Here is a 243793-nt window from a genome sequence, read left to right as displayed (position 1 = left end):
GTGAAAAAGAACTTTTAATAACCGAAGCTGCTGGTACTGAGTACTGTACCCTTTCCTAAACAAGATATTAATGTAGTAGCACAACTTTTATAAATTTTGAATTCTTAATTGAAGGACCCCTTGAAGGAATTCAGTGATGATGGATTAACTGATGAACCTTCCCCCATGCGGAAATTGTGCAACTGATTAACAAGGACCTGTGCAGTATGGTAGATAATGAAATGCATTGTAATCATATGAGGCATAACTTCCATGCTCTGTGTGTTAGAATAGTGACTGAATGTTCCAATAATGTTCTTTTAGTGTACAGCAATACAGCAGGCAACTTTCCATTCTGTCAACTTTTTTTCTGTAAAGTAACAATTTGCACACAGCCTTAAGCTTAAAATCATCCTTCAAGGTATGTTAATGGTTTGAATGGTGTAAACAAGCCATTACTGGACCCACACAGCACTCTATTGAATTGCACTGAGGATGCAGCTTTGTCACCTCATGATACGCAGGTGGCTGTACATAGCAATTTCCTTGTTGAGAGAGTTTTGTGAAAGTGGTTTCTGGAGTGGGAAAAAGAATCACAATGGAAGTGATAAGGATGGTGCTACACTTTCTTTCAGCTGCTTATGTCATGTTAAAATATGTAGTGTGAGATGCTATAGTGGTGTGCTATGTGCTAATGTAACATAAGCATGCAAGCCTTTCAGAACATACAAGATTGTAAGAGTACACATTAACATGTTTGCTGATGTACACATGGTAATGGATGCTTCACTGGCAGGTCAATGCAGGCAAGGCCAGTTCATATTGACACAAAAATTTGGAAATCATATAAAAAAGTTATTTTATTCCAGCCTTATGTAAAACATGTTCCTTATAGATCAATATTTTTTAAAAAAATCTTGAAGTGTGCCTGCAGACATGTGTGACATGTGAACTCAGCACACCATGAGGCTGCTGGCTGCTGCAGGTTAGCTATAGCATAATGAGAATTATAATCAAAAACTAGTTGTAATCAATAGCTAAACTATAAACCAAAGGAAACTCAACCATGTATACAGTACGGTATACAAATTACTGGGTAGGTGCACAGGATTGAAGATGAAGGTACATAACAATTAGTGTATCTATGAATAACAAGGTAGACAGAGCCATTTGTTGCAGGTTTCACAGAGCATGACTACCTTCCCATTGGTTTCAAAACTTCAGATGCTCTGTAAGTTACCATAAATGTTCAAATAAACACTCCTCCAATTTCTTTCACATTTTTCTATTTCTGTTATCCTTTTCTTGTGTAACTGTCAGACAGTGGCACTTTATATTTCCTTATACCAGACCATTACCTTGCAGTAACCTTTGTTGGCTTGTAGAGCTTTGCAAAAATTCTTGCTCAGCTTACATTCCAAGTAAATGTATAATTGATACATGAATTTGTTAATTTTTATTGGGTTTGGTTGTTTGGGAGAGGACACCAGACAGCGAGGTCATCTGTCTCATCACATTAGGTAACGATGGGGAAGGAAGTTGGCCATGACCTTTCAAAGGAACTATCCCGGAATTTGCCTGGAGTGATTTAGGGAAATCATGGAAAACCTAAATCAGGATGGCTGGATGTGGGATTGAACCGTTGTCCTCCTGAATGTGAGTCCAATGTGCTAATGACTGCACCACCTTGCTCGGTTTATTTTTATTATGTTTCCAGTTAGTTTCCGATTCAGTTTTGATGTATTCACCACTGAGGTGTTCAAGAGGAATCAAATAGAATTTTATGGTATCATCAATTGTTTTATGCAAGTATGAGAAGTAATTAGCTATTTGATCTGAAATGCCTACCCTCTGTTATGTTCAATGATGACTTCTGGTTTTAATTTTTCATTTCCAGACTGGTCTTAGCCTGATGGAACTGTATCTAACAAGTGTTTTGTTGAAAGAAAGACCATGCCTCTTCCTCTCTTCTATTTTGCAACTACAATGCTTTCAGATGACAGTTTACCTACTACTTAACCATTTTTATAGTATGTTTCATAACTGGTAATAGATGCCTTCTGTTCTTTCTCAGTGTCCCCACCAAATTTGTCTCTTATTCAAGGAGTTGTTTTGCAAGACGAACTGGTGTTGAATAATGTGTAACAACTTTTTGGCCCTCTATAAAAATGATCCATAAGCTGCAGCACAATTCTTTCTGCCAAAATTTTGGACACAACATTTACTCATCCTCTACAAACTGAATACAATAAATGAGTAACTAAAAGCAAGATTTCCTCTTTATTTTGGGCAAAATGTTGTTCTTGAACAAAGCATTTGTGCTCTAATAATCTTCGGTTGTTGGATACATTACATACCTATTTTTATTAACATCTGCAAAATGGCAACTAAACTTCTTACCACTGCCATCATCATTACAAACATGTTCATTGTCATCATAACTTCCATTGCTATCAGTTATGCCCACAGTCACAGCTTCTTCAAAATGAAAATCTGATTCTTACAACATCCTAAGTAATTAATCATGAAACCAATCATTTTTTGATATTTATAATTTTGTGACACCTCACTGGTAGACAGTAAGGGATCCGTTTGAGCTAAGACCACTTATGCTTTATTATACAGTAAAGTAAATCTCAGTCTTCATAGTAAAAAATAAATTAGCCGTCAACTTTACAATGGGTGTAAACTGATATTGAAGTTTCATAATAATCAGTAATAAAAACATTGTTGAAGGTAGAGCTATAAAACACTAAATTAAAAATGTTGAACAGTATATTATATCTGATTACTTGGACACTAGTGACAACACAATTAAGAAATGAGAATTAATGCATACTGAGACAAGAGATCTACAGCAAGTATAACAGTAAGAAGCCACAACTGCAACAAAGACTAGACTGATTATATCTCACCAACCCCACATTGCATCTACAAGCCATGTTGATCTACAGTACATGTTTCATCAATAAGCTGCATATGACTGTGGTTGTACTGTAAAACATCTCATCCAAAGATATACAGGGTACTTAACTAAATGGAGTGGAGCTCATGGTCAGTGGCGAACACATGGTGTCCTGTCCACTGGCAGACTTATGGCAGTCAACATGTTAAGCAATATCATTTTAATGGCAATAATCTATGGATATATGTCACATTAAATTTAATCATACAGTTGTTACAATTCATTGTTGTGTAACTGCTACTTTGAACTGGGAGAAGGGGAACTACAACAGATTGGTGAATACTTAAGTTGGTCACTGTGGGTATTAAAATCCAAATATTATACAAAAGCAGGAATTCTTGCCTGCAGTGTCCAAATAATATTCAAAAGCAGAAATTCTCACCCACACTGTCACATCTGCCATACATATCTATATCACAGTTATGTTTATGTAGTTAGTTATTGGTGAGGGCCTCCTTTTGGAGCTCTCTCTATCACATTTTCCAGTGAAGATTTAGAGTATTATATCATATCATATATATAATGGTGCAGCATTTTCTTTCATACCATCTCACAGTACAAATTAAAGAACCTTTTGCTTTCTATTCTCACCAGTTAATATTCTGAATGAATTGCTCAAAATATAAAATAAAACAAAAATTTAGTCCTCACATGAAATGAATAGTTCCGCTTCAAACTCAGAATACAAAATAAAACAACGTTTTTATTCTGATAGTTTTGTTACACTGGAAGGCATGTCATAAATATACAGCATTTAGGAAGAAAACAGACTGCATCATGTTGCCATACATGAACCTTACATTTTGTAAGTCTGAGACTGAACCATGTACTTGCTTCAGTGGATTTGAGTATTAACTGTTCCATGTCACACATGATCCAAAATTTTATAACTGAATATCAGCTGTGCTGTCATCTGGTGGGCCTTTTAATATCAAAGAACTCACCCAAAATTTGATTATAATTGAATATCAGTCATACTGGCATCAGGTGGGCTTTTCCTGAAAGACAGCAGATCACTGATCAGTTTATGATTAAAAGGATGAAATGAAATTACACTACTGGCCATTAAAATTGCAACACCATGAAGACAGCACACAACAAACTTCAAATTGTTATGAAGTGTATTACATTCTTTGATGTGCAAATGATTAGCATTTAGCACAACAACACAAAGTAGTTAATAATAACACCATCTACATCCTGTATATAAGGAAAGACTAGCTTAGCACCCACTGCTTCACTCACATAGACTGTGTGGCCTGCAGAGATTTTTTTGTTTTTATTTAATCAAATTTTCATGTTGTTCACAAATTGCAAAAGCTTCTAAGCTTCATTCCCTCACAAATATTTCTTTATATCTAACTGAGAAGTGAAATACCAATTTCCATAAATTTAGCTTTAATTTTTTTTAATGTAATGAAATATGTTCTCAAAATTTTTCATCCCCATTGCACTTCCTTAGGGGTTGAATATCCATAAATACTGAAACACCTACTTTTTTATTTCTAACCGAGGAGTCAAATACGAATTGTCATAGATGTAGCCTTAAAAATCCTTTTGTAGTTCTTTAGTAATTAATTATTTTCAAAAAAACTTTCCCACTGTTTTACCCTCTTAGTTGTTGAATTTCCAAAAATGCTGAAACTCATGCTTTTTATTTTCTGGCTGTGAAACCAAATACCAGTTTTTGTAGTTTTAGCTTCCAAATTCCCTTAATAGTTACATACTTTCAAAAAGCCTTTCACCCCCTAGGAGGTATTTTGGACAATCAGTTCTTAAACAATGCATATAATATAAGATCCAAACCTTCACCAGACTTGAAGTTTCTATCCTCAGCGGCTTCGGCTGGGGAATCAATCTGACCCTATTTCATGCCATCAGGGGTTGAATTTCCAAAAACAGTGAAACACGTATTTTTTCATCTCTAACCAGGAAGCCAAATACCAATTTTCAAAGAATTAGCTTTAAAAATGCTTTTGAAATGAAATATTTTCACAAAATGTTTCACCCCCTATTTCAGCCCCCTCCCCCCTTCATAGATTTGAATTTCCAAAAACAGTGACATGCATATGTTTTATTTCTAACAGAGAAACCAAATACAAATTTTCATAGGTGTAGCTTCAGAAATGCTTGCACAATGAAGTGTTTCCATAAAAGCTTTCATCCCCAATTCACCTTCATAGGGGTTGACTTTCCAAAAACAGTGAAACAATTTTTTTTTATTTCTAACTGAGAAGCCAGCCTAAAATTTTCATAGATTTAGCTTTAAAAATGCTTTCATAATAAAATATTTTCATAAAAACTCTCATTCCCTATTTTACCCCCTTGGGGTTAAATGGCCAAAAACATAAAAATACGTTTCTTTTTATTTCTACCTTAACTGAGATGTCAAGTACCACTGTTCACAGATGTAGCTTTGAAAATAGTTTAGTAGTTCCTTAATAATAATATATTTTCAAAAAAAAGCTTTCACCCAATATTTCACCCCCATAGGGTTAAATTTCCAAAATATGCCGAAACACATATTTCTTTATTTATGACTGAGAAACGAAATACCAGTTTTTGTAGGTCTGGCTTCCAAGTTTCCTTAAGAGCTTCATTAAAAAAAAGGGCCATCCCTTATTTCACCATCCCCTTAGGGCTAGAATTTCAAAAAATCCATTCTTAAATTATGCCCAAAGTATGAAATCCACATCTTCTCCAAATTTCAAGTTTCTATCCTCAGCAATTTGGGTTTGGCAATGATGAGTGAGTGAGTAAGTCAGTCAGTCAGGACATTGCCTTTTGCATACAGTGGAACCTTGCTTAATGAGCACCTCCCATATTCCCACAGTTCACAATTTGTATAACAAGCAAAACAAGTTACAAAAAAATGACTTGCTTAATGAGCCATGTTTTGCATAATGAGTGATGATGATTTAGTGTGATGTCACCAGCCGTTTGTCCATGGCGAGGGAAATGTTCAACAATATAAACACCTATCATTGTCAGCAGCAGCACATGAACAATGTCTTTAGTACATACTGCAGTCTGCTGGCCGGAGTGGCCGAGCGGTTAAAGGCGCTACAGTCTGGAACCGCACGACCGCTACGGTCGCAGGTTCAAATCCTGCCTCGGGCATGGATGTGTGTGATGTCCTTAGGTTAGTTAGGTTTAAGTAGTTCTAAGTTCTAGGGGACTTATGACCACAGCAGTTGAGTCCTATAGTGCTCCGAGCCATTTGAGCCATACTGCAGTCTGGGGAGCGCTCTTTCTGCTACCATCTTAGTGCAGCTTGTGTTCACACATTTTTCTAAACTTGTGTTCACTCATAGTTTTTTGTGTGTAAATTTTAATAACCTTCGTAGAAATGTCCCCAAAAATAAAGTCGTAAGAAGACAACCATAAAAGAAAGAAAATGACCTTAGAAAAGAAACATAAAATCATTGAGAAACATGAATGTGGTGTGACTGTTGCTGATGTAGCACTCACATGCAATAGATCTTCATCCACTATTTGCACTATCCTCAAGAACGAGGACAGGATTAAGAAGATAGATGCCTCAAAGGGAACGACAAAAGTAGCTAAACAATGGTTTCATATTCTGGATGATGTTCAAAGGTTGCTCCTTGTATGGATAAATGGAAAGCAATTGCAAGTTAAACTATTAACGAGAACACCATTTGTGAGAAGGCATGAATGATTTTGCTGACATTGTTAAGAAGATGCCAGGATCATCAGCTGCCAAAAAAATGTTTAAGGAAAGCTGTGGGTGTTTCAAGGAGCTTAAGATAAGAACCGGCATCCACAGCATTGTGAAGCACAGCGAAACAGCCAGCTACAACACAAAGGCAGTAGAGAAGTTCATCAGCATCTTAAAGATGCTCATAGATTCTGAGGGTTATCTGCCACAACAGGTTTTTAATTGCGATGAGAGAAGTCTATTCTGGAAAAAGATGCTAAAGCAAAGGAGAATCTATTGCCCTGTCACAATCCAATGAAAGACTGTCTCACACTGCTATTCTGTGCCAATGCAAGTAGTGATTTTAAAATTAAGCCGCTGCTTGTTTACTATTCAAAAACTCCACAAGCCTTCAAGAAGTGTTAAGTCCAGAAGAGTAGGTTAAATGTGGTGTGGAGGTCCAACAACAAGGCTTGGGTCACATGTGATCTTTTTTGTGATTGGATCAATGAAATGTTATGTCATTCAGTGAAAAAATATTTGCTTGAGATGAATCTGCCTCCCCATGTCTTGCTTGTTATGGACAATGGTCCTGCCCATTCTCCAGGCCTACAAGACCACCTCCTTGAAGAATTTCAATTCGTCAAGATTCAGTTTCTGCCTCTCAACACCACTCCATTACTCCAGCCTATGGACCAGCAGATTATTTCTAACTTTAAGAAGCTCTACACAAAAGGACACTTTGAGCATTGTTTTGAGTTGACTGAAGCTGCAAGTCTTACTCTCAGAGAGTTTTGGAAATATCACTTCAACATCGTTGCCTGTGTAACCATGATCAGAAAGGAGGGGACAGTGGTTACCAAGAGAACTCTCACTTCTGCTTGGAACAAGTTTTGGTCAGAGTGCATTGTCAAATGTGATCCTGAGGCATTTACATCAGTACCTGTGGAGCCTGCAGTCAACGAGATTGTGTCTTTTACCAAGAGTATGGGACTAGAAGTGGATAACAATGATATCGATGAGCTTATGGAAGATCACAGCCAAGAAATGATTGCCAAAGAGTTTATGGAGTTACAGTGTTTTTCACAGCAGGGAGTTGTGGAGAGGAGTCCTTCAGAGGAGGAGGAGGAGGAGGAGGAGGAGGCTGTAACAGCAAAGCAACAATCTTGTGGCACAATAAGAGAAATGCTGAAAGCATGGGAATCAGTTGCATAATGCATTGAAAATCACCAACCCAATAGAGTAGTTGCTAGGCATGCTACAAATTTGTTTGATGATAGTGCTGAGCCACATTTTTGCCAAGTGTTGAAGCGTTGGCAGATTATAGACAGCTTCCTTGTAAAAAAGAATTATGTATATATTGTGAATAATAAAGTACACAATACTTTATGTTTAATTTTCTTTGAATAAATAGCATGAATAAGATAAAATGTTTAGTACTTTTTCTGAATGAAATGCATTATTATATTTTACATTAATTCATATGGGATAAATTGTTTTTCTTAATGAGTGTTCTGCACTATGATTAAGATCCTATGTGAGGTTTCATTGTATAGAAAATACAGAGCAGGTATCTCATTTGGAAATCACATTTGAATGTTGTCCATTCATGAGAAGACCATATTACACCTCATGTAAGGAGGATGAACATCTATCAGTATGTGTCAGAATTCAAAAATGGCAGAATCATGACCTATCAACACTGTGGCACATTGTTACATGATACTGCTTCTCATGTTCGTCAGTATCACATGACTGCCATGTGAATGTGAAACTGATGAATTCAGGGCTGCCATACACAATGTCATGCAGGTTCTCAGTGAACCTGTGTGACTAGCACACAGAAACAAATGGCTGTGTTTGTAGCGTGAGAAATATTCACATACACTTTCAGTAGAGCAACTGTTGTTGAGACTTTTCTTAACACAGCAATAGAGAGAGACTTGCCTACAGTAGTGTGCATAATGGCAAAACAGGATACAGCAGTGGCAGCACATCATCTTTTCAGAAGATTTTCATTTTTGTGTACAGTGTCAAGGTCTACATGTTCATAGAGGAACTTTCTGAGTAGAACAAAAGTTGCCAGATTGCAGTTGTTATCGCCATACAGGTCGAGTTTGTGGTGTGATGATCTGAGGTTCCACTGGGAAGACAACATGATCATCTATAGTATGTTTAGCCTGTAATTTGGACAGCAGGCATTATATATCTGAGGTGTTATTGCCAGTGATCGTACCTTATATTCCAGATCTCCTCGATGTTCTTTTTCAACTCCTGTTTCCCATGCTGTACTGGTGTACCCCAATACAGGGGGTGTTCAGGTATTACCCTGGTCAGTATAATTTCTGCATATCTCACCCACTGAAGAAATCTGGTCATGGGTTGCTGGTAGATTGACATGCCACCACTTGCCTTTCCCTTTACAGTTTTCATTTTTCAGTTTTATCACATGCTAAAAACCTGTGTTCCAGCTCACCTATAAAGCCTAAATGGCATTAGATTTGAATCTGTACTAGGATATGTTAGGCATGTCACATTGTTATGTATCCTGCCATAGGAAAAAGTGAAAATTTGTTTGGGAGATTATTTGGTGTTGTATCTGGAAGAAACCAGGAAGTTCAGCAAATCATGAAGTATCATGTAATATAGTTCTCTGCCACTAAAAAATTATTAAAATAAATTAGCCTTCCATGTTTGTCAAAGAATTAGTTAGAACAAGCAGACAGATGATAAACATGTCACATACACTAAAGAGCCAAAGAAACTGGTACACCTACTATATTTTTTACAAATGTAGTGTTCATTATCTTATATACGAAGACAGTAACTTGTTCTCGAAAGAACAGTTACTGTTGATGACCATGAAGCTTTTCCCTGGAGTAAATGATGACTAACTGAAAACCTCAGCTGCTGACAGGTGTTGTTGATATACCTCGATGTTGCCCAAACTCTTACGGGAATCGCCAAAGCGTGCGTGAGTAATGAGTGGTTGGGCAAATGTCTATAAGGTATAATACATATGTAGAATTGTGGACAGTTGGGAATGTGAGTCTCACGGGAAGCGTGCAAGGGATAAGTTCCTGCAGTCGTGCTATTCATCTGTGTCCTCAGAGGCTCAGATGGATAGAGTCTCCATGTAAGCAGGAGATCCCGGGTTCGAGTCCTGGTCGGGGCACACATTTTCAGCCGTCCACATTGAGGTATATCAACAACAACTGTCAGCAGCTGAGGTTTTCAGTTAGTCATCATTCATTATCTTACTTGAAGACATCATCTCCAATGAGAAAAAAACTGACCGGTCACATCCAGTTTAGTCCAGCACCATCTTTTGAGTATACAGAGTACCTGAAATGCCATCCAGCCACAACCTTTCTTTGTACCTGCTAGTCGCGACATGCAAAGCTGTGACTTCTCGTTGGCTGACCCCTTGTGATCGTGCCTGCTGGTGGCCATGGGCTGACATCACTAACTCCTACCACACTGCGAGTCAAGTAGGTGCAGCTTGGGCATCAAGAACAAACTGCCATTTCACCCCCCACATAGAGTCCCCAGTTTAAAAAATCCACTTTATCCAATCCGAGATGGGGATGTTGTTTTCCGTACACCTCCCTTCTATGCATGTTATTTTTGAACACAGAAGAAATTAGAGCATACATGTATTAATACAGCACTAAAGTATCGCACTTAGTGTGAAAATCCTGTACGGCAATATACACTGAAGAGCCGAAGAAACTGCCTAATATCATGTAGGGACCCCATGAGCATGCAGAACTGACACAAAATGATGTGGCATGGACTCTACTAATGCCTGAAGTATTGCTGGAGGGAACTGAAACCATGAATCCTACAGGGCTGTCCATAAATCTGCAAGAGTATGGGGGAGTGGAGATCTCTTCTAAACAGGATGTTGCAAGGCATCCCAGATATGCTCAATAATGTTCAAGTCTGGGGAGTTTGGTGGTGTTTAAACTCAGAAGAGTGTGATGCACAACCTCCCCTCCTCCCCTTCATTGTAGGCACCTTACAGCACTCTACCTCACTCTGTCCCACAAAGAATATCCCACCCTGTCAGCCTTGCCATATTGCTATCGCATTTTCTCTATGCTTAGTGCCTTTCCCACCATGCTGCCCACTTGGTTATTATTTAAGTTCACTCCAGCTACAAGTTGCAAAACAAAACTGTAAATATCTGCCAAAACAACAGAAAAAATGAAAGAGACAACCCATAGGAAAGACACCTGGTAAATATGAGTTACTGTAATTCCTTCTGTCACAATAGTGCATCATTCAGAGATACCAGAATTATTTTTAGTTCTTGTTGTGTACATTGGCATTGTATCTACCATTTGTAGAGTCTGTGTGTTATTGATAAATATAGATGGTTCAATGATTTACTTTTATCTAGTGCTGCTGTTGAATAGGTATATAGAGCTGCTTTGTGTTAATCACTCTTTGGAGACAATTTCATATACTGTAGGTGTGGCATTACTTACATGTTGTGTCAGTAGATTTCAGACCTGTCATTTAATGCACTGTGCTGATATATTAAACTTTTGATGATCTAGTATATTAAATGATAGTTTGAAACCAGGCTTTATCTACAGTGGCAATGAAGTAGAATAAGTTTGTAGCCACATAATTTTGCATTTTATTTCTTCAAATACTATGCAATCAGTAATTTTCCATGTGTTTTGCCACAGAAGGAAATTAGACTGGTATTGAATTAATGCAATTATCTTGTATTTTAGTTTCATTCCCTTGTTGAGATACTTTTTCTGTGGGACTTGATTAACAGCAACAAGTGCTATTATACAGAATCATTGCAGTCCTTTATCTTTGATTATAGACACATGTTTGGTTTTGTTTTATGAACATGTGAAGAAACTTTTGAGGTAGTTGGTGTTTTATTTACTTTCTGTGGGGCTAAAAGGAGTCCATACTTTAATGATTGTACTTTTACCTGTTTAGGGGAATCACAAAACATGCTGTTTCAGTACACTGGTTCTAAGACTTCATTTTTACCAGTAATTCAAATGCCATTTACACCCTCATCTGGAACAACTTTTCCAGTGTACTGATGCTTTTGGCAGCTCCTAATTTCTTTTACATTACCTTATTTTAACTTTGTGTTGTTTTTTGTGGCAATCAGAGATGAGTTTGAACATTTGTTTCATGGCACAGTTTCTTCACACAGCTGAGGGGCCAGGCCACTATAATCTATTCCATCAATGTGTGTTGTGATTTTATATCAGTGGCGATTGGCTTCAGTGGCTCAGCTAATTTTGCTCTCCCCTGTCTGATTCTTATCCTCTTGCTGTGTCACCAATGATATTCTTTACTCTTTCATTTTCTGGCTGTACCAATTCCCTATTTTGCCTTTCCCAGCCAAGATTGCTGAAGCATCATGTTTCCCTTCTTACCATGTCCAACTAGCACTCCTCTCTTTTTTTCTTGCCATTGTCAGTGAGCTTTTCTCTTGGCATAACCAGTATCTATAACACATCATGCACGCAAGTGCACATAGCTTTTGCAGTACAAAAGGAATTTTATTAATGAAGTTTCTTAATACTGGGAATACTTATGGTGTCATTGTGTTTTATCCAATTATTGTATTATAATGTAACATATTCTCAAAGGATAAGATTAATACTTTCAAATTATTGTATGACTTCTGATTGGAAGTCCAATGATTCTGTGATATGAAAATCAACATCACTTTTCCCCTGAACAATCTGATTGATTAGAAACAATTATAAAATTAGACATTTAGTATTGATTGTTATTTACATCATTGACAAATCTCAGAAATTTAACTCCATATAAATCCCCCCCACTTACACTAACTAAAAACAATTGTAACAGATCCCTCCCATAGATTTAAGCTCCCACAAGGGTTGCCCCACTAACATGAGCCTTATGGAACGGAGAAATATTGTACACAGTGCCAAGCCAGTTTGAGTTACTGAAGTAATTCATTGATACTTTACTGAGAATTTAAAATTTTCTTTCATTCATGTAGCTGAACGAGCCTACATGCTTAAGTCCACAGCATGAGTTCTTGCAGTGTGTGATCAACAGGCTTGACCCTTCAGGACAGAAGCAGTCCTCTCTGGTAAAAGCAGCTGACAGGTTAACCTTTCAGCCTTCTGGTGAATGCACTAAGTTATTCATGCCACCGATCTGCCAATAGGGAGGCAGGAAGGAGACGTCATGTTGTTCCTAATGGCCATGTCCTGGGGAGAAGAGGACAATGAAGTCACTCTCTTGGTTTCCAGATTTAAGGCAGAACAGGCACTCATCTTGGTTTGTAGCTTTCAGGTGTAGCAGATGGCCTTGTACGTTCTGCCATTTGCCTCCATCTCTCCTCTCTCTGACCAGTCACCTGCTAGTTCAGTCATGAAACAGATTTCTCTCCTCTTTCTATTCCCAAATTCAACTATCACTCAGTCTGTTGGACACTCCTCCAGTCCAGCCTGGACATGCACTTACATACACCTTACTGTCAGAATAAAGTCAAAAGTTTACCTTACTCCCCTCTTTCATTTCAAACTGCCTCCCTTCCGGCACTCATTCTGATGCTTGGTACAGACCACCTCCACACCAGTTGTGGTATGTACATATTGGTGTCAGAAGTTTGGATCACATACCATTTGGCCCAAAAAATTGCTGGAGATCCATGGTCCACATCCAACACTGTGTGGCTAGTCAGAAGTATTCATCACTATTTCATCATGTGAGCTGGGGCTGTCCACAGTGCACTGCACTGGCACATTGCTTCATGCTGGTATAAAGTTCACAGAGTCCACTGTGCCACTTGATACATGCCACAGCACAGGCAGAGTTCCAGCACCAGTGGAACAAGCCCCGCCATGTTGCTGCGTGCTACCCATGTACATGCAACATTGTTATTGGAGTTGCATACAAATATGTTTGCCCATCATGGTCTGCTGGCCAGGGCCAGTTGGAATTTGCCAATCTCTGCATGCCACTTCCATGGCTTCACCAAGCACATGGGTGCAGTATGTAGTCAATGCGGCTCACCTGCCATTGCTGCCACCTGAAGGTGTTGGCCGTCAGCTGATGGCTTTTCTTTCATTTATACTCTCCCACCCTGTAACTGTTTCTTTTTTGCTGCTATTTTCATGAAATTTACTTTCATTTTTATCTTATTTACTATATCACATGTTATTCTGACTAGAATCACATTATCATCATTATTAAATTACAAAGCTTTATTATTTTTTTCTTATCATTTTGAAAATCTACATTTTAAACATTGAGAATGTCTGTGTAATATTAACCAAGCAGTGCCAACTAAAAATCCATCACCAGAACAGTCATCAGTTTTATTACATACAAAGAAAATTACCTGAATACTGGTGATTCGATAGAGATTTCCTTAAACTCACTATAAAACGTGAGAATAAACAGGCAGAAGCTGACAGAAACAACCCATTCAGATATAGCACTTACTAGGTGCGTTACATATCCACGATCAGTGGGTTTCCATTTCATTGGATCTTCTCCTGAATAGGAAATACAAAATTATTGAGAATTTATGCACCTATGAATATGGCAGCAGCTATGTTATTGAACATTACAAATTACTTTCTACGTATTGATTAATAAATTCAGTGTTATACACTACATTGTATTGTATAAGATCCTTACTATACAGTGTCTGATCAGATAACTGCATAATTTAAACTATATTCCAGTTCTTGAAATCACTAATCTCCTCTTGTAGGACATTGATCTCTCTTCAACTCAAACACAATATTAGACTGTGATACAAATACACATTTTGGACTCAAGCTTAAGACTAATGAAACTCCAGCTCTTTATACTGCAATTATTATTTTGTGGTTTTAAAATTACATGCTTTATATATACATCCATGTTTGTTCTAATGGGACACAATTAGCAGCCTAAACTAGAAAAATGCTAGCATTGGCATAGTACAATAACTACAGCAACAGTTTTTTTTCTGACAGAAAAGTGTGTTATCTCTATGAAATAAGGTATTCTCTGTTATAAAATATACATTCAGAAGTTAAAAATGGAAATTGTAAGCCATGTTCAGGTCTTCACAAGGGGACATTGCCTTATTGTAGCACTGACTGTGTGGGCAAAGAGGTCTATGAATTCACATGAAATATCAAAACTAAATGAGTGTCTTCCTAATTTATAACTTATGATCAGCATGCTCAATTTAAGCTGATGTCAAAGCAATATATGATCAAATTCGTTCAAGAAAGCTTGACTTCTTTGGATAACTGAACAAAAGTTGTGTACAGAAACAATACAGAGCAAGTAAAACCAAAAAACCTGTGAAAAGAATGCACACACAGACTGCTATGACATGCTATTTGCGATGAACTATGTAAACCCCAAAAGCAAAAAAAGTGCTCTTCAATAGACAAGAAATACTGAGAATAGTAACGCCCTTAAAATAGGTCATAGTAAGTAAAAGTAGGGAAGTTTTATGCTGAAAAATGCACAGATGCAAGACACAGGATGTTATCATTAACATATTGTCATGGATGACACTGGCTAGTTTACTAAATCACAGACTGCCACCAAGATATTTTGTGTCATCCATAATCAAACTGAAATCACAACTGAAATATCTTTTTAGCAAAAAGAAAAAAAGGGTAAAGAATTTTAATAAACTTCACTGGGTGATCGTTCTCGATGGAGCAATGACATTGAGTTTCAAAGAATTCCAGAACACTGTGAACAGGCTACTTTCAAAAACAACTAAAACAAAAGTGATTCTGTGCACTGACTTCATAGGGGAGACTGGGATAATAGAACATTTAATGATGGAAAGTGTTTCCCAGTGAAGTCATGCTAATATAGCAGATGTTAACTGGTTTTTAAGGAGGAGTGATTATATGGGATATGGACTGCATCTGGTTATGAAAAGAAAAACTTTGTAGGAACATATGTTATTCAGCTGTGCTACATGGAATTTTGAACTGACTAAACAGTTAGTCAAAATACACAATTGTGTTTGGACATTTCAATGTTAATTTCATGGGTAACTGCAGAAAAGGATAGCAACTGATCAATCAGCTAAGAATGTACAATGCGGACAAACATAGTGATTCTTATTAACATTTAAAAACCTCTGAAGTGACATAGATGATGATCAGATAAATAATTTACTGTAAGACCACAAATGTTGGGAAATACCACAAAAGTGAATGACAAACGTTGAACATGTGAGGCCACCAGATGACGTATCTTGCCACGCAAGCAGCGATTAAGCCATGCCTGACCATCCCAACCCAAGTCAAGTATTCACATCCGTGTGGCTCTGCAGTTATGTGTCTGACTTCAGTGTGTCAGGCTCAGGTTCTGAGTCATGCATTGAGCAGCCAGTATTTTTTTCATTACATGAGACAAATATGTGTTTACATTAAGGTATTAATTTATTAATTTACTTACCAGTCTCGTGGTCTCTGCTGGTTTATTGCAAAGTACCGTACATCAAAAACCTACCATGCTGTGTCACAATCAAATGAGTATAAGCTTCTCAATTGCATCATTACCAGTAAATGACTGCATTGTCTTTACAACATACTGATATTAATAAAAAAGAAGAAGAAAAGAAAAAGAAAAGAGGTGTGTGAGAGAGAGAGAGAGAGAGAGAGAGAGAGAGAGAGAACAGGAAAGAAAAACAGTATAAGAACTTTGTTACAGTAAGGACAATAATTTTTTAACTTCTATATTTACAACAGCTCACATTTACAAAAGGTGTTTGAAATTTGCTCCATTTGCTTCAATGCAAACACTGCATCATTCACTCATCCATTTACACATGGGATCAAAAACACCCTCTGTATTATGGGTGTGACATTACATGGTCACCATTTGTTATACACCTTAGGGGTATTTCCCAACATTCGCAGTCCCACATGTCTCCTATTAATTTACTTGTCTTGCACTATCTATGTCATTAGGGGTTTTTTAAAATATTTATAAAGAATGTGTAGAAGGTACCAAGAGGTGTTGAAGCAAATGTGAAACTACTGTTGACCAAACATTCATTGATAAATCAAAATGTGGCAATAGAGCTGAGTCCATTGATACAAGTTTCTTTGATCAACAAGCAATTACATTGATTTTAAAGAAATCTCACAAGAAATGCAATACCGACAAATATGTAGAGAGGAGATTAATTAATGATGAAGGCATTAGGGTCTTTAATCACATATTGAAAAATGTAAACTGGAACAAGGACACTGACAGTTCTGTACCGGTAGAATCCTAAGAAATGTTGATCTTATGTCAAAGCGGTAGGTGGATCAAAACAAAATGTCCAGACACTCTGTGACCAAAATGGTACTGAAACAGAGGATGACAGACTAAAGGCCAAAATACTAAATGTATTTTTCCAAAGCTGTTTCACAGAGGAAGACTGCACTGCAATTCCTTCTCTAGATTGTCGCACAGATGACAAAATGGTAGATACTGAAATAGATGACAGAGGGATAGAGAAACAATTAAAATCACTCAAAAGAGGAAAGGCCGCTGGACCTGATGGGATACCAGTTCGATTTTACACTGAGTATGCGAAGGAACTTGCCCCCCTTCTTGCAGCAGTGTACCGAATGTGTCTAGAAGAGCATAGTGTTCCAAAGGATTGGAAAAGGGCACAAGTCATCCCCGTTTTCAAGAAGGGACGTCGAAAAGATGTGCAGAACTATAGACCTATATCTCTAACGTCGATCAGTTGTAGAATTTTGGAACATGTATTATGTTCGAGTATAATGACTTTTCTGGAGACTAGACATCTACTCTGTAGGAATCAGCATGGGTTTCGAAAAAGATGATACAGGCAGCATGATAAAGCAAGTAATAAATTCACCATAAAACACAAAAATGAAATTGTTGATGATCCACTTCTAATAGACAATGTATTTAATAGTCATTATACTAATATAGCTCAAAATCTGATCACAAGTAAATATAATCAAAACACAATGGTAGAAATTCCAATAGGTGTAAGTACAATGCACCTATATCCAGTAACACTCAAATAAGTACAAAGGGTTATCACTAAATATGCAAAATGTATTTTGACAAAGCCAATCGCATTGTAAACATGCTAAATGGCTAATAAATAAACATATAAACATATGAACTAAACTAAAGACTAAAATGACCTGTGGATTTGATGGTAGCCCTGACAAAAGTATTGCATATACTGGTAGTGCTGGTAATATTGCCCCTCAACTTGTTGACATAACTGGTGACTCCTTTGCCCCTGAAGTGTTTCCAAGAGGACTCAAGCCATAAACAGTAATACCAGTTTATAAAAATGGTGGCAAGTTTGACATCAGAAATTTTAGACCACTAACAATATTATCTTAAAAAAGAATTGAAACATAATGTATGGTATAATAGAGTGTTAGACCTCCTAAACAAAAATGAAGAACTTATAAATGTGTAGTATGGTTTCAGAAAAGACAAATCAATGCAAATAGCTTTCTTCAGTTTCCTAAAACTTGTTTACAAAGCTGTAGAGGATAATGCAATAATTTGTGGATTGTTTGTGGACCTTTCCAAAAGATTTTGACCTCATAAATCATTATCTAGTTCTTTTAAAACTATATGTTTGACGTGTCCATGGAGTTTCCTATGAGCTGTTAAAGTCAGATTTATCTGATAGGAAAAGAAGAATAGAAATTTATCACAAAGGTAAAGTGTCCTGAATATGAAAATGTTAATTATGCCACAGAGTTATGTATCGGGACTATTATTGTTCTTGGTTTTTATTAATGACCTATCATAACAATTTTTGATATTATTTGCTGATGATGCAAGCTTCTTTATGAAAAGAAAGACTGATTATGAATAGCAGCAGAAAACTGATAGAACAACAGATGTAGCAGAAAAATTATTTAAAGATAATTGTCTAATTGTTAATGATAAGAAAACTGTTTCGATGACCTTCTACCATAGAAGAAATAAAACAAAAACCAACACAATGGCTACATTAGGAAACAACAAAATTCAGCAAAATAATTATATTAAATTTTTAGAATTGTGTGTGGATTGACATATGAGATGGAAAAAGCAAAAAGTTAGGCAAGTGCATACTTACTAAGAATACTCAATGACTGGTGCGGTACTGAAATAAGTGTTAAGTGCCTATTATGCCTATGTGCATAGCCTCCAAACAAGAGAATAGTCTAGTCCAACACGTCAAAACCTAACCTGAAATTTTTCAGATAGGAAGAACATACTGAGAGAAATACACTGTTAACTAAAATGCAATGTGTCTGTGGAGTGATGAAAGCAAACATTTTCCTTACACCAGGGACATGTGATGAAACAAAAATTAATGCATTAAATTCATAAGATGTGGTGATGCAAACTGACAATGCAGAAATGACTGAAGTTTAATAATACTGTCCCACTGATAAAGCTGGAATGAGAAAGAGGTATAGGAAATTATATTGTCATAATTTTCTGAAAAATGCTTTACACTGTTGAAAATTTTTATCGAGGGGCTGAAACACACTATTAGTTCCAGGTGAAATCTGAAGTGTATTAAAAGTATTTTCATTGTCCTCTTGAAGACAGTGGTGTATTATGTTTAGGCCAAGAACCCAACAAAAACAATGAATTATTTTTTGCAACTGGTAAGAAGATATTTTGGATGTAATACTGAAACTTATTCTCTTTGATTCTTCCATACTTTTCTACACCTTTTACAATATTTTTGCAGCTGAACAGTCGTTTTTTTTTAATTTTTGGTCCTTGAGGTTCCTGAAGACAGATACACTGAAGAGCCAAAGAAAATGGTACACCTGCCTAATATCATGTGGGGCCCCCATCAGCATGCAGAAGTGCCGCACCACAACATGGCCTGGACTCAACTAATGTCTGAAGTATTGCTGGAGGGAACTGACACCATGAATCCTACAGGGCTGTCCATAAATCTGCGAGAGTACGTGGGAGTGGCGATCTCTTCTGAACAGGGCATTGCAAAGCATCCCAGATATGCTCAATGATGTTCATGTCTAGGGGGTTTGGCGGTGTTTAAACTCAGAAGGGTGTTCCTGGAACCATTTTGGATGTGTGTAGTGTTGCAATCTCCTACTGGAATTGCCCAAGTCTGTCAGAATGTACAATGGATATGAACAGATGCAGGTGATCAGACAGGGTACTTACATGCATGTCACCTGTCAGAGTATCTAGACATATTAGAGGTCCCATATCACTTCAACTGCACACACCCCACACCATTACAGGGCCTCCACTAGCTTGAACAGTCTCCTGCTGACATGCAGGGTCCATGGATTCTTGAGGTTGTCTCCATACCCGTGCACATCCATCCACTTGATACAGTTTGAAACAAGACTTGTCTGACCAGGCAACATGTTTCCAGTCATCAACAGTCCAATGTCAGTGTTGACGGGCCCAAGTGAGGTGTAAAGCTTTGTGTCGTGCAGTCATCAAGGGTACACGAGTGGGCCTTCGTCTCTGAAAGCCCATATCGATGATGTTTCTTTGAATGGTTCACACGCTGACACTTGTTGATGGCCCAGCATTGAAATCTGCAGAAATTTGCAAAAGGATTGCACTTCTGTCACATTGAATGATTCTGTTCAGTCACTGTTAGTCCCATTCCTGCAGGATCTTTTTCTGGCTGCAGTGATGTCAAAGATTTGGTGTTTGACTGGATTCTTGATATTCATAGTAAACTCGTGAAATGGTCATATGGGAAAATCCCCACTTCGTTGCTACCTCAGAGATGCTGTGTCCCATTGCTCATTTGCCAACTATAACACCATGTTCAAACTTGCTTAGGTCTTGATAACCTGCCGTTGTAGCAGCAGTAACCAATCTGACAACTGTGCCAGACACTTGTTGTCTTATATAGGCGCTGCTGCCACAGCACCATATTCTGCCTGTTTACATATCTCTGTATTTGAATATGCATGCCTATACCAGTTTCTTTGACACTTCAGTGTATATAAAACAGCTGAGACAGTAATCCACTGATACTTACTTATCACAGGCATTGTTTTATATGAATGTGTCTTAGAACTCTCCAAAGGCAAAGAGACTGTATTGCCTATACCAGTTTCTTTGGCACTTCAGTGTATATAAAACTGCTGAGACAGTAATCCACTAATACTTACTTATCACGGGCATTGTTTTATATGAAATGTGTCTTAGCATTAACCATAGGCACAGAGGCTATATATTTTTTTGCTCAGTATGATAAAGTGCAGTTTGTATGCAGTTCTTGCATGAAACCTGACTGATTGGCTTTATACACAGCATTTTGGGGAATAACAAGAGGCTTCATCTTCACATCAGCTATGAATTTCTCTATAGTATTATTTATTAATGACAACATTCCTGCATGTTTACTTGTAGTAAACATTGCAATTTTGCAACTTCCTTTTCTGGAAATCAGTAATGTCCACCTCACTTGCAATTCAGAGGGCCTCATAGATCTCCCTCGGTAATGATGCTTTCACTCTCAAGAGCAGTTCTAAATCTTTAGAATTGTTTTTCTTTCACACTTTTGCAAATTTCATTTTTGTGCATATTTCATGCAAACGCTTCTTACATTTATAAAATTGATGTTCAGATTTTGTGAAATGAAACTGGCTTTACACACTGCTTAACTTTAAGTGTTTTCTCCCTCCTTCATTTATCGAAAAAAATTACAGTTTTTGTTTTTTTGTCACCAAAAGCTATTTCTGTAATGTTTTCTTTGGGCTAGGAAGGTACCATATTTTTTGGGCTTTATCTAGAACAATAGCCAATGTTTGAAACACAATTCACAGAACTGTCAGTTATTTCCTGTTTCTTCTAATATTTACACAATTTCTAACTAAATGTTGATATGTTCCAAATGAATGTCCAGTAAATTAACTAATAAATAACACTTATTTAGGTCTACAGGAAAAGTAGGCTAGTTCCAGTGCATACTATGTTCTTCACATTTTATATTTGCAAGGTTGAAAACAATAACTGTATTCCACATTACTGTGAAACTCTGGGACCTGATCAAAGACCTACACCATTAGCAAACATACGCAAAGAAAACATGAAGAAAATTAATTCATTTTTATCATAATTGTTAACACTCAGTGATATAGTAAAGACAACTGCTAATTATTAAGGATATTAAGTGAGTTGCAAATTTGAGTGAATACTAACTGTGAACAACTGTATCAGAGAAACTATCAAAAGAATCTGAAATTTGTCTTACAAATTATAGCCATGTTGTGCCGTGCTATCTGTCTACTGATGTGCTATGGTAGCTCTTGCTATGTTTAGTGTTCACTGTCTGTTACAGCTATGGGAGGAGTGTATGTTGCTCCAGCCCCTTGGTGAGCTACAAATATGGCAATTTTATAACTTTTTTTGAAAAATACTTGTGGCATGTCTTGGCAGCAAAAATTTTGACACAGTGTTACTTTCAATATATTGCTCCTGTATAAAAAATTTCAGAGCTCGTTTCAACATGTCAGACTGAACGGTTCCCTTGTAAGGTATGGTATACTATTCTTGGTATACATCACTTTTGCAAAGATGTCTTTTAAACATGTGACATAAGGGTGAACCAGGATACTTCGCAGACTGGCTAGGCAACAGACTGTCACTCTGGAAGAGCTGAGAAAAATTTAAAACAGGATGCAGGGCGCAATGAAAGGTAGTTGAAGCCTTGGTGGAGGATGTGCTTCAGTATTCACTGATGCCTGTATTTTATCAGAAGGGCTTGTTTAATGTGGAAGGAATGGTAGCTGTTAAATAGGAGGTACTGTTGATAATTGGTGCACTTTGTATTGACAGAGTCTCTCACATAGCTGTTGAAGAGATTGAGGTCAGTCTCATGCAAGAAGGTATCCTGAGCTGAAGATGGTGAAATGTTATGGATAACAGAGAAGAGATTAAGGCTGTTAAGGAATGAGGATAATATCATAGACCTGGATTCACATCATGAAGATATCATCAACAAGTTAAGATCCTAGATGACTAGAAAGGATCCCTCTAGATGACCAATAAATACGTTGAAATATGAGTGTGGCTTTGTTTATAAATTTTCCATCAAAGAAGTAGTAGTTGGGTGAAGATATAGTTGGTCACCTGACCAATTAATGGCTACCACCAAACTGGGGCCAAGAGGAAAGTTGCCTACCCTGTGGCAGAACTTTCTTCTGAGCACAACATATTCAACTGCAATGGCTCTTTCACAACTCATACCACCTGGACTCCCAACCCCAGTACCAGTGCCTGTAAATTACATGGACACGAACTGTCTCCTGGCCCGATTCTCTCCTAGCCCCTCTCTCACACCCATCTCCACCTCTCTCCTCCTGATTCTCACTTCAGTTCATCACTCTTATCCCATTCTCTTGCTGCATCTCCTTTCCCACCACCAGTCCCCTCTCCCTCCATCACTCCCTTCCCCCTTGTTCCTCTTACCCACTGCACCCAATACAACCCTGCACAATTGAGCTAAAGAAAAGGAAAAATTTAGCCAGCCAGTACAACATAACTATGTATGTGTACTTGTGTTTCTGTCAGTTGGCTTTGAAGGAGTACATATATTATTTCACTAAGATTTCCAAGGGCAGAGTGTGTGTGGTGTGTGTGTGTGTGTGTGTGTGTGTGTGTGTGTGTGTGTGTGTGTGTGTGTGTGTGTTTGTGTGTGCTGGATGCATGGCTTAATTATTATTGCCTCTGTGCAGAAGTGAGAACACACATTATTTAGCACACTATAAGTTAAACTAAACTTCATGGGATTATTATGTTACAGCACATTTGCCTGCTACGATTCAATGGAAATGCTGGAGGGCTATGTGATCAGGCAATTACTCTCCCAGCTGTTAATGTCTTATTTGAGAGTGAAAATGTTACTGTTAATTCAAGAAGTTCTTCAGTTGACCTCAGAAGGCTTAGTGTATCTCACTGCAATCAAGGAAAAATCCCTGACTGCATCATACCAAGGGCTAAATCTGGGTTCTGTGTACAGCAGTCAGACATGCTAGTAATAAACAGTTAAGAAAAAATATAGCAGTATCAGTGGTAGTTGAAGCAACATTGAAATCTTAAATTATGTTAATAATTTGTAAACTGCTTCATTCCATTTCATTACAATATACTGTTCAAGTAACCCATGGAATATGCAATTAGCTATAACAGGATAGAAAATCTGCAGGATTTGCTTTTAAATTGTGTATCTTTAGAACAATGAAAGTGCTGTTTCCAGAATGTGCCATGTGTGCACGCTCTGCTACTGAGTGATGTATTCATTCTGAAAACCATCCTCTAGTCCACAGCTAAGCCATTTCTTTGCAATACCCTTTTGAGTGCAAGTTCTGCAAGCTACAAAGGAGAACTGTGCAATTTTGCAGGTGAAAGAGAGGTACTGGGCCAAGTTTCTTGTTCCATGTCCTGATACAGGGCAGGAGGTTTCAAAATGTCTGCCCTTGGCACATACAAAAAATATTGTCAGTGAATTCATCCTGTGCCAAATATAGTAGAATGGATGATGCAGGTATACATATATGATATAGATTATACATTTAAACTAAAAAAGAGAAGTATGTGTTTCCAACCTATCATTTTCTGGCAATGACCAAGCAAAATATAACTTTTGATAGAAATCATGAAATTATCAGCTGTCTGTTTTGCATAAAAATATTACAAAACTTTGTTACCAACATAGAATATAAAATTATACTACTCAAGATAAACACAGTGTGATTTGTCACACAATGGTGCAAATATAATTAACAAATGAATGTAAGATCAATCAAAGCAATAACCTGTTTCTTTTAGTATGCAGATAGTTATCAGAATGGTGTGTAACTTTGAATGAAGATCATTGATATGCAGTGTTCATCACTAGCATATCATAAAACTGGAAATTCTGGCAAAATGAAAGTACACTTTTGTGAATTGTTCTCAAAGGAATTGTGTGCAGTGAATCATATGATGTAAGAATGAGTTCCATCAGCAACAAAAGGGAGGGAACGTGCTCTAGATTATGTGCATTAAAACTAACAGTAGATTCCAAATAATGTTCAAACCAAGGGACTGGAAAGACCAGATGTAATGTTGAAGTTTATTTGCATAGTTATTGCATCATATCTGTATAAAGTTAGCAGCCTCAAATGGGTCGTTGTTACCTTTGGGAGCTACATCTGTATCAAATGTCAAATTTGGTTATGTAAAAATTCTATGTAACAGTTCTTCATAATTTATCCTCAGATAGTGACAGAAAGGGCCAACAGGAAATCTTGGATTTTGACTCGCACCATCACATAGCCACATTCATTTAGGCTGTCCAGTTCATTAGTCTCTTAGTACATTTGCCATCTGTAAACCTGACTCATTGTTGGCAACACTGTGAAGGGTGACTCATTCTGTTATGTTACTGTTGACTGAGTTTTATCATGTGTGCCACATTAGTTCTCTAGCTCTTTGTGAGAACGTTCTTTAGTGTTTAATGTGTGTAGTCACAGGGGAATGATTGGAAACCATTGTTAACCAACACTGATTGTCTTGCCATGGGTGGTGCTGCCTTTATTATCTTGAAAGTAAACTGGCTCCATAGCTGAAGTTGCTATGTCAGAGTAGTAGAGTGATACTTGAAGGAGGAGGAGATAAATGTTTAACATTCCATCAACAGTGAGGTCATTAGAGATGGAACACAAGCTAAGATTATGGAAGGATCAGGAAGGAAATCAGCTATGTCCTTTTAAAGGAACCATCTTGATATTTGCCTCATGCAATTTAGGGAAATCATGGAAAACCTAAATCAGGATGTCCTCCCGAATATGAGTCCTTTGGTGATACTTGAACCAGATGTAGAATGATAATGGTGGTAGAAAGTTTCACCACCAATATTTGGTTGGAAAAGAGAGGGAGGGAGGGAGAGAGAGACAGAGAGAGAGAGAGAGAGAGAGAGAGAGAGAGAGAGAATAAAGTTATCATCCATGAGCCACTGTGCTAATGCCCTGGGTTAAATCTCAAAACCTTTCATCAGTGTCCCAGTGTGAAGCATCTCACACCATTAAAAACAGTCTGCTGGATTTTGAAATTAAGCTCAGTGGGTATACTTACACTATTCAATAGGAATAGGCTGTATGTTCTTACTGAGTTTCATGCTCCCTGCCCCTTTCATTATCAACAACTACACTCACTGTTGAATTTACAGTACCCTCATGAAAGCTGCTGGAATGGCCTATTGTCTAAAGGCTTGAAACATTTCACAAGCCATATAATATCATTATTAAGTTGTCTTGGGAACTGTGTCACCTCACTTACTTAACTGTCTGACTGTGTTTGATACAGATTTTTGAGCTGAGTGCTCTCCAGCATCATATTGTCATTGAAACTAAGACAGAATTTTCATTTTGCCTTACCTGTATCCAGTCAGTTGCACACATAAAAAGTTAACACACAGCCTAATGTGCCATATTCAACCTCTGTTTCCTGCTAAAACAGGACATGACTGATCAACCTTACAAATATAAAATGTGATGTTAAACTGAAATATTAAATGGCAGGGAAAGACTTTTGCAACCCCCACCCCCCTCCTCCCTACCCAAAAAAAATCTCTGATACCTGTTTGTCAGATATGTTGCAGAGTGCCTTACAGTACATTATTAGATTTTGTTCATGGAAAAAATTGCATATTTTACTTATTAGCTACAATGAAAACTGTACAGTGTGCCTTTGCACAAGAAAATTGCTACACTCTTTTTCAGTACCAGTACTCATATCTTTATCAGACTTCATACAACACTAAATCATACATAAGGCAGTAATTATTTGCTTTTAGATGTAACTAAGCAATGATTAACATTCAAAAACCAAAGTGGAATAGCATCTCATTTTGCCTAACAAAAACAATGTATTGCAACAGGTCAAATCAATGATTACTTATAGTGTCTTGAGATTCTTGTCATTATGCTTTTTGCAGTTACACACACAAATCATCTATAACTCAGAAAGGTGATTGATGATTCAGCTGAATAATGAAAGAGGGTACAACAGCGTTTAATGACCTATTGACATTAGAGATGGAGGTGAACAACAATATGGACTTCTGGAGTAAGGAATGGTATGAGCACTTACTAAGTGTTTCATCCTGACATGGGCAAACAAAATTTTGTTGTAGTTTGGTACAGGTAATTCTGACACCAAAGACAATAAAACAGAACTGCAATAATGTGAAATAATAATCAGTCTTGATTGCAGATTTTTATTAAAAATTAAAAATCGCAGGTCAATGGTAATGGGTTCTAATCATATATAGATTATCATCAGACCATTTCTCTGGAGTGCAAAAATAATTTTCCTTGGAGTGTAAAAGGTACCAAAATTACAAAATCCATCTACACAGTAAAATATGGACACACAATTATAATAAAATAAGAAGCTTCTTATATCATTATGTGGTGAACAGAGACAATGAGGAGAGCACTTACAAGTGTCATTGTTGCCAGAGGTGTCTTCTGACTCTTGGCAGTGCTCTGCTCACCATCTCTGCTCACCACCTAATGCTATAAGAACCACCTTATGTTACTATGACCATGCATCCATATTTTACTGTGTACACAGATTTTATAATTTTGGTATCTGTTACCCTGAAACAAAAATTATTTTTTGCATTCCAGAGACATGGTCTGATGATGATCTAGATGTGGTTAAAACCAACTACCACTGACATGTGATTTTCAATTTTTAATAAAAATTTGCAATCAAGACTGATTATTACTTCAAATTATTTAATCAGATCACTGCTGTTCCCAACAATGTTTTCAAAAATTAAGAGCTGATGTACCTCAGTAGCACATTGCCTAATTGTCTTTCAGCCTTCAACTCATACTGAAGGAGATGGGTAGTCATATAACTGACAGCAAATTCAAACTATAGCAGCTAACATCACTTTATGAAATGTGCTAAACTGCTATGGTCTCCTTTTGCCATAACATTCTCAAAGAAAAAAGTGTGGTATCATTCTAGTGTCCAGTTGTGAGTACCAGAACATTCAGCATTCCAACAAGCTAAAGATGCAGAGAACACTCGGGTTCTGACTCATTCAGTCAGAAAATGTGAGTCACAGATTCACATGGAATTATTACTTGCTTATGGCTCCACTTACAAGTTCATGAACTTACTAGTTCTCTTTAATATCCACCCTTGAACTAGAATCTGACAGGAAGAATCTCCCTGGACGTGGTGTCATTGAATGCTGTCACAGTGCTGTGAACATGATACTCCATTCCTCTTCAACAAGCTTGGAAATAACAGGATCTGGTTAATGAGATATATATTGTAAATGTCTTATCACACTAGTGACTGCAAAACCAAGATGACTGCTGACAGTATAATAAAATCCACAAGTTTGTAAGTAATTATAGACTGCTGTTATGCAATATCATGGCACAAATATCATCTTAATATGATAGTTCTGCCTATCTAGAGAGCTACACAGTGTGGTGATTCACTGGCTACCGACAACTAACATCACACCTAATATGCTATAATAATTTATTTTTTATGTCACTGTGTTTCAGGTTCACCATATGTAATTTGTATCACTGATATTATTGCATTTTAGTTACTCAGTATGAATGCACCAATTGCATGTCCAAAAATATAGTTTTGTTGGCATGAAAGTAACAAGAGAGATAAGTTTAAACTGAAGGAGCACACTGCAACAACCACATCCATGAAACATCAAGAAGAAAACACGGTTATAGAGGGTAATGAAGGAAAACAGTCACATCTCCACAAATTGGATGTGAGATGATTGAAATTACAGAAAAAAATAAATGTTAAATCACTTAATTTAAACATAGTTTTTTATGTCACCTGTGAAACTGTTATCATACCATCAAATATAAACATGGCAATGCCCCCTGGTATTACTGTGGAGAAGCAGCAGCAACAGCATATTAATGACAATAAAAGACGCACATAAAATAGTTTCTGTTGTTTCATGCGTCGTGTTATTATTGTCTGAAATCATTCATAAAAGTTTAATATTAAAAACACCACTATATTGCAAACTGCACAAGAAAAGTACAGAATGAAGAAATATTTTAAAATTTAATTTCTAATATTAGTGTCTGATACTTTAATAGAGTGATAAACTACCTACAAGCAGTAAAGACATGTATATCAGTAGTAATTTGAAGTGAGCATTGTATCAAAAATAATATTAAAAAACTGAGTAACTGAGTCTACCTTGAGAGACAAAGGAAATGAGGAGAAAGATCATAACTCTCTGACTCAATATTAAATCATATTAGGAATAGTGCAGCCAAGACAATTTTATCTAATGGCAATGCAGAGGATCATGTTAGAGGAGGATAACAAGAAAACAAAAACTAGTGCACTATCCTGTATTAGCTGAATCATCAAAACTGAAGTCAAATTAAAATATCAAAATTACAGGAAAGGTCCCCCAATAGAAACATAAATTGTGAATGAAAATATGAATAGCATAAATCATGAACTGGCCTAGTTGCCATACAAGTGATTATATCTCTTCATGATATAAAGAAATCAAGAGCAAATTGTAACCTCAGTTGTCATCAAACTGAATAATCACTTGGAAAAGTCTTCTGTTTACAATAAAGCACACGTTCCCAACAGATATTTTAAAAGTACTTTTAGTGAAAGTATTGAAAAATGAATAAACTTACCTCAGCTTGATTTAAGAAGACAAAATGGAATATTTCATTATTTATGAGGACATTTTGTTCAACTGTAATACACAGCAAAGGAAACTTTTGAAAACCCATCAAAGTCAGAATAATTCTAATGAAAGTGTTTTATTGATTGAAAATGGACTATTACAACTAAACTAGCCTTTCAAATGATAGTAATTCAAATTATTAATTACTGAAAATTCCATAGTGTACATAGCTTTCTCCTTTACATGTATTAATGTGCCCATTGGCTCACTCCAACACATCACCTGGTATGCCATGAATGTTCTCGTAAGTTCATTGTTTTAATTCACTCAGAGTCATTCACCAAATCATGACCACAATTTTTAGATAGCTTTATAAGGGAACAATTTCACACAGTAATCAACTGAGTGATCTCAGATATGAGGGAATCAACACTGAATTTTGACTTGACATTCTTAAGCAAAAAGTTTTTCACAACTGTAATTGACTTCCTTGTGTTTCTGGATTTGATGTTACATAATCCTGTTGATATCAGGCACTTTGAAGTTGCAGAAAATTGCCCAATGTAAGGGTAACAAAAAATTACAGCTTTCCAGCATACTGATCCAAACTGAGCGTCATTATTACCTGATCATTTTCAGACAAGGAAGGTATAATATTACCTGAGAGGAAACTATGCACCATATTGTCATATGTCATCTGTGTAAAGTGGGTTCCTAAAATGAACTAGCATTAAAATCTACCCAGTGACGACAGTCACCTATTCTATATAACTTGCAGGAGGAAACGGTTTATCCTGATATCTACAGGTGACCACACAATCACTGTATTTGTTTATGTTTGTATTCATTCCCCAATAGAATCACAACTGATGATTATTTTTCCCAGTACTTGTATGATCTGCAGCTTGTATGAATGAGAGCATAGGGAGCACACTAAATGGTAAGGTATTCTTTAGCTGATGGTGTATTTTCTGCACTTGATTTCAAAAGTTCCTCTTTTTGTGTTATCTTGTACCAGTTACACAGCTAATATTTTACAGTACAATATTCATGAAAACTACTGTATTCCTGTTCAGAGAACCACATCACTCTCTTGTGTTTCTGAACGTATGGAGTGGAACTTTCTCATTCAAACAAAACTGAGTGCCAAAATGCTTAGAAAACATTTGTTCTACATGTATTACTAAATTTGAATCTTCCCGCCCAATTTTTTTGTTTGTATGTAAAGGCTAATCTCAGGAACTGCTGTAGGGATTTTGATATGGTTTTGATCAACAGAAGACTGATACACAAGAAAGATTTATATATGCAATTTATTATTGCTCTGTAAACAGGTCATGTGGCCATAGATACTTAGTGCTACCACAGGAAAGCAGGGGTGAGTTGCTAGATTCAATGCAAACAATAGCCTTTTAATGTAAAGACTTATTACTTACAACCCCAGAAACAACAACTATGTGTGAATATGTGAATTGCAGAAACATATACCTAAATTTGATGCTATATTTTCATATATACACTGATGGAAAAAAATCGCATCAATAAATAATTAATGTAGAGTAATGAAATTTCAGGAATATATCTGACAGAGTAACATATTTAACAAATTGATATTGTGAGATCACAGGTTAATGTGAACATGAGACATTGCAAATGTGAAATGTTGATACATTAATAACCTGTGTAACCACCAGAGTGTTGAATGCAAGCATGCAAACATGCATGCATTGTGTTATACAGCTGCCATATGTTAGTTTGTGGGAGGGAATTCCATGCCTGTTGCACTAGGTTGGGCAATACAAGAATGGTTAATGTTTTTTGTGGATGATGCTGGAGTTGTCATCCAATGATATCCCATATGCTCTTGATTGGAGACAAATCTAGTGAACGAGTGGGCCAAGGCAACATGTCAACACTCCGTAGAACATGTTGGGCCACAACAGCAGTGTGTGGGTGAGCATTATCTTGTTGGAAAACGCCCCTTGGAATGCTGTTCATGAATGCCAGCACAACAGGTCAAATCACCAGACTGACATACTATTTTGCAGTCAGAGTCCATGGGATAAGCACAAGAATGCTCCTGTTATCAATCAAAATTGCACTCCAGAGCATAAGTCCAGGTGCAGGTCCAGTGTGTTTAGCACACAAACAGGTTGGGTGAAGGCCCTCAACCGGCCTCCTTCTAACCAGCACACAGCCATCACTGGCATTGAGGCAGAAACAGCTTTCATCAGAAAACACAACAGACCTTCAACCTGTCCTCCAATGAGCTGTCAGTTGACGCCACTGAAGTCGCAAATGGTGTTAGTTTGGAGTCAGTGGAATGCATGCTGTAGGGCATCTGGATTGGAGCTGTCCTTGAAGCAACCAATTTGTAGTAGTTCATTGCATTGAGGTGTCAACTGCTGCTCACATTGCTGCTGTAGATGCAGTACGAGGTGCCAGAGCCATACATCAGACATGATGCTCTTCCCTCTACATAGTGCCACATGGCCATCTAGAGCCAGCCTTCTTGTGGTCATATATTCTCGTGACCACCACTACTATCAATCATATACAGTGGCTACATTCTGCCAAGTCCTTCTGCAAAATTGCAGAAGGAACATTCAGCTTCTCGTAGGCCTATTATGCAACCTTGATTAAACACAGTGAGGTGTTGACAATGGCATCTCTGGGGTCTTAAAGGCATTTTTGACTAACATCAATTCGCCACATCCAATCTCATAGATAACTAACTCTCATAACTGTTACAGCATGTATTTAAAGCACATGTGATTTGCATCCTCACAGAGGTGCTACTAGCATCATTCTTACGCAACTGGCATGAAATTTCAATAGATATCATCTTTCAGGTGTAGAAATGCACCTACCAACTTTCATTTATATCTCACAACTCCTTCTTGGTGTTGTGATTTTTTTTTTTTCCTCAGTGTATATTTGTTCTGCGGAGAGTCATAAAGGCTGAAAATTCTTGAAGAAAATTTGTCTAAATAATTTTGACATTCTGAGTGGTTGTTAAAGGTCTTACCTGCATCACAAAGTAAACTGTTCCACCAAAAAAACAAACACCAGCACCAACCAAGTGCACAACAAATACACTTCTTTCCTGGAAATTGGCCACTAAGTCTAGTCCCAGACATGCAAGACTACCAATTATTGCTGAAACAAAGTTCAGCTCATCTTTATCTGCCTCAGTCTCTGTCACCTGTCTATATCTAATATAGACACATAGAAGTTCTGTAACAGAATGGAATCCTTTTTCAGCACATTGTTCTTGATTTGCATCATATTCATTGTGACATAGGGCTTTTTACTTTAAACAAATGTATAAACCAGAACTACTACTACAATCTTAAAAATAAGATGTTTGATGATTACTAATAATGTATGGACAAAAATGTGAAGTTACATACATTTATATATAAATTTTCAGTTCCTCTTAATACAAACAGAAATGATAAATTAACACACACTTTCATTATAGGATCATGTATTTATGTTAAGAACGGTATTTAATTTAAAGTCAGAAATGATATTATTGTGCTAAGTGTAGACAAAGACTTTGAAGTGTCAGCAACAGAGATAGTTGCTGTAACTATGTCCAAGAAACTAACTATATTATGTGTGTACCGTTCTCCCAGTGGTAATTTAGAGATATTCTTTTCAAAATTTATACACTACTGGCCATTAAAATTGCTAGGCTAAGATGAAATGCAGATGCTAAATGGGTATTCATTGGACAAATCCTGAGAAATCAGTACCCAGAACAACCACGTCTGGCCGTAATAATGGCCTTGATACGCCTGGGCATTAGCTGCCCATGCAGCTTCAACACGATACCACAGTTCATCAAGGGTAGTGAATGGCATATTGTGACTAGCCAGTTGCTCGGCCACCATTGACCAGACATTTTCAATTGGTGAGAGATCTGGAGAATGTGCTGGCCAGGGCAGCAGTTGAACATTTTCTGTATCCAGAAAGGCCCGTACATGACCTGCAACATGCGGTTGTGCATTATCCTGCTGAAATGTAGGGTTTTGCAGAGATCGAATGAAGGGTAGAGCCACAGGTTGTAACACATCTGAAATGTAATGTCCACTGTTCAAAGTGCCATCAGTGCGAACAAGAGGTGACCGAGACGTGTAACCAATGGCACCCCATACCATCACACCAGGTGATACGTTAGTATGGCGATGACGAATACATGCTTCCAATGTGCATTCACCACAATGTCGCCAAACACAGATGCGACCATCATCATGCAGTAAACAGAACCTGGATTCATCCGAAAAAATGACGTTTTGCCATTCGTGCACCCAGGTTTGTCATTGAGTACACCATCGCAGGCGCTCTTGTATGTGATGCAGCATCAAGGGTAACCACAGCTGTGGTCTCCGAGCTGATAGTCCATGCTGCTGCATACGTTGTCGAACTGTTCGTGCAAATGGTTGTTGTCTTGCAAACGTCCCCATCTGTTGACTCAGGGATCGAGACGTGGCTGCACGATCTGTTATAGATATGCGGATAAGATGCCTGTCATTTAGACTGCTAGTGATACGAGGCCGTTGGGCTCCAGCACGGCATTCCATATTACCGTTCTGAACCCACCGATTCCATATTCTGCTAACAGTCATTGGATCTCGACCAACGCGAGCAGCAATGTCGCAATACGATACACCGCAATCATGATAGGCTACAATCCGACCTTTATCAAAGTCAGAAACGTGATTTTACGGATTTCTCCTCATTACACGAGGCATCACAACAATGTTTCACCAGGCAACACTGGTCAACTGCTGTCTGTGTATGAGAAATCGGTTGGAAACTTTCCTCATGTCAGCACGATGTAGGTGTCGCCACTGGTGCCAACCTTGTGTGAATGCACTGTAAAGCTAATCATTTGCATATCACAGCATCTTCTTCCTGTCAGTTAAATTTCACGTCTGTAGCACATCATCTTTGTGGTGTAGCAATTTTAATGGCCAGTAGTGTACAAAGCCTAGAACTAGCGTTGATGCTGTAACATAATATCCTTTTGTGTGGGGACTTTAACATAAATACAGCTAAAACAGATGACACCAGTAAAACATTTATGAATATGCTACATAGTTTTGGCATGTCATCACTAGTCAACTGTCCAACAAGAATAACCACACATTCATCATCTACCACTGACCATGTAGCTACAGATGTAGGCAGAGAAAACTGTGATGTACTTGTTAAATATCTGGGACTGTCTGACCATCTATGTCAGATTATAAAAGTAAAAGCTTCTGTAAAAAAAAAGAATCAAAACTGCATGTATATAAAAGAGTCTACTCTCCATCAGCTTTGCAGGAGTTTTCCTTAAAGTTAACACATGAAAGTTGGGAAGGAGTATATACAGAAATTAAGTGAATAGAAAATTCTCCAATTTTATGTATGAGTTTAAATTAAAGTTTGAAGAAACATTTCCCAAAGCATTAATTCCTATTGGAACACCCACCAATTAAAAGGATTACTAAAGAAATTAGAAAATGTGCTCAAACTTGTAAATACCTAAACTCCATTAAAAAGGACAATATTGATCCAGTTTTTTTGCACTACTACAAAAACTACAAAATAACTTTTGTTTCCCAACATTTAACTATATGTAACGTTTTGATAAGGAGCAAAAATGATTGTAAATAACTTAGAGGTCACAATGTTTAACTACAGGTAACAACAAACTGTATAAATATAAATATATGAATGTACACAAACTGACAACATCCATACATTTTAAAATGTCCACAGATGGCTAAATAAATAAATAAATTATGCCATATTTCTTACACTAGCTGCTTTTATACTTGCTTGCATTAGCTAGAGCATTGACAAACAGTCATTACCTTGATCATCAATTCCCTATTGTCCTATCATCATTGCTGTATCACAACAAATGTGCAGCCCATTTTCCTATAAGACCTTGATTTTTTAACCACTTGTTTGATAATACATTTTTCTCTCAACCCCTCATATTTTGGGCCTGTTCTTCAGAAAAACATTACTTTTGTCCATTGAAATTGCTATAATACAGAGTGTTTCAAAAAGATTCATCCATTTCACCAGAATGAATGAAGATGGAAACTTGAGATGAATTTTAACTTATGCATTGAAATTAAAAATTTATCTTGGCATCATTTGCTGGTTCATGTGGTTGTTGGTAGGGGCCTGCCATGTGCAGCTGGTTTGGTTGCTCATTCATTGCTCAGTGTGTGAAATGGCAATAACATAGCAAGAAAATTCATCTTGTGATCTCTGTTTCAACAGGTGTAATTAAATTACAACTGTGCATCATGATTTTCATTGAGTACAACACTGCATCTCCTACAGCTTATAGCATTTGATGGTAGCACCAATAGTTTCAGTACTCTGACTTTTATGTAATGGGAAATCCACAAGTTTTCCCTTGAGCTCATGCATGGAGTAGATGCATTTAACAGATTTTTGGAAACCATCCACAAAAGCCTATTTGTCACACCAGTCAAGAGTTAGATGTTTCTCATGTGTCTGTCTGGCATGTTTTGCAGTGATGTTTGTGTTTCAAACATTCTGGATTCATTTGTTATGAGTCCTTACATTGTCACAGCAACAGAAGTTTAACAGTTTAACTGACATAAAAGGAACATATCCTAAGTAAGAATTTAATTTACATGTTTGATAGGGAATTTAAAGGAACCTGAAGGTATGAAAGATCACCCAAAGGAAAAGAATGTTTATTTATACCTATAAAAATGAAAATAATGACAAATTGAATCCTTCAATATCATGATTTCACCATACCAGATAATATGTGTATTTTAGTAAATAATATCTTTAGCCAACACTTCGAAATAAAGATAATGATTAAAAAAGCATTAAAATATTGATGGGGTTTTTGAACAATGCCTGAAAAATAAATTGATTCTCTGTTTCAAATGCAAATGCATTATTATGGTGTATCTTATTTATTTATTTAACAAAGAAATTCGCCAAACAACCATGAAAACTGAGAAGTTATTTTATTTTGTACTGGCTTCCAGTTTCAGCAATTCAATATACCATCTTGTTATTGGTCCATTACAAAGAAACAAAACAGTAAATTTGCATAAGGTGTTTCAAAAGATTCATCTGATTTCACAAGACTATATCATCTACATAAATGAAGATAGAATCTTGGGTTGAATTTTAACTTATGCATTGGAGGACGAAGTTTTTATTTTCATAAGAACCATCTGTTTTTTCAAGTGAATATTGTTTACACTATGCAAACATAACCCTGGATTACTTTTCGCAATTACATTTAGGTTTCATTTATCTCTTACAAATGTTCTGTGTTCCCTCCACCAGACCCATGAGAGTCATACAATAATCAAATTCATCTCATACTTTTATGAGCATGCCTAGGGTTACTGCATTCACTGGTGTTGCTGTGTATATAGCAAAACACTCAATACTGTTAAAAGCAGCGGCATATTTCAGAAACCCTCACAACAATAAAATATCACATATCATGGAATCTGGCATCCTTGGAGGACAACGGTACATTCGAGATTGATATTACCCTTATGGCCAAACCACTGTTGAGACAGTTTATTGTTGTGACATGCTTTTAAGTATTGCCAGTGTGGTAGCGCCCCATCCTATTGAAACATGAACATTTTGGTATGTTCTCACAATTGTGGAAAAATCCAGATCTTCAAAATATTAAGATATTTGATTTCTTTTTGGCAAAAAAGAATGGGCGGTAACTGTTGCCTTAGCAAATGTCACAAACACTTGAAGCCTAAAGTGTCTCTCCCATACTTGACTATAGTATATCTGGTATCATGGTATCGAGCTCCGCGAAAATTGAGTACCTGTCAGGGGAAATGGACCTACATGGTCATTAGAGGGCATAGTTTTACTGCAGTGCTGTGCTCTCATAGGGAGCATGTTACTCTTCTCACCATGTGAATATGCTGGCCAATAGTGCTCCTCATGGTCAGTATAAATGTGGCTGCCCAGTAAACAGTCAGTCAGTTCTGTACTCACATCTGATATTGTTGGTTACTATCATCACTGTACTATAGACTGTTCAATAAAAACCTTGCTTGGCACTTGTTCTTCTCTCTGGCTATGTCCTGGATTGTGTCTCTCTTTGTTCTTGGCCTGTTTACATAATTGTGGTGGAAGATTTTGCTTTGCACCTCATTGTTGCATAGGTTCCTTTGGGCTTGTCCTAGTCTGTGTCTTGTACACCATCAGTCAACCATGCTGAGCTCAACTACTGCTCAGTATCATGTTCTCTTCTGCAACTGCCCTTCCACCTTGCAGCTTCGTCCATTTCTGTCCTGGGTTATAACGATGAACTCACATCCAGTCACTCACAGATATAACAGTACTTGGTTGTTGTGTTCCCCAGATTCTTATGGTGTGGTGGTTCACTTTTCACTTAAATGGAATATAGTCTCATCACTGAACACTGAACAAGAAATGAAATTGTCATCTTCCATCTCTATGTATAAAATTAATTCATAAAACACTACAGTTAATGTCTATCACCATAATGAGCAGCTTATAACAACACCCCTAGTTTAAATATTTTTCTGATACCTTGTACTTTATTCATATAGTATGCCAAGGGAATATTTCTTGATGGGTTTGTGTAACCTTTATTAGTATGCTAGTTTTTGTACCACTTTTACATGAAAAAGTTCTGTATAACAGGCAGACATATTTGCACTGTCAGTGATAGAAATATGTAGCACTCAATTACATTTCTACTAGAATAATATGTCCACTGTGCCATTTGCACACATTAAATACATACACCTCTAGTCCATATTATGGTATTACTCTTGTTACTGGCTTATCTTGATGGATTGCTCACAGTACTAGACATTTACTGTTTGCACATATACACTTTCATATAATTTATGAACAATAACTGGGTCTGTAAAATTTACTCAAATTATGCCTTATGTCTTCATTTTGGTACTATATTTGTCATAGGCTTGTATATAATATATTTATCCATCTGTGAAATGATTGTGATTAAGGAGACGTATTTTAGGCTCATAGGAAAGTATTCTACTGGCCCACAATATTATGTATGTGCCATAATAGCATATGAAATAGTCAAGAGCTGAAACAATCTAAATGTCAACTATAGGTCACATATTTGAAGAGATTTCTGCAAAACTAACAAAGTAAAAGTTGTACATGTTTCCAGTAGTGTGGTATGATTCAGATATGGTATCATTTTGGAAATCAGATTAGTTTGACATTCATTGGATAAATGGTGAATAGACATGTTTGGTAGAGTATTATAATTATCAAGCCCTCACATATGGATGGTAACCTGAGGTAATTCTGTTATCATTTAATGTATTAAACTCTTTTGAATGTCTGGAGTAATTTTTCTCTCTTGGGCATGTGTCACAAACTGTGATATGTGGTATGAAGCAAGTATCATGTCACTACATAGCTTTACACTTCTCCTGCTGTAAACTACCTTATTTCAAGGGAGTGTGGAGTGGATTCTGCAGCCAGTTCACAGTGAAAAACTTAAAGATATGTTTTCTGGTTGTAAAGAGCTGCCCTTTTAATTTCTACATACAGTACTCACGTAACTACATGTATGTTTACATCACTAGTTGGGAACTAAAATGGTATATGGGGTGATTAGGTTAGATTAGATTAGATTTACTTTCATTCCAATTGATCCTTAGTGAGGAAGTCCTCCAGGATGTAGAACATGTCAGAAAAACAATAATACATGACAAATATTTACAACTCAAACAAATAAGCTAATGTACCATTCCACAGGTCCCAATGAACACTATATGAAAGAATCATTTTACAAACATTATGCACTGAATTTAAAATAAAAAAGTTTTTTTTCTTTATAAGATAATAAACATGTAATAGAACTACTATAGTACATGTTTACAATGAACACATTACTGTACTGATGTGGTGCAGAAGTTAGATTGTACACACACACACACACACACACACACACACACACACACACACACACTTATTTACAGTGAACACATTACTGTACTGAAATTGTGCAGAAGTTATATTGTACTTACACACACACACACACACACACACACACACACACACACACACACACACACACACACACACACACGGAGAGGAAAAAAAAAAGAAACAGTTGGTTCTACTGAGAAGTTAATCAATGGAGTAGAAGGAGTTGGCCACCAATAAATCCTTTAGGATGCTCTTAAAACTGAATTTCATTGTTTGTTAAGATTTTTATGGCTGCTGGCAAGTTATTGAAAACTTGTGTTCCTGAACAATGCACATCTTTTTGTACAAGAGTAAGTGGCTTTAAATCCTTGTGAAGGTTATTCTTATTTCTAGTATTGATTCTATGAATTGAGCTGTTGGTTTGAAAAAGTAATATATTTTTAATGACAAATTTCATTAAGGAGTAAATATATTGGGAAGCAGTTGTTAGTATCCCTAGTTCCCTATACAGGCTTCTGCAGGATGTTCCTGAGTTCACACCACATATAACTCTTACTGCACGCTTTGTGCCCAGAAAACTTTAGCTTGGCTTAATGAATTACCCCAAAAAATAATCCCATATGACATTATGGAATGAAAGTAAGCATAGTATGCCAGCCTTTTCATTTTTATATCCCCTATGTCTGACACAATCCGCATTGCAAATAGAGATTTATTAAGACGCTTCAGCAGTTCTGTGGTGTGCTCCTCCCAGTTGAATTTATTATCAAGCTGTAATTCCAAGAATTTAACACTGTCCACTTCTTCTATCTGCTTGTCATCATATGTTAGGCATATACTTGTGGGACGCCCCTTACAAGTTCTGAACTGCATGTAGTGTGTTTTTTCAAAGTTTAGTGACAAAGAATTGGCTAGGAACCAGTGATTAATGTCTACAAATATTTTATTAGCTGATCTTTCTAAGACTACACTTGATTTGCTATTTATTGCAATGTTTGTATCACTGGCAAACAAATCGAACTTGGCATCTGGTAATGTTACTGATGAAAGGTCATTGATATACACAAGAAAAAGTAAGGGCCCTAAAATGGAACCTTGTGGGACCCCACAGTTCCCAGTTGGATGATGCCTGATAGCTTAATACATGTCTCTTTCCTAATAACACCCTTTGTTTCCTGCCAGAGATATAAGATTTGAACCATTTTGCAGCATTTCCTGTTACACCATAATATTCTAATTTACTTAAAAGGATATTGTGATTTACACAGTCAAATGCCTTTGACAGATCACAAAATGTACCAGTTGCCTGCAATTTTTTGTCTAATGAATTAAGCAAATTTTCACTGTAAGTGCAGATAGCCTTCTCAATATCACAACCCTTTAGAAATCCGAACTGCAACTTTGACAGTATGTTATTTGAAATAAGATGGTTATGAAGCCAATTGTACATTACTTTTTCTAAAATTTTTGAGAATGCTGGCAAAAGTGAAATTGGGCACAAATATGATGCTATTTATTTATCTCCCTTCTTAAACAGTGGCTTAGCTTCAGCATATTTCAACCATTCAGGAAATATTCCACTGATAAATGACTGGTTACACAGATAGCTTAATATGTTACTTAACTCAGAATCACATTCTTTAATTGACTTTGTTGATATTTCATCATACCCACTAGATGTTTTTGATTTTAAAGATTTTATGATGGACACTATTTCTGCTGGGGTAGTGAGGGTCAAATTCATATTATGGAAGTTACTTGAAATGTCTGGTCTGAGGTATTCCATAGCAGCATCTACAGAACCTGACAACCTCATCTTTTCAGTAACAGTTATAAAATGTTTGTTAAAAAGTTCTGCAACACTATACACATCTGTCACCAATGTATCATTTACTCTTAATGCTATTTGTCCCTCTTCATATCTGGTTCTACCGATCTCCTCCTTCACTATATCCCATATTGTCTTTATTTTGTTATCTGATATGACTATTTTTTCTTTGTAATGTATTTGCTTTGATGTCCGTATTACAGTCTTTAATATTTTGCAGTATTTCTTTTAATGTGCTATAGCATTAACATCAGAACTGTTTTGAATTGACAGATACAGTTTTATTTTTGTTTTACAAGGTACCCATATTCCTTGAGTAGGCAAAGTGATTACATAGTTTCCATGATCACAATATGTTCATATGCCAGTCATTGAATAGTGGAAGCCACCCAAAATTTTCAATCTGGGCTCAGAAACAGCAACAGTAACACCTGCATAAAACTAGCCCATAAATACAGTATTGCAGAGCCTGTGTTTTTAAGAAGAATGATTTAATATTTCTTTGAACATGCATGCACATTCGAAAGAACATCTCATCATTCTTCTTATCCCCCAATACCAGGCACAAAGTTCAATTAAAATGTTGTATCCTGCACAGCAGAACCATAATTTGTGTATGAGTTCAGGTAGTGATGCAGAAATGATGACATATGGAAGTTTGGGTCTGGCTGCGAGTTGTGGATGGATAGCCAAAGCAGTTAGATGGAAATCTGGGTTTGAGTCCCCATCTGGCATAAATTTCCAGTGTCATCATTCCCTCATCCAGCTGACAGTTTTTTGTAATTGCAACTGAAAATACATTTCATGTAGCCCATAAAGAGTATGTAGTCAGGAAGAAAATGCTTAACATCTGTGCATGGCTTTATCATGGAAGTCCTGGCAAAGTGAATAAAGGAGCAATGTCTATGGTCAAAGTGTCTGGAACCTGGTAGTACTCACCTAATGCCTATTGAGGTTTTGAGAAACTGTGATTAGTTCTAAGTAGAGTTTAAAGGCTATTCTGGCATTTGTGTTCTATCTCTATAGTGTCAATGATTTACTGTGTTGACACTTGCACAGCTATTCAATATTCACAAAGTTCACATTGAGCATTTCTATGAAAAACATTGGACTGTGTATATATGACCAATATTCATACATGGATTATTTGATGTACTATTATCAAGCAGTGCTGTGTTATCTCTTTTGAACTGATTAATGTGTTTTACTTTATGTACTTCATGTTAAATCATCTTTGTGACTGTCTCAAACCTCAAGTGTGTGAACTGTTTATATAATTTACAGGCCTGTTTCCTGAAAATATTGTGTCTAAAAAGGATTGTAGCTTCAGACATTCATGGTGTTTGCCTCTGCATCATCATGAGAGTGTGGTTGTCTACTTGCATAAAAATGTTTTATGTAGAACCAAATCTGGTCATTACAGTGTTTTTAGAGTTAATAAATGTATAAATAAGTTACATTACATGAAAATCTGTGCAGTTTAATCATTTCAAAAATTTCTAGAAATCAGTTTACAGCTGTTCTACAAGACTTTGATCATTAAGACTCTGAGGGCATAATGGACAAAGTTGGTAGGCAATATCATAAGATGGATCTTAAATTTTCCCCAGTGACTTGTGGAATCTGTATATTGACAATATTCATGGTGACTGTAGGACAGGGGCTCAGTGGTCCACTGAAGAGTAGCTATGTACCAGTATCATGTTTTGCCTTCTCTTTGTTATCTCCTCACCATTAGCAACACGAACACAGTACACAGTGCTATCATTGTACTACTACTACACTAAAACAAGACACAGTACTTTCACTGTACAAAGATTAGGGGTCCAAGGAAACGATCCTTTCTAATTAGGCAGCTGAACTTACCCATTTGGCCATTTTCATGGTCCAGCCTGTAATGATACATGAATTTACATTTATCGTATAATAGCATCTTCACAAAGGGATAGCTTGTTGCCAAACAGCTGCTGACTGTAGTTTTATCTTGGCTTTGAATGTACACCCATAAGGTGACATATAAGACTATGTGCTTATTAAGAGGTGTGCCCTGATTATCAGTTCCTTGCATCTGGGATGAGTTTTGTCTCATCAGGCAGTAGTTCAAAGAGTCTAGAGTATGCAGCTACACAACTAGAAATTTTGCTAATGTAAATGGAAAATGACTTGTATTAGCAATCTGGGAGGTTTTGAGAGAGACTATATGGTAGATCAAAAGAATGGTAATGATATGAATATTGTTACAGTCAAACAATGCATTTACATTAACTGATATGGCATTGAGAATTATTCTGAATTTCGTTTTGGTTGTCCCTCAGAGCCATGTTCATATGATGCTTGTGCACATGATAAATAATGTTTTAATTTATGGTGATGATCACTGATCACAGAAGTTTTCATGCTTGTGCATTTATTATGTACATTCCTAAACAATGAAGATTTATGCTGACACAGGAAATCTGAGCTCATATTACCAGAATTTAAACAATCTTCATGTAACTTATAGTTACACACTATAGGGGAAAACTAATTTCCACTAAGATTAAAACTTGAGTGTAAGTACACTGAAACATATTGTAAAAAAGTATTACAAACTGTCAAAATACTATAGCTGAATTTTCAGAAACAATAAGGTATTACAGACAGTCAAAGTACAACAGCTAAATTTCCAGAAATTCCTTCCAAAACTAAAACAGTATTTCAGGAGCAAGAATTTTCAGTTGAAAGAAAATCTAGCTTCTGATTTGCTTCTTTTGTTTCTTACGGTAGATGGCTATACAGATTACACACATATTCTTAAAACTATCAGCATGTACATTCATTTTATGAGCTACTAATTGCAGCTGACATTTTGTTCTGCCATTATAGAAATGACAATATTGATTTGTATGCAAGAGCTACATTTTGGCTTCTGAAGCAAGTTTGTATTGCAATAGCATTAGTACGGGTGGATTTTAATGTGTTGACCTACCATGCAAAGGGGCAATGAGAGTGATAAATTGAACTGTAAGTTTCAAATACAAGTGAAGATTTCCTGTTCATCAGCTACTGATCATAGATGTTAAAGAGCCAGCATTTGAAGCTGACTACAGAATGATTCTGCTGTCACCAATGTACATTTCACATAAGGACCATGAAGATATGAAAAGAGAAATTAGGGCTTGTACAAAAGCATGTAGGCAATTGTTTTTCCCTCACTCTGTTTGTCAGTAGAGGAGGAAAAGAAATGACCAGTAGTGGTACAGTGTACCCTCTGCCATGCACCATATGGTGGCTTTCAGTGTATGTAGATGTATGAGGGGCAAACAAATGAAAACTGAACTCCAACCACAACTGGACCATGGAATGTTTCTATTCAAAAGTAATCTATTTGTATTTGTATTTGTATTTCACTACATGCATTAAAACATTTATCCCACTGGGAGATGAGATAACCAGTTCCTGTTTTGTAGAATACAGTCAGCTGCTGGTGGGTCCACAACCACACCCACTTTTGCACTTCCTCATCTGAATGAAACCAACATCCATGCATGTCTTCCTTCAGGTTGCTGGAGACATGGTGAAAGATACAGGCTGTACGGATGATGTTGTGCTTTCTAACCAAATGGCTGAAGCATAGCCTTCACCCAACTGGCAGTGTGGGGGTAGAAATTATTGTACAACAGGATGAGACCATCTAATAACATTCCTGGGCATTTTGAGTTTATGGCATACCACAGTTTCTGCAAGGTGTCTTCACAGCACTGTGCATTGACTGTGGTTCGATGCTATAGGAACTTTATCACTAGAGGGCCCCTGCAGTTGAAAAAGAAAGTCATAATGAAAGGAAAAGGAAATGGCTGTGTGAACTAACACGATGCACAACCAACTGCAAATGAACAATTTGACCTCTAGGTATCCATTATGAAAAATGCACAAACTTCGCAGCACTGTGGTGCATGAAGAAAATTGACAAGCGAATGCCTGAAATGGAAACTGCATAATGACATCAGATTCTCTTCACCAATGAGTGGAGGGTTTGTCTGATGCCTAATGATTGTTGTCAAAAAATGTGGAGGTAGCCAGGGGCCAATGCATCAGTCAACACTGTGCAGTATTTGGTCAGGATCCCCCAGCCTGTTGTGCTTCCATAAAGTCATCATTATGGCAATAGGTTCATATTTCACAGTGATCATGCAGAAACACCCCAAGACCACCTCATGAACTCCTTCCTTCAGGAGACAGGAATCAACAGAACTGAATGGTCTGTGCTATCTCCTTTCATGAACCTGAGTGAGAACAACTGAGACCAGTTGCAACCTGCATTGCATTGGTGCGGAAACCCTCTTCATACTCTGGATAACCTCAGGAGATTTCCAGATCATCATACCAGTTGCTTCTTTTTCTAGCCCTTTCTGTTGGAGTACTTCACCTAGGTACTTAAACTTCTTGACTCTTTCGGTCTTTCCATTGTTAGTTATAATCCATTCTGGCCCATTGCTAATGTTCATCATGTGTGTTTTATCTTCTCAAAGGAGATTTGTAGTCTTACTCTCTTTGCTACATCCTTAAGAGAGTGTACTTTCCTGACTGCTAAACTGCTGTTGCTAGTAGAAATGGCCAAGTCATCTGTGACTCATAAGCTCTTTTGAATTTGCAGCATAACTGAAACTTTTCTTCATTTTATTCTTTATGGTTCAGAAATAAAAAGAAAGGAAGAGAGTTCTTCTCCTTGTCTGAGTCATAGTTTTACCTCAGAGGAGTCTAAAATAATGTTTTTGGATTTAAATTTTTATATTTTGTTGGTCAGAGTCTGATTTATCATGTTTCTGAACATATTATCCACCCCAAGCTTCTTCAGAATATTCAGTAATGACCCTCAGTTAACTGAGTCATCTCCTTTTCTGAAGTCAAGAAACACAACAATGCAGTAACTTCTTCTGATTGCTTTGCATCTGAAGATATCCTTGAGATATATATGGAACACAAGGGCAGATAGTTTCTCTTTTGGCTCGTCACAATAGTACTGAGTAAAACTGTTGTAATTTTCCATGTTGTTCAGATGTAGCTTTTCAGGTTCATCTCCAGAGCACATGCTAAGGGTCGTGATGCCCTTTAAGAATAGACTTGAAGGTTTGATGTAACTCTCTGACATTGCTTTCTCGGAAGTTTTGATCAATAATTCCACCTGTTGTTCCTCATATGATCAAACCCACTGTACTGCAACATTCCTTGCATCACAAAATGCATTAAAATCTGCTTGGTCCTCAGATGATATCCATTTTTTTTCCATGTGTCTATTCTTTTAGGCACAGCATTTTCACAGGTTTCATTCCAACATCAATGTTTTTGCTTAGGAGCTGCAAGGATTGTGACATTGGCTGCCTGATGAATCTAAGATGCAATGGCAGTTCAATTCTTAGATTGAAAAGCAATTCTGATGTACTGCTCATTATCTATTTGCCTGCTCTTAAGTTTCATCACAGCATATCTCTGAATTTAGTTCAATTTAGTCCTCTTGAGAGGAATAAAATCATCTTAACCTTGAAAAAAATTAAACATGGCACCTCACTGTACTTTGACACTCACAATGTTAGTAAACAACAAGTATCATAGTAAGTTACCAGATGGTCTTTATTTGGGTTATTATTTTGATTTTATTTCACAGGAAAGTTATTTCTTACATTTCATTAGGCTTACTCTGTCACTATTTGCTCCTCTTGAATCTAACCCACAGTCATTTGCAAGTATGTAGGTGGTACATCACTTTTTTGAGTTAGAGGAATGTGTAAGTGGTTAATCATATTTAAGCTCATTCAAAAGCTGAAAGCAGATCTGCATCTGGCTGTGAGCTAAGGAGCACCCAGCATGTAGAGGGAAAGAGAGTTCAAGTCCAGGAAAATAAGAAGACAGAGTCACAGGAAAAGTATAAATCTTCCAAAAGAATAGTTGCAGACTTAAGCTTTGACAAAGCCAAAAAAACAAAGCCTCTCTTTTATTGTAAGGCTTTCACTTGGTCTGGTAAATACCATAGATGATACGAAACTGCAACATAATTTTATACAGATGTGGAAGTTAAACAGATATGGAAATCCTCAGGCAGAATAAACAAATGAATTTATTTTAGGTTATCAAAGAGCATTTGCTAGTGCATATGCCAATAACACAATCAAATCAAACTACTTTAATATCTTGTCAACATCGATGTCACTGAAGATTGGAGAGGGTTGGAAAGGAATCACAAGTCATGTGGATAAGGATATCTAGAAAAAGCACAAGATATTTAAATATGAGTAGATAGATAGCTACTTGGACCCCATTCATCATGAATATGAGTCCTGTATATTAACTACTGTGCACCTTGCTTGGTTGCTGATTTTACTGAGTTGATTGAGTCTTTCTACATCCTTCACAATTTGTCTTTATGATGAAATTTTCAGAAAATATGTGCATGAAAAATGAAGTGTTATATCAAATAAAATGACATGTTGCACCAAACTTTATGTAAGTACTTACTAGAAGACTGAACACTGTTGACAATTTGGCTTCATTCACTATCAAACTGTTGTGCTACAGTTTCATAAAAACTTGTAACATGCTACTTGATAGAATTAATTTGATTTTGTTATTATGCAAAACGAATCCCAAAGTGATTGTACCTGAACATCCTCTTTCCATATGATGAAATCAGGAGTAAGAGAACACTGGTCATTTGATCAGTTCCAGCTTCATATTTACATCTACGTCCATATTCTGCAAACCACTGTGAAGTGCATGGCAGAGAGGACATACCATTGTACCAGTTTTTAGGTTTTTTCCCCATTCCATTCATGTATGAAGCATGAGAGGAATGATCGCTTAAATACCTCTGTGCAAGCTGTAATTAATCTAATCTTGTTTCAAGATCTCTATGGGAGTTGTATGTAGGGACCATAGTATATTTCTACAGTCATCATTTAAAGCTGCTTCTTGAAAATTGTAAGTAGGCTTTCTCAGAATTGTTTACAGCTATCGTCAAGAGTCTGCCAGTTCATTTCTTTTGATATCTCTGTGACACATTTCAGCTGATTCTGCTGATAAAAATAACCTGTGACCATTTATGCAGCCCTTCTCTGTGTACATTCAATATCCCCTTTTAGTCCTATTTGGTGTGGGTCCCACACACTTGAAAAATAATCTAGAATGGGTTGCATGAGTGACTTGTAAGCAATATCCTTTGTGGACTGACTGCAATAAACCAAAGTTTGCTCTCCACTTTACCAATGTCTGAGCTATGTGATCATTCCATTTCATGTCCCTAAAAAACGTGTTACAATCTGATATTTGTATGAGTTTATCAATTCCAACGGTGACTCACAGATTTTATAGTCATAGGATATTCTCTTTTTCATTTTGAATATTTAAAGCAATTTGCCAATCTTTGCATCACTCTGAAATCTTATCCAGATCTGACTGAATACCATATTTGTGCAACTTTTTCAGGCTGTGCTTCATTGCAGATAATGGCAGCATCAGAAAAAGTCTGCCATTACAATTAGCCTTGTCCACAAGTTCATTAATATACAACATGAACATCAATGGACCCAGCACACAACATGATTGGTGTTTTCAAAATCTTTGCTGGTTGGTATGGAGGAGGTCATTCTGTTTAAGGCACCTCATTACGTTTGAGCTCAGAATATGTTCTAAGATTCTGCAACAAATGAATTTCAAGCATGTGTTCTAAGCAGGTAGTGCTACCATTTTAAGAGTTAGCTCTCATGGGTACCATAGTTAAGGTTCTTGAATAATGTTGGTTTTTTTAGTCATGTAATGGTTCAAAAATCAAGGAACCTAGGCTAGTCTAGCATAGCAATAAATTTTAGTAGATGTTATCTTCATACATAATATGGAAAAAAAATTTAACAAAATGAATATGTATTAGTATGGCCCCAGCACTTCATGACAGCTATGAGCCCAAAATAACCTTAAACCATCCCCATTCAGGATGTTCTATGCATGGGGAAAGAGAGAGATAACAAATGAGTAATATGTACAGCATAGCAAGTAGCTTCACTTACGTAAGCAAGCAGAGATATTTAGGAGCTGGCCAAAGATGCAGCTTTCAGGTGGCACATTACCGCTGTAAGAGATGTACGGAAATCCTGGATCTACGTGACCTGTCCCTGCAGCAATTGCATAGCTGTAACAAATGAATATAAATGTTTCAATGTGTTCCACACAGTGACCACATTTTCATATTTTTCTGAAAAAAAGTTCCAGCTGAATCTAAGCTTTAGATCTAGAAGGTAAGACCAAAGCAACAACCTTATTCACTCTTTCATATTTTTCATTTTCCCACAGGTGTACGATACACTGATGTTCAAAAACAGTATGACCACCTGCTTAACAACGTGTTTATCCACGTTTTCGAACTCTATGTAAAAATGATTCTGCTTGGAATGAATTCGCCAAATCCTTGTTAGGTTTCCAGAGGTATGAGATATGCATGCAAAAGTCGGAAATTCTCTGTTGTTTGTGGGTATGCAAGTAGCTCCTGATAGAATCCCAAAAGTGTTCCATCAAGTTCATTTCAAGGGACTTTGCTCACCAAGACAGCAACGTTGAGTTTACTCTCATGATCCTCAAACCATTTTAGCACATTTCTGGTCTTGTGAAATGGACATTTATCCAGATGGAAGATGCCACTGTTGTCGCAGGAAAGACATAAAGCATGAAGGGAAACAGGTGATCTGCAATAGAATTCACATAATCCACCGCTTTCATGATGCCTTGGGTTACTACCACACTTCCCATGTCCCCCATAGCATAATACAGCTCCTCTGGTCTGTGTCAGCAGCACTGTGTGTATTTCGAATATCCATTCAGCTAGATGACAGTGGATCTGGACATGACCATTGACCTAACCTGATATGAACCAGAAACGTCATTCATCTGCTTAGGTGACACTTATAAATTGGTCCACAGTCCAATCTCGATGATACTATGCTTACTGCAATCTTAATTGACAGAGTTGTTACGTCAACATGGGAACGTGTAGGGGCAGTCTGCGGTGGATCCCAATTGTCAACAATGTGCACAAAATGGTGTGTTCTGCAACACTTGTGCCTAAATCAGCATTGCACTCTGTCGTCCAATTGTGGCCTAACCGATTTTACAGATTTGGCAAATGCCTGACTTTCACATTCTGTGATGAGATGTGGATATCCAAACAATGTATTCTACTAGTCGTTTCACCATCTTTCAGCCTCTTTCCACAGATGCTCATGATACTATTACATGGACAGGAGACCTGTTTCTCTGTTTCCAAGAGGCTCATTCTGAAGCACCAGGACTTATCAATGTGTCCATTGTCAAAGACACTTATGTCAGTAGATTTTCTCACCTACTGTCCAAATCGTCGCTAGAATGACTCCTCATTCGTCTCTGGTGTGCTTATTTACTTTACTTACTACATCGCGTGACCACACCTCCAGGAGGCATTGGGTCTCACCATGGGCTGTGGTCAAAATGTTTCTGTTCATTATTGTATGTTACATAGCGTAAAACAAAAATAAATAAAAGTTTTTTTTAAATTGCAAACTTGTTTTACAAATGACTTGGTGGCCATAGATATCCGCTAAAGATCGCGATGTGATATAAAAACCGAAACGAAATTTGTAGCCGGCCGAAGTGGCCGTGCGGTTAAAGGCGCTGCAGTCTGCAACCGCAAGACCGCTACGGTCGCAGGTTCGAATCCTGCCTCGGGCATGGATGTTTGTGATGTCCGTTCTAGGGGACAAATGACCTCAGCAGTTGAGTCCCATAGTGCTCAGAGCCATTTGAACCATTTTTTTTTCGAAATTTGTATCTAACATTTACAATACTGGCGGCCGGAGTGGCCGTGCGGTTCTAGGCGCTACAGTCTGGAACCGAGCGACCGCTATGGTCGCAGGTTCGAATCCTGCCTCGGGCATGGATGTGTGTGATGTCCTTAAGTTATTTAGGTTTAATTAGTTCTAAGTTCTAGGCGACTGATGACCTCAGAAGTTAAGTCGCATAGTGCTCAGAGCCATTTGAACCATTTACAATACTCACATACGCTGAGTTTAATTTTGAGTCTGCCCTTCGTTCTATGCTTTTGCTACATGAGGAGTAGACAGCGATGAAGTGAAGTGAAATCATGCTCTTGAGTTGCACGGTGGTGAGGCGTGGTGACACCAACTTCGAGCCACCGAAAGTAGTGTGCTATTCTGATCCGTCAGCCATCCAAGCTCACAGAGACAGTCAGAGCTAGCTACCGGCATCCCAAACTTGGTCTGTACGAGTGCGCTCCGCTGGTATTCGGGGAACGAAGGCCCTCTAGTTCCTCAACAATTCTGACACTGTTCAAGAGCCAGTGAACGGTGGACAGTCTTGACGAAGGTACAGGTCGTCTTTGGGGTGCTGTAAGCGCTCAAACGAATGAATATTATTCTTGAGTGATTTCCGTATGCTTCAATCCCGAGAGAAGTTGGTACGACGTGAATTTAAAAAGTAATGGGCATTTTGTAATTTCACGTGTTGTGTTAGTCCATTTCGCTGGATTATTTCATCGTGGTGTTGGTAAACATGTCTAAAAAGTATCTCTACAGACCTACAGTGTTAGCCATATCGGATATTTAGTCTGTTGTAAGCTGTCAGAAAGATAACATGTGATTTGGTAGTATCGCCGATTACGGTATTTATTTTGTCTAAAAAATTTATCACAGATTTTGTATTAAATTTTGCTATAAGAGCGGCTTAAAGTGCCGATCACGGACGAACGCTGAATCAGAATCAGAGAAGTCGCTGTTGATGTTGGTATATCAATTGACTGATGCCATGTACTCTTTTTTGGATGTACAGTATTGACTATGAAACATGTAACAGCAAAATTTGTTTCATAATTATTGTACTGCGTACAAAAACACTGATGAATGCAAGTTAGTCATTAGCCGCTAGATGAAGTCAATAAAGATGAAATTTGCCATAAAAGGGATAAAACATGGGTTTAATGCATGAAATCGTACGTAAGGCTCAATTGCTCTACTGGAAACATTCTGGATCCCAAAGACCAAAGAGAGCTCGACGAGTGAGCTCGAATACGGAGATTACGCTTACGGTGTTCTTCGATTTTAACGGTGTAGTGCACGTTGAGTTCATTTCACAAAGTAGAACGTACGAAAAGGTGTACAGTACCTCTTACAAGTCCAACGCCGTTTACGTTAAGAAATCCAAAAATTAAAATCGGCCGGGTCTGTGGCGAAACAGTTCAGGCCTTTTGCACCCGAATAATGCACCTGCTCATACTTCGTAGCTCTCTTTGTGAATTTTTGGCTAAAACCAACACTGTAACGACGCTTCAGCCTCCATATTAACATACACGGTTCCTTGTGATTTTCTTCTGTTGCCAAAAATAAACTTCAAATCGGTCAAAAACGGATTGCTGAGAGGACAAAAAGCTATCCCACAAATCGAGTTCCAGAAGTGTTTTGGGGGTTGGAAAAAACGCTGGTATGTGTATATAGTATCTAATAGGGACAGTTTGGAAGGAAATAATCTTGATATTGACGAATAAATAATTACTTCCAAAAACAAATATTCCCTGTACTTTATGGTGTTCAGAAAGGATAGATTAAATTCAGTTGGTGTTGTCGTGTTTGTTGCTCTTAGAAGTATTTTATCTTGAAGTACCGTAATGGTTGCTGAGAGTTAGTATGGGTAGAAGTTTATGTCCCGGCTACTGACCCTTAGCTCAGATACTATAGTTGCTGAAGGGTTCAAGGAAAATTTGAGTCTCATCAGGAATACAATTATAGTTGGTGGTGACTTCAATCTACCCTCAATATTTTGGCGAAAATGCTTGTTTAAAGCCTGTGGTAGGCATAAAACATCGTCCAAAATTGTACTAAATGCGTTTTCCGAAAATCATTTTCAGCAGTTACTTGAGGAGCCCAATCAAAGTGTAACTGGTTGCGATAACATACAACAAATAACCATGAGCAAATATGGGGCTTCATGATGGATACGGGGATTAGTGACCACATGGTTGTTGCGGCAAGACTGAATACTTTAACATCCGAATCTACCATAAATAAACACAAAAACATCTATCCACAAAAAGTAAAATTCGACGAAATAGTTAGTGAGTGAACGGCCAGATGTCAGTGTCTAATAGGCACAATATTTCGGGAAGCGACCACATTGCCATCATCACTTCCTCTGACGAACAGACCACTTGGTGGCCGGCAAGACACTTTTATCTCTTCCTCCCTCACCCTCCAATCCGCCATTCTATTCGATGTCCGCACCCAGCATCTCCTACTTCACTCCTCCCGCCGACACACTGTTCCATCCCATGTTCGCGCCCAGGTACGTATGCTGGCAGCACCTCTGCTATTCCCAGGCCTTCCGCCAAAATCAGTTCGTTGTGGGATACCACTTTCCTCTTCTTAATCAGACTAATTGCGGGTTCCAATGCCTTACTACGGACGCAGCCGCTATCACGACTGATCAGCGGTTCCCTTACTCAAATCTATCACGGGCACAGTCCGAAGGTTGGCGTCCGAGTCAGAATGTTTGTATGGTCGTAATCTATTCTGTGTAATTCCGACAGGCAATGTTTCGAGACTATCGATTTATTAGGCTGCTGCAGTCTGGTGTGCCTTTGGTGTTCTTGGCATCGATTTTCGACATTACACACTGTCTGGCCTATATATATCTAAATAAATTGGTAGGAAATCTAATAGACGTCGGATTTCCGTAGTGCAAGGTCGTCTTTGACACTACCAAACAGTGGCCTTGTTTTAGCCGGGGGCAGAAGACCATCTTCAGTTGGTGTTTCCAGAGAATTCGTCCTATCTTTCCAGATAGTGCGCCACAAAAGGGAATAAATGCAAAAACTGCATCCTCCTGAGGTTCCTTTTCTGTTTCCGCCAGTTTTACAGTACGTATTGGTGTGTGTCTTCTTTCAGTACAAGCCGTGACTCAATGTTCTGTCTGCTCTTCTTTTTATCAGGACATCCAGAAAGGGAAGCACTCCATCCATTTTGACTCGTGGTAAAACTAATGGTCTGGTGTATTTTATTGCGATGAGTATGAGGAGGTGATTCAGTTCTTCTCTTCCAGTCGGCCATATGACGAAATTATTATCTGCATAGCAGAAGAAGCTGGTAGATTTCCACTGGACTGATTCCATGGCTTCCTCCTCGAAATATTCCGTATAAATGTTGCCGACAATTGATGAATGTGGACTCCTCACCACTACTCCTTCCGTCTGCCCAGAGTAGATACCATCAAACAGAAAGTATGTCAACATCAAAACATGCCTAAAAAGGTTTTGTCGTCTCTATGTTAAATTTCTGTCCAATAAGTTCTAAATATTCATGTAAAGGCATTCTGCTAAAAAGACAGACAACTTTGAAGCTCACAAGAATCTCCATATCATTAAGCTTAAAATTGTTAAGGCATCCTACAAAATCCTTGGCGTTGCGAATGTGATGTGAACACCTCCTGATGCAAAGGCTAAGCAAATCCTTTACGTAATTAACGAACGAGTACACCAATGCTGCTAACAAAGGGATGTAAGGGCATCCCAGGAGTTGATGCTGTTTCTCGTAGCTTCTCAACATGGCTTTCCTCTCCAACCTCTTCGCAGAATTACTGTCGATCTTCTGGTATGCACTGTCTTCTAGCAGGCCCTGCATTTTCTTAATGTAATCATGGTGAGATAGGACCACAGTTATGATGCCTCTGTCATCTGGATCTTCTCTTAGTTCTGGTACGACTGCCCTTTATCTGCTAGAGATATTTGGTTTCAAAGGTCTTTCTCACGTGAGAGCATGCCAGGTTTTGTGATGTGCAATAGTGTCTTGAAAAGTAATACCTCTGAATTTTTGTGTGAAAACTCTTGAAGGTTTTTAAATAAAACAGACTTTATTAATATTCTACATCTTTCTTCTTCATATCTGCATATTTATTTCTCTGCATAGTCACCCTGACGACGAACATATTTCTCCCAATGAGGGACATGTTTGGTGAGACTGTCACTGCAGAATGTTTGACTTTGTTGACAGAGCCGCAACCTCACCTCTACTTGCACCACTTAATAACTATCAAAGTGAAGTCCTCTAAAGTGTTCTTCAAGTTTTGGAAAACTCTAAGTCCTGTCACACACATTGAGGTTAGCACCATCGTTTCCTTCATTATGCGCATGAACAACCCAACATTGTACATTACTGATGTCGATGCAATCATCACTCTACAGTTTTCATTCTTCTATAGATTTCAATTGGAGGCGCATTTCCTGCAGTTATAAACTTGATTACAGGATGCTCTTTCCCAGACACTGACATACTACGTTATACACTGTCATGTTACATGCTGCAGTTCATAGGCATTTAGCGGCAGAGGATTGCAACTTGCATCAGCGAAGTGGGAAAATCGACCAACTAATTTGCGTGACTTTTAATGCCTCAACAAATATTGAAAACAGAATAAAAAATTCGAGGGCATTACTTTTCAGCATTCCCTCCTACATCTTCAGCTGCTTCGGGTGGAAGTCGTGCAGCTGCCTATTCCACTGCACTGCTAATGTTCATGGTAGGTGCAGACTGAAGAGGGGGTGCAAACTTGAGTCCTTTCATAAGAACAGAAATAGTGTCCTCATCCAGCTGCTTGGCTGTGAGATTGATGATAGCCTTGCAGGTTGCATCAGAAGTCTATCTCTCTGACATAAGCTCGAATTTTGATGGTTGAGGTCCAGTGGCGTACCTCTATGCAGAGATGGCTGCAGCCCAAGTGATAACATCAATCCATTTCTATGCCCAGAACGAGAACTTTATGGCCAACTGCAGATGTAATGGAAAAAGGTCTTTGTAAGTTGGGTCCAGACACCAACAGGTAAAGAGCATGCTTTCCCCTACAAATGGTTAGGCTGGCGTGGTATGTTTCCTGATTCTTCTGGCTGGTGCTGAGTCGATATGATACGTTGCCTTGACTAATTCTGACACCACACATTTTTCACAGCATCTCATAAACAATGCAAATGCGCTTAACAAACAGCTCCTCCAGTGGCCCAGCTTTTCAAGTCTTTTCATGCTGTGATGCATCTCCTCCCCATAAAGGAATGTGATGTAGTTCATCAGCTTCTCCCAGCATACCTCACGATGGACTAGTTCACAGGGGAATGACTGAATGTCAGTGTCCATTGGGCACAACATATCGGCAAGTGATCACAGTGTCATCACCAGGTGCTTGGACGCTGGAGCGATACTTATACCTCTTCCCCCCTACCTCAGATCCATCTTTCTATTCGTCATCCATGCCCAGTGCTTCCTCCTTCCCACTCCTCCTCCTGACACACTGCTCTGTCCTAGTTTTGTGGGCAGGTGCACATGCTGGTGGCTTTTCTGCTATTCCTCCACCTGCCACCACCAGCCTGGAGGAATGGTATGCTCAAAATATTGGTAGATGGGGCACAAACCCCCTTTGACAATGAAGGTCTCATCCAATAACTTGAACATCTGTGGACAGTGTTCCAGAAGAATGGTTACAACCAGTGGCACATTAGGAGAGCCCTGTGTCATACACCAACTGTAAACCAGCGGAAACAAGAGAGTAACCGCAGGAGGATGCGGCCATTGCATTTATTCCTCTTTGTGCCACATTATCCGGAAAGATAGGACGAATTCTCTGGAAATACCAAGTGAAGACGGTCTTCGCCAACTAGATACAATATGGCCACTGCTTGACAGTGTCAAAGACGACCTTGAACTATGGAAATACGGGGTTTATGAGATACCCAGCCAATGTAGCAAGACATATAAGTCAAATAGTGTATGCTGTTGAAGATCGTTGCTGAGAACTCCAGCAGCAAACCTAATACTAGCACCCTAACATGTCGGCAATCACTGAACATTCCCTGTTGGAATTACATGGAATGGTTTACTTCCATACTAAGGTTCCGATGCCAATGTCTAACTTCTGGGACTGTGTCTTCAATTAAAACCTGCATTTAGTTTGATTAAGATTAGGATGGAGAAATCCAACAACGAACTGGTTTTAGGGGCAGGTAGCTGATGAGCAGAGGTGCCGCCAGTACGTGTACCTGCGCGCAATCCTAGGGTGGTGCAATGTATCGATGGTTAGGAGCGGTAGAGGAGACGCTGGGCGCAGACGTCAGAGAGAATGCTAGATAGGAGGAAGGGGGAGGGGGGGAGGGGAGAGATAGGAACGCTTCACCGGCTCCCAAGTAATCAGTTCGTCAGGGCGCAAGGGATGATGGCGACGTGGTCGCTTGCCGAAATATTGCGCCCGTTGCATACTGACATCCAGCTGTTCACCTATGAACTATTTCCTCATGAATTAAGTTGTGAGAAGTTGAAGAATCACAAAAAAAAATCGCTTGATTCCTTCCTAAGAAACAGTCTCCCTCCCTTAGAAACTAACTACGTATGTAGGTGTACACCACATGTGGCTTAAATTGAAAGAAATAGCACCGATGGCAGCTGAGGATTTACACCAAATATATTAATAGGAAATTGGAACAGATGTCCCATGATACACAAAACAGGTTATAACTGTGTTGCAGAAGCAACGAAATAAGCATTCCACATTTAAAAGAATGTAAAAATTCAAATTTTGGTGACGTTTTAGAGAAGGTCGGAATTTAGTGTGTGGTCTTCATGTGATAAGCTGTATCAAAATGTGGCAGAAAATCCAAAGGGTTCTGGTCATTTGTAAAGTACACCAACAGAGAGACACAATTAATACCTTCATTGTACGATGGCAATGGTAATGTTATCGACGACAGTGCCACTAAAGCAGAGTTACTAAACAAGGTTTTCCGAAATTTCTTCACCAAGAATTCGAATAAAGAACAGCTGCCAACATGAGTAACTTAGAAGTAGATAGCTTCAGTGTAGCGAAGAAACTTAAATCTTTTAATGAAGGCAACTTTTTCTATCCAGACTGCATACCAGTTAGGTTCCTAAGAGAATATGCTGATGTAATAGCTCCATACTTAGCAATCATATACAGTCGTTCGTTCATCAAAAGATTCGCACCTGAGGATTGGAAAGTTGTAGAGTTCACAACAATACCCAGGAAAGGAAATACAAATAGTTCGCAAAATTACAAACTAATATCACTGAAGTAGGATTTTGGACATGTACTTCGAACATTATGAATTACTTCAACAACAAAAAAATCATCTATAAACACATAGCACAGATTCAGAAAATAGTTTTCTTGTAAAATTAATGAGTGCTGTTGATTGGGATTTCAAATTGGTTCCATATTTCTAGATTTCCAGAAGGCTTTTGACACTGTTCCATACTAGTGGCTTCTAATCAAATTGTTTGCCTATGGAGTTCTGTCTCAGTTATGAGGATAGGTTAGTGAATTTCAGTTAGAAAGGTCACAGTTTGTACTAACTAATGGAAAATCATCAAGAAAAGCAGAAATGATATCTAGCATTTCCTAAGGAAGTTACACAGGCCCTCTGCTGTTTTTAACTTACATAAATATTTTTGGAGAGAAGCCGAGCAGCCATCTTAAATTGTTTGCAAATGATGCTGTCTTTTACCGTCTAGTAAAATCAAAACCAATTGCAATATAATTTATACAAGATGTCTGTATAGTACAAAAAATAGCAACTGCCTCTAACAATAAAAAGTATGAGGTAATTGACATCATGACCAAAAGGAAGCCATTAAATTTTGGTTACTCGATAAATCGCCAAAATTTCAACGATGACAATACAACTAAACACCTAGGAACTTCAATTATGAACAATTTGAATTAGAAGAATTGCATGGATAATGTTGTGGGGAAGGTGAACCAAAGATTGCGTTTTATTGGCAGAAGACTGAGAAGATGCAAGAGATCCACAACAGAGACTCACTACTATACATGCAAACTAAGTTGACACTTGGCGTTGCGGGTGGTGAGAGCGACCGTAAAGACATAACCCCTCTACAGCTCCTCCCATCAGCCACCGCGCCGAGTATAACTTAGTCTGCACATATATTATGCTTGTCCGTCGTCTTATGGAGTATTGCTGCTAGGTAGGTGATCCATATCAAAAAGGATTGACAGAGGGCATCTAAAAAGTTCAAAGAAGGCCAGCTCGTTTTGCTTTATCATGAAATTGGGGAGACAGTGTCACAGATATAGTAAGCGAGCTGGTGTGGCTATCTTTAAGATCAAGGCGATTTTCGCTGTAGCAAGATTTTTTCCATGATATTTCAATCACCAGCTTTCTCCTCTAAATGCGAAAATATTTTCTTGGCGATCACCTACATAGATGTGACTGATAACTGTGATAAAATAAGACAAATAACAGCTCACACCAAAAGATTTAAATGTTCATTTTTTCCACGTGCTATTTGAAAGTGGAACGGTAGAGAAACAATCTGAAGGTATTCCAATGGACCATCTGCCAAGCACTGCACAGAAGTGCTCGAGAGTATATGTAGATGTAGACACCTTGTTAGGTATAAGGGGACACATTTCAGCACATGTAGACATACTCCACACCAGAATATCTCCACTGCCTTCCTGAAATCTGCCCTGTTCGCCAGCACTATGATTTGCCTCTTCTATTCCTTTGCCCACACTTAAATTTGCGCTCTACCAAAACCAGGGTTTTGTACTTCTGGGACATCACATAAATGAAATAGTAGATGGTAGTATTACCAGTAGTATTGGTAGCACTGGAAGGGAAATAAACATAAATGAATGTGTGAGAGAAAAATTAGGAGCTGACAAATTCTCTTTGTTTTCCGTTTTTTTTCTCATAATTAGAAACGCACATTGTTCAGCAGTAGTGGGACAAAGTTCAATCTATGCTGCTTACCGTTGTTGCCAAATTTATTCAAGATAGCAGACCCTTCCCCATCCTGCCCTCTGGTATAAATGTGGTAACATTGCACTATTGATGTAACTGGATTATGTCATGGGCTTTCCTCCTTCCCCTTCCCCCACTTTCACTCCCCTATCCCCATCCCTCCACCATTTGGAAAAATGGCAAAAAAAGCTTGGCCTATGTTGTGGTGTTGTTATGGAAGGATTTAGCGTGTTCACTTTTTATTTAATCATTTTTGGGATTTTGGGGCGTTATCCTGTTAAAAATTTTTATTGTGTGTACTCTCCTCGATGTGCAGAGGCAAACTGACATAGCTGATGCTACCACCACTAAAGGGCACTTAAAACTGTAACATCATGAGTTTTTTTACCTCTTCCCTTGCCTCTGCTCCTCCATCCATCCCACAACCTAACTTCACCTCCTCCCCCCTCCCCTCCACTTTCCACCCTTACTCAGAAATTGGTGGGAAAAACCGGACAACCTGTCCAGAGCTGTTGGTGTGGAATGACACAGGGTAGTGGTTAAAAAAACAATAAATAATTAGAATAATATATTTATTATTTATAAAAATCCAATTTGCACATTGCTGCATGGAAGGATGTAGGGTACTCTCATAATTTCATCATTTTTGGAATACTGACACAGTCTAGCTATGATGTCACAATTCAAATGGCCAACCCACGATACTGGCGCAGTCTGACTCCCCTCCCCTATTGGCGGGAAATTAAAAAATTGGCGGAAAATTCAAAAATCAGTGGGAAAATTGAAATTTCTTCCTCTGGCAGAGAAGTTGGGGAGGGGTAGTTGCCATTGATCGAGCAATGCAGTTTATACTCAACAATCTGTTCAACTTTTGTGCAATAAAATCAGAGTTATATTATCATCTGATGAATCTATTGATACACCAGACACCACATTTAGTATTTAGATGTTAGCAATTCCTAGAGGCAGCAGAGCTAATAAAGTAAGAAATTTAGCTGATGACAAAAAGACTAGGTGTATCACAAGAATTAACAACAATGATAATCTATGTTATCATAGAGCTATAATAGTGGGATTAAAATATCACACAAATACTATCTTGGGTAGAGAACTAAATATAGTTGACATTAAGAAAATTAATGTAGGGGTTAAATACAAAATACAAAAAGAGTTAACCTATGGAACCACTTAAGAGAACAATGAAGGGATTTACTCTAGATGATATTGAAAATGCTGAACAATTACTAGATATCCAAATAAATGATGTATGTGCTTAGAATTAAAAATCAGTTTTCTATAGCGGTCTGGGGAAAGCAATAAAGATGTATCTGTATAAAAATCATAACTATTTTTATGTAATTAACAGTATATCAGCATTCTTAGGATCATCATATTAATGTAATATATGTAATAGACCATACAACAAGTAGAACAAGAGAATACCTGTAAAGTAGAGATAAAAGTCTGGATATTATGCAATAGAGAAGAATACAATACAGGGTGATTCAAAAAGAATACCACAATTTTAAAAATGTGTATTTAATGAAAGAAACATAATATAATCTTCTGTTATACATCATTACAAAGAGTATATAAAAATGTTTTGTTTTCACTCAAAAACAAGTTCAGAGATGTTCAATATGGCCCCCTCCAGACACACGAGCAATATCAACCCGATACTCCAACTCGTCCCACACTCTCTGTAGCATATCAGGCGTAACAGTTTGGATAGCTGCTGTTATTTCTCGTTTCAGATCATCAATGGTGGCTGGGAGAGGTGGCCGAAACACCATATCCTTAACATACCCCCATAAGAAAAAATCGCAGGGGGTAAGATCAGGGCTTCTCGGAGGCCAGTGATGAAGTGCTCTGTCACGGGCTGCCTGGCGGCCGATCCATCGCCTCGGGTAGTTGACGTTCAGGTAGTTACGGACAGATAAGTGCCAATGTGGTGGCGCTCCATCCTGCTGAAATATGAATTGTTGTGCTTCTTGTTCGAGCTGAGGGAACAGCCAATTCTCTAACATCTCCAGATGCTGTAGTCCAGTTACAGTAGCACCTTCGAAGAAAAAGGGACCAAAAACTTTATTGGCTGAAATGGCACAGAAAACGTTCACCTTAGGCGAGTCACGTTCATACTGAGTTGTTTCCCGCGGATTCTCAGTGCCCCATATACAGACATTGTGACGGTTGGCTTTCCCGTTAGTGTGGAAAGTTGCTTCATCACTAAACACAATCTTTGAAACGAAAGATTCATCTGTTTCCATTTGAGCAAGGATAAAATCACAGAAATCGATTCTTTTAATCTTATCAGCTGCAGACAGTGCTTGAACCAATTTCAGACGATAAGGTTTCATAACTAACCTTTTTTGTAGGACTCTCCATACAGTTGATTGTGGAACTTGCAGCTCTCTGCTAGCTCTGGAAGTCGATTTTCCTGGGCTGCGAACAAATGCTTGCTGGATGCGTGCTACATTTTCATCACTCGTTCTCGGCCGTCCAGAACTTTTCCCTTTGCACAAACACCCATTCTCTGTAAACTGTTTATACCAACGTTTAATACACCACCTATCAGGAGGTTTAACACCATACTTCGTTCGAAATGCACGCTGAACAACTGTCGTCGATTCACTTCTGCCGTACTCAATAACACAAAAAGCTTTCTGTTGAGCGGTCGCCATCGTAGCATCAACTGACGCTGACGCCTAGTCAACAGCGCCTCAAGCGAACAAATGTACAACTAAATCAAACTTTATAGCTCCCTTAATTCGCTGACTGATAGTGCTTAGCTCTGCCTTTTGTCGTTGCAGAGTTTTAAATTCCTAAAGTTGTGGCTACTCTTTTTGAATCACCCTGTATATTGCAAAAATGCAGTAGGTATTGTTACAATAAAAATGGTTAAAACAATCACTAAGAAGTTTGTGAGACAGTTTATAAATGTCAAAGAAGTAAATGGATTTGTTTCAGATCTAAAGTACTTAAGTGTGGCTTTGAAATATGTAGAAACTTATAACAAATAGTAAAAATTAAAAATCATAAATGTTATTTACAGTAAAAAAACATAAAAGATGGTGTTTGTGAAAAACATTTTGGTGAAGAATATTTTCAAAGGATACTAAAACTGTAATAAAGGTGGCTGATATATTAATGGAGAATACCAATGGTGGAAATGTAAAAAAAATAGTAGCAGGTAAACAGTTTAATGTTGTGAAAGGGAACACCACTAATAATTCCTTGTAGTTCTAGTTAGGGGTACATGTGGTTTGACCATGAAGCTCAACAAGAAACTGGTATACATATTTCGAATCTAATAATAGTTAACAGTTTAACTGTTTATAAATCTAAAACGTGGATGAGATTTGATAAACATCTCAATTATACATTTATAGCGCATTATGCTTAAGGTCATCGTTTGCAATTCATTCTGAAATATTATGTTCAAAATACAATTCATACTCATCTACACAGCAACTAAACTGATGTTATTAGAGTTAAAGCATTTAGAACTAAAAATTATAGATAGCAGCAGTTTTTAACAATGTCCACTTGGTAGCTTCCTAAAACACTTTATTTGACAGAATTGAAGAAATCATAATTCCTATATTTGTACAATACACAAGGAAAATTACATAGGGTCAATTCCTTGTATCGACGTGTTGACACTATGAAAGGAAAAGATACAGAAACATTAATCAAATGACATTGTCAAAAAGTTAAAAGAAAATTATGTACTCAATATGAGGAAAGAAATTAATAAATACTGCAATTCCTACATAGATATATTGTGAAGAGGTTGTTTAGAACTAAGAAAACAGTTCCTGGAGATAGCTAATATTGATCCACTCTGTTACTAAATATTTGCCCACGTTTTTATGGCTATATGCAGATCTCAATATTTGCCTCATGGAAGAATTGCTGTATTGAGTAAAGAACAAAAAGTAAATTATAGTAAAGAGTCTATTGCTTGGTAACCAATTGAACAATAAGAATATTCAACAGGCTGTTAATGGTGGTGAAGTAGACATAGCTGGAGCAAAAGCAGATTTTGATTAAGAAACAAATACTCAGAATGATATTTTCACCCTGCAGCGGAGTGTGCGCTGATATGAAACTTCCTGGCAGATTAAACCTGTGTGCCCAACCGAGACTCGAACTCGGGACCTTTGCCTTTCGCAGGCAAGTGCTCTACCATCTGAGCTACCGAAAAACGACTCACGCACGGTTCTCACAGCTTTACTTCTGCCAGTATCTCGTCTCCTACCTTCCAAACTTTACAGAAGCTCTCCTGCGAACCTTGCAGAACTAGCACTCCCGAAAGAAAGGATATAGCGAAGACATGGCTTAGCCACAGCCTGGGGGATGTTTGATGTTTCCAGAATGAGAGTTTCACTCTGCAGCGTGAAAATCTCATTCTGGAAACATCCCCCAGGCTGTGGCTAAGCCATGTCTCCGCTATATCCTTTCTTTCGGGAGTGCTAGTTCTGCAAGGTTCGCAGGGAGCTTCTGTAAAGTTTGGAAGGTAGGAGACGAGATACTGGCAGAAGTAAAGCTGTGAGTACCGTGCGTGAGTCGTGTTTCGGTAGCTCAGATGGTAGAGCACTTGCTCGCGAAAGGCAAAGGTCCCGAGTTCGAGTCTCGGTCGGGCACACAGTTTTAATCTGCCAGGAAGTTTCATATCAGCGCACACTCCGCTGCAGAGTGAAAATCTCATTCTGGAAACATCCCCCAGGCTGTGGCTAAGCCATGTCTCCGCTATATCCTTTCTTTCGGGAGTGCTAGTTCTGCAAGGTTCGCAGGAGAGTTTCTGTAAAGTTTGGAAGGTAGGAGACGAAATACTGGCAGAAGCAAAGCTGTGAGTACCGTGCGTGAGTCGTGCTTCGGTAGCTCAGATGGTAGAGCACTTGCCCGTGAAAGGCAAAGGTCCCGAGTTCGAGTCTCGGTCGGGCACACAGTTTTAATCTGCCAGGAAGTTTCAAATAAATACTGTTTATCAATACTATGGCTTATTTTGTCATGGTTGTTAGAAGTATTTTAAAAATGAAACTATTAACAACAAAAATAAAAACTCAAAGGACGACCTACATCAAAAGACTTTAGCACAAAGTAGTAAGATACGAAATTCTGGATATAGTTTAGCTAATTTTGGTGATGGTGTGGGAATGTGATTGGATTACTGAGCAGAGTATAAAAAAGTTAAGAAATTAAAACATTTACCAAAATTTGTCGGACCATTGAATCCAAGAGGAGCTTTTCATGGTGGACATACAAACATGATAAAATTAAGATCTAAAAAATAAAGTATGTCAATGTGTGTTGTCTCTATCCACCTGTACAATATTATGATTATTATACTGAATGACACCCAATAAAAATATATACCCTAAGATATTATTCTAAAAATGATATAGATTTATAAAATGTAAGATATTGACACCTAAAGGATTTTATCAACCAGTTTTACCTATAAGCATAAAAATCAATAAAAATGACAAAGTCTCGTTTCCTTTGTACGGAAAAAGGTACAGAAGAAAAAATAAATTAATGTAATCAGAATGATGATGAAAGAAGTTCTTTGGAACTTGGACAGCTGATGAAGTAAGGAAAGCTGTGGAAAAAATATAGATGTTTTTGAAGTATAGGATTTTATGAATAAAAGCAATATGTTGTTTAAAAATTATGCAAAAGACTTTATGAAAATAAAATTAGAATCCAGTCCACATGCTTTTGAAACCTAAGAGCTGAGCAGCAGAGCACTTAAACAAAAAGTGGATGTTGAAGTAAATCCTGATAAGATAAAAGAAAATCCAGGAAACTGAGCTGTTGCTAAGATATGTCTAAATTCATTAGGGGAAAAATTTGGACAATGAGAAAATATGAGTGAAACTGAGCATGTTACAGATTTACAACAATTTTATGTGATATTAATGGATAATCAATTATATAATATAGATATACATTTTATTAATGAAAATATGGTCCACAGATTATTATGTAGAAAATAACTATGCCACAAATATTTTTATTGCTGGATTCCCTACACCAAATGCAAGGCTTACACTGTATGGTATGTTCTATAAGCTAGGTGAATCTGTTATTTATTTCGATATGGCTAGTATATTATATGTTGATGATGCTAAAAATACTGTAGAAACAAGAGGTATGTTGGGTGAATGGACTGATAAGTTAGGAAATACTTGGATTACACATTGGTCTTCAATGGGCCCTAAAAGTTACTATTTTGAGAAAAAATAATAAAAATATTGTGATGAGGATAAAGGGATATACTTTAAACTAAAAGAACATTCAAAAGCTCAATGATGAATCTACGGTAAGGTTAATTGACAGTGAAGTGAAAGAAAAGATACAATTAGATAACTACCAGATAACTAGAAATGTAAATATAAAAAACAATCAAAAAGCAGGTTAAGAAAGAATTCTCATGTCAGTATGATAAAAGAGTAGCTACAGAAAATTATGATAGCCTACAGTGCCCTATGGTTATTAAAATAAATTTTAGATACCTTATAATGTAAAAATAAAACAATATCACGTATTTCATTATAACAATAGATTAAATTTATTCATTGTTTTTTATTATATTCTAAATCTATTTTTTCTCTAGATTTATTTTTTATTAATTCATAATTTCGAGAACCATGAAAAATATCAAAACCAGAAAGTAAAAAAACATAGCAAATATTGTTAATATATCAGGCTTTATTAGATATGTGTAACGCTCCATTTCTTCTTTGTCTAATATTTTTCAAACAAATTTATAATTATTATATAAATATTAATATTAGGTATATAGGCTTCTTTTGGTTATTCTTAACTTTTTGTTAATTCTTTTAAGCATTTTTCTGTTCTTTATGAGATTAATAAATATTTTCCATTTCTGTTTTTTGTATCAGTGTTTTGGGGACAAATATTTTTTTAAATAATTCAGAGATGCAAATATTTTTTCTTTTCATTTAAATAATTTTGTTCGTTTAAAAAAATATGTGCAACTTAAACAACCTAATCGCTTGAATAATATTGTTTTTGCCATCACTTTTGTTCATTTATCACAGATAATTATATCATCTTAATAAAAACTTTATCAATATAAATGGAGGCTGTACTTAAGAAGCTCAACAATGCTAGCAATTCTAATTTGTTTAAAAAATTTGCGAACTAGAAGTAAATGGATTATATTATAATGTCATTACAGGATGTGGATATTTCAGTACTAGACATGGTGAAAATAATTGTATGGAGCTCGATGATAAATTTTAAATTGTTTTTTTAAACAAGTATCAAACTAATTTCTGCTTGGGATTTTTCACTTTGATGAAGAAGAAAATATTAAGCTGCGATACAAAGAAAGAAACTTAAAAATAACAATAATGAATTTCATGATCTAGAATTTCTAGTTTAATTTTTTAATTCATGAATATACAATGCTAAGTCTTGCATGCTAAATTATATATATTTCTTTTTATTTTGGTGCCTTGTGTCGCCATCTGGTTCATAAAGGGTAGGGACATTATTTTACCCCCTAAGTGCACCTAAAGTGCCCACTTACGACTCCCACATACGTTCATGTTATGTGACTGACTTGTGAAGCAAATGCGCCATGTGGATGTTGCTAGGATCATATAGGTTGGCATACTTCATTTGAATATGTAATAGAGAAAAAAATAGTTCTGGGAAAGGCGACTTACATCTCCTGGAAACATAAGGCTGGGTGAGGATATGTGTGGAGGTATATAGACAATAATTCTTTTTATTCGATCAGAGCACAATATTGGGATAGAAGGGTTATCAATAATTTGGTGCAATGTACCCTCCATCATGCACTATACAATGGCTTGCGACATATTTGTTTTATGTGAGGAATGTTCCCCAAACATATAGTTGTCTTCAAGCAGGCAGGAAGATGTACAGTGGGGTTGGTAGTTGACCTAAATGTAACTAAACCTATTGCACATTAGTAGGAGTAGAAATACAGTGCACTGTCATTTGAAGCATTAACAGCAGAAAAATACCTAGCAGCAAGCATCTGGAGTGATCTGAAGAAGAACACTTATGTTCCGTTTGGATTCTCTTACTGGAATCTTAAGGGAAGCAACCCAAGTGCTAAGAACTAACAAGTTGATGAGATTAAGCAGAAGAGTATGTTTGGCTGATTATACATGTGCGTGGATTTTTAAGTGGTGTGTAATCCGCCCGCTAAGAAGTGACAGTGTAGAAGGGGAGTAACCACGAATCCTGTCAGTATGTCACCTAGAGACTGTGGTGCTACAATTCGGATGCAGCTGTAAGAGGTACTAAGACGACTGCTGTTGCTGGAAGAAACATTGACATTGATTTGGTCTGGCTTGTAATTGTTGGTTAATTGGTTCTCGATGTATGATAGTTGGATAAGCGTAGAAGTATTGGATTTTTCTTCTAAATAAATAAGTACCACTATATATATATATATTACCAATGTGGATAGACTCTGCTCTAGGTGGAGTACAGTATCATGGTCAGTTCACTATCGAATAGCTTGTGGGGATAAAAATAAGCAACGCTGTGATTAAGTCATGAAGCTCCCACTACTCTTACAGTAGCTCTGAACTGTGCGTGGAGATGCGAGGCTATTGCACCAATGCAAATGATTAAATGGATGATGTGTTTGAAGCTCTGTGATATTGTTTGAACTGTATTATGGCCATATACTCTATATGAAAAACTAGTGACGTGTTTCTCATGAAACACTGTCTGTGACCGAAGTCTCTGGTACCATTATGTCGCCACATACCTGTAGTAGTAATCAATGAACTTTCGATAAAGGAGATCAGAACGTGTACAGGGACATATTTATGTACATTCATTCGATATCGATGAATCAGACATATGACTTACAAGGGGAGGCCGCCAATTGTGAAATTCAGATTCGATTCATACTGCGCATAATAAAAGCTCATGGCCAGAGGTGTAATGTGGCAAAGCACCAAGATGCACTTCTCAGCCGTTGTCGAGAAAATCGACAGTTAAAAGAAACCGTTGCGGTGAAATACTCTCGACGATTAATAATTTTCTACAGCGTAGTGGCGCAGTGGTAAGCGCTCGGGTTCGTAATCCGAAGGTCGCCGGATCGAATCTCGCGCCATGCAATTTCTTTTTATTATTAGTTTTTTGTAATTCAAATATATATATATATATATATATATATATATATATATATATATAAAGTATTAATGAATTGCTTATGCATGTTGGTGAAGGCGGATCGCTCTCCAATTGTACCGCCTCCATTTTCCCGTTTTTTTTAACAGGGTGTACCAAAGCCTCCCGTCCGCACTGATTTTCGACAATGTTATAAGTTGCGCTAGGGACCGCATCTACCTTCTTTCGAAGTTAGCAGGCAACTACGCTGTTATGCGGCGGCTCGTTTCGGCCCATTCAACATCTGTCATTCAAGTGTAACGAGCGAGTAACGGAGTTTATATTTCATACCCGCCACAGCAAATTTGTGTTCGTGGGGTCTCTATTCTAATTCGAACGTTTGACTTACGCTATACGTATTCGTTTCGGAATATCGTTTCTACGTCTTCCGTTAACTATGCGTGGTTAACATTATGAAGACAATTAATAACATTTGTGAAATACAACTTTGTTTGCGGAAAACATAATGATGTTCGAAGTCGCCAGTTTTTCCACGACAAACGACTTTCAACAACTTATTATATGCATAATTGTTGCAACTGATTGCCGGGAATTATATATATATATATATATATATATATATATATATATATATATATATATATATATATATATATATTTTATAAAAAACAAATACTAAAAAAAAGTTGCATAGCGCGAGATTCGATCCGGCGACCTTCGGATTACGAACCAGACCGCTTACCGCTGCCCCACGACGCTGCAGAGTATTAGTAACCGTAGAGAGTATTTCACTGGAACGGTTTCTTTTAACTGTCGATTTTCTCGACAACGGCTGAGAAGTGCATCTTGGTGCTTTGCCACATTACACCTCTGGCCATGAGCATTTATTATGCGCAGTATGAATCGAATCTGAATTTCGCAATTGGCGGTCTCCCCTTGTTAGTTTCGTGCAGTCCTCGTATAGTAAAGGTGCGATCATAGAGGAGATTAGGGCATATACAATGGCATACAGACATTCATTTTTACTCTATCATTAAGCATGTGGCTGAAAAAGGAACGAAGAAATAGACCATACTGCTATGGCAGAGTACACACTGCGAAGTGGTTTGCGGATTACATATGTAGATGTAGGTTTCTGTCTACAGCACGGTTGCGACACCGGTAACTTATAGTGACTTGCAGAGGAGTGAGGATTGGTGGGCGTTGGAGCTGAATGTAGATAAATGCAACTATTGAATCTAAAATAGCCGAAGAGACATCCTACTGTTCTATTACATCATTGACTACAAATCACTAGAAGCAGTACCAGTCGTAAAAGGTATCTGGACTAGAGTATCCACGTGGTGGTGAATTTCTCCCTGATCGTTAGTGTGCTTTTTTTTCTCGATGTGATAGCTTTGTGCATAATCAGTGATGGGTCGAGGGCTAGACAGCGTTCCAACTAATGAAACAGTGCTGACGTAGCGCGATGAAATTTCGAGAGAATTGGCAGGAGTCTGTGATTCGGCTGCGGGTATATATCCTTATATATCGGAGGCAGGAAGATTCGTGCGAGTATTTGGGGAAAGCGATAATCTGCCAAAGGAAGGCTGAGAGGTGAGTTCTTTACCGTTTCTTCTAATCGTTGTGAGCAAACTCCCACCCACATAGGTCTCGTGAAGTGACTGCAATGAGAAAATTAGCGGCTTTGACTCAATTGATCGAAGAGGATCTATGAAGTATAAAAATGTTCACTGGAAAGAGATTAATACGGCTGTATAAATACCTTAATTACGAAAAAAATATGATGTGCTATATTTCTCGTTGCGTTAACTCTACCTAGTCAGTGATGGGTGGGGTGGGGCATTGGGCAGCCTTCTAACTTATGTAACAGTGCCATCGGAGCGTAATGAGATTTCGAGACAGTTATCAAGGATCTGTAACTTGGCAGGGTACATATATTACTAGTCAAAATCAGGTGGATTCAAATGTTATACATCAAAGCCTGGAAGATTCGTGAGAATATGGGGAGTAAGCGATACTCTGACAAAAGGGAAGTTGAGAGGTGAGCTCTTGCACTGCTTCTTCTAAGTTTCGTGGGTAAACATATTACAGCCTTCCATATATGCCTCACAAAATGACTGCAGTAAGAACATTAGAGGCAGGTATTTCGCATTCGTATGCAACAATCGGCAGCGCCCTTGACTGTCTGAATGCCATCACAAATAAAAGCCCAAGAAGTCGTCGGAAATGCTCGCGGCCGAGCTGCTCTTTCTTTCCGTACGAGGTACCGTCGATTCGCGCAGTCGTTATTGCAAAAGATGTCAGGAAAAGCAATCACTTCGTTAGAAGCAAGGCGCCTGGGCCCAGACATTAGTGAGTCCATTCCACGTCATGTTGTGGCACTTCTGCGTGCTCGCAGGGGCCCTACACGTGTATAGGTGTACTTGTTTCTTTGGCTCTTCACTGTATACTGTCGTACAGGATTTTCACACTAAGAGCGATACTTTAGCGATGTGGAAACGCGTGTATACTCTGATTTCTTCTGCCTTCTTAAATAACGCGCATAAAAGGGAGGTGTATGGACAACAACATCCCCGTCTCGGATTGGATAAAGTGGATTTTTTAAACTGGGGAGTCTATGTGGGGGATGGAACTGCAGTTAGTACTCGAGACCCGCCTGCCGCAGTGGCCGAGCGGTTCTAGGCGCTTCAGTCTGGAACCGCGCTACCACTATGGTCGCAGGTTCGAATCCTGCCTCGGGCATGGATGTGCGTGATGTCCTTTGGTTAGTTAGGTTTAAGTAGTTATAAGTTCTAGGGGACTGATGACCTCAGATGTTAAGTCCCATAGTGCTCAGAGCCATTTGAACCATTTTTTACTCGATGCCCAAGCTGCACCTACTTGTCTCGCAGTGTGATAGGAGTTAGTGACACCAGCCCATGGCCAGTGGCAGGAACGGTCACGAGGGATCGGCCAACGATAAGTCACGGGTTTGCATGTCACAACTGGCAGGTACAAAGAAAGGTTATAGCTGGTTGGCTCTTCAGCCACTCAATACACTTGGAAGATGGCGCTGGAACAGACCACATGTGACTGCCCAGGTTTTTCTCCTTGGATATGATGTGTTCAACTAATATAATGAGCACTACACTCGTAAAAAATATAGAACAACGTATTTCACACGTTTCTGTTGGCTAGGATGCGATTTGCGACTTGTAAATTGATGTAAGTGTGTTTCATTCCCCAGTGCTATTGCTATAGTATACCTGTATATAGGGGCAGAGATTTAGAGCAACACTACCAGGCGATCATTGTAGGCAAAACCACCCCTTCCTTTCGCCTCCTTGATTTCTATCTCACCATCTATGGCCGTCCTATCACCCTCACTCCCACCCTTAAGTACCTTGGCGTTACCCTCGACCGTCGCCTCACCTGGACTCCCCACCTCCGGACAATCCAAGCCAAGGCACGCTCCCGACTCAGTCTCCTCAAGCTCCTCTCCGGCCGTACGTGGGGTCTGGACCCCTCCACCATCCTCCACACCTATAAGTCCCTCATCCGCCCTATCCTTTGTTATGCCCATCCGGATTGGATCTCCGCCCCCCATACCTTTTATAAATCCCTCCAAATCCTTGAACGTCATGCTCTCCGCCTCGCCTATCGCATCCGTCTCTCCTCCCCCACACAGATCCTGTACGATCTCATCCCCTTCCCCCATCTCCTCCTTTTCCTTGAAAGGATACGGATCCTGTACACCTCCCGCAAACTCGATCCTCCTCACCCGCTCGTCTCCCCGATCCTCTCCCACCCCCGCCCGCTGCCGCGCCTGTATTCCCATGTCCCACCCGGTCTCCATCTCTCCACCCTCCTTACCCTCTCCCAAGGTGGCTTCCGCCAGCTCCCCCTCCCTGATGATGCCCTCCTCCCCTTCATCTACCCCTCCTACCAACTTTGATCCTCCCGCCCTCCTCCTGTGTTTGCTCCTCTGGGCGCCCTCCCTCCCTTCTCTCCCTTTTCCCTCCCTCCTCCTTTTCTCCCCCCTCCTCCCCCGGGCCACCCCTCCCCTGTCCCTCTCCTCCTGCCCCCGTCTCCTCAGCCGTTGGCATCCTTTTTCTCCCCTCTCCCCCACCTCACCCCTGTTCCCCTCTTGGCAGGTCCCCGGACTCGCACACGCTACGTGGACATTCGCGCGCCGGAGATCACCGCCATCTGTGTTTCGTGTGTGCCGTCGTGTTTAGTGTTCAGTGTTCACCGTCACACTCCCTCGTTCACCAGTGCCATCGTCATCTTCAGTGTTCGTGCGTCGTCTCATCAGTTAGCAGTGTGGATTATTGACGAGTGTGAACGGCTCCGTGTTTGTCTCTATGTGTCTCCTGTTTTATTGCCCACCGTTCTGTAACTTGTGTCTTCTCACTGTTTTTGCTGCTTGTGTCTTCTATGGCTGAAGAGCAGCGTAGTGTGCTGCTGACAGCCTGCCTGTTGTACAGGCTTTAAAATGACAATAAAGTAAAAAAAAAAAAAAAAAAAAAAGGAGCAACACTACCACCATCTGAACTAAACACTCCCATCGCTACACAAGGCATCAGTCTCACACTAAACGCAACACTGCTCCCGGCCATGACCGCGTTACCTACCGCCACCTCAAACACTGCCCTCCTGCCTTCCTTGCAGTCCTTGCCACCCTCTACAACGTAATCCTTGCAAACGCCTTCTACCCCGACCTGTGGAAAACCTTCCATATCCTGATGTTCTCCAAACCCAACAAGCCTCCATCTGATGCCTCTTCCTATCGCCCTATATGTCTCACCTCGGTGTTCAGCAAGCTCTTGGAATCCATCCTTCCCTGGCGCATCCATCACCACCTCCACCGACACCACCTCCTCCCCAACACCCAATGTGGCTTTCGACCTTCCTTCTCTTCCGATGACCAACTCGTGCGCCTCACTCATCTCCTCTCCCCCGAGCTTAACTCCCGCCACTCTGCCATTTTTGTCTCCTTCGACCTCGAAAAGGCCTATAATAGTGTCTGGTATCCTGGTCTCTTGTTTAAACTCCAGACTTACGCCCTTCCTATCAACTAAGTCCGTCTGATTGCCTCCTTCCTCTCCCGCAGCCCCTCCTGTGTTACCATCCATAACACCGATTCCCGCACCTTCCATCCCTCCATGGGTGTGCCCCAGAACTCTGTCCTCTCCCCTCTCCTCTACCTCCTGTACACGGCAATTATGCCCCTACCCCCCCTACCCCCCTCCAGTACACCTCCTGCACTATGCCGATGACATCGCATTCCTTGCCCTTGCTCCTACCCTCCAACAGTCCGAACGCCTTCTCCAGAATCACCTTGACCTTTTTGCCGCATGGTGTAACCAGTGGCTCCTGAAAATGAATCCTTCCAAGACACAGGCAATCATTGTAGGTCATACCACTCGCTCCTTCCGGCTCCCTGATTTCTCCCTTACCATCTGCGCCCATCCTGTCCGCCTCTCCCCCACCCTCATCTACCTTGACCTCACCATTGGCTGTCAAGTCACCTGGATCCCTCATCTCCGCTCTGTCCAATCCAAAGCCCACAACTGCCTCCAACTCCTCAAATTCCTCTCTGGCCAGACATGGGGGTGAACCCCTCTACCATCCTCCACACCTACAAATCCTTAATCCGTCCCATTCTGTTATGCCAGTCCCACCTGGATATCTGCCCCCCCCCCCCCTAAATCCTCCAGATCCTCAAACACCATGCACTCTACCTCGCCTTCCATATACGCCTCCCGTCCCCCATGTGGATCCTCTATGACCTGTTTCCTTTCCCCCATCTGCATCATTTTCTCAAACTTATCCATGTCCTCTACACCACCTGCCACCTTGATCCCCCTCATCCCCTGGTTGCTCCTTTTCTCTCCAACCCCCACCCTCTGCCGCACCTTCACTGTTGTGTCCCCCCCACACATCACCTCTACACCCTTCATCTCCTATTCCAAGGTGGCTCCCATCGACTCTCCTTCCCAGATGATGCCCTCTCTCCCTCCATTTATCCCTCCTATCAACTCTGATCCTCACCTCCCCTTCCCTTCCTCTGTCCTTTCCCCAGGCTCCCTCTTCCCCCCCCCCCCACCATCCTGTTTTTTTCCCGCCTACCCTCTCTCTGCCTCCCTTCTCTCCCCTGAGTCCTTTTTGCTCTCCCCTCCACTGCCTTTCCCACTCCTTCTTGCATCCACCCAGTCCCCCATTTTCTATGTCCCCTCCCACCATCGGCTCCCCATTTTTTCTTTTCCTCTCCTCCCCCCTTTTACCATCACCGTGTCACCTGTATAGTGCTGTTTTAAGTGAGCGAGCAGTGTTGTGCATCCCCTGTCAGTGCTGCAAACAGCCACCATACTGTGACTAGTTGTGTTTATTATCTCGTGTGAACAGAAACCAGACTGTCGCCTTGCTTTTTTAATTGTGCCTGTCTACTTGTTGTGTGTCTTCATCCGTATCGTCGCTGCAGTGTTTTTATATTTTTAATTCCACAACTTTCCACCGTTTTACAGTTTTTTTTATAATGTCACCATTTTATCGCCTTTTTTCTTGTTTGTTTGTCTTCTCATTATGTTTCTTTTACTTTTCTGTAGGCTGTAGAGAAGCATATTACACTGCTGCCAGCCCTCGGGGGGGGGGGGGGGGGGGGGGGTGATAATCGAAATGCAATAAAGGAAAAAAAGAGCAGCACTGGCATTCGAGAGCTGGTACCACTCTTGCTCTCGCGGTTTAAATTCCAATAGGGAATAATTTCAAATCATATTCGTCTTCATCACTACCTTCGCTGCCAGTTTTTGCTATGTGTCATAGCTTTCACTGCCAATCCTTGCTATAGGTCATCACCTTCACCACTAGCACTTGCTACCCGTCATCACTTTTGTTGTCAGTCATCATCTTCCCATCGACATCTCGCCATCGTCACCGATCATCGCCAGCCAGCATTTTCACTGCCAGTCTTGGCCTACATCAGCGTCACCGTCGTTTCATCGCCCATTTGTCATCACTGTCGCCCCCATCTGTTGATCGCCGCCACTATATCACACCTGATGTAGATGCTTCCATCCCTGTCACATCAGAGACATTTTCATGATTCACAACTTCACCACAGATTGTCATTGTCTTCCCAGCGCCACTTCGGCGGTCGCTCACTGCAGCCAACGGGTTCATCATTCTCCATCATCATGGCCCATCCTACTATGTCAATCATCTACTCCTCTCCATCTCCTGCTCCCACTGTGGCCACATGAAGCACGTCCTCTAACTCACCCCCCTACATCTATTCCCCCTTATCTATCGTATCCTGACCTACTACATTAGTTACACATGCATCTCTCTCGGTCTCCAGCTCCCTCTATCTCTCCGCTTTCAGCCACAACTCTCCAGCCACCTCCACCATTGCTACACATGGCACCGGTCACCTAGTAAGAGTTGCAACATATGACGTCACAAGCATCGACTCACTGAGTCTCACTGCGTCAACCAACATAAGCCATGCTGAAGGACCTGCACAACTCCCAGATAACCATCAACAACGACACATCTTGCCACCCCCATCCCTCGACCATCCTTCCCTCAAGCAGCTGTTAAGAAATGGACAAAAGTCAAACCATTGACATCTACCCCTATCCCATACATAAAAAACCACAAACTGAACCTGATGACACTCAGCATATGGATACAACGCCTCCTTCTCCAACTTCCTCCCCTACCATCCACATCTTCCTCTTCACCAACCCTAACCCAAAGTTCCTTAAACCCAAATCCCTCCCCTCAGAATCAAAAAAAACCTACCAATTTTCCACGTCCAAAAAACATCCCAAGAAAAGATTCCATCTTACTAAAGTCCCTAGACCCCAGCTTCCATACCGCCCTCCTCTCCAAAATTCATTGCATTAACTTTGGTCCCAAAGCCTCCTTAACACCTCTCACCTCGACTACCAAGGCCAAAAAATCTCATCTTCCCCGCTGTCCTCCCACCCTCACCACAGCGATCATAAAGGTTGACCGTGAGATCACAGAAGTGCCAAGAAAATCGAACCTTCAAAATCCTGTCCTCAGTCCTACCACTGCGAAAAGTATCTCTGTTACAATGATCACCTTACTGTACCTTTTGAGAACCCACCTGTCTGTCCACCTGTGCCACTATCTACATCTGACCTAATCATCCCAGCCCCCATGACATCTTCACACACATATATCATATCTTTTCCAACTATTTTAATGCCTCAGACCTCAACATCCGTAGCAGATGCCCCACAGTACTCCAGTGGTGGCATCAGTTTATCGACTTCCTGCAAGCTGTCGTTGTTTCCATCCCACACCAGACCCACTCTAAAAGCATCACCACCCCCAATGTCATCCTAGCATCTCTCAACATGCTTGGACACCACACCCCAGAAGTCCTTGATCTGATTGAAAGTGACCACATACCTTTACTCCTCATCATCTCTTCCACACAACCTCATCCTTGTGTGCACCATCGCAATATCCACCAAGAATTATGCAAGACTACTCCCATGCCAAGTGGAATGCGTACCAGGAGTCCATAGAAACCCAGATTGGAAGCCACTCCCTGTCTTTCCAGCAACCTGATGATATCCCTCATGCCACATCCTTCCCAAAGTAGACCTTGTAAGACGCTATATCCACCCACATTCCTACCAAGACCGTATCTCCCTATCCCCAAAAGCCCTACTGCTCCTCTGATAACCCTGCTATATGTACCATTCCTTCTTCCAGGCTCATGACTGGAATACATTCACACACTACTGGCAAATACAGAGATATTTCAGGATTTTATTAAATGCAAAAAAAAAAAAAGACGCTGGCACGTGCACTACAAGTGTACTGAATGCAATGCTACACTTCACATTAACTCTTCCAAGAAGTGGAAAGCATTCCACTGACTCACCGGCAATAACCCAATACCTTACTATCCACTTCTCCACAATAACTATTTCCTTACCTGGAAATCTGAGAAAAGCTAACCATTTTGCATCCTGACATCTTCTCCATCTCTGAGGACCCAATTTTGATTACTCACTTTTTTCTACCAATCATGGACTTACAAATAAGTCTATCCCATCCCTGGCTCTCAGCTTCCAGTACTTAGACAACATACAAAAAGCAGAATTAATTGCACCAAATATAGCAAACGACATAAAACATTAAATGTGATTTGAGACTTTCTCGGCGTATTCCATTCGTGAAATCTTCTCGGGTGATCAGCCGAGTAAAGGCGTCGTCTTCTCGCAACGTTTCGAAGGGTTTCGTACCCATCATCTTCAAGCGAAGTGTCGAGATGCTGTGTTGCGCGGTCTGCAACACTTCTTTATCTCGACACCGTTGTAAGAAGGCCAGTCTGCTAAGCAGCTTGCCCGTCTTGAGTCGTAGTTTCTGTAGCATCTGGTAGCTGCGATGGATATCCTCCCCGTAGAGGTGTGTTAAATGTGATTTGACACTTTCTCGGCGTATTCCATTCGTGAAATCTTCTCGGGTGATCAGCCGAGTAAAGGCGTCGTCTTCTCGCAACGTTTCGAAGGGTTTCGTACCCATCATCTTCAAGCGAAGTGTCGAGATGCTGTGTTGCGCAACACAGCATCTCGACACTTCGCTTGAAGATGATGGGTACGAAACCCTTCGAAACGTTGCGAGAAGACGACGCCTTTACTCGGCTGATCACCCGAGAAGATTTCACGGACATAAAACATGTACTCCACAAAAAACGTGACACCTCCCCTGGTCACGACTGCATTACATACTGACACCTCAAAGAATGCCCCCTCTCCTTTCTCGTCAACGTTGCAACCCTTTACACCCCTATCCTCTCCACAGGTTACTATCCTCAATAAAGGAAAACATCGAGAATCCTATTTTTCCTCAAACCCCTCAAACCTCCTACTGATGTCTCCTATTACTACCCCATCTGTCTTACCTCAGCAAGGTCTTCGAATCCATCCTCTTCTAATGCTTCCATCAACACATGAAGAAACACCACCATCTTCCTGTTAACTACTGTAGCTATCAACCCAAATTTTCCGCTAATGAGAAGCTCCTCCACCTCAGCCATCTCCTATCCCATCATCTCAACTGCCATAAATCTGCTATATTTGTCTCTCTTGACCTAGAAAAAGCTTATGACCATATATATATGGCATTCTGCTCTGTTTTTCAAGCTCCAGACATATGAGCTTCCAATTGACTATGTCTGACTTATTGCATCCTGCCTATCTAATCGCCCATTCTTTTTCAATATTAAAAATACTAATTCCCATACCTTCCATCCCACTGCAGGAGTGCCCCAAGGCTCTGTCCTCCCTCCTCTCCTTTATTTCGTCTACACCACTGATATGCTCAAACCACCCATTCAGTCCATCTCCTTTGATATGCCGATGACACCACTTTCCTTGGCCTTTACCCTACACTCAAGAAATCCCAATCCTTCCTAATGCACCTCAATCAGCTGACCTCCTGGTGTAACTAACGAATGGCTTCTCAAGATAAATCCTTACAAAACTCAGGCAATAATTTTAGGATGAACCACTTCCACATCCCACATCCATGACTGCTACCTTACCATTTACAACTGTCCTATCCAGCTAACCAACACACTAAAATATTTTGGACTGACCCTTGACCGGCAACTTACGTTGAAATCTCACTTAATAATCATCGAACAGAAAGCTCATAATAGACTAAAACTGTTAAAACTACTAACAGGCCCAACTTGGGGATTACACCCCTCCAGTATTGTCCATATCTGACCTATCCTCTGCTATACAGATGTTGCTTGGATCTCTGCCCCACCAAAGTTATTTAAGTCCCTCCAAATCCTTGAACGCTATGCTCTCTGTCTCGCTTTCCCCCACCTGGATCCTCTACCATCTTATCAAATCCCACCCCCTTTCACCCACATTGAACACCTCTGTCCATAAACTATATTCCAATTAACCCATTGTCTTCCCTCTGATCACCAACCCTGGTATGTTGCCACACCTTCACAATCTCATCCCTCTGTCCCTACACCCATACACACTCCATATTCTATCCCAGCGCAACTTCCTGTCCTAGAAAATGAGATCTGCCCTGATATTTATCCATCCTACCAACTTTAACTCTTCCCTACTTATCCCATTCCACATCAGGGCTCCTCTCTCCTTTCCCTCTCCATTAATTCCCATCTCTTTCTTCTTGCAACCACTGCCCCACCCACATGACACACTACTCCTCACCCTCTCTCTTTCTAACCAACTCTATTTCCCACTATCCATCTCAGTTCCCATGTCCAATCACCACAGTTATCCCTACCTGACAGACCACTATCTTTCTAACCACAGTCCTCAACCCTACAGAATATACTCTCTCCTCTGGCAGTATCTCGCATGCTAGTGCAGGTACTTACAATTTTAAATGGAAGTGCAGTCGTTTGGTGTTTTTATCAGAAGAATTTCACATTTCTGTGATGTGTTTTTGAAATGTATATATTTCCGTCTTATTAACTGTCTATCTTTCGTTTTTAATTTAAAATAGAAAATAACCCCAAATTTTGTTTGTATTTCTCATTGTAAACTTTTTAATTCACCTGGCCAAAGTGCACAGAACTGACAGCCTATGCCCCACCCATAGAGGGTCAGGAGAATGAAATAACAATAACGAAAAACAAGGAGTAGCATTGGGGAAATGGGTCACTTTCCTAATATTATTACCCATCCCTATCTTCCTCCCAGCAGCTATTCTCTTGTAGATCATCAAGAGGCTAGTCCCCTGCACTTCAGTGATAGTTTGCTGTTCTTTTATTATTACCCTTCCTTCCCACCCCCGATGTCATCCTAGCATCTCCCAACATCCTTGGACACTTCACTCCAGAAGTTCTTGATCTGACTGAAAGTGACCACATACCTGTACTCCTCACTATCTCCTCCTCACAACCTCATCCTTGGCTAGTCTGAGTGGAGCAACTTCTGTTGCTAGACTAATAGCGAAAGTGTCCTTTGTATATCCAGGAGTTATTTCGAAGACTGGCTAGAGCTACTCTCTAGCACCTGATCAAAGGCAACTATCTCTCTGCAACTCCCATGCTTCACAGCCAGAGGAAGAAATTTGAATTTTCCCACTGATTTTTAATTTCCTGCCAATGTTTGAATTTCCCACCAATAGGAGGAAGGCAGTTAGACTGCGCCAGTATTCTGGGTTGGCCACCTTGGATTGTGATGTCATAGTTAGACTGTGCTAGTATTCCAAAGATGATGAAATAAAGAGAGTATACTATATCCTTCCACACCAGCGATACACAAATTGAATTTTTATAAATAATGATTATATTATCATTAATTATTGTTATTATTATTATTGTGTATGAGAATGATGAAATCAAGCAAATTTTACAATGGGATAACACCCAGAATAAAGAAAGTAAACTACCTTACATCATTCCATACCAACAACACAGGACAGCGATTTTTCCCGCCAGTTTCCAAGTGGGGGTGGGGAGAGGGGGTGTGGGGAGGGTAAGTGGAGAAGGACAGGTGAGGGAAGGTGAAAAACACAAGACATCACAATTTCGAGATCCCTGTGGTGGTGGTACTGTCATTTAGGTTAGTTCGGCTGTGTACATGAAGGAGAGCACACATAAGTAAGTTTTCCAACAGGATAACGTCCCAAAAGCCAAAAGTGATAAAATAATGAAAAGAACACCCTATATCCTTCCACATCAACAGCTCATCACAGACTAAGATTTTACCACAATTTTCGAAGTGCGAGATGGGAAGTGAGATGGGATGGGGAGGGGAAGTGGGGGAGAGGAGGTGGAGGAGGGGTAAGAACCCATGATGTAATATGGTGATGTTATCAATGTGACACTGCCACTTCCAAACCAGGGGGCACAGGTTGGGGTAGGTTCTGCAACCATGAATAAGTTTGGCAAGATTGGAAAACAGTGTAGAACGAACTTTGCCCCACTACTTTCAACTTATTCTTATGTATTTTACAAAACATAAATCGCATTTTATTCGTAATGATAATTAGTTGATAATGTAAATTCTGCACTAAAAGTGCAAAGCAATTATTTTTTATGCAAGTACAGTTTACTTGCGCAGATGTAAAAAACTCTCTATAATTATTGTTGGTATTCTGTTCTCAATGGGATGTTGTTCATCATAATCAAAGGCAAGAGTTTCCTGTTATTATTCATAAGTACAAAAGTTGTTTATGAGCAAGAGAAACATGTTTTAATAAGCTCACTGAAGTACTGAAATGATGTTTGATATGTTTTTGTTGTGGCCTTTTTTATGTTACCTTTTTTGATGATATGATAAATCTGTATTTCCACTACAACATCCCTCTCTTTCACGTTACAAATCAAGAATTTTCGAATAAAACCTGAATTAAGAAATGACCATTCCAATGTTACTACATATACTGTTTGTTTTTAAGCAACACCCAGCGGGATATCTATGTAGAACCAAAATTTTCCTTACATTACCTAGCCCTTTACATATACTCACTCATTTTCTGTACATTTCATCAGTTCCAGTTTACACAGGAATCTAGTAAGGCACTGATCTCATACGCAAACAGAGCGATCAAAATGAGATAGCACCGACAGGTATTCAACATGCTTAATGTACAGGTAAGAAGTTTGCTATATTAACTGATGAAGGCTACAAGGAAACCTGTTGTTGTCTATACTCACTTATGGTAGTCTGTAGTAGCCTAAAGTAGATTTACAACTTTATTCCTACTACTCTCTGTTTCCTGTGAACAGAAGTACCTATGTGAAGTGATACATTCGGTACACTATAGCTAACAGGTGATTCTGAATGATATGGCTACTCACCGGTCATCGTTATTCTGCACTGAACTGACGTGTAATTCCCTGCACTATGGGATGTTTATTTGCTGCTGCATTCCACAATAATCCACAGTGACTTCTCTTGTCTGCAGCATTTGATTCTGACAGCGGCTATTTTCCCCGAATCAAGGTACTCGTGATACACACTTGAAACAGGGCTTTGGGAAAAGTGCGATGACTGCACGACTTCAGATGCACACGCTGGAGGCAAAAACTCTGATAATACAATGATGAGCCGAAACATTACGACCACTGCGTATTGCGAGACTGAATGCTGCCAGGAGGCATTGCGGACATGTGATGTGATAAGGAAAGTACATGAATTAGGCAAAAATGCGGAAAAGCACTAAGAAATTCCTGCTTGAACATAACTGCAGATGTTAGTCAAGCATGCAGTTTGTGCTGTTGTATTCGACCACAAACGGCACCTGTGCTATGTCCTCAATACGTTGCAACTGCCAGTAGTTGTGTAGTTGTGAGTACGTTATGTTGGAGCTAAGTAAATTCGACCATGGGGAGATTGTTAACGCTCGTATGGTGGGTGCTTCCGTTACCACTGCAGCCATAGTCTAGGGTGTTTCAAGGAGCACCATATCAAAGACTTATTCACTATACTGGGAAAGTAGAAAAACAGCATCCACTAACTGTAAGTCACAACGATGAAGGTACATGTTGAGTGATTGTATCTGACAGTCACTAAAAGGCATTGTGACGGAAAATAGGATGACAGCTGCAAAACTCACTGCAGAACTAAATGTTAACTCTCAAATCATGTCAGCACCAAAACAACATGAAGGGAGTTCCACAAGCAGGAAAACGCAGAGAAAGTGGAATTCCAAAACCACTCAAAGTTAACATAAGTGGACCACTCCCAAATGCCATCTACTACAAAAAAATAAAGGCATCCAACCGAATCCTGTCAACCCCTTCTCATTAAAACAGTTAAATTATAAATTTAATGCAATATTTAAATGGTTGACAAATGGTTAATTATAAATTATCAACCGAGAAAATAATCTCTCACATGAAAAAATTTAAAAAATATGAACTCTAAAAATATATGCCTAATGAATTTTTAAAAATGTAGCCTCTAAAAATATAAACACTTATTTCATTCTTAAAAAGTGTAATCAATTGTTTATCTTATAAATTAGCTCTACAAATTTAGCATTCAGATATTGACACCCTATGTAAAAATACCTTTTTTATTTTTTTAAATCCAATAAATCATTTAATTTTCATTTTCACTCAAACCTAATAAATTTTTTATCTTATTAAAGACCTGAATCTAGTTTTCAAATATTCACAACATATATAAAAATAAACTTGTTATTTTTTCATTGTTAGAATATAATTAGCTTATAAATTAGAACAAATAAAATATGACTAATGTGTGGCATGAATTTATTGGTAATAAATTAAGAGAGATACAAGTTAATTGTAAGTTTGCAAAAATTATTGAAACCACTTTTAATTATGAAACATTTGACTAGTTTATAACATAATGATGATATAAATTACATTAAAAGCATTTATGGAGATGATGTTTAATACGATTGCATTCATTATAGTTATTAGTAAACAGAGATATATATATATATATATTATGGGAAAAACTGTAAAATTAGACAGTTCTTTTTGTATGACTGTAACTAACATAGCGAATTATCAGTTTTATGAATACTGTAATTATTTGGAAAATTCAAAAACATTACAAAAAAAACTTTTTACCAATAAATGATTTTTAAAAATTTTACATAATTACATTCATGTACATAAATTTGTTTAAAAGTTTCACACTTGATAACAAAATATGTGTGTGTGTGTTTGTGTGTATAAACTATGTGATCAAAAGTATCCAGACACCTAGCTGAAAATGACTTACAAGTTCGTGGCGCCCTCCATTGGTAATGCTGGAATTCAAAATGGTGTTGGCCCACCCTTAGCCTTGATGACAGCTTCCACTCTTGCAGGCATATGTTCAGTCAGGTGCTGGAAAGTTTCTTGGGGAATGATAGCCCATTCTTTACAGAGTGCTGCACTGAGAAGAAGTATCGATGTCAGTTGGTGAGGCCAATCCACTACAGGAATTTTATTGTCATGTAACCACACCGCCACATGCTGAGCATTATGAACAAGTGCTTGATATTGTTGAAAGATGTAATCGCCAAACCCAAATTGCTCTTCAACAGTGGGAAGCAAGAAAGTGCCTAAAACATCAATGTAGGCCTGCCACACAAAACAACAAGGTGTGCAAGTCTCCACGATGAAAAACACTATCACATCATAACACCACTCCCTCCGAATTTTACTGTTGGCACTACACACTCTGGCAGATGATGTTCACTAGGCATTCGCCATACCCACACCCGGCCATCAGATTACCACACTGTGTACCGTGATTTGTCACTCCACACAATGTTTTTCCAGTGTTCAATTATCCATTATTTACGCTTGTTACCCAAAGTGAGGCGTAGTTTTGAATTTACCAGGTTGATGTGTGGCTTATGAGCTCAATCAGAAAATCCAAGTTTTCTTACCTCTCACCTACCTGTTATAGTACTTGCAGCGGATCCTGATGCACTTTGGAATTCCTGTGTGATGGTCTGGATAGGTGTCTGCCTATTACACATTATGACCCTCTTCAACTGTCGGCAGTCTCTGTCAGTCAACAGACGAGGTTGGCCTGTACACTTCTGTGCTGTACACATCCCTTCACGTTTCCACTTCACTATCCCATCGGAAACAATCGACCTAGGGATGTTTATGAGTGTGAAAATGCCGCATACAGACGTATTACACAAGTGACAACCAATCACCTGACCACGTTTGAAGTCCGTGAGTTCCGTGCAATGCCCTATTCTGCTCTCTCACGATTTCTAATGGCAACTGAGGTCGCTGATATGGAATACCTAGCAGTAAGTGGCACCACAATGCAGCTAATATGAAAAACTTATGTATGTATAAAGATAAAATTTTTAATATAGTTTTTAAAATTCTCAAATAACATTCTATATTCTATGCTGAGCATCATAAGTTGAATTCTCTTTTTCATAAAAGTATTATGAACTAATGTCTTATTAGGAATTTAATCAGTAAATGCAACACGTGATTTCATATAGGTAAAAAGATCATATTGCTATGCTTTGAAGTAGCCAGTTTCAACTACTTTTAAAAACAATTATATTTTATGAATTTTTATGTCTTTTAATAACGATGTTACATCTACAATTCCAGCTACTTTTGCACAAATCAACAAAATTTTTTTTTACCTAAATGCAGTTTCAGAATGAAATATGCACTACAATTCAACAATATTCTATAACAGAACTTATTGGTAATAAAACAAAACCAACCAACGAAAGATTTGCTTTGTCACTACTTTCAGAGAATTTAAATAATAATAATAATCTTATTAGAAATTTTGAAGATATTATCTACACAGAAGGAGAACATATTTTATAGAATGTGAAACACATATGAAAAATATACAACTTACTGTAAAAGGAGAAGCTGATACACTTTTCAGAGAGTTACTAGAAATTTTAGAAGAACTTAAAAAAGAGCATTACTATTTATTAGATTTAGACATATGATTTTGCAGGTATTTTTAACAAGGGAGAAATATGTGAATATCCAACGAATAATTATAACTTTCTAATACAAAGAGGATATAAAAAAGAGTGTAATGTAGTACTTAATAACAATAATGTTGTAGGAAAAGACTGTTTAGCTTGGATAAATTCTAATTCTAGAGAAAACTGTACAGCATATTTATTTGCCAAATAACAAGTCGAGGAGTTGACAAACAACTTGGTAATCATATTATACATTTTTCAATTGTTCAGATAAAAGACTGAAGGAAACATTTTCTTCTAATTTAGCTATACAAAACGGAATTAAATGATTAGAACCAACGATCTATAATCATATTAAACGAATTTTAAAAAATAACAAAAATTTGAACCATTAACAGTTCACTTAGAGTTAATAAACAGAATAGTACATATTCTTAAGAAGCTCCTCTATATTCTTTTCCATTAGCTAAATTTGTCAAAAATTAACAGACAAATTACAAAATAGCTCTTGTTTTATTTATAATAGTATATTACAATTTGGTTATTGGGGCAAAAAAAAGATGAAAAAAATTTATATTAGCGCAAATAAAAATTGGAACACATAATAAAGAATAAAGAGAAAAATAATTAAATATGTGTATTTAATTTTGACTATATGACTAGTAATTGTATAGAAATTTTCGAAAGAAACAAATAACATAATTTCTGCAACACAAACATGTTTTATAAAATCTAGGGAAACATATTCTTCTAGATCCATTAGTTTGTTTTATACAATACCAAAAGGTATAAATCCTGAAGATTTACAATTAATGAAAATAAATAATATTATTCCATTTGTGCCTAGATAAAGAATAAATATTACTAACAAGCTTTCTCCATGTCCCATTAAGGAAATTAAACCAATTAATATGGTGTATCTACAACCTACTAAAAAACGAAAACAAGGACTAGGGAGTTTAAGTATAGAACATGGAAAACTTGAATATTTGGATAACATGTCATCGCTAAAGGAAGAACACAAAAGTATTTTGGAGAAGGACAAAAAATAAGAGAAAAAGAAGAGAAATAAATAATTTTTCTCTAATATCCTTGTAATGTGTTTTATTCTTGTAAATAGATCTATAATCCTGGTATTAATGTCTTCCTCCATTTATAGTTACAAAATTCGCTACAGACAAAAATTTTAACTAAAATAAATGGAAATAACTGATTATTCCTAAAGATCTTGCATTTTGGAAAATGATGTAAATTTTTATATAACCAAGCAAAATTACAGAAAAGGAATGGTTTCTGTTACTATTTAGTTAATTACAATATAATGTTGCCTTATTTATTATGTGGAGCATGGAAATTTATTTCGTCTTTTGTATATGTTTGGAGATTGTTATATTTGGGAATATATAGAAAATTTAGTCTGGATTAACAAATAATATCCGAAACTATTGTTAAATTATTGTAAAGAGAGTAATGTACTTATCCAGAAAAATTCGAAACAGTTCAAATAGATATGGATACTTAGATAATAAACACAAGCCTTTCCTTCAATACAATATTGCAGTGCCTGTGTTATTCGGATTATGATCGGAAGTTCCTATTGGACATGCATGCATGAGCTGTAGAATGGAATTACAACAATGAAAATTTGTGCTGGACCAGTACTCGAACCCAAATTACCCATTCATCCAGAGTGCTCGCCTTACCATTTGGCTATCCATGCACATCTCATGGCCATATGTAATCAGCAGTGCGTCTATGACCTGGACTCGTACATCTGTTCTGTATGTTCCAGTAGAGGAATATCTGTGAGTCATGAACGAATAGCCAAATGGTAAGGCGAGTGATCGCGATAAGCGGGAAATCCGAGTTCGAGTCCTGGTCTGGTACAAATCTTTTACATTGTTGTCATTCCATTCTATAGCTGCTGCTAGTCCTTATTCGCAATTGCAAATTCATTTTATATGCAAGCCTCTTCTTGTTCTTATTTGGTGTTGTTTTAATTTTATCTAGCTTCAGCTTACTCTTGTAACTTAAATCTATTTTATAAGAATTTCTTCTTTGAGAAAATAATTGTAAAAGAAACAGTCCTGTATATTATCGAATTTAAAAATTCATATATACTCTCCTCAATAATTTTCTGTGGCAATATTGCCAATAATGAGAGCTAATATTTCTTGTGAATTTTCTAGTCATTTACATTTTTTAATTTTTATATTTCCTACTATTTCTTCCCTTTTCATATTTTCGATTGTTTCTGTACATTCTTCTTTATATAATATATCATTTTTTTCGAAAATAGATAGTGCATTTAAATTAATTATTCTGAGAAATGTGTGTCCATTGAAAGTACATAGAAGAACCATTTGTTTTTATTTCGAAATATGGTTCTTTCGTGCGATAATGAAATATCTCTAATTTCTGTTAAAGACTACCATATGGAACACAAATACGTCTTTCATTTTTAAGAATATTTTTATTTTCCTTAATTTCTGTAAATTTATTTTTATTGGGATATTTGACAATATACACAAGTTTTTACCATTATTTTCACCCTAAACGCCAACATCCTTTTCCAAAAAAACATAAATTTTATAAAGTCCACATGTGAAAATCTATCCATTGTTGTATGAAATATTTATTTATTTCTTCTTCTTTTTGTCTTACTTTTGTCTGTTCTCCAGAATACTTTTGTGTTCTTCCTTTAAAGATGGTATATTATCCAAATATTCTAGTTTTCTGTGTTGTGTACTTAAACACTCTAGTTCTTGTTCTAGTTTTTTAGTAGACTATATACATACCATATTAAATGGTTTAATTTCCTTAATGGGATATGGAGAAAATTTGTTAGTAATATTTATTCTTTTTCTAGGCATGCATTGAATAATACTATTTATTTTCATCAGGTGTAACTCTTCAAGATTTTTATCTTTCGGTATTGTAGAAAACAAGCTAATGGATTTAGAAGTATATGTTTCTCTAGACTTTATAAAACATGTTTGTTTTACAGAAATTATGTTATTTGTTTCTTTGGAAAATTTTTCACATTTAATTGTCATATAGTTAAAACTAAATGCACATAAAACATATTTAACTATTTTTATATTTATTCTTTATTATTTGTTCCAATTTTTATTTGTATTCCTGTAAATTTTTTCATGTTTTTATTGCCCCAAAAACCAAACTGTAATATATTATTATAAATAAGACAAGAACTATTTTGTAATTTATCTGTTAATTTTTGGCACATTTTAGCTAATGGAAAAGAATATAGAGGAGTGTCTTCCAAATATTTACTATTATTTCTTATAAATTTTAAATGATCTGTTAATGGTTCAAATTTTAGTTTTCTTTTCTTTAATATGATTATAAATTGTTGCTTCTAATCATGTAATTCCGTTTTCTATAGGTAATTTAGAAGAAAAAATTTCCTTCAATCTTTTTTCTGGGAAATTAAAAATGTGTAATATGATTAGCAAGTTGTTAATAAAATCCTGGACTTGCTATTTGGCAAATATATATGCTGTACAGTTTTCTATAGAATTAGAACTTATCCAAGTTAAACAGTCTTTTCCTACAAAATTATTGTTATTAAGTATTACATTACATTCTTTTTTTATATACTCATTGCATAAGAAAATTATAATTATTCATTGAATATTCAGATGTTTCTTCCTTGTTAAAAGTATCTGCAAAATCTTATGTCTAAATCTAAGAAATAGTAATGCTCTTTCTTAAGTTCTTCTAAAGTCTCTGGTAACTCTCAGAGAAGTGTATCCAATTTAACATCAGATAATTCTATCTTAAAGGAATAGCAACAGGATTCTTATAGTTTTACTTTATAATTCTTATGTCTGTTAATAGTTTGATTTATAGATTTAATTGTTTGTGTATTGGAATGTAATAAACATGGACTTTTTGCTTTAACTCCATGTCTAGCCAAGTTAAATTTAGACAATCAAGATCTTATGAAGCTGTTGAAACTTCCACAAGCTTCTCTTTTTACAACAAATTTTCTATTTTTCATATGTGTTTCACAATCTAAATATGTTCTCCTTTTGTGTAGATAATATCTCCAAAATTTGTAGTAATATTATTATTACTATTCAAATTTCCTGTACGTAGTGATAACCCAAATGTTTTATTGGCTGGTTTTGTTTTATTGTCGATAAGTTCTGTTATAGAACATTTTTGTAGGTAGTGCATATTTCATTCTGAAACTCGGTTTAAGTTTAAAAAATTTGTACACTTGTGAAAAAGCAGCTGGAATTGAAGATGGAAAATTGTTATTAAAAGACATAAAAATTCATAAAATATGATTATTTTCAAAAGTGGTTGAAACTGGGTACTTGAAAGCATAGCAATGTGATTTTCTTATGTATAGGAATAGTTGAGCTCTAGATTTGGGGACTAATTTATAAAATAAAAAATTTATTAGAGTTTAAAAAAATAAAAAAACGATGTTATATTTATAGAATGTATAATTTTCAACTTTTTATTATGTTTGTATGTATTATGTCTTATTGAAAATTTTTAGTCAACTGATTTTTAGTCATTTTCATATTCAGTTAAATTTATAATTTGACAGATTTTAAGCAAGAGGGTGTTGATAGGATTCGATTGGACTTCCTTTTAGTAGTAGATTATATTTTGGGCTGTCCCACATATGGTAGTATGAGGGGCAGTAGCCCCAGATATTATCTACTCAGGAAGACATGGTGTTGGAGCCATATATTGTTGACTCGTGGGCAATGGGAGAAAGTCATTTGTTCAAATGGGTGGTTTCACGCTTTAAGTCCCAAGAGTCGAACATGACAAGGGTTTGGTAACAGTTTACTCCACCATATCGTCCTATTCTGTTAGCCCCATTGTTATTCTGCAAGGTCACACTACTACCACCAATTATGTGACCATTTCAGCTGATCAAGTCCATCCCATAGTACAATATTTGTTTCCCAGTGGTGATGTGTTACGAGACAATAGGACCCCTGTTCACACAGCCCACATTGTACAAGACCAGTTTCATGTGCACAAGGATCAATTGTCAGATCTCCCCTGATCACCACTGTCACTAGCTCTCAAAATTCGTGACCTTTTGCAGTCTTCATTGGACACATATGTGCATAACTGTTACCCATCTCCATCATCGTTACCTGAATTTGCCACTATTTTGCAGGAATAATGGTATAAGAATTCCTTTCAAACCATACAGGACGTGGAAGCTGCTTTAAATGCCAGCAGCTTCCCTAGATGATAGTTGTTAGTGTGGCAATATGTTGAGTTTTGGTGTTTTCCTAATTTTGTCCACTCCCTGTATTTCAGCGGAGCAGAGGCGAATGGAGAATCGTTCTACCGATGATACAGGCCGTAAATGCGAAAACCCATTGACATTAGTGACTTTGATAGAGGGCAGATGGTTAGTCGTGGCCCCTGGCAATGAGCATAATGGAAACGGTGTACCTAGTCGGCTGTTCGTGAGTTACTGTTGTGGCCATCTATGGAATGTGGTTGAAGGATGGTGAAATCTAGAGTAGGCAACAAGGTTTTGAACGTCTACACCCCATCACAGAATGAGAAGGTCAGATGCTTGCCCACTTTGTAAAGCGAAACTGACGCCGATCTCTGGCAGATCTGATAACAGAATACGATGCTAGTACAGACACAAATGTTTCAGAGTACGCTTGAGCATACATTGTGGAACATGGGGCTCCACAGAAGATAACCCCTAAGGGTTCAATGTTGACCCAACCACATCGTCAAACAGAATAATTGCACTAAGTGTAACCATAAGGAAACTGACTATGGCCACAAATGATAGAATATCATCAAGAGTGGGCATTAGTGTACGAATTTAAATTAACTGTAGCCAACCAAGATCCGTTAAGCTAAAGAGACTGTCTAATATACTTCGAATATGGCTAACGAGTGAGGTAGCACAGCAGTTAGCTCACTGCTGGACTCGGTGGATTATCTCTCTGGCCTTTCAAATTTCGGCTTTTTGTGATTTCCCTAAACTGCTCCAGGGAAACGCTGGAATGGTACCTTTGAATGGGCATGATGTATTTCCTTCCCCATCCTTAACAAAACAGTCTAAACGTGCTCTGTCTCTAATGACCTCCTTGTTGATGGGACTTTAATACTTTGTCTTTCATCCTTTTTTTTCCGAAAATGGTTTTTAGCTGAACGGTAGCAACTAACAGAGTGTGGTTATGGTTGAGTTCCAGTAATTTTATGGATCATTTAATATGACATGAGAACATGAAAATTCACAGTGTGATTACTAATTAAATTAACTGAAGATGATACTTTCAGTTTAACAGTCAAAGCCAGGCAAACTTTAAAGTCCCTATCCCCAGCTGATTATGTTAGATGCGAATTTTCTCTGATGTATACTGGGTAAAGCTTGACTATTAAGTCAGCTACGATAAAAGTGCTTTAATGCCATTAATTTGTTGGTATAATAAGCTCTACTGCAGAAAGATAGTCGACATATAATATGGCAAGAAGCACTGTAACTAATAATAAACAGGCCACATGTTTCAATTTTTAGTAATTCTTAGATATCATGTATGAAGTTATATTCTAAAAAGCACAGTAAGTATAAACTAAGATAATGGCGAAATATAAAAAAGAAATTAAACACTTTTTTCTCAAATCATATTTTTATACCAAATCTCGAAATTCGTCCCTCCAACATCTCTACAAGGTTTACATCATTGAAGAAAAGGCGGTAATGGAGCAAACTGCATATAGAGACTAAGGTTCCATTTTTCTCCTTATGTAAACAACCCAGCAACTTTGTCTATGTCCTTCTATAAACAAACCTTGAACTTGTGCTCTTAAGTTATATTTATGCAAGTGTAATTGATGACCATAATGCCAAGCCAGCAATAAAAAAAGTCTGTCACAAAATTTCGTCTGGCTAGTACATCTGGCAGAAAAAGGACGTTAACGAGTGGCAATTTGGCAACACTGTAACCACATGTATGGCAACTACCTCTGTCAGCAAATATAATCTTGTTGTACAGTTTGTGCAGTGGATAGAGTTTTGGGTTAGCGTGCAGAAGGTCGATTGTTCGATCCTAGATTGACACATATGTTTTTTATTTGGGAAATGTAGTCCAGGTGGTACGGTATCTGGCATCTTAATCGTCAACAGCGAAAAATTTGCACTTACATACTACAATCGTTGAAATGGAATATTGACCAGCTTTGAAACAAACCCTTTCCACGCTGGGGGCATGAATTTATTCGCACCACTCACCTACTAGATGCGAAATCTTTTTTCTTAGTACCCTCCTTCAATGGTCCCATAGATTAGTACCAATTATTATTCTTGGCTCGTTCAGTTCCATTACTTTTAGTTAGGACTAGCAACGTGCTTTGCGAATAATGTCCAAACTCGGTTACAATTGGTATGTGTTATCACCTTGGTCCCACTAATTATGCCCTTGAACATTGAGTCTGGTAGCTGCATGCTGTGTAGTACGTTTCTCAATGCATTATTATTATTATTATCGTATGAGTGGGACTGTGGAAATTTCACGTCTGTTACCATTAGGAAAACAGTGTTATTCAAAACCGAACATTTCACAATTACGGTGTCAGGATGAATCATGCAGAACAATATCTGTCAGAGGGGTAATGCGCGTTAGGTGCAACAGCGCGCAGGACTGACAGAGTGTTTAAACTGTAATCTCTGTCCACCAGACAGATATTAGTTGCGAGCGGAGTAACGCGCCCGTGACAGACTCCAATGTACATACGTACACGTATCGAATTTTCTCGTTGTAAAACTCTAAACCAGTGTGGCAGATGTATGGCATACACAAGCGATTAGTATGTGGATATGCTGCTGGTGCTTGGTGCATCTGATAACTGGGCTGGTGTTGCTTCTTGTGAACATGCTACCACATATCCTCGTCGACGCCATCCAGATAAAAATGAGTTTCGTCGTCTGGAGCTGCGCCTTCGGGAGTCAGGTTCTGTCCTTCCACCATCGCGCGACAGAGGTCATCCACCACGGACTCGCCCTACCCCAGCTACTGAGGAAGCTATTCTGGAAGTCATACACCAAGAACCTCAGCGAAGTACACGTAGCGTAACAAGACAGCTGCGTGTCTCGCATCTCATGGTCATTAACGTGCTGCACGAGCATGGGCTGCACCCCTATCGTTATGCTTTCACGCAATACCTGCATCCTGCAGATCGCCATCAGCGGATGGAATTCTGTGAATGGTTCCAAAATCAGCAGGGAGCCAATGAAAACTTTGTGAACGCTGTAATATGGTCAGATGAAGCAGTATTCACTCGTGAGGGTGTCTTCAATATGTACAATACCCACCATAGGTGTGAGGTTAACCTGCATGTCACCCGTGACGTGGATTTCAAGTTTGCTTTGGTATGAAGGCCTTGGCCGGAATATTGGGCAACAAGTATTGGGCCCCTACATGTTGCCTGACTGGTTGACTGCACGAAGGTATCATACATTCCTCTCAAATTATCTTCCTGATGCGCTGGAAGATGTTCCACTACATATTCGGCAGAGGATATGGTTCCAACATGATGGCGCACCTCCACACTTTGGAATTAATGTGCAACAATATTTGGACAGAACATCTCCAGGGAGAAGGCTTGGACGTGGAAGTCCAGTTGTATGGCCACTGGGTTCACCTGACCTAAATCCCCTGGATTTCTTCCTGTGGGGACACCTGAAGGAGAACGTGTACTCTACTCCACCAACGAAGGTGGAAGAATTGGTAGTGTGTGTTCATGCTGCTCTTGTTATTGTGGACGCAGCTTTACAGTCAAGGGTCAAGAGCTGTATGATCCGGTGGGTTGTGCAATGTTTGGACGTGCGGGGAGATCACTTTGCGCTGCTATTGTTCTAAGGACAATGAATTCTATGGTGAGGGTCTTGCGGTCATTAATATGGACATTATTATCGTTAGTGGTTGCTAATGTGCGACATCTGAGCGCTCATATTACATGTAGCATAAATGACAAGTAGATGTTGTGTTATTGCACTACTGAAACTGAAATTGTTTGTGTAGTTATTCTACCCTAGGACAGGTCATTTGTTTCAACTGTCTGTTTTGTATTTGTCTAACCACGTATTTGTTATGTTCAGCGTTACACAATTTTGTAAATTTAGGATACATGTGACCTAAGAAACGGCGTATATTACAGTACGAAATGTCAGAATGAAATTAGCAATTAAAAAAATGAGTCCCAACCCGGGATTGAACCCTCGAGCTGCTGCATGCTAACTCAAAAGTCTCTCTACTGCACTAGCTGTCCAGCACGACTAATATGTGCTGACAAAGGTAGTTGCCATACATGTGGTTACAGTGTTGCCAGTTTGCCACACTTTAACGTCCTTTTTCTGCCGGATGTACTCGCCAGACGAACTTTTGTGAGAGACATTTTTTTACCGCTGGCGAGTGCACGAATTTCGCTTCACCCTATAAATACGAGGTGCGACAATAAAGTAATGAGACTGATGTCAAAAAAATGTTGCTTACCGTTTTAGTCAAGTTTAGTATTGTTTCCTTCAAAGTAGTTCCCTTCTAATTGCACACACTTTTTCCAGCACTTCTGTCATTGATGGTAACATTTCTTGAGCTCATCTTCTGTAATATCCTCCAAGACCCTCGTCACAGCTTATTGGACATCTTGTGTTGTTTGAAAATGGTCTTCCTTGACCACCGTTTTGACTCTTGGAAATAGAAAAAAGTCGCATGGAGCGATATCTGGTGAATAACGTGGCTGTGGTAGTACTGAAATTTGTGTTGAGGTTAAAAATTGCTGTACTGACAGAGCGGTATGGGAAGGCGCATTATCGTGATGCAGAATCCAATTATCAGCAATGTTGGCACGGATACGAAGAACTATTTTACGAAGTCTTTCTAAAATTTCTTTGTAGTAATATTGGTTAACTGTTTGTCCAGGAGGAACCCACTCTTTATGAACAATTCCCTTGGAATCAAAGAAGCACACAATTATGCATGGTCGTCCACTGCGGTCTTCATCTTTAACATTCATTCTGCCTTCATTAAACATTTTATGCCTACGAAAAACTTAAGCTCTCGACACAACCTCCTCTCCAAAAGCCTTCTGAAGCTTACTGTAAGTTGTCGTCGCGATTTCACCCAATTTAACGCAAAAAGAAATGGCATACTGTTGCGCAATATATAAGGTTCCATTTCCATGACGAGAGACACAAACACGTGTTAACTTATTACAGCACAACTCACGACTCAGCAGTTGCATCGATGTGCCGCTTGGACTAGAAGCAACTTATAGACCAAGGTCAAATAAATTGTGCTTACGCAACTCTTCAGGGTTGCCACATCTTGCAAAGAAAATCAGTCTCATTACTTTATTGTCGCACCTCGTATAACAGCTACCGTTAAATGGTGCACCTGGTCTCGTAAGCATTAGCGCTGAAATGAATAAGAATGTAGGTGGAAAAACTATGTACTTAACAAATAATTATTTCTTTCTTTTTCCTTACAGGCATGGCAAGCTCATCACAGCAGCAGCTGTCTGACATGCAAACAACTTAACACCTTAAACAACAGCACCTGTAAACGTGTCAGCATGGGAATGATGTCAGATCATGAGTTCTATCTGGTGGTGGTATTCAATACAGTGACCAACGTAATATTATACCTGGATGAGTGGGTTCAGCTATGTGGTGCTTCAATGCAGATTTCTACTTTATTGCTCAGAATGCACAATCACTCTCAGTGATACTGGGCGATCACATAAGTACTGCAGGAGACTTTCTGTGAATAGTTAAACTATTTAATAATAGAAAGTGCACTCATCTCCATGGGGACATTTTTAAAATCTAATATTTGCCGGTCATGGAGTCCAGCATGGTCTAGACTGCTGACTAAGCTGGTAACCATATGTCTACAGTTTCTTCGACAGAATGCAGAGCAGTCTGCTAGACATGGCACACAAAACTCTTCACCCATCAGAAGAAACCATAGCTCAACTTAACAACTCATGTTGTGCATTTATGAAAGTAGAAATGTATGAGCCAGGAGTGGTAGATGCAGGCACAGAGCGACAGTCTTACTTAAACACAGTCGTAACCATGACTGAGTGGATGAAACACCACAAAGGACTTGTACTAAGTAACTTACTGGTCTTGCAGAGGTACTGGAAACCAGGAGAAGAAGAAGAATGGCTTGCTCCTTCCCAGTAATATTTATGTGCTGTAATTACTGAACCATCCAACTGCAGGAAGAGTCAGTAGTCTAGTTCATGCTTTACTGCATGATTGGCAAATATCAGACTTTTAACCATGTGCTCCTGTAGATGAGTGCACTTTCTATTGTTAAATACACTCCTGGAAATGGAAAAAAGAACACATTGACACCGGTGTGTCAGACCCACCATACTTGCTCCGGACACTGCGAGAGGACTGTACAAGCAATGATCACACGCACGGCACAGCGGACACACCAGGAACCGCGGTGTTGGCCGTCGAATGGCGCTAGCTGCGCAGCATTTGTGCACCGCCGCCGTCAGTGTCAGCCAGTTTGCCGTGGCATACGGAGCTCCATCGCAGTCTTTAACACTGGTAGCATGCCGCGACAGCGTGGACGTGAACCGTATGTGCAGTTGACGGACTTTGAGCGAGGGCGTATAGTGGGCATGCGGGAGGCCGGGTGGACGTACCGCCGAATTGCTCAACACGTGGGGCGTGAGGTCTCCACAGTACATCGATGTTGTCGCCAGTGGTCGGCGGAAGGTGCACGTGCCCGTCGACCTGGGACCGGACCGCAGCGACGCACGGATGCACGCCAAGACCGTAGGATCCTACGCAGTGCCGTAGGGGACCGCACCGCCACTTCCCAGCAAATTAGGGACACTGTTGCTCCTGGGGTATCGGCGAGGACCATTCGCAACCGTCTCCATGAAGCTGGGCTACGGTCCCGCACACCGTTAGGCCGTCTTCCGCTCACGCCCCAACATCGCGCAGCCCGCCTCCAGTGGTGTCGCGACAGGCGTGAATGGAGGGACGAATGGAGACGTGTCGTCTTCAGCGATGAGAGTCGCTTCTGCCTTGGTGCCAATGATGGTCGTATGCGTGTTTGGCGCCGTGCAGGTGAGCGCCACAATCAGGACTGCATACGACCGAGGCACACAGGGCCAACACCCGGCATCATGGTGTGGGGAGCGATCTCCTACACTGGCCGTACACCACTGGTGATCGTCGAGGGGACACTGAATAGTGCACGGTACATCCAAACCGTCATCGAACCCATCGTTCTACCATTCCTAGACCGGCAAGGGAACTTGCTGTTCCAACAGGACAATGCACGTCCGCATGTATCCCGTGCCACCCAACGTGCTCTAGAAGGTGTAAGTCAACTACCCTGGCCACCAAGATCTCCGGATCTGTCCCCCATTGAGCATGTTTGGGACTGGATGAAGCGTCGTCTCACGCGGTCTGCACGTCCAGCACGAACGCTGGTCCAACTGAGGCGCCAGGTGGAAATGGCATGGCAAGCCGTTCCACAGGACTACATCCAGCATCTCTACGATCGTCTCCATGGGAGAATAGCAGCCTGCATTGCTGCGAAAGGTGGATATACACTGTACTAGTGCCGACATTGTGCATGCTCAGTTGCCTGTGTCTATGTGCCTGTGGTTCTGTCAGTGTGATCATGTGATGTATCTGACCCCAGGAATGTGTCAATAAAGTTTCCCCTTCCTGGGACAATGAATTCACGGTGTTCTTATTTCAATTTCCAGGAGTGTAGTTTAACTATTCACAGGAAGTGTCCTGCAGAGATTGTATGCTCACCCAGTATCACTGAGAGGTGTGAGCGTTTTGTGGAATAAAGCAGAAATCTTATTGCGTCACTGTTAACACATCCCAAGGGGGTCTGTTCCGAGTACGTATATATATATATATTCTCTCAAAAACACTATATCAACCAAAATATTTTAAAGCTAATAGAAATGTTTACCTAAACAATGATTTCCTCGCGAATGGAACAAGGATGACAGTTAAATGTCAGATGTACTCTCCACCAAATACCATCATGTGTTACACATCTAATTTTCTGTTTAGGTAGTACAATCATCTCGGAAAGTTGGTGCATTTCCTCCATGCAATCCCATTTAAGTTCCTACAAAACATGTTTGGGTCGCTTGTCATAATACACTACTATGATTATAAATCTCTGATCACTACGATAGTGTTAGTATTTTGAATCATAAACAACCGATAGCCAGTCACCCTATCAGAGGTGCCTGATCTTGGTGGTCGCGGAATGGGAGCTACTATCGAGTGTGAACGAACTTTTATAATATACAAATATAGCGGTTCTTCATTGTCATTGAGAAGTCATAACTGCCTGCCAATTTCGCAGTTGTGGATGGAGTTTATCACTATAGAGAAATAATGATGTATTGGTACATTGTTGGACAACTGCCAACGGTGATGATGAGGATGATGTTTGGTTTGTGGGGCGCTCAACTGCGCTGTCATCCACTCTGTACACAGTCCAGTCCAGCCACTTTCATGAATGATTATGGAATGATGAGGACAATACAAACACCCAGTTCGAGGGCAGTTAAAATGCCCAACCAGGCCGGGTTCAAATGGTCCAAATGGCTCTGAGCACTATGGGACTTAACTTCTGTGGTCATCAGTCCCCTAGAACTTAGAACTACTTAAACCTAACTAACCTAAGGACATCACACACATCCATGCCCGAGGCAGGATTCGAACCTGCGACCGTAGCAGTCGCGCGGTTCCGGACTGAGCGCCTTAACCGCGAGACCACCGCGGCCGGCAACCAACCAGGCCGGGAATCGAACACAACTGCCAAATTGTGATGTAACAATTGCAGAAAAAGAAATGCTGGTGACAAGCAGTTGCATTTCGAAATCAGGAGGAGAGCTGCGTACGCTTCATATCACGAAAACTATAGACTTAATGGAACATTTGTTAATGACATTTATATAGTGTAAGACAGTACCATGCAGCAATACTCTGACTTATTTCCTATACAGTCCGCTAATGACTAGAGCAAGTTCGGCCACAATGGGTCACACTGCATGTGAGCTGGATGTGCAGGCCACGTGTGGGCCGAAGCTTGGCCTATCTCTGCCTTGCTCGGTCCTTCTCGGAAGAACTCCGTGCAGCACAACGTTTCATTTAAAAATGTGGTGTGGCGTTTTCCAGTCGGCACAGCTTTCTTTAGTTCGGCAGAACCGTTGTTCAGCGCTGTTCACCCTTTGCTATTTGTTCATGGTGTGAAGGACATTCACAGATCCAGTTGCTGTTTGGACAAAAAGAGGCAAGCTAGGAATCTATCGTCATAAGCCATTAAAAATGAATGGAAATGACAGAAGAGAGGCATAAGAATTATCAATATCCATTATGCAGTTGCATAATCAATAGGTACTGCATATTTGTTATGAGACAGCGTTACAATACCAAGCAGAAAGAATTTAGAGATTTAGTTGCCAATGATAGAGAAAAACATTACAACGTTCGACAGACAGGAATCATTGTTCTGTTCATCAAAGAGCACTTTGTGCTAGATTGGCAGGCATGGAGGAATTGGAGAAACTAGTGGTACGAATAGGAAAATATGTGAAGTCAAATGCATCATTTCACTTTCAATTATAACAGTTCTTTGTGAAACTAAGCGAAGAGTGTGGAGACTATGTACAGGGTTTTCATTTTAACTAGAGAAATTGAAATATTTCCAAAACTAAACACTGCAATAAAAAATGAGGTTCTCCATTGAAAGTTCCAAAGATGCCCCCGCCACTCACGCATGATGTGGGATGGGGGTCGAGTGTGGTATCATTGGATGCCCCCTCCAACACAAACAAACTAGAATTATAACTTTTCTTGATTGGAAGTGTAGTTTTCGAGATATTTCAGTGTCTTCATTTAAAATCAACGCCCTGTTTATTGCTACATAGTACGTTGGTTACGCCAAGGGGCATGCTTGTAACGATTTGTCGATTTGAAACCCTTTGTTTTTGAATATACGAAGGAAAAAGAAGTGCAGGAACGAAAATTAGAAAATATGGAATGTATCGCAGACCTTGCATTTTAATTGGACTTGACTGCACACTACCCACAGTAAGCCATTACAAGGTGAGAAACAACGTATTTCTGATTTGATATGGATACATTTAAAAAGAAAATCGCATTGTAGAAGAGGCAGATTCTAACAAACACAGCCCATTTCTCTAAACTTTCCTGGACTAAAGAAAACGAGGTTTGAAGAGTTCATTCATTGTGGCCTTGAAAACTTTACAAGGATAATTTTCTAAATATTTTGAAGACAATATGCTTGTTTTCAGGCTGCTTTCAAGATCTTTTGCCGTTTCAGTTGAAAGTATTCCTGTGCATGTACGGATGTAACTGATTGATCAGCACTGTAACCCCGTTTTAAAGAAAATCCTTTTATGTTAAAACCATCTAGGACGACCACATTCTTTTCCTCAGGTAGAGTTCCGTATCTCTATAATGGGGTTGCAAAAGTGCTACAATATTTCGATCAACATATGTGTGTGAAAAACTTTTTTTATTATGAAACTAAATAAATAACGATTATATGGCAAACTAAGTGTGATAATGCATGAAACAGTCTGCATCTGTCTGTAGGCCGACAATTTGTACCATAGAAAAGTTCTGCACGATCGTGTCACATTAATGTGATTACCACTTACGTTCGATGTCAATTTGCAATAATTACTCGCAGAAGGCAGGTGCCATCACTAACCGTGGAGGACATATAAAGTGTGTCGGAGTGGTGTGTAATAATACTGTGTAGACGTTGTCGTAATGCAAAAACGGAGCGATTTGTCTTATGCCCAAAAGGGCATGATCACTGGCTTTTGGGCAAAGGGTAGAATCATTTCCAAAAAAAGTTTGTAAACCGTTTTCGTGCAGCAGTGGTTAATGTATACCGTGCATGGTAAAATGACACAGTACCAAACCTGCGTCGAGGCAACTGTTGCCCACCATACGCCATGGATGACAGGGGTGGATGACGGCAGCAGAGATGAGTTCTGGCTAATAGACATGCAATTGTTGAGAAGCTGACCGGCCAGATAAACCAAGGGGCTACCAACAGTGTCTCCTCAACGACCATTAGCTGCATGTTACTGCATACGGGCCTCTGTAGCATGTCCTTGGTTCATGCACTCATGCTGCCTGCTGTTCATCTGCGAGGAAGGCTGGAATATGCACGCCAATATCGCAACTGTGCGTCTAGCGAGAGAAGCTAGGTGACCTTTTTAGATGAATCACATTTTATGGTCCACTGGACAGATGCCTATTGACATATATGGCGTGAAACGCCTAAAAAGCAAACACCCTGCAGCAATCGAGTGAGTTTTATGGTCTGGTGAATGTTTACGTGGCATTCCCTGGGTGATGTCATAATTCTGGTAGACATTCAACACAAATATGCATCTATCCTTGACGGACCATATTCTCGCCTACATGCATTTTGGTTTTCCTTGGCATGATGGCATCTACCACCAGGACAATGCAATGTGTCATACAGCTTGAAATTTACATGCGTGGCCATCTTGGGTCATAAATTATGGCCATTAAGATTAGACTAAAATAATCTGGTCATAAATTAGACTTATGTAAACATAACTTAATAGCATATATACCTGGTTCGCTAACATTGGGGTCATAAATTACGCTTGCATATATATAACTCAAGAGCACAAGTGAGCAGTTTCCTTACATAAGGACACTAGGCCAAGTGGCCCATTTGTTTACATAGGGAGAACTATGAGCCCTTTGTCTCCATGAGTAGTTTGCTCCACAACTAACGGCTGGCACACCTCAAAAATTATTCAAACAAAACCGCATTAGTCACATCCAACACGCTCGTTTCTGGACAAACATCTGTGCACTCATCGAGGCTGTTGTTTTCAACCACAACTTCATAATGTTGCTTGTCCAGATTGTGGCTATCTAGAAAATTTTGCTTGATTCCATGTCCCCTATCCTTGTCTGACATTATTATCAGGCTGTTGCTAACCACATTATAGAGTGTTCCATGTATGGGGCACCCACGGTCTGGGCACGATCGAACACACTGCTATCGCATGTCTTGTCCAGCCTACGGCTAGTCCAAGGTCTGAGACCATCCCATTCAGCTGTTCCAGTGCAACAGTAGCGCTCCTCTCCAAAGTAGCAACCATCAGAAGCTCAAAAATGTAAGATTCCATTTATTTCACGAGTACATTTCAGTAAGATGCTGACAACTTCTTGAAGCCAAAAGAGGGAAGGAACAATAAGAACGAAATTCAGCGATCTAGATATTAAATTAACGTCAGCAACATTTTATTCACACACAGTGTACTACAATAAAATTCGTATATCATTGGAAATCAAACACCATTGTTGGTGGTGGCAATTTGGAACAGTTATAGTGAGTCACAGGTATATGTTGCACATAATATGAGCTTGTATTATTTAATATGTAAAAGTAAATAATAATCCATTTTCGTAGCAGCCAGCTGTAATTTTGTTATGAGAAATAAAAGATGTTGTGTGCGCGCAGTCGTTCTGCCCCGCCGCTCACCACGCCACGGCTTCGTTTAATGAATATTGTCGGAAATACCCCGGATTTTTGTCTTTTCATAAAAAACTTTGAAATATTGTCGTTGTAAAGATGTAAAAGCATTTGAAATTTTACACCTCTACATGCAGTTAAAAACAAATACACAATGAAGAACCTGCATAATTGTTTAAGCATTAGCTTTTTACAAGTCAAAAACAACCATTACACAAATTTTAAGTATGTTAGATTTTTCTCAATTCTTGAGAATTAGCAAAAATTTTACTTTCTGTGTGATGTGTAAGCGATGTCTTATTATTTTTTTTTTTCCGTCATAACAGCCTCAGAAAGGGGTTACAGGACACTGATGTATCAAATTAAGGTAGCACTCTCCTACCACAGTCACAACAAAATATCTCAGAAACGCTATACATCTCACGGAAAGATCATAAATTTAATTTAAAACAGCAGTTAATCTAAAACCGTAAACAATTTGTAAATGAATTTACGGATTATTAAATAATTCGGCTCGTAGATAATGATATAGGTACGTCCAAACACGTTTGAAGTATAAACTAGAGTATTAATAATTGGTTTTTCAAAGATGGACCGTCAATAAAATGTACTGATTACCGGAATGTCTCGTGGAAAGTTCGACAGACGTTCGTTTGAAAGGTTTCTTTCTGCTTCAAAACTTCCTAGCCACACTTTTAGACTATGGTACCTTCTGTAAACTAGACACACAAGTATTGTTAAAGCTAGAAATTTAATACTGTCATTAATAATATGTTTTTATAGAGTGGAGCTTACGTTATCAGGAAGGTTGCCAGCAGTAGCAGGCACAGAACCACAGGAAGAAATTGAAGATGGCGGTACGTCATCTCCAGAACTGAAAGATGAAAGGTATGTCAGTCAAGTGGATTCTGAAATCGATAGATTTTTTAAATATTGCACACAACATATAAAAATAAGCTTGTATAAGCATTGTAAAATGAAAGACATTTTATTCAATGAAAAAGAGTTTCAGTACCTACTGCAATGGAATCTGTAAGTATAGCTAACGTGCAGCGCACATTCCTAGAGTTCAGCTTAAGAGTTTCAGAGATTTCAGGGGGAATTTCAAGCTCTATTGTGGATATGGATCTGAGCCTCACACCCTCATTCCTCTCAAGTACTAACAGCAGTAAATGATTCAGCAACTGATGCAATGCTCGGTGTAGACATTATTTTTTCATGACACTTCTCCGCTATTGTCACCAGTTAAGAAATTTTAATTCAGAGTATTTTAAGCACTGTTGACCTCCTCTGTAGAGTCTGGGTTGGTCTAGCGCTTCTAGGCGCTCAGTCCGGAACCGCGCGACCGCTACGGTCGCAGGTTCGAATCCTGCTTCGGGCATGGATGTGTGTGATGTCCTTAGGTTAGTTAGGTTTAAGTAGTTCTAAGTTCTCGGGGACTGATGACCACAGATGTTAAGTCCCATGGTGCTGAGAGCCATTTGAACCATTTAGTGTCTGGCTGACAGCTGAGGACTCAAACTGCTAGAAGCCATGCGACCCTGAAGACTTGGAAGGTCATTTATCTGCTGTGTGGTAACCTTCTTTACCCGTTATTACAGCAGTCAACGGCCCAGAAAGGAGTTCAACATTCATCAACAAAAATATTTCATCACTTGACCAAGAACATAAAACGTCAGACGGGTATTAATACAAGTTTTAAATCTAATCTAGCATACTTTCTTCTCGAGAAATTCTTTTATTCCATTGACGAATTTTCATTTTAAAACTGGTAGCCCGTATAAAAAAATCAAGTGTAGCTGCATTGAACTGAACTGAACTGGACTGAAAATTAGTATGTTCATTGTTATTCAAACTATTCCTGGATACATGTTCTGTAAACTTACTCGTCCTACACCATAAAAAAAAGAAATTATTTGTGGAACACTTGACTAAATAGAAGAGAACAATAACTGGTAAGAAGTCGTCCACTGCCTTGCAAAGGGACAATTCAAGCGGTCGTCATAATCTGTTACAGGAAAGCACGGGAGCCCTACATTGAGGTGACGAAAGTCATATTATGTACATATAGAGATGGCGGTAGTATCGTCTACACAAGGTATAATAGGACGTTGCAACGGCGGGGCTATTATTTATCCTCAGACGATACATGTGAAAAGGCTTCCTACATACACTCCTGGAAATTGAAATAAGAACACCGTGAATTCATTGTCCCAGGAAGGGGAAACTTTATTGACACATTCCTGGGGTCAGATACATCACATGATCACACTGACAGAACCACAGGCACATAGACACAGGCAACTGAGCATGCACAATGTCGGCACTAGTACAGTGTATATCCACCTTTCGCAGCAATGCAGGCTGCTATTCTCCCATGGAGACGATCGTAGAGATGCTGGATGTAGTCCTGTGGAACGGCTTGCCATGCCATTTCCACCTGGCGCCTCAGTTGGACCAGCGTTCGTGCTGGACGTGCAGACCGCGTGAGACGACGCTTCATCCAGTCCCAAACATGCTCAATGGGGGACAGATCCGGAGATCTTGGTGGCCAGGGTAGTTGACTTACACCTTCTAGAGCACGTTGGGTGGCACGGGATACATGCGGACGTGCATTGTCCTGTTGGAACAGCAAGTTCCCTTGCCGGTCTAGGAATGGTAGAACGATGGGTTCGATGACGGTTTGGATGTACCGTGCACTATTCAGTGTCCCCTCGACGATCACCAGTGGTGTACGGCCAGTGTAGGAGATCGCTCCCCACACCATGATGCCGGGTGTTGGCCCTGTGTGCCTCGGTCGTATGCAGTCCTGATTGTGGCGCTCACCTGCACGGCGCCAAACACGCATACGACCATCATTGGCACCAAGGCAGAAGCGACTCTCATCGCTGAAGACGACACGTCTCCATTCGTCCCTCCATTCACGCCTGTCGCGACACCACTGGAGGCGGGCTGCACGATGTTGGGGCGTGAGCGGAAGACGGCCTAACGGTGTGCGGGACCGTAGCCCAGCTTCATGGAGACGGTTGCGAATGGTCCTCGCCGATACCCCAGGAGCAACAGTGTCCCTAATTTGCTGGGAAGTGGCGGTGCGGTCCCCTACGGCACTGCGTAGGATCCTACGGTCTTGGCGTGCATCCGTGCGTCGCTGCGGTCCGGTCCCAGGTCGACGGGCACGTGCACCTTCCGCCGACCACTGGCGACAACATCGATGTACTGTGGAGACCTCACGCCCCACGTGTTGAGCAATTCGGCGGTACGTCCACCCGGCCTCCCGCATGCCCACTATACGCCCTCGCTCAAAGTCCGTCAACTGCACATACGGTTCACGTCCACGCTGTCGCGGCATGCAACCAGTGTTAAGGACTTCGATGGAGCTCCGTATGCCACGGCAAACTGGCTGACACTGACGGCGGCGGTGCACAAATGCTGCGCAGCTAGCGCCATTCGACGGCCAACACCGCGGTTCCTGGTGTGTCCGCTGTGCCGTGCGTGTGATCATTGCTTGTACAGCCCTCTCTCAGTGTCCGGAGCAAGTATGGTGGGTCTGACACACCGGTGTCAATGTGTTCTTTTTTCCATTTCCAGGAGTGTAGTTACGATAGTGCGACGGGAATTAACAGACTGGATGCGGAACGGTAGTTGGAGCTAGTTGCATGCGGCATCCCACTTCGGAAATCGTTAGGAAATTCAATATTCCGAGATCCAAAGTGTCAACAATGTACTGAGAATACCATATATCAGGCATTACCTCTCACCACTACAATGCAATGGCAGGCAGCCTTCACTTAACGACCAAGAGGAACGGCTTTTAACTAGAGTTGTCAGTGCTAAGAGACAAGTAATACTGCATGAAATAACCGCAGGAATCAGTGTGGGAATTACGACGAACGTATCCGTTAGGACAGCGTGGTGAAATTTGGCGTTAATGGGCTATGGTAGCAGACGACCAACTGCAGTGCCTTCGCTAACAGTACGACATCACCTACAGCTCCTCTCATTGGCTCGTCACCATATTTGTTAGAGACTAGATGACTGGAAAACCGTGGCCTGGTCAGATAAGTACCGATTTCGGTTGATAAGAGCTGATGGTATGGTTCGAGTGTGACCCAGACCGCACGAAGCCATTGACCCAAGATGTCAACAAGGCACTGTGCAAGCTGTTGGTGGCTCCATAATGGTGTGGGCTGCTTTTATAGAATTGACTGGATCCTCTTTGTCCAAGTGAACCGATCATTGACTGGAAATGGTTCTGTTCGGCTGCTTGGAGACCATTTGCAGCCATTGAGCTCATGTCACGTCGAGTTGCTGCACTACACCGGGCAAAAGGAGGTCCAACACGATATTATGAGGTATCCCGTGACTTTTCTCATATCAGTGTAAATCTGGAGGATCCCATCGAGAATTTCAATACCATTCTTCCCAAATGCAAAGCCGACACCTTTCACGCTCGGTGGGTCACATCCTACTTTCGTACTCCGCTGAGAATCGGATCTGCAGAAAAATGAATTAAATCTTCAGGCATCAGGAAGTGTCTCAGTTTTAGGCAGTAATGAGTTTCATTCTCTAATTTATTTTTTATTTATTTATCCATCCATATTTAAAGTCTTTGCATGCAATTGATGTCGTCACGTGTAATTTTAAAAACAACTTTTACTCTGGAGATTGACATGTTAAAGGAAACATGGTTACATACTATATACTAAACTATACACAATCAAATAAATATCTAAGTAAATAAACATTATAAAATGTACATGTGCTGGAAGAGGGAAGAAGGCTGTTGCATCTGGCTTATGACGTCAGTGTACAGGAGGTCGAGCGGTCAGGACTTGTCAGTGACATCCTAGGCGAGCGTTAAACGACAATACAGAAAACTAGTTAAAGAAAGAGAATATATTTCAGTGTGTGGTATACAAGGGGCGTGCTAGGGAGGAAGTTACCAGGTTTAGGCCAGTCTAGGAGGACGAACAACTAAATAAGTGGGCAACGGAAGGGGAGGCAGTTCATGTTAAGTTATGTTGGTGGCACATCACGGGGCGCAGAGCCATAGGCTCTGCCTCCATCCCCCCCACCCCCCCACCCAAAAAAGTCTGTGCTAGTCGAGGTCTGGATTACAAGAGAGAGAAGTAACTGTGTTCTGCACTGCAGAATCGTCCAGTGTCCACACACGCGATCTGTATACCACGCACGCTAGTGGCTAAAACCGATGGCGTAAATTCCCTAGCGATTTCAGCAGAGGACTCAAGACGTCTCTTGTCAGCAGCTTACTGGACAGAACTGCCTCGATTCTGAGAGGTAGGCAACTTGTGTCATGTAGGCACAGCGGAAGTTGCTCTGGGAGAAAACTTGTAAAGATTTGACTTGGGCCTTTGAAAGAAAATTTTTTAAATCAATTCCCTAAAATGTTCCTTGACTGGATGCCACCCTGTACAACACGAACAAAGTTATAATTTCTTAAAAGAAGGTGCACTTTGTCTTACGAAATAATTAGTAATTAAGGTTGCCTTTTGCACAGTTTTCAAATTATTCAAGTGTATAAAAGGTCTTTCCATTCAGTCACGTCTGGGTTCTGTTTTGGAAGACATTTACTTGAGAGCTGATGTGCCTGCGAAGATAATTTATTAAAAAGCTTTGTACTTATTTATTCATATCTAGATTGCGTCTTCTTAAGTCTAGTTGTAAGTACGTCAATTTTTAATGTTTGACTAGTATTCTATGTATACACACCTATACCTACACTCCGCAAGCCTCTGATTTACCTTTACGATCTTTCCGCGATATAGTTGTGGGAGCAAGCAATATATTGGTTGACTCTTGTAGGAACGCACTTATCTTCACCCAAATTATTTGGCAATTACAATTTGTACTGACCTCAATAGATATTATCGTGTTCTTTATGGCTATAAATACGCCGCCAAACCAGATACAGACTGCCTCTCTTGTAGCGTCTGAGACTAGAGTTGACAGATTCTCCGTCACGCTGTCACGCTTACTAATGAACCTGCAACGAAACGCGCTGCTGTTTTTTGGATCTTTTCCTTTTTCTCTATCAATCCTGTCTGGTTCGGATCTTAGACTTACGAGCAATGTTCATGTACTGGTCGAACAAGTGTTTTGTGAGCTACATCGTTTGTGGGTGGACTACAGTTACCGCGAATTCTTCCAATGACAGTCTTGCATCTGCCTTGTCTGCAGTTAGTTTTATGTGTTCGTTTCATTTTAAATCACTCCGTACGCACGCTCCTCATTATTGTGACTTCTTCCAGTTATTGTTCTGCAATCGTGTAATCATAAAATAATGGGTCTCCCTGCCTACTTATGGTCAATACGTTACATTTGTTTGTGTTGAGGGTCAACCACCAATCCCTGCACAAAGCGGTCTTCCTGTATTTCGCTACAATTTCTAGATTTGCGACTACTCTGTACACAACAGCATCATTCACGAAAAGCCTCTTGGAAATTCCGATGTTAACCTCTAGATCATTTATACATATTGTGAAAAGTAATGAGCGTGCAACACTGTCTTAGCGTTCACCCGAAATTACTTTTACGTCTGAAGATTTCTCTCCGTTGAGAATGACATGCTATAATCTGTTTGCTAGAAACTCTTAAGTACAGTCATACAGCTGGTCTGATCTTCCATATACTGGTGTTTTGTTCACTGGGCGGCAATGCGGAACTGTATCGAATGCCTTCCGGGAGTCAACGAGCACGGCATCAACTTGGGCACCGGTATCTATCGCCTTCTGGGTCTCGTGGAAGGACAGAGCGAGCTGGGTTGCAGACGATCGTTGTTTTCGGAACTCATGTTGATTCCTACACATGAGATATTCGGTCTCCAGAAATGTGATAACACATGAATCAAAACATGTTCCAATCTTCTACGAGGGCGTGCTGAAAAGCCCCCGAACTTTTTGTGGGAAAAATCTTAACGCTTGTTAAACGATTTCTCAACATAGTTACCCTGGCGACGAATCCATTTCTTTCTACGAGAGACCAGTTTGTTGATACGCTCACTATAGAATGCTTGACTTCGTTGACGGAGCCACAAACTCACCTCTGCTTGCATTGCTTCATTATTATCAAAGTGAACTCCTTGAAGGTGTTCTTTAAGTTTTGGAATCGGATGGGGCCAAGTCGGGACTGTATGGAGTGACAGTGAACACAAGGCGTCTGATTGTTGCAGATGTCGAAGAGCTCGTGTGTGGTCTGGCATTGTCATTCAGAAGCAGAGGGTGCCTCATGTGTGGAGGAACTCTTCGAACTCGAAACTTGATTACAGCACGCTGTTTCTCATGCACCGACATACCGTACTTACGTTACGCACCACCATATAACACTTTACAATTCCGAGCCCTCCAGCGCCAGAGGGCTGCAAATATGTAGACATGGAGAATAAAGATAGTGAAGGTTAATAACTTTTGTCTTGTTGAAGCTTTAACAGTTTTCATGTAAAAGATTCGGAGACATTACTTTTCAGCACGCCCCCGTACAACAGACCGATGTCAGAGATATAGGTCTATAGTTTTGTGCGCCTTTATGACGACCATTCTTGAAAATAGGAATGACCTGGGCTTTTTTCCACTCACGAGGAACGCTTCGTTCCTCCAGCGACCTACGGTACGCTGCTGCCAGAAGAAAAATGAGTTCGTTCGCTTACTGTATATGTTATCGTACAGGTATCCTGTTAGCTGCTGTTGCCTTTCCTGGGTTGAACCTTTTCAGTTGATTTTCTGACTCATTGTCACTTATTTCGATATATGTTGTTTTGACGTTCGTGCGAAGATTTAAAGAAGGGACTACAATGCGATCTTCCTCAGTGAAACAGCCTTAGAAAAAGACTTCTAGTATCTTCTCTCTGTCATCCAGCGTTTTGATGCCATTAGGATCACGGCGTGTCTGGTCAGATGGCTTCGATCGGTTTATTTATTTAACATAAGACCAAGTCTTATTAGAATTTTCTGTCACGTCAGCAGAGAGAATTTTATTTTCTAATTCGTTGAATCCTTCACGCATAGCTCTCCTTTCACTAATTTTGGCTTCGTTCAGTTTTTGTTTATCTTAGAGGCTTTCACTACGTTTAAAGTTGCAGTGAAGTTCTCTTTGCTTTCGTAGCAACTCTTTAGCCAGCTGTCAGCCCACGGCGGGTCTTTCACAGGTTTGCTCGGCGCATTTCTCTTTAAGGCGTATTGGTCAATACTCTTGATCATTGTCCATTGACGCTCAGCATTGTCAGTGCTGGAAATGAAAGTTTCATTTTGACCGCTCAAGTAATCTGAAATCTATTCCTTGTCGATTTTTTTAAGCAGAAATATCTCCCTGCCTCTAATTATATTCTTATTTACAACCAAATTCTGTGATGCTGTAACGGCCTTGTGATCACTGATTCACTGTTCTACGCTAACTGGATCGAAACGTTAGGGCCTGATGGTGGCCTGGAGATCTAATGTGTTATTTTCGCGAGTCGGAGCCCTTACTAGCTGCTCAGTGGTGATTTCAGATAAGGCAATTAGAACAATTTTACTCGATTCGCTGTCTTCCTTATACTCTTAATAACTTGAGTCTCTCAGTGTATAGCTGGTAATTTGAAGTCTCCGCCTACTACTATAACATGATCAGGAAATTTATACGAACTATTCTCCAAGTCTGCTCTGAAACGTATCACTACTACTGCTCCTAAAGCATGGAGCCTATAAAAGCATCCGATAAGCATGTTTTATCCACCTTTAACACTTGTCAACACCCAGGATATCTCACATTCGGAATCTGTGCTAACCTCACTCCCCCACAGCCGGCTTTCATCGTATCTTTGCGTTATAAATTCTAATCGGGATTTATACTTTCATTGCTATTAAGATCTGGTTTGAGGCAAGTTTCTGACCATAGTACTATGTGAACATTTTCAGCGTCTGTAAGTGAGACTAATTCTGAGACCTTTTCATAGAGACTCCAGCAGTTAACTAATACTCTATTAACATTTTCTTTCTCCGATTTACTATGACGAATGCTACTCTCTTTAAATAACTGTGATAGTATTCTTCCTTGTCTGAAATTAGAATTTATCTTACTTGTTTTGTGGAGGTATTTATCTATCCTCAAAAACTAAGAACGCACATGTACACGCCACACGGACTCCACTATCCTAGTTGCTACGTCCTCGGTGTAGTGTACTTCTGCCTTATTACGGAGGCGTCCTACAATTCTCCATCCGGCAACAGAAGTCCAGAAATAGGCACCCAAGATCGTCACAGAATCGTCTGAGCCTTTGGTTTCAGCCTTCCACTCTGCCCGACATATTCGCGAAACTGTCGCGCCATTCGCCGTCAGGTACGTGTCGACCGGCCATGACTAGCGAATCGGTAGGCGCTGCGACATTATGGATCCCAAGCAACGGTATTAGCTCCGGAGATGCCAAAGCATTCGTCTCAAGTGCCCCAATGTCACCGCAGATCAGGACAGCAATCTGAAGCCCATCGACAGCGGCCACACAGCTTCCAGCTGTCACAATCAGTTGCCAATTCCCTCTGTATTCGTACTCAACAGGCGCAGTCCCTTTCCATCTTTAATCAGTTTCCGTCTACACTGCAAGTAATGTAACACTAACGCAACAGTCATGGGTGCAATCTAAGTTCGGCTACTACGATACCTGCTATATTGGCTGTCGTTTTCTTTCACATGCAAGAGGCAACTATTTATGAATTGTAGCTCGCTGGAATCATTTTACCCGGCATTAACACCGCCTTTTCCCATGTTTTATGTAGAAGAGTAATAGCAGTCTGTTAGCAAGGTTCTAATTCTGTAAAACCAACCAAGGAAAAAATGTATGTTCTTAGTAAAATCATCATCTTACGATTTGTTTCGTTTTCTGTCTTAATTACGTTCACACTTGTGTTAAGGGTGACTAGGTTTGGACGTATTTGTTCATCCTGTAGTGGTCCCCACAATTGTTATTGTGTATTTGATGCATGGTTCATCGAACGTACACTAACATCGACAGCATCTCATAAATGATCGACTGAGTGAAGATCGGGTCGGAGGGGGAAGATCGGTTGGTCGGAGGGAGGGGGGGGGGAGGAGAGACGGGGGGGGGGGGGAGGGGACCAAGTCATAGTCATCAGTTCACTGGAGTGTTCATCAAGACACCTCAGTGTGACCAAATAGCTGTGACATGTGGTACTGCCCTGTTGAAACATGGTATCTCCGTCAGAGTATTATAATGCCGGAAAAGGCATCAGACCAGGCTACACGCTGCCACTGTTTCACGATCCATTGACAATGTTCGCTGGCCCTTGCTCTGAGTCGAGGTGTCAGCAAATGGACACGAGTAGGTCGTCGACTGCTGAAGCCTATGCTGTTCATTTGTCTCCTTATATCCCGTTAGAAACGGATTCCTGACGCCACACATTCAAATTGTCGTCAACCTGACTCACATACCGTTGATCACCATGTCTGGCTTTGCAGAGACGACGTGAAATCCGTTCGTCAAACACTTAGGGTTGTTCTTTGTGGTGGTGTATAGGTGTGAGACATTTTATCTGCGAAATTAACATCCAACCAAGACACTGTTGATCTCAGAGATTTTTGTGTGTCTTGCAACATACTTTGACCCACACGTCTTGTACAGATTACTATCACGCGTTGAAAATTGGCTAAATCACGGCATGCTGGCATCTTCACTAGCCACCTATCTGTAATTGACTGCTCAGATACAGTATGTAGACTCGCGCTACATTGTACCAATGCGTTTTCTGACGTCCACTGTATATACTGACAAATTGGAATTACCATAGGACTGACAGATGTCGTGCTATGCTGATTTAATGTTTCGTCTTCTTTAAGAATATCGCTTCCGTTTACTCTTTACGCCCGGTTGTTGACCTGTACTGATGACTGAGGTGAATGCTGATCTGATGCATCAGATATTTTTCATATGACATCGATCACAATAGCCACTAATCTATGTTATCCCGTAAATTTATTTGATATGTTTGACTGAAGCATTTGCGTTCCATAATATTAGCCGCACTCTTTCCAGTTGTAACTGCCTTGCCTGTTTCTTAGTGCTTCGGGACCCTTTTCAAACTCTGTGCGTCACTTCTTAGCTTCTGTTGCGCTGTTTGCTCTAGAACTTCGATGTGGATACCTTCTGCAACGGTACTTTCCATTGCATTAGTTTTTTTTCTTCTGCCATCGAAACTTGCTTTTCTGTTAACATCTACATCTACAACATCCTCTGCAAACCACTGTGAGATGCAAGACAGATGGTGCTTAACATGATAGGATGTGTTCAGGTTTTTTCCTATTCCAGCCGAGTATGTAACACGGGAAGAATGGTTGTTTAAATGGGTCTGTACGTGTTGCATTTAATGTAACTTAGCGTTCACGGTCACTACGGGAGCAATACGCAGGGCTATGAATGATATCTCTAGATTCTTTACTTAATACTTGTTCTTGAAATTTTGGAGGTAAGTTTTCAAATAATTTGGGTCTATCTCCAGTAATATGACAATTTAAGTTTTTTGACATTTCTTTGAACCTCTCCAGAGAGTCAAACAAACCTGTGACCATTAGTGCTGCCCTTATTTGTGTACGTCAATATCCTCTGTTAGTCCTGTTTTGCATGACTCCCACACATTTGAGCAGTATTCTAAGATGGGACGCACAAGTAATTTTGGAGCAGTCTTCTTTATAGACTACGTCTTCACGGTATCCTGAAAATGAAACTAATTGAGCTGTCAGTCTTTCCTATAACTGAGCTTATGTGATTACTCCATTTCATATCATTGTTATGGTCAGGTATTTGTGTGAGCAAACTGATTCCAATGATGACTCGTCGATATTGTAGTCATAGGATACTACGTTTTTTCCGTTTTGTGAAGCACATAAATTTACTTTTGTGGGGGGTTTATAGAAAGCTGATAATCTTTGCACCACTTTGAAGTACGATGGTATCGCCACTACACTGTTGGATAAGTTTTATCCTAAAATGTTGGTGATTTTTAACAACCGATGAAGCATCAACGTGGTAATGTGTTGGTGGGTGAGAGACTTAAAATTTCGTCTATCCCAAAGTAGACGTTCGTTACAGTTCCGTATCGTCGATAACATTGAAATTTAATTTTCTTGCCCGAGATTCAGTATGATATTCCAGAGAAGTTATGAAACTTTTTCATTTTGCCATTTTTCATTTTCTAAATCTCCTTTTTATAGTAATGAGCAACAGTCAGAATACACAAAAGTGATCCTTGCTGCTCCTGACGAGTGTGACTGTGTCACAGATGTATTCTTAGATATAGCGAAAGCTTCTGGTACCGTTGAACATAAAATTCTATTAAACAAGCTGGAATCATTAGGAACAAGAGGCGTGGCTAAAGACTGTTTCCGGTCATACCTAGCAGATAAGGTACAAAGAGTAGAGATAATACAAAGCTCAGATAAGGTTAACTTTTAGTAAAACACTTATCGGAACCAAACTACATTAATATATGAGTCCTCAGAGTAGCCAATTAGGACCAATATTGTTCCTGATATACATCGATGTCTTTCCCAGTACTGTTTGTCATGGAGAAAAAAATCTCTTTGGTGATTACAGAAATGTTATAGTTACAGAGAAAACAAGAAAACCGCTTATAAGAAAGTAAATGAAACATTCAAGTAAGTTGACACATGGTTAATATGCAATAAAATGACATTGAACATAAAGTAAACAAACGCCACAAATTACTACTTGAAGACGAAAATGACACTGTTAAATGAAATGTAATATTAGCTCTATACACTGCGTAACGAACATAAAATTAAGGATTCTCAATTGAAGTGATTTGAACATGCAAAGATACTTGCAAACAGAACGTCATCAGGATGTTGCGCCCTTAGGGTCCTGTGATCAGTACGTAACGGCCAGTGTATCATAGTTACATACTGTTCATACAGGGTGACAGTTATTGAAGTATATGAAATAAAATAGTCATAGCTTCTGAACGGTTTGCGTTAAGACGTTCAAAGTGCACGAATGGCCGTGGGGCATGATGGGAATTAGTATGCCTGTATGGTTTGGTTCAGAGACGAAGCCCACTTTCATTTGGATGGGTTCGTCAGTAAACAAAATTGGCGCACTTGGGGGACTGAGAATCTGCATTTCGCGATCGAGAAGTCTCTTCACCCTCAATAGGTGACCGTGTGATGTGCAATGTTCAGTCATGAAATAATCGGTGCGATATTCCTTAATTGCACGATAACTGCCGAACGGTACGTGAAGCTTTTGGAAGATGATTTCATCCCCATTATCTAAAGTGACCCTGATTTCGACAAGATGTGGTTCATGCAAGACGGAATTCGACACTGTCGAAGCAGAAGAGCGTTTGATGACCTGGAGGAGCACTTTGGGTACAGCATACTGTCTCTGAGGTACCCAGAGGCCACTGGCATAGGCCTCGATTGGCCCCCATATTCTCCCGGATCTGAACACATGCGACTCCTTTTTGTGGGGCTACATTGAAGACAACGTGTACAGCAATAACCCCAAAAGCATTACTGAGCTGAAACCAGCCATTCAGGAGGTCGTCGACAGCATCGATTTTCCGACACTTCAGCGGGTCATTCAGAATTTCACCATTCGTCTCCGCCACATCATCGCCATCGATGGTAGGTATATCGAACATGTCATAACATAATTCCGAATATTTGTAGTGACGTTTCCATGTTGAGTAAAGTGTGTGCAGGTGGTAGTTTGTAACAAATTTAAGTTTTTTTCATATAGTTCAATAATTGTCGCCCTGTATGTACACTCAATCTTTAGTTATGGAATTCTACTCTGGGAATCAAATTTACAAAATATAAGCACAGTTTTCAAACTACAGAAAAGAGCCATAAGAATAATGACCAAAATTAGTAGCTCATTGTAAAGATTTGTTCAAAAAACTGAGAATATCAACTACACAACGTGAGTGCATTTACCAATCAGTCATGCACATCAAAAACAACATTGATGGTTACTGGACAGACAGATCTGTCCATGACCACGGAACAAGATCTAGACTGAACTTACTTCTATCAAAAAAGAATAAACATGAAACTCAAAACAGCATTTTCTAGGAAGGAGTAAAACTGTACAATTAACTGTCCAGGGACATTAAAGAAACTGCTAAAACGAACTTATCTGAAACAGCAGTTAAAAATTACCTTTTAAACAATACATTCTTTACAATGAAGGATCACATAGATAACACATAATGAGAATTTGGACAAAATTATAACACAAGTCAATAATAATAGTAATAATGATACTACTACTACTACTACTAATAATAATGATAACGGAATCACCTATTATTTCGAATTCCACATCCACGCCATATTTTTTCCTTCTTTTCTTCTCTTCAGATTTTTTTTTCATTTCTGGAAAACTTTACTCCCAAAGCTATGCAATGTATAATACCAGCACCTTATCATCTTTCTGAGATCAACATCTCACTCATCATAGAATGATGCTGACTCAGTCTTTCAGGCCAGCAAATGGGAACTTACGGTACATAAAATGGAAACCGAACATCGTCAACATGGTCTTGATGTCAGCTGATAGTGTGTGTGGTGATAAACGATAAAGTAACGTGTGTATAGCGTGTGTAGTGACTGGTAGTATGAAATGAACGAACAACGTAGAAATACCCTTTTACATTATTAAATAACTTCTTTGCAAAACATTATTGTACACTAGGGATAAACCGAACGAGGTAGCGCTCTTTTAAACAAGGTGGCCTTTTATTCGGGAGGATGGGTGTTCTGATCCTCATCCAGACGTCCTGATTTAGGATTTCCCACCGTTGCCATAAACTGCTTCAGGAAAACTCAGGGATGGTTCCGACTATAAGGTCACAGCCAACTACCTGTCGCACAGAGCAGGGTTTATTAATTGACAGAGTGAAACAACTAAGAGAAGAAAATGAGAGTTGTAGAGAAAAATCACAAAACCAGAGAAAGCGTATACAAGTGCAGTGCTAATGGTGCCTAGTAGAGATGCGAAAACAACTCCTGCTGCTAAAATCGCAGTAGTACAAACTATGCAACAAAATAATTTGTTCATAAAGTCGAGAACAAGCGAAAAGGCAAAGGTAGGGCAACAAAAGCTAACGGCCTTAATGAAACTCACCAAAGAGAAAATTTGTATAAAGAAGATCAAACAAACTAATAGTACTATCGTGCTGGAAACTGCTACACCAAGTGTCATGGAAAAGATAATGAACAGCATGGGGTGCAAGAGAAACTGATATGTGAACAGTCTAATAAAACGAGGCCTTTTCCAATAAAACGAGGACTTTAATGATACTGTATGACATCAGAAAGAACACAGGTACCAAGACACTAAAGAACACAATATACATGCAGAACCTTGAAGACAAACTGACCAAGGAAAGTTTCGAAAGTGGCGTTACAATGCTATTCAGAACGGGGTCAATGGGAGGGAAAGTGGTCCACCAAGTTATTGAAATGAGGATCGAGGTTAGCACATTTCTTATGAAGCGACAAAAGTATATCCAGGTTTTCTTTTGGTCTGAGTGAAATATTACCTAGTAGTGAGTAGGTCCGCGCAATGCCAGAACCTTGGTCATCTGACAAAACATTATGATAAAGTAGTGGTAATTTGTGGACACTGTGGGGAAGAAGACCACATCATAAAAGACTGCAATAAAAGCTAACAAGTCGCAATGTATGTGCCATGTAAATATACAGGTACAAAGTGCACGGGGAATAGAGATGAATGCCACAGGTATCAAACCCTCCTAACAAGGCACATTTTAAGAACGGATTATGGATAGGCGCCTAATAACACAACAAAATAATCAGGACTCTAATGACACCATTACGTGTCTTCTATGTAAGAAACATAAATCAACATCGGCGAGGAGGAGGGTAGCAGAAAGAATGAGGAACTTTTGGCATAAACTGTGCAGTAAGCAGAATACAAAAGAGCGTGTGACAGAGACCGAAGTAGAGCTTCATGCACCCACGAAAAAGTAGAAAAGAAATTTATGGCGAAAATTCAGAACTATGTGGTGTGACAGAGAATCAAGAGCACAGGCGCAAGTAGGAGTGGCATATGATACAGGCGAACAGGATTTGGCGAGAGAAAATGGGCAGTTGTATGTAGAATGCGACAGCACACAGTCCGAGCGGTACCGACATATGTAAAAGAAGATTTGCCAGTGCAGAATATGAATCTGCAGTAAAAGCAGTAGGAGGCTCGGAGCCACTTCGTACAGGAACAAACACCCGCCACAGAGAAGTAGGCAGCAGAACAGCGACCGGAACAGATCCGATACAGATTTATGAAAGTATAAAGAATGTAATAAACTCACTAGGCTGGAAGCGCCGACGACGCCTGCTCTAGCGTTAAGACACCTGGTCAGTAATATGAACCAGAAAGGAGAGTATATTACTTTTTCCTGTACATGATTTCGTAGACAGAATCCATCGCAAAGTGAACAATTTGCCAACAGAAGTGGAAAAACAGGAGAAGTTATTGAAACAGGTCCATGCCAGAAGAAATGAATTATTTTCCTTAGAAATGTTGTGCAAGCATTTTGTGATGACGCATGGTCGTACCGGGTGATCAAAAAGTCAGTATAAATTTGAAAACTTAATAAATCACGGAATAATGTAGATAGAGAGGTCCAAATTGACACACATGCTTGGAATGAGATGGGGTTTTATTAAAACAAAAACCAAAAAACAAAAAAATACAAAAGTTAAAAAAATGGCCGACAGATGGTGCTTCATCTGATCAGAATAGCAATAATTAGCATAACAAAGTAAGACAAAGCAAAGATGATGCTCTTTACAGGAAATGCTCAATATGTCCATTAATTCCTCAACGATAGCTGTAGTCGAGGAATTATGTTGTGAACAGCACTGTAAAGCATGTCTGGAGTTATGGTGAGGCATTGGCGTTGGATGTTGTCTTTCAGCATCCCTAAAGTTGTCGATCGATCACGATACACTTGCGACTTCAGGTAACCCCAAAGCCAATAATCGCACGGACTGAGGTCTGGGGACCTGGGAGGCCAAGCATGACGAAAGTGGCTGCTGAGCACACGATCATCACCAAACGACGCGCGCAAGAGATCTTTCACGTGTCTAGCAATAATTTTTTTTTTTGTTCTAATAAAACCCCATATCATTCCAAGCATGTGTGTCAATTTTTACCTCTCTGTATACATTATACCGTAGTTTATTAAGTTTTCAAATTTATGCTGACTTTTTGATCACCCGGTATATCGTGGGATTACAGAGGAGAATGACCAGATTGTCTAATATATATCCACCATCACTAATGGAGATAAAAATAGTTGTGCTGAATGCCATAAGAAGTGCCAGCGTATTACGTGGAGCTAGAAAAGTGGGAGAAGAGCTGAAGTTAGATGTGTTGTGTTCGCAAAAACCGTATGCTAAGGCACCAAAGGTCCACAGTATGCCGATAACTGCCCAGATAGTCACCCAAGGGCAACGTCCTATCGCAACAATAACAGTATTTAACAAGACCATTATAGTGACAAGAATATCACAGTATTTTTCGGAACGCGTAATCTGTTTGGTAATGTTAACAGGAAATGAAAGTTGCATCCTAATTTCCATGTATTTTCAAGTTAGTGGTGAGATCGACGCGTTTCTGACAAAGTTAAACGATATTAGTCACCTAGGATGAATTAAGACTTTTGTGTACACCACTGATGCAAATGCGAAGTCAGTATTGTGGCATAGCCGCCTGACTGATGGAAGGCAATGAAGAAGCCATTATGCAACTCAAACTACGGGTATTGAATACACCTCACAATCCATCACCCTACGAAGGGAACGCCAAATACAGACGTCACTCAAGCCAATACATCAGCGGCACGCCATATGAAGGGCTGGAAGGTTGAGAGCGGAATGACATCGAGTGATCACAGTACCACATGCTATTGGAAGAGAAATCCAAGACAAAACAGAAAACTTGGGCGTAATGCCCAAATACAACACTGAGAAGGCTAACTGTGAAGAATTTGGAAGGGTGTTTCGGAGTCCGGGAAGTCTATCGTTGGGTGATGCCGTAGATGTTAAAGCGCAAGAACTGACGGTGGCTATACATAGAGCAATGGAGGCGTCGATACCTATCAGGAGAGGTCCTTCTAGAGGAGTACCTTGCACTGGGACCAAAGCTCTGCAGAAACTGAATGTGAAATAAGAAGAGCCAGGAAGCTATACTAGAGCAGCAAGACCCGAGAGGAAAGAACTCGAAGGCTGCATGTATACAGGCATGTTAAACAACGCTTGAAGGAAGAGCTATGGGAAACAAAAATGGAACGTTGGAAACAATTAGTGTAGAGTAACTCAGAAACCGATAACTGGGGAATAGCATAAAAATAGTCTGTGAGAAAATACGGTCACCAACACTCGTATCCACGCTCAAAAGAAATGATGGAACAGTAACGGAGAGTTGAAAACAGCCAGCTGCGCAGCTGATGGAAATATTGCTTCCTGACAATGAAGACGAAGACGAGAGATCAGTGTACGTTATTAAAAATGTTATGCGAAGACTATAGAAACAATAAACGTGTGTGCTTCTTCGCACAAGAAGAGATTAGGGAAATAATTTTAAGACTGAAAAAGAGAAAATCTGCAGGACCAGATGGGATTCCTGCCGAAGCAATACAAGTCTTACGCGACCAATTAAATTTTTAATTACGTGACCTGCACTATGAGTGTCTTTTGCAAGGAAGGGTCCCTGCAATGTGGAAGGATCTTGAAGGGGTGATTATAAGTGGAGGCCAAGACAAGAATCCGATGATAACCAAATCATACAGACCAATTTGTTTTCTGAACGCTCTCGGCAAGATATTTGAAAAACTATTATGCAAGACATTACAAGAACATAGACTGCTATACAAGATGAGCCCTAGCCAGTACAGGTTTATAAGAGGCAAGTCAATTGAAGACGCAACTAATAAGGCGATCTCGCTAGCGGCAGGCACTTATTCCACGTACGCCCTATCGATGATGATCGATATTGCTGGCGTTTTCGTTAACCTGTGGTGGCCGTCTTTCTTTGGTCGCCTTAGGGAGTTCGAGTGTCCAAAGGTGCTAGACAGCTGCATAAGAGACTACTGCCGCGGGAGAAAGGCTCATCTTTAATATGCCTAGAAGGGAAGTAACGAAGACAATAACAAAAGGCTCTCCACGGGGATCAGTGTGTGGCCCAAAGTCTTGGGATGTAGCATTGGAGCCCATACTACAGAAGTTACATGACAGCAGTAACCTAAGCTGACTCGTAGTATTTGCAGATGATTTGTTGTTTGTTTTAAGCAGTGACTCCAGAAGAATTATTAAAGACAAATGTAATCTAGTGCTTCATGAACTAGAAGGATGGCGTCGAATTGTCAAACTGTAACTAGTACCTCACAAAACTACAGGCCTCGCGCTGAAAATAATCCTACCAAGAAACCTTAAAATAAAATTAAACGATGTAACGATTAGCAGAAGCACAGTGAAGAGATACTTAAGAGTGTTCCGGGACGAACGTTGCAACTTTGCACATCGTGTAGAGAACGCAGAAAGAAAAGTTACAAACGTGATGACCATAACAATAGCAAAGCGGCAATTTCTATTTCTCTTGAAAACAATCAGAGCATTCCACCAATCTATGTTAGCATCAGTCGTAGGATATGGTGCGACGTTTGGGCTCACACATTGCAGCTTGTGAAAAAAGCCTCGCTTGTCAGAACAGTGCAACGAGAAGTGCTACATACGAGCGTGTACTGAAAAGAAATGCCTCCGAATTTTTTATGTGAAAACTCGTAAAGCTTTTTAAACAAAAAACGTTATTAACATTCTACATTTTTATTCTTCACGTCTACTTGTTTATTTCTCAAGATAGTCATCCAGGCGACGAACACATTTCCCCTAACGAGAAACCAAATGGTTGACATCATCACTGTAGAATGTTTGACTTTGTTGACGGAGCCGCGATGTCATATCTGCTTTCACCGCTTTATCATTACCAAAGTGAAGTCCTCGAAGGTGTCCTTTAAGTTTTGGAAATAGATGATAATCGGATAGGACCAAGTCGGGACTGTATGGAGGATGATCGATAGCAGTGAACCCAAGACGTCGGATTGGTGCCGATGTCTTGCAGCGCTCGTGTATGGTCTGGCATTGTCATGCTGAAGGAGAGCACGAACTCTTCGAATTCGAAATTCGCCACAACAGAGTTACGTTACACAGCGCCATATTACACGATACCATTCAGAGCCCTCTAGTGGCAGAGGGCTGTAAATACATAGATATGAAAAATAAGAATGTGGAATGTTAATGACGTTTGTTTTATTTAAAAAATATTGAAGAATTTACTCAAAATAAAGAAATCAGAGGCATTACTTTTCAATACTCCCACGTAGTTAACGGGCGCCTACTGCACTACCCCGGATGATGCACTATTAATAATTCTAGGACTATGTGCATTGAACTTCAAAATCAGGAAAAGGGGAGCCCTTTATTGGTTCAAGAATAGCAATCAAATGAACGTTCGAAGAATACTTGGAACTGAGGCCAATATGAAATAGTTCATACAAGATCGTATATTACAACTGTGGGAAAATGAGTGGGTCACTCTAGGCACAGGCAGGTGAACATATGTATTCTCCCTAACATCGAGAAAAGACTCAAAATGAGATTCCTTGATCCGTGACCTGATACATTACCAGTCTGTTCATGGCCCGTATCTATATCTATACAAACTCAAAAGACAGATGAAATGATAATTGTGTCTGCAGCAGTGTGGACACTCCAGAACACACATTGTTGCTGGACGAAGACGCAACGGATAATAGCAGTCAAGTATTAACGATGTTGGATTCCAAAGCAGCACTGAGGAGCGACTCAACATGGCGCATCATGGACGATACTGCGGGTTCTACACTGAAGAGCCAAAGAAACTGATATATCTGCCTAATATCGTGTAGGGCCCCCGTGAGCACGCAGAAGTGCCGCAACACGACGTGTCATGGACTCGACTAATGTCTGAAGTAGTGCTGGAGGGAAATGACACCATGAATCCTGCAGGGCTGTCCATAAATCCGTAAGAGTACGAGGAGGTCGAGGTCTCTTCTAAACAGCACGTTCCAAGGCATCCCGGATATGCTCAATAATGGTGATGCCTGGAGAATTTGGTGGCCAGCGGAAGTGTTTAAACTCAGAAGAGTGATCCTGGAGACACTCTGTAGCATTTCTCGACGTGTGGGGTGTCGCATTGTCCTGCTGGAATTGCCCTAGTCCGTCGGAACGCACAATGGACGTGAATGGATGCAGGTGATCAGACAGGATGCTTACTTACGTGTCACCTGTCAGAGTCGTATCCAGACGTATCAGGTGTCCCATATCACTCCAACTGCACACGCCTCACACCATTACAGAGCATCCACCAGCTTGAACAGTCCCCTGCTGTCATTCAGTGTCCGTGGATTTGTAAGGTTATCCACATAGCCGTACACATCCATCCTCTCGATACAATTTGAAACGAGACTCTTCCGACCAGGCAACATGTATCCAGCCATCAACAGTCCAATGTCGGTGTTGACGTGCAGTGATCAAGGGTACACGAGTGGGCCTTCGGCTTCGAAAGCCCATATTGATAATGTTTCGTTAAATGGTTCACACGCTGACACTTGTTGACTGCCCAGCACTGAAATCTGCAGCAATTTGTGGGAGGTTTGCACTTTTGTCATCTTGAACGAGTCTCTTCAGTTGTCGTTGGTACCGTTCTTGTAGGATCGTTTTCCGAACGCAGCGATGTCGAAGATTTGATGTTTTACCGGAGTCCTGATATTCACGGTACACTCGTGAAATGGTCGTACTCTACCTCGGAGATTCTGTATCCCATCGCTCGTGCTTCGACTATAACACCACTTTGAGACTCATTTAAATCTTGATAACCTGTCACGTTAGCAGCAGTAACCGATCTAACAACTGCGCCAGACACTTGTCTTATATAGGCGTTGCCGACCGCAGCTCCGTATTCTGCCTGTTTACATATCTCTGTATTTGAATACGCATGCCTATACCAGTTTCTTTGGCGATTCAGTGTATGACGAAAGAGTGAATCGTGGAATTACTTGTTACAGCGGAAACGCTGCTGACATGCTGCTCTATGCCCAATGAATCCAGCAGAGCGGGGTAATATGAAGGAGGATCTAGTAGCGATGAAACCATCTCCATTTAAATGCACCAAAATAAATGAACAAAAACAGAACAGATTCTGTAGTGCTAACAGTAACATTAACAGCTGGGGTTTTATTGTAGTTTCATGCAGGGTAATGTAATTTCGTAGTGGTAGAACGTGGTTGTAGTATTTGCATTTTTATAGTGTTAGCATTTTCTTTTACTGTATATTTTTATTAAGTGCCAGGAATAAATAATTAATATATGCATTTATTATTGCCACAAAAATTTGAATTATATGGCCTATTTTAGCTTCTCAGGTAACAGGCTGTAGCTGTGAAGGATAAATAAAAAAAATACCTATCGCGTCCTTGGCAAACTAGACCTGTAACTACGCAAATGCCTGTACATAAGAATTATGTTATTTTTATTATTTTTAAATTGTAATGGCATGGCATGTCCAACGTCCTTGTAAAAGTGATCCACGGATAAGTAAGACAACAACTACTACTACTTCTACTACTACTATTACTACTATTACTAAATGTTTCTTGCTGAAACGACTCGCTCTTCATTGGATCTTATCTACTTCTTCTATTAATGCAATGTGGTAAGGGTCCCAGACTGACGAGCAGTACTCGAGAACCGGCCTTAAAAGTGTTTCGCAAGCTGCTTTTATCATGGGTTAATTACACTGAGGTCACAAGAGTCATCTCCTAATATCGTGTCGAGTCTCCTTTTACCTGGCGTAGTGCAGCAACTCGACGTGACATGAACTAACAAGTCGCTGGACGTTCCTTGCAGAAATACTGAGCCATGCTGCCTCTATAACTGTCCATAATTGTGAAAGTGTTGCTGCTGCAGGATTTTTTGCACGAAATAATCTCTCGATTATGTCCCATATATGTTCGATGGGATTCATGTCGGGCGATCTGGGTGGTCAAATCATTCGCTCAAGTTGTCCAGAATGTTTTTCAAATCAGTCACGTACAATTGTGGCCAGGTGACATGGTGCAGTGTCATCCATAAAAATTCCATCGTTTTTTTGGGAACATGAAGGACTCCTCCCACCAGACCACAGTTTTCCAGTCTTCTAGGGTAAAACTGGTATGGCCACAATACCAGGAGAGGCGATGCAGGCGGTGTGCTGTAAGCAGACACTCGCGTAGGTCGTCTGCTGCCCTAACCCATTAACGCCAAATTTCGCGACACTGTCCTAACGGATACGTTCGTCGTACATCCCACATTGATTTCTGCGGTTATTTTACTGAGTACTACTTGTCGGTTAGCACTGACAACTCTACGCAAACGCTGCTGCTCTCGGTCGTTAAGTGAAGGACGTACGCCACTGGGTTGTCCAAGGTGGGAGGTAATTACTGAATTGCGGTATTCTCGGCACACTCTTAACACTGTGCATCGTGAAATATTGAATTCGCTAACGATTTCCGAAATGGAATGTAGCTTGTTATACCGATGCCTCTTCTTTAGTCTTTTTCTTCTTGTTGTTTATCCCGGCTTCCTGAGATCTCTTGTGAAGAGACACGATACAAGTTCCGTAGTCGTGTAGGACAATCAATGAAGTTACACAACTGTTAATAATTTAACTTTTGAAACTGCCAGTTTATTGGCATTTGTACGGTCAGCAAACTTCGTGTAACATTTTGTGTGTGTAATGGGCCTTACTACGTCGCAAATCGTTCTAATCAATTAATTAAGCTGCTTTACAGTGCAACGTAACCAACAAGGTGATACGTGTCTCAGTTAAAACTGGACCTCGATATTTTGAATAAACTTTCGGTTCATTTTTTTGTCAAAATCAGCACTTATTTTAAAATTAATTTCCAACTTCGTGCATTAAGTCCAAACGCATTTGCAACTATTGTATGCGATTTACTGGAGACCTCGATCACGCACTGGCGTGTAACGTATTTTAAATCGAGAGCGCAGGTTTCAGTTTTCCCTAATAAGCGAAACGACTCGTTTGTAATAACGTGATGTGTCTATCTCACGTAAAGAGTAAATGAAAATGGATTTACTCTCCATTCGGGTCAAAATCACAAAATAAAATTCACCACATAGTCAGCGAACTGTACACACGCGATTTTAGCGCTCTAAGTGATAACTCGTCTCAGAGTAAAAGCCGCACATAAATTCACATTTTTTTATGCATACAAAATTCAAAACACCTTTATATTAAACAAATAAATTATTACATATAATTACTAATTAAACATTTCCGATTCTGAACAAACTTCAAGAACTTGTATTTTTAAAATCAATAAAATTTTATCGCCTGTGAGAAATTATTAGTTTGCTAAAACGGATTCAGATTACGGTCAACTCGTGTCTGGACGATGACGTCACGAATCGACACTTGCTTGGAATGAACGAAATACCTGTACTGAAAAATACTGTCCGTTGAGTAATTTACTGACTTTTATAACAAATTTGGTGCCCCTTGCATTGCTACAATGTGTCTAGCTCCATCTACCACTCCGCGTTCAAAGTCCGTTAATTTGTGTAGTGCGGCCATAATCACGTCCGAAACCTTTGCACATTGATCACCTTAGTACAAATGACAGCTCCTCCAGTGCATTGCTCTTTTATATCTTGTGTATGCGAAACTACCTCTTTCTGTTATGTCTATATCGCTACCCCATGATCTTTATCGCGACCGCTACGGTCGCAGGTTCGAATCCTGCCTCAGGCATGGATGTGTGTGATGTCCTTAGGTTAGTTAGGTTTAATTAGTTCTAAGTTCTAGGCGACTGATGACCTCAGAAGTTAAGTCGCATAGTGCTCAGAGCCATGACCTTTATCATCTCACTGTACATTTCCTTCAGATTCAAAATGTTCAAATGTGTGTGAAATCATAGTATGAAGGCTTTCACGACCGGATGACATATTTTCTGGTAAACCTTCCGGGATGTAAGGTCGTGGTCCATGAAACTCTTCAGCTCCTAACGTTTCGTCCAGAGCTACGCTGGACATCTTCAGAGGTGTGTTTCTCCTCCGGTGAGTCTTACCGACAGTCGGCAAGACTCACCGGAGGAGAAACACACCTCTGAAGATGTCCAGCGTAGCTCTGGACGAAACGTTAGGAGCTGAAGAGTTTCATGGACCACGACCTTACATCCCGGAAGGTTCACCAGAAAAAAATGTGTGTGAAATCTTATGAGACTTAACTGCTAAGATCATCAGTCCCTAAGCTTACACACTAATTAACCTAAATAATCCTAAGGACAAACACACACACACATGTCCGAGGGAGGACTCGAACCTTCAGATTCCTCTCGTGCATCACAGAATGGCATTTGATTTTCCTACAGTTAGTTTTAAGTCGTCATTCCACTTTAGATCGCACCAGACGGTTACTTCTTGCTACGTTACCGTTGTTGCTATTTTTAGTGGTTTATCGCCAATAGTGCAATCGTACAGTACTGGATTTCTTCGCCTGTTTATACGCAATACGTAACATTTATTTACGTCCAGGGTCAAATGTCTGTCCCTTTAATAATAATAATTCTCCGCAGATCTTCCTGCAGTTCATAAAAGTGTTCTAGATTGGCAACCTTCATACACTGTCACTGCAAACAAGTGTGTTCAAGTGTGTGTGGAATCTTATGGGACTTAACTGCTAAGGTTATTAGTCCCTAAACATACACACTACTTAACCTAAATTATCCTAAGGACATACACTCACACCCATGCCCGAAGGAGGACTCGAATCTCCGCCGGGACCAACCGCACAGCACTGCAAACAGTTTCCGACGGTATCCACAAGATCATTTGGCCGGACGATGTGGCCGTGCGGTCCTAAGCGCTTCAGTCTAGAACCGCGTGACCGCTACGGTCGCAGGTTCGAATCCTGCCTCGGGCATGGATGTGTGTGATGTCCTTAGGTTAGTTAGGTTTAAGTAGTTCTAAGTTCTAGGGGACTGATGACCACAGATGTTAAGTCCCATAGTGCTCAGAGCCATTTGAACCACTAGATCATTTATAGTAGGGTGTCTCTCCTAAGAGTCGTCAAGCCTATTTTCTCTGGTGTTTCAGCAGATATTTGAAATTTTGTTTTTGCGTTGTGTAGATGGACTTAGACCAAGAAAAAGTGCTCATCACCAGTTTCATGGGGGGCCCAGTGCCGAAGAAAGCGTCGGTTTGTTTCCCGTTACAAACAAAATGATTTTTAAAGGGGAATTTTACTTGCCCATTCGACAGGATGCTCTCAGATTTGAGTAGTGCGATATTCGTTTTATCGATATTTATTAACAGGAACAGTAAAACACAAAAAATAAATGGCAATCCAGCAGCTATCCAGTAGCGCTGCACGCTTGGCGGTAGCAGTAGTTAGAGCGGACCAGGACAGTGCTGTCGCTGCCGGAGCACGGGTTATTCTTTGAGACTTGCTATCCCTGTTAATACATATATATAAAACGAATGTCACAGTAGACTAATTTGGGACCACGTAAAATTCCCCTTTAACAATCATTTTGTCTGCAACGGGAAACGAACCGACGCTTTCCATCGACACTGGGCGGCGCATGATGGCCTTGGTCAGAACTATTTGTTTGGGCTGAGTCTAGCTACACAATACAAAAACTTAACTGCAAATATTTGCTAAAACAACAGAGAAAATGCGCCTGACGTCTCTTCGGAGAGACACCTTGTAACTGTAAAGAGCAACGGCTCTCTAACGTTCAATTGGAGAACTCCAAAAATTACCTTTCCATCTGCCGATCATTCACCCGCAGGGTGGACAAAGCGCGTTATATCAGCGTATTCTATAGCGACCAGATTGTGGGTGCCCTACACATGGAATACCACTTCTTACAGTCGTGCAGTGGGATTCTGTGGCCGAGCGGTTTTAGGCGCTTCAGTCTGGAACCGCGTGGCCGCTACGGTCGCAGGTTCGAATCCTGCCTCGGGCATGGATGTGTGTGATGTCCTTAGGTTAGTTAGGTTTAAGTAGTTCTAAGTTCTAGGGGACTGATGACCTCAACTGTTAGGTCCCATAGTGCTCAGAGCCATTTGAATCATTTTTGAACTGTGGGATTCTCATGTACCACCGTGTCAAGGGCAACCTAATAGTGCTTCGATCCAGGAAAAATAGTCATCGCCATAATTAACAGCCGTGGGAAACAACATGTTGATGATGAGGATTGCCTTTGACAATGTTGAGTTATTACAGCGAGCAGGCTAGCACAGTACAGTAAATCATTTAGCAGCTCTTTACTGGGTAACAGGAGATGGAGACGAGCCTACCACACAGAGCTGTGGAGTAAGGAAAAGGATAGCTCGCGCATACACCTCTGTTCACGTTTCAGGACGCGTATCCTGCTAGCCATTAAAATTATAGCACTGTGAAGGCGGCATGCAACAAAAGTCAAATTCACATGAAGTGGTTTCAGGAGGGGCGTACTCAACGCCATACTAGATCTCAAAGACCCCACGTGGGACGTCCGTTGTGGCCGAGCGCTTCTAGGCGCTTCAGTCTGGAACTACGCGATCGCCACGGTCGCAGGTTCGAATCCTGCCTCGGGCACGTATGTGTGTGATGTCCTTAGGTTAGTTAGGTTTAAGTAGTTCTAAGTTCTATGGGACTGATGACCTCAGATGTTAAGTCTCATAGTGCTCGGAGCCATTTGAGCCATTTGAACTCCACGAGGCTAGGACCAGAGAGAACAACTACATACACATCATATCGACTTGGAGGCTGTGAGAAGAAAGAACCTTGCCAGATTGCAATTGTTATCGGCCATTGGGTACACAATGCGACCACCTCTGGTTCGCATAACCGGTAATGTGAGCAACAGTCGTTGATTTCTTTCATGATAGCACTGGCGGCTGTACCCAATCATGGAGGTCTCTGTGACGTTATCTTCCAACCAAATGAAGATCGCGTGTTGTTCGTGTTGCCCTGAACTACCTCGATATAGAAGGTGAACGACTGTTGCTCTGGCTAGTACGTTCTCCAGATTTATGGAAACTTCTGGTCTTGGATTTCCTAGAGACGGACGTATGACAACTGTTCACCCCTATAGTTGATAAACCCTGGCATCGAATTGAGGCAACATGGAATGACCTACCTGTATTTGTCTCCGAAGCTCAGTTTGGCGCGATACTCAGCTAGGTTAGAGCCATTTTGCTGGCAGAGATGGTAGTCCTATGAACTGAATTTTGTATCCTGTATGTCTCCAAATCACGTATACATTTGATAGCGTATTCGTCCTACTATGGTGTGTACGCAGGAGGAAAATTTCTCTTTTTTTTGCTACCTTTTCTAGTGTAGCAATTTTAATTCCCAGCGGTGTAGATTGGCATGTCACAGGAATACCTCAGATGGTCAAACGAAGCATGGAGAAAGTTCACGAGGTCTGATGAGTTGCGGTACACACCCAGGGAAGGAAGATTAGGTCTTAACCCACCGGTCGTCGACGAGGCCATTGGAGACGGAGCATAAGGTACGATTGGAGGAGGACTGGGAGGGAAACTTACCGTGCCCTTGCATAAGTGATTTAAGGAAACCACAGAAAACCTAGATGTAGATGGTCGGATGATTATTTGAAATACGTGTTTCCTGAATATGAGATCAGTATCTTATTAATACATACCCTCGCTTTGTACAGGCAGGTTCGTAACTTGAGGCAGCATGTAGCTTGAGTCAGTAATACAGGGTGGCGCAGGGAAACGGGAAATTCCGAAATAACGTCATTTCCACGAATAAATTCATAAAACTAGTAATTTATTAACGAAAGTTAATGTATTCAGTATGCCGTTATACAGTATGTCTTTACAATCAAAATGTCCAAAAGTGTCTCTTTACTTTTTAAAGATGACATCGGAAAGATGTGCTCCCATTCGGCGTTCACAGTCTAACAGCCTGTTATGAAAATTCTGGAATGCGCGGTGTAGCAAATATTGGGGAATGGCAGTGATTTCGTTTTCAATGTTCTCCTTCAGATCATGGATTGTTGCAGGACGTGTACGGTACACATTGCCTTTAAGATATCCTCACAGGAAGAAGTCGCACACACTAAGATCAGGGGATCTCGCAGGCCATGCAATGTCACCGTTACGTGAAATAATGCGTCTTCCATACAATTGACGAACTGCTGCCATCGATTGTCGAGCAGTGTGTGACGTGGCTCCGTCCTGCTGAAACCACACGTTTTCGACGTTAAGATTAAGCTCGTACAGTCTCGGTGTAAAGAATGTTTGAAGCATTTCAACATATCGAGCGGATGTTACTGTCACTGCACTACCATCCTCACGTTCAAAAAAATAAGGGCCGATAACACCATGACATGATACAGCACACCATATTGTGACTTTGGCGCTATGTAGTGGTCGCTGGTGAAACTCACAAGGATTGTCCTGTGCCCAATAACGAAAATTCTGTTTGTTCACGAATCCGTTCAGGTGGAAATGGGCTTCGTCTGATATCCATAAGTTACCAAGGAAATTCGCGTCCTCGTTGATGTTAGCCAATGTCTGGCTACTAAACTCCATACGTGACGTTGGGTCTCGTTCATGTAAGTGTTGCACAATCTGCAACTTATAGGCATGAAAGTCTAATTCGTGCAGTATTCTTTTTAAGCTTCGTCGCTTAATCCCTAGCGAAGATGCATGCTGTCGAACGGAGCGGCGAGGACTTCTCTCGATTGCAGCTCTGGCAGCTGCAATGTTCTCTGGGGTACGTACCGTTGGAATGCCACCTGGAGGTTTCTTTTTCAAAGCAGATCCTGTTTCTTCAAAATTACGCACCCACGTTGTAATCGCATGCGCAGATGGGACACGTGCATGACGTCCAAGCTGGTAATGCTGTCGAAATGTTCTCTGCGCGGCAGTCGCACTATCACCATTTTTGTAAAACGCTTTCGCAGCTACTGCACGTTCCGCACCAGTCCAATTCTCCATGATTACTAAATGGCAATGCGTTCACATCAATAGTGCAAAGTTTCGAACATCTGCCGGTGCTACAGTGCTGCCAACTGTAACGTTCAAAATTTCCCGTTCCCCTGCGCCACCCTGTATATCTGATCTATAACCTCATACTTTTTCACGCCAAAGGTTGACTACTATGATGTATTCAGCTGTTGTTTCAGGAGTAAAGAGCAATAATTTCATTTTCCTTCATATACCGTTTCTTTTTCCACATAAAAGTAAGTTTTTCTGTTTTTAATGCACTGTTATTCCAGCTCTATTTGTACAAATAAAATTTAACTTAATTGGTTAATAATTATGATCTACATTAATCTTAATAACCAAGCTGTGAGTTTTTCCATTAATTTATTATTTTAGATTGAGTTAGCCATTTACTGAAGTGGGAGGAAAATTGTGCCTTGACCCAGTGAGTGATACCGCACAATAATCGTGGCCCAAAGTACTTTGTAATAGACATCTACAACATGGCAATAGAGATTAGCAATATAGAAATACTACATAGCCTTCACACTATAAAAGTAATTTGTTGCTTTTAAATGTTTATTAACATGAACTTTTCGGCTTAAGTTGATAACCAGAAAAATTATTTTAATGAGTGTTTGTCTGGGTGTTCAGCTTGTTAGTCCTCTATTTATGTTCAATAAATTTCATTCATAATATATGACTTGTCCACTTATTTTAAGCCCGAGCCATAGTACAAAGCTACATTGTACATTGATCCAAATACAACATTTTTAACAATTACCTCTATGATAGAGCCTTTTAATAAATTTATTAAGGCCGGCCGCGGCTGCGGCCAATAGAGTCGCACACCCCACCCACTAACAGTAGAGCTAGCGCAAAATACTTCAAGGTCAACGTGCAGAAACGCATTCCCGTTCTCACACTCAGTGCCGGGCGAATCCACCCCTTTGTTCCGAAGGGGCGGCCGCATTAGATTATTGTCAAGTGCTGAATATTTTTGCACTGATTTTCCGTTTGAATTCTGTAGTCAGAAACTAGTGACTTGTCTAATTATTGGCCGTACTGATATGACCTGTTTATAAGGTAATTTGGAGACTGCTAGTTATGCATTTCTCCCCCCGCATGGTGCGAGCACACACAACTGAACCCCCACCACTACGATTATCCTCTCCCCTATCATGCCATCTGCCCAGGTAGGGGCCAGATTATTTTCTGCGCACTGTAAATTACTGTAGCAGATCTTCCACCAAATGATTGAAATCGATTCCTTGTAATAATCTATTTGTTACGAAGCTTCCAGCTACTATTTGTGGGCCATCGTCACTGGATATGTAACGACAACAGACAGAGAAGCAGGGAGGGAATGATATTGAGGGTTTCAATCAAAGGCTTCGTCGACTCTGTGACAGTCTTAGCTGCAGATTTCTGGATCTACGTTATCGTGTGGGGATTTGTAGAACTCCCCTTGATGTGTCAGGGGTGCACTATACAAAGGAAGCAAAAAGAAATCTCATGCGTTCAAATCCGGAAAATATGGCAGCCAGTTGAGGCCCATGCCAATGGCTTATGGTTGCCCCAGACCTAGAATGCGGTCCCCAAAGTGCTCCTCCAGGACATCAAACACTCTCCTGCTTCGATGGGGTCGAGCTCCGTCTTGCATGAATCACATCTTGTCGAAATCAGGGTCACTTTGGGTATTGGGGATGAAATCATCTTCCAAAACCTTCACGTACCGTTCAGTAGTCACCGTGCCATCAAGGAATATCGCATCGATTATTCAGTGACAGGACATTGCACACCACACAGCCACCCATTGAGGGTGAAGAGACTTCTCGATCGCGAAATGCGGATTCTCAGTCCCCCAAATGCGTCAGATTTGCTTACTGACGAAACGATCCAAATGATAGAGGCTTCGTCGCTAAACCAAACCATACGGGCATACTAATTCCCATCATTCCCCACGGCCAACCGTGCGGTTGAACGTCCTAACGCAAACCGTTCAGAAGTTACGACGATTTTATTTCATATAGTTCAATAATTGTCACCCTGTATTTCCGCCAACATATTGAATGTAGATTGAAGTCACCACCAACTATAAATGTGTGAGTGGGGTACCTGTTTGAGATGATACTCAAGATTTCTTTGAGCCTTTCAGCAATTGAATCGTCTGAACCAATTATTAATTTATTCAGGCTGTCAGGTATAGCCTCTATGCATACTTACTCACATGAAGTGTCTACTTCAGTTTTGCTACAAGGTAAACTACATCTAACAGCAACATACCTGCCTCCACCAACTGCGTTTAACCTATCCTTTCTGAATGCCATATGGACCTTTGTGGACATCTTGGCTGAACTTATCTCTGGCTTTAATCAACTTTCTGTCCGTATAACGATTTGAGCTTCAGTGCTTTCTATTAGCGCTTGAAACGCCTACGACAGTTTACAGCTACGATAGTGATACACTGATGGTTACCTTTGCAGCCGCCTTTCTCTGGAGCCTCCTGGGCACCCCCCTCACCACCAACACCCGCTCGCACCATCCTGGCTCATAGCCGCCCCTTCCTGCACTGGGGGCGCTATAGTTGAGTTCTGAGAGCCTTTGACTCAGTATCACACCAATGCTTATTAGAGAAATTACTGTCATATGCAGTATGTAAAGAAATTTTTGACTGGATTGTGGATTTCTTGATAGGGATGACGCAACGTGTTATTTTAGATGCAGAGTCAACAGGAAGTGTAAAACGCGTGTCCCGAGGAGCTAAGTTACGAACCTTACCATTCGCGCTGTGTATGAACAACCTCGCAGGCAATATTAATAAGAGTCTCAGATGTTTTGCAGAATATTTAGTTATCTACACTGGAGCGCCAAAGAAACTGGTATAGGCATGCGTATTCAAATACAGCGATATGTAAACAGTCAGAATACGAAGCTGCGGCTGGCAACGCCTATATAAGACAACACGTGTCTGGCGCAGTTGTTACAATGCTACAATGGCAGGTTATCAAGATTTAAATGAGTTTCAACGTGGTGTTATAGCCGACGCACGAGCGATGGGACACAGCATCTCCGAGGTAGCGATGAAGTGGGGATTTTCCCGAACGACCATTTCACGAGTGTGCCGTGAATATCAGGAATCCGGTAAAACATCAAATCTCCGACAACACAGTGGCCGGAAAAAGTTCCTGCGAGAACTGGGCCAACGGCGACTGAAGAGGATCGTTCAATATGACAAAAGTGCAACCCTTCCACAAATTGCTGCAGATTTCAATGCTGGGTCAGCGTGTCAGCGTGTGAACCACTCAACGAAACATTATCAATATGGGCTTTCGGAGCCGAAGGCCCACTTGTGTACCTTTGGTGACTGCACGTCACAAAGCTTGACGCCTCGCCTGGGCCTGTCAACACCGACACTGGACTGTTGATGACTGGACACATGTTGTCTGGTCGGACGAGTCTCGTTTCAGATTGCATCGAGCGGATGGATGTGTACGGTTATGGAGACAACCTCATGAATCCACGTATCCTGCATGTCAGCAGGAGACTGTTCAACCTGGTGGAGGCTCTGTAAAAGTGTGGGGCGCGTGCAGTTGGAGTGATATGACTCTGACAGGTGACACGTACGTGCATCCTGTCTGATCACCTGCATCCACTCAAGTCCATTGTGCATTCCGACGAACTTGGGCAATTTCAGCAGGACAATGCGACACCCCACACGACGAGAAATGCTACAGAGTGTCTCCAGGAACACTCTTCTGAGTTTAAACACTTCCGCTGACCACTTAATTCCCCGGACAGGAACATTACTAAGCATATCTGGGATTCCTTGCAACGTGCTGTTCAGAAGACATCTCGACCCCCTCGTTCTGTTACGAATCTGTGGACAGTCCTGCAGGATTCATGGCGTCATTTCCCTCCAGCACTACTTCAAACATTAGTCGTGTCGATGCCACGTCGTGCTGCGGCACTTCTGCGGGATCGCGGAGGCCCTACACGATATTAGGCAGGTGTATCAGTTTCTTTGGCTCTTCAAATGGCTCTGAGCACTATGGGACTTAACTTCTGAGGTCATCAGTCCCCTAGAACTTAGAACTACTTAAACCTAACTAACCTAAGGACATCACACACATCCATGCCCGAGGCAGGATTCGAACCTGCGACCGTAACGGTCGCGCGGTTCCAGACTGTAGCGCCTAGAACCGCTCGGCCACCCCGGCCGCCTTTGGCTCTTCAGTGTATAATGAAGTGCACCTGAAAAAAGCTATACAAATGTCCAGCAAAATCTTGATAAAATTTCAAAGTGTTGCAAACACTGTCAATTTGCTTTAAATATTCAAAAATTTGCTTTAATTATTGAAAAATTTAAAACAGTGCACTTCACAAAATGCAAAATCTTAGTATTCTATGCCTACAACATCAATGAGTGCGAACTGCAATCAGTAAACTCATACAAAAGCCCGAGTGTAACAATTTGTAGGTATATAAAATAGAATGATCACGTAGGCTCAATCGCAGGTAAAGCAGGTGGCAGACTTCCGTTCATCAGTAGGATATTGGAGAAACGTAGCCAGTCTATAAAGCGGTTTGCTTATAAAACACTCGTGTGATGCATTCCAGATTATTGTTGAAGAGTGTGGCACCCGCACCAAATAGAACTTGGTTCAAATGGTTCAAATGGCTCTGAGCACTATGGGACTTAACATCTGTGGTCATCAGTCCCCTAGAACTGAGAACTACTTAAACCTAACTAACCTAAGGACATCACACACATCCATGCCCGAGGCAGGATTCGAACCTGCGACCGTAGCAGTCGCGCGGTTCCGGACTGAGCGCCTAGAACCGCGATACCACCGCGGCCGGCTCAAATAGAACTAATAGGAGATGTAGAATGTATACAAATAAGAGCAGGATGAATTATCACGAGCTGGTTTGGCTCACTCGAGAACGTCACATAATGTGGAGAAATCTGAACTACCGGACTCTCGCAGGCAGACGTCAAATATCCCGCGAGCGCTTACTTACAAAGAAGTGAGGACTCTCGGAAGGATACTACACTCCAGTGCGTACCGCACCCGTAAGGACTGTGAAGATAAATTTAGAATAATTACAGCGTTCATAAAAGCATTTAAACAATCATTTTTTCGGAGCTCCATACACGAACGGAGCTGTTAGAAACCCACATACTTGGTACGATGGTAAGTACCCTTTGCCATGTACTTCATAACAGACGTTTGCAGAGTATGAATGTAGTTGTAGACGTAGAATTGTAGATGATACACGGTGGTCGTTCTGCAGATCACTTCTATCGTCCTTTTTGTCGATGTGTGTGAATTATGCTCTCCCTCTTTGTCGCTGTGGACAGACTTTTGTTCAGCAGATGTATAATAAATAATTTCGCTGCAAATTTATAGAGTCCGATAGGAAATCCGTCTGATCCTGGAACCTTGCAGCGTTCTGTAGCCATGGAACCACCGATAGTTTCTACGCAGTAACATCTCCAATACATATTCTACAATACATTTTTTGTCAACTGTACTAAATCGCTTGAACAAGGGAGTAATTCAGGAGGTGGTGTGAACCTGCTGGTAGTAGACGCTGGCTTTAAGCAGTGTCTTAAGATGTCATGGCGTGTGACATCATACTTGAGCAAAACGATGTGAAACACGACACTGAAAGTATTGATTGTTTGGAATGTATGTTGTGACGACAGTCTAACCTGCAGCATAACCTGAGTGCCAGGTCACGTTGGAAGATGACAGTTTGATGTGAGTTGGCGAAGCCAACGGGAGTGATGTCGTGGCAATAACTATTATTCCTACCATGGTGTATATTTTACGCATATTGGTTTTCGATAAGTGGTTTATGTCTCCCATTTTGATAGCGGTATCAGCAGGCAGACGTGAATCCAGAGTTCGGTTCTGGTGGGGGTACGTTTTCTTACGACCTCTCCACCGCTTCACCCAAATACAACTTACCGGCATTATCATTTTTAAACTGCCGCAAGTGCCTTTAATCTTAACAGTAATAATAATAAAATTATAAAATTCTTAATACGATAACAGTAAATCAATTACTTACAATGGCATCCAAAATTAAAGCAACAAACAGCTATTTATCCGCCGTGTGTCTAGTTCACGATATAATCATACAAACTGTCAACAGATGTCGTGACGATTGTGTTCTGCACAGAAGGTGGCATTACGAACAACGGACAATCACCCCACAAATGACGGCAGGGCATTTATCAAGTGGGGTAGTGGTTACAGGGTAGTCACATCCACAATCGCTGTGTACAGTCACGGACGGTGCAATAAGGCACAGAGAAGACGCCTACAGACTCTCTGCTGCTATCAAAATGGGAGAAATAAACCACTTATCGAAATCCACTATGCGTAAAATATACACCATGGTAAGAATAATAGTCTGGTCTCCAGGATACAATTTCGGTCTCTATAAACCGCCGCGAAACAACAAAAGCAGAAAAGTCGCAAACTCATGTGGCCCGATGGCTTAATGTGAATCGTGTGTATATATAAAATATCATAATTCGTTTATGTCAGTGCTTAGTAATTGGCTTTACCATAACGTCCATGGCCGGCCGGCGTGACCGAGCGGCTCTAGGCGCTTCAAAAAAATTCAAATGGCTCTGAGCACTATGGGACGTAACATCTGTTGGCATCAGTCCCCTAGAACTTAGAACTACTTAAACCGAACTAACCTAAGGACATCACACACATCTATGCCCGAGGCAGGATTCGAACCTGCGACCATAGCAGCCGCGCGGTTCCGGACTGCGCGCCTAGAATCGCTAGACCACCGCGGCCGGCTCTAGGCGCTTCAGTCTGGAACCGCGCGATCGCTACGTTCGCAGGTTCGAATCCTGCCTCGGGCATGGATGTGTGTGATATCCTTACGGTAGTTAGGTTTAAGTAGTTCTAAGTTCTATGGGACTGATGACCTCAGCTGTTAAGTCCCATAGTGCTCAGAGTCATTTGAATCATTTGCCATAACGTCCATGAAACTTCAGTTCAGAGAATTATGGTATTTGGAAAGTACAATGATAAGTACATGTGCAATACAGTTAGTTAAAGAAATATGTTAGCAACAAATTCTCACAACTTCAACAACGTCATAATTTACATAATATAAAACAGGGGTGTGCACTCAGACTTATCAGTGTTCCACTAAACACTACCACTATGAACAAAAGTCTACAAACTATGGCTATATGATAGTGTAGATGAGCGGAATGCTGTTTCCTTTTGTTATCTCCAACTATGCTCGGGAAGTCACTCTTCCTGTTATTTTATTTCCTGAGTGTAGGCTGTTTCTTTTTGTCTTCCCTTACTCATCGTCCCGTGGTTTGCCGGTTCTTCCCGCGGACTCATGAACCAAGTTGGATTTTTTGTTGATAGCAGGTACAAATGGTTCAAATGGCCCTGAGCACTATGGGACTTAACATCTCAGGTCATCAGTCCCCTAGAACTTAGAACTATTTAAACCTAACTAACCTAAGGACATCACACACATCCATGCCCGAGGCAGGATTCGAACCTGCGGCCGTAGCGGTCGCGCGGCCCCAGACTGAAGCGCCTAGAACCGCTCGGCCACCAAGATAGCAGGTAGAGCCAGTCTACGAATGAGCTCCTTCAACTGGTTACATTGTTACTGGGTCAGGCTGTAACTCACCGAACAAACAATTGAAAAGCATTCTGTGTTAAACGTAGCTTGTATTTTCTAGAATGCCCAAGTGTCTTCTGTAAAAATCAATTAGACGGTCCGTCTTGTATTATGTACTGAGAACAGCTTCAGATATTGAAAGACACCTCTACGCTATTAAAATGAGTATGGTTTGGTGGTTAAAAGGCAACTGCCTACTTGCTCATGTTACCAAGAAAAATTTTTGTCAGAGATTTGATCCATCGCTTATTACAGAGAAAATGGGGAATAGAAAGGAAGATTAGGATTTAACGTCCCATCGACGACTAGCTCATTACAGACGGTGCATAAGCTCGAATTGGGAAAGGAAATCGACAGTGCATTTCCAAAGGAGCCATCGTAGGTTTCGCCTTAAGTGATGTAGAGAAATTGCACAAACACTTTTTAAAGAGAAGTGGAGTTCCTCCGAGCCTACAATTGCGTGGTGACCATTACAAAAATTTTAGCTGTCATCTTTGGGAAAGAATTAGAATTTATATTAGCAAGTCTCAGGATGTGGATCTATGATTTTCTCAAGATGTCTGAGCGCGATCATCTGTCAATATGGTTGCATATGGGAGATAGTACACAGAAACTTTTGTTGCGGAAAAACATCATCTGCGAGAGTCTGTATGGATGGTAGGGCTGATGCTGGAATTCTACTGCTAACAGTGATAGTTCATGCAAAGTTACAAGGATTATTAGTATTAGGGAAGTTACCATTGTTGCTGGGCACCGACAGTGTCTTCTGGGCCAATAGCAGCGGTCTCAATAATGTAATATGACATGGTCGTCGTCAGATTGGTTAATTTGATTATGAAATCAACCGCCCAATTTGCGATTTGTGGAATTTGTTTGTGATTTTTGTGTTTTCAGTTCCTCTGTGGCAGCACGTTGTTTGGCTATTTCTAATTGGAACTGACAGAGCCAGTCAAACATGCTGTGATACAGGGATTTGCTGACCTAGTATTGTGTGCGCTTTGCAGTTGAACTATCTATGGGTGATCAGTTTTCCCTGCTAAAGAGCGTCTTTGGTCTATTATGCCTCCCTCCACCCATGCCTGAGTGAGTGGAAACCCTAAATTTGCAGGGAAGGACGGTGACTTCAACTGCTGGACTCTAGTGCTTTACCCCTGCGTCACCTCGCTCGGTCAAAAATCTGAGGGAAAATGACTTCGCTGGTATGGACGCACACCACTGCTTTAAAAAGTAGGTAAGACCCGAGAAGTAATGGCAGACGAATAAGTGGACAACCTGTGATGATATGACTACATAAACAGTATGAAATTCGATGGATCCTGCATGAAAGACGAGATAGACTGGGAAAATTGGCATTGTAAGTTACGCATAAATTGATCATATTATAGCATCAAACGTTCATACCAGTTGTGATCGTTTACTACAATACATAGGACACTCTAGCATTGTGTTCTATGCACAACAGTAAAATTGAACGAAACTACCCACAACATTCCATTTCACTGATCATGTCAGAGTAATAACGTAATTCTTGGTTTTGTTAAAGTCATTGTAAACAGCAAGTCACGCCCAGCACAAGTAGTCAAAAGAAAAGCAAAAATTCTCTGATTAAAACAAGAAATTCGTTTCCCCTATGCTAAAAAAAGCCAGCTGAATGCACGCTATATAAAACTCACCTTGAATTAGCTAATCAGCCCATTTCGATAAGATCACACACGGATTCAAGTCATACATACAAACACTAGTGAAGCTCAAGAAAGAAACACCAAACAGAAAACTGAATCACACCATGAAAAGCACCACACCACTGAGTAAAGAAGTTTGTCACCCAGAACAATAGGAAACCCGACTAAAAATACAGAATGCATAATAAAACAAGAAGTAGGAAAACACAAATTTCAGTGCCAACTTGACAAGAAACTGTTAGCAGAAGAGACAAACATATATTCAAGAAGAACAAAACTTATATCACCCATTTTATGAAAACACTTTCGCCAACTAAACAAAAAACTAAAAGAACATAAAGCAGTCATCACCAAGGCAGATAAAGGAAACAACCTAGTACTTATGAGTGAAACAGAATACATCAGCAAAACAGTGCCAGGCACTTTACTGTGAACAGCAGAGTAATCGCGTAGATATAGATGTAGAAGAATTCATAGAAGAGACTAACTTCATTAAATTAATCTGTGATCTCATTATGTGGTACCAAAGAAACATACAGAAACTTCTGAAAGCCCTCAAAATTACCATCACAAAAATTCAAACAAAATATATGACAGAAAAAGAATCAAAAGCACCCAAGCTAAATAGTCCGCCAAAAATACACAAATACAACTGCCTGATTGGACTGGTAATTAACTTGAAAACTCCATCATCTTACCACCTTGCTAGACACACATATATATTAGTACAGGAACTGTACACCGTCATAAACAATAGGAGACTACAGGCACCAACAGACTGAGAGAAATATACCACCAACAGCAAATTTATATCTTTTGACATCACATCCATGTACACAAAAGTGCCAGTAGGATAAACAATCATCATTATTAAAGAACAACTGCAGAAACAAGGAAACACAACAAAACACACACAAATGAAACAGAACCCACTCTAAAGATCCTAACAGAACACAACTACTTCGATTTCAACATGGAGATCTATTTACAAGAAGAAAACAACCAGTGAGATCATCCATCAATGGTCTACTGCAGACATATTTCTGAACCATGTTGAAAACAAAATATTCAGTGAATTTATACATCTATAGCAATACAATATTAGGTATTGATACCATTATGTGGCGGCAACATTTATTTGGCAGATGAATCAGACACCCGAATAAAACTACTACACAGTGACATAAACAGTGCTCCCAAAATAAAATTCACAATTGAAAAAGAAGCAGACATGAAACTTAATTTCCTAGACATCACCATACACAGAATCAACACTAAACATAATTTTGGAATAGTTAGAAAACCTACAGTCAAAAGTACGCCCTTCACAACCAATCCAATCACACACTGACACACAAACATTCAAGTTTCATACACATGCTACACAGATTTAACAGAAATCCACTGGACAAAATCAACTATATACAGGAACTAAGCACAATACACCAGACAGCAAGAGAGAATGGGTACAACACACAAATAATAAACAAACTGAACAACAGAATAAAAAAGCAAATTAAAAAGGAATAAGCCATACATAAATTACTAGTTATGGCAAAGACCTATGAACACCAACACATCATAAAGACAGAGAGCACACGGAACCAGGAACATCTCTAAAAAAAAAAGAAAACAAAGCATTGTGCACTCTAATATAGGGCAACAAAAATGTCCACGGGGTGTGGAACATTCTGAAGAAAAAAGGACTACAAATATCATTCTGCAGAAAGAACACAGTACAGAAAAATTTCAATACTAATAACACTTCCACAGGCAAATTTCCCAAAGCTGGAATCTACCAGTTAACCTGCAATTAATGTCTGTCTATCTACATGGGCCAAACATTGAGAAATGTTAAAACTAGATATTCTGAGCACTTCAGAGTGTTAAAAAGTAACAGTACACATTCCACTTTTGCAGATCATCCCATACAAGAAAACCACAACCCAAACAACACTGAGGCTGATCTCAAGATCCTCAGAGAAAGCAACAGTCTCTATCAAAAGGAGAACTAACACAATTAAAAACAATTATACGATGAAATAAATTTTTGAACGAAAATACAACACTGTGCAACAAAATCACTGTTTGGATTCAGTGTGTTATACAAAGACACTTCCTCATATGACACCCTTCTAATATCCAAAAACATTTGGTTCTCAGTCCCCTTTCCCCTTTTTCTAGCTCTCTCTCACTCCCTCTCATTACACACACACACACACACACACACACACACACACACACATCACGTAAGTTATCCCCCAGCGGACACACAAAATAGTTCCCACCAAACACCCATAATTAGCGACAGACTTAACAGAAACAAAACGATGAGCAAGTAAACGGCGGCAATAAAATAGCGCCTCTCTATGAGTATGACATCGTAAGTGCTTGCTCATATCGCGTTTTGTGTAAGAAACGTTTGAGAACAGGTGAGAGTGAAATAGAGTGTATACAATCGCAACAGAAAGAGAATACCCACCAGAGATGCACAACTGGACGAAAAACCTAAGAACAGTGACATACATAACCAAAATTCACGAAAATGTATTTTTTTAAAATTAGAATTCCTTTACTATTACTCTTCAAATGATGTGCTTTCAAAACGACAAAAATGTATTAAAACAAGCCGACTTGTAGAATTCACATGCGATGTAATTTTAGGAGAGCAATCGGAACCAGTTAAACAAAATGTACCTGCTGTAGTATTTAGGCATAAAACAGAAAAACAACCATGAACTTTGTATGCTGTTTTATAGAAATAAATCGAGATCCACAAAGGATGACACATAGGTGTCGAAACCTGTGTGGGTAAATAGAAAAAAATGCATTGTGTTTCCATAAGACAGAGTTTAAAAGTTCACATACACTCAATGGTCGACGTCTACGGGTACAAGCGGCTCACAAATAGTGTAAATGTTACACGTATCGCCATGTGATCGTGTTATCGATAGTTTGCATTTATCACTGATAACAACCCTGGCGGTGTCTATTGTCGGGCTGTATAAGTTTCGGAACGTCATTTCACTGAAGTTGAGCTTCCAGCTTTTCCTAATAATGTTTATCTTCGTATTTGGCGAAGTCACGAACAAGATCTTAGAATCTGATGGAACAGGCATAAAATGGAATCCGCAAGACAATCTCGAAGATCACGAGCTTGCAGATATTTGTCTCTTCTCCAACGCATTGAAGGGATGGCACGGAACATTCATGAGCTATTCAAAGAAGTAAATCAGAAAGATGAAAGACATGCAAATACAGAATACAAACAACAATTACTAAAAAAGAATTAGTGTCATTACAGGTGGTGAAGATACCAAACGTGAAAAATCTTCGGAGAGCTGCGATCGATGTGTAAATCTACAAATCTCAGGATCCTTTCCGCTAGAAATGTACTATCGGATGTTGGGTTGGCTTACTGGTTATGCCAGAATTTTTGGTAACGATTCTTGCTGCCACGTTCCGGTGACCGTTGATAAATGCATTCGACAAAAAAATCACCGATCGCCTTGGTTTTTTTAAATGGTTTCATCTTGGTCCAGAAATGAGTAATCTAACTAGCAAGTTTTAACAGCTGCAGCCTCACAAAACAAAAAGTTTTTATGCGTTATATGCCGGAGATTAAATGCACCCACGATCTTGGTATAGATGTCCGGGATGGTTGTCTACGTCAGCGTTTTGTGCACAAGACTTTCCAGTCAAATTCTGTCGTAAGCGTTTTGCATGTCGAGGAAAACCGCTGGCGTCGACACGGTGGAGTTAAAGCCCTTGCTGACGTTTTCTGTGATCCTAAGAACTTTTAGTTCGGCCGACAGGTGGGAAGCGAAACCGAAATGGACGTATTGTCCCGACCGCTGCCAGAGGCTAGGAAATGCGGTGGAGAATCAAAGATTCTAAGAACTTCGCCATGGTATTCAGAAGACAAATGGGCCTTTTATGGGTAGGGACTGTAGGATCCTTCGAGGGCTTGGGAATGGCAATTAGTCTGGCTTGCTTCAACTATGGAGGGGGGGGGGGGGAGGGCAAGGCCAGTTGTGAGACAGTGGTTCAGAATGTTGGTGAATAAAATCAGTGGCTTGCGCGGGAGCCGACGGAGGTGTTCATTTAAGATGCTCTTCAAGCCGGGAGCCGACTGCCCTCGCTTCCACCGGAGGATCCGTTGGACTTCTGCCGGTGATGTAAGGTGAGGCGCAGTAAAAGGTGGTCTGTGTCTAAGAGCGGTAGCGCATCATGGAGTTCACCAGGTGAAGGATCCTGAGCCAGCATTTGATTCTGCCGACTAGAGTTTCGATCACACAGAGGGCGTCATAGTTAAGCCATCTATCGTGTAGATGGGAAGGTTGGTCTTCAGTGCGGAACACCTCAGGGCCCGGACAACAGCCCATTCTGACTTATTTTGGAGAAGAAAGGCGGACATGTTGTCCTCCCGTTGTTCCGTTTTCCAATCGGAGAGGCGGTGGCAGAATTCACTTTGTAAAGTTGCTTCTTTTTTTTTATTTAGGTTCATACATCATTGTATTGCACACGTTGAAGGTGTGGCGGTGGGACTTGAAGTCCCGTACCACCCTCTCACGTTGTAACTTCAAGTTTGCCGATAAGACGCTACACAACTGCAGAGCTAGTTAGAGTTGTGGTCGTATCAAAGAGTGCACAGCATGAGTGGCCATATGAAAACACACATTATTAGTGGCCGTACCAAGGATGCTGTTAGCCATGGTCCGAATCCAGGTCCTCGAGGATTGGTAAGTTTTTAGTTCACATTGCTGCCTTTATACCAAAAATTGGCGGGAAGACGCATTCGCAAGGCAGCAGCTACATGAGCGACCACTGTCGAGTTACGCGCCCTCTTCGAATACTGTTCCACCCATGGCGCGCAGGCTCTCTCTCTCTCTGACTGTGCACTCGTGAAGTTAAAATTCAGATGGCAAAATTGATGAAATCAAATGCCGCTAGACGTTTAATCGGTAAAACGTTTTCGTTTTTGAAGAAATTAAAGAAATCACCGTATCGCTTGCCTTTTCTAGCTAAAAGCCGCCATCACGATTAATAAGATCTCGCGCTAAATGTGTTTCCACCGATTCCTTAATAACTGAATCCCAGAAGGATCTCGTCGAGGCCAAGGCTTCCGTGGCAGAGTAATCCATGGAATACCCTGTACAGATAGAATACTCAGTTATGGCTGAATTACTGAGTTGATAAGGACGAGTGTGGCCATCATGTTCAACGCATCTTTCAATCACTGTGGGCGTTGTCTGACCAATATAGGCTTTGCCACAGTGGCAAGGTATTCTGTGGATTCCAGCCTTCCGCGATCCCAGATCGTCTTTTGCCGAACTGAGAGCAGTACACTTCTCTGTAGGTGGGCGGAAGATTGCTTTGGCATGATGTTTTCTTAACATTCTACCTGATTTCGACGAAATATTGCCGACGTACGCGAGGAACGCCCAGGACTTGAACCGTTCCTCTTCCTCTTGATTTCGTAGGTGGTCATGTTTCTTCTTCCTTAAAGCTGTGCTGATCTGATGTGGAGAATATCCATAATCTATGAGCAGTGATTGTATGTGTTCCAGATCCTTTGCAAGACTGTTTCTATCAGACACATGTGCCCGATGCACCAACGTTCAAAGGACACCCATAGTTTGTGATGGGTGGTAGCAGCTAGACACCTGCAAATACAGGTCTGTACGCGTGGGCCTAAAGTAAACGGAATGTCTCTATGATACATCCAGTTTCCGTCTGATCAAGACGTCCAGAAATGGCAGACAGCCACTCTTCTTCACTTCCATCGTAAATTTGATACTCTCGTGGATAGAATACAGATACTGTAAAAAGCGTGATAATTCTTCTTCACCGTGGGGCCACACTACAAAAGTATCATCCACTTATCACCTGAACACTTTTAGTTTAAGTTCTGCCGAATCAAGTGCCCTCTCCTCAAAGTCTTCCATAAAAAAGTTCTGTACCAGAGGGGAGAGAGATTTACCCATAGTAGCACCATCAGTTTGCTCAAAATATACACTGTTGAATAAAAAGTATGTTGAGGAAAGGGCATGACGAAATAGCTCTGTTATATCAGCTTTGAAGTTACTACTGATGAGAGCGCATTCCGACAGAGAACCTGCATGTAGTATCACAGTACGTAGGCGCCTGCGCGCCATAGACGGAACAATATTCGAAGAGGGCGCGTACCTCGACAGAGGTCGCCCATGTCGCGCCAATTTTTGGTGTGAAGATAGCGATGAGAACTAGCAATCTCCAATGCAAAACGCTCACCTGAGTATGGCTGAATGGCTGTCAGTCGAAATGTTGTGGCACGAAGTCAACGTTATCCATCTGCAATCCCGAAATTTCGTGGAATACCCTTTACACCGGGAAAATTTCAAGAATGAAACCTGCAGAGGATCAACGATTGGTGCAGGGACTACCATTTGAACCTGAACGTAAATAAGTGTAACACATTGCGCACAAATAGGCCGATTATTTTTAGATTACGCGATTGGTGATCAGTCACTGGGGAATTGCTACAACCGTTAAATATCTACAAGTATTGTGTCCGGAGTTATTTCATGTGGGACGAGCACACCGAACTAGTCGTAGGAAAGGAAGACTAACCGAGATTCTTTGGAAAAATTCCAAGAAAATGGGTTCACCCTCGAAAAGGGTAGAATACAAAACCCTCATTCGAACGGTTCTTAAATATTGCACTCCAGCCTGGGACCCTTACCAGGTAAGTTTGGTGGATAGAGATACAGAAGGTGTAATGAAGAGCAACATATTTCGTCAGAGATTCGTTTGGTAATCACTTACGGCAAATGCTGGCATAGTTCTTTTGAAAAGACACGACAGATTTCCTTGTCCAAGCTGAGCTTGCGCTTCGTCGAGGACGGGACGTTAACCTGTAATTTTCCTTCCATTTCCATAGATTCTGGTAAATTTCGTTTTATTTGACGACCCATTATTCGTAAACTACCATCATTAAACCTAATGCTCCCATCGCAAGACACTATATGACACCTTCATCCCTCTAGTTGTATATTTCGTCTTCAGGTTTCATTTTTTCTAGAAATCATTTCTGTAAAATTACGTCTGGCAGACAGAATGGTTAACGACAATATTTGTGCTGTAGGCTTTTTGAGTATTCAAAAATACTAACCAATTTTAAAATGCTCTTATAGCCTCGTGTCCAGTACACAGTCTCTGTCCAAAGTAGTGTGACGTAGTTTTGATCCCAAAGACCAATAAAATGAAAGCCTGAAGCACGTCAGCCAACTAGTTTGACAGCACCCTTCGTACTGATAATGTTGTACGCCTTTGGCGGGTTTTCCGATAGTGCCCATCATGCAGCTCACTTTCCAACATCAAAGTCGGTTGGCTTGATAAATGTCGAACGATTGCATGTCAGTAAGGGTAAACATTATTAGACAAGTAGATACACACTTTTGCTTTGGTGGCTGCCTTCAGCTTGGAGTTTCAGTACAACTGAAATGGTGGGAAATTTATAAAACTGCTTGTGACATATCATTGCGTATGCTACAACTGTTTGTTTCTACATTCAACAACAGCAGGTCACTGAATATATTTGAAAACGATGCACCTAGGAGAATTCCGTGTGATGCCTGTAACATTTTTTTTTTTAATTTTTGCTTTGCTAGCTTAGTGCGCTGTCTTACACGCTGAGGTGACAAAAGTCGTGGGATAGCGATAAGCACGTGTACAGATGGCGGTGGTATCGCGTACACAAGGTATGACAAGGCAGTGCATTGACGGAGCTGTCATCTGTACTCAGGTGATCCATGTCAAAAAGCTTCCCTTGTGATTATGGCCGTAAGACGGGAATTAAAAGACTTTGAACGCGGAATAGTGGTTGTAACAACACGCATGGGACATTCCTTTTCGGGAGTCGCTAGGGAATTCAGTATACCGAGATCCACAGTGTAAAGAGTGTGCCGAGAATATTACATTGCAGGCATTACCTTTCACCACGGAAAACGCAATGGCCGACTGCCTTAACTTAACGACTGAGGGCAGCGGCGTTTGTGTACAGTTGGCACTGCTAACAGACAAGCAACACAGCGTGAAATAACCGCAGAAATCAATGTTGGACGTACGACGAACGTCTCCATTAGGAGTGTGCGGCGAAATTTGGCGTTAATGGGCTATTGCAGCAGACGACCGATGCAAGTGCCTTTGGTAACAGCACGACATCGTCTGCAACGCCTCTCCTAGTCTCGTGACCATATCGGTTGGGCCCTAGACGACTATAAAACCGAGGCCTAGTCAGATGAGACCCGATGTCAATTGCCAAGAGCTGATGGTAGGGTTCGAGTGTGACGCAGACCGCACGGAGCAATGGACCCATGCTGTCAACAAGGCACGATGTACGCTGATGATGCCTCCATAATGCTATGGGGTGTGTTTACACAAAATGGACTGGGTCCTCTGGTCCAACTGAACCGATCATTTACTGGAAATCGGTCTATTCAGCTACTTGGAGTCCATTTCCAGATATTAATTTTTATGGTTGACACTGGGCCATGTCATCGGGCCACAGTCGTTCGTAATTGCCTTGAAGATCATTCTGGGCATTTCGAGTGAACATCTGGCTACCCATCGAACATTTATGAGACATAATGTAGAGGTCACTTCGTGCACAAAAACCTGCACTGGCAACACTTTCGCAATTATGGACAGCTATAGGAGCAGCATGGGTCAACATTTCTGCAGGGGCATCCAATGACTTGTTGAGCTGCAGCACTATACCGGGCAGAACGAGGTCCGACACGATATTAAGAGGTATCCCACGGATTTTATCACTTATTGATGCACTGCTCCTTGATTTTCGGAAGGGACAGGGGAGGGCTGGCAATCGCACAGTCCACAACTCTTCAGTCAATTGGCCTTACAAAAACGTAGAAGGGTGATTACATAAAAAGTGGGGATAAAAAGAGTGCCATAAAAACACAGTAAATGGAGATGATGGGAGTTAAAATATACACTAAGATGGGCACATGCACTGGGAGACAGTTAAAAAGTCGACATAATGTTATGAGAACACAGCTGGCAAATAAAAGTGCACTTAAAAAAACACTGGAGGAAAACACAAGTTAAAAGTCAGCCACAGGATAAAAATCGCACAGAGCACAACACTTAAAAATCCACTGGAAACGACGGAGCACTCATGAAGAATGAGTAGGGTAGGAGTGAGGTGGATAGGACGGCTATAAATGGTTAGGCAGAAATCATGGAGATAGAAGGAGCAGGTGGTGCAGCCTATGAGGATTGCCTGGGTCTTGGAGGGGTTGATACGAAAACACCACTGGTTGCACCAAGTGGTGAACTTGTCAAGGTGGGTTTGGAGGGTACGTTGGGACTGTTGAAGGGTAGGATAAAGAAGGGCTACGAAGGCAGTGACATCAGCAAATTGGAGGAGAGGAGGGGGAGGTTTGGTCATATCAGCAGTGTACAGGAGATAGAGGAAAGGGGAAAAGGTGGAGCCTTGGGGCATGCCGACGGAGGGATAGAAGATACCGAAGTTGGAATTCCGGACAGTGACATAGGAGGGACGACAGGAGAGGAAGGAAGCAACTAGACAGATGGAACTGATAGGGAGAGCATAGGTCTGGAGTTAGAAGAGGAGCCCAGGATGCCAGACACAGTCGTAGGCATTCTGGAGATCAAGGGAAACAAAGATAGCGGAGCAATGGGAGTTAAGTTGGAGACAAAGAAGATTGGTAAGGTTAAGGAGCTGGTCGTCAGCTGAGAAGGAAGGTCGGAAGCCACACTGGGTAAAGGTAAGGAGGTGGTGCTGGTTAAGTGGCGGTGAATATGGTGGGAGAGAATGGTCTTGAAGACCTTACTAAACACAGAGGTGAGGCAGATGGGACGATAGGAAGAGGTATGAGAGGGGGGTTTGTTGGGTTTGTGGAACAGCAGGACATGGGAAGTCTTCCACAGGTCGGGGTAAAAGCCAGTGGAGAGGAGGACATTGTACAGGGTAGCAAGGATAGCCAGGAAGGATGGGAGGATTCCTTGATGTGGCAGTAGGTGACACCATCATGACCAGCGGTGGTATTGCGTTTGGAGCGGAGGACAAGTGTGATGTCTGAGGATGGTAACCGATCTAAGTACTGGAAGCTAGGGGCAAGCAGTGGGACAGAGGTATCAGTTCAGTCAAGGATGGTGGGGAAGAGGGAGCAATCAAAATGGGAATCGGAGAAGACCTCGGGGAGCTAGGAAGCAAAATGGTTAGCCTTACTGAGGTTGTCAGGGAAGGGGCAATCGTCGTGGCGGATAGGGTAATGTGGGGTGGGATGGCTACCAGTAAGGCGGTGGAAGGCTGACTGGTACTTGGAGGAGTTGACAGGGAGGGTGGAGTTGAGGTGTGTGCATGTCTGGTGCCAGTTCAAATAGCTCTGAGCACTATGGGACTCAACTTCTGAGGTCATTAGTCCCCTAGAACTTAGAACTAGTTAAACCTAACTAACCTAAGGACATCACACACATCCATGCCCGAGGCAGGATTCGAACCTGTGACCGTAGCGGTCTCTCGGTTCCAGACTGCAGCGCCTAGAGCCGCACGGCCACTTTGGCCGGCTCCTGGTGACAGTCCCGACGTTTCTTTGCTGTAAGGAGGTTCCGGATGTGTCGCTGTAATTGCCAGTGGCAGATGAGTGTATCCCGGTCATGGGTGCAGAGGAAGGAGCGGTAGAGCCTACGGGATTCATGAAGGAGGAGGACAGCCTGTGTAGGAAGCGTAGGGCAGTGAAGGTGGTAGGGACATGGGCTTCCACAGCGTCAGTGATTATTTTCTGAGGGAAGGAAGATGCATGGGTGATGTAAGCGATATGGTGAAAAGTGAGGGACTGGCTTTTGACCTGTGAGGCAATGGATTCCCAGTAGGCATGCCAGTCGGCACGGCGGTAGTCATGGATGGACTTTTGAGGGGCAACTGGGTCACTACCAACAGGATCGAGGACGTCCACAGCGATAGGACCAAGGAGGTTGGGGGAAGCGAGGATAACATCGGGGGCGGAGTTACTTTCAGGACAGGTGTGTTGTGGGAGAGGAACAAGGTCACCATGGAGGGCGGCAAGGAACTGATGCCACAACCGAAGGGTGGCAGGGTCACGGCTGTGGATGTTGAGGTCAGCGGCAATCACATAGATGGAGAAGGTACGGTCAACATGGGAAATGAAGTCGGAGGGGAGAGGACCTGGGGGATGGATATGGATAGTGGCACAGGTGATGGTGAGGGATGGAAAAAAGATGCTGAGGAGAAGGTGTTCACTTGGGTCATTGAGGAGGGGTTGTGGCCGGCCAAGGAGATGCTTGAGGTGGCCAGCAGCGGCCCCACCTCAGGCGAGAGAAGGGGATTGTTGGTGTGGTGAGCGAGGTAGGGAGAGTTGTGGACAACATGGTGAGGTTGGAGGAAGGTTACAATTTGCCCTCTGTCAAAGTCGGTTTTGTTAGGGGATTACCCCAGTCGCTGCCTGTATCATCCCTCCAGCGATTCCCTCAGCGCCACCAGAGTGAAGAGAGACTTTGTGACTTTTGGTGAATATACAAGGGGAGTTCAATAAGTAATGCAACACATTTTTTTCTCGGCTAATTTCGGTTTACAAAAAGCTACGTATCGACATAGATGTGGATGTAATGTGGATATAATGTTTTATTATGTGTTCTGCTATTTTAGTCAGTTTTCCTATTGTTTTGGGTGACAAATTTCTTTACATAGTGGTGTGGTGCTTTTCATGGTGTGATTCAGTTTTCTGTTTGGTGTTTCTTTCTTGAGCTTCATTAGTGTTTCTGTGTTAACTCTCTCAATTCTTCAGCCATCGGTATCACCCTGAATTAAGTAGAATGGAACTGCAGCCTAGTACTGAAATACCTCGGCAGGAAATACTTCAAGATGACAACAAATTCCTCTCTAGTTTGTATCCATTATGTAGAGAAGGTCTGGCTGCAGCTCGTGTTGACTTATCGAAACAAAACAAAAAATCTGTAACGTTGCATAGTGTGTTCCGAACCTTTAGGGCCAATATTAAACAGATGGTGAAGAAAACTAACCTGACTACTTGAGAGAAGCAACTAACGTGTGGAAATTAGGTTAATTTTTTATTGCGGTACATGACTTATACGTGAACAACATAAACGCATAGCACATGTCCACAGTGGTGACTGGCTGTCTCAGTCTATGCATCAAAACACAAACGATTGACAGGACTAAACTCTGTTTTTGTAATAATTTGACCCCATTGCCTGCACGTTACAGGAATGTACAGGGCTATTACAAATGATTGAAGCGATTTCATAAATTCACTGTAGCTCCATTCATTGACATAAGGTCACGACACACTACAGATACGTAGAAAAACTCATAAAGTTTTGTTCGGCTGAAGCCGCACTTCCGGTTTCTGCCGCCAGAGCGCTCGAGAGCGCAGTGAGACAAAATGGCGACAGGAGCCGAGAAAGCGTATGTCGTGCTTGAAATGCACTCACATCAGTCAGTCATAACAGCGCAACGACACTTCAGGACGAAGTTCAACAAAGATCCACCAACTGCTAACTCCATTCGGCCATGGTATGCGCAGTTTAAAGCTTCTGGATGCCTCTGTAACGGGAAATCAACGGGTCGGCCTGCAGTGAGCGAAAAACGGTTGAACGCGTGCGGGCAAGTTTCACGCGTAGTCCGCGGAAGTCGACGAATAAAGCAAGCAGGGAGCTAAACGTACCACAGCCGACGGTGTAGAAAATCTTACGGAAAAGGCTAAAGCAGAAGCCTTACCATTTACAATTGCTACAAGCCCTGACACCCGATGACAAAGTCAAACGCTTTGAATTTTCGGCGCGTTTGCAACAGCTCATGGAAGAGGATGCGTTCAGTGCGAAACTTGTTTTCAGTGATGAAGCAACATTTTTTCTTAATGGTGAAGTGAACAGACACGATGTGCGAATCTGGGCGGTAGAGAATCCTCAGGCATTCGTGCAGCAAATTCGCAATTCACCAAAAGTTAACGTGTTTTGTGCAATCTCACGGTTTAAAGTTTACGGCCCCTTTTTCTTCTGCGAAAAAAACATTACAGGACACGTGTATCCGGACATGCTGGAAAATTGGCTCATGCCACAACTGGAGACCGACAGCGCCGACTTCATCTTTCAACAGGATGGTGCTCCACCGCACTTCCATCATGATGTTCGGCATTTATTAAACAGGAGATTGGAAAAGCGATGGATCGGTCGTGGTGGAGATCATGATCAGCAATTCATGTCATGGCCTCCACGCTCTCCCGACTTAACCCCATGCAATTTCTTTCTGTGGGGTTATGTGAAGGATTCAGTGTTTAAACCTTCTCTACCAACAAACGTGCCAGAACTGCGAGCTCGCATCAACGATGCTTTCGAACTCATTGATGGGGACATGCTGCGCCGAGTGTGGGAGGAACTTGATTATCGGCTTGATGTCTGCCGAATCACTAAAGGGGCACATATCGAACATTTGTGAATGCCTAAAAAAGCTTTTTGAGTTTTTGTGTGTGTGTGCAAAGCATTGTGAAAATATCTCAAATAATAAAGTTATTGTAGAGCTGTGAAATCGCTTCAATCATTTGTAATAACCCCGTAATTGTTGCTCCACGAGTATTCTCCACTCTGCATCCTTCGATACGAGCACTTCACAGGCGAATTTACTGATGTCTGTAGGCGAATCTTCTCCCACACGATTCGTGGTTAAAGCTACGTTTTAATTTGTTTCCTAAGAGGGTGTTAATATGCGTCAGAATTTGGAACGCAGCTAGAAAGGGAATCTCATACTGATGATGACGGATAGTGCTTAAGACTACGAGTAAAGAATATAGCCGGCCGGGGTGGCCGAGCGGTTCTAGGCGCTACAGTCTGGAACCGCCCGGCCGCTACGGTCGTAGGTTAGAATCCTGCCTCGGGCATGGACGTGTGTGATGTCCTTAGGTTAGTTAGGTTTAAGTAGTTGTATGTTCTAGGGGACTGACGACCTTAGAAGTTAAGTCACATAGTGCTCAGAGCCTTTTTTTTTTTAAGAATATAAGGGGGACTACAATCAACCGTTCTCTGAAACATTCGGAGCTGAGAGCGCGTTTTCCGGCAGGAGAGACTGTCTTACTGTTTCGTTCAAAAATGACCGAAAAATACCGTTTTCGCGTTTTTATACGAGGCGAAGGGAATCGTTGCTCAGGTTTCGTGTGGAACATTCGTATTCAGTCGAGCAGCACTCAAAAAAATGCGGATAGTTTGCATATGTTGACGAAATTTGTCTGTGAGTGATTAATCGGTTTATTCGCGGTTGCTGCGCATATTTACGCACGAGATCAATGGACAAATCAGTGTCGCTATCTTGGCCAGTAGCATCCGTTGGTGGGCTATATTTTTACTTGAACAATTGTTAAGTTACCGTGTACTTTTACAACGTGGTAGTTTACTTTGTGAAAACAATACAGCAATGACAAACTTCAGTGTGAATGTGCAACTGAATTTAAATGCTACTATGAGCATGTTTGAGTTTAGCCATAGTTAGGAATTGTGTTACTTACGAACTCAGTACAAGAAATAAATAGCATGAACTGTTAACCTTCCAAAGCAAATTTTTCAGTTAAATTGATGAACTGATGACTTTAATATTCGTAAGGAAAAGCGACACGTCTCCGTTTAAGCAACATTGTCGTGTTTCGTACGAAGCTTGTTCTTACCCATGTTTGACCAAAAAAAAAAAATAAGAAAAAATAGTTAAGAATCAGCACAATATAGCAGGAGAGAGCTTACAGGAAGATTAAAATTCGCCTTGCAACGTGTAGTTTTCTTAGGCTCACTCGGCTGTTGGCATTTCAGCTAGCTTTGCCGTGCCAGTAGTGGCTGCCGCAATGTGGCACTCACCATTTGGAGTTTCTCTTGCGTCTGCCCAGCCACCAGCACACTTGTGGGTGACGGCAACATTCCTTTCGCAGTGACTCACGAGTGCGTGGCAGTTCATTTTAAAAACGTCGGAGATAAGCAGAGTTATTCCGTGGTATTTTAAACTCTGTCATCGCTTACACAATGGGCATGCTGACACATCTCAGGTAGCCTCCTGAGTGTCACTATATGAGGCCATCGAGAAAAGCTAAATATCGCACTTGTCGACTTGACGGTAAGCACGAGTGACTAGTTGCAGGAGGTAGCAGTGACTGAATGAGCGCTTCACCACACTTGCTCGGAACACTAAACTATGCTTTACGGCTGTATTGTAGGCGATAGTACGCGTGAATTTTAAGATACCCAGTACTTCCGTAGCTTATGAGGGGGGACCAAAAAGTAACCAGGAATGTTCAAGTACACATTTTGTACATGGCATAATATTTATAAAATTCCATCATCTTCAAGGCAGCGTCCATCGGACCTAATATACTTGCGCTAATGTTTCACCCATTGACAAACGTGTCCAGATTGATGCCGTGTTCGTTGACGTATTCAATACAGTTCCGCACTGCCGTTTAGTGAACAATATACGAACATACTGTGAATCAGACCAGATTTGCGTCTGGATACAGGACTTTCTAAGAGACAGGACTCTTAAGGAGAAAAAAGTCGACAGATCGAAATTTAGTTTCCGTAGTACACCAAGGAAGTATTATAGGACCGATACTGTTTACGAGGTACAGGATGTAACAAAAAGGTATGGCCACCTCATTTGCTACTTCTTGTCACAACACACTAATCATGGGAACGTATATCAACAGGGCGTAGCAGCTTTGCATGAAACATTTTCCTACATGAAATGTTCAAAATACCCTCTTGGTTACAGTGTGAAACACTTTCGTAAGTGGAATGTTCAAAACGCTCTCCGCTAGTAAGGGCACATGCAGCAACCCACCGCCGCGCTGAATTCCTGATGCGCTATTGGATGCGTGGAGAACTGCATATCATTTTACAGCCTTCCACAATACGGTCGCGAAGACTACGTCTTTTACCGGGATTGCTTTCAAATGCCCGCAGAAATAAAAGTCTACTGGTCTTAGGTTCAGAGAGATTAGAGGCCAAGAAATTGGTCAATCTCTACCTATTCAGCTGTCACGAACTGTGTTATTGAGAAACCTATAAACATGAACACTGAAATGAGAAGAAGCTCCACCGTGCCTGAAGTATATGCGTTGTCGCACTTGTAAAGGCACATTTTCTAGTTCTACCGATAGAGTATCCTCTATGAAAACGTGGTAAGTTTCACCGTTGAGCTCGGATGGAAGAACATGAGGCACTAACAAACAGTCACCGACAATGCCGGCTCAAAAGTTGAGGTGATTCTCCAGGGGTACATCATCGCATTAGGGATTCAATGCGACGGTGGATTGCCGCATATATCCATGTTAACAGACGGCATTTTGAACATTTCATTTAGGAAAGTTTGATATTGTAACCAACACGGTATTTTCAGCACTTCCTATGATGAAACGTTTCATGGAATGCTGGTATGCACTGTTTCTGTGCGTTTCCCACGATTAATGTAATTACGATGAGCAGTAACATGTAACATATTTTCTTGGTTTACGTGTGAGGAATATGTCCTGAAAGTTTGGCCATAACTTCTTTTTACTACACTTTATATATATATATATATATATATATATATATATATATATATATATATATATAAGCAATCGTAATTATATTAATTGTCGGAAACGCACAGAAACAGAACGTACCAGAATTACATGAAACGTTTTATTACAGGAAGTGCTCAAAATATCGTGTTGATATATACAAGGTGGTCCATTGATAGTGACTTTGCCAAATATCTCACGAAATAAGCATCAAACGGAAAAAATACAAAGAAGAGGGAAACCAGATGGCGCTATGGTTGGCGCGCTAGATGGCGCTGCCATAGGTCAAACGGATATCAACTGCGTTTTTTTAAATAGGAACCCCCATTTTTATTACATATTCGTGTAGTACGTAAAGAAATATGACTGTTTTAGTTGGACCACTTTTTTCGCTTTGTGATAGATGGCGCTGTAATAGTCACAAACGTATAAGCACGTGGTATCACGTGACATTCTGCCGGTGCGGACGGTATTTGCTTCGTGATACATTACCCGTGTTAAAATGGACCGTTTACCAATTGCGGAAAAGGTCGATATCGTTTTGATGTATAGCTATTGTCATCAAAATGCCCAACGGGCGTGTGCTATGTATGCTGCTCGGTATCCTGTACGACATCATCCAAGTGTCCGGACCGTTCGCCGGATAGTTACGTTATTTAAGGGAACAGGAAGTGTTCAGCCACATGTGAAACGTCAACCACGACCTGCAACAAATGGTGATGCCCAAGTAGGTGTTTTAGCAGCTGTCGCGGCTAATCAGCACATCAGTAGCAGACAAATTGCGCGAGAATCGGGAATTTCAAAAATGTCGGTGTTGAGAATGCTGCATCAACATCGATTGCACCCGTATCATATTTCTATGCACCAGGAATTGCATGGCGACTACTTTGAACGTCGTGTACAGTTCTGCCACTGGGCACAAGAGACATTTTTTTGAGAAACATGAGCCACAAAATTCCGAAGAAAAAATGGTTCAAATGGCTCTGAGCACTATGGGACTTAACTTCTGAGGTCATCAGTCCCCTAGAACTTAGAACTACTTAAACCGAACTAACCTGAGGACATCACACACATCCTAGCCCGAGGCAGGATTCGAACCTGCGACCGTGGCGGTCGCGCGGTCCCAGACTGTAGCGCCTAGAACCGCTCGGCCACTCTGGCCGGCAAAATTCCGAAGATTTCAAGAGCCTAAAAGTGCGAGAGTCATCGCACAATCAGTTTAACAGCTCATGCATCCAAGTTGTTGACAAGAATAATATACAGAAGAATGGAAAAGAAAATTGAGGATCTGTTAGATGACAATCATTTAGCTTTAGTAAAGGTAAAGGCACCAGATAGGCAGTTCTGAAGAGAAGGCAAGACATTTTCATAGGATCTGGAAAAAGCGTTCGACAATGTAATGTGGTGCAAGATGTTCGACATTCTGAGAAAAATAAGGGTAACTGTAGGGAAAGACGGGTGATACACAATATGAACAAGAACCATGAGGGGACAGTAAGGGTGGAAAACAAAGAACGAAACGCTCGGATTAAAAAGGGTGTAAGACGGAAAGAGAGGACACGTTCAAGAGTGGGATAAAAATTCAGGATGAAACGATATCAGTGATAAGATTCGCTGATGATATTTCTACCCTAAGTGAAAATAAAGAGGAATTACGGGATCTGTTGAATGGAATGAACAATCTAGTGAGTACAGGATATGGGGTGAGAGTAAAGCGAAGAAAGGCGAAAGTAATGAGGCGTAGCAGAAATGAGAACAGCGAGATATTTAACATTACAATTGTGGATCACGAAATATACGAGGTTAGAGAGTTCTGCAACAAGACAGCAAAATAACCCATGACGGACGGAGCAAGGAGGACATAAAAAGCACATTAGCACTGGACGAGAGAAGTCTACTAGTATCTAACATAGGCCTTAATTTGAGGAAGAAATTTATGAGAATGTACGTTTGGAGCACAGCATTGTATGGTAGTGAAGCATGGACTGTGGGAAAACCGGAACAGAAGAGAATCTAAGCGTTTGAGATGTGGTGCTCCAGAAGAATGTTGAAAATTAGGTGGACTGATAAGGTAAGGAATGAAGAGGTTCTCCGCAGAATCGGCGAGGCAACGAATATTGGAAAACATTGACAAGAAGAAGGGACAGGATGATAGGACATCTGTTATGACACCGGAGAATAAGTTCCATGGTACTTGAGGCAGCGGTAGAGGGTGAAATTGTAGAGGACGACAGAGACTGGAATGTATCCAGCAAATTATTGAGGACATAGGATGCAGTTGCTACTCTGAGATGAAAAGGTTGGCGCAGAAGAGGAATTCACGGCGGGCCGCATCAAATCTGTCCGAAGACTGATTTACTAAAAAAAATATATAAATGATCAAGTGGATAAGCTTTCGCAGACGATGCTGTTGTCCATAGCCATGTTGCAACGCCAGAAGACTGTAGCGAACTGCAGAAAACCTGCGGAGGATCAATACATGTACAGGGATTGACAGTGGATCATGAATTTAAATAAATATAACATACTGCCCGTAAATACATGAAAAGATCCATTACACTTCGATTACGCGAATGGTGAAAAATGATTGGAAACAGTAGCTACCGTAAAATACCTGGAACAACCTAAAGTGGAATGACTACACAAAACGACTTGTAGCAAAAGCAGATGCCAGGCTGAGATTCGGTGGAAGAGGCTAAGGAAATGTAATTCATACTCGACAGAAGTGGTGTACAAAACACTTGTTCGACCGATTCATCAGTCTGAGACACTTCCAAGGTTGTGTTAATAGAAGAGATAAAAAGAGATTCAACGAAGAGTGGCACGTTTCGTCACGGGGTCGTTTACTTTGGGCGAGAACGTTACGGAGATAATCAACAACTCCAGTGGCAGTCGCTACAAGATAGACGTACTGTATTACGGAGAAGGTTACTGATTAAATGCCTCAGCGTACGTTCCTAGAACATATTACTCTCTTATACATATATGTAGGGAAATGACTACGACCAGAAAATCGGAGATATTAGAGCTCATACGGAAGTTTACCGACAGTCTTTATTCCCATGCACCATTCGCGAATGGAGCAGAAGTACCCTCCGCCACACACCGTAAGGTGGCTTGCGGAGTATAGATGTAGATATAGATGTAAAGTACAAGTACTCTAAAGTGTCTCCATTTAGTTTTGTTTCATCTCTCCCCCATCCTAAGATCGCTTCCCTTTTATGTGACTTCTAATAAGGAACAATACGAGGTCGCATAAGGATAGATCTGTTGCGTGTGGTGGTAGAAAAATCGTTCACATCTTTTCGGCCGGAAACTGCCAGGTATTCTGCGTTGCATGGCTGGGAGTGTTGTGGATGACCCAGTTGTCTGCTTTCCGGAAGGCAGGCAATTCTTTCTGCAGTACCACGCCAACCGTTGTAGCACTTGCAGTTGATAATGCTTGTTAACTCACGTACCTTGCGGAACAAAAACTGCTGAGGTATCCCCTTCATGTCGAACAAACAAACCTACGTTGTTTTCATATTTGCACTCACCTGCTTTCATAACTTTATTCCTGGTGAATAAAGCAATCTTCTACTGGCTCGATTGTTTCTTAATGTCTGAATCATGCTTGTCCAGCTCAAGCTGTTCATTTCGGTGCAGAAAACATAACTTGCCTACGAGTGTTTTAGAGACAGTTCCAGCGTTTAAGGGAAAAATGACAACTCGCACCACGCTGCAGCGACCGAGTACAATGAACTGCACTCAGTTCCAACTTGAAAGAAGCAGTACTTGCTCACATCTATGAGGAGGAATCATCTGATGCTTGCATAGAAGCTGAACGGCGCCACTATGAAGAACTGCTGTGAATGTAGCAACTTGTGCCAGCTGAGTAGGTCTACATCTACATCTACAATACATACTCCGCAATCCACCATACGGTGCGTGGTGGAGGGTACCTCGTACCACAACTAGCATCTTCTCTCCCTGTTCCACTCCGAAACAGAACGAGGGAAAAATGACTGCCTATATGCCTCTCTACGAGCGCTAATCGCTCTTATCTTATCTTTGTGGTCTTTCCGGGAAATGTAAGTTGGCGGCAGTAAAATTGTACTGCAGTCAGCCTCAAATGCTGGTTCTCTAAATTTCCTCAGTAGCGATTCACGAAAAGAACGCCTCCGTTCCTCTAGAGACCACCACCCGAGTTCTTGAAGCATTTCCGAAAACACTCGCGTGATGATCAAACCTACCAGTAACAAATCTAGCAGCCCGCCTCTGAATTGCTTCTATATCCTCCCTCAATCCGATCTGATAGGGATCCAAAACGCTCGAGCAGTACTCAACAATAGGTCGTATTAGTGTTTTATAAGCGGTCTCCTTTACAGATGAACCACATCTTCCCAAAATTCTACCAATGAACCGAAGACGACTATCCGCCTTCCCTACAACTGCCATTACATGCTTGTCCCACTTCATATCGCTCTGCAATGTTACGCCCAAATATTTAATCGACGTGACTGTGTCAAGCGCTACGCTACTAATGAAGTATTCAAACATTACAGGATTCTTTTTCCTATTCATCTGCATTAATTACATTTATCTATATTTAGAGTTAGCTGCCATTCTTTACACCAATCACAAATCATGTCCAAGTCATCTTGTATCCTCCTACAGTCACTCAACGACGACACCTTCCGTACACCACAGCATCATCAGCAAACAGCTGCACATTGCTATCCACCCTATCCAAAAGATCATTTATGTAGATAGAAAACAACAGCGGACCTACCACACTTCCCTGGGGCACTCCAGACGATACCCTCACCTCCGATGAACACTCACCATCGAGGACAACGTACTGGGTTCTATTACTTAAGAAGTCTTCGAGCCACTCACATACTTGGGAACCAATCCCATATGCTCATACCTTAGTTAGGAGTCTGCAGTGGGGCACCGAGTCAAACGCTTTCCGGAAGTCAAGGAATATGGCATCCGTCTGGTACCCTTCATCCATGGTTCGCAAGATATCATGTGAAAAAAGGGCGAGTTGCGTTTTGCAGGAGCGATGCTTTCTAAAGCCGTGCTGATGCACAAATAAATAAAAAATGTGTCCACTTGCATGTTTATCAGAGTCATCAGACAAAGGATAAATTTGAAATTTTCTCATGTTCTCTTACACCTCTGCAGTTGGAAATGGTTCAAATGGCTCTGAGCACTATGGGACTTAACATCTGAGGTCATCAGTCCCCTAGACTTAGAACTACTTAAACGTAACTAACCTAAGGACATCACACACATCCATGCCCGAGGCAGGATTCGAAGCTGCGACCGTAGCAGCAGCGCGGTTCTCGACTGAAGCGCCTAGAACCGCTCGGCCACACCGGCCGGCCTCTGCAGTCGTTTCTGGACTACAGTGAACTAGCTCAGATTGATTCATTTTCTCTTCTCCGTTATTCTTGAAAGTTTAGGCACCACATTAATGTGACCACCTGTCAAAAACCGAAATAACCTTCTTTTGCAATATGGACCGCTGCGAGACGTGCTGGAAGAGTGCTATTGAGGTTGTAGAAGACACCGGCAGGGACGTGGAGCCATGTCGACTCCAGTGCCGTGGCCAGCTGCGTTAGGATCCATGGGGCATACCAGCCCGATTGAGGTGGTCCCACAGATTCTCGATAGGGTTTACTCTGCGGAATTTGGTGGCCAGAGGAGTACGATAAACTCATCATGGTGCTCTTCGAACCACGAACGTACACTGTGAGGTGTATGACAAATTGCATCGTTCTGCTGATAGATGCCATCGTGGTGAGGAAAAACAGTATGAATGAAGAGGTGTGAATCGTCCCCAAGGATAGAAGCATACTTGTATTAACCCATTGTACCTTCCATTACGACCGGATCACCCAGAGAATGCCACGAAAATATTCCCCAGATCATAACGCTTCCTCCTCCGGCCTGGACCCTTACGACGATCGTTGCAGGGTGTTTGCTTTCAGACGTTTCACGCCTTATACGCCTACGGCCTTTTGTCCGATGGAGCATAAAATGTGATTCGCCTGAAAAGGCCACCTGTAGCCACTCAGCAGACGTCCAGTTGCGGCATTGGCGTGCAAATTCCAGCGTTCATCGTCGAGAAACGCTGCTGCGAAGACCCATACGCAGCAACTTTCACTGGACGGTAGCTGAAGAGACACAGTCGGTAGTCGCTTGGTCCGTCTGGGCGGTCTGTTGCTCATCAGCTGCACGTCTATTCGCCCGTACAAATATCCGCAGCCGTCGTTCACCACCGTCATCAATGACCCATGTTGCACCACAGTTGTCTCGGCGCCGGATATGGATAGCGTGATTTTGCCGTGTATGGTATACATTAACCAGTTCTCGAACAGTTTACAAACTAAGCCGTTTCGGAAATTCCAATGATCGTAACCTTTTGGACATCACCTAAATCGCTCCGTTTCCACATTACGACAATGATTGCGCTGTTTTGTGCTTCCCCTCCAACATGCTTTACATACCCTTCACTGCTACGTTGTTACCTGCCATCTGTGGGTGGTTATTGCACGTTTACGTAGAACATACGTGGTGGTCACGTTAATGTGACTGGACCGTGTATGGCTATCACATAAATGAAACTTCCTGGCAGATTAAAACTGCCTGGGGGATGTGGCTAAGCGATGTCTCCGCAGTATCCTTTCTTCCAGGAGTGCTAGTTCTGCAGGGTTCGCAGGAGAGCTTCTGTAAAGTTTGGAAGGTAGGAGACGAGGTACTGGCAGAAGTAAGGCTGTGAGGACGGGGCGTGAGTCGTGCTTGGGTAGCTCAGTTGGTAGAGCACTTGCCCGCGAAAGGCAAAGGTCCCGAGTTCGAGTCTCGGTCGGGCACACAGTTTTAATCTGCCAGGAAGTTTCATATCAGCGCACACTCCGCTGCAGGGTGAAAATATCATTCTGGAAATATCACATAAACGGCCTCAAATCGTCAGTATGACCATAAATGGTTCATTCGGCTACACCTTATCGTGACAGTTGCACATTAGGGAGGATTAAAAATAACGACACTTAACTTATTGCGCGTATACACCTTAATATTTTTAAGTGATTTATATGTGTACTGGATGCGAAATTTAGTACACATCTCTGCTATCTCTGGTAGCGATAAAGGCTGTAACCAGGTTGGGCATCGAGTCGAACTGAGCTTGAATGACAGATACAGATATGTCATTCCATGCTGCTTCAACTCTAAGCCAGAGTTCGTCAATCATTGTAGCTGGTGGAGGGTGGAGTGCCAGACTCTCAGCAATTCATGGCCAAATGGTTTAAATGGGTGAGAGATTTCGAGAAAGTGCTGGTTAGGGCAACAGTCCAACACACCCTGTATCGCTGTAGCTTAAGTCAGACCGGGTAGCATACGGTCTTGCATTATCTTGTTGGAAGCTAAAGGACCTCGAAGACAGGGCACAGCTAGTTGCCCGAAAACGTGAAAAGTGTTGTTCCTGCTGTCCAAATTACTAACTATGCGAACCAGAGGTGATCGTGTTGTGTACTCAATGGCAACCGATACCATCACGCCAGGTGATGGAGCCTTATGACTACGACGAATGCAATCTGGTAACTCCCATTCTCCTCAAGGGAAGCCGAAACATTGGTAGACAAGCTGACGCATTGTGCTGCTCCAGCACTGTTCTTGTGGATAGTTGTGTTACTGAAAACAAACCCATTTCCTGACTCAAGGTACGTGACGGACTGTACGACCCCTCATGGCCAAACGAACAGCACGTCTGCCTTCTCGGGTGCTAGGCTTAAGGGGCCGCCGAGATCCTGCGTGGAGTTTAGTATGGTGCTTCTGAATCTATCGATTCCAAATTCGCGTGACAGTCGTGGCATCCCGACCAACGAGAGTAGCGATATCGCGGAACGATAAACCGCATTCTCGATAGGCCACGATACAGCCGCTACCGAATTCCCAAACGTTCCCTTAAACATTCCCCTTCTGACACGAGACATAACACGATCTTCTCACCAACAAACCAACATTAATGCTGTTTCTGATTGGGAAACCAACAGTGTAATCTTTCTAATATTTACAATGTAGATGACGTACTTACTTTGTGCGGCTGTGGGGAAATGCTAAGCATTCACATATCCAAGTATGTAGTACACTTCATGCGAATTTGACGTTTGTTACATGCTGTCTTCATGTTGACGCAATTTTAATGTCCAGAAGTGTAGTTGACTTCTAACAGATGAAGCTAATAAATCAAAGAAAGGTCTCATAATTGATGTACTTCTTTATTTCATTTGAAAAAGACGTTAGCGCGAGAAAAAATTTAAAAATCGGTTTTCTTACTAGGAAATATTTGAAGACAACTAAAATTGGCAAAACCGAAACAGCTACACATAACAATATTGCGAGTGCAACTGTAATAGCAGCGATTTTATCGAATGGAGGACCGACTAGTTTTACGGCTGTTACGCAACCTATTGTGAGAGCGTATTCTGTTTCTTTGTGTGGTGCAACATCATTACATCACGAGGCAGAAAACTCGTCCGACGAGGAGCAGGTGCGTTACAGTTACCGAATCGCTACAGATTACTTCATCTCAGTGGCCACAGAAAAACAAAACAGAAAAGGAAAAATGCGAATACAGACCGGCGATACTACGTCACGTGTGTGCGCTGCTTCATAGCTGCGGAGCATGCAGCTTGGGTCTCCCGCGCGGAACTCTCGCGGACTGCGCGCTGCCGCGTCTTATCACGCCCCGCCGTCTTATCACGCATTTCGCATCCATCAGCAGTTCGACAGACACTATGTTCTGATGGATTTTCTACCTGATTCGCTATAAACGGGGAACATGAGTTGCAAGTCTATCAATGTTCGTCCAGTGTACAGCGTGGAGAAAAAAGTTAATAATAAATTCAGAGCATGGTAGTGTCCGTCGAATCGAGCAAAAGTTCCCAGATAATTGTAGATGAGGAATGTACCATTGTGGAGCTACGGCAACAGCCAGTCAGCGACGAGTGCACGGTAGTGTGTGCATTTCAACTAACTTTTCAGTTAATACCTGTAATCTAAAAGACTTATTTACTAATTAAATTAGATGAAGATATTGGGTTCATCTTGAAGAGTAAATAACAGGCAAACTTTAAATTGCTATCTATGACTGGTTACATTAGACCTGGATTTTTTGTGATATTTACTGGATGAAGCTTGACAATCATATTAACTACTCGAAAACCACCGTGATGCCATTGATTTGTCAAGACAGTAAGCTGTACTGCAGAAACGGAACTCCAGTCAGATAGTCGACATGTGGTACTGTAGGGTGTAGTGTCATTAATAATGAAAGCTAAAGGTCACATGTTGTAATTTTTGCTGATGTAAAGAGAGCAGGAATGATCTTTTATTCTGATAAGTACAATGGGTAGTCATACAGTTTTAATTATCATCTCGAAAAACTAAAGCTACATAACATTTTTTTTTTTTTTTTTTTGTAGTTCAGTTACACAAATAATTATGTGCGTACTGTACATCTGAATATAAGAAAGAGGTAACATTGAATGAGTCAGACGATGATTCATATTAATAAATAGCAGGGTGATTCAGATACCCCACCCGGATAGACGCGCGCGTTAGAACGCCGCTTCTGGGATTCAGGGAGGCGCCCAGGCACCGGATTGAATCCGTCTGGTAGATCAGGAGTACCGGCAGCATGGATGTGGTTTTTAGGCAGTTTGCCACATATGACTTGGTGAACAGCGGGCTGGTACCCTTGTCGCGCTTCAGTTACGCAATTCGCAAAACATTTAGAAAACGTAAATTCCTTCTGGAGGAAAGGGGTGGCGACGGATAGGGCAATCAGCTGCCCTCTACCACTAACGTTGCCAAATCCAATAATTAACATGCCGAATCCGCGAAGACACGGGATAAAGACTAGGCAAAAGAAGAAAGAAGCTGGTTCTTTCAGCTAAGTTGTTCACCTCAGTTATAGTATAGCAGGGTGATTCAGCTAAGCTGGAACCGGTTTTCATGTCGTAATACTGCTTCGACTTCGTTACAGTCTGAGAAAATTGTCACTACCCAACAGCATTATTAATGGCAGAAATAATCGTGTCAACTTCACACTTTTTCAAATGGAACAGTTATACAAATTTCTGCTGTTACTGTCGTAGATCTGAAAAAGACCAGTTCAACTTCATTTTACTCGCCAAAACCCGATCAACAGTTTCGAAGAAGTTAAAATATTTAGAATTTAAGTTTTATCTGTTTTGGACAGCAAACAGATGACTGTGTTATGCAGTGTCTGTGATTTCGTACACGAATATGAAATTTTGTCACGTTTGATAAGGAGGAAACAGTGTGTTGCACCATCGCCCTACCAGCATAAAAGGGGCATAGACGAAGTGTAGCTTCTTATTTTGTCTGTGTAGTTCACATGTACACCGAGTGCTGGTTACAGTGGAAAAAGTCTTTCATAAACCAACGGAAATTAAATTCTGTCTTGTTTAAGGAGAATGGAGAAGGGGCGCAAAAGAACAACTGGATTGTACGCACAAAGGTATCCTGAGAAACGGTGTCGAACAAGAATGACAATTTAGAAAATGTACAAAAAAAAGTTGGTACTGGAAAGCTACGTAGAGAATAAGGACCAGTCGTGCAAAGAGAAGGGAGAACGAAACAGACGCTCTGGCTGCTGTTACGTATAATCCACATGTTATCTCCGGAGAAGTAGCGCATCCTTCTAGAATAAGACATTTCAGTAGTTCGCATTTTGCACATAAACAGTTTCCACCCAGATCATGTGTCACCTCGTAAGATATCTTGTCCTAATTGGATCTTTCACGTATTTTCGAACTAGATTTTTTAAGTGTTATGAAGATGAAAATATTAGAATATTTTCTAGTGCAGTAGCTTATAGAGCTACCAGACTGTTACTGGGGGTTGTTCTCAAGGCCAGACAAAGCATGAGCAGAGCCGTATTGTGCTTTTAGGTGCTCGATGATGTGAGGAGCGGATCGCTACTTGAGGTGGTGTCCTGCACTTTGACATACAGGATACAGAGGGTGGTAAAAACAGCCCGAAAAGCTTGTAAGAGAGTTGCAGGGTAGGTTGTGCTGAGAAATAATTTTAAACAAAAAAATTGATTCGTTCCGCCATTTCCGAATTAATTAGCATTGACGTTGGACAATCAGGCCGTTCCACGCGCAAATTCAAGGGGCCCACCAGATACAATTAGTATCAGTTGTTCTCATAGCGTAGCTGATAGTTTTGTGGCGGCGTTCGTAGCGACAAACAATTCGCTGTAGAAACGGCTTACGAAGTCACCGCCACACTTTTAATAGCGGGCCGACCGGTCCGCTGGAACAGTGAACAGAAAGATGAAAACCCAAACACTCTGATTAAATAAAAGTCGGTACTTATCTTTATTGATGAAGATACAGAAACACAATAGTGAACTCCGTGTCTACAGAGATCTGTCTAGTTCGAGTCGGAGAGGCTAGGTCAGCGTCGGCTGACGACAGACAACAACTCTGCTGCGATGAACACACAACTGACTAGCAAGTACACAATTCGGTGGCGAGTATACAACTGAGCGGCGAATACAGAACTGTCCTAGCGCTCACGACTCCAGCGCTTAAGAACCCAGAAGCCAGCGGTGGCGCGCGCAGACTTGCGGCGATTTGCTGTCTCGCTGGCGCTGCTTATGCGGACGGCGTCCGGACTTTGATGCTGCCAACCTTTTGGCAGCGGGCTCGGGTGGCATTACTGGCAAGGATATAACAGATAGCGCACTAGACAACTTAGCCTTTGGCTTGGGTTCGATCCTTACTACTGTTCCATGACCATTCTTGTATCGGTCTCTTGTTACGTTTCGAAAAGCAAACGAAGAACACGTTTAGACAAGCTTGTTTTTGACCACCCTATGTATATCGGAGATGATCCTGAGAAGGAGCACGAAATAGTCATAGCTTTAATTACAACTGGCCACAACTGTGATATTGTTACAATGCAGCAAATTTTTAATTTCACTCAGAAAATGGCAGAGACAGTCACCGAGAATATACGACGAGCTACGAAATATATCCATATCCATAATCCGTAAGTCACCGTATGCTGCAAGGCGGAGCGTACATTATACCAGTACTAGTCACTTAGTTTCCTGTTCCACTCGCAAACAGAGCGAGGGAAAAACGACTATCAATATGCCTCCGTACGAACCCTAATTTCTCTATCTTGTCTACGCGGATCTTATGTAAAATGTGTGTTGGTGACACTAGAATCGTTCTGCAGTGAGCTGCAAAAGTCAGTTCTCTAAATTTTTTCAATAGTGTTTCGCGAAAAGAATGTGGTCTTCCCTCTAGGGATTCCAATTTGAGTTCACGAAGTATTTCTGTAACCCTCGCGTGTCCATCGAACCTATCGGTAACAAATCTAGCAGCCCGCCACTGAACTGCTTCGATGACTTTCTTTAATCTGACTTGGTGGGGATGCTAAACACTCAAGCAGTACTCAAGAATGGGTTGAACTAGCGTTCTATACGTGGTCTCCTTTATAGGTGAGCGACACTTTCCTAAAATTCTCCCAGTTAATCGACGTCGCTCACTCGCCTTTCCTGCTACCGTCCTTACGTGCTCGTTTCATTTCGTATCGGTTTGCAAAGTTACCTCCAGATAGTTAATCGATCTGAGGGTGTCAAGTAGCATATCACTAATACTGTATCCGAACACCAAGTGATTGTTTTTTCTGCTCATCTGCATTAACTTCCGTTTTCCTACATTTGGAGCAAGCTGCCTTTCATCACACCAAATAGAAATTATGTCTAAGTCATCTTGTATCCTCCTACAGTCTATCAAGGACAATACTCTCCCTTACATTAGAACGTCATCAGCAAACAGTCGCAGATTGTTGCTCATCCTATCTATGAGATCACTCCTGACGATACTCTTGACGTTAATGAACTCTCGCCGAGGACAACGAACCGGGTTCTGCTACTTGAGAAGTCTTCCTGCCTCTTACCTGTCTGGGAACCTATTCGATATGCTGGGACCAACGTTCAGTGTCTGTGGTGCGACACTATGTCAAATGATTTCCGGAAATCTAGAAATGTGGTACCTGCTTGTTGTGCTTCGTCCATGGTTCGCAGGATATCGTGTGAAAAATGAGCTAGCTGAGTTTCGCACGAAGGATGCTTTCTACATCCGTGCCGATTTATGACCAGAAACTTTTCTGTCTCGATGATATTTATTGTATTCAGAATTAGATCATGCTGAAGAATTCTGCAGCAAACCGATGTTGAGACATTGGTCTGTAATTTTGTGTGTCCGTTCTTCTTCTTATTTACAGGAGTCACCTCAGCTTTTTTTTCCAGACACTTCGGTCTTTGCGCTGAGTGAGACACCGACGATAAATGCAATTGAGTGAGGAATCAATGTGGAAGAGTACTCTCTGTAAACCCGAATTGGGATTCCATCCCTACGCAGTGAATTATTTATTTTCAACTCTTTCAATGGCTTCTCTAAGGCAAGGCTGCCTATTACTATGTCCTCCATACGGGAATCTTTGAGATGATCAAATGACGCTATGTCTGTATGCTCCTAATGGCTGAATGATTTTGATCTTGAAATCTTCCTTTTTCTGCCTTTTATTGCCACACCAAACTGGTCGACGAGTGGCTGGATAGAAGCATTCGACCAGCTCGGTGACTTTACGTAGGACCAGAACTTTTTCGTGTTCTCGACATGATCTTTCCTTAAGGGGCTCTGGAACGCCCTCTACTTGCAATAACGCTTATAAATTACATCTTTCCTCACAAAGTATTTGAGGTAGGAAGTTGAACTTTTTACAGATTATTTATTGGAATATGGGCTACGACTTAACACAGGGATTTTACAAAATTTTAGTTCAGTTATTAAAGATGATTTTTTTTCAATTGTAATGAAAATTCACAACATTTTTTGCAATTTTTTATTTATATATTCAAAAATATACAGTTTTTTGGAAAAAGGCTGTGTTAAATTATGCAGAAGGTACTGTGTAACATTTACTGAAAGTTTGAAACAAATATGTTTGGAAGATACTTAGAAAACATGTAATTAGTATGAGAAAATAAAAGTTTTGGGAATCGAGCGACAAAGATTGGATTAACTTTTTAGCGCATTCCAGGTCCATAGGATGGATTATCTTCATCCTCTGCAAACTCCTCCTCCAGCTTCCTCTTGTTCCTCCTCCTGTTTACTCTTGCTTGTATTTCTAGACTCTTTACAGCCCTGTCTGCAGCCCGAAGGCGTTCCTTGTCTAAAGCAAGCATCGCTCGTTGTTGTGTTCGTAGATTTTGCTACCATTTCCTTCAATTGCAGTTACTGCAACACTGTTCCAAAAGGTAGTCATGTATGAACACTTATCACATTTCAGTTGTATTTCACTAGCAAGTCCTACGTGCTTTATTATGGAGAGTTCCAGACCAACTTCACTACAATGAATACATCTTACACAGTTTGAAAAAATTCCTTTGAGAACCGACATATCAAATATTTCATTCACATCCGATTCGCCCATAAAACATTCATAGTTTTCACTCATTGAACCAAGCTTCTTCTGTGAAGTATTTTCTTTCCCACTTTGACTGCTATGGGCAGGTGTACTTGAGAGGTTAGGTTCACTCACTTGGTTATCGTCTTTATTGTTTACAGTAATAACACATACCTTTGGCTTTCCAACATTTCTCCTTTTCTTAAAAGCCTTCAGAGGATTTCTAATAACTTTACTTTTACTCATTATAATACTTCAACAAAACAGAGACTCAAGAAACAGAATTAATTACGAATATTTTCGAGATAACGACAGAGTAAATAAACATGAAACAATCGACAATCACACCAGCGATTGAACCATCACAGGTTAGCCACAACACATACTTTATCTCACATCACTAAAATGTACCTGATGAACACGGACGTTAGTAATAACACCATTTGACAGCAGTTTAACAGCGCCACAGTGGGTCACGCCCATGTAGAACACATTTCAAAAAAAATTTAAAAATAGTTGTAGTCTTCGGAATTGAATAAATTATATATCTATTAAAAGGTAATAGTCTGCAGATTCAGAAAACGCAAAAAAGTAAAACTTGATCTTTTCATGATTTTAAGCTTTTCCGGAGCCCCTTAAGGTACGATGGTGCAAATTCTTGTATGCATCGCGCATCGTTCTTTTTATAGTTGCACGAATTTCTACCAACTTTGCCTGCCGACATTTCCAGTCGAGAGTGCAACAATCCTTTGCTTCCTCAGCAGTTTCCGAATTTTATTATTAATCGACGATGGGCCTTCTCTTTTTTTTCCTTTACTGGACTTCGATCCCCCCCCCCAGAGGGGGGAGGGGGGGCTGGGAGCAGCGTAATATGCCGCTCTGCAGCCTACAGAAAAGTTAAAAACAGAATTAGGAGATATCATAAAAATAAAAACAGGCAGTAAAACGGTGGCTGATTAAAACTGAAACAAGGAGAAAAATCGCGAAGAGAATATAAAAACAAAGGGTCGGTGATGCTGATTAAAACACATAGTAAATAGACAGGCACAATTAAAAAACACTGCGACAGTCAGGTTTCTGTTCGCAACAGTTTAAAAGAACACCTAGCGACAGTATGGTGTCTGTTCGCAACACTTACAGGGGACGCGCAACACTGAACACGCACTTAAAACAGCACTATAAAGGAGACACAGTGGCAGACGGGGGAGGACCCGGACCGATGACGGGAAAAAAAGGGGCGGGGAGCCGATGGGGGGAGACGACACAGGAAAAGGGGGCGGGGGGCAGGGCGTAGGCGAGAAGGAGTCGGGAAGGCAGTGGTGAGGAAAGAAAAACGACCCGGGGGCGTGGGCCTTCTCTGTCCTTAATGCACTTAAGCGGCAATTCAACACGTACTTCTCCAGAGCGTGATTAACAAACAAGATTTTTAGCGTGCCAAGTAAGTCAGTGACGCTTCGACACTATCTAGCAGATACCTCTGTGTTGGCTAGTAGTGTACGAAGGAGTGCTGAAAAGCAATGCCTCTGAATTTTTTATTCTGTTCTCAATATCGTTTGAGGAATTAAATGTCGTTCATATTCCTCGAGGGACTTTCGCTTCGCAAGTTGCAAACCTCTGTCGCTAGAGGGCTCCGAACTGTAGCATGTGATAAGGCGGCGTGTAACGTAACTATGTCGGTGTGTGAGAAACAGCGAGTTGTAATCCGTCAGAAAACTGAAAAATTAAATTCGAAGAGTTCGCCCAGACATGGCGCACACTCTCCTCCACACGAGTGCTGCGACATGTGCAATAATCCAACGCCTTGGACTCACTGTTGTCGATCATCCTCAATACAGGCCCGACCTGGTCTCATACGATTTTCATCTTTTTTCCAAAACATAAAGAACTTCTCCGAGGACTTCACTTTGACAGTGATGAAGGCGTTCAAGCAGGGGTGAGGTTGTGGCTCCTTTAACAAATTCAAACATTCTAAAGTGATGGTATCAATAAACTGGTCTTTCGTTGGGAGAAATGTGTTCGTCACCAAGGTGATTATGTTGAGAAGTAAATATGTAAACGTCAAGCATAAAGATTTAGATTGTTAATGGAGTCTGTTGTATTTAAACAACTTCAGATGTTTTCATATAAAAAATTCAGAGTTGTTACTTTTCAGCACCCCCTTGTAATCTTTTTCCATTTTCTAGCTACTGATGAGCTAGATCATTATAATCACCGCCCAGGGAGAGACTGAATTCCCCATGGTGGATTTGCGACCACGTGATGCGGCAAGAAAAGTATATAAGCTGAGCAGAGGCGATTGCGGAATCATTCTAGCCACGATACGCGCTGCAAATCGAGAAACCCATTGGCATAAGTGACTGTGACAAAGGACAGATTATTATGGCCCGGTGCTTGGGAATGAGCATATTGGAAACGACGGAGCTGCATTACTGTAAAGCATTACCGTATTACTGTAAAGTTCATGTATTTTTTTATTATAAATCCAACGCGATGTCATCCAGATTTTTTCATTTATTAATGGTAGATAACCGAAATTCTATCAGACGCCACACTTTATCTATTTATAGCATGACAGCTGCACGTACTGCGAGGGCCATCATTAGTAGGAACTGTAACACACTGCAGATAGGATACTGTCGAAATGCTTGTTCAGGAGTTTATCCTAAGAACGACGTAACCTGACGTTGTCTCACTCAGTGAAATGGATTTCCTCAGTATGATCGTATACCACCAAAGTCACTGCTAATGGACGAAGTGTCTCCTTCTAAATAACAATATTAGGAGCCAGGCGTGAGAGGGATGTAGCAACTTCACAAGCAGATTAACCAGCGGTGTGGCAGAAGACACATATAATTGTGTCTCTTGTTTCGGATGTGATATTAGGACAATAAGTTCTTTCTTCAAAGAATTCGTTTTACCGACGAAATAATCTTTACGAATTGTGGAATATTGAAGCTGCGAAAAGTCACTATGAGGCCGCCGAGAATCCACACTGACTGAGGTATGTAGAACGTCAGAGACAGAGGAATATGAACGTTCAAGTTGTTGGTCCTTCCTTCTCTGAAGAAACATTAATAGGCAACAGACTGTCGTAGAGGAAGGAGCATTTGGAATATGTAGGTGTCAGTGATACCACCACGATGAGTCCCCGGCTCACATCTGCTTAGCAGCTAGGAAGGTACTCACCTAACTCTTTCCTGGTCACAGGATAGGAAATGAAGGCGGTATCAGTTGGCCACTGGACTTGTTTTCTTCGGGGTAATCTGAAATATGTCCGCCGCCGTAGCTAGTGGTCAGCGCATTTGACGACGACACGGACACCCGGCTTCAATTCCTGGTACTGCCAGGCAATTTCCCTCGGTGGGAAGACTAGAACGGGGTGTACTCAGCCCCAGCAACTAAGGAGCTACTTGAGACAGAAGTAGCGGCGCCAGGGTCTGGGACGCTGACAATGAGCAGGAGAGCGGTGTATTGAGCCCATGCTGCTCCACGCAGCATCCGAATAACGCCATTGGCAGAAGATGACACGGTGGTCGGTAGTTTTGAATGGCCATTCAGAGCCATTATACGGAGTTGATAATCTCAAAGACGAAGTCTACCCACAAGCTCTAACTACCTAAGAGAATTTAAAACTAGGTTTTCTTGCAGCATGTGCAACAATATCTAGGAACTCTCTTGAGTCTGTGTGGAAGTCCTGGCATTAGCGTCTGCAAACGGATACTGCAGTGGTTGGTGAACTTTCCGAACACTTGATGGCACATATAAAATTCTATTGAAGTGTTTATGGAGACCTTCTTTTGAGATTTCCCTTTTCTTTGCTGTTCCTGATGTTGTAGACTTGCTTTGTAAGTGTGGTAGGAAGGAAGGATGGAAGAATAGGCTTTAACGTCCCGTCGACATCGAGGTCATTAGAGACGGAGCACAAGCTCGAATTGTTTCAAAGATGGGGAAGGAAATCGGCCATGCTCTTTCTAAGGAACCAGCCCGGAATTTGCCTCGAGAGATTTAGGGAAATAATGGAAAACCCATATCAGGATGTCCGGACGCATGTTTAAACGGTCGTCCTCCCCAATGCGAGTCGAGTGTGCTAACCACTGCGCCACCTCGCTCGGTACTGTGTGTATGGAAATGGAAATAATGTTAATTGCGTACATGTAAAGTTATTATTGTACCGTCTTTATACCTCAATATTGCCCGTTCTACAAACCTATTCAAATTGTGACATTCACTTTCCTTTCAAGGCACTGGTAGAAACAAGAGCAGAGCTGTTACCATAGTTAAATAGTGAATGATCCTTAGATGCCACATGTTTTGCCTTCTAGTTGATGTGTCGGTCCAACCAGCCAAAGGTGATTAGTATCCGTTTTAAATTAAACTTTCTTATCTGTTTGTAATTAGACTCACTTAGCTGCGTCACAATGGGGTAGCCCATCGCCAGACGCTTCAGTTCTGTTTTAAACCACACTCTTCCACATAAGACAGCTGTCAGTTTGATATTCAATGCAGAAAAATTCTAAGTTCTAAATATTATAATTTTTCAGAAACTACCAGTCAGATTTTGGAGGAATGAACGCGACTGGTTATGTCTCTTTGTGATTTACGTTAGTGGCTGCATAAATTACTGTTGTTTCATTTGACAAAGCGGAGCTGATGCCGATACTTCTATAATTAACTCAGCTACGAAAAGAGACTTTATATCGTTAAGTGAGGTTTTCTTTGCGATAAATTTGGACGAAAACAGAAATAAAATATCTTAAATAATATTGGAAATACTTGATAATAAAAGCTTAGCTGTAAGGGAGAGGTTAGATGAGCACCACAATGTAGAGTATTACTCTCATTAAACATTTAGTCATCATTAATTTCGCAACAGCGATGCGTATGAGGAACAGACGAATCTGATAATCAGGAGCAAATTGATTTCAGCGACACGTCAGTTCAGATACACATTCAGATAAGATAAAATCACATTTTATTCCTTCTGCGATAAATGAAATTCTCTGAAATGTATTTAATATGCTCATGAAATTGCGTAAATTAGTGACTTTGCATATTTTCTGATTGTTCATATGTAGTTAGATAAATGGGTTTACTTTCCAGATTATACGCAAAAACAATTACTTTGGAATAGAGCAACCAAATTCGTAATAAAAACCAATTACAATTTTAGATGGTAACAACTAAGCTACTACTGCACTCCTCATACGAGGAAGTTCTTTAACAAAGTGAGCTCAGGCGTTTTATAGTGCTACTGGAGGTATAGCTTGCAGCAATACACAACGGTGGTGGGAGGAAGGGAGAAAGCTCTGGGTTTAAAGTATCCATCGAAGACGAGGTAATGAAGAGTAAGAGCTCAAATAGTACAAGGATAGGGAAGGAAACTGGTCGTATTCGTTTTAAAGAGACCATCCCAGCAACCACAGCATACTTTTAAGTCACACTACTCGCAATCAATTGCTTGCACAGACAGCTCCATATGGTCTGATGTGACCTGTTGCTTAGTACTGACTCTTAGCGAGCCCTAAAGAGATATTTGGAATCAACAACTCACATTAACGAAGCCTAGGCCTGTCATCTTATACACGTAAGTGAAAATCATATCAGATATAAAATTAGTAACTACAGGAGTAAATAAACTGCCAGCGGCTTTGCCGCAGTGGTAACACCGATTTCCGTCAAATCACTGAAGTTAAGCGCTCTCGGTCTTAACCAGTACTTCAATGGGAGACCGACCAGGTCTGCTACTCGTTGTTAGCAAGAGAGGTACACTCAGCCATTGTGAGGCAAACTGAGGAGCTAATTGATTCAGAAGTAGTGGCTCCGACCACAAAAATTGAAACGGCTGAGTGAGCAGTGATAGGACCACATGCCCCACCATATCCGCATCCAAGGACGCCTATCGGTTGAGAATGACACCGCGATCGGTCGGTACCGTTGGGGCTAAGTATTTGGCAACCGTTTTATTTTAAAATACTTTCAGTGAGTCTTGGCAGTTAAAATTCTGACATTGTGTTTCTTTCGGTGTATTCTTTCTGTAAAAAAAAAATTTCAGGACAGGTTTCGAAGTGAGTGCTTGGACAGTTCCCTCCTTAGAACACCTTCAGGTTTACAAGTTGTGCTTAAGTCATGATATAAAAGGTCTTGTTGTCGTGTGTAATGTAAAAGAGCAAAACCTGAAACAATGATTACAAACGTTCTGTCGGCCACCTGGCGAAAATATGGAGAGCAGGGGTGGTATGCTTTATACAGTGAGAAGTCAGATCCGCACACGCAAATGCCTTACGAGCACCCCAAGTCTTATTCGCAGATATTAAAATTTCGTAAAATATTTTAACCCTTTCGGTAAGCTGGGGTTCTAAATCTCTAATGGCAGCATTGCTGCTGATCTAAACTTTCGTCCGCTGATGTTGGACCTCATAATTTCATTGACTAAGGAACGTAGTGGTCGATTTCAATTCAACATAGCCTGTCATGGAATATGTAGTGTCCGTATAAATGGACCAAACCTGAACACAGTATTACAGAAAGGTAAGAAGAAGCAGGTGATGATGATATGGGAAATAAGATACTGCGAGAAGAATTCAACAGAGCACTGAAAGACGTAATTGGAAACAAGGCCATCGGAGTAGACGATATTCCCTCAGGATGGCTGAGATCTTTGGGAGAGCCACCCATGACAAAATTATTCCATCTGGTGTGCCAGATACGTAAGACAGGCAAAATACTCTCAGACTTCTGGAAGAATGTGATAATCCCAGTTCCAAAGAAAGGAGGTGCTGACGGGTGTGAATACTACCGAACCATCAGTCTAATATGTCATAGTTGCAAAATATTTACACGTATTATTTATAGAAAAATGGATAAGATGGTAGTGGCCAATCTTGTGGAAAATCTGTTTGGGGTTCGTAGGAATGTAGGAACACGGGAGACAATACTGACCCTACGACTTATCTTAGAAGTTAGGTAGAAGGACAAGCATTTGTAGATTTAGAGGAAGCTTTTGACAATGAGGACGAGAACGAATGGTTATTTGCAAGTTGCACAGTAATCAGGATGCAGTTATAAGAGTCAAAGGGCATCAAAGGGGAGCAGTAGTTGATAAGGGAGTGAGAAAAGGTTGTAGTCTATTCCCGATGATGTTCAGTGTGTACACTGAACAAGCAGTAAAGGAAACCAAGGAGACATTTAGTGAAGGAATTAAAGATCAGGGTAAAGATATAAAAATATTGAGGTATGTCAATGACATTGTAAGTCTGTTAGAGACAGCGAAGGACTTCGAAGAGCAGTTGAATGGAATGGGTAGTGTCTTGAAAACAGGTTATAGGATATGCATCAACAAAAGTAAACGGAGGATAATGGAACGTAGTCGAATTAAATCATGTGGTGCTGATGGGCTTAGATTAGGAAATGTTTTGTTATTTGGGCCGTTATTTTGGGCAGTAAAATAACTCTTAATGGTCGAAGAGGAGAGAATATAAAACGCGAACTGGCTATAGCAAGGACAGGATTTACGAAAAACTTGGAATATAAGTTTAAGTTTTCTGAAGGTATTTTTCTCGAGTGTGGCCTTGTATGGAAGTGAAACGGCCATATTCGACAATGTCCGTCGGTAAATTACGTGTTCCCACGTATCACCATATGAGGATACGTAATGCGCCCAGGTGGGCAGAAACATTGTCGACCATGATCGTTTTGATGGTCTACGTGTTATGGTGCGGGGAGGCAATGTGTTGCGGTACACTCACCGCTCAGCGTTATTGTGACACTGTACTTCTTCCTCATTTGCGTCATTTCAAGAGTCCATTCAGCTCTGACTTCATTTTTATGGGTGACGACGAACGACCACATAGAACTGTGCAGATGGAAGAGCTCTTGGAACGAGAAAGTATTCGGCGAGGGCTGGCCTGCCTGCTCCCCCCGAATAAATCACGTCGAATACATGTGTGATGCGTTGGGGAGACGTATTGCAACATGTCCACATGCACCAACTACCAACCAACACTTGTCAGCCGCGCTGATGGAGGGTTGGAACGCCCTACCACAAGAACTCCTATCAACCTCGTGGCCGGCATGGGAACACGTTCAAAAATGGCTCTGAGCACTATGGGACCCAACTGCTGTGGTCATCAGTCTCCTAGAACTTAGAACTAATTAAACCTAACTAACCTAAGGACATCACACACATCCAAGCCCGTGGCAGGATTCGAACCTGCGACCGTAGCAGCAGCGCGGCTCCGGACTGGAGCGCCTAGAACCGCACGACCACCGCGGCCGGCTGGGAACACGTTGCAGAGCATGCAATGCCGTCCGTGGTAATCATGAACCTTATCAAGAAATGTGTCCCACATTTCGTAATGTCCGGGGGATCATCATAAATCTCGGCGATTTCCATGTATTATTCGTCTTTCAAAAAAAGTGTCGTTTCTGTTCATCTCATTGCGTATTTCTTTCAGTCACATCCTGTAGTGTGCTGTAACAGTTCATTCTTTGTAAGGTCCATGTTTCATCGAGCTATGTTACTTGGCAGTTACACATCATGCGGAAGTTACTTCCGACCTTAAGTTTTGAATACGAGTGTATTTAAGAGGAACGTTGATAGATTCACTGATTTTATACTGAACCATTAAATCGTATGTGATACACACGTCGGAGTCAGACCATGAAACGAAAATTCTAATGCGTGGAATATGATAGAAGAATCTTCAGGTAGAATTTTTGACAGCTTTTGGCAATTACATAAATGGCCTCTGTTACTTCAAACGAAACAGGTATGACGCAGACGCATGACAGCTACTAATATACGACGGATATAGGGAGCACGTGTAATTGTGCGGAAAATGATGAAGAAGAACATGTTGCGCCTTTGCAGATGTCAACAACGCATCTACGCTCTGCAGGACACGGCGCATTAAAGCCAATATATCGGCATTCGGTCCCGAATTTGTAATAGTAGCGACTTAAAAAAATATTTGTCATTATCAACCGCATATATTGCATATAGACTAAAATTGTAATGCTGAGAATTAACTTTAACTTTTGACTACAAAAACGCGCATATGGCATGTTTAGCCGGTGGTCCCCTTCTGAGGATTTCGGATGCCTGTGGCGAATCTTTTTATTGGACCCCACTTCGACGACTTGCGCGTCGATGATGCTAAATGATGATGTGGACAAAACACACACACACAGGAGTGGAGAAAATCGCCGACCCGGCAGGGGATCGAACTTTGGACACCGTAATCGAGAGTCAGCAATGCTAATCAAAAGACCACGAACTGCTGACTTTCGTCCATAATAATTACTATGGTGGATATACCCATGGATATTGGCCCGACACAGGCTTTTGTCTCCAGTATAGTTATTTTTGGATATCCGTACCCGTGCCTACCGCTGCCCACGGGGAACTACCCACAAACCCTCGCAGAGACGATATTGACGAATCATTCGTACAGTGAATTTGTAACCTAGGTCTGAGACGATCAGGCTTAACTACTAGCGAGTCCAAGATTATGACAGGTTCTCAGATGGTTCTCATGTAACCCTTGGTGTTCGTACTAGAGTACTTGAACTGGCAAGATTATTCTGCCTGGATAAGACGAACTGCCGCAAAGACGTTTTGTTAATTACCTCTAGGAGACACTTCTGTTATCAGTTACACCAGTCACCCATGTGTGTCGTATTGGACGGCACACAGATCTCTGTATGTGTGAACGCCGAGTTGTCTGTCCAGAAGCTTTGTTGCAGTCTAGAAGGTCTCTCGGGCATTAGAAACAGAGTGTGTGGTCTGACGCCTCAGTCCACTGCTCCAGAGAGCACCTAATCCTATTTAGGATATCATTTTGTAACACTGATCTTGCTAAGTAACCTCATTCTACCACAGGGTGACCGAAACACGCCTTAAGCTTCACCATACCTCAGTGAACATTCACACTACCAAATCACACTCTCACGAACGACCCTCACCACGTAGAAAAAATTTATTTCTCTGGAATGTGTGATATCACTAGGTTGTAACATCTTTTACATCTCAAAATAATCGGACCTTTCTTTGATGTGATGTAGTTTTTGTCACATTGCAGTCTGTAGAGAGGGCACTGAGACGGAGCTGGAACTAATTTTTGGTAAGGATGGAGAGACGGTGTTGCCAGTACCATGGTCGAACGAATCTTCTTGATATTTTCTTGGGATAATTTATACAGAGAGTAGAAAAGATAAAGTAAGGTTCTGGATTGGAATGTGCGTCTACATGCTGTACTTGGCATTTTAGTAACGAGATCAGAATTTTTCACACCAGCAAGAGTTGCGACGAGAATGGGAGCAGACAACAGCACACAAAGGTAGAAACTACACATTAATTTGCTCTGTGACGAAATCCAATTCGCACACAATCTTTACGTGTCTGTCTTCTTTAATATAATTCCCCGTACTTACCCACGGTCGCTTTTGCAAACATGTGCTTAGACTCCATATTGTGGAGACTCGTTTCTGCTCTTACAGTAAATAGCAAAGTACAGACTGTCCTTTCTTTGACTCTCTCAGATGTCATGAAATTTCAACAGTTGCCTCGATCGAACTTGTGAAGTCTGGTCACCCATTCTCGACCTGTGTGACAGATCTGCTAGCAACGCAGGATCATAGAACATACGACACGCTCTTGAAATGTTCTGTCACTGTAAAAAGTAATCATTCAACATATGCTATCTGCACAAATGCAAGGGCTGTATCGCGAAAGATAAAGGTCAATAAATAAAATAAAGAAGGAAATATTCAACCAACTACGCACCAAGCGGAAGTTTGGATAGCGAAGATACATTACACAGCTCTACAAAATAAAATTTTTTTTTCGTTGCCAGGGAAGTTTGAACGAAAATGGGATATTGTTATGATACTCATTCCGAGTATATTTGTACTTTTTCCAAATTGGCTCTGGTTTTTGAGATATAGGTTATTTGTGGAAATGAGAGTTTCATGTGGATAATATCGACTGCAGGGTCCATATATGGTGTAATGTATTTGCTACCTGTTTTTTAATTAGTGATATTGTACTATCTTTATTGAACAATTGTGCTCAGGGAGTGCATCTGTGTGGTTGAGGATTACATCATGCAAACATCACGCTGTCAGCATGTGTTCAGTCCTGTTGTGCGGTGCGTGTGTTGAAGATATTGAGGGTTGTGCAGATTTGAATTCGGCGGTATTCGACATTCATTTGTTGGCCGAGGTAATCCCCGCAACAGCCGATAGGTAGCGTTCAGTGTAAACAAGAAAAATGGCGATGGTCGAAAGTCACACACATGTGCAGTGCAGCTTCAAGGAGATAGAACCTTTTCATCGTGACGTAGCAAATAAGAGGTGAGTATTCATTTCACACAAAACAATTAATGATGTTTGTTGGATGTGATTGACATGCAAATACAAGAAAGTTCTGCATAATATGTAGTATTTGTGCAATTTTGTTTTAGGAAAACATGAGTTCCTCACGCCGTCTTTGCGTGAACCATCCAGTTGAGTTCTGCTACATTTGTGGTGAATACGTTCTTCAAAAGAACAGGAAGAATATCACTCCTTTTGTGAAGGAAGCGTATCTGGCATATTTCGGAATTAAACTTGGAGATCAAGACAAGGCGTGGGCACCCCATAAAGTTTGTAAATGCTGTGTGGAGTGCTTACGGCAGTGGACAAAACGAAAAAGGAAAAGCTTAAACTTCGGAGTGCCTATGGTATGGCGAGAGCAGAAGAACCATACAGATGATTGCTATTTTTGCATTTTTAATGTGAAAGGTTTTAATAGGTTCAAAAAACGAAAGTGGGAATATCCCGATTTGGAGTCAGCAAGAAGACCGGTGGTGCACAGCAACGATGTTCCTGTACCAACCTTCACAACATTACCCACGCTAACATCATCAGATGACGATGTGCACGGTGAGGAATGTACAAGTAGTGGTTCGGAATACGAAGGACGTGAGACACAACCCCAGCAGTTCGACCAGAAGGAGCTCAGTGACTTGATACGAGAACTCAATCTTTCAAAGCAAGCATCAGAACTCTTAGCATCCAGGCTTAAGGAAAAGAACTGTCTTCATCCAAGTGTTAAAATAACAGCTTACCGGACGAGAGAAGAAAACCTTCTTCCATACTTCAACCAAGAAGAGGTTATGGTGTATTGCAGCAATATACCTGGACTTTTACTTGAATTGGGGCTGCCGGAATATAGACCAGAAGACTGGCGTCTCTTCATAGACAGTTCCACTAGAAGTTTAAAATGTGTTCTCCTACACAATGGCAATCGTTACGCATCTATTCCAATTGCCCACTCAACAAAACTTTGCGAAGCATATGCTAACATCAAGATGGTTCTGCAGAAAATTCAGTATATGCAGCACCAGTGGTTGATTTGTGTTGATTTGAAAATGGTGGACTTCTTGCTTGGACAACAAAGTGGATACACAAAGCACCCATGTTTTATCTGCATGTGGGATAGTAGGGCAAAGCACGAACATTGGAAGCAGAAAACATGGCCTCCAAGGGAACATATGGCTGTTGGTGAAGCAAACATCATTAATGAACCTCTGGTTAGTAGGGACAAGATTGTTCTTCCACCATTACATATTAAGTTAGGACTAATGAAGCAATTCACCAAAGCTTTAGACAGAAATGGTAATTGCTTCACATACATCTGCAATACGTTCCCTGGACTCAGTAGTGAAAAACTTAAGGCAGGAATATTTGATGGTCCTCAAATTCGCAGGCTCATCAACGATACCAATTTTACAAGTGTCATGACTGTCACTGAAGCATCGGCCTGGAACAGTTTTGTCGCTGTTGTAAAATGTTTTTTGGGCAATCATAAAGCTCCCAATTACGAGGAACTGGTCAAAAACATGCTCACTAATTTTCAAAACTTAGGAGCTAACATGAGCATAAAATTGCACTTCCTTCACAGCCACTTGGATCGATTTCCTCGTAATCTAGGTGATTTCAGTGAGGAACAAGGAGAGCGGTTCCATCAAGATATGAAAGGAATAGAGGAAAGATATAAAGGAAGATGGGACAGGCATATGATGGCAGATTATTGCTGGAATCTGCAACGTGACTGTTCTGAAGAGACCTATAAAAGGAAAGCGTGCAGGAAGCGGTTCGTCATGGACGGAAAATGATATACTTATAGAGAAACTTTTCAATTATGTTTTATACGTGGACAAATGCCTATCAGGTTTTCATAGAAGCTATTTATAAAGATTATTTTCTTTTTTCATTGTAGTTTGTAGCGCTAGAGTTCAGTATTAGCAATTTTTTCTAATTTTTTGAATAAATCATGCATTATCTCAAAAACTAGAGCCAAACTGCATAAATGGTTGCTATATTCGTCCTCAGCACCACTAACCCATCCTAAAGCCACTCAAATATCCTTGGCAAGAAAATGAGTGTTGACCAGTGTTATAGAACGCGCTATCTTTAGGCGTACGAAAATGATTGCGATTTAGCTGGTATTCAGAGAGGAGCAGTTTCAAATATTGGAAAACATAGTAGAAAACAGTGTTTCCATTACTTAGTTAACGATGACAGTGTTCCTCGGTAGAACAAAACGTTCAGTGTGAAAGACACTCAAAGTAAGTAAAATAATCCGAACACAGTCATACATAAACTAAAGGTGATGGAGTGCTATCATCAATAAATGCTAAAACAGCTTGAAGAGTTTGTTTATTTACTTTTTGTACGTGGGGCGTAAAATTTCTGAAAATTTGATATTGGGCTTCCAAGTGTTTGTGATAATGTAGAAATCGATGTGGGTTGTAGTGCAACAGGCCTCGAATAAGGTCATCTGCTCTAGCACCAGACATCAGTTACCAGGTTATCTTTCTTCTTTCCCTTGGGATAAGGAATTCAGAATGAAATAATTTGTTTGTTTCTACAGCTGAAAATAGTTTCCTTTATCTACTTTAATTTTTCCTCTGTCTGTCAGCAAGCGAAGTATTTATTATTACGACCAGAATGTTCTATGGCGATGATTTTTAGAGACCAACCAATTCTGCATTCCCTTCAGAAAAAAAAACCACATCTGACGTGTTGAAACAGACACAATAAATTTTACAACGATGATATTAATGTAAACGATAAAGCACAGATTGCTATCACGTCCTGAATCTTATACTTCATCGTGTGGACTGAGTTTTCGTTGACAAAATTTTCAGTAGATCAACGATTATGCAAGCAGCACTTATCAGTTTGAGCGAGCAACGGTTTCTCCGTCACTTACATAGGTTTCTCGCTACATAGTGATTTGCTAAGACAGGCGCACAGTTGACTAGGAAGGGCGATCGAAGCAATACCGCTCTTTCTCTGCTTTGTACATAAAGATCTTGGTTACATTTAGCGGTCACTAACTCACCTTACGTAGTCTTCAACGACCCTAGTCTTATACCAGTAAACTTAGGAGGGCGTGCAGAAAAGTAATGACTCCGAATTTTTTATGTGTAAACTCTTAAAGCTTTAAACAAAACAAAATTTATTAACATTATACATCTTTGTTCTTCACGTTTACTTATTTATTTTTGAACATAGTCACCTTGTCGATGAACACATTTCTCCCAACGAGATTCTAGTTTGTTGATACTGTCACTCTAAACTGTTTGACCTAGTTGGCGGTGCCACAACCTCTCAGGAAAATGGATGGGGCCAAGTCGGGACTGTATGGAGGATGATATGTGACAGTGAACACAAGGCGTCGGAGCGTTGCAGATGTCGGAGAGCTCGCGTCTGGTATGGCTGGCATTGTCATGCTGAAGGAGCGGTTGCTCCATGTTTGGACGAACTCTTCGAATCCGATACTGGATTGCAGCACGCTGTTTCTCAGGCACCGACAGTTACGTTACACATCGCCATCTTACACGCTACCATTCGCAGCCCTATAAGCGACCGAGGGTTGCAACTTGTGTCAGCGACGTGGGAAACTTGACCGAGTGGTATGCATGACATTTAGTACCTCAGCCTGCATTGAGAACGAAATAATATATTCGGAGGCATTACTTTTCAGCACCTTCCAGTATTTCAGTGAATCCTCCACGTCGCTATAGAGAGTGGACACGAACTCCACAGACAGAATTTTAGAAATTTTTCAGGGATATTTTCTGAGTACTTTGATGTAAGGGACTCATGATCTTCGGTCGCTCGTTACATAGCAATAACGTATTATGATTTGATCGGTTTTGTAACCTCAATTACCTACGTTTCTGTGAAAATACCTTCGTAACACTGAAAAAGCCTGTAATATGCAATTACCAAAACGTACAACACAAAACACAAAATAATGAACAACACTAGGACCAAACGCGTCTGCACTGTGATGGGGTTGCCGACAATGTGAGATCATCTCAGAATGGCGTCGTTGTACCGCTCTTCCATTGCATTCAGTGAACCGACACACGAGGTGAAATCGGCCAACTCTTCATCAATAAACAACCCACACCGCTGAAAAAAAGAACATACTCAAGACAGAACCTTGCAGTACTGAATGCAAGCTTGAGGTCGAAGAGTAAAGCGGGCATTACTGTTGTCATAAGCAAGTACCATGAAAGAATGGATCCAACTTGTTTCGAAGCAAGACACACAGTGCAAACCGTTGATATTTGCGCTGTTGTGCGGATGGTTTCAGTGTAATACAAGAAAAAGAATCAAACGAAATATTATTACTATGTAAGGAGACACCGGAAAACATGGATCCCTTATACCACAATCCTCAGAAAATATCCCTGAAGAACCTCCGAAATTTTGTCCATGGAGCTCGGTTTCAACCTGTATATGTTACAGGCAGATAACTGGCGGTTAACCGTAACTCAATTCAAATCCAATGCTACTAAGTTGCTGGCTGGCTCGTGGGAATAATTGCTGGTAGTTCTAGACAATTTTTCGTCACTCTCTATTTGGATGTCGATGTGGTTTTCCATTTCATATACGAAAACAGTAATATTAAAATAGGATTAAACTGTAAGATGTCCGTATCTCCGGAAACCTTCAGTGTCTCATCACGTTTTCTTATTAATTGGTAAACAATTAGCCCCACTTTTATGAAACAATTTCATGACAAAATTATCGGTAAGAGAAATGAATTATTCGGGAGATTATTGCAATCATTAGCAAATCACGTGGAACAATGTGGTGCAATTAGTGAAAAGCCTAGCGTGCGACGTAGGGACGCTAAGCCGCTGGAAGGGCGCCAATGTAGCATCATAACACAACAGAGCGGCCTGGGACATCCAGATTGGTGGGCGTCGGAGTGAACGACGACCAATGATATGGGAGTCCTGCAGAAGTATCGAGATAATTAACAATTTTTGGAAGCATACTGCAGCCACAAGAGAGATGACTATTGAGTAAGAAAATTAGCGAACAAATTTATTTTTTAACTTAATGCTGAACATAGTGAAAAATGTGGTGCCACCAATGGTAATATTGCTGGTTACGGCTGGTGTCGTAAAACAAAGTGGAAATAATAATTTATAACTCAAAAGGAATAACTGAAGATCTCTTGTTTCATTTAATCATCAAGATCGATGCGTCAAGATCGACGCACGCAGGCGGAGTTCACCGTCATCTTGAAGATGACACTGTGCATATAATACGCATGTGTAGCAGAATTCTTGCTCAAAGTAGAAAATTTATTAGAACACTGTTTCAAAATTAGGACTTGGGAATTACAATGATAAAGATTATAGTTTACATTTTGCTGATTCTCTTACCCACATTTCATCGGAGTCAGATTACATCATATGAACAGATATAAAAAAATCCGATATGTAAATAAACACTTAAAAATTAAACTTAAAAGTCGAAACACTTATAAAATGATGGCACCTTACAACGAAATATGAAAAGTTTCGAAATATTTGCAAAACGTTTTGACAGACTCTCAAACAGCCTAATTCCATAAGTGAAATTAGAATTTTCAGCAATAACAGAAAATAATGAGTAAGATTTTGTACCAAGAGAACTAGAAATTCAAGAAGCCATCAAACACTCAAAAGCAACATAGAAACTGGTGGAGACCAAATCACAGCAGAATTATTGAAATGGTCATAACCAAAGAATATAAGTGATCTACGCCTGCTTTTTGAGAACATTTGGAAAGCAGAAAAAAATTCCAGACTAGTGGAAAATGACATTAATCCACTCAGCACATAAAAATGGTGACAACAAAAATGTCAAAAACTACAGAAGAGAGTTATTACTATCGATGGTACACAAAATATTATCAAGAATTCTCCTGAATAGAGTTGAAGAAACATTAGACAAGTAACTGGAGGAATATCATGGTGATTTTCGGAAGGGAAAAAACCCGCATGGAACAGGTGTTAAATAAAAACAAAAATTCACAACAGAATGTCAACCAGCACTAGTATAAAGTATCATTTATTGATTATAAGAAAGCATTTGATTCTGTAGACGGAGAAACAAAAGATAAAATCATTAGAGAATTTGGCGTGAAGCCAAATTAGTAAACATAATGCGTGAAAGTTAAAAAAAATAATATTCACAGTGCGGTTTATGGGACAATGATTCAGCCATTTGAAATAAAAACTGTTGTCAGACATAGTAACAGAGTATCACTTTTAGTATCTAACTCTGTTTTCGAAAAAAAATTAAGGATCTGGAACTTGGAGCTAAAAGTCACACAGTTCAACCCTGGGAAGGAAATCGAGTGGAAATAAGACAAGCTGCTCGGTTTTTGCAGATGATTTTGTAGTACTCTCAGAAAATCTGGCAAAAGCAGTTGGTCTAACAAATATTATGCAGGAACAGCCGATAACACTGGTGTCAAAATTTCAGCCGAAAGAATAAAATTCATAACAATTATAAAAAGGCACCAAAATACATAGAATCACAAATACATAAAGTAGAACGAGTCAGTAAGGTTAAATATTTTGATGAGCGGAAAATACAACTAGGAAAGAAGAGGAAGTGTTAAGTGAACCCAGTTGGTTAACACGAGGATACAAGTAAATTATTATTGAGAGGGTTTAGATGGACTTGTGGCTGTAGCTGCGCAAGATCAGGGCTTCAGGATGAAGAAGTATGAAGACGTCGTACTGAAAGCCACTCTAGACGATTCTTATTGACTTTGTGGAGTACACTATGAAACCACGGACCATATAACGTCAGACTGTCCTAAAACAAGATATCTCAAGAGACAAAATATGTGTGCTCATTCATTCACTGGTAAATATGCTGAGCTCTAAGATCACCAAATTATTCCAGCAAATGGTACGACCACACACATAAAGTGATCACGACAGCCGAACGTAAAACTATCCTGTACGACCAACAATTACATACCGATCGAACGACTGCACCTAGTGAGCCTGACATTGTTGCACGCCAGCCAGATAAGATATCGTGACTCTTAATCGATTCGGTGGTAAGTTTCTATGAGACCAAATTTCTGAGGTCGTCGGTCCCTAGGCTTACACACTACTTGATCTAACTCAAACGAACTTACTCTAGGGACAACACACACACCCATGCCCGAGGGAGGACTCGAACCTCCGACGGGGGAGTCGCACGAACCGTGGCAAGGCGTCCTAGACCATGCGGCTCTTGCTCACTCACGTGCAGTGGGAATATTAATGATAAAGTGACTCAGAAGTAATTGAAATATGGATCTGAGTATCGAGGTTAGTCGAATGTGAAATGTAAAAACCGATGCCCCATCATCATTGTTGGCGTGGGATCAGTAACACACAACCTGAAGGAAGGTCTAAACAAACACAGTGAAATACAAAATGTAGTACCGGTAGGAACCGTCCGTATCTTGCGTAGGATACGTAAAACCAGTTAAGTCACCAGGTCCACTCCTGATGAAGCTGAAAGTAACCTGGAGGACACCTGGCTGTATAGGACAAGGTAATCTCTGTTATGAAAAGTGAAGACAATAATAATAATATTATTATCGGACACTTATTGCTACAGCATGTCATGTTATTTTACTAACAGAAAAGTAGATTCTACTCTGAGTGATCGGGGTGAGTACTGTACTTCAAGATCGGAATGCAAGGAAAGCCATAAAGTACAACATAACTGTTCGAGACTTTTAATTTTTTATGAATTGGCTTTATAAGGAAAAGTTATTCCTTCTGCTTTTCGGTCGCTCAGTCATGTTTTCCTAACTATTGTAACGTTACAGCATAGACAACCACAGCGACTGACAAACCATTTTTGTGTGCTGACAGAACACAGACTGATTCATTTCTTCCACTGAGTTTTGAATGAAATTAGCTATTATGAGTTCTTCAGTTTTTAAGAAGCGTTTTTTCTGGATTTCCTCTCCAGCAGAGAACTGAGAGAGATACTAAGCTAGACCTCACTTACTGAGCTTCCGCTTCATGTGATTGGCTTCATGTTGCTAAACTCGGTTTGTTATATCGTTGTTTTATGAAGGCGACCGTCAGCTGTGTTTCCGCGATGCTATCCCGCTCTGGCGCATGGATAAACCTCCAGAGAGAAAAGACAGTGAGTTTAAAAAAAGCTGAAGGCCTAGTGGGGGCGACGGTCCTGGGGTGCGTTGCTCACAAAAACAGGACATCTTTTCCTTACCACCCGAAGAGACATAAAGAGCCGGCGCGGTCTTCTCTTCCCCACTCTCGGTCTTCGTCCGATGCTGAGAGTACTGTGGTACGGACTGTTCGTAATGCAGTGTAATCGAGACGTTTCCGTCTAAAAGTCATCACAATTCAAGGAATTAGCCATGAAATCAACATAAGTGTAATTTATTTTGTAAAGTTTTCCTTGAACAGCCTTTCGCTTTCGCTTATTAAATCGCGCGTTCGAAAGACAAGAAGATGCCCCGTTCAGCACAGATCGACTGGCGCCACACCAAGCCTGGCCAGGTAACAAGCAGCTAGCTGCACTTTTACCAGTCTATCTCTCGTTCTCCGTATCGACCACTCTTTTCTGACCCTATTTCGTGCTCAGTGTGACAGTTAATATTTTTATTACTCTCCCCTTTTGCGATCGCGTGGTGGCGTGACACACAGTCTCTTGATCGAACTTAATTTGTTTTTAATTTTTATCTTTCCATGTTGTATTCTTATTCTCGATAATCAAACCAAACTTAAGAAATACTAATTGTGTTTACCTTGATGATTAACTGAATGGTTATTTCGCACGCATATTATACAGCGTGTTTCAGAAAGATCCATCCGATATCAAATGGATTTATTTTCTGCACGAATGAAGACAGAAAATTGGATTAAACTTTAACTTATGCACAGGACTACAAAGTTTTTATTTTCAAAATAATCGTCCGACTTTAAAATATATTTTACGAGGGTATGTTGAAAAGTGATGCCTCCAAATTTTTTTATGTGAAAACTGTTTACGTTTTTTAAATAAAACAAACGTTATTAACATTATACATCTTTACTCTTCGTATCTAAATATTAGCAGCACTCTGCCGCTAGATGGCTCCATATTGTAGCATGTAACATGGTGGATTGTAACGTAATTATGTCGGTGCGTGAGAAACAGCGTGCTGTAATCGCGTTTCGAATTAGAAGAGTTCGTCCACACGTGGAGCACCCTCTCCTTCAACATGAAAATGCCAGACCACACGTGAGCGCTGCGACGTCTGGAACAGTCCGACGTCTTGGGTTCACTGTCATCGATGTTCCTCCGTACAGTCCCTACCTGACCCAATACGATTTCTGTCTGTTTCCAAAACTTAAAAAACACCTTCGAGGACTTCACATTGGTAGAAATGAAGCGGTGCAAGCGGAAGTGAGGTTGTGGCTTCGTAAACAATGTCAAACATTTCACAGTAACGGTATCAACAAACTGGTCCCTCTTTGGGAGAAATGTGTTCGTCGCCAGGGTGAATATGTTGAGAAATAAATATGTAGACATGAAGAATAAAGATGTAGAATATTAATAATTTTTGTTTTATTTTAAAAACATATAAGAGTTTTCATATAAAAAATTAGGAGGCATTACTCTTCACCACGCCCTCGTACAAGCATACGCATACTTATTACGATTACGTTTGAGGTAAAAACTCTCATTTATCTTTCACAAATTCTCAATGTGCCATCCCCCACGAGCAAGTCAAATATCCAGGCGATAGTCAAACTAGTCCATATTACGCTCGCACGTCTGCAGTTAATGCATTCACTGCTGTTGCTATACTGTGACGCAGTTCACCAAAAGCTGTTAAAAGAGAAGGCACACAGACGGAGTCTTTCATAAACCGCCATACGCGGGGGTAACCAGTGGATTGCCCCGTTATATAAATAACAAGTGTCTTTGAACTTGTGGAGTCGTAAGAGAATGCTCTTAGCTGCAGGAGGTGCAGTACGGTACTGTAGACGGGAATCGTGCGCCACCGTTGTAAATGTACTGCACCTGTTGAAACGGAGAACATAAAATGCTTTTTGTGTTGCTGTGTTATTATCATCTCGACTCAACGTCCTTTTGGTGATGAACGAGAGGGGGGGAGTTAGCTGTGCAAGGGAGACCACTGCTTGTAACTACATGGACTGGCAAAGTACGACTGGCACCAAGGTAAATTATTATTTTTGATGCGCAAGTTAAAATTTGCCCCAAGTGTAGAAGGTATGCTTGTAAAATCGAATGAATCTTTTTGTAACTCCTGTGTTATGACTTAGAATGCGGAACCAAATACCAGTTACGAGAGCAGAGTTGTGAACAAGAACTAAAATTTCACATTGAAAGAATTTTTATTGAGGAAACATGAAGCACACGAGGAACTGATTTGCCTGCTTAAGCAGAGTGCTCCTGTTTATAGGTATGTCAACGTTCCCTCAAAATAACAGTAGTTCGCAAATAAGTAAATACCAGAACCTTACAGAAACAAGATATGCGAAATCATAAGTAACTACAGGAGACAGAAATCGAACCAGTGACCCACACGTCGCTTGCCAGCAGCTATAACTGCGGCGCTATGGTGAAGTGCGCACAGCACGCGCCAATACTCATGAAACTGTATTTTATTATTTCTGTATCAGTAAACTGGCTGTTATCATCCATCTACACTGAAATTTTGCAATTGTTTTTTATTGTTGTACCTAAGCCACCCATTACTTAACTGTGCTCCTCTATCACATAATATGATCATTGAATGAAGGAGAAATGATACATATTAGCAGGCTAAGAGGTGTGCTGCAAGAAGGAGACAATATACTAAACCGGGAAGTTAGTGACTTCCGTGTTCCAAAAAATTTCGGGCGAACTGCCGGATGTTTGCAACTTTCTGCCACAATATTCCGGCGCAGAGTCTTCTTGCCATCTTCGGGTGATACTGGCGAAAACTCCCTGAGCTCTGGTATTTAAGGCCCCTCCGTGGTGGATTCAATTGTTGCGCGTGCGCTACTTGAGCACGTTCGATATTGCTGCGTCGCGCGCCCTCCGTGGTGAAAATTTGCCGCACCGATGTCAGTTCGATTGTCTTCCTGCGCTTCCATCACACACCTACGCCGGCCACGGAGGATACGAAGTTTTTCGACAATTGGATTCCATGCCGAATTCAATTGATAACCGCCGTCACGATTAATACGAGACTCATTGTCAGACAGCCGTATTTCCACAGATTCGTTAATAATAGAGCTCCAAAAGTTAGACGTATGGGGCACAATTTTTGTCTCATTGTAATTCATGGCATGATCAGCGGAAATACAGTGTTCGGCGATGGCAGACATACAAGGCTGAAGAAGGCGAGTATGCCGTTGATGTTCTACAATGCGGTCCTGCACAGTACGCGTCGTTTGCCCTATATAAGATTTGCGGCACTCTCACGGAATCCTGTCGAAAAACTTCGTGTCCTCCGTAGCCGGCGTAGGTCTGTGATGGAACCGCAGGAAGACAATCGAACTGACATCGATGCGGCGAGTTTTCACCACGGAGGGCGCGCGACGCAGCAATATCGAACGCGCTCGTGTAGCGCAGGCGCAACGACAAGAGAATCCACCATGCATGTGCCGGAGGGGCCTTAAATACCAGAGCTCAGGGAGTTTTCGCCAGCATCACCTGAAGATGGCCAGAAGACTCTGCGCCGAAATGTTGTGGCAGGAAGTTGCAAACATCCGGCAGTTCGCCCGAAATTTTGTGGAACAATATGTACGCCGGGAAAGTTTTAAATGTCATATCTAGTGGCTTCCGTTATACAGAGTTTTTCTTCGTAGAGGCTTCAGAAAGTAAGTTACACAAGTCGTCCCACACTAAGACTACTCCGCTCCTGAACTGATTCATAAAGTTGAATCTTTCAAAGGAGTGAACAATCAGTGATTCAGAAAAAAAGAACAGTAGCTCCAAACGTTTCCCACAGCAGAGAGAGAGAGAGAGAGAGAGAGAGAGAGAGAGAGAGACGGAGTATATCAGCGGAGCCTCTGCTGGTCAGAGCACACTGCACGCCACACAACACAGTCAGCGCAGGCCTCTGCCCTGCTTCTACCTTGGCTGCCTGCATTGTGCAGTGCCCCATTGGATTTTGTGTTTCACATATGCCGTGCCTTCTCAGTGCTTCCTCTGCCGCGTGCGCCGTGCAGTGTCTGGCTCAGCTTAACTTAGCATCGCACTCCGTCGGCGATCGTTTCAGTCGCACGTCCTGCCCTCTGGGCAGTTGATGCGAGCAACAGAACAGAGAGCCTCCTAGCGGAGAACATAAGAACTACTTGCAACAACCTGCTCGTAAGAGAACGGACGATTTGTCTCGGAGCGGGTGGCTGGTGGCCGTTCACCACTCCCCCCACCCTCGGAAGTCGCCTGCTCAACGCTAATCGCACCGTTCTCGACTCTAGCCAGAGCGTTGAGCAAAGCAACTCAGGTGTCACTCTGGTCTCTGCGGTCTTAGCTCACGCAGTAATACAGCTCGCGGCTCGACCTGCTTGACTCAGCGCCTCTGCATCGGAGTTCGTATCTACTGGATATTGTTCTTCGTAGTAATACCGCTATGTATATTACATTATTATGTTATGTATACATCATTTGTTTTTATTTTATTTTTATTTGTTTAAACTGATCAGATTAGGTTCCTGACGACTCCTCTTACTATAGGATTTTTATTATGGACACTCGAATCTGCACTTAAATTACGAGCAAAATGTGATACACCAATATTTTCCTTGTTTTATTCTGCGTAAGGCTATATGAAGCACTTTAGTCTTACAGTCAAATTTATATATATTTTTTTCTTATTCTGGTACGGATTTTGCGATTTTAGGCGTCTTCGGAAGGAAATGCTTATTTTAAAAATATATGGCTTGTGATGTATTTGTATGAGGTTAATGAAATTTTAATACATTATAGCCAAATATATTGTTAATGTAAATCTCAAGTTACAACATTTTCCGATCACCCAAAAAACCACGATAGTGCAAAATAAATCAATAATCAAAAACTTTGTCATATCATGGAAATTTCAATAAACAATACAAAATTCTTACTCATTATCTGTGTTACTTCAAAATAGGATCAAATAAGATCAAAATACAGGTATAGTACTGGAATAAACCAAGTTTAAAGGGCAATGTGCCTTCCATTTATTTTCTGTTGTGAATGAGTAGTGAGTCATGAAAATAGCTAGTTCATTTCAGGGAGTGAACAGTTCTGATCCAATCTCTGAAAAGAACAGTTTTGCCCATCTCTAGACAAGAGTAGCGCACTGGCAGAAGAGAGTACATGTTCCGTGTCTCCGCCAGAAGCAGTTCTGCTGCACTTCGGATAATAGATACATTACGGCATGGGAAAGAAATGGCCCGGCAACTGGAAATGGACTCCAAAGTTCAAGATGCGGAGCGCTGCTATTCTTGTGAGAAAATTGTCTGAACTGCATACAGATTCGCTATGAATTCTGGTTATACATGGGCCAAATGCATTTTCGCGTTCAGCGGTAGTGAAGAGTGCCAAGAACTTGACTAAAGCCTCACAGACGTGGGTGATGCTGATCAGTAAGTCCAGATCTTGCACCATGCGATTTCCGTCTTCTCAGCAAGCTGAAAAAACATCTAGGGGGAAAAAGACTTTACAGTGATGACAACGTGGTAGGGAAGGCGAATGGTCGATTTTGGTTTATTGGGAGAATTTTGGGAAAGAGTGGTTTACCTGTAAATGCGACCGCATATAGGACGCTGGTGCGACCTATTCTTGAGTACTGTTCGAGGCCGGCCGAAGTGGCCGAGCGGTTAAAGGCGCTACAGTCTGGAACCGCACGACCGCTACGGTCGCAGGTTCGAATCCTGCCTCGGGCATGGATGTGTGTGATGTCCTTAGGTTAGTTAGGTTTAAGTAGTTCTAAGTTCTAGGGGACTTATGACCACAGCAGTTGAGTCCCATAGTGCTCAGAGCCATTTGAAACATTTTTTTAATGTTCGAGTGTTTCTTTTTTCTCAATTTGCAATTTTAAAACTTTTTTGTAATTTTTCTCCAATTTTTAAATCTTTTTATACATGCTTTCCATTTTTTAACTTTTTAAATAATTTCTATAATTTTTTTCCAGCACATGTTGTTTATCTTTTCATGTATACATAGTATGCCACTTCTTAAGAAAAAAACAAACAATGCATTTACACACAGGCCTCGTATATACACAAGCATCCACACTCAAACACAATCACGTGTATAAACATAGACACGTAAGCAATCACACATGCTGGCACACCACACATGACACACGTACAATATTTACACTATGATAAAAGAGCCATACTATTCGGTATTCGGTACAAACTCTCATTCAGCCAGTTATTCACTGTCCCTCTCATTCACACTGTAGTAGTCCCCCATGCCCTCTCGTGTTTCAAGTAAATAGTGTGATTCTGGGAGGGTTTCGATTCCGTCACCACAAATGGCTCTTTTATCGTCATGAGGTGACTATCCGACTTTAGACTGCAACACAAGTGCACACCTCATGACCTCACGATCGAATACTAGTTTGCTGTATCTTATGCGTAAGTTGCGGTGGAGCACTGTGAACACCACCTTACAGGAACTGCAGGTAGTCTTCGACCGTGACAACACTTGATTCTGCACATCGCAAACCCTTAATCTGACTCTGGGTGGCCCCATCTATTGTACGATGTGCATACATTTTGGATCTTAGACGCACAGTTTCCTCAATCGGCAATCTATTCGCCTCATCTTTCATTAAGCCGATAACCTTCTTGTTCTGGTAAAGTTTATCAGCTGCTTACCCCAATGTGTGGATCACAGTTCTTCAGTGAATAGATGAAGCTATCTGTATCCATATAAACAAACTTTGGTTGCACGAAATGAAAGCCAATGTCCACTTGATATATATCTGCCGAGCTGCCGGCGGGCCTCATCCGAGATGTGGAGGCAGTCTTGTCTGCGGCTATCGAGCATGCAGTGCGCAGTTTCCTGCATGTTGTAGCTCACTCCGGCACCAACAACGACTGTCGCATGGATTCTGAAGCGATCCTCAGTTCGTACAGTCGGTTGGTGGAGGTGCTCAAGATTGTTGGCCTCAGGCGCAGAGTGCAAGCAGAGCTGGCAGTTTGCAACATCCTTCTCAAACTTGATGGGGGTCCTTTGGTTTGGAGCCAGAAACACCCAGATCATGTAAAATTAGTTGGAGGCAACATTAACCTACTGAGTATAGATTGGGATGTCTATTGATCCATTGTGGGGGTACAGACAGACAGTCATGTGAAATACTGTAGAACACGATTTCTGAAAATTGTCTTGAACAACTAGCTCGCCAGCCCATGCACAATGGAAATATCTTAGGCCTTGTAGCTACAAATATGGCCGACCTTATCGATTGTGTCAATACAGAAGTGGGAATTAGCAATCATGATGTCATAATAGCAACTATGATTACGAAAGTTAATAAATCAATCAAGAAGGCTAGGAGAGTGTTTCTGCTAGATAGAGCAGATAAGCAGTTATTAGTATCTCACTTAGGCAGTGAATTGGCATCATTTCGTTCCTGTATGATGAATGTAGAGGAATTATGGGGAAAGTTTAAGCAGACTGTAAATCGTGGTCTGGAGAGTTATGTGCCTAGTTTAGCGGATAAACGATGGAAAAGACCCACAGTGATTTAATAACGAAAGTCGAATGATGCTGAAGAAGCAGAGGCTGTTGCACTCTCAGTTCAAAAGGGAAAGAATAAATGACGACAAGCGAAGGTTAGAAGAGATTCGTGTGTTTGTAAGAAGATCTATGCGCAAAACATCCAAAAACTACCATCATCAAATATTAGCAAAAGATCTGACAGAGAACCCGAGAAAATTCTGGTCGTACGCGAAATCGCTAAGCAGGTCTAAGGCTTCCATTCAGTCCCTTGTTGACCAATCTGGTGTGACAGTTGAAGACAGCAAAACTAAAGCCGAAGTTTAAATTTCACGTTCAAGAAATCGTGCACACAGGGGAATCCTAGAAATATTCCGTCATTTGACCATCGGACAGACTCCCGTATGAACGACATAGTAATAAGCATCCCTGGCGTAGAGAAACAACTGAAAGATTTTAAAGCAAATAAACCACCAGGTCCGGATGGGATCCCAGTTCGATTTTACAAATAGTACTCTACGGCAATGGCCCCTTACGTAGCTTGCATTTATCATGAATCTACCGCACAGCACAAAGTCCCAAGCGACTGGAAAAAGTGCAGGGTAAAAGAACGGACCCGCAAAATTACAGACTAATGTCCCTAACGTCCGTTTGCTGCTGAATCTTTGAATATGTTCTCAGTTCGAATGTAATAAACTTTCTTAAGACTTAGAAGCTTATGTCCACGAATCAGCACGGTTTTAGAAAGCATTGCTAGTGTAAAATGTAAATGTCATGTGACTATGGCCTCCCGTCGGGTAGACCGTTCGCCGGGTGCAAGTCTTTCGTTTGACGCCACTTACGGCGACTTGCGCGTCGATGGGGATGAAATGATGATGATTAGAACAACACAACACCCAGGCTCTGAGCGGAGAAACTCTCCGACCCAGCCGGAAATCGAACCCGGGCCCTTAGGATTGACATTCTGTGGCACCGACAACTCAGCTAGCGAGGGCGGACATTGCTAGTTTGAAACTCAGATTTCCATTTTCTCACATGATATACTGAGAAGTATGGATGAAAAGGTATGAGCAGCCGGGCGGAGTGGCCGTGCGGTTGTAGGCGCTACAGTCTGGAACCGAGCGATGACTACGGTCGCAGGTTCGAATCCTGCCTCGGGCATGGATGTGTGTGATGTCCTTAGGTTAGTTAGGTTTAATTAGTTCTAAGTTCTAGGCAACTGATGACCTCAGAAGTTAAGTCGCATAGTGCTCAGAGCCATTTGAACCATTTTTGAGCTACGAGCGTATGGAAAAAGTTGACGGATATCTGAGTAGCTCGAAAAATAGAACCCAGTATGCTGTCCCCGACAGCGAGTGTTCACCAGAGACAAGGGTGTCGTCAGGAATGTACCAGGGAAGTGTGATAGGACCGCTGTTGTTCTCGATATACACTCCTGGAAATTGAAATAAGAACACCGTGAATTCATTGTCCCAGGAAGGGGAAACTTTATTGACACATTCCTGGGGTCAGATACATCACATGATCACACTGACAGAACCACAGGCACATAGACACAGGCAACAGAGCATGCACAATGTCGGCACTAGTACAGTGTATATCCACCTTTCGCAGCAATGCAGGCTGCTATTCTCCCATGGAGACGATCGTAGAGATGCTGGATGTAGTCCTGTGGAACGGCTTGCCATGCCATTTCCACCTGGCGCCTCAGTTGGACCAGCGTTCGTGCTGGACGTGCAGACCGCGTGAGACGACGCTTCATCCAGTCCCAAACATGCTCAATGGGGGACAGATCCGGAGATCTTGCTGGCCAGGGTAGTTGACTTACACCTTCTAGAGCACGTTGGGTGGCACGGGATGCATGCGGACGTGCATTGTCCTGTTGGAACAGCAAGTTCCCTTGCCGGTCTAGGAATGGTAGAACGATGGGTTCGATGATGGTTTGGATGTACCGTGCACTATTCAGTGTCCCCTCGACGATCACCAGTGGTGTACGGCCAGTGTAGGAGATCGCTCCCCACACCATGATGCCGGGTGTTGGCCCTGTGTGCCTCGGTCGTATGCAGTCCTGATTGTGGCGCTCACCTGCACGGCGCCAAACACGCATACGACCATCATTGGCGCCAAGGCAGAAGCGACTCTCATCGCTGAAGACGACACGTCTCTATTCGTCCCTCCATTCATGCCTGTCGCGACACCACTGGAGGCGGGCTGCACGATGTTGGGGCGTGAGCGGAAGACGGCCTAACGGTGTGCGGGACCGTAGCCCAGCTTCATGGAGACGGTTGCGAATGGTCCTCGCCGATACCCCAGGAGCAACAGTGTCCCTAATTTGCTGGGAAGTGGCGGTGCGGTCCCCTACGGCACTGCGTAGGATCCTACGGTCTTGGCGTGCATCCGTGCGTCGCTGCGGTCCGGTCCCAGGTCGACGGGCACGTGCGCCTTCCGCCGACCACTGGCGACAACATCGATGTACTGTGGAGACCTCACGCCCCACGTGTTGAGCAATTCGGCGGTACGTCCACCCGGCCTCCCGCATGCCCACTATACGCCCTCGCTCAAAGTCCGTCAACTGCACATACGGTTCACGTCCACGCTGTCGCGGCATGCTACCAGTGTTAAAGACTGCGATGGAGCTCCGTATGCCACGGCAAACTGGCTGACACTGACGGCGGCGGTGCACAAATGCTGCGCAGCTAGCGCCATTCGACGGCCAACACCGCGGTTCCTGGTGTGTCCGCTGTGCCGTGCGTGTGATCATTGCTTGTACAGCCCTCTCGCAGTGTCCGGAGCAAGTATGGTGGGTCTGACACACCGGTGTCAATGTGTTCTTTTTTCCATTTCCAGGAGTGTACATAATCGATTTGGCGGGCAGGGTGGACAGCAATCTGCGGTTGTTTGCTGATGATGCCGTGGTGTACGGTAAGGTGTCGAAGTTGAGTGACTGTAGGAAGATACACGACGACTTATACAAAATTTCCAGCTGGTTTGACGAATGGCAGCTAAACGTGGAAAAATGTGAGTTAATGCGGATGAGTAGGAAGATCAAACCCGTAATGCTCGGATACAGTATTACTAGTATCCTGCTTAACACAGTCAAGTCATTTAACGTTGCAAAGCGATATAAAGTAGAACGGGCATGTGAGATCTCTGGTAGAGAAGGCGAACGGTCGACTTAGGTTTATTTGGATAATTTTAGGAGAGACTGGTTCACCTGTAAAGGAGACCGCATACAGGACGCCGATGCGACCTATTCTTGAGTGCTGTTCGAGTGTTTGGGATCCGTACAAGGGCCGAATGAAGGAAGACATCGAAGCAATTCACAGGCGCGCTGCTACATTTGATACCGGTTGGTTTGAACAACACGCAAGTGTTACGGAGATGCGTTGGAAACTCAAATGGCAGTCCGTGGAAAGAAGGCGGTAGTTGTTTTCGAGAAACACTATTGAGAAACTTTAGAGAACCAGCATATGAAGCTGACTGCCGAACGATTCTTCTGCCGCCAACACACATTGCGCGTAAGGACCACGAAGATAATATACGGGAAATTAGGGCTCATACGGAAGCATATTGATAGTCGTTTTTCCCTCGCTCTATTTGCGAGTGGAACAGGAAAGCAAATGACAAGTAGTGTTACAGAGCACCCTCCGCCATTCACCGTACGGTGGCTTGTGGAGTATTTATGTAGACGTAGACGTTCACGCAGCGGTTCTCGAATGACTCCGTGACCAAGGAACGGATTTCTACTGTCGAGAAACTGAACAATTGGTAGAATCTTCCGACCGCTGTTTACAGAGACTTAATACACTCTTGAAAAATAGTATAATGTGTCTGTGTCACTCTGTTGTGTAGTGCAGCTTTCAATAAATGTTGCTTGGTCTGCCATAGTAGGTGGTGGTGGTGGTTAGTGTTTAACGTCCCGTCGACAACGAGGTCATTAGAGACGGAGCGCAAACTCGGGTTCGGGAAGGATTGGGAAGGAAAGCGGCCGTGCCCTTTCAAGGGAACCTTCCCGGCATTTGCCTGAAACGATTTAGGGAAATCACGAAAAACCTAATTCAGGATGGCTGGAGACGGGATTGAACCGTCGTCCTTCCGAATGCGAGTCCAGTGTGCTAGGTCTGCCATAGCAATGTTTGACTTGTTTATTGAAGTCCCGTCGTACTTTTGAGTGGAAAAGACTTGCCCACCACTAACACCAGATGTCGACGAGCTACACACAGACTAACATTGGTATGATATATTTTGAGAAATAGTTATTTTCTCATAGAGTTTGCATTTGTTTGTTACCATTGTATAGTTAGTAAATATGAAACGACCAAAAAATTAGTCGACACAGTAAAAGAATGCTGTTCTTGGAGAAAAAAGGTCTGAGTGTGAATAAACATGATTGAAATGTATTATACACTTCTTTCTATTCCTCTCAGGTTGAATCAAAGTACACGTTTTCAGTCGTGACTGGTTCAGAAGACTGCTAATCCAAGGCCGAAACCGATCAAGGTTGAAAACTTGTTCTGTCTCAGAGATATACAAAGAAGTCTACAGAGGCTACTGTTTTTGCACTGATAATGTCTTTTCTAGAAAGCAGATTTGTATATTAAAAAACTAATTTGCGACGAGTTTCAACACTCATCAAAATGAATAAGAATTTGAATTTGGTGAGCTCTCTTCATCAGTCAACTTTCATAGTGCCCGTGGTATTTGAAGCAGAACGTTAAAGTTTGTACAGATTGCTTGGTAGGGACCGAACGACTACGCTTGGTTCCTCCCCTCCTACTTGACATGGCCATGGATATTGCTCCTAGTGTGATAAGCTATCAGCTATCTTACTCGGGTATTCTCTTCGTAATCTTGAAACAAATATCGTTATCGTTTTGAAATGCAGGTCATGATCATTTTCATTAATATGCCTTGACAGCACAAGGAAACTGTTCTGCATACATTGTACTGTTGTATTCGGAGTCGTTAAATCAATGTTAACTGCTTCAAATATGAAGTTGAGAAGAGACTGGAATAATATCGAATGTGATTATTAGGTTATTTCTCACTCTCCTGATGTCTCGAACGACCTCCATCTATTTTTCGTTTCTTTTGCCCTGAAGGCCATACAGCCACATGCTCTTATTTTTTGCGTAGCTGCTTGTCCGATTCACAATTAACATATTCACGTGCGTATGTAATTCAGTTTTTTTTTTCAGTGGGCCCACATACTGAACCGGCTGTTAGATACGCTCTTCGTCCTGTACATTACCTTGTACTGTCTCACTTTGTGGGTGCCAAAAGTTTATGTCTGAAAATTGTAATTAATCAAATGGACACTGAGTCTTTAATTTTTATAGTAGTTAATTGTATGGGATTATTTTATGCGTGAAGGGTTCAGTTAATTCTTTGAGCTGTGTGTCAGGCTTGTTCCTCCAAGCCAGTTAAAAGATCTACATCTACATCTACATCCATACTCCGCAAGCCACCTGACGGTGTGTGGCGGAGGGTACCTTGAGTACCTCTATCGGTTCTCCCTTCTATTCCATTCTCGTATTGTTCGTGGAAAGGATTGTCGGTATGCCTCTGTGTGGGCTCTAATCTCTCTGATTTTATCCTCATGGTCTCTTCGCGAGATATATGTAGGAGGGAGCAATATACTGCTTGACTCTTCGGTGAAGGTATGTTCTCGAAACTTTGACAAAAGCCCGTACCGAGCTACTGAGCGTCTCTCCTGCAGAGTCTTCCACTGGAGTTTATCTATCATCTCCGTAACGCTTTCGCGATTACTAAATGATCCTGTAACGAAGCGCGCTGCTCTCCGTTGGATCTTCTCTATATCTTCTATCAACCCTATCTGGTACGGATCCCACACTGCTGAGCAGTATTCAAGCAGTGGGCGAACAAGCGTACTGTAACCAACTTCCTTTGTTTTCGGATTGCATTTCCTTAGGATTCTTCCAATGAATCTCAGTCTGGCATCTGCTTTACCGACGATCAACATTATATGATCATTCCATTTTAAATCACTCCTAATGCGTACTCCCAGATAATTTATGGTATTAACTGCTTCCAGTTGCTGACCTGCTATTTTGTAGCTAAATGATAAAGGATCTATCTTTCTGTGTATTCGCAGCACATTACACTTGTCTACATTGAGATTCAATTGCCATTCCCTGCACCATGCGTCAATTCGCTGCAGATCCTCCTGCATTTCAGTACAATTTTCCATTGTTACAACCTCTCGATACACCACAGCATCATCCGCAAAAAGCCTCAGTGAACTTCCGATGTCATCCACAAGGTCATTTATGTATATTGTGAATAGCAACGGTCCTATGACACTCCCCTGCGGCACACCTGAAATCACTCTTACTTCGGAAGACTCCTCTCCATTGAGAATGACATGCTGCGTCCTGTTATCTAGGAACTCCTCAATCCAATCACACAATTGGTCTGATAGTCCATATGCTCTTACTTTGTTCATTAAACGACTGTGGGGAACTGTATCGAACGCCTTGCGGAAGTCAAGAAACACGGCATCTACCTGTGAACCCGTATCTATGGCCCTCTGAGTCTCGTGGACGAATAGCGCGAGCTGGGTTTCACATGACCGTCTTTTTCGAAACCCATGCTGATTCCTACAGAGTAGATTTATAGTCTCCAGAAAAGTCATGTTACAGTCTTGAAAAACAATATCTCTTCGCTTATGAACCTTATACATTTTCCACCACGTTTTTGTAGTTGCCTCAATTGTTGAAACAAAGATTCTAGCATGGAATGCAGCTTCTCATCTCTTGTACCAGAATTCGTACTCTTCCCCAATTAATCATTACTTCCTGCGCACCTAGGATCGCACTTTGATGTGCAAATTGTAGAAGAAAACCTTTGACGTTTGTGTGGCAGCTGGTAGTTTAATTACAATTATCTCATGCAAGCAACATCCGAGAAAATAAGTTGTTTCCCATAAACGAACTGAAGAAGAAGCTATTGTACTTGCTACGACTACTGCATCCCCTCGAATGTGAAAGTGTACTGAGGTGGCCGGGATTTGGTCGTAAAAAAGAACAGGTCGGTGTGTCTACCTGTCACTGAGCCGTCATGTAACCTCTCGGATGTAATATGACAAATGAGAATGCGTTCAGTTAAAGAAACTGAAGTAAGGTTTCAGATTTTAATTGATTGCCTTTTAACAGAATACTAACAGTTTTTCTTTCTTTAGTGGGTATTATTCTGCATTTATTCACACCAAATGGAAATTGAGTGTAAGAATTTCTGGATTTCTGTACTATACTTTCGTATAGGCAAAAGCATCGGCAGGAAACGAGTGTTTGCAGAAATAGGTCAGATCTAAGGAAAAAGTCAATAACTTGGCTATGGCATAAAGCACTTGGAGCGAAAGATGGACATACTCTTACCACGGTAGTGCCGCATAAAACTACAACATGCAATATACGAGGCTAGCCTTTTTCATTTAACAAACGCCCACTAGATGGTGCTGTTGGAATGGAAAATTAATGTTAGTTCAAAATGAATCATTTGTTATTGTCAAAAGAATGACAGCTCGGAAACCGGCAGAGTAATTTATTTATAGTGGACCTTTAGGAAACAGCGTTGTGAAACAAATGAAATTCCACATGAAGGTTTCCGTTGTATTTCTCTTTTTTTATTATGTTCTAAAGTTAACTCAGCAACAATGTCTCAGTCGTATTGTACAACTGTTGGTGATCCGTTTTAGAAATGGATCAGGAATACATGTTGCATTCAGAACAAAAAACATACTGTAGAAAAGATTACAAACACACAACATAACGCCAGATAAATTCAGAAAAGTGTGTATTAGTTTATGTGGGACAGACATGCAAAAATTTCAGAATCAGATATTCTGAACACTCTCCACATTTGTAGCCCACCTCATTGAAAACAGTCACCATACTAGTGGCGTAGAAACAAACCTCCAGGTCCTAGCACACAGCAACCGTCAGTATTATTTATTAACATCAGAAGAACATTTCCACACTCAAAGAGCTATTACATCGAGAAAAACTCATCGATGACCAAACAGTACTCTACAACAGATAATTATTCAGCACTATAAGCGAACTATCAAACAACACATATAAACATACACAGACACGCCCACATACAGAAAATATAACTGAACAAAAGCAAACTTCGGTGGGTACAATCGAGAACAAAACAAAGAAACAAATGACGGCCAATAGCGTACCTGTACCGTAAATGTGTAGTGAAACGTGCACGTAAGTCACAGCAGTGAAATAACAACAAACGACTACGCGAAAGCGTTTAAGTAAACTCCGATACAGATCCACAGCACAGTCTATAAATGACATATCGTACCAGATAGGTTTCCAGAATAAAAACGAACTCAATTTTACTGACGCCTATAGGTCTGTTTAAAGATAACAGAAACAGGAACAGCTCATATAGCAGCCAAATACTAATCAAGTACAACTCAGAACAGGTCAACTGTACTAATAATAAGCGTCAAATGTCAACTTTTTTATCTGGATACACAGTTTTTACACTACTGACCATTAAAATTGCTACACCACGACGATGACGTGCTACAGACGCGAAATTTAACCGCAAGAAGAGGATGCTGTGATATGCAAATGATTAGCTTTTCAGAGTATTCACACAAGGTTGGCGCCGGTGGCGACACCTACAACGTGCTGACATGAGGAAAGTTTCCAACCGATTTCTCATACACAAACAGCACTTGACCGGCGTTGCCTGGTGAAACGTTGTTGTGATGCCTCGTGTAAGGAGGAGAAATGCGTACAATCACGTTTCCGACTTTGATAAAGGTCGGATTGTAGCCTATCGCGATTGCGGTTTATCGTATCGCGACATTGCTGCTCGCGTTGCTCGAGGTCCAATGACTGTTAGCAGAATATGGAATCGGTGGGTTCAGGAGGGTAATACGGAATGCCGTGCTGGACCCCAACGGCCTCGTATCACTAGCAGTCGAGATGACAGGCATCTTATCCGCATGGCCGTAACGGATCGTGCAGCCACGTCTCGATCCCTGAGTCAACAGATGGGAACGTTTGCAAGACAACAACCATCTGCAAGAACAGTTCGTCGACATTTGCAACAGCATGGACTATCAGCTCGGAGACCATGGCTGCGGTTACCCTTGACGCTGCATCACAGACAGGGGCACCTGCGATGGTGTGCTCAACGACGAACCTGGGTGCACGAATGGCAAAACGTCATTTTTTGGGATGAATCCAGGTTCTATTTACAGCATCATAATGGTCGCATCAGTGTTTGGCGATATCGCGGTGAACGCACATTGGAAGCGTGTATTTGTCATCGCCATACTGGCGTATCACCCGGAGTGATAGTATGGGGTGCCATTGGTTACACGTCTCGGTAACCTCTTGATCGCTTTCAAAAGTTCAAAGTGGTTCAAATGGCTCCGAGCACTATGGGACTTAACTACTGAGGTCATCAGTCCCCTAGAACTTAGAACTACTTAAACCTAACTAACCTAAGGACATCACACACATCCATGCCCGAGGCAAGATTCGAACCTGCGACCGTAGCGGTCGCGCGGTTCCGGACTGAATCGCCTAGAACCGCTGGGCCACTCCGGCCGGCCTTGTTCGTTTTGACGGTACTTTGAACAGTGGACGTTACATTTCAGATGTGTTATGACCCGTGGCTTTACCCTTCGTTCGATCCCTGCGAAACCCTACATTTCAGCAGGATAATGCACGACCGCATGTTGCAGGTCCTGTACGGGCCTTTCTGGATACAAAAAATGTTCGACTGCTGCCCTGGCCAGCACATTCTCAAGATCTCTCACCAATTGAAAACGTCTGGTCTATGGTGGCCGAGCAACTGGCTCGTCACGATACGCCAGTCACTACTCTTGGTGAACTGTGCTATCGTGTTGAAGCTGCATGGGCAACTGTACCTGTACACGCCAACCAAGCTCTGTTTGACTCAACGCCCTGGCGTATCAAGGCCGTTATTGCGGCCAGAGGCGGTTGTTCTGGGTACTGCTTTCTCAGGATCTGTGTACCCAAATTGCGCTAAAATGTAATCACATGTCAGTTCTAGTATAATATATTTGTCCAATGAATACCCGTTTATCATCTGCATTTCGTCTTGGTGTAGTAATTTTAATGGCCAGCAGTGTACATTTGCTCCAGTTGAAAGTTATGGTGTTTTTGTGTGTGTCGTATTCCTCTGTAACTATAATGGTTATCCTGTTTTGTATATGAATGAGATGCTAGAAACCCACCAGAGACGTCATAGTGACTGTTTTTGGTGCTCCATTTCATGACCAGTGGTCGGATCATAGTCTTTTGAAAGCAGTTAGATTGCTAGGCATTACCAGGGCATTGACTAGTGGCATAGGAATATTGACCCTGTATATCAGTTTAACCCTTTATTTGGCACACGCAAAAATATTGTGAAGAAAATGTATTAATTTACCTAAATTAGATGTATATCGTCATGTGAACAATTTTACATACATTGATCAGCTAGAACGTTATGGCCACCTACCTAATACCCGGCATTTCCACCTTTGGCAAGAATAACAACGACGCGTCGTGGCATGGAAGCAATGAGGTGCTGGTAGGTCGCTGGAGGGAGTTGACACCGTGTCTGCACACACAAGTCACCTAATTCCCGTAAATTTCCGGGAGTGGGGCAATGAGCTCTGACGCCACGTTCAATCACATCCGAGATGTGTTCGATCGGGTTCAGATCTGGCGAGCTGGGGGTCCAGCTCATCAACTGGAACTCGGCACTGTGTTCCCGTAACCACTCCATCACACTCTTAGCCTTGTGACATGACGCAGTATCTTGTTGAAAAATGCCACTATCGTCGGGAAAAGTGATTGTCATGAAAGGGCGTACGTGTTTTGCAACCAGTGTACGACACACCTTGACCTCCATGTTGCCTTGTACGAGCTCCACTGGATCCATAGTTGCCCACGTGAATGTTCCCCAAAGCATAATGGAGCCGCCGTCAGCTTGTTTCCGTCCCGCAGTACAAGTGTCAAGGAGCTGTTCCTCTGAAATGGGTCATCGACTGCAGAGTGCTCGGTGCACTGTGTGTTCAGACACGGTTGTACTCTGCCCAGCATTGATGTCTGATGTTAAATCCTCCACAGCTCGCCGCCTGTCCTGTTTTACCAGTCTGCCCAGCCTACGACGTCCGACTTCTGTAACAAGGAGTGGGCGCCCAATCCCTCGATATCTTCACTTGGTTTCGCCACGTGTTGAAGACACTCACCAGGACACTCGTTGAACACCCGACAAGTCGTGAATTTTCCAAAATGCTAGTTCCGAGCCTCCGGCCCATTAGACTCTGACATCTGTCAAACTCAAATAGATCGCGCGCCTTTCCCATTCTACACACCGACAGCACATTCACTGGTACTTCATGCATCGTGCGTATGTCTGATTGGCACTCATTCCTCACCAGGTGACGCTGTTACCACCAGGACGAGTTTATATCGATAGTAGGTCGATGACCATAATGTTCTGGATGGTTAGTGTACATTGTTTCAAGACACAGTATGTTACCTTTCAGTATCACCATCCACAAAAGGCGCATGGGTGCTACAATAAAAATACTACACTGTTGTTCCTGCAGCTGAAAAAATGACTACATTTTGCGCTGTTGCATCGGAAATGTCTGAAAGCGTTATTCCATTTTGGTTCAAAGCACTGAACTATTCCATATTTTCCGCATTTTATAGTCGACAATAGCCGAGGCCAAAGTCTACATCTTCGCTTTTGGCCCATACTGTGGGCAGTGACTAAAACTGTCATATCGTACATTACTCACAGGCAGACGAGCTGCTTTTTACTTCTTCTTCTGCTTTTGTCCATCGTACACTAAAAGCAAGACTTCCTCTTCCCAGAAAAGATAAGTCCATTTGCAATGTCCCAGATAAGAATTCGCTAACACATTTGCGTGATAACTCACCCTCTTTCTGTAAACAGCTCCACGAAATCGAAATAAATTGCTGCACTGGTAACCAATGTTCACATAACGTTGAACGATGTCTGCTTAAAGATGCACAATATTCACAAATTTTTCATTAGAGACCACAGAATATCGCTGTATACGAGTATGAGAGCCTAAGTATTGCTTTCAAACACCACTAGCTATCCAAGGACGAAACCTTAAACCTGTTGCAGGAAACAACTTTAATGTTGTTTGAGAGCAACACTGCCAATCAAAGGGTTAAAACGAAGCGGGCGACCGTTATTTAGACTGATTGTATATTTACGGCACCGCAGAAAATTAATCCAGGTCTGCCAACAAACGTTTCAGAGAACGTCTACGGAGCAATGCGTCGTGTAATTTGTCTCACGCGCTTCTCATTGCGAAATGTGTATGGATTTCTGCCGCTGCTGTTAGTTTCTATTCTCCCGACGCTACGAAAACTCCGACGACGGACGAGAAGGAACGCTTCAGTTGACATACTGAAAGCAGAATATTTTCCATTCATTTTGGAGCATAATGAATAGTTACTAATATTTTTATGGTAAACTAGTTTAGTATACAAACGATGCTTCATTTCATCCCAAAAGTGTTCTAGATTCGGGCTTTGAGCAGGGTAGTCTCTTAAATGTACCTCATTTTCGTATTTGTACGTGTCCATATTCATTATCGCGACTCAGTCCTTATTTTGTGTGCACTAGCGTGATCATGATGATATGAAGAGTGGATATCGAAAACTTTCTAACGACCTTTTTTTCAGCCGGCCGGTGTGGCCGTACGGTTGTCGGCGCTTCAGTCTGGAACCGCGTGACCGCTACGGTCGCAGATTCGAATCCTGCCTCGGGCATGGATGTGTGTGATGTCCTTAGATTAGTTAGGTTTAAGTAGTTCAAAGTTCTAGGGGACTGATGACCACAGATGTTAAGTCCCATAGTGCTCAGAGCCATTTGAACCATCTTTTCACAAAACGTTTTCAGTGCTGTTGTGTTCTCAGTACGCTGCTGCATGTCCATAGATATGACCCAGGTGCTAAGGTATGGAGAAAATCTTTCAAACATGCGTTACCAGATGGCGCATGGTCTTTGTGGCGCTGTGCTTCCCTCTGAAGTTTCAAAATCTAAAACATATGAAAAGTGTTTTTGTTGACTACAGTTCTACTAGATGGAAACCTAAATCTGGATGACCGGATAGGGATTTGAACCGCCATCCTCCCACATACCGATTCCGTCGCTTTTTATCTTCATTCTTCGTTTTTTTTCCACGGTTCATCGATTCATATAAAAATACTAACACTGACAGTTGCATAAAGAACAAAAATTATCACTTCAGCGTTACAGTTCGGCACGAGTTTACGTAGATGCATATACTGGGGGGAGGGGGGGGGGAGGTTCATAGTTTGTTTTGTTCCTTCCTTCACCCCACCTCCTCCTTTCACACACACACACAAATATTATTTACCGTCACCCACACTTTGAAAGTTGGCTGTTAGATTTGCAACTTTCAGAATTTAAGCATTTGGCGTAATTCTTACCGCAGGTTTACTGATAAGATAGAATTCTGTACCTACTTATCGATTCTGGCCAGCGTAGCTTGTCTTTGAGTCAGTCTGCACGGTGTTCAGGAAGATCTCTTTGAGTTCCGGCTTAGAATACCAATCAGTTCAAGCTTGCCTAGGTGCAAATTCTGGGTACGGTGTTTGAACACACACTTTGTGTTCAGGCGTGCTTAGCGGAAGATCTCGTTTTTTAGTCTCATGGGGCAATTGGCTGTTTGTGGCAAGACAGGGTGGTAAGGAGTAGTTCAAAAATGTTCAAATGTGTGTGAAGTCCTATGGGACCAAACTGCTGAGATCATCGGTCCCTAGTCTTACACACTGCTTAAACTAACCCATGTCCGAGGGAGGACTCGAACCTCCGGCGGGAGCGGGTAAGGTGTAGTTTGACGGTGTGAAAGTAAAGCACATTTCTAGTATGAGTTTTATATTCGTTCACAGAAATCGTGTAGATCATGCGTTGGCTCGCATCGCGTGGTCGAAAGTGGAGAATTTCACCGAAACACTTATGAGTTAGAAGTGTGTTTTCCACTTGGAGATCTGATCTCTGTACTTTTGTGAGGAGAGTATGTTTTGATGTTCGGTTCAGAATCTGTTTGCTGTTACTTCTTCCGATTGGTACAACATTTAATTTCGTCACACTCCCTACCAATGAATTTTTGTGAATGTTTTGCGAAATGTATAGACTTTGCTTCGTCTGATTATCTCCCATGTTGGAACTCTGAGTGTCACGCGTTTTCTGTGCATTAATTTACTAATGTTACTCCTAATATCACAGTTTAAATACTTTTGGTACTTTTCGAGAAAATTATATGTTCAAACTTCCTTTTACATCACTTTTCCCTTGCCATAACGTTTTTATTTAGACGGGGTCATACCGACTAACATTTAGCAGTAAGCATACAGTCATTTGATGTGGAGCGTACCGTTTGCCTCCAGTAATCGTAGAATTATTCTAGAACTCTTACTATTAAGATCAAATCTAGAGTCAATCATTGTGAACATTATACTTCGCGTTGCTATGCATGACTTTTCAGCAGACACAGTCGGCAGAATCGCAGTTCCTCGTTCTATAGATAGTGTGATTATCTGATTTCATTTATTTGTGTGCTGTTACAACAGTCTGGTTTACATGCCCATTGAACGCCACGGGGCTATTAGTCACAAAACGAGATGTCGTTACAACTACGCAGGTTCACGAAAAATTCAGTTTTCTTTACTGTGCCCACTGTAAATCGTTCCGTAAAGTAAGCTTCACTGTCTATGTAATATTCTATAAATTTTTCAGCCAGTTTGTGTTACTACACATAGTCTGATTCATGGATCTAAACGTTGTATATGGGAAGATATTTCTTTTATATTCTGCGAATGTTATGACTTACTTTCATGCGTAATTCGTTTTAAAAACCTAGCAGGAACGCGACAACATTTAACGTACCACAGATGCTTTCAGTTTAATAATAATAATAACAAATATAGTCATAATAATAATAAAAAATGCATATAATGTTTTGTCAAAGTCGACCCACAGGCAGGGAATGAGCGTAGACGAGCAGATGCAAGAATCCTAAATCATCTTTGTAGGCAAAATTGTAGTGGAGTTGGTCTGCCGTAGCCTTTCTCCGACCTGTTATGAAGTGTCAAGCGTACATCTGTGCCGTGTGGATGACTGATGAGTGTTCGTAGAGTGTACTGATGGGTTTATGTTATGGATGAAGAGAAGGGAGAGGGTGAAACTCGATGTTGGCAGATAGCCTACTCCTCTCAGATAGCACAGAGGAGACCGCCACAATTTTAACGTCCCCATCCGATGGATGGTATACTTTTCTTCATAAGTAAGAGAGCCTGTTCGATGAATTTTGCACAGCATACAAACCATACTTACAGGTGTCTGAAACTCTAGAATCTATTTAATTTATGAAAAAATGAATGAGCTGTTACGTTTTAAACTTTATGTTTAGAAAAAAATCAAATTTTGTAGTTAATTATCTCAATTTTTACCACAGTTTTAATAGATTTGGAAAATTCTAGAGTTTCATACACCTGTAAGTATGGTTTGTATGCTGTGCAAAATTCATCAAAGAATTTCTCTTACTTGTGGAGAAAAATGTACCTATAGCAACAAATGCAGCCAATAGTAAGCGAAAAAATGATGAAATTTTACATGTAAAAAAATTTATTTTGTTATGTTTTTGAACTTCCACTGCTATGAGTGTGAATCCCGAATCCTTCCTGGTCATTCTGACAAAGTTTTATGAATTTATTTGTAAAAGTATAGACAGTAGAAAATAAAATGTCCTGTGGTGCCTCTCCTGCTCCAAGTCGGCCCGTTTGGCGTCCTACCCCCCCTTAAGCAAGAACGACGCAACTGCAAGAGGAGCTGTATACCAAACATTTGAAGAAATTTTTTATTTCATAACGAAAACCAATAACACGCAATATTATTAAAATAATATAAGCTACATTAATGAAAAAAGTGCGTCCTACTCGCTCAGCATGGACTTACAGCGTTGTTGGATTGGGTTGGATTGATTTGGAGGAAGAGACCAAACAGCAATGTCATCGGTCTCGTCGGATTAGGTAAGGATGGGGAAGGAAGTCGGCCGTGCCCTGTGAAAGGAACCACCCTGGCATTCGCCTGAGGCGATTTAGGGAAATCACGGAAAGCCTAAATCATGATGGCCGGATGCCGGATTGAACCGTCGTCCTCCCGAATGTGATTCCAATGTGCTAACCACTGCGCCACCTCACTCGGTCACAGCGTTGTTCCAACAGGACGGGCGCTGATAACCTGTTGTGCGCCCTAAAACACTAATAATCATCATAATCATCCAGCAGGAGGGTGGAAAATATCTATTTTATTTCGTCACGCGCCTTTCATCCGTTCACAGATACACTTTCTGTGTGTAAACGACCAAGAAAGACTCTGTATTGTACGAAGCCACATGGTCGAATTAACGCAGTGCTTAAAGAATTGTTAAGGTAGATCGATCATCAACAGATAATCATGTAAAATTCATGTACATGAGAGCAGTGTTACTCCAAGTTATCACTTCAGGAGGGAACAGAACCGTGAAGGACGAAGGAAGACGGGAACTGACGCGCAAAATCTAGATAGGCGCCGATGGCCGCGCTGTTTGGCGTCCAAAAACCAAGTCCGTCGTAACATCCGCGAGGTGTAAGAGGATTTAATGATGTGATGTTGGCAGCAAATTTCACCAAATTATGCCCTAGGCCATCGTGGACGTGTCACACAATGGGAAGGTCGACACACCTCATCTTAGCCACATGTCACCCCTTCTTTTGACGCATCTGCAATGGAGGTCATAAACGCATTACCCAGTGATGAAATCACGCGATTTCCTTAAGAGTTGCAGAGGAAAACATTTCAGACCAACCACCGCTCAGAATTGACACGAAAATCCCTCAGGAGCTGGCATAAAGAGCATCAATGAAACCATCCCTACCCTTGGGGTGATGATTCACATACATTTCGTGGTCTAAACGACAGTTCAGCGTTCAATGAGCAATAGGACGACGTTCTTGACAACGTTCGACACTGCTGACATCCCCGGACGGTTCAACCCTACTGCCGGCCGGAGTGGCCGTGCGGTTCCGGGCGCTGCAGTCTGGAGCCGAGCGACCGCTACGGTCGCAGGTTCGAATCCTGCCTCGGGCATGGATGTGTGTGATGTCCTTAGGTTAGTTAGGTTTAATTAGTTCTAAGTTCTAGGCGACTGATGACCTCAGAAGTTAAGTTGCATAGTGCTCAGAACCATTTTTTCAACCCTACTCTAAAGACGTTGTGGGGCTACAGCCCCATTGAACGTAATCTGACCCCTTTGGAGTATAGTGGGGATCGCAATTTTTGTTCTGGTATACAAGGTGGAACCACTAGGGACCATTGAAAACCATTCGACGAAATTAGAATGCGGTCCGAAGCAGTAAATGCTTTTCCAGCTCTCCTGTGTCGCTTCCTCCGGTCATGTGATCACAAACGAATGTAACATTGACATGTGCGTGAATAAAAAGCAAAGGGTTCCTCTAAGCCCGCCCAGTTCAGTACACCCTCGGGCCACCCATAACACCTTTGTTGAGCACGTTAAAAATGTACATGTCAGAGTCTTCGACATCCATTCAGCTGAGTGGTGCCTCACAGCTGCTCTAGCATCTGAGGGCAGGCAACCCCACCCAAAGAGAGTCGAAGAGGTCTACCGCCTGAGGACAGGCGTCCACTTCGACACCCCTTAGGTGGGGTTGCCTGCCTCAGTTAGTCGTAGCAAAAAACCTATTTTCCGTACAAAACAAGACTTAAGTCGTGACTGGAACCCACTGAATAATATAGAGTATAATATCGAGAGTTTGAGAAATTACTCAACTAAGTTCTTGTACCAGATGAAACTAGCTACATAATTTGGCTGAATAACAGAAGGATCGGAAACTAAAATGTACGAAAGCCTGAAAACACGCATACATGAAGCTGCAAATGAAGCTATCGGAGGAAAAAATAGTTTCCGAAAGATATAGGGAAGATACACCATGGTGGAGTTAAGGCATAGGAAAGATTGTAGATGAGAAGAAAGCTGCTTATGAGAAACGGTTATTTTCACAAAACACTGAATATAGATTAAATTATAATTACACATGGAGAAGGGTACAGAAAGGAGTAACAAAGACTAAGAAAAGTAGTGAGAAGAGACATGCCAACTTACGATCCTGAAAGTATGCAACACAAAAGTAAATAAAGCATGGAGGGTAACCAAAGGAATGTTATCGCAACATAAAGACGTAGTAGAAATGATTCTTATCTCCATAGAGGAGTGGAAAACCTATTGCAAAAATCCCCTGACGGAATATAAGGCAGAATTCACGGCCGAACTAGTAGACTCAGCAGATGTAAGTAAGGATCTTCAAGAAATGAAAAGTGGGAATGTTCCAGAAAGTATACCTGTGAAACTCTTAAAGGAAGGCCCGACAGCAGTTTTAGAAATTCTGGCAGAAATATTTCATAGATGTTAAAAAAGTTATTTCATCCATATTTATATACTTTATAATACTTCTGCATTAGAATGTTTATAAATGAAGGCAATAAAATACTTATTTAGCTTACTTATAATTTGTATATTTCTTAAGTCATTCTTTTGGCAGAAATTTGCACGAATGTTCACATAGGAGGATAAACACTCAATGTAATAAATTATTTCAAATGTTTTCTCTGCCAATGTGTAACTTGCTAAGACATTTAAAATTTGTGGGTATATAATTCTTCATTATAACTTTGGAAATACGATTATGACAGTAATGTGAAAACAGTCACTAATTACACTTCTGGAAAAAATTGATGTGACAGGAAGGTTATCTTTGCAGGACTACATGATAACAAATTCAGACCAAATGAAACGCACATGTTACAATAAAGGGTGCCAAACATTCGCATCAATACACAGTGTACCCCCCTCTAGCGGCAATGCAGGCTTGTATTATCACATGCAAATGATCATAAATGTGCTGAATGACATTCTGCAATAGACTGTCCCAAACATCGTGTACCCTTTGTTATGCAATAGTTCTTGCAGGCTCTGGAGGACGAGTAAGTTTCCTCATCACCATATTCCACATGTATTGTATTGGCGAGAGATCTGGTGCTGTTGCTGGCAAGGGCACTTGTTATACATCATGAAGAATACGTTGCCCCCAGCAGCCTTATGTGGACGTGCATTGTCCTGATGAAAATGCGCATCGCCTTCCTGTCGAGATGGCTGTAGCACGGGGATAACAACCTGTGCGATGTAGCAGGCACTAGTTACAGTCGGCAGCAGAAACATCAGATATGACCAAGAACTGTAACTGATGGCTCCCCACGCCATGACGACTGGGGTCAGACCCGTGTACCGTGGGTGCATGCACTCCGGAATAGGCCACTCACCAGGTCTACACCATAAAGCTGTACGTCTATCACTCGTATAAAGGCAGAACCTACTCTCGTCATTGCAGAGGACAGAGCACCATTTCACATTCCAGTCAACCTTTTCACGACACCAGAGCAGCTGTGCTTGTGGTTGGTGGTGTCGACGTATCGGCGGCTGCCTAGCCAGATGCATATTTGATCTTAGTTCTGTTCCAAGCAGACGGTGTCCAACAGTCCCCGATGACAAAGCAGGTGCAACATGTGCGCGAATTTCCTACTTGGATGGTGTTCGGGTGGCCAGCGCTACTAGAAAAATGCATCGATCTTGACGTGCGTCTGTGCTTCGCAGACATCCAAAGCCTGGTCTACAGGTCTGGGAATGTTCCTCAGACCACTGTTGAAAGTAGCGACATACCACCGATACAAAGTGCCCAAAATGTGCAGGCAGTTCGTCGATGTGCCTAGCAAGCTTCCCGCAGACTGTAAATGCCACCCTGTTCAAATGGCTTCGGTTGTTCAACAGAAGTTCGTACTCGTCGGTAGGGCATATTTGTACCCTAGAATAAATGTTGAAATCACTGTTCACCTCTAAACTCAGCGCAGGTACTGTCTGCAGAGAAAAAACAAAGGTCTCACAGACAAGCCTCCTAAGCGCCTCCTCATCGCCGGTGACCGTGACAAATGAATGAGTAAGTATGCGCATATTACACCTGGTGCCACTCAACACAGTCCTGGGAAGTGCTGCATTTTTTTCCGAGCAGAGTGTTATACGTTTATATAAGAGCCGGTGCCAGGTCAGTTTGACTCAGTTTTGTAGCACATTTTACGGCAGTTACAAGACAGTTCTGTACCAGTTTTGCGTAATTTTGACATTGTATTTTCTAATGTGACAATATAGTGTACATGAGAAGAAATATGGTGTTTTATTTCTTATTTGGTTAACATACCTGATCATTTACTCATGCAAGAATAAAGGAACATCACGATGAACAAGATAAGTATTTTGAAGTTCTGCATAGAGAAAGGAAAATGAAGATTGTCTGGACGGTCTCTTTCTCACTTTCAAAAATTGACCTGATTTTTTTGTTCTATGCCCAGTTCTCAATTTCGTCATTAGATCATACGAATGGCATGGAATTTTCGTATGCTCTGATACAGGGCGGTATACAGCACTATCGTTTACCTCAAAAATTGAACTTTATCTCAGGGGCTGCGGTACTTTTTGATCGCAGTGGCCGCAATACGTTATACGTAAATTCAAAGACATCGCCGTAACGTCATGATGAAGTTAACTACTGAACATGAAATAAAAAGCAAACCACAGTTATAACAGAAAGTTGTTGGTTTCTGAAGCCCATGTTTGGAGCGGATAGGAAACTCGCCTGCTTAACCCAAGTACGCTATGTGTAACCCTCGGGTTTGACACTTCTTCCCCCTCTGTTTCGAATGTCTTTAGTTCATAACGAAATATCCCCGGTGATACGAAGTAGCGGACTGCAGAAAATTAATTAGCATATAAAAAGCTGTCAATGAAACCAAAAGTACCGACCTTTAGGTAACTTCAAAGGCGACGACAGCGCAATGTACTTGACAGAATCTCGACTCCGCTGGCTGGGCGTTTATATAGACTGTCGGCGTAGCGGTTGATGTTAAACACGAACTAGCTTATCGAGCAGCTGTCTTTTACTTTCATCCGGCCACGCGGACCTTCTTATCTAGCATTCGCGAGATGCCGCGTGTGGTTTGGCCGTGTGTGTTGATTACGATATCATACATACTCATCTCTAGCTGACAGGCCGATTGCAGCTGCGTCTCGTCTTGTCCAGTAGAGGGCATATCTACTGACTAAGCTACAGGGTCGACTTCACGAGTAGTATTTCCTATCAATATGAACCATAACCTTTGGGTTTTTAAGTGCACATCGCTCCACAATATCTTCCACTGGTATATTACTAAAAAAGTTACAGCACAATGTTCCCAGAAACATTAACAGATAGAATAGCGATAACGACGGTGACGCTGTTACTACTGCTTGTGACGATTATCGAGACAGGGATGATAACTGTGATCTAGCGAAATCCGCACACGAGAATAAATCATGAAGAAAAACACACAATGGCGAGAAACTTCTCGCAAAGACCAATTTGTGGGACAGGTAACTGTTTCTACATCTGCATTTCGCAAGCCATCGTGCGGAGAGTGCATAATGTCCCAGATTTAGTTCCCCATATTTGTTCCATTGGAGAATGGAATGCAGGAACAAAGGTTGTCGAAACTCCTCTACACGATCCCAGTTTCTCTGATTTTCTCGCCTTGGTTATTAGGCGAGATGTATGTTGGAGAGGATGTGACCAGTATGTTTGTGCCGTGACTCATTTTGGAAAGTGGGTTCTCTGAATTCTGTGGGTAAGCTCCTCGCAGTGCACGATGCCTGTCTTCTAGACTCTGGCATTGCAGTTTGCTGAGCATTATCCTACACTTTCACGCTGACTAAATAGTCTGTGATACATCACACAGCTCTTCTTTGAATCTTCTCTGTCTTCTCCGGTAATCCAACATACAGTATTTAGAGTCCTAGCCCTTCAAACAATAATAAAGAACTGATCGATCGAGAGTTTTGTAAGCGACCTCCTCCATACCTGAATTACACTTGCTTGACATTCTTCCAATGAACCTCAGTGTAGTATCTAGCTTCGTCATGGCTAGATTTATTTAGTCTTTCCACCTTAAATCAATGCAAATAATTGAAAGTTCTGTTGGATTCCAGTAACTGATCGCCAATACCGTAATCAAACAATATCAGTTTTTTTGTCTATTACACAAACATCACCTTATATACTGATGAGCCAAAACATTGTTAACTATCGCTCACCGCGATACTGAACACCCTCTGTTTGGCGCTGCGGACGTGTGACGCGGCAAGGAAAGTATAAGCGACGATCAAAGTTTCCGTTTGAGGATGTTCCTGTAGCATATATGCAACGCAGCGCGATTCTGATGCGGGTATATATGCACCGACATGTAGGCAAGAGGTTAATGTGGCCTTCGAATAAAACTTTTTAATCGCTCCCTATACAGCGAGTGTAACGGATATAATTGTAGATATTTTTATATTTAGTACCTTAATACATACACACATCAGTGTGCTTTTTAAAATTTTTTTTACTGTCTGTTAAACTGTCTTCCTAGAAGTCACTAACTTCACGACCTGATGTTTTGTGCATGGTCGTAACTGCACCAATTAGTGGACTACACCTGTCAGTGTTGACTAAACCTTTTGTTTCGATACGTCCACATTGCAGCACCTGCCTTGCTGCTCAAGGGAAAATAAGCTTTAATGGCTTGCTCCTGCCACATTTGCTTGGAGGTACTGACCAATCTAAAAACATACTAGTTCTAATAGCTATAATAAACAGTCTGCAAATGACGTAAATACTAATGTAATGTCGTTCAGTACGCCGTCTTCAGGCGCCAATAGAAACATCTTCACTTATTCCAATGACACTCTCAAGAAGCATAGCAGAAAAAAATGAGGAATCATTATAGCGAAGATACGAGCCACGCAAATGGGGATCTAAAGTGACAAATTATACTTACAAAAGGCAGGTTGTTGTGGCCCGACGTCTGAGAACGAATATCTCAGAATCGGCGAAGCCGTTTTGCTGTTCGCATGCTACAACTGTGTGCATTTATGGAAAAAGATTGAAGTGCGCGAGTACGCGAAGAGGTGTTGGGCGTCCGCGTCTCACCATAGAATATGGATCTCGAAGGCTTGCACGCTCTGTACAAAAGGATAGGAGGTGATGTGTGGCAAATCTGATGACAGAGCACAATGCTGGTGCAGACACAAGTGCTTTGCAGCACACCATTCAGCGCATATTTTGGGTGTGGGGCTCTGCAGCGGACAACCTACACGTTTTCCCGTGCTGAACCAACAGATCGTCAATTACGATTGCAATGGGCAGGGGACCGCTGAAGCACAACAACTCTGGACATTATTGCTGACTGCCTGCACCCCTACACGATTGATGTCTTTCCCGACTGTGATGGCGTCCTCCAGGGGTATAACAGTTCATGTCACAAGGCCAGGATTGTGGTGTAGTGGTTTGAGGAGCATGATAGGCCACTGAAATCGCCTAACCTGTACCTTGATCGAAGAAATCTGAGACACCATCGGGCGCCAGCTCTGCTCCCACAAGCCACCATCGAGTAACATAACTGCTCAGATAGCGGCCAAATATAGTAATATCATGGTTGAGTAGTAAGGATGTGCCAGAGTGGTGAAAAAGGGCTATCGTGTTTGCCCGTATCCATGGCCATACAGTATATGAAGTTGCTGGTGTTTTGCAATGGACTGTTCAACTTGTCTACACAAACACATGTGGCCAAGAAACATGATGTAAGAACTGTTGTCGGTAAAAGATCCTGACTGAGAGGGACTGGTAACTCCTTTCACTCCTTAAGAATCAAAATCGCTTCCCAGCCCTACAGGAATTGCTGCAGAGAGTGAACGAAGGTCTATTGCCACCTGTTGGCGAGAGAATATTGCTACGGGAACTGCATGTAACGAACCTGTGGAGTTGGGCACCTTGCAAGAGGCCAACGGAAAGTTCATCGGGCTGGAAGAATTTGTGACTGGTTTTCCAAATACTTCCCACACTATTATATCTAGATTGGCCTGCAAAATCACCTGACTTGAACACCATAGAAAATCTTTGGGCAATGTTATAACAGCGGGTAAAACCCCAACATCAACATCCCTCCAGTTTGGTGGAAAAGCCTCAGCAAGTGGCTTAACCTCGATGCAACATACCTGCACAATCTTGTGGACTCACTTCCTAACTGAGTCCAGGTGGTTATCAAGTCCCAGGGCGGGATTACACGGCAGTAAGTCATGCTCATACTCATTTCTCTAAGATCCATAATTTTATTCCACATTGTCTGATGTGAAGTATCAGCCTCGTTTCTGCTGAAAACTTTATCTTGACATTGATTGGGATAAGCAGTGTAGCTGGTATACCTTTATCGCAATCGATTTCTCTAGGGGTGAATAGTTTTTTATCCAGTGAGCTTACTTTCCTGAATCATAGTTGCTGTGCCATGAGGAAAGTCTACAAAACAGGCAGGAGAGCATTGTACTGATCACATGCTACTCCATACCCCATTCATGTGATGCCACAAGGCAGTGGATGACACAGTGGCAGATGGGCATTTCTTGGCCTTCATGGACTAGACGAGAAGTTCGTTATTCATGTATATTTCATATTCCATATCTCCTCCTAAACTACTGGATCGATTTCGACCAAACTTGTTACGTAGGTATCACTTACTGTCTGGAAAGAACTGATGTGGAGGAAAGAACCACGTACCTCACAAAGGGGTGGCTATGGGGGTGAAAAAGAAGTGTAGCTCATGACGCATGAATGGCCAGATTATATTGCTCCAGTGTTTGAGAAAGATTTATACACAAGTCTATGCATAATTTCAAATCTTTGCGAGATATTTGCTGACTGATACCCCCTCCGCCACAAAATGATGAAGGGAGAAAGTTTATCACTTACTACATTTTCACTGACATGTAATAAAACTACTGCATCTGGCATGATTTTTACTTCATTACATTTTTACTACTACCTCTATTTCCATCAGATTTTCCAGACAATATTAGTAGATGAAAATTGGGAACGCCACCCCCAAACGGAATGAGTAATACGATTTCAATCTACTACTGATGAAAACTTTTCCACAACCATATTCAATCAAATGAATTAATTCACCCACATTAAATGAACAAACACAGAAAAAAACAAAAATTATTTTCCATTCTTAAAATATTTATAATTTTCTATTTCTTCATCTTTAAAAAAAATTCAATAAAGATTCTGTCTCATAAATTATGACAAAAACACTTGCAGTGAATCCGTTTTTCTCTTTTTAAAAACCTAATGAATTTCTATATATAAATAGAATTATTTATTGAGAACCTCAACAATGCAAACCAGTTCCAGTTTGTACAAATAGTTGGTGTGTGTGTGTGTGTGTGTGTGTGTGTGTGTGTGTGTGTGTGTGTGTGTGTGTGTGTGTGTGTGTCAAAGAGAGAGAGAGTGACTATTTAAATATTACAAATGGTGAAAATATATGTTTGGAACTCAGCAACGAATTTACAATTATTATGCCAATTGAAATTAATTAATGGATATGGTTTTCAGATTTCTAAGAAGGAAATATTAATGTGATATATAATGGAAAGGAAAAATAATGAGATTTACAATCTTGAATCCACTACATAAATTCAGCTACTATTTTCATAGAAAATATGATCTAGAATTCATAAATTAATATTTTGAGAATAAAGTGATACAAATTTTTAAAATTTTATTTTTAAAATCTAGTAAGTTATTTCCTTGTAAATTATTTAAATACTTATAAATTAGTTCTCCCAAATCCAGTATTCACCTATTTTTTCCATTTTTAAAAAAGCAATAAATTTTTATATTCATTTTTTAAAAATCTAACAAAGATTTTTATTATAGATTAGACCAAAAGAACTCCAGTATTCAATTAATTTCTTCCATTTTTAAATAAATTTTTGTCTTTAAAAATACAATACATTTTTCCTTATAAATAAATATGCAAATAAAAACAATTTTAAAAAAATGTTCTAGAATTAAATTTTTATATAATATTACTAACTACAACTATATGAAAACTAAATAGAGTAAAAGAATTTCTTTAGAACTCAATACAGAATTTAAAATTCTTTTGCCAAAAATATGGAATAAAGTAACCGATTTTTTAAAGATGCAAATACAAAAATAAAATACATAGGAATAAAAAACAATGAATTTTATGAACTGGAATTCACTAATATGTTGAATGTGCTCAAAGCTCACGACTTTTATAAAAGTAATTTCAACATAAAGGTACTTATTGACTTTTTAAAATAAGAAAAATTGAGCATATATTAGAAATTAAACAATCATAATATTATTATATCTATAATTAAACATGTCACGAGAAACAGCAAAATGGACACTCCATAATGTTTCTGTAATATGCATATTAATGGAGCTGAAATATGCTAAACAGAAAGTGTCAGAAGGAGAGTTAATTATTATTTGGTTGAAAAAGCATTTAAAAAATTACAAACTATTAATTTTGAAAATAATATAAGTTCAATTGAACCTTACCATTTCTTAAATGCAACAAATCAAAAATTATGAAAACAGTTAAAGAAAATTTTAAAAGTATTCAATGGTTTGAAAAAAAATTTATTATATTTTGTGAGTACAATGTGCAGATAAATGATAAAGCTAAGGATAATGGACATCAAACCCAAAATTATAGGATTAACAAAAAAACAGATACAACTAAGAAATTTAAATTAGGGAAAAAGATACTTTTACAGAAATCGAGGATCAAGATGAAAATTAAACAGAAATATTAAGAAATTCTTGAGTGATTAATAGATACCTTCCCTTAAAAGAAAATAGATTTGTATTAATGCTAAAAATAAAAATCAAAAATTTATTCTGCAGTCTATAGAGCCACATTCAGTACAACAGATAGACAGAAATGTAAAAGTCCACGTAGAAGAAGCAATTACAAAGAATCTGTTATGGAATCTCTGAAGAATTAGCCAACATCTCATTTCCCATTAAAATTGATGATAATACAAAAAGATCCAGTTATGTATAGAGGACCAAATCGTCATAAAAATTTATTAAATGTTTTTAAAAAATAGGTTGGAAAGAGTGAGAGAATTTACTCTGATATTGAAGAAATTATATCATTACAATATGAACAACGATCAAAACATAATAAATCTAAAATTTGTTCTTTGTTTAGAAAACATAATGCAAGAAAAAGTTCGACATCATGAGCGTATGATTGAAAATATATAAATCAGATATGTAATAATTGTAATTTAAAATTAAAACACCCTTATTTTGAATCAATCTATTTACATAATTGTTCTGGCTACGATTCTCATCGTTTATGGCAGAACTAGTTTGGTGATGAAAATGAAATAGATTTAGTACCAAACAATGAAAATAGATTTATTAATGTTTGTAAACAAACAGGAAATTTAAAAAAGAGATTTATTGATGTGTTCAAAGTCATGGCTAAAAGCCTCAATAAATGTTCTTAAAATTTAAGAAAGAATCGAATGAAAAATATTTAAAAAATTTCCAGACTATCTAAGAAATTTAGTAACTGCAAAAGGAGTTTACACTTTTAATTATATAGATATTTGGTAAAAATCAGTATAAACGAAACTTCCACTGAAAGAAGAATTTTATAATAAATGAAATGAGTGTGGTATTAATAAAGGAGACTGTGATCATACTAAGAAAATTGGCACAAATTTAACATAAAAATTTATTAGATTGATTTATATTTAGACAGGTGTTTCATTATTAGCTGATGTTTATAAAATTTTTAGAATAACTTTTCTAAAAGCTTACAATTTAGAACCAGCTTGAAATTTTACAGATCCAGGTTTATCTTTTGATTTGAGGTTACAAATAAATGAACGACCACTTGATTATTAGATTATTATGATATGATTTCAATGGCTGAAAAAGGAAAGAGAGGTATATCACAATACATAAAGAAATGCTAAAGCAAATAATAATAATATGATAAATTTGACAAAAATATTATAGGGGATTTCAATATCTCTTGATGCAAATAGTTTATATGAATATGCTGTGACTTAATATTTTCCATATGGAGGTTTTAAATGTTTTTTTAATTCAGAAACATAAGTGAAGTTTGAGATACCACTAAAATTGGTTATATTTTTAAGTAGATTTAGAATACACAAAAATTTACATGCTGGATAACTTGCATCCTAAAAACTGAGACTGCAGAACTATAGGTCTGTTTCTGTAATTCTTGCCTTGGCTTTTTCTGGATACGTTTATGCTGAGAAGTGAGAGACTTAGATTCCTCCCTTGTTCTCTTACTGCCTGCCCTCGATGTAGAAGGGGTTTGTACACCCCTTTCACCCTGGGGCAGTCTTTTCTTGGAGGTCCTGGGCTCAATCCCTTTTAGTTCCCTCCACTTTTGTTTAGGAAGCCACTCTTTTCCTTCCTTTTGCTTTTGTTACCTACGAAGTTTCCTCCTCTGAGCCCCAGACAAGTCTTTCATCTTAATATTGTCCAACTTCTGAGTAACTATTCCCACTTCTTGAACAGGTCTGTTCCCCTGTTCAGCTGAGGGAATGTTTGCTATCAGTTCCAGCACCAATGTTTGGGTGTCTGAAGTATCAACTTGTCCCTCAGTATTACTATTTTATTTTGTGCATATTTCGGCCCCACAAGACTTGGGGATCTAATTGGTTCACACCACAGAAACCCCACATAGAGTAAGGCTACTTACTCAGGGAGGTCGCTCTGTATCCTGGAGGTTCCATTCACGATACTTGCCATGTGCCATTTACCCCTCAGCATGGATCTCATCATACCTTGGGTTGGGTATTGAGGAATTGGGAAAGGACGAGGAGTTGATGTAGGATGACAGGTCGTTGTGGGACGCTCTTAGTCTGGTCCATCAGCCAAGACATTACTGACCATAGGTTCCCACAGACGGCATAGTCCTCAGCTTCCCACGAACACACAAGCCTCCCCACCTGCACGGACAGTGCTACTTCAAGGTGGTGTCCCCCAGGAAGGAGCAAAAAAATGGTTCAAATGGCTCTGAGCACTATGGGACTTAACATCTATGGTCATCGGGAATCGAACCCGGGGACCCGGGCGTGGGAAGCGAGAACGCTACCGCATGACCACGAGCTGTGGACGGGAAGGATCAATACATTTCTCAACACTATATTTTTTTAAATCTTATATTTATTGGCTTCTGGTTATATAGAAAAAAGTAGTTAGAAAAAAAACAAAGTTAAAAATAAAAAAATTGTCATAAAATTTTTTAAATAAATTCAATCATTCTTAGAACTTAAAAACAACGAACTCAAATATAATGATAAACAACTTTTAATAAATAGTGATGGAAAATTGAATCCTTGGTTTACAGCTATGGATGTAGCTGAAATATTAGAATATGAAAATACTTAACAAGCTATTATTACTAATGTTGTCACTAATTAGGATTATATTCTTTAATTTTTAAATCACAAAATAGAGAAGCTTATATTTTTTTTAAATTGTTACTATTGAAATTCTACCATTAATTCGAAAAAATGCAGAATATGAAATAATGGTTAATGTAACACAAATCCATGAAGGTCTAATAAGTTATTCAAAAGATCTAAATAAAATTAAGGATTATTATTTTAAAAATTTTGGCAGAACTATAGAAATATTAAATGAAATAAATGATGAAATAAATGGAATACTACCACATGTTCTACATCAAACTGAAACTGCCATTAAATATTTTATGATTATGTGATGATAACTTTAGAAAAAAAGCAAATGGCTAGGAAACAAATTAATGAAATTATAAATACATATCTTGAATCTGTTGAACTGTTAAGACACAGTTATTATACCAATTCAATTAATCAAGAATGAAGAATTAAAGAAAATTTAAGAACTGAGTGTAATCAAAATTATATTAATATGTTAGATATACCAGATCAGTTTGTTAATAACATAACAAATCAAAGTCTTTCATTTATGAAATAGCAATATACAGAAGATACCGTCATCGTGCAAGACAGACAATATATAAAACAATTGAAGACGTAGAAATGACAACATCGGCTGCCGACAAGAAAAAGAATGCTATGAAGTCTGTCGCCGCGCACCCTCTACTGGATGGACCCGCCGTATTCTGTGGTTGCAGATTAAACTTTAGTATTGATCTGAATGATACCTTCTCCCATGGTAATGGCTGGTTAACAGTTGCAATCGTACGAGGAGGGACAGGCGTACCAAATGTATCAGGATTGGAGAGCTTCGTCGATCGGGACGTCATAGCCTATCGAACATATCATGTGACTGAAAATGCAAATAAAGACTTTGGCAAATCATCATATATGTCACCCTCACCCTTTTCCTTGTATACACGTAGTAGACGTAAAATATCTGTTAATGAAACTTTATGTATTTGGATCAAAGGTAAAGGTACCTGTGAATATGTTAAATTTGTAGGAGATTGTACTATGTATTTTCACAAATAAAGTTATTTGTAGCGTAGCTGAGAACTGGGGAGCGTACATCTAGAATCTGTCGACATAGAGTATGCAACAGCATGTTACGTCAGCTCTCTGAGCACTTGACCTTTGACCCTGCTGATAAGGCGGTGCTACGCAATCTTGGCAGCGCGCCAGCACCATTGAGATGAATCAAATTATTATTCTCATCAGTTACAGTTAATTCTAAATCTTGAATTTATTATGAGTAGGAACAAATTAAGGATAATATGGCTTACAGAATATTGGAGTGTCAAATATTAGTTGTGATTTAAAAGAAGCAATAATGCCTGTTTCTGGATGAGTATAATCGTTATACTTTATAAATATTTCAGTAGTTGAGAAGAAACTATTTTTGGCAAATCATTGGCAATAATTATTTTCTATAGCTGGAATGGTTAGATTATTAAACCTTAAAAATTATCCAATACTATATCTTGTACACATACATAATTTAATATCACTTTCAGTAATAACATTATTTAAAATTCTAACCTCTCTAATATATATATATATATATATATATATATATATATATATATCCTGGTATTATAATTTCATCTAATTTTTTTAAAAATTAAAACGACCATCAGGAATTTATATCTTTCTCTATCACAATATAATTTATTTTGGATTTAATATTTTGAGTAAAAAAAGTTGTATAATTATTAACTGAAGCCAATTTTTGTAATTATCATTTACAGATAAAAATAATCGCTCACATGATTTTGACAGGTCATTTATTATTAATATATTATTATTATAGCAACTGAATGAAAAAATTATGGGCACCAAAAATGTTAATTTGTGAGAAACATATTAAAAATGAACATGGTAGAATTTTACCAAATTCTGTTCGATGTGAAATAACTGATCCATGCAGATGTGGAAAAAGAACATTAGTAATTGACAAATATATTTTAGTTTCAGCATAGTTAAATTCTCATCAAATAATTCAGCTATATATTTATTCTAAAAGTTTTCATCCACCAAAGTACTCAGAATTTATAAAAAGTGTAAAAAAATTGACACTGAAAACTTTTATTGAAAATAATGATGGATTGTGACGTTAAATGAATGTGAAAATAATTCAGCAGTTTTATTTAATAATTTTATTCTTGAAAAATCAAGATATAGTTAACGAATATTTTACTTGATAAAGACATAAAGGAATTGATTGTTTTCGTTTAGCCCAAATATATCCAATAATACTAGAACAATAAGTAAGAGTTAATTTAACTTTTTAAAATATTTTTGGACAACACGATACAAATCATATATATCATGAATTCGTTGGTGGCGATGTAAAGTTTGATGATATAAAGGAAATGTGTACTAAATGAAGGTTTTATAAGTAATAGACGAAAATAATGAAGTTGAACAATAAATCGGCCATTATCATAATCAACAACAACATTATTTTGAAGAATTTAATGACATACCACCAATTAAAGAAAATGATAGAAATTATTCTCTAAGCGAACCAAGATAACACGATTTATTGAATGAATATGAAGAAGAGATGATACAAAAAAGTTTAAGAAAAGAAGAACGATCATTTAATATTAATAAATAAATGTAAGTGAATGAAAGCTAGTCTGTAACAACCATTGTGAATTTTTTTTGAAATAAGATCTGTCAGCATATTTTAAATATATTGGTAGAGTTCCAGTAAAATCTGATACATATATTGTAACAGTTAATTATAGGTCATATTAAGCCACAGATAGATTATTGAATTACAAAACAGATAACAGAGGAAAGTATGAATGAAAACTTTTATGCTGACGATGTATCAGATTATGTGCATATATTACATCAGTCATTTGCTCTAAATTCTGATGAGAAGCCAAATAAAAAAAATCAAGTACAGGCCATAAACATTTGGTAATAGAACTTCAGCATTAAATTTTCAAAAAAATTTTTAAGGGATTGAAACTCAAGGAAAGATGCAAAATTTGAGGAATATACAGAAAAAGCATTTGAATATATTTGGAAGAATGGTGTTAGAGATTAACTTGATAAATTTTCTGCTACTCATGGAGAAAAGTTGGATATAAGTGAAAATTATCATGACGGCAAATTTGGAATAACAATAATGTCAAGAAATTTAGTGATTTAATAATTATTAAATTAAAAAAGAATTCCTTATTTAATAGATTTTTTTGTGTAATTTACTTCACATATTTTGGAAGTCAGGAGAATATGGAAAATGATCACTTAATATTTCAATTAATAAATTGCCTTTTGAAATTCATATTCTTGTGGTTCTGGACTAAAATTAGAATAATGATTAATAAAGGCGATAAAGTAATAAATCGATTAGATGAAGCTTGTAAAAAATATTATAGTTCTTATAAAGGTAATAAAGATCCAGAAAGAAACATGAAGCAGGTAAAGACCTTCACTAAACAGTAATGGAAACAATGTATGCTGAAGGTGCTACATTTGGTAAACAATTAGCAGTGAGAGCAATTAGCAGAATAATGTGTAGAAAACGAATATTAGGAATGGGTCTCAAAGTTAATAGTTGGAAATTATAATTTTTTTAAAACAAAAAATTTTATACTTGTTTTAAATAAAACAATTTTACTAACGTTTTAAAATTATACATTTAGTAAATCTATATGTATTTTTTTGTATATAAATGAATAGTTTCTACAATTAGTTATTCTTTTCTACCAGGTAGTAAAACAAAATCTAAAGCAATTATAATTAAATGCAATTATGATAATAAATAATATTGCTTATTTGTAACTGATCCTGAAAAAGAAATGAGGGAAAAAGTTATTGGCTATTTAAAAAGAAAGAGGAAACAGGTTCTGGATTAACAAAACGTGAATGAGTGTTTCTACCATTACTTTTAGCTACATTACCATATTTATCTAGTTCTGCTACAATAGCTGGTAGTATTACTGTCAAAGCAAAAAAACCAGTTGAAATCCAAAGAGATAAATACATATAAAAACAAGACTAGACATAATTTACCACTGCAGAAGTTGGAACTAGAGTAAAAAAATTTGAAAAATTAAATTTAAAAATTTAAACCTTATTCAAATTCCGACTTAGAAAATCTTGCTAAACAATGAAAAATCAAACATTTTAGGGGCATATTTATGATTGATGAACTTCCAAATGAACCAAATAAATTTTGTATAAAAGCGAAAAATATAATATTTGTTTTTGATACATTTAGTGGAAATGACTAAAAAATTAATGAATTGTTTGGGAAAGTTGATTTACATATGATGCTGAAGGGAACAAAAATTTTTATAAATTTATTTGCTGTCATTAACGACTTTTTAATTTTGAAACTATTATCATTCAATTCTAAATGTAATAATGTTTTAAATTTAATAAATGGGCATTACTGACGATAAAATAAAAATAAAAAATGCAGAATTACAAAAATTCATAGTATCAAAAATTAATAAAAAGATAAATTGAGAGAGGTCAGAATAAAAAATTAATATAAAGATTTTTAAAAATTAATTAAAAAAACAAATACACCTAAAAACAGAAAATTCAATTAAATATTAATTAGCTATGAATCAAAAATTAATATAAAACTTAATAAAAATGAATTAGTTGAAATATGTACAAAAACTATTACAAAAATTAATAAACGTTAATTAGGAAATATGAAAAGGAAAAAGGTCTAAAAACTGAAAATTTTGTGAAACATGAATTAGAAACAGTAAAAACTTGATAAAAAATTAATAAAGATATAATAGGCGAAATAGAATTAGAAATTAGTAAAAAACTTAATAAACATTAATTTCTAAAACAAACAATGAAATCAATAAAACATAGAAAATGTAATGTATTATGTATATTTATTAAATATGAACTAGCTATAGAATCAAAAATAAATAGAAATGAATTAGGAGAAATAGAATCTAAAAACAATACAAAAATTAGTAAACTTCTATTAGAAAAAATAAAAAATGAAAATATCTAAAAATAGAAAATTTAATCAAACATAAATTGGAAACAGTGACAAATCTTTATACAAAAATTTATAAACAGAAATTAGGAGAAATAGAATTAGAAATTAATAAAAAACTTAATAAGCATTAATTTCAAAAATAAGCGATAATATCAATATAAAATGGCAAATTTATTGAATTATGTAATATTATTAACGATTAATTCGCTATACATACTAAAATTAATAAAAAAATTAATAAAGATGGATTAGGAGAAATAGAATCAAAAAATAATACAAAAATTTGTAAACTTTAATTAGAAAAAAGAAAAATCTAAAAGTAGATACTCTAATGAAACATGAATTACAAACAGAGTCAAAACGTTATACAAAAATTAATAAAGATTAATTAAGAAAAACACGATCACAACTTAATAAAAACTTGATAAATATTAATATCAAAAAATAAGCAATTAAATCAATGAAAATGGATAATTTACTGAATTATGAAAAACTTTTCATCATACTAAGACTTAGGTTATTTTTAAAAATAGAAGATTAGTAGAAGTGGATGATTCAGTTAGTCGATATGATGCTGTTACCAAACAATTTATAGAAAAAGATCTAAAAATTTTGACAACTATTAAAAAAAGAAATACAATTTGTGATAGTTATAGAAAATTATTATTAAAAGGTACATAATATCAATTCGACATTTCTTTATGCTTTAGATTCATTTAATTGATCAAAAATGAATTATGCAATAAATAGATAACTGAATTCACATTCATGATTGGAAATGAACAAAAAACTGTAGTTTCGAATATGTATTTATTCTTTAAATTGTCGTTAGAATTGGTAAAAATTAATCATTATTGAACATTTACAGAATTAAAATCATTCAGTATTGAAAGAGTAGTTAGCATATTGTAAGCAAAAAATGTGGAAAAATTCTGACTTGTGAGGAAAGGAATTAGTAAGAAAACTTTTGATGAATGCAAAATATAAAAAATTAAAAAACTGACAGCAAAAGATGTAACTCAAGAAATTGAAACATTTTTATTGTGAACTGTTTATGTAGTAAATTTAGAAGGTACTAAGCCTAAACAGAAATTATGTGATAAAGTAAGAACAACTAAATGAAAAGGAATTTTTGAAAATGTCTACACAACAGAAATTTTCGACATTGAATAAGTTATTCTTTCTAATCCTGTCCTATACAAATGCAAAAGTTTTAGTCAGACAAGATGTGAAAATAAATTTTTATGAACAAGAACTACAAGAAACTAATTATCGATATTTATGTTTCGATGAAAAATTTATAATAAAGGGTGATAAAATTTTTGTTAACTGGCTTAGTTTTATAGCTCTCATAACAGTTGGGTAATATATAATTTTTTAACAAATTTTAATTTTTGTAAATGTACAAAATTGAGAGCTATCAGTTTCATTCTTTTCGTGTTAATGAAAAAAGTGAAGAAAATTTAAATATTCTTAATAGAAGTACACAAATTAATATAAACATTGGAGATGGTTTAGTTTATCCAAATCATGCTCACTTATATATGGGTTTTAAAATTATTCAATCTGATCGTTCAGATTACGCTACATATAGTGAAAGATTTAATAAAAAATTAATTTAAAAGTATGTTACACAGTTGTTTTATTCTGTTACTGTAAAATAATTATATTTTATCAAGAATAGATTTGTCTTTCTCTTCTTTGTCTGTTTTATTGTTTTAACTTTGTGTCCCTCTAATTTTATTTATATAGAAAAACATATACTTAATAATGATTAGGTAATAGGTAAAGTAAATTAAGTACTTTACCCAATAGAAATTTTTGCTGGGTTTTTATAAAGATTATAAAGAAATTATGTGGGAAGGTCATTTAAATGTTATTTTTCCTTCAGGTTTTAGTGCTGGAGATACTAGACTTAAATAGCCTGATAAAAAACTTGTTTTGGTTGGAATCAAATACATATTACCAAAAAGGAAAAATTGTCATCGAAAATATGAAAATTAGTTTATGTATTGTGAAATACGATCCTAATTATGAAATTGAATTTGAACAAGATAGATAAAAATAATGCTAAAAAACCAATATCTTTCTTTGAATTACAAACTATAGAATTCGCCTGATTGAGTTATAAAAATAGTTTTGAGAAGAATATAATAAATCATCAGAATTTGATAAGCCTTATTTTGTTTTTATTGTTTTCAAATAAAGAAAGATAATCAGTTAATTGATTCTTGATTATTTGCTAATATTAAATTATAGAATATTTGTTTAAAAGCAGAGGGAAACAAATTTTTTCTCAAGAAATGTGGTATTTAGATCCACCAAATATTTTTCTTTAAATCTTACTATTCATCCGTTTATTTTAAATGATTAACGAAATTAATAGAAGATATTGATATAAATGCATATAATTTCATTAAGAATTATCCTACTTATATTGTGACACCAAGATTATAATATTGTGACAAATCAAAATAAAGCTCTAAAATTATGTGCTACTGTTAATGTTCAAAGTTCTAATGATAATTTAGCTAATGTAACTTTCAATGGAAAGAAGAATTTAACTTATGATTTTCAGCATAGAATAATAACTGAGAAGTTTTAAAATATTTATATCCTTTGGTTAACTATACAATTCATAATTCTCCACCATATGTCCTGCAGTCATAAACAAAATATTCAGATTCTTTGGTAATTGATTGGGAAGCTTTTAAAAATAATATGTAAGCAAAAATTTAATCTTCTAATATTTTGGTTAAATTATGAAATTCATAATTCTTCACTATGTCTGTTACCTAATAATAATAATAATAATAATAATAAGGCCCGGGAAAAGAATAGGCCTCTGGTATGTTCTGCCTGCCGTAAAAGGTGATGAAGAGAACAAACCCCTAATAGGGCTAACCCTCCTTTTAGTGTGATTAGTTGCTTCAGGACAGAACTAAAGAAGCCTCGGACAAGCGCCATCATGGTCGGGGACCACGCTTGAACCCTATGCCCGTCCACTATGATAACGACACTGTTAGCCAGCTGGAAAATGATTCAAATCCAAATAGAGGTGTTTTGCAGGATATGCTTCCTGCAACCACCCTAGAAGGAAAACAAAGACAGAGGATGAGATGGTCAGATGAAGTTAATCGACACCTCATGCTTTGTTATTACCAAGCAACAAACCTAGGAACTAACACAACTGGATACAGATCACAAGTATACACAACATTCATTACCAGATACCCAGAATTAAAATTTTTAACAGAACAATGACTAGCTGATCAGATCCGTGTAATAATCAAAAATAACACGATACCCTAGTCAGAATTAGAAAACATCAAACAACAAGTACAACAAATACTGTAACAAAATAATGTGCAATCAGTAGAAGAAGAAAGAACAGTAATGGACTCAAACATCCCAGAGCAAACAAACAAAGAACAACATGCATAATTAAACAGTCAGAGGAAAACGAAAATTTAAGACAGCCACCAGAACAAGCACAAATAGAACACAAAGTGACACACATGTTAGATATAGAAGGAAAATTTCAGCTGACATATACAGAATACAAAGACACAAATACAGACATTAGACCATTCTTGCATAGACCGCCAAATAACCCACAAGTCGAAACAACAATAAAAACTATCAACACAATCATACACAACAAAATAAATGAAAACACAACTGTGGAATAGTTACAACTACTGGTTTATATAGGAGCACTCACTACACTAAATATACACACTAGGCAGAGATCAGAACCAACCAACACACAGAAGAAACCCACAAAACCAGCATGGCAACACAGGCTACAGATCAGAATAGAAAAACTGAGAAAAGACATCGAACAGCTAACACGATTTATAAGAAACGAAATGTCAGAAAAAAAACGAAAAAGGTTAGGTAAAATCTCACAACAAGAAGCGATAGAGCAATTAGATGAAAAGAAGCAGAAATTACAAGCATTGGCCAAACGACTTAGAATATACAAAAAAAGTGAAAATAGAAGGAAACAAAACCAAACATTCAACACAAAGCAAAAGAAATTTTACCAGACAATAGACAACACACACATTAAAATAGACAATCCACCAAACATAACAGACATGGAACACTTCTGGAGCAACATATGGTCACACCCAGTACAACATAACAGGCATGCATGGTGGATACAAGCAGAAACAGATACATACAAGATGATACCACAAAAGCCTGAAGTGATAATTTTGCAACATGAAGTCACCCGAACAATTAATTCTATGCACAATTGGAAAGCCCCTGGAAAAGATAAAATAGCAAATTCCTGGCTAAAGAAGTTCACCTCAACACGTCTAACTAAATTATTTAACAGTTACATTGCAGACCCATACACAGTCCCTGATACACTTACACAAGGAATAACTTATCTGAAACCTAAAGATCAAGCAGACACAGCAAATCCAGCTAAATATCGCCCCATAACATGCCTACCAACAATATACAAAATATTAACTTCAGTCAATAACACAGAAATTAATGACACATACAACACAGAACAAAATTATAAATGAAGAACAAATACGCTGTTGCAAAGGAGCACAAGGATGTAAAGAGCAACTGATAATAGATGCAGAGGTGACATATCAAGCTAAAACTAAACAAAGGTCGCTACACTATGCATACATTGATTACCAAAAAGCTTTTGATAGTGTACCCCACTTACGGTTACTACAAATATTGGAAATATACAAAGTAGATCCTAAATTGATACAGTTCCTAAACGTCGTAATGAAAAATTGGAAAACCACACTTAATATCCAAACAAATTCAAATTATATCACATCAAAGCCAATACAGATTAAGCGTGTAATATACCAAGGAGACTCATTAAGTCGTTTCTGGTTCTGCCTTGCTCTGAACCCCCTATCCAACATGCTAAATAATACAAATTATGGATACAATATTACTGGAACATACCCACGCAAAATCACACATCTGCTATACATGGATGATCTAAAACTACTGGCAGCAACAAATCAACAACTCAACCAATTACTAAAGATAACAGAAGTATTCAGCAATGATATAAATATGGCTTTTGGAACAGACAAATGTAAGAAAAATAGCATAGTCAAGGGAAAACACACTAAACTAGAAGATTACATATTGGATAACCACAGGATACAGACAAAAAATAGGAATAGATAATACAAATATTAAAGAAGAACTTAAAGAAAAATATAGACAAAGACTAAGAAAAATACTGAAAACAGATTTGACAGCAAGAAACAAGACAAAAGCTATAAATACTTATGCTATACCAATATTGACCTACTCATTTGGAGTAGTGAAATGGAGTAACACAGACCTAGAAGCACTCAATACACCTACACGATCACAATGCCACAAATATAGAATACATCACACACATTCAGCAACTGAAAGATTCACATTAAGCAGAAAGGAAGGAGGAAGGGGATTTATCGACATAAAAAACCTACATTATGGACAGGTAGACAATTTAAGAAATACATCGGCTACACCACTGCAATTTCATAACCACTTCTACAACCCTTTAGATCACATAACATCAACAGATACGAAGAAATAAACTGGAAAAAGAAAACACTACATGGCAAGCACCCGTATCATCTAACACAGCCACACATCGATCAAGATGCATCCAACACATGGCTAAGAAAAGGCAATATATACAGTGAGATGGAAGGATTCATGATTGCAATACAGGATCAAACAATAAACACCAGATATTACAGCAAGCATATTATTAAAGATCCCAATACCACAACAGATAAATGCAGATTTTGCAAACAACAAATAGAAACAGTAGATCACATCACAAGCGGATGTACAATGCCAGCAAATACAGAATACCCCAGAAGACATGACAATGTAGCAAAAATAATACATCAACAGCTTGCCTTACAACATAAACTTATAAAACAACATGTTCCCACATACAAGTATGCACCACAAAATATACTGGAGAATGATGAATACAAATTATACTGGAACAGAACCATTGTAACAGATAAAACAACACCACATAACAAACCTGACATCATACTCACCAATAAAAAGAAGAAACTAACACAACTAATCGAAATATCCATACCCAATACAACAAATATACAAAAGAAAACAGAAGAAGAAATTGAAAAATACATCCAACTGGCTGAGGAAGTAAAGGACATGTGGCATCAGGATAAAGTTGACATTATACCAATTATACTATCAACTACAGGAGTCATACCACACAATATCCGCCAGTACATCAATGCAATACAGCTACATCCAAACCTATATATACAACTACAAAAATCTGCAATTATTGACACTTGTTCAATTACCCGAAAGTTGCTAAATGCAATGTAACATATGCCGTACAGTTGAAAGGAAGACACGCTAGATCAAGGTCTGCATCACCTTCCATTTTTAACCAGACATAACGTCTGAGACAAGAAAGAAATAATAATAATGATCTGCTGTATTTCTTACAGTCATAGCTAAAAAAATAATTTTATTTTTAATTTCTCTCAGTATATCCATGTTTCTTTCCTCATAATAATTTAAAGTTTTTTACAGTAATAAAATAATGGGGAAATTTTTTAGTTTCTTCCCATACATCCATATCTGTTTTGTGGCAATTATAAAATTTTCATATATAACATTCTTAATTCCATTATTATGTTTTTCACTTCTCAAATGTTCTGTAATGAAAGATGGCTTAAAATGATATTTGCAGACAGTACATTATACCTGTTTCTGTTTTGGTTTTTTGTTTCTTTCAACCTGAATATTTTTGTGAAATTGAAATTTGTCCCACATGTTAGTCATGTTTTATTTGTTATAATTTAGTAGATTTTTGAAAATAGAAAAAGGGCTAGAATACAAGATTTGTTATAATTCATATGATAAAATTTTTAATATATTTTTCAAAATGAAAGAATAAAAATTATTAGGTCTTTTAAAAATGAAAAATAAAGAGAAATATTAGATTTTGAAAAAGGCCCTGTAGTGGGCCTATTGAGCCTTTCTGCTTAAAGTCAATCGATGCATTCAGTGCCTTTATTTCTGATTTCTGTGTATCGATGTTTTCACGGAGCTCAATCCCTGTTCCAGACTGTTTTAAAACTTCGTTTAAATCGTCAATATCATTTGCATCAGGTTCAATTTCCACAATTTACTTTTTACCATTAATTTCCAGATGCAGTTTATTGTTAGCCTCTGTCATATTTGGGATGGTGTTGTATATGTCTCCAGTCCAATCAGCGCTATACTTCAATCTGCAATGCTTAAATCAAGTGGTGGGAAGTAATTTGCGTGTAACACAGATGATCATTCTTTTAATGTCAGATTGTACAACATTACATCTAAACATCAACTGGTGAATGGATGCTTAATGATCATCTTTATACATCATTTGTAAATGTCAATATGAACATGATGCATAGATGACCACACAGGAATGTATTAAAGTCTTGGTAGCGTGAAAAATTGTAGAGTGCATGTGTTCTACCTGTGAAGTATCGT

General features: G+C 40.2%; 1 protein-coding gene across 1 annotated transcript; it reads right to left on the bottom strand.

The window, feature by feature from the left end:
- Positions 1 to 3675: 3675 nt before the first annotated feature.
- Positions 3676 to 222798, bottom strand: LOC124723160 (DNA damage-regulated autophagy modulator protein 2-like). Its single transcript, XM_047248355.1, has 7 exons — positions 222703 to 222798; positions 104906 to 104984; positions 49153 to 49274; positions 32333 to 32541; positions 28496 to 28622; positions 13975 to 14131; positions 3676 to 3942 (listed from the first exon to the last, which is right to left on the bottom strand). The coding sequence occupies exons 2-7, from the start codon at positions 104974 to 104976 to the stop codon at positions 3900 to 3902; spliced, it is 729 nt and encodes a 242-aa protein (XP_047104311.1). The 5' UTR covers positions 104977 to 104984; positions 222703 to 222798; the 3' UTR covers positions 3676 to 3899.
- Between the last annotated feature and the right edge of the window lie 20995 nt (positions 222799 to 243793).

This window comes from Schistocerca piceifrons, chromosome X, assembly GCF_021461385.2.
Source record: "Schistocerca piceifrons isolate TAMUIC-IGC-003096 chromosome X, iqSchPice1.1, whole genome shotgun sequence".
Classification (NCBI taxonomy): domain Eukaryota; kingdom Metazoa; phylum Arthropoda; class Insecta; order Orthoptera; family Acrididae; genus Schistocerca; species Schistocerca piceifrons.
Note: the sequence above shows the minus strand (reverse complement) of the source record. Positions and strands in the feature narration are given on the sequence as shown.

Coding starts and splice junctions, on each gene's coding strand:
- LOC124723160 (XM_047248355.1), bottom strand. CDS start 104,976: ATGACGTACCGCCATCTTCAATTTCTTCCTGTGGTTCTGTGCCTGCTA. Junction 32,542..49,152: donor AAATATCTCTGCTTGCTTAC/GTAAGTGAAGCT, acceptor ATTCTGTTACAG/AACTTCTATGTGTCTATATT. Junction 14,132..28,495: donor TGCCATGTTTATATTTGATG/GTATGATAACAG, acceptor TTTCCTATTCAG/GAGAAGATCCAATGAAATGG.